Source organism: Polyodon spathula, chromosome 4, assembly GCF_017654505.1.
Source record: "Polyodon spathula isolate WHYD16114869_AA chromosome 4, ASM1765450v1, whole genome shotgun sequence".
NCBI lineage: Eukaryota > Metazoa > Chordata > Actinopteri > Acipenseriformes > Polyodontidae > Polyodon > Polyodon spathula.
The window spans coordinates 19,865,207-20,136,537 of record NC_054537.1 but is presented as its reverse complement, the minus strand read 5'-3'; the positions used below and the strand labels follow the sequence as shown (position 1 = coordinate 20,136,537).

Below are 271,331 nucleotides of genomic sequence, written 5' to 3'. Positions count from 1 at the left end.
CTTGGCTGCAATATTGCAGTCATGTGAAATCTATTTTTGTTTTCAAATTAATCATGATTGTTTTACAAGAAAGATAAACCTCTTTTTGTATTAAATTTGTACTAGAAAAACACCATTGTAGCAAGATCTCATCTCACAAACCATCTGAGACAAGTGCCCTAGTCCCTGCCAAAGAGAAACATACCCATAACATGATGCTACCACCACAATGCTTCACAGTAGGGATGGTGTTCTTTGGGTGATGAGCTGTGTTGGGTTTGTGCCAAACATAACACTTTGCATTTAGGCCAAAAAGTTCCATTTTAGTTTTGTCAGACTACAAAACTTTTTGCCACATGGCTACAGAATCTCCTGAGTATTTTTTTGCATACTTCAAATGGGATTCAAGGTGGGCTTTCTTGAGTAATGGCTTCCTTCTTGCCACCCTACCATACAGGCCAAATTTGTGGAGTGCTTGGGATATTGTTGTCAAATGCACACTTTGACCAGTCTTGGCCATAAAAGCCTGTAACTCTTGCAAAGTTGCCATTGGCCTATTGGTAGCCTCTCTGAGCAGTCTCCTCCTTGCTCGGTCATCCAGTTTGGAAGGACTGCCTGATCTAGACAAGGTCTTAGTGGTGACATACACCTTCCACTTCTTAATAATCATCTTGACAGTGCAACAAAGGATATTCAAGGCCTTTAATATTTTTGTATGACCATCTCCTGATCTGTGCCTTTCAACAACTTTGTCCTGAAGTTCTTTTGAAATCGCCTTGGTGCTTATGGTTGAGTCTTTGCTTTAAAATGCACTACCCAGCAGAAGGAACCTACAGGAACTGCTGAATTTATCCTGACATCATGTGAATCACTACAATTTAACATAGATGGAGACCACTTAACTTGGTGGGTGATTTTAAAGGAGCTAATTTAGGATTGCTTTTACAAGGGGGTGGACACGTACCCAACCAAGCTATTTCAGTTTTTATTTTTAATTAATTTTCTACAGATTTCTTGAATATTTTTTTTCACTTGGAAGTTGTGGGGTAGGATGTGTAGATAAATGAAAAAAAAAAAAAAATTTTAATGCATTTTAATTCCAGGCTATAAGGCAACAAAAGGTGAAAATTTTGAAAGGGGGTGTAGACTGTTTATAGGCACTATATATATATATATATATATATATATATATATATATATATATATATATATATATATATATATAAAATGCAATACACAGTTTTCAAACCAGTTAAAATTGGTTACAAGCATTACTTTAAAATCACTTGTTTTTAAAGTGATAGGAAATAACAAACACCAAAATTCTAGATGACACGTCAAATATATTCTAGTGTAGAGTATTCTGGGATGCATGGAACCTCTTCAGAATGATAAGTACATTTTTTCACTATAGATGGCACTATAATCTAAAACAAAACACCATCTAACCACATTCTTTCAGGGTAGCTGTAGATGACAAAATTAAGAATGTCATGAGCATTTATCACATATTACAGCTCTGTTATGATTTTGCAACAATTCAGGTTCTGAGAGCTATAAAGAAAAATCCAGGTGTACTAAAACATGCAGTGAACAAAGCAAGTTGAAATAGATTTGAAAAACTAAAAATTGGTCGGCTGAAACTGGTTATTTGAAACATGCAGCAATGAATATAGCAGAATGAACTATTACATTTTTCATGCCCCTTGGGTGGGCTAAATGCCCCACATTCTTCAGGAAGGAAACTTTTTTTTTTTTTTTAAATTGAAAATTCTGGAGTATTTATGATTGATACCTTTTTTATGTAGTCACAGAAAAAGTCACATTTCTAATTGTTCTAATGAAAGGTACATGAAAGTAGAGATTCAGCTTTAACATAAAACAAGTTATTACATAACCTGCATCAAATGAAAAATAACATGCACAAATTAATTTCATACTTTGACAAAAGTATTTGGACAATCAACATATTTTGTATGAAACCCATTTGTTGCTAATTATTGACAAGTATGATTGAAAACACATGATACTTATAGTATAAATAAATACATAATAGAGTGCTGGAAAATAAATTGGAAATTTGTGATAAAAAAAGCAACAAAAATGGTTAAAACTAAAGAGCACAGCAATGATATCAACATGGGAGTTATATAACTAAAGGAAAAAGGAGAAACTACCAGAAACATTTCAGAAAGACTCTGTTTACTGAAATGCACTGTGGGCTATTATTGACAAACACAGGAGGACAGGTACTGCCGCAACTAGTGTAGGGTGTGGAAGACCAAGATTTCAGCTTTCAGCAAGATTTGGAAGACGCATCATTCTAGCAGCCCGGCAAAATCTTCAGATTACTGAAAAAGATTTGACATAAGAATTGAGAGACGATGGTCAAGAAACTCACAAGCGAATAATTCAACGATACCTTAACAAGGTGAATGTCCATGGGTGAAAACCAAGATGCAAACCTTTTTAAAAACAACACACAAAAGAAAGCGATTTTAGTTTTCCACTGAATACTTGAAGAAGCACAAGAATCACAAGAATCCAAAATATAACTTTTTTTTTTTACCAAGAAAGCAACAGTGTGTTTGGTGGGAGACAAAACAATATTTACAGGCAGGGCCCTGCCCTGCTGCAAGAACTTATACTTATTAGCACAGTAGTTCTAAACAACATTGAGGCAGTAAATATTTTCCCCAGATAAGAGCTATCAACCAAAATGAGTCTTTTCTGAATATCTTTATAAGAAAAACAGCATTGAAATGTTTTGAGAAAACCTAAAGGGTTCACCTTGGAGTGTTGCTTTGCTCTTGAAACAATTTACTCTGCTGTTCAGACACAAACACAGCTGGTTACAGACAGAGGCACAACCTGGTAGTAAACTGCACTATACAGGCTTTGACAATAACAGTGACACTAGATTGTTTTTTTGGAAAGATCTGAAAGTGTACATACAGCTTGTGTCAGTGACAAGACAAAAGTTACATAAAAGCTCTATAGAATCAGTCAAATTTTCTGAATATGGAGGAAGTTGGGGGTGGTTTAAATGCTGTTCAGTTAAGGATAGGGCAGAATTTTTTCATGGTAAAAAATGGCTTATTTAACGGTCTACATATAGATATTTGATAATTAAAAATGTATTAAAGCAAAAAATAAAATAAATAATTTACATTGTCACATTCAAAATTTTTAATTTTCTCTAGCGTTATATATTATACAATGTTCCTAAATACTGAAATGCTTACCCAAAAAAACTATAAATGTAAATTGTAGAATATTTCATTTTTTCTATCCATGTGACAGACAGCGAATTAATCCTAGTCAACCATATCCCTCCCAACCTGTGAGGGCACTGTATAAAAGGAACAGTGTGCCCTGTACTGGATGGTTTGGCAATTCATTCCAGGGTCAGTCAGAAGCCGGCCATCCAGGAAGGGGGGGGAGTCACAATGCCAGAAGTGATAGCTCTAATGCGGTGTGCGAAGTGTCAGTCACTCTGTTCCTTTTGTTTTAGTTACAAGCGAACGTACCGGAAAAGTATAACTATGAGTACTGTATTTTGTTGTGTGTCTAATCTGTTTATTTGTAATTATTAGACGGCTAAACATGCGGGAGCTGTCACTGTCAAGCCAGCATTAACCCTGGATTAGAACTATTGCACCAAGTCACTAATCACTGTGTATTCACCACCAGCACGGGAGCACCGCAAAGCAAGTGGAGCTGGGCAGGGACATTATATTTGTGTATTACTGTTTCTCGAGACTGAAACGCAGTATTATTTCTCTGTGCAAACTACACATTGGTGTAGTTTATTGAGCGCTATTATTGAACGGTGCCAGACTGTGAACCTGATAATAAAATAACTGTTTGCACCATGAATTCTGTCTCTGTGTTATTATTAAAGCACTGCATGACCTCGACACCTGCGCACTACTAACCACTTTGCAACAATCCACCATTTAAAGACATTCTATTTTCACCATCATTGATTTATCATCAATAAATGCAAAAACAAAAACAGACGTGAAATTTCCACTTTTTGTACTGGACAGAGTGATCTTAGAAATACTTTTGAAACTTTTGTTGAATTTAAGTTATAAAAATATGTATATTTACAGTTTTCTTTTAGAAATGGGAATTGTCACAGGGAACTACATATTACACAACAACGGGTACATTTAACGGAAATAGCAAAATCCGAGATAACCGTGAAAAAATACAGTCTTAAGGCCACTACACACCAGATGCAATGCGACAAAATTAATAAAACCTACAGTACTGTGCAAAAGTTTTAGGCAGGTGTGAAAAAATGTGTGCTCTAAAGTAAGAATGCTTTCAAAAATAGATATGTTAATAGATTATATTTATCAATTAACTAAATGCAAAGTGAGTGAATAGAAAAAAAATCTAAATCAAATCCATATTTGGCGTGACCACCCTTTGCCTTCAAAACAGCATCAATTCTTCTAGGTACACTTGCACAAAGTCAGGGATTTCGTAGACATATAGACAGGTGTATGATTAAACAATTATACCAAACAGGTGCTAATGATCATCAATTCAATATGTAGGTTGAAACACAATCATTAACTGAAACAGAAAGAGCTGTGTAGGAGGAATAAAACTGGGTGAGGAACAGCCAAACTCAGCTAACAAGGTGAGGTTGCTGAAGACAGTTTACTGTCAAAAGTCATACACCATGGCAAGACTGAGCACAGCAACAAGACACAAGGTAGTTATACTGCATCAGCAAGGTCTCTCCCAAGCAGAAATTACAAGGCAGACAGGGGTTTCCAGATGTGCTGTCCAAGCTCTTTTGAAGAAGCACAAAGAAACTGGCAACGTTGAGGACCGTAGACGCAGTGGTCGGCCAAAGAAACTTACTGCAGCAGATGAAAGACACGTCATGCTTACTTCCCTTCGCAATCGGAAGATGTCCAGCAATGCCATCAGCTCAGAATTGGCAGAAAACAGCGGGACTCTGATACATCCATCTACTGTCCAGAGAACTCTGGTCAGAAGTGGCCTTCATGGAAGACTTGCAGCTAAAAAGCCATACCTCCGACGTGGAAACAAGGCCAAGCGACTCAACTATGCACGAAAACACAGGAACTGGGGTGCAGAAAAATGGCAGCAGGTGCTCTGGACTGATGAGTCAAAATTTGAAATATTTGGCTGTAGCAGAAGGCAGTTTGTTCGCCGAAGGGCGGGAGAGCGGTACACGAATGCATGTCTGCAGGCAACAGTGAAGCATGGTGGAGGTTTCTTGCAAGTTTGGGGCTGCATTTCTGCAAATGGAGTTGGGGATTTGGCCAGGATTAATGGTCTTCTCAATGCTGAGAAGTACAGACAGATAATTATCCATCATGCAATACCATCAGGAAGGCATCTGATTGGCCCCAAATTTATTCAGCAGCATGACAACGATCCCAAAGATACAGCGAAAGTCATTAAGAACTATCTTCAGCGTAAAGAAGAACAAGGAGTCCTGGAAGTGATGGTATGCCCCCACAGAGCCCTGAACTCAACATCATAGAGTCTGTCTGGGATTACATGAAGAGGGAGAAGCAACTGAGGCTGCTTAAATCCACAGAAGAACTGTGGTTAGTTCTCCAAGATGTTTGGGCCAACCTACCTGCCGAGTTCCTTCAAATACTGTGTGCTAGTGTACCTAGAAGAGTTGATGCTGTTTTGAAGGCAAAGAGTGGTCACACCAAATATTGATTTGATGTAGATTTTTCTTCTGTTCACTCACTTTGCATTTTGTTAATTGATATATATATAAAATCTATTAACATGTCTATTTTTTAAAGCATTTTTACTTTACAGCATTTTTTCACACCTGCCTAAAACTTTTGCACAGTACTGTATACTTCTGAGAAGTATCTTTCACACAACATGTGGCACAACAGGAGACGTAGGAATGACACTACGGCTTGGAGCAACACAAAATAAAGGTACAGATTTGAAAGATAATATATGTGAGGCCATTTCAAAGGAACACTTTAAACATGATGTATTTTCCTGTTAGTGTAACATAGGATAAATGTATAATAGTACGGCTCCTTTAAATCCAGACTTTCAGTTCTGGATTGTACCACTGACAAAGGAGTGTAACCTTATAGGATTAGTGGTAAACTGTAATATGTGCAGGTAGGGTTGTGTTTTTGATTATTTAATATAATTTAGCATTAAGGTCGTTATTTTTGATAAATACACATACTTGGATGCATGCATGTATGTATGTATGTATGTACAGTGCCTATAGAAAGTCTACAACCCCTTGAACTTTTTTACGTATTGTTGTGTCTGTGCCTCAGAGTTTCATACATTTAAATGATGATTTTTTTTCCCACTTATCTATACAACATACTCCACACTGTTAAGGGGAAAAAAGTTTTTGTTGAGAAAAAAATGATATATTAAAAATACAAAACTGAAAGATCATAATTGGATAAGCCTCCACCCCCTGAGTTAATACTTGGTGGAAACACCTTTAGCAGCAATTACAGCTGTGAGTCTGTTGGGATAGGTCTCTACCAACTTTGCACACCTAGATTTGGCAATATTTGACCAGTCTTTGTTACAAAACTGTTCAAGCTCTGTCAAGTTCCTTGGGGAGCACTGATGGACAGCAATCTTTAAGTCATGCCACGATTTTTTGATTGGATTTAGGTCGGGGCTCTGACTGGGCCACTCAAGGACATTTACCTTTATGTTCCTTAGCCACTCCAGCGTTGCTTTTGCTGTGTGCTTTGAGTCATTGTCATGCTGAAAGGTGAACTTCCATCCCAGTTTCACCTTTCTTGCAGAGGGCAGCAGGTTTTCCTCAAGGACTTCTCTGTACTTTGCTCCATTCATTTTCCCTTCTATCCTGACATATATAGTGCCCTGGTCCCTGCCGATGGGAAACATCTCCATAACATGATGCTGCCACCACCATCCTTCACAGTAGGGATGGTGTTCTTTGGGCGATGAGCTGTGCTGGGTTTGCGCCAAACATAACACTTTGCATTTAGGCCAAAAAGTTCCATTTTAGTTTCGTCAGACTACAAAACTTTTTGCCACATGGCTACAGAATCTCCTGAGTGTTTTTTTGCATACTTAAAATAGGATTCAAGGTGGTCTTTCTTGAGTAATGGCTTCCTTCTTGCCACCCTACCATACAGGCCAGATTTGTGGAGTGCTTGGGATATTGTTATCACATCCACACTTTGACTAGTCTTGGCCATAAAAGCCTGTAGCTCTTGTAAAGTTCCCATTGGCCTCTTGGTAGCTTCTTTGATCAATCGTCCTTCTTGCTCGGTCATCCAGTTTGGAGGGACGGCCTGATCTAGACAGGGTCTTGTTGATGCCATACACCTTCCACTTCTTAATAATCGTCTTGACCATGCTCCAAGGGATATTCAAGGCCTTTGATATTTTTTTATACCCATTCCCTGATCAGTGCCTTTCAACAACTTTGTCCCAGAGTTCTTTTGAAAACACCTTGGTGCTCATGGTTGAGTCTTTGCTTTGTGATAGAAATATTATAGAAAATAGGATTGGCTCAGCATGGAAAAGTACTGGCATCTTGCACTCCTATAATCTTGCTCACATAACCTTTTATGCTTTGCTTAAGATAAAGTTTTGCCTACATTGCAGCTGCAGCTGTGGGATAATAGGATGAGCCAGATGTGTCTTTTTTAACTATACACACAAAACAGCCATTCTGTTATTTGCTTGCTTAGCTATATGCCACATATGCATAGTTATAAATTGTTTCCCTTATTTGCTAATATCTGAATCAACATTGGCTAACCCTCTGCCTTACTGACAGTTTTAAGGTATATAAGAAACTAATCCAACTCTGTATGTTAAGAAATAAAGGCCTGTGTTTGGAACGCGCAGTCTCTCTTCCTTTATTAGAATTTCCACAACAGCTTTGAAATGCACTACCCAGCAGAGGGAACCCACAGGAACAGCTGAATTTATTTAGCCCTGCTGTTTAAATGTATTGTGTTTTGTTTATTTTTAGAACGGGGTCTCCCCCTTCGCCCCTGTATCCTGTTATTTTGTGTTTTGTTGTATTGTTATTATTATTTGTATAGTGATGGCGTAGCCCTATGTTTTGTATTTATTTTGTAGTGTGCAAGTGAAGCCCATCCACATTAATTGAAAAACCTTGTGCAGAAGGTGGCCAGCAATCTGCCCAGCCTGACCTGTGTGCAGTTTATTTTGTGTTCGTGATTTGTTTTGTTCATCTTTTCTGTTTTGCTCTGTGAGCAACTGTTTATTTTTGTTAAAACTTTTCGTTTTATTTTTGGTCTTTAATAAACTGCACAACGCATCTTTTTGCGACTGCAGTACCTGTCTGTTGTTCTTCCGGCATCTGGCCTAACGTCACCACAACATTCTCATCGTTATCTGTATAAACTGTCCGGTTTGTCCCAGTATAACCGCGTATGTAAAAAAAAAAAAAAAAAAGTCAGAGAGGCTTTTCCCATTTGGATTCACCCCTTCCAAAAACAAGAATGAAAGCGCGATCAACAAGAGGACTGTATCCTCCCGACATCATGAGTTTCTGATGTGCCACAGGCTGCCGGTAAAGGGGATGCGGTGATTTCCTACGAGGAGAAACGGCAACGCAAATTACAGGTTAAGTAGAAAGATAAGTTTTTGTGGCTTGGGTACAGTGAGGACGATAACAAAATATTCTAAAACATGTGTCGAAGCTATCCTACATTGACAGAGACTGGAGGTCTTTTCTTGATCTGAACCGAATTTTTTTGAAAACAAAATGTCCAAAAACACCGAACATCATTGTGAGTGTGAAAGAGCAAAGGAAATTTCATTGAGTGTCCCGAAACGATCCACAACCATCTTATAAAAATGGACAAGGAGCCATTGGCTCGAGTCACTAAACTTTTTAATACAGTGTACTACTTTGTGGCAAAATCAGAACTCCCATTGACGAAATATTCTGAGATTGTTTACTTGCAAGTGCAAAACGGATTGTGTATCACCATGAAATGTTTAATGTTTGTTGGTGTGGTGTGTCTGCTTGGAAAATAAATAATACGTTTTAAGAAAAATATCAATGTTATTTTTTTTGCAGGCAACCTAAATTTCACTTTGGGCAACCTGGATTTCTTACTGGTTGCCATGCAGGGCAACTGGAACAAAAGGTTAGTGTAGAGCCCTGCATTAGCACATGATTGTTTTTTCCCCTGCTGTTTTTGATGAATATTTTTGTAAAACTTTACATATTTACTATTATTATAGAAAAGAAAAAAATCCTAACAGAGGCTTGGTATTTATTAACTCTGATATTGCCACATTATTTTCCGTCCTTTATACTCTCAGTATATTTTAAAATTCGTTTTCCAGGTTTTAAGCAAAAAGTGCAACAGCCTTCTCATCATAAAAATATAGAATAAAAAAACAAAAAAACATTTGAAGCACAAATACTTCACCTGAAATGTCACTGTCAAATCAACTGACATGTAAAAACTGACTGTAAATGCATTCGAAATTCTTTGAAATTTTCCATGGTATGTGGGAGTATCTGGTCCCCTTTATAGTGACGCATGTCTTAAATCTTTTTGATCTTAGTCATTGTTACCATCCACCTGTTTTAATAAGCCTAACCTACTTCACCCCTTAAAAAGGAATCGTATTTTTATTACCTTGATTGCTCTTAATTACATTCCTCCTCTGCTTTTGTCGTTTCTGTTTTGTGACATTAAGGTCCCCAAGAGGACCTGCCACTATACCAGGGTCTCTCACAGGAGCTGTAGCAAGCAGTAGCATTGGAGGAGAGCCCACAAATTGAGCACGAGCTGAACACTATATAAATCCCTGGGATTTGGTTGCCAGTCCCACAGTCACCCCTTATAGAAGAACCAGGAGGGCATTGCAATTGCCTTGTCTCTGGGCGTGGGACGTTTTGTGTATGTAAAGCTGCCCTACACCCCACTAAATTGTAAAGGGTAAAATGTGTGTGTTTTCTTCATGAGAGTATTAATACATGTGAAAAAGTGTTGTATTGTCTGAGTCATACCTGAATGGGGAATAAAGGGACACTGGGACCCACAAATGGCTATAGCACTTTAATAGGCTGTTGCAGCAGCCAAGTGTGATTGTTAAGAAAGCTGCAGTGCAGAGGAAAGCTCACTGACTCGAGTGTGATTGTTAAAGCTGCAGTGCAGAGGAGAGTTCACTGACTCAAGTGTGATTGTTAAAGCTGCAGTGCAGAGGAGAGCTCACTGACTCAAGTGTGATTGTTAAAGCTACAGTGCAGAGGAGAGCTCACTGACTCAAGTGTGATTGTTAGGAAAGCTGCAGTGCAGAGGAGAGCTCACTGACTCGAGTGTGATTGTTAAAGCTGCAGTGCAGAGGAGAGCTCACTGACTCAAGTGTGATTGTTAAAGCTGCAGTGCAGAGGAGAGCTCACTGACTCAAGTGTGATTGTTAGGAAAGCTGCAGTGCAGAGGAGAGCTCACTGACTCGAGTGTGATTGTTAAAGCTGCAGTGCAGAGGAGAGCTCACTGACTCAAGTGTGATTGTTAAAGCTGCAGTGCAGAGGAGAGCTCACTGACTCGAGTGTGATTGTTAGGAAAGCTGCAGTGCAGAGGAGAGCTCACTGAATCGAGTGTGATTGTTAAAGCTGCAGTGCAGAGGAGAGCTCACTGAATCGAGTGTGATTGTTAAAGCTGCAGTGCAGAGGAGAGCTCACTGACTCGAGTGTGATTCACACTAATGAAGGCAACTAAAAAGTTTGTCTTATTTCTTATAAGTTTGGAATAACTACAGAAGCAGTATTGTCAGAGGAACCCAAGGAACTGATGTAGAGTGCCAGATCTCTGTGTAAAAAAGTGCCTCCTATTTTCTTTTTTGAATGCCCCTTTGTCTAATCTCCATTTGTGACCCCTGGTCCTTGTTTTTTTTTTCAGGCTGAAAAAGTCCCTTGGGTCGACTCCGTCAATACCTTTTAGAATTTTGAATGCTTGAATCAGGTCGCCGTGTAGTCTTCTTTGTTCAAGACTGAATAGATTCACTTCTTTTAGCTTGTCTGCATATGACATGCCTTTTAAACCCGAAATAATTATTGTCCCTCTTTGCACTCTTTCTAGAGCAGCAATATGCTTTTTGTAACGAGGTGACCTGAACACAACACAATGAACACAATATTCAAGATGAGGTCTTACTAATGGATTGTACAGTTTTAACATTACTTCCCTTGATTTAAATTCAACACTTTTCACAATATATCCGAGCATCTCATTGGTCTATTTTATAGCTTCTCCACATTGTCTAGATCAGTGGTCCTCAAAGTAATTTTGGCATGGGCATAAATTGATCTTACTTGGCTGTTTGCGGGCACGTTAACTATCGCATAGGATCTTATCTTACACACTGCCTTCTCGCGACATTATATATATATATATATATATATATATATATATATATATATATATATATATATATATATATATATATATATATATATATATATATGGCAGGGAGAGGGTCAGATTCCTCCCTGTCTAAAAACATGTGAAAATGCACACTTCGTTTAATAAAATTGCTTTTGTTTAATTTGGTTAATTTAATTGTATTATTTTTGTTAATTGTTTTATTGTTAATTATCCCTTGCACCTGGCTATCATTGTAAATTAGAGCCAGGTGCAGGTTATTTAAGGAAAGCAGACAGTTTGCTCAGAACGGTGTGGCTGTAGAGTGAGGAGCTCGAGGTGTTATGGTGAGGTAAAAACCTACGTTCGGTTTTTATAAAAATCTGTTAGTGTTTATTTTCATGTTGTATGTCAGTTAAACAGCTTAGCTGTCCTGTGCGTCAGTCAGGGACCTGCATATGTTTAGTGAGTGCTCTGAGGGAGCTAGGTGTTTGTTTGTTTTTGTTTGTTTATTTGTTTGAATAAAAGTGTGCGAAAGCACTTTAAAAATCAAAGCTTTACTTCTGGGTCACATTCTTAAAGGGGCACGAACCTGATCAACGGCCAGCCTGTTTACTATATATATATATATATATATATATATATATATATATATATATATATATATATATATATATATATATAGTGTGTGTGTGTGTAAGAGTTTTAGTGGGGTTATTCTTGGCTCACTTTGATAAGGCCAAGTCTCAGGGTAGAAATTGTGCATGTTGCGCTTATTCTTTAAATAAATTACATAAAATAGGCAATGCAAATATTTTTTAAAATAGTATGTTTACACAGATAACCGTGAATAAACTAAATCTCAGTTTATTTCAATTTGTCAACACTAATCTGTCTTAAAGATCGCTCATCTGCAGTACGATTATTCAGAAAAAGTGGATTCATAACTAAATATACTACGGTGTTTCCCTTATCTGGTGAAATCAAAAAAAAGATAGAAAATTAAATTCTAAATACTGAAACGTGTTTTTTTTCTCAATAACAGTCGGAGAAATTCAGTGCCTATCCAGCATATTAACACCCCGCCTCTGCTCACGAATGATCGGACAGCTGTCAGATTTTTCACTTTCCCATTGGCTACTCAGTCGCCTTCAATTTTCATGCAGAATACTATGAGCGGCTGCTGCTTGCTTACGATTGGACAGCTGCGTGAAACTTGGCAGATATTTGACTCTCATATTGGTTAAACTTACAGTTGGTACCTGCCCCTGAAACAGACACAGTTTATGTCCCACCCAGCTAACTTATGATTGGGCTACTGCAGAGACAATGCAGATATTCAATTGGTTGATCGTATCGCAAAAGCCTTTTTTAAAAAAAAAAAAAAAAAAAAAAAAGTAGCGTACGTACAAACACAGCATGAGCAAGCAGCGCTGTCAACGGACTGCTGTGGCGCTTTTGTTGGAAAACGCGTTTAAAGCTTTCTTTATATTCCCATGCTACGACCCACCAGAAGTGTGTTCACGGACCATTAATTTAAGAACACCTGCCACGGGCACGGATTTTGTGAGTCAACACAAACTCCTAGGTCTTTTTCATAGACTCCATAGAATTACCACAGGATTTTTACAACAGCCAACGATACAACAGAAATTACCACAGGCTTTTCACAACAGCTAACAGTGAAACAGGGATCACATTAAAAAGCAGCAGTTACTATTTGCCTATTATTTAATGTTGCTATTCAATGCTATAAATTTATTACACCACATTTTTAATGCACTGCATTTCACAGCTCACTCGCTGTAATTTGTTATAATGGGTACCATTTTATAAGCTTTATACGTGTTTAGTAAATTTTAAACTAAAATTTATTTTCGACGTTTAGTCGTGCCTGAATGATTTATGGCGGAATGTCCTCACGGAGTGAGACAAGTCGTGCGCTCATGCTGGGTCTGGCTGCTGATTATTCTTAACCGTCATTTGTCTGGTGATGGAGAAATATGAAATACGTCTTGCTTGACTTCTTCGAAGAAGGGGCAGTGGAGATTGGAGTCACAGATTTGATCTGTCCCAGAGACGCAATTCAGACGAAACATTAAATTAACATTAAAATGACTGTTAAAGAAACAACTGATTATTTTCAAAGCAAAAATACTGAAAAAGAAATCGGTGTTTACAAAATAAACCGTGATCGGTGCAATCCACCATCTACCGGCACCGGCTACTTTATTAAAAATATTACGATTATTTTCGAGTATTATCAACCTAAAATAAATCTAATTGAAGTTTTGTTCCAAAAATGAGTACAAACCTTGTGCGATTTCTGGGGAATTCAACATCAGTTTCTTTAGCTGCACAGGTTTATGTTTCATGACTCCATGTCCAGTGTCCAATCAACAGTCTCACTAATTAGGTGATTAAGTGCATATGCTTCAGTCATAGTCACTCAAGCGTGTCACGGTCAAGGATGAATGATCGAGTTACTAAAAAGAAACCAAAAACATTTCTTCACTGTCCATCATTTATATAGCTTATTTTTTTTCTAAAATAAGTGTGTTATAATAGTGATAAGTTTCTTTTGATGCTCGGTATATATCTAATAATTAGAGAAACCTAGTTTCAGAGTACCAGGGAGGAATGTGGTGTAATGAACGCCACAAGTTTAAAATAAATGTTGTATTCTATATAGCTGCACTACGTGGCCAGAGCTAGGCTTCTGGTGATTAGTTCACCTGTGGATATAAGTATGGGTTCCCCGCTTCTAGCAGCAGTCTGAGCTTGGCTATGAAAGTAAGAAGTTCTGTTATGGATAAAATAAAGTTGCAGGGCTAATTTAAAAACATATCTCTGGACTCTGTTCTTTTTGTTCAAATATCTTTATCAAGATATTACAAAACTAATGTGCTCTTCAAAGGTCTGTAATAAACACAGTGTTCCAAACAACAGTGTGTATGTATGTATTACTGGGACGACATTTAATAATACATGTTATGGCAGGTGACAAGTGGCGAGACATTATAAATCATGTACACAATGTACATACCGGCCTTGGGAAATATTTCAAAACCTGCAGCACACATGCCCATCTACTTTGTCAAAGCCATGATAAGTATGACTAACTCCAGGTAAAAAAAACGAATAAATAAAAAAGAAAGAAAATGTGCAATGATACCATTTATTTTACATTTTATTTGGGGTATTCATCCAATTGAGAATCGGAACCTTTCCTGTCCTCAGCTTTTTTATTTTTTTTGTGGGGAATCAGTGATGTCATCGTGATATTTTATTATTTAACTTTATCAATTTACTTTTTATCTATATATAAAGTATACAAAGTGTTATTGTGAAAAGCTTTTAGATTATGCGTCATAAAAAGGTCCATAGAAATTAAATGTAAATTATATTACAATAAAATATTTCATGCAAAAAAACAATGTAAAATGCATTTTTAAAAAAGTAAGCAGGAACATGAAGGCTTTTTTTATGGAAGAAGAGGTGTGAGTAGGAAGTCTTGCTGCAGCAGTATAATTTTCAATTATTATTTATTTATTTTGCTGACATACTATAATTTAATTTTTTTTTTACCAGTATGCATACCAACTCATACCAGCCCACTTTAATCAGTTTAATATATCAGAACATAAGAATGTTTGAACATTCATATGTGATTAAAATAAACTATTTGTATGACGGAAAATAGTTTTTTTTTTGTCCTTACAGAAGCAAACTTTGTATTTAAAGAGTGTTTAGAGTGATGCAAACAGGTATATGGCAACTGTCTTATTACTGTTGAAAACAACTATTTAAGAGTGTCCTAAGGGAGTTTCACTGTGAGCTCAGAAGCTGCTTTCATACACCTATACACACACACACACACACACACACACACATATATATCTATGGCATGCAATTAGAACTGAGGTGCAGCTTCTGTGCTCAAGATAAAAACACCTGAACACATATTTTTCAAAACAGCACATAATTAGAATACTCAAAATTGCAATACGAAAAAGGTAAGAAAGTAAAATAAACTAAAGGAAATGTAAAGCTATATTCCTCATACATATTTCCCTTGGTAACAAAAGGGTAATAAAGCCTGGTAAAGCAAAGGTATGCAATGTAAAGCCCATAGAGGTGTGGTAAACTGTGGTATCTGTGTAGCATAACCACAGGAAAGTTTACTGTGGCAGACTTTTATAATGAGGGAGAAAGCAGTGCAGGATAAGAGAAAACATTGAGGCTGGACTGAATGTAAAGGTTACTTTGAATGTTTACCAACTTTCAGAAGTTTCTTTTAAAATTGCTTTTAAGGATCTTTAAAATGTATTTGTATGCCAGGGCATATAAAAAATCTAAACCTTTTAAATAACTATAATATTGCAATTTAACCACATATGGCTAAATATGGCCAATATAGTGCATTACATAATGACAAACACAAGATTTTATTTTTTCATTTGAAGTACAAAATAAATTTACATTAGGAAAAACTGGCTTAATACTATGACCAGTTTAACTTGAAATTAAGCTACAAAACATCTGCACAGTGAAGAATCCAAACTTCTCAGGGAGAACAGATATTGCAGTTACAGTCCTGTGAAACTACTGTACAGTGTATCGCAACACACCAAATCTGCTGCTTGAAGTTAACATGAAAACAGGAGCTCTAATAATTATCCAGGCAAATTTATGAGAGTCATGTATGTCACCTCTTTTTTCTAAGATCTGGGCAATCCCAGTTGCCAAAAAATGTGGTATGAACATTTTATGTTATTGTCTATATCAAACTATTGACTATACCAGATTCTGGGTGTAGTGCATATTTGAAGATATTGGCCCATATTCATAAAACTTAGCAAACTTTGCCGCCTCTCTTTTATGCAAACAGTTTGGGATTCCTTCTGTTGGTCCCGTTACCATGACGCCTTCATTAAAATCAATGAGAGCAACATGTATTGCCTGCAGCTTTAAAAGATGGCTGCTGGATGGTAACTGTGTGTGACAGAAAGAAATTGCGTTTGTGAATGCCAGGGAAAGAGCACGCCTTTTTGTTTGCTTTTTAAAAAAATGTATTTATTACATTTTTTTTAATTTAGTCGTCGCCAATTTTTTACCCAGCTTTTCTCCCCAATTTAGCATGCTCAATTATTATCTATAACCTCAGCTCATCACTTGCAAACCCCCCCCCCTCAACTCGGGGAAACAGTGGCTGGAGCATGTGTTCTCCGAAACATGCTCCTGCCAAGCCGTCGTTTTTCACACTATGAATCCACAGCGAGGCCACCAGACCTATAGTGCTGGAGGACAAAACAGATCTGGCAGCTCCACTGAAGAACCACAGGCATCCTATCGGCCACAGGGGTTGCTGTTGCGCAGTGAGCTGTGGATTCCCCTGCAGACCTAAGCCCTCCCTACCCGGGCGGTGCTCAGCCAATTGTGTGCCTCTCCCTAGGAACTCGTGGACATGGTCAGCTGTAACATAGACTGGATTCGAATTTGCGATCTCCAGGCTATAAAGGCACATCCTGCACCTCCACATGGAGTGCCTTTGCTGGATGCGCTACTCGGGAGCCCCCCTTTGTTTGCTTATTTAGTTAGTTTTGTTTTCAGCATTTATTGCAGTTTGATTGGAAAATTAATTGTTCTATCTACGAATGAGTTGACCAGCAGAAGAGTCGTGATCAGTTTGTATGTAGTGAGAACAAACCAAATTTGTGTAGCTGAGAAAGTATACGGTTAATCTGAATTTTGTAATATATTGGCTCTCTGTTTTTCCCTCGTGTTGGACCACTATTTATTATTCATGGTGTGGCGATGTGCCTATTTTCAGGGATTGCCTGGATTCAAGGAGATAAAGTTGTAATAGTTTAGTCTCAAGTGCCACAAGAACTAAGTTTATAATGGCTGGGTATCAAGTGCCACAAGGCGAATAGGAGTTAGCAGTGCAAATTAGAACTATAAAAACAACTAAAACGAAAAAATAGAAAATGTGCAAACAAAACGTCATACAAAATAAAACAATACATCAACCTAAATTAAACAATCAAAATAATCAACCATAAATAAAAAGAAAACCTAACCACCGGTCGCCGTGTGGAAAATAGTAAAGAATACCCACTCCTCATATACCAATTGAAGAAGAAAAAAATGACAATAAAAGAAACAGCAGCTGACAATTGCTCTGTTTGCAAATACAAAAAATAAAAAATTACTAATAATGTCAGCAGCACTATCATTAAAACAGACTACCTCGAGGAGTTTTGCTCACCCTACAACTTTACCGCTATACGCAATATAGTTTTGACTGTATTACTGCAGGCAGCACTAGGCTTACCCTACAAATACCTGTATACAATGTGGGTTGACATTACCTCGAGACACAACAATGACAATGTCCTGCACTGTTCAACCTACAAATACCGACATAATAATTAGTTACAATAGCTGTCAATAGTTTTAAAAATAAAATAAAAATTGTACGAAGACGTGGGAACGTACCTTCCACACAGGTAAGACTCACTTTGCAGTCAGCTAGCACCCCCGGCTTGCGGCAAAACTAATGCTTTTCCAGACGCCAGTTTATATGCGCCACGAGTGATAATGAGCCCATATTAACCAATTAAAGAGAGAATGAGTCTCACCTGGTTACAATGGGTTAATTATCTTATGATGTATCTATTTTAGCGAATGAAACCAGTCAATTGTATTTCAGTCATTGTATTGTGTTTGTGTGGATTTTGAAACCTATGTTCTGTAAAAACAAAAATAGACTACCTCTAATTTTCTCCAAGAGACCTTCTCCCTCTCCTCTCCTTTACGAATTAATTTCACAGTTAAAACATTTCTCCATTTTAATTCCGAAACTAAAACACATTAAACAGTGCTCAGGGGAAGTAGTTAAACACAACGTAAAAATGCTAGGTTACTTACCGTAACCCTGGTTCCCTGAAAGAGAAGATGACCACCACTGACATTGGCATGGGATATTCCTGCCCTTCGGGTAGGTATTGCTGAGCTCTCCATACTAGAGCTGCTGAAAGGCCCCTTCCTGTGATGATGCACTCGGTCCACAGGGAGCTTTCCATCGAATCTGTGAGGGCAACGGAAGCGACCTCGCGGTTGGTGATCATCTTCTCTTTCAGTGAACCAGGGTTAAGGTAAGTAACCTAACATTCCCTTTCAATTCGAGAACGACCGCAACGTGGGAGAAGGATGGCAGCAACTGAGGGACACACAACACAGCCTAACCCAGAGGTATAGGACCCTTGTGCCTACAGAAGGCAAGGCAGGGTCTACAGCATTAACGCAATAGAACCTGGAGAAAGTATGTGGCGTAGCCTAGCTAGCCACAGTACAAATGTCGGACATCAAGGCACCTTTTGAAAATGGCCCAAGACAAACCTCTAGTAGAGTGTGCAGTTACCCTACCAGGTGGGGATAAGCCAGAACTGTCATACGCAATCAAGTATCACAGACACTGCTTAGAGGGACTGTCCTAGGGTTTGTATTCCGTGACAAAGAGCTGATTAGATTGACACAGAGCTCTTATCCTATGCACGTAGCATCTCAATGCCTGTACTGGGCAGAGGAAGGGGATGAAAAGACTTCAGTTCCACAGATTGGTTGATATGGAAGTCTGTAATCACCTTGAGGAGGAAGGCGGGGTTGGTGCGCATCGACACCCTACTGCCATCTTTCCAAATACGCATGCAGGAGCTGTGTACAGACAGCGCCTGCAGCTCACTGATCAGCATAGCGGAGGTGATAGCCAAGAGGAAGGCTGTCTTCATAGACAGAAACTTCAGCTCTATGGAGTGTAAGGGCTTTCAAGGTGGAAGCCGATCTTCCAGCATCGAGCAGTTCTTGCAGAAACTGCAAAATGACTGGCACTGGGCAAGTAATTGGGTCATGGTTCCCAGCCAGACACCAAGTTTGAAAACACTTCCACTTGCAGGTATACAAAGACCTAGTGGAGTCTGCCCTAGAGCTCTGCTTTGTTTTCACAACCGCGTCTGATAGTCCTAGGGCTAGCCAGTGATCCTTTTCAGGGGCCAGACCCATAACTGGAACCTACTGGTTCCGGATGCCAAAGAGAGCCTTTGGCATAACTGAGGAGATCCAAACGAAGTGGAATCTACCAGGGCTGGCTGCTCAACAGCTGGCACAGGGTCGAAAACCATATTCTCCTGGGTCACTTGAGGGCCACTGGGAGAACTGACGCTTTCTCTAACCGGACTTCGAGAAAAGCCAGGAGCAGCGGTATAGGTGGGAAAGCATACAAAAATGCTTTGGGCTATTCATGCGCTAGGGCGTCTACGGTAGGTGGACCGCCCAAGTGGTGGAGGGAGAACAACAGGGGGCAATGCATCGTCTATGCTGAAGTGAAGAGATCGACCTGCGCCTTCCTGAACCGTCTGAGGGGGGAGCCGCCACTCTGATGGATGTGGGCAGCTCCTGGGGAGGAAGTCCGCTGCCCAGTTCACCACTCCAAGAATGTGTGTCACCCGTAGGGACAGCAGATTCCTCTAAGCGCGGCCTTATCCACATCAGGGACCCTGGCTTTAGCATACTGGGTCCCGAGGCCGGGTGGTCCCAGGAGGAGTGTACTTCCTCCAAAAAATCTGGGAAGGCCGGTAACCTCTGGGGCGGGGAGCCAATGCCTGCATCCAGTAGACAGTCTGGCGTGGTTCAGCTGCTGGCGTCCAGGGGACCTGCAGGAAAGCTGCAGCACATCCCAAAATGGAGCTGGACAATGGGATGGTACTGGCTTCTGAGACTTTCAGATCCAGGCTCTTCCCTGGCAAGGGTCTCAGCCACTTGCATCTCCGAAGAGAAAGAAGCCCAGTCACCCGAGGCCGCTATGGACAGCGTGTCCTCCTGTGCCAGCTGGGACAAGCCTGCCCACCCTTCCTGCACTCCCATAGGCGAGGGAGGGTATGGCGATTGGGGCTGCAGGACCTGGGCAGGGGCCTGTGGCAAATGTCTAGCCAAGAGCTTTAGGACCTGGGTCAACTGGGCCTTGAGGTCCATGATGTCTCTTGCCTGTTTGGAGCGCTTCACCCGTCTCACCTGTGGAGATGGGGAGCAACTGCGGGCGGCCTGTCATTTGGAAAACCCAACAGGGGTTTTGGGACAGGTCATCTGGGGTGCTCAGAGCCACTGGCGATCCGGCTGTAAAGGACACGCAGCTCGCCCTTTTGGCTCTCTCTAGCTGGGCCTCCTTCAGTCGGGGCTGAAGGGCCTCACAGATGTTACATGCCCCATCCTTCTCGAGGGCCATGGTGACATGTGGCACACCGAAGCAGTGTACGCAGAGGGTGTGCCTGCAGGATGCTAGCGTTGTAGGCCACGCAGGGATGAGACCCCGACACAGGCCTGGCCTTGTGCATCAGTGGATCACAACGGAAGATGTTATCCCAACAGGGCAAGATATTATTCATCCCTAAGATCTCTCTATCGACGCCTTGACAGTTGTCGCTGACAATCATAACCCCCCGGTTCGGATGCTCATGCCTCCGATCTGAAAATCCAAGACTACAGTGGTTTGCAGTAGTATTCACCCCCTACCAATAATGTCACATTTTGTTGAATTACAAATAATGTATGCACAGTTTTCAACCAAACTTTTTTTATTCAAACCTGTAGTGGTTAAACTGAACACTGTTATATGAGGAGGAGGTTAGATATCAACAAAACTTGCATAGAAAAATGTACAAAATGAAATTTACTGGTTGCAGAAGTATTCAGCCTCTTAAGTCAGTATTTGGTAGATGAACCTTTTGCAGCAATTACTGCTATGTGTCCTTTTGGATAGGTCTCTACTAGCTTTGCACAGTAGGATGGTGACATTTTTGCCCATTCTTCACAGAAAAAATGCTCCAGTTCTGGCAAGGTTGTTGGGGATCACTGATGGACTGTAATCTTCAAGTCTTACCATAAATTTGACTGGATTCAAGTCAGGACTTTGACTGGGCCACTCGAGAACATTAATTATCTTCTTCAACTACTCCTCTGTGGCTTTGGCTTTGTGTTTCTAGTCATTGTCCTGCTGAAATGTGAACTTTCTCCCCAGTTTGAGTCTTGGCTGACTCAAACAGGTTTTCCTCAATCTAGGATTCTCCTCTACTTTACACCATCCATTCTCCCCGCTATCCTGACAAGCTTTCCAGTCCCTGCTGAAATGAAGCATCCCCATACCATGATGCTGCCACCACCATACTTGACAGTGGGGATGGTGCTGACTGGGTGATGTGTTGGGCTTTCATCAGACGTAACGCTTGGAATTTAGACCGAAAAGTTCAATTTTTGTCTCAACTGGCCACAGAATTTTTTTCCACATGTCTGCAGTATCATCTACATGCTTTTTCACAAACTCTATACGTGCTTTAAGATGAGGCTGTTTGAGTAATGGCTTTTTTCTTGTCACCTGTCTATACAGGCCAGTTACCGACCACAAGCATTACATACGGGTCTTCCACTAGAATGCACAACCCAAGGGCAAGCAAGCTGAGACGGGGGCGGTCCCTCGGAAAGGTAGTGGGGGGTGAAGCTGTTGTAACAGCGTGCACGTCAGTGGTGATGGAACGGGATAATCTGGTCAACTGGCCCTGGACTTCGGCCAGAACCTCAGCCCGAATCTCTGCATTCCAGCCAGGAGGTCCTTGCGATGGGGGATGGGGGTGGATCACTGCCTGGCTGATCACTTCCTTAGGATATCCTTGACTATCTTCACTGAGCAGGCTGGCATCTATACCAACCTCTCTCAACGTCATGGCAGGGGTACTTCGCACAAGTTGCTGGTGGATTTGATGTACTGTTCCAGGAAGGAGGCCGGAGATCCATTGATTGCGGAGGATGGTATCCTGGAGAGCACTACTAGTGGGGTCCCTTCGCTGCAACCTGGAAAACAGTTCACGGAGACAAAGTGAAAAAGCCCCCAGTGCCTCCCCAGGCTCATGACTACAGCTATAGAATCTAGCCCTTAACTGTGTTAACAGAAGGTGATCCCCATACAGCCCCTCTAACGCTGCAAAGATCTGACCAGGAGTCAAACATTCCCTTAATGGAAGGAGCTCAATTTCTTGTTTGGCTATCCCATCTAATGCCTGTAATATCATATTGGTCTGTTGTACTTCCGTAAGGGACTGAAACGGGAGTGTGGCCTCAATCTGCAATTTCCTTGCCTCATAGCTTATCTCTCCACGGTACCATAAAATTTCAGAACCCTCAACATAAGTGGAAAGGTTAAGGCTGCTACGGCCGGGTGAACTACTGTTGGCCCTCTACTAGGGGCCATGGCTGGTACAGCCAATGGTGCCAGTCCATTCTCCATTCCAGGGTCTACTACCATCTGAGGTGCTTCAGCACTCCCATTAGGGGGTTGCTCGCCTGGTTGCCCAACAGCCAGTGGCCCTGATACACTCGTCGCAATGCGATGAATCCTGCCAACTTACACCAAAAACTGTCACATGCTTTAACACACAAAACTGGTAGAGGTGACCAGGTGTCAATAAACCAAACAGTTAATATGTGTACAAATGTTAACCCTCCTGTTTCCCTCTCTCTCTCTCTCTCTCTCTCTCTCTCTCTCTCTCTCTCTCTCTCTCTCTCTCTCTCTCTCTCTCTCTCTCCAGGTTCTTTTGGGATTCTGTGACACCAACCCCAACCCCCCCAGACTGAACATCCAAGAATCACAACACAGGTAAGTAAGCTTTAGTTTTTACTGCACTGAACGGTCACAATAATATTTATCCAAATAACAATTTACACAATAAAATACAATCCCAGCTAAAACTATAAATGACATTTATGTAAAATAGCAATTCTTTCTAAAACAACTGGATTAGGTTAACACTATCTAAAAACAAGTTCAATTGTGTAAATAGGCAGGGAAGGTCCCGGTGCTTCTCAAACGTGAGAAGGGAGGCTGTAGCACAAATATATAACCTTGTATTCCTTGTGTCCCAGCTTGTAGTATCACTCCAGGCCAAAAATGGCCCTTGTTCTCTTCTTTATAAATTAGCCCCACACAGACAGGCCCCATCAAAACTCAGGGCCGGCTTCTCCCCGTCCCAAATGCTGTCCTGCTGGTCACTGTCCAGCAGAGAGGGTCAGCCCAAAACCCCAGGCCAGGTACCTGCTGTAACAAGCCACCATCAGTGCAGTTGCATTGCAACATATTGTATCCCAATTTTAAGTTTCTAATGATACTCCAGCAGGTTGTCTTATATACAGACCACCACAACAGTTTTGTACAATCAGCATAATGCCATTTGACATACTTCATAACTTCTATATAGTAGTAAAGTCAATATATATGTTGTACTGTCAAATAAAAATTTTTCCAATCACACACTGAACAAAATTATTCTAGCCATGTGTACGTATCTGCAAGTAAGACAGGGTTCACCACTCAAACAAAAGTACTACTACTTGGTTGTAACTTCCCTTGATCTCTTGGTCCAACTTTTCCAGGTTCTTCCTGCAGTCTGTTCCTGCAGCGATTGTCCAGGTCCAGGTCCAGGTCCTCCAACAACACAGTCTGCCCTGCTCTCTGCCTGCACTGTGCTGATAGCACACCATTTATAGGGCAGTTAGTAATATAATGAGGTAATGGTAACAGGTGATGCAATTAGGTTCCTCAGAATGTCAATCAGTTCTATCATTTGGTCACCAGTGTAGAAATAAACAATAAAAACAACCATCAGCGGTCGATCATTACAAACTATAAGCACGCTTCAAATTTATTTATTTATAGCCTACAATCGTACATACTAAAATACATACAAAAGTAGATATAAACATAAGAAAATAAATTCCAACCAATATAGATAGATGACTCATACAAAAAATAAATAAAAAACAGTTAACCCTAACCCTATACCATTTGATTTTTACCTGCACGTCAGATAATCTTAAATCAGCATTGTTTATGTGAAGTTATCTAAATAAATGTACATTCTGCATGAAAAAATGCACAATTTTAAATTAGGTTTACAAAAAAAAGATATTCCCATTATTTTTTTAAATTTAATTTCCATTTGGCTGCGACTCCCTGTACGCTAGTAGTTTCCATAACAGCAAATTATGCTTCCATTCATTTTCTTGATCTCGTTAACATACATTTTGATTAACGAGTTCCCCTTATTTAGTCGTTGAGACAGGAAGTCACGTACATGACCTACGACAATTAAACTTTTTAACGTGAAATTCGTTCATTAACGACCTCATCGACTCAAGGTATGACAGGCCGGTTTTTGGGATGAAACCACATAAGTGTTGCGTTTTGATTGGTCCTTGTCTGTCACAGGAATAGAGGGAGAGGGAGAGGGAGAGAGATTTTGCTGTACTAATATAACAAACTATGAGTGACTATTACTAAATTATTATTAAATTGTGATTACATTGCAGATAAACTAAATAAATCCTATAACAAAACTGTAATAGTGGGCAGGATATATATATATATATATATATATATATATATATATATATATATATATATATAAATATATATATATATATATATATATATATATATATATATACACACACACACACACAGTGGCTTGCAAAAGTATTCAGACCCCTGACCAATTTTCTCATAGTACTGAATTACAAATGGTACATTGAAATTTCGTTCTGTTTGATATTTTATTTTAAAACACTTAAACTCAAAATCAATTATTGTAAGGTGACATTGGTTTTATGTTGGGAAATAGTTTTAAGAAATAAAAAACTGAAATATCTTGCTTGCATAAGTATTCAACCCCCACACATTAATATTTGGTAGAGCCACCTTTTGCTGCAATGACAGGTTTAAGTCTTTTGGGGTAAGTATGTACCAGCTTTGCACACAGTGTCGGAGTGATTTTGGCCCATTCTTCTTGGCAGATTTGCTCCAGGTTGTTCAGGTTGGTTGGATGACGCTTGTCGACGGCAATTTTCAAATAGTGCCACAGATTCTCAATGGGATTGAGATCAGGACTTTGACTGGGCCACTGTAGGACATTCTCCTTTTTGTTCTTGAGCCACTCCAATGTTGCTTTGACCTTGTGCTTGGGATCATTGTCCTGCTGAAAGGTGAATTTCCTCCCAAGTTTCAGTTTTTTAGTGGACTGAAGCAGATTCTCTTGCAGTATTTTCCTGTATTTTGCTCCATCCCTTCTTCCTTCAATTGTAACAAGATGCCCAGTCCCTGCTGATGAGAATCATCCCCACAGCATGATGCTGCCACCACCATACTTCACTGTAGTGATGGTGTGTCTTGAGGCATGAGCAGTGTTAGGTTTGGGCCACACATAGCGCTTTGAGTTTTGGCCAAAAAGGTCTATCTTGGTCTCATCTGACCACAAAACCTTTTAACTTCGCAGCTGGGTCACTCTCATGCTTTCTGGCAAACTCCAGACATGCTTTTCTTTCTCCGTCTCTTCACGGTCTCATAGAGCAGCTCTTCTGCTAGCCCGTTGTCGGTCTAGAGGGGCAGACCTGAAGGAACAACAGAGCACTATTTTACCAAGGCCATCCTCCCAGCCACTCAGAGAGATGGAAAGCCCACACACCCTTTTCCCCACCTCTCCGTGTCACTGCCATGACTGACAAGCGGATCCCGCGGGGCTGCTGCCCTCTTCCTGCAGCACCATGCATACGTCAGATGGTCAGCCCAGATCTCCCCTGTTACAGGTCCCTAGATTGATCCTGGGGTCTAGCTCATCCATCAGTTCAGCTATTAGGTCTAGGATGACCTGCGGAGTGAGACGATAACGCTTTAGCCTTCGGCATCCTCCGGCATCCCAAACAAAGTGACCCTGGCATTGAATATGCAGGGTGTTCTTCATCTTGCCATTCTTCTTCGAACGTGTTCCTGCCTCTCCTCAACAAGAGCATGTTGCCACATCAGGAAATGTATCTTGCAGCCATCCTGAAGCAGATGACAGGCCTCTGCAGGTGTGTGCTTTTATACCACTCTTAATTATTCACTTCTACAATGGTTTGCACCTTGTAAGAAGCGGTGTAAAGTTTTTGGAAGGTCAGCAATTGCCTAAGTGCAAAGCAAAATCCTTACATCAAAGTATAAAGTTTGTACCCCCTTAGTATCCAGATCCTGCCCAATTCCATTCTTTTTTCTTCATTTGAATGCATTTCAATATAATTTTAATGGATTAATGATGGCAAAGTGCAAATTTGATAGCGGGTGTAGAACTCCAGGTGAACACCATTCTTTACATGCTCTGCATTTTCAGTGAACGAAAAAAATTTGAATTTACAGCAGCATTATAGGGGTTTTGCACCCCCAAATCACTTTGCACTTATCTTTACATCACCCCCTAAAGTGAAACACTACTTTTGGCAATATTTCCTACAAATTGGTTCTAATGGGCACCATAAAGAATGGAACAAGCTGTACAAAACCACACAAGATTTGAAACCCATTCTTCAAGAAACCGAAACTGAGATTAGACAACAAAATATGAAATGTTTACAACCATACAAAGACGAGTAGCCATTGCAAGCAAATAAAAAATGTATAACACTGTTTATGACTGACGGCCCTCATGGGATACACGGATGTATTTCTGTTTCATTTCTTTGTAACGTCAAATCTTCACATGAAAACACATGGGTGTGTTGTTTAGCAGAATTAAAAAGAGGATTTACCTCTAAAGAAATCGAAAACATTTTCATAAAGGAAGGAGCCTTGTGACAGGGATGGCTGAAATGGTGATGTCAGGCCAGATGCAGGAGGAAAACAGGCACTGCAGGGATTGGGTGCAATGAAGCTTGCGACGTTTATTTAAACACAATAAAATAAAAGGTTTTAACAAAAAGCACACACTTGCTCACAGAACCAAATAAAACAGGTATACAAAACAAAATCTCGAACACAAAACAAACTAACCAATACATGTCAGGCTGGGCCAACAATGTCAATGATTTTTTATTTTTAGTTTCCTTTCTCCTTTCTCCTCTAACTTACTCCTCCGAACACCCACCCTGAGAGTAGAGAGCTGCAAGCTTTTATCAAGGTGACCATCTCCCAATTACCAATAAATTAATCACTTAATTTGGAGATGGACCCCTTCTACACAAAATTATTATCATTATTATTTATTTATTTATTTATTTATTTTTAATTTAATAGTGCCAATTAATTTTTTGTTATTTTCTCACCAATTTATTAGTGCCCAATTATTTGTATTTGTTTTAGCTCAGCTCACCACTACCACACCTGCGCTGACTCGTTAGCCCTCCACTTTTTTTACACACTGCAGACTCAACATGCAGCCACCCAGAGCTACAGAGTCAGAGGACAACACAGCCCTGGGCAAAAATAATGACAATGTTTATAAGGTTATGCGCAAGCTGTCAACATTGTCCTTGGATTCAGACTCGATCAGCTGTTAGTAGATAACTGTTAACATTCGATAAGATTTTAAACCTATAGATAGGAATTCCTCACTTAAGTTAGGATAGAATGGAGCCCTTAGGAAGGTATCACCACCTGGACTTAGGAATGGCTTCTGCAATACCAAGATAGGAAGAATCCTAACAATGAAAGGAAGATAGGAAAGCAAGTCAGTGAATTGTTCTGTAATATGACCCCAGGTACGGATATGCACAACCAGCCAATTCACGGTTGCTTTTAACCCTTCACAGTCCATTTATTCAGCGCTTGTCAGGCGTGTCAGGTCCATAGTAGTAGTCCATAGTAGTTTATTCTACACACGCTTTTTAAATTTTTTTTTTCAGAGTAAAACAGATTGCATCAAAAAACGACATCAGTACTGCATCTCCAATCAAGCCACACCCTGTGTTCGCTGTATTTATCACATACCTCTTCATAGTCGTGCATACTGATAAATCCTTTCCTGATCACTCGTTTTATCACCAAGCTCCCCAAACTCCTTTCTCGTTTTTTTTCCTGAGAAAAAATGACTAGAGACCTGTGTTTTACGTTTTTTTGATGATGTCGGACAGGGTCCGACATCGGACTGGAAAGGGAAAATTGTAATGTTGGACCTGGTCCGACATAGGATCGCAAAGGTTAAACGCTGAAGTAGGTACATATTAGTGGTAACATTAGTTAAGAGACCTGTGATACACCAGTACCAAGTTGCTCATTAATGCCAATGTTTTAGTGTCCTTTTTTCCATTATTTGTATATACTAGAACAGTAATTTATAATAGACTATCCTTGTGACAACGATGGCTTGAGCGGTGACATCAGAACCAGGAAGTAAATGCACGGATGCTGGATATGGGGTGAAACTGAACTGCTATGGCTCTGCTCAGGATTTTTTTTTATTAAACAAAATAAACAGACTTTAAAACAATGAAAACAAACGGCACAAGGGCCAAAACAAAACAGAACACAAAACAATAAACACGTATATTTTAACTCCTTGCCGTCCAATGTTGGACCCTGTCCAACATCATTAAAAAGATGTAAAGCACAGGTCTCTAGTTGTTTTTTCTCCAGAAAAAGCAGAAAAAACCTTTTAATGGCTGAGTGAGACCAATAGGAGCCCCATCCACTACTGGTGAGGGATGCCACTGTGAGGCCAATGACAACTTTGAAATGGCTGAGATGGGAGAAAATGTGCATCAGTCAACAATATTCAGAACACTTCACAAAAGCAGCCTGTATGTCAGGGTGGCAGGAAGGAAGCCATTACTAAAAATAAGCCACCTCAAAGCCCACATGGAGTTTGCAACAAAGCACCTGAGTGATCTTGCAAAAATTTGACAAAAGGCGTTGTGGTCAGATGAGACCAAATTAGAACTTTTTGGTCTAAATGCTAAGCGTTACGTTTGGTGTAGACCCAACAATGCACATCTCCCAGTCAACAACATTCTTACAGTCAAGCATGGTGGTGGCAGCATCATGCTATGGGGATGCTTCTCCTCAGCAGGGACTGGAAAGCTTGTTAGGATTGAAGGAAAAATGGATGGACCAAAGTACAGGCAAATACTAGAGGAAATCCTGTTTCAGTCTGCTAAAGACTTAAAACTGGGGCAAAAAGTCACCGTTCAGCAGGACAATGATCCAAAGCACAAGGCCAAAGCTACACTGGAGTGGCTTAAGAATAAGCAAATGAATGTCCTTGAGTGGCCCAGTCAAAGTCATGACATGAATCCTATTGAGAATTTGTGGAAAGACTTGAAAACTGCTGTCCATAAGTGATCCAATCAACTTGAGAGAGCTTGAGCAAATCTGCCAAGAAGAATGGGCACAAATTGCACAGTGTGCAAAGTTGGTAGAGACTTACCCAAAAAGACTTGCGGCTGTAATTGCTGCCAAAGGTGTTTCCACCAAATAATGAGCTGACGGGTCTGAATACTTATACAATCAACATATTTCATTTTTTTCCCCTTAAGTTACAGTAAATGTCGGAAAAAACTAATCTTACCCTTAGAAGTCTTCAGTTTGGGCATTCAAGTTTTGAATAAAATAATAAGTTTAAAAAAAATGTGTATGCATCATATTGAAATTTCACAAAATGGGACACCATAGGAGGGGTCTGAATACTTTTGCAAGGCACTGTGTATATATATATATATATATATATATATATATATATATATATATACACACACACACACACACACACACACACACACACACATAGGTTATTACAATTAAGTAAGAAATGACATACGGTATTTTATGTGAAAAGTGAAGTTAAAGTTATATTTTTTTTTATTTAATTTTTGTAGTTTAATTGATACATTATTTTGTTTATAAACTATGAAATATGAGTGCTTAATAGAATAATGACAGATTATGAATATTCAGATCATACAGTGACCCCCACCTCATGTATTTGTGCCACTATCTCATCATATATGCAATTTGTAAGTTTTGCAAAAATAAATACAGTAGTACAGTAATACATGTTGAGAAAAATGCAATACTTTTATTGCATTAATTTTACACACACATTGCAATATATTGTAGCGTGCATTGGGGAAGGCAGCAGCAAGGCTGGTAGGTGACATAATCACACACGAAGACATGACCCCGATATACCCTCCTGTACAGCTGTATCGGTGCTATGCTCTAATTTCAGAGGTCCCGGGTTCGCACCAGCCCTCCGCCTGTTTATGGATTGCCTCGCCCTGTGTGATGCGCCTGTCTGTTTTAAACGAGATCACTACAATATTTTTTAAATAAAACAATAATAAGCATATTCATGAAATCATTTAACAGTCTGGTAACACCAGTTACTTTAGAAATCCATAACACTACAACATTAAATATTATCAAGACACAGCAATATAGTACAATAAACAAACTACTGGTAGCTACTTGGTCAAAGTAGTTAAAAAAAATAAAAAGGTGATGTTCATCCATTAACTCTCCATAGAATCTTTTTTGCCTGACTCTTTATATACCACAATGGTTTGCACACAGTGAGATGGAAGTCTCCATTGAAAATCAGTGGAGTCGAGTATCTTGTTAAATAGAATATCTTTTGAAACGCCCTTCTAAATATTATTGCCTGAAGCAGTTTTAAGTGAGGCTGGATTTTCATTGATTAAAGTATTAGTGTGTGCTCCCATTGGCTAGAAAGATTGTGGTGTTTTCGGCACAGTGCGAGATTGACAGTTGGAAGTTTGTCTGGTTGATTAGAAATTTGCAGGTCCGTACAGACTTTCGTATTAATGAATTATTAGATGAATTACAAATACGTTTATGAATTACTGTATGAATGGACAAATTGACCAATTCATTTATTGACAAATGTTGAATTTAAGAGCATGCAAGAAAAAAAGGAAAAAAGAAGTTGCATGCTTAATCTTTTGGCTTTCAGATAAGTATAGTCTATTGAAGATAGAAGTTCTGAGTTGCAAAGTTACAACCAGACATCTTAAAGGTTACAGGGTGACAACAGTTTGCAGGCATCCTCTTTCCAAGCATGGATCAGAGCAATTCAAGAACATTTCAGTATTCTCAGTTTAAATGCAGTCTCTCAATGACATCATGATTTTTCCTTAAACCAATCAGAAAAAGAGACAGCTCTCTTATCACTTGGTTGATTGCCCATTTGTCTTGACCCTAGCTTCAAAGCATCTGGTTCAATCCAGTTTATGTTTGAAGTAGTCAGTTTTTCTAACCCTCATAAAATCAACTGTAATTTCCTAAAAAAACCTGAAAAAGTTCTAGTTTGAAAAGATGTTTAACATAAAACAATGATCCACCTTAAATGGCAAATGCCTTTCATGTTAGAACTGTACATCAACGGAGAGGTCATCACTTATTTAAAATGTCTTGGAGGTCAACCTTGTCTTGGCAAGGACAAAGTGACCAGAATGATCTTTGTCAAATTACTGTCTAAGAAGGAATTTAACCAAAATCTGACTTAATCTTTAACCTATTTTGTGGGTTGTATTCTAAGACCAAAAATTCATTTTTATCTAAATAAAATGTTCAACAACAAACAAATTTACAAACAAATTGACAAACAGATTGACAAATTAACGGCTGGATAGTTTTGGCACAAATGGCGCTCCATATAGCTCAATCCAGACGGTTGTCATGCTGAGGCACTGGGGAGACCACACCGTGGTTGATCCCTGGAGCCAGCATCGCAGCCGTTGTGTGTGCTGATGCACAGGGGAGGCAAAATAAGCTGATCCCTGGAGCCAGCATTACACTTCAGCCATCAACACCAGGCAGAAGGATATCAACATCATCAGATGGAAAGAAATGCAAATAGATGGAGATGCAGATGGATCACATTACTTTGCTGTAATGCTACGTCTTAGTTAGTGCTTATCTTGGAGAAAACCAAGTTCAAATCAGCATGACGTTTTAACATCTGCTCTCATGTAATGGAAATCATTAGCTTTTAAATTTCCTGTTACCTGCTTCCAAAAGCTGTCAATAGATATTATCATCAATGACATCTGCGATCAGCCATAACTGTATTTACTAAGCATGTGCTGTGGAACAGGACAGTGCTCAGAAAGAAGCATGGTTTATAATTATTATGAATTGTCATAATTTGTTAATGTTGCCGATTTCTTTAAAAGATCTTGGGAAAATATGAAATCTACTTCAAAAGTTTGATGTATTTTTTTTAACATGGAGAAAACCAACACAATTTCTTACTCCTCCATTGACTCGCCATAGAAAACATTCAGCCAAGCTCTCTGTATAAACCACAATGCTTTGCGCGCAGTGAGATGGAACTAAAGACAATTTAGTCATTTGTCAAATTTGTTATGACTTAGGGAATGTCATTATCACCATATTATCCTTATATGAGCTTGTTGTTTGCTGACCTTTTTCATTTGATCTGTAGATATTGTACTAGCATAGTGGCTCATGTTTTTGCATGTTTGATAGTCTGTCTTGGTGTTTTTCATTGTTGGTATCTTAAGCTCATCTTTAACTCCTTCACAGTGATGTATCGCTCTTTGTAATGTTTATTTTTGTATTAACAATCTGCCACATAGTTGGTCCGCTTTTTTTAATATATATATACTAGACATAAGGCTTTGACAATTTGGTCCATTTGCTGAGCTAGATAAAAAAAAAAAAAAAAAAAGAGCTGGTTTGTGCATCAAAAAAATGATATCCCAGTCTTCAAAACCATGTGGCCTGGTTCTGTGAGCAGATGAGCCCTGCGGTCTCCAGGGTGCTTTTCTCACTTGTGCAGAGTGGAGAAGCAAGCCTGCAGAGTGGAAAAATACAGCTCTGCTGGGACAGACGGCAGCAGCAAATCCTGCTGCCAGCCTCCAATACAACCTGTTCTAATAAACACACTCAACAAAATATATTGCATTGGCAGTCTATTGGTGGATACATAAACTCCCCTAGTGTATATATTTTGACTGTTCATGTATTGAACTTCAATAAATGCATAATTTCCCATCAAAAATATTTATTTATGCCATTTATGAGTTTTAACTTTGTATGTGTATCTTGTAATTTGATATCTGTAACTTCAGGGCATGGTTTTGTCAGCACTTGTTTTTAGCATTCCAGTAACTGGTGTTTAAAAAAAAAAAAATCAGATGGCTTACTTGTTAAAAGCTGGGCCGTGTGATGTTAAGTGTGAGTTATATAGTCAAGAGAGCGCATGTTCGCATCGTTCTTCGCTGGGGATTCCGGAGGGAGCGATGCATTGGCTCTGGCGCTCCCGTGGGTTGGAGGCAAAATCAGCAGGGACTGTTTCTCCTCATCACACTGCTGCAATGAGAGGGTTAAATTCCTCCCTGCTGAAGAAAAAACACGTGCAAATGCACATTTGTTTAATTTAATTGTTTTCTTTATTGTTAATTATCACCTGCACCTGGTTCACATTGTAAATTAGAGCCAGGTGCAGGGTTTAAAAGAGAGACAGTCAATCTCTTCAAGGCTGCTGAGTAGTAGGAAGCAGAATGTGCATGCTGTTTCTGAGCAGTCATAGAAAAAGTAAGTGCTGTGTTAAACCTGTGTGGTTTCTTTTCTTTTGATGACAGGTAAACGACTTAGCCGTCCTGCAAGCTAGTCATGGACCTGCCTGTGTAGTCAGTGCTCAAACACAGGGTTAGGATTTTGTTTGTTTATTTAATTTTGTGTATTAAAAATAGCACATAAGCAAAAGGGGCAACAAAAGACTGTGAGTGCTGGCAGTGTTATATATATATATATATATATATATATATATATATATATATATATATATATATATATATATATATATATATATGTGTGTGTGTGTGTGTGTGTGTGTGTGTTATGCTGTTCCTCCACCTTCAAGGTCATACACACACAGGACTCTAACACAAGGGGTACCATTTTTCATACACCATGTATATTATCAAAAGTTTTACTCAGTTGTACAGTCATTTAATTAATCTGTTGTCATTTCCATGTAACTCGATGCTGCCAACTCTTCAGTCATATCTTGCACAGCAACTCGCTAACTTGCTAAAACCCTGTGCAGATTTCACAAGCTGTTGTCATAGGTGTACACTGTGTGATTATCCGCAGAAAGTAACAGCAAAGTTGATAAACCCTTTAAATACATATTCAAATACTGTATATTTAAATTGTTTATATTGCGTATGCATTCTTAATTCACTGTGGCAAAGTGGTTTGCAGTGCACAGGTGTAGAGGTGATGCAGTGCGTAAACAGATGACAAACAACAAAGTTCATGATCCAAGCAACTTTATTTGTTTTTATAATCCAGATCGTTTGGCGACCGTAAACAACAATCCCTATCGATACACAGCAATTTTTATTGCACTGTTTAAACCACAAAACACTGTAGAAACACACACATAACAAAAAGTCCAGAGTGAGTGCTTTGGTGCAAGTGGTGAATTACAGTTTTTTGGTGAACAGTAGTGGAGTGCTGTCCTGGTTAGTGCTGGCCTTTAGTGACAGCTCCTGGCTAGTTTTAGCCATCTAACAATGACAAACAATGATAGAACAACAAAACAAATAAAACACAGAACACTCACGGTTATTTTATATCTGTACTCCTTTTACAGGTCAGTCTGTAACCATAACAAAGGAACAGATAACAGATTGCTCGGCCACATCCCCTGATATACCCTCAGTCACGCCCCCTTCAGTAGCGAGTACAATCACGTATCCTCCAATCCATGACTGACACATTGCCTACCACATTAAGGCGATGACTCTGGTATTGTGGCTCCGCCCCCTTTCTGGAAGGCTGAATTCCAACTGACCCTGGAATGAACTGCCAAACCATCCAGTCCGGGGCACACTGTTCCTGTTATACAGCGGGAGGGACATTGTTGACTCGGATTCATTTTCTCTCTGTCACACTAACTCAAGATTGAAATATGAAAGCATAACTTACAGCTCCTTACCTGACTTTGTTGAAACATAATTATATCTGTAGCAAAAACATAGTCTTTTGTCCGGCTGTGTTTTGCCAAGTTACACTTCAAAGAATCTTGACCGCCTTTGGTAAATATTGTTTTTTGTGTGCAGTTAGTGCAGATCATACATGTCTATTCTGCCTCATAGAAAGTCGGTTTGGACAAAAGGCATCTGCTAAATGACTAATGAATAATAATTATTAACCATGGGAACAACGTGCTCCAAGGTGCTTGAAACGTAGTGCTTTTCTTCCTTACTGTTTTGTCTGCCTTATTTTAAAGACATAATGGGCAAGATTTTCAAAAGTTTCTGTATGATAACTCCAGAAATCGGTATGTAGCTTTGATTTTGGCATTTTCAAGCAGTGTATTTCATTATTAAATTTGTCCTAATGTGATTTCTGAAATTATGCTGATTTACAAAATGTTAATATCTTGGCAAGCAGTGCTTCTTGTGACTATATTTCTTTTATTTGCGTGGGAATTTAAAAGCAAATCATTTATCAGAAGTTAATTTGCACTTGGAAAAAGAGGGTTTTAATGAACTAATTAGTATATAGCTCACCCTGAAACAGACAGACCACGTCTGTGGCACCGCAAATACAGAGAGAGTGTACAGGATTAATACAATATTTGTAGTTATGAAAATATTTTACCCTTCTCTACACCACTTGTAACCTTACGGGATGTTTGTTGTATTGCTAAAATGATATACCGTTATTTGCACCCAGTGTAATGTTACTAAGAAATTGTCAATGCAACTTGAGCCTATTTGAATTCTACATACATACATTATATGACAGCTGAAATCTACTGTAGATTTTATTTTAATTATACAACTCAAATTTTGGTGTAGAAAACAGCATATTATATATTACAATCAAGTTTCCTTAGGTGATTGTGGATTTGAAGGATTTTGACATGGATTTTGCCTAAACGTATTTTGTTATTGTCAAACTCCTCCCCACACTTTATGTACAATGTACACTTTCACCTTCACACGTTTAATACTATAAGTATTCGGGGGCTACTTCTAATCAAGTTGAGTTTATTTATCGTGGAGGCGAGCAAAGAGTACCAGAGAAAATGCATGATTAGAGGAATTCACCAAACAATTAATTACAAACAAATTGTGTATTGGGTTAGGGAGATCTATCATAATTGTAAAAGCTTAATACATATATAATGAAGTTTTACATACATGTATAATAACTAACAACTACAAACACAAATGGCTTTTGAAACATATGTATTTATATATGGCCTACAATCGTGCATACTAAAATTCATGCAAAAGTAGATTTCATCATAAGAAAATAAATTCCAACCAATATACATTGATGGCTTATGGTATATTTTTCTTTTTAACCAAAAAAAATTGTAAAGTGCACATTAAAAGAGTTGTATATAGTAGACTGTGGCAAAATATTCCCCCAAATGAGGGTTAATGACTAGTGGGGTTGAATTTTCTTTTTCTTTTTTTAATCCGTGCCATCTGATTTTTACCCACGTGTCAGATAATCATAAATAAATGTACAATCTGCATGACAAAATGCACAATTTTAAATGACGTTTACAAATTATACACAACATAGATATTCCCATTATTTTTTATTTCCATTGGGCTGCTGCTCCCTGGTGGGAGAGCCACTTCCCTGTACACTAGTAGTTTCCATAACAATGCATTATGCATCCATTAATTTTTCTTGATCTCGTTAAAATGCACTTTGATTAACGAGTTCTCCTTATCTAGCCATTGAGACAGGAAGTGATGTACATGACCTGTGACAATTAAGCTTTTTAACGAGAAATGCATTCATAATGACCTCATCGACTCAATTTCAAAGCATTAACAGATTAATTTAATTAACACATTTTGTTTGAAAATCACTTGCTACTAAAGCTCTCATTACTATGCCACAAGTTTGACGCACTAACACTGTTTTTTGAAAATTCTGCCCAATGAGTCTCCAGCCTCATTTTGCATCTGTACACTAAGGCAAGGGGCATGTTTAAACCCTCTAAGCTTGAAAAGCTATTTGTATTGATGTTTTGAGTCTCTAGGTGCAACACTAGAGGCTGTCTACTCTGACTTTCGTTTTCAGTCAGCAAGTGGAAGTTTCAGAAAGCTTGTGAACCGGATGGCTTGCGGTGATGTCAGACCAGGAAGGGTAATGATGACAACAGTTTTGGTGAGTGAAATACGCTGCATCATCGGTTTATTGAAAATAAAAGGTTTAAACAGAAAACAAAACAGTGAACAAACAAAACAGCATCATAGCCAGACAGACAGACAAACAAACAAGCAAACAATGGACGAACCCAAACAAGTATTGTGTGGGTCCTCCTGCACGAGTAGCAATTGTTCTCTCGCTCTGTCTCTTGTTCTCCACTGAAACCCTGTGAGCGTGAAGTAATCACTCTTTTATGCAGCGGTGTCGAGACTCGATTGCTAATCAATCATTCACTTGAATCTCGGCCCAGTCTGCACATGGACTAATTGTGCACACCCCATGCCCCCATACAAACACCCACATTAATTTGCATGTGAAGTAATTGTGCACTCCCTGTGCTTAAATACAAATATACATTTTAAATCACCTATGCTACATAGCCCACACCCCATGTACCAATACATACACACAACATAAAACACAAAAATGTTCACAGAGGCGGGGCATCCTGCCACAAAGCTTTACTGTAAATGGCACACTGCCCTGCGTTTACCTCTTTGGGTGATATCACAATCTTAGGGTTCACTGTTGAAATCGCTCCTATGTGCTACAATACACAAGGCATAATACTTATAACAACTATGTTAAAGAAGCTTAGCATATATCTCTCTAATTCTAACAGCAAAGAAGATGACTAGCTAACTGAAACAATCTATAGGTAGTTGTGATGTATTCACTCAGATTCCAGGGTAAATGCTAAACTTGTTTATTAAACTTGACCACAGTCAACATTCAACTTTACTGTTGGGGGTCCCTCTAACAATTACAAACCACTTAGGGACTGTCTACATTTTACAAACAATATTGGAGCAGTATAATACAGAGTTAAGTTTGAGTTGCAGAATGTGTGTCATTAAACATATGCAGTGTGGTAATGTGTGGATTTCAAGGGTGTGCAGAGAGCGGTGGATGCATTAACTGGGGTGCTGTGCCCCTTAATGGCATTTCTGTTTTCTGGGTGATGCCCCTGGATGATCTACCTCAAGTCAAGCAGTCAAACGTTTTGTCTTCCTGAATGCTAACATTCATTTTTTCTCAGCTTGATTTCAGGGCATATTTCTATTTTTTTTTTAATCCATGTTGAAGAAACAAACAGCTTGAGAGTGCTTTCAGAAGGCTCTCTCTTTTTTTTTTTTTTTTTAAAGAATTACCAATAATGCATAAAACAGTTATACAATGACCTTGCTCTTTGAGTGTATGTATGAGATTAGGGAGGAACTCTTTCGACTGCTGTAAGGGAAATAGGTGAGGTTGCAACACTTGCAAAAGGTAAATCACCTCCAGGTATTTCCCTGTGAAGTCACGTAGCAATACAATATAAAAGCCTGGAGTCCAGACAGCCAGCCTCCATTTGCTCTTGGTGAAGTAACTCACAGTGCAGGATACCTGACACATCAAAACGATGCCCCTAATTTGAGGTTAATTTATTTGTAAAGATTAGGATCGTTTCACCCGTGCTTTTCTTAGAACAACATCACAATGAGTGATTCATCTTCCGATTCGCTAGTTTTGTGCATACTGCATAGCGAGAACCTGATACTGTACTGTAGAGACTGCAGGCTGTGCGTCTGTCCCGCGTGTTTGGTAAACGGAAGACATCGCAGTCACTCACTCATTTCCTTCAAAGATGCATGTAAAGCAGAGAAAGTAAGTTGTTAACTTATTATTATAATTATTATTTATTTATTTGTCAGACGCCTTTATCCAAGGTGACTAAAAGGTGTTACAGCGCAGCAAATGGTTACAATGCAAGCTTTATTTAAATACAGTGTAGCTTACAGTAAGTGCAAATAATAATACAGAAATATCATATGAACTAGGATACAATAAGTTAGGATTTCAACAAGGTCTTTATGTATTCCCTGGTGTTGGGTGCATTTACAGCTGACAGGTTTGTATACCTCAGGAAGTCTACATTAAAGATAAGTTAAACATCTAATTAAGACAACCTGCATTTGAATATACCTGTATTCCACAAATAACCCACAAGAATATAACACAGCACAGTTTGATTTGCCAGGTCATTCTGTTGTTGGATTTAATTGGCTGATATAGAAATATATTCTTCACTCAGGGCTCGGGATCGGTTATTTAATTTGTATCAAATTAATTAAAATCAGACCATATTTCATAAGTACCCATTTATTGAAGTTGAATAAAATTATTGTTGAGGCTTTTTTGTCTGTGTTCAGGGAATACTGGAGATTAAAACAAAGCAATTGAAGAAGAACCAGGAAAAGCTGCAGAAAAACTTGCAGCAGCTGTTTGACAGTGAGAAAGAAGTGGAGGTAAGCTTATCCTTAACAAAGTCATAAAGACCTTAGTCTTAGGCACCCACTTATTTTAGGATCAACAACATAAAAATCAATAAATCATTTAGCTTTAATATACAGTAATGTTTATATATATATATTTACACACACACACACACACACACACACACACACACACACCCTTATATCACCCCTCGCTGTACTGCAGATTCGGCTATAACGGAGTTGGCTCCCCATTTTTACAGTCTAACTCAGTGCACATGCCTTAGCTGCACTGTACACAGACAATTTCACTTAGACAAATACTGTTTGTTTTATTTCGTACTGCACATCACAAACTACAGAACAATTAAAAAATAAAGCATTCATAGCATATTGTTATCATATACACACGCATTGCACAATAACGCAAACCAAATTAAATATGTACTTGCTCAAGCGGTTTTTTAATTAATGCTCTAGCAAAAGTCACAGGGCAGTGATGTCAGCTCCCTAGCAACACACCCAGTGTAGCCAGGTTGGGCAGATTCATGCCTAATTGGGCTTGTATTTTTGGTATTGTGCGTGAAAAATGGCTTTGGGCAGATGCCTGTTTTTTGGGCTAATTTTGGGCATCAAGATCTGTCATATTAAGTACATTTCATTATTACTTTAGGCTTCAAACGTAGCACTTTCTAAAAGGCACAGTCTGGTAACAGGCGTTATTGCAAATGAGAATTTGCTCTCAAGGGTTTAAACTTGATTAACGAAAAGGAATGATTGTTTGATTCATATCAGCAATATTGCGCAATTAAAATAAAAGGCTAAAATTGAGTACCCTACGCATCACATTATAAGATATGCAAACAGCACTATTGAATAACAGTTTTTACAGGAAGCATTCATTGGTACACTTTCAAATTCGAAGGAAGTTTCACAAACTCACCAGAGTGCCATCAATCAATAAAAAATAAACATAGGCCTGTGTAGCAAAGTTCCCACCCCTGTGTGTATTTTGTGTTGTGTGTTAATGTTGGTGTATAGTCATTGGTACACGGGATATAAACGGGTCTGTGTAACACGAGTGTTTAAAATGTATATTTGTATTTAGGCACGAGGACTGCACAGCACTTCACGGGCAAGTAAAAAGTAATAATATGTGAGCACGAGGAATTGCACTTTATTAATTCATGTGCAGTTGTACTGCGACTCCAGTTGAATGATTGATTAGCAATCGAGTCTCGGTACAGCTGCATAAAAAAGCATCATGTTTCACTCACTCAGGGTTGTGTGTTCGGTTAGTGGAGAACGGTTGTGGAGAGGAGAGAATTAAAAATGAGAAAAGTAAACAAAGTAAAATATATATATAACCGTTGTTTTCACTCAACGTGTTTGTTTGTTAGTCAACTGTTTGTTTAAGTGTTAGTCTGTTTTGTTTGTCTGTTTATTTTGGCCTCACGTGCCGTGTGCTGTTTTTGTTACAAACCTTTTATTTTCTGGCTGTCTGTGCATTCATTAAATGCTGAGCGAGACCATTCGCTCAGCTCCACCCAACTCCACCTCTTTGTCGTTTATTTCCTGGTTCCTGTTTCTGGTCTGACGTCCCCTGCTCCGGCCGTCTTTGTGAAAGCTTGCCATTTTATTTTACACATTACGAATATGTCTCTGTACTAATAATAAAAACCACAAAAATAGTATTTATATTGGTTTATCTCGAGTTAGTCCTTGTCACCCGCATGGATATTTCCAAACTCACTGACCCGACATTTAGGTGTGATTTCTATAGTTTCTCCTTTAAATAGCTTGTTGAGTAGTAAAAACGCACTGGATACTGAAGGAAACTGCAGCTACGTTTCAGCATGAATGTGACACTGAGTGTGCCTTGTTCACCAGGTGCAGTTTTATTGAATAAATATGTTTACTAAATTTAAAGCATATATAATAAGGGTTTTGTTTAAGTTACCTAACAACCAAAAAAAGCCTTCTATGGTTTTTGCAAGTGTAAAAATAAAAATTCTCCGGAAGCATAGAAAATCTGTGTTTTTCCATGTTATTCTGCAGCAAATGGATTGCTAGGATCCCTGTTAATTAAGCACATAAAACACAAAACAAGTTTAAATTGCAAATAGAGTAGTTGCTATTTGTTACAATGGGGAACATCAGAGCTGACTGTGATGTCACAATTTAAGCACCTGATTGGACGGATTTTGAGCGGGTTTCCAGCAAGAAGTGGGCGGGTTTTTGGAAAAATAGTTGGCAACCCTGATGGGAATGGATTCTTTCAGTGCAGCGATCTGGGCATCTGAGAAAGAAGAGGAAGATTCATGAAATTAATTGGAGACTTAAGTTGATGAGAAGAAATACCCTCCACAGTACGAATTAAAACAATATGCTGGTTTTTATACGAAAAATGAGAAAAAGTGGGTTGCATAGAGGGTTTATATTGGACCTCGACACCCACGATATATGGAGTGAGTAGTTGTGTAAAAAAAAAAAAAAAAAAAAAAAAAATATATATATATAATCTATATATATATATAAAATAAAACTAAAATATTTAAAATAAAAGATTTTTTAATCTTTTAAACTTTTTGTGTATCTTGCTTTTACAGTTACAGATGTACAGCTGTAACTATGAAACTGAGTGACCAATTACCTACAAAAAATCCCAGAGTAGTAAGAGACATGCTGATTTGGATGAAGAACAATTAAATGAACTGGAAGATAGCAAAAAAAAAAAAAAAAATCGTTGACTTTATACTCAGTCACCCCGACTGTCACTTTAAAAAAAATGTATTTTTAGCGGTTTGTAAACATTACAAAAAAAAAAAAAAAAACTCAAAAAGACACTTCTCAGACACAAACTTGCAAAATTTCTGAAATCCGAGAGGTCGTTGTAGTACTTTTATTCCTCCCGTCTGTTCTGCTCAAACAGGTCTGCAATGTCAGGGACAGGGGAAAAAAAATAGCTCACCTGTCTTAACTCCGCCCCCTGGTGTATTGTTTAATGACAATATCCACAATATCATAAATACAGATGTACTTTCTTTTGCATGTTCCAGTAAAATTTCCTCGGCTTGACTAAGTGTACACAGCTCAAAGTTATAAATGGGACTACTTTATTGGCGTAAGGATATGTTGCCATTTTGTAGATTCTTTGATTACATGATGTTACATAAAAGATCTAAATTATGTTCATATAGTTTTATTTTTTTTTAATTATTTTTTTAAAATTATGTCTCAATCCTAAAATTCTTTGGCCATAGCTATAGATACAAACTCCAAACCGTGCAGTTCAAAGAGGAACGTCTTACCATTCAACAAAAATATCAAGCTCTGTAGCTGAGACGTAAGTAAGTGTATGCAGTTGTCAGTATTACTGACTCATCAGCCGCTAGATGGAAAAACAGTATGTCCGGCAAGTGTATTGATTGGCTGATAACAGGGAATGTAACGATGCAGAGCCGGAGCGGAGCTTGCCAGGTTTTCTGAGGGGAGCCGGAGCTGAGGTTCCGGAACAAATAAACTATTTCCCGCCTTTCGCATTTTAACAAATCCTTCCTGATGATTCAGTTCAAGCATTTGAATGAACAAAATAATAATAATAATAATAATAATAATAATAATAATAATAATAATAATAATAATAAATAATAATACAGTTACATACATACTTAATTATTAGGTTAGGAATGTACATATGTACATTCGTTAGTTACTGAAAAACCGAAAACATATATTTGGCGTTTTGTTGAAAATGCTTTTACAAAATGTTTCACGATGAACGTTGTTACTTTTCTTGAAATTTTTTATTTTAATTTCTTTCAAAGTAAAAACATTTCAACAAATCTTTAGATGTCATTAACGGATATATATATAGATATATATATATAATATATATATATATAGATATATATATATATATATATACTAATATACTGATATCACTGATATCACTATATATATATCATGATTCTATTTTGGTAAATGTGATATATAAACCCCCCAACATCTACCAAGTAACAATACTAAGTGTTTGCACAATGAACTCCTGTCCAATATCTGGGAATCCTTAGCAAGCATTGTTGGATCAATGGTTTTGGTTCTTGTGCAATGGTAATTTGAGAAAGGCAAAAACAGGCTATTTTGACCTATTTGCGGGAATGAATTTCAAATGTAATAGGAACCAAATACGTATCTAGCTGTTTCATTCTAAAAAAATGTATCCAAATCAATACTCCCAGCTATATACACATTTCATCATTTTTTATTTTTTTATTAAATAGTCCACTGCTCTTGACACTTCCCCACCCCAGTGCATGCTTTGTACGTTTTGAGAAAATGTGGACAATTTTGGACTGTACAAGGAGAATACAGTCTAGATTCAAACAAAATTGTATGTGTTAAAGGAAAATAAAAAATAAAATCTTAAAAACAGATTTCACATTCTTGTCTCTAAAAAAACAGATTTAACCCGATTGAACAATTAAAATAAAACTTACATAGGATGTTACTATAACATGCAACAACATACATTACTGATTAGGGGTTTTACTGGCTCTGGAGCCGGAGCTGGAGCTAGAGCTGGAGCAGCAATGTGGAGCTGCACCGGAGCGGCTCGAGAGCTGGAGCAGGGGCTGCTGGAGCCAGCCTGGAGCTGGAGCAGGGCGTCTTCATCAGCTCTGGAGCTGGATCGGAGCTACCAGAGCTAGCAAAGCCGGAGCACGGCCAGCCTTATAAAGGAAGCGAGTCGGAGGAGTTGCAGTGGAATGTATTGACATATCCCCCATCTCATGTACAGGAAACAGTTGAAAAGTTGAAGAATTCGGTGAAAGCCATGTACAGAGAGATGCGTGAGCTACTAGAGCAGGATGAGCAAAACACATACCGCCTGATCGAGGCTGAGCACCACAACATGCTGCGCCAAATCCACAGCTGGGTGAATGGGGGGCTCGACTTCATCGAGGCTGCCATGAACGTGGTGGAAAACGTGGAGCACATGGACAAATTCCAGCTCACTGAATGCAAGAGCATCAACATCCTGATGGTGAGGCTGTCTCTCCCTTCTCACTTTTAATCATGAAGCACAGACTGACAAATATACTCTAACCCTGTCCCTCTCCCTCTTCACTGCTAACCAGGAACCAGCAAATTACCAATTTACCTAACTGTAGTCCATATACTAAAAACAATATTGGGACATTATTCAAGGCTTTATGGTTTCAATAGCTTAACAGCATTCTCAAAATACCCATTTAAGTGCAGTTTGCCTGCAGTTGATATGTATTCAGCAATACAGATTTTGACTTTATTAGATCCCACTTGTTATCCATTTTGACAAATGACTTGTTAAATGAATGCAGGCGCTTTCCATTGCTGATTTTCTTTTTTCGTTTTCTCATACACAGGAGGTCAACTCAGTGAAAACCAGGTAAACTTCAGTATTAAACAAACTTGCTTATTACATTAATATATCATATATTCAATTGCAGTTTCATGTTTGCCAGTGTAAATATAAATCAAAGCTCTAAAGGAAACACCACTCATGAAAATCAGAGCAAGGTCAATATTGGTATCAGTATCCTGATTCAGAATTATTAAAATAATGTAGAGTATGCATTCAGTTTAAACTTGATTTATTTAACTGAAAAATAATCTGTTACCTTTTATGGTTAGTGTAGCATGAATACAATATTAATTTCATAAGCCTGCATAAAACCTTTTCTGATTAAGAAATATACTTGTTTTCTGTACCTTGAAATCCAAATCTGAGCATGGTAATATTCCATAATAATGGTCTTAAAGAGTGCCAGGGTGGGAATATCTGTTATGTTAACATTTTGTTTAGAATGTATATCTTTTTCTTATGTTCTTCACTGTTAGAACTGCAGGTGACTTGCCTAAGTGCTACACAGATGTTGCCAAGTTAAATCTCCTGGTTGCCTGGTCAGGCTTGTTTTAAGTTATTTATTTTTTTACCAGGTCCTGGTTGTAGATGCCTATTATAACAAAGCCTTGTGTTACTTTGTTAATAAAAGTATTTCTAAAGAATCTTCAATTTAGGTGAAGTGTGCTGGATGAGAGTGGATAGCTTGGGCTCTTTTAATCTTTTTTAAATCTTTTTTTTTTTTTACAATGGTTTACTATTGAAGCGTTCGAGGCCATACATAAATCTTTTGGGAAGGACGTCCAAGTTGACAACAAGAGGCTGAAATCACTGGAGAATTGTGTAGATGAAATCCTGAAGAGCACCAAGAAATTCCTGCCACGACCATGGCTGTGTGAGTGAGGGGATGGGAACTGGGGGGCAGCCTCACCTTGATTTCACTGAGAATGTTCATGTTTATTGAGAAACCGGTAACACTGTCAGTTGCAGAGCATGTGTTCCATAGTAAGTACTCGGCAATTGTTAGGAAACAACAGTGTTACAGGGCCAATGGAGTTAAGTATCCTGTCTAAAAGTAAGAAAGAGGTTATGCCAAATGTTATTGCAGGCATTATTAATACAATAATCACATTTTTCATTTATATTTCATGAAGTACAGAGCACCATTACTTCCTTTATGGACCAGTGCATCAATTCACTTCATATTTTAAAGTTGGCTTGATTGTCTCTTCCAGGGCTGGCACATTTGGTACATTGATGATATACAAACTTATAGCTGTATTTATGAAGACTAGCATAATTGTATTTGTTTTAGGGATTATAGTTCATTGACAAACCAATTTTCTTATAAAAATTGGTAAAGCACGCCTTATAAGCTAATAATTAGGTTGTGTTAATTAATTTTTATTTAAGCTAATCAGAAGACTTTTGTTATGTTTTTCTTAGGTTATATACTCTAAATTGCTAATTATAGATTTAGAAATAATCCAAGTTCTATGAAGCTTATAAAAAGTAAGATCTTAGGGGGTGGTAGGGTGTTTATTCAATAACGATTCCATCTGTGAAAAGGACAATTTATCACCAATTACCTAGGGAGTTTCACAGCACAATGCATATGTCAATGGTGTCGATCTTTCTTCTTTTTTCTTTTCTTTTTTTTAATCAAAGGTTTCATGTAAAGTATATTTTTCTTGTTGACTGATTTATGTATTTATTGTAGGTGTACAACAATTGAACTGTGGTGTTTTCCGAAGAAGCACCTGTAATGTGCAAATTAGAAGATGTTTGATCAAGTTTATTTTATTTTGTCAGTAAAACAGAAATTAAACAGTTGAGAGCTTTTGTTTTATATCGATCATATAAAATAAAGGCTGTAATACTCCATGTTTCGTGCTTTTTATATTGTGCTCAAATTAGCTTGAACATATCTAAGGAGGGGGTGGTCTACTTGCATGTTTTAACAACTTGTTTCCCTAAGAGATATATACAGTGATTGTTGGGTAAAAGTAATTTACAGGCGGATAAGCACTAATTTTGCACAACAATCATATGTTGTGGATGCAACAGCGTGGTAGTTCATTCCGATATAAAAAAAATATATATTAAGATAATCAACACTATTCCAATTAAAACAATATCAAGATACTGCTGGTATTCTGAGTTCCACGACAAAAAAACAAACAAAAAATAAAGTGTGATATAATCTGGGAGGATATTGGTGAACTCCTAGTTAACTCCGCTTATTGTCACACTGTTTGCTCAGTCGTTCAGAAATGATATGACAAGGGGTTTGACTGTTGTGAAGAATGGTTGCATTATATATGTATATAAAAAAATTAAAAAATTAAAAAAACGACATCTCCCAGAGTTGGTGCGCCGTGCTGGCAGTACAGGTCGTGCGTCAGAAGCGTGGGGTTAGTTTTACTGTGTAGTGGATGTCACCTAGGGCTGTCACAGCGTCTTTACATTGCAGGTAAGAGCGTTACATTTAAATGTGATATTTATAATTCACTTGTTTTTCACGTTTTAAAACGTATTTATTTATATCTGTAAACCTTTTTAAAATTATTAGTTTGAAACCATGAAAGCTCAAGGGTGCCCCGTTGCAGCTAAATTGTAATTCATCGTTACAATATTACATTTCAGTATATCGTTAAAGAAGCGCAACTCACGTTTTCCTTGCGTTGTTTTGCAATTGGCAAATGTCTTATGTCATGTACTTGTAATTTGTAAAAAAAAAAAAAAAAAAAAAAAAAAAAATCCAAGAATGGCGCAGGAATGCTGCCTTTCTTTCGTCTCACACGGGTTTCTTATTGTTCTTAAATTGTACATCTCATCACATCACCACTCGTGTGTTCCAGTGCAACTAAAATGTTTGCGAGGAAGAAAAAGTCAAATAAAAAAGGTGTGTCTGGACTCAATTCCACTCATCAGATACAACATTGGTTCAGCACAGTACTACGATGTTCTTTATAGAAAGGCGCCGACTGTGTGTGTAATTGGTATTAAAATTTTAAATTATATAATCAACCAGGAGGTTTAATGATGTAAGACACACACACACACTAAGTACCAACATGAAATGCAGCAACCACCTCCATGGCACACACAAACAAACACACTTGACTGTAGCTTTATTGAGGCAGCTAGCAACAAACAGTGTCTGTTGCTAGTTTTTGCTGCGGTAGTTACGAATTGAAACTTAGGCCTACATTTTTTGACCATCCATTAATCAAGGGCTGTGATTCATTTTTACAGTCAGGTAAAAACAGAAAGCTCAATTCTATTTTTACTAAGATGTCAATGAACATGTGTTATTTTTTTTTTTTTTTTTTTACCAGGCAGTATTACAGTTTAACTCCACTGGCTGCCAATTGTTATTAGTAGTCGGGGTTGCTTATAGTTTATCATAACAGTGCCAGATAGCAGAATGGAGCAATATTACTGAACTGTCCAGATCAATTGCAAAGAACTTGTAGATTTAGTACAGCGCTAACGTTCCGGACTAGTTAATACGCTCTAAGAAGAAATAGTTCTATATAGAACCTTTCACGTGTTTCATATGGAACCCTAAAAGGGTCTCCATAGAACCATTTTAAAGGGTTTTTTTGAAAGAACCCCGTATGGTTCCTTAGATTGAACCCAAAGGGTTCAATATAGAACCATCAAGGGTTCATTATAGAACCCCTATCAAAGACCGGATGAAGGGCCCCTTTTTATTTATTTTTCTACATTTTACAGTTTTTTTAAAAATTTGCTTTCAGCTGTCTTGATCAAGCTATCTGTTTGTTGTTTTTATTATTGTTGTATTTCAAACCTATTTACCTTTTACACCTCTTTACTGTATAAATATATATATAGGCAATATATATATATATATATATATATATATATATATATATATATATATATATATATATATATACACACAATACTGTGCAGAAGTTTTAGGCAGGTGTGAAAAAATGCTGTAAAGTAAGAATGCTTTCAGAAATAGACATGTTAATAGATTATATTTATCAATTAACTAAATGCAAAGTGAGTGAACATAAAAAAAATCTAAGTCAAATCAATATTTGGTGTGACCACCCTTTGCCTTCAAAACAGCATCAATTCTTCTAGGTACACTTGCACAAAGTCAGGGATTTTTAGGCATATAGACAGGTGTATGATTAAACAATTATACCAAACAGGTGCTAATGATCATCAATTCAATATGTAGGTTGAAACACAATCATTAACTGAAACAGAAAGAGCTGTGTAGGAGGAATAAAACTGGGTGAGGAACAGCCAAACTCAGCTAACAAGGTGAGGTTGCTGAAGACAGGGGTTTCCAGATGTGCTGTCCAAGCTTTTTTGAAGAAGCACAAAGAAACTGGCAACGTTGAGGACCGTAGATGCGGTAGTCGACCAAAGAAACTTACTGCAGCAGATGAAAGACACATCATGCTTACTTCCCTTCGCAATCGGAAGATGTCCAGCAATGTCATCAGCTCAGAATTGGCAGAAAACAGTGGGACCCTGGTACATCCGTCTACTGTCCGGAGAACTCTGGTCAGAAGTGGCCTTCATGGAAGACTTATGGCCAAAAAGCCATACCTCTGACGTGGAAACAAGGCCAAACGACTCAACTATGCATGAAAACACAGGACCTGGGGTGCAGAAAAATGGCAGCAGGTGCTCTGGACTGATGAGTCAAAATTTGAAATATTTGGCTGTAGCAGAAGGCAGTTTGTTTGCCGAAGGGCTGGAGAGCGGTACACAAATGAGTGTCTGCAGGCAACAGCGAAGCATGATGGAGGTTCCTTGCAATTTTGGGACTGCATTTCTGCAAATGGAGTTGGGGATTTGGTCAGAATTAATGGTCTCCTCAATGCTGAGAAGTACAGGCAGATACTTATCCATCATGCAATAACATCAGGGAGGCATCTGATTGGCCCCAGATTTATTCAGCAGCATGACAACGACCACAAACATACAACGAAAATCATTAAGAACTATCTTCAGCGTAAAGAAGAACAAGGAGTCCTGGAAGTGATGGTATGGCCCCCACAGAGCCCTGATCTCAACATCATCGAGTCTGTCTGGGATTACGTGAAGAGAGAGAAGCAACTGAGGCTGCCTAAATCCACAGAAGAACTGTGGTTAGTTCTCCAAGATGTTTGGGCCAACCTACCTGCCAAGTTCCTTCAAAAACTGTGTGCAAGTGTACCTAGAAGAATTGATGCTGTTTTGAAGACGAAGGGTGGTCACACCAAATATGGATTTGATTTAGATTTTTCTTCTGTTCACTCACTTTGCATTTAGTTAATTGATAAATATAATTAACATGTCTATTTTTGAAAGCATTCTTACTTTACAGCATTTTTTCACACCTGCCTAAAACTTTTGCACAGTACTATATATATATATATAATATATATATATATATGTATGTATACATATATATATATATATATATATATATATAATATATATATATATATATATATCTATTATATCTATATATATAATATAGTGTGTGTCTTAGCATTGTACTTAACTTATATATATATATATAATATATATATATAATATATATATATAATATATATTCTTTATATTCATTCAATGCTAAGAAAGTAAGGTAAGGTAATATTTTTCTAATGCAGTATTGCATTGCACATGTTTGTAAGCTGCATAAAAAGCACAATGAATTTCAATGATTTTTATTCATTGAATCAGTTAATGTTATACAATAATATGTATTAATCAATATCCAGCTCCCCCTGTCTCCCTATAGCCATCTCTCTGTCTCTCTCTGTCCAGCTGTGTCCCTGTCCAGCTTTCTGTATCTGTGCAGCTCTCTCTGTGTCCTCTCCTTGTCCAGATATCTGTCTCTTTTTGCAGCTCTCTCTGTATCCCTGCCAGTTCTGTCTGTCCAGCTCTTTGTGTCCCTGTCCAGCTCTCTCTGTGTTCCTGTGCAGCTTACTGTGTCACTGACCAGTTATCTCTGTGTCTCTGTGCCGCTCTCTCTGTGTCTCTGTCCAGCTCTTTCTGTGTCTCTGTGCAGCTCTATGTGTCCCAGTGCAGCTCTGTGTCTCTGTGCAGCTTTCTCTATCTCCCTGTGCAGCTCTCTTTGTCTTTGTGCAGCTCTCTGTCTCCCTGTGCAGTTCTTTCTCTGTGTCCCTGTCCATTTCTCTCTCTCTCTCTCTGCAGCTCTCTCTATCCAGCTCTCTCTGTGGAGTTCTGTGTGTCCCTGTCCAGCTGTCTGTGTGTCTCCCTGTCCATCTAACCTGCACAAAGTGAAATATAAATATAAATTTCAAAAAATTCATTTTAAAATAAATTCACTATTTAAATAATGCTTACAAAAGGCAAAGGATAGCATATAGTGGATATTGTAGTTTCAACTGTAATTATTAGATATTATTTTTATTGTCTAAATTGAAGTAGTATAGGCCTACCACTTATGCAGTTTGGTACGGGAATTGTGAGATTAATTTTTCCTTTGTTGTTTTTAAAAGTATGAACTCTTGGAAAAGTCACCACCGTATATTCCAACTTGTACCTTATCATTCTATTAATTTAAAAAGTACATTACAACATTAAGAATAGCTGCAGCGGTACGTCTAAGCATTTTAAGTTACGGTAATATTACCTATACCACAGAAAATATACCTCAACAGTTTTACTTATTTTTAAAATCTCAACTGAATTTTTAAAAAATCCTACGAATATTCCTAAACGTATTTACAACATTAATACTAATAAAGCGTCTCTCTATATCGACCCATCTAAAACGTCAAACGTTATCTTACCGTATAATAATGGAAAAACGTTATCTAACTGTATAAACATATTAACTGTACAAGCACCGCTTGCAGTTTCAGGGTTGCGTAGCTGTAGTTCCTGCAGAGCAGTCGCTCTCCTCCTGAGTATATGCAGAGCCCCTGTGTGTAGCATGGCATTGCAGTCACCCACAGCGATCCCCACTGGATGTTTTTATGCTAACGGACACTCAGTCAAGACTGTTCACCTGCTGATTGAGGACCGGCACAGCCAATTACTCGTTGCCCTTCCCTTCAACCAAGCCTAGCAGACAGCACATCTAAATCGAGCGCCCGTCTGTAAACAATAATTTAATCACACACAACTCCAAAAAGCACACAAAAACAAACTTGTTTCCCCATATTAATTACTGACACTAATTTCCCCATGTGCAGGGCAGTCGCCCTGCCACAGCACCTCTAGGCTCTAAACTGTACTGAATTTGCTAGAACAGGGTACAGATAATGCTCTGTGGTTTAGTACTGTGCTATTGTTCTGTAACTGTAACCGTCTCTGGTTAACTCCAACTCTAGTCCAGGCCTACTTTAGCCACACACAAGGAAGATGCAGTGGTGTGGCGAAGATCTTTTTTATTTTCAGTGGGTAACAACTTATTATAACGAAGGGTATGTTTCAGTAAATCCAGCAACCGTAACCAGTAACAATAAACAATTAAAACACACTTTTGTTTCTGAATATGCTGTTATTTCCAAAACTACACCACTTCCACTTTATAATATTTGCTTTTAGTGAACAACTGTCCAACGTTGGTGATAATGCCAGTTGACGTGTTTGTGTTGCATATAAGTCTATCTACTACTTTCACTGTATGACCAGCTCTGGTTCTAGTTATCCCACGATCTGATAGCACACCAGTGACTTGGTCAGTGACCACAACGCCATCATGTTTTGCTGGTACATGGTGACCAGACTCTTCATCATTTACAGTTTGAGGTGCAGAATTACACTGCAGAGTTTTCCCATTTCTGAGTGCTCTTCCTTTTCTGCTTCTTCATCACTTTCTGGACTCTGGAGTTTCCAGTTCCTGGTTTGAGCTTCCATGTCCTCCATTCCTATGCCTGCTGTTGAACTTAACTCAGGATTCCTTGCTATGCTTGAAGTTCTTGCACCTGAAAGAAAATTTACAACTTCCTCGCAGTCAGCATCCAATGGCAAGTTCCGATGAACAGTCTTCTCTGCCCTGTCTCAATATTACAATATAACACATGGATTTTCATGTTTCTAACTTATTTTTTCCCCTCCCGCCCGTTATTTGCGAGAAGGACGTGATCCCCCACTGCAATTGGTGAGCCCTTGACCTTCTTGTCGAACTGCTGTTTTTGTTCTCTCAAAGCACTCTGCAGGGCCACATCGATTGCTTCCTGCTCAACTGCAATATGTAAGCATCGTAGTCAACCACTTTCTGGTCTGCCAATACATTGCCAAACATCACATTAACAGGCAGACGTGAGGTGAAAGGGAGCATAGCCTGGCATTTCATGTGGTGTACAATTGTAATTGAAGGTCAGCGTGTTAACCATCTGTGACCACTTCTATTTAGACCTAGGGGGTAGTGCTCTTATGCAGGACTAGAAGTTAACTTTTTAAGGCAGTAGTGCGGATTTGTAACCTGCCTGGAAAGTGGGTAGCAAAATGGTCTTATTTGGGAGCGGTTTATTCTACTAATAATTATATATAAAAATAAACACCTACCTACTGTTTTAAATAGTCTCAATATCCCAAACTGTCAAATAGTAGGCCATATTTAAATCAGAAAGTATTTATTGATGCCACCTTGGGCTCAACTATGTAATGGAACTAGTGCAATTCCTTGTTGAAATGTCTTTTGTTTTATCCTTAAGCGCTACAAGAATGCAACCATATCTGTCATCTATACATTTGACAAAGAAAAAACAAAGAAGTAACATGTGCCACATTATCATTAAATCCTGCATTGTATGCCCTTATACATTATAAGAAAATGCTGTACAACTTTGAAGAAATTAACAAAGTACAGAATAAGGATATCAACCAAGATTTTAAAAAATAAATAAATAAAACAACACGGTGGGTTCGTGTCAGTGACATTAGTTAGCTATGTGTGTAAGTTATAGTTTGATGGTGCACTATATAGATATATGTGGCACATATTTCAAATCAAAATTATATGGTGGAAATCTTCAAGCTTGGGCTTTGTCAATATATGTCAAGGGGTTGTTGTCAGTCCACACTGTGAATGTTTTTCCCCTCAACCACTGACTGAATTTGTCACACTGCCCATTTTAGGGTAAGAAATTCGAACCTGTGTGCAGGATATCTGGTTTGAGTCTGATTTAAATTTGCTAGCACATGCTACCAGTCTGGCCTTTTCTTTGCCCTCAGCAACTTGACTCAAACAGGCACCTAATCCATAGGAGGAAGCATCAACTGAAAGAGTAAACAGTTTGGTAAAATCTGGAGGGGCTAAGACCACTGTATGTAGTAGGGCTTCTTTTGCTGGAGCTTTGCAGTCATTCAGGTCTCAGTTTCCTAGGTCTGTTTCTCTTGGAATGGCCCTGCCAACTGACTGTGATGTCAGTTTGTACAGAGTATGGGTTTTGTAGAAAATCCCTCAATTAAATGATTGTAAAAAAGGAACATTCCCAGCACTGACCTTATCTTCTTTGGAGAAGGTGTGCATCCATTTTCGAGCATTAAGTCCTTTTAGTTCAAGTTGGAAATGACTGAAACCTTGTCTAAGTCAGTGTCCACCCCCTATTTGATGACAACATGACCTAAAAACTTCAACAGGCGATATAAGAAGTGACATTTCTTAGGAGCTAACATGAGACCATGATGCAGTAGGCAATTGAACACCTTTTATAACCTCTGAAGAGCAACTTCTTCAGATAGTGCAAAAACCAATAAATTGACAAGGTAGCACAACAAACTTGTGTAATTTTGGTCACCAGATATGGAAGTCATTATTCTGATGAAGGATGCAGGAGAATTGCATAAGTCCTGTGGCATCCGATTGTATTTGTATAATCCAATGGGAGTGGTGCATGCAGTGGGGATATTGAAGAACCCTAAGGTAAGGTCCATAGAGCTGACCATGGAATTGCCACCAAGGGCTGCAAGAGTGTCTGCTTGATGAGGCAATGGATATGCATCTTTAAAAGTGCGGTGGTTCAGTTCAAAGAAATCAGTGCACAAGCGCAGGTCCCCAGACTTCTTCATTTTTTGCTGTATTCACAATAAAGTAACACTTATCATATAGCAATCCTAAATATTCTACATCTGTTTAATTCTAACCCATAAAAACATAAAATTATCTGAATAGTGCAAATATTGTAACCTGGCCAAAACAGTAAAAACTGCATTCTAACATTACTACCAATTATAACTAGCCATTAAGTACTGCAACCAGATGAATCCAAGTCAAGTTACTTTAATTATTATAATTATAAACAAACACAAGGAACATAATATACCTGGTTGTACTTTTAGTGGTCGGTGCAAATGTTGACGTTACTCCATCCATTTACAGTAGATTGCTTTTTCTTATTAGTCGTTGCGTTGTTCTATGTAGTATTTAGTATGTTTTTATATTAATCATAAAGTTAAATTAGCTCTCTAATATTACCAAAGTTTGGCTTCCTTATTTTAGCACTTGCTATATCCATTATTTTATTTTATTTCAGTTTACAAATTTAAAGTTAGCCTGTGTAGTGCTACAGGAAGTTGTTTCACAACTGCCTAGCAACAGTGCAGAAGCTGCTGTTTGCATTCATTACAGGGGAACTCAAGTGGGGATCTGTTAACATTAGCTGAAAACAAGGCAACAATTTCACACAGAATATGTTTGCTGTAGAATTTTGCTGAAGATTAATTAGGATCCTTACGTTTAATATGCATATCTCATTCACATGAAACCGCAATTCAAACATCAATATTAACATTGGATGTAGCTAAGCCAGGCAAAATTGTTGGTTGGTGCAACAGGCATAATAATGTCTGACTTATGGTTTTAAGACTGACTTTTAACGCAGGCATCAGCATTTAAACAAAATATGTGTTTGCTTCTACTAGTAGCTAATATATAAGGCTTTTTTTATGTACTCAAATATGTAAAATGCTATACGAATAGTTTTCAGTCTCTGCGTATTCAACTACACTGACCCATCCCTAGTTTCAATTTTAAGTTTTGGTTAAACTTGTCTGTGTACAGTAACCCTGATTACAAAAGTAGGTTAAGTTAGTAGCCGTAGGCATTCTGAATACCCCAAAGTGCTATTCACTGCTAACTCTTTCTACTTGCATCTCTGAATTAACTTTACAAAACCTTAGAGCATCCCTCTCTTCTGTGTTGTCACACATACCGTATAAGACGAGTCTGATTGTTCCTGAGAGATTAGATAACTGTGACCTGTTCCTACTGTATCTAATACATACAAAGAAAACTGCTTGTTTACGAAAAAAAAAAAATCAAAGCAACAGCATTTAAAGACACATGGTAGTAGTTTAACCTTCATAGTGTTGTACGTGCATTCTTTTAAAATGATGAACAATTTTACATTTGCAAGTCATTCTCTTTCTTTTCCATGTAGACAGGCCCACTTCCTAATAGTTGCCCTGAGAAATCTAATTTTCAATTTAAATGCTGTAGATAAGATTCACAAACTCAGAGTTTGACTGAAACTTTAATGAATTGTATTGGATCACTCTAATCCTCACTGCAGTTAGGACTTTTATTATCTCCAGCGCAAGGTTTAGCCGAAATGTTATTGAATCCACTTGCCGCTTACTTGAAGAATAGTTTTCAGTTTATAATCAATTCTTGCCTCATTCCTTCAAATTTAAGATGCAGCCCAAATTTCCCAAGAGCAAAACATCAAGTATATATGCATTTACAAAGATACAACCTCATTTACCCATGTGGAGGAAGTTTGTGGCAGTCTGCTGTCACACAGCATTACAGATATGTGCTGTTTCTCATTTCCAGTCGGGATTACTCACACTTGTTTTTCCCCCAATTTGTGAACTGTGGTATTGCTTGGCATGTCGAAAAATACAGGTGTCTGATCAGCATTTCTTATCTGTCACTGCTGGTACTGTTTGTTAGAATCTCTGAAATTGTGAAAACTTCTCTTCGAATTCCTCAGGAAGTTAATGACGCTTCTTTGAAAATGTCTGCCTGTATGTCATGGATGATTCGAGATCAGGCAGTAGTGCTTTGGTTTGTCTTTTCTCGCCAGTAGAACTGGTGTAATATGAGCACCCAATTTGGAACCAGTTAAAATGCGAGCCGCAGAGTTCTGAATGGTCATTGGTCATTTCACCTTGTAGGGTGAAAGTGTTCCCACCCCTTCACTGGTTTCTTTCCTGTCAACAATCAGTCCACTGCTTCCCCTATTTAGTGACATGATTTCAGCCAGTAATATGCTTTGACCCAGAAACAAGTCAAATTGTCAACAAGGGAATACAGTGATATTCTGTAAACAAGTGCTCCCTCAGTAATTAAGTAATTAACAAATGCATTAAATTGCACATATACTTTACTACTGTTTTAAGAGAATAAGTAACAAGGTTTCCAAAAAATATAACACTATATATACCCACATGTTGATAGAACTGTTTAAATAACATACCTGCAAAATGGCTGCCCTAGTCCACTGATTTTATTTATTTATTATTTTTTTAAATTGCTCTTCCTGCAGTGATTTAGAAAACACATCTCAAACCCCAGTGCTCTAGAGCAGCCATTTTAAAAACAGCTTTGAAACAGAGTTTAAAGTTGTCAGGATGTTAATAATGAAAAGAAAAATTACAGGTATGTTATTTAAACTGTTGTAGCAACACGTGTGGATGTATAACTATATTTTTCTGAACCCTGCTACTTACTCTTCAAGGTACCTAATTCATAATGAAACCTGCACCATCCTCTCTCTCTTGTTTTCCAGCTTCTTCCTTCATTCCACACCTGTCCAGGACTTGAGGGCACCATCATGTCTCAGCCAGCTGCCCCCCCAAGCTACGCAGAGGCCATGGCCAGGGACAAGGATCTGGGGTACGGGGCCCCTCCCTATACCGCCCAGCCACCGCATGTTCCACCCCCCTCCGCTCCCATTCACCCCAGCTGGGCCTTCGTCCACCCCAGCCCTAGTGAGTACTCAGCAGTCACACTTTAATGAAGCAGAAATATACAATGGTGCTACAGCGAATGCAGTATAATATGGCAGAGATAATACACAATGTGTCACTAGCACTAGTTTCCTTAAAAGGATAAACACATGTGTTATGTTATTGCTATAAACAGCTATAAATAAAAAACCAAGCAATATCCAAGAGCCCTTGAATTCAACAAAAGTATTGCTCTGAAATATTGCTGTACTTTGAGTGGCTTTGTGAATTTCCCCCTGTAAAGTTATGTGTTTAAAAATAATGTTTCACTGGCGTGTAACTGTCAAAAAACAGAAACATTACTTCCATATCTATATTGACAACCCAGCAGCATTTGGAGGGCATGCAAGGGCTCGGCTTCTCTTTGCAAATGCATGTGGAAGTAGGTCAAATGTACTGACGCAGATCTCAGCCAAACCCCTCGTCTACTTGAAATAACATGGGTTTTAATAAGTACCTTCTGAAATACTGTATGAAAAAACTTCTTAAAACAGAATGATAACTATGCCTTTTTAATCTTGCTGCAAGCTAGTTCATTCTGAAAACTTTGTACCCTGCTATTTTGGTTCAGTTTAGGAGTTGCTGCAATAACACACGAGTCAATTGTCCCGCGGCACACAGCCAGGGGGGAACGCACCCCTACAATCTCAAGTGCTTGCCTCCTTAAAAACATGTGCAACTTGGAAAATGTAACATATAGCAGTACATTGAACATTCTGTTTGCGCCATAGCTGCACTGGATTTTTTACCTTTATTTTATAATTGTTTTAATTCAAGTTTTAGAAAAATATAACACAGCAATAGGTAGTAGGGATGCACGATTACACGAAAAAAAAACTATTTGAGTAACATATTACATATTCGAGTACACGAAAAATACTTATAGTAGCTATAGAAGCAAACACGTATTTTTTTTAAAAATGTTTTTAAAACTGTTCGCAATCAGTGTTAAACCCTGCGCATTCATGTGAATGAGATTGGCATATTAAACACAAGGACACTAATTAATCAGGCAATGCTTGTAGCAACAAAATTCTACATTAAACGTATTCTGTTTGAAATTGTTGCTAATTTTGTTGCTTTGTTTTCAGCTAATGTTGACAGATGTTGAGTTCGCCTGTAATGACTGCACACAGCCGCTGTTGCTAGGCAGTCGTGAAACAAATTCCGGGTGCATGGCAGCAGCTAACTTTAAATTTGTAAACAAAGGGCATATAGCAAGTGCTAAAAAGGAAGACAAACTTTAGTAACATTGAAATTAGAATGCTAATTTAGCTTTATGTTGAATATAAAGACATATTAAACGATAAGCAGAACACCAGAATGACTGAAAAGGTTTTTTTGTTTTTGTTTTTTTTTAAATGCTGTGGACTGCAGTACAATGTAAAACACCTACTGGCCATTGCACACTGGATATCCAATAACGCACCTGAATTTAACGTGCATCTAAACCAGGGGTGCCCAATCCTGGTCCTGGAGAGCTGATGTCCTCCTGGCTTTTGTTCTAACTGTCCCCTAAATAACTTAATTGGACCAGTCAAGCACTTATTAGAAGCTTAATTGGTCCAATTAAGCAATTTAGGGTACAGTTGGAACAAAAGCCAGGAGGATATCAGCCCTCCAGGTCCAGGATTGGGTACCTCTGGTCTAAACAGAAAAAAAAAATGGCCATGTGCATTCCTTAGTGTACCTTGCACAGTCCCATAATTGTCAATTTTGGAATCAGACAAGTTCGATTTGGTCCGATTTGACATGTGTTATATCTCCTATTATGTTCAGTACAGATACGTCTGTTATGTTTTTGGGTCATATTGACCTGATTCAATTTCAAACTAATTTAAAAAGCCTTAAATTGATTAAATGTTTTTATTTGCAAAGGTGTTACTCTTTTATGCTCTTTTAGTCCAGGAGCTGTGATGAAACTTGTTTGACTGCCAACCTGGGAGCTCCTCATTTTGGAATGTCTTTTACCAGTGAGATGCTGTTGCAATACTGACAGAGAAAATTAGGCTCTGCCTTGTAGAGATATATTGTTTGTTTTTTTGTTTATAAATATCTCCAGACAATTTCAGCCATTTCCAGAGATAATAATGCAAATATAATAATAATAAAATAACAAATTAAAGAAGTTTGTTTTATTGCTGCACACAAATAAAAATCTCTGAGGTTCTGTTTTCTATTATAAGTTTATGACCCCAACTTAGGAAAAGTCATACAATATTATACAGAAAATAAAAATAAAAATAGCATTTAAGCTAATTGGAAACTAGAGTTGGGTCAAATAGACCTGAAACCTAATAGGAGGGTTAAAAAAACACATTGACCAATGAAAAACGACTGGGAAGACACGAGGTTCCCTGAACAAAATGGAAAATCTAATTGTGTGTGTCACCAAACAAAAATTACTTTGTGATAAATCCTACAAATCCAACAAAGACTTTGGGGGAAAGAAAAAAAAAGAAAAACCTGTAGAAAGTCATTGCCGTGGACTTGGGCGTGAATGATATGTATCATAAAACATGACATTATGAAGTGATAACATACATAAACCTGTGGATTTTGTGCAGTATAGGTTATTACAAGCATGTACTTTTTTATTTCAGTTGTAGTCGAGGAAGTAAATAAACAGTGGCCTAACCTGGAGACACATATCAGAGAAAGAAGCATGACAGGGCAAGAGCGGTCAGGTCTTAACAGTCAGAAAAGAGAGGCAGTACATGAAAGTGAGGGAATTTCTGGCTGTATACAAAGAGAGTAGTAGGTCATTGTTGTAAAGTATTTTTTACATTTTTGTATTATTATTGCGTAACAATGTTATTATAGCTCTAGTAGAAACGTAATAATTAGCCAATGTTTTAACTTCTGTCAGTGTTTGTTGATCATTAAGTTTATCCTACGTTTAACATTTGTTTGTGTTCAAAGTTATGTACAACAGAGTTTTATTTTTTTTTTTTTTTTATTAAAATACTGAAACTAGGTATATTTACTACAAAGCCTCCACTGCAAATCAGCACTCAAGTACGATATTAACAATCTAGTGTGTAATGGATTGACGCACGACTTTTTCGGATGACAGATGATAAATGATGGAACAGATCCAGTGTGTAATGGCTTTTATACTGTTGACTTTGTGTGAATGGATACAACCAGGTGTGTACCTTGTTTTTAATTATTTACAGGTTACTGACTAAGCAAAGTAACTTGAACAAAGAAATCTCGTCTTGGACATTGTATATTGGGGAGACCAGGGCAAGTTGAGACCATTTTTGGAAAACACTGCATATAGGACAAACTATTAATAGAGAAGGCTGAAACTTTGCACCATACATAACTTTGGTTTGTGCTTGTTTTACAAATAATGTGGATTGACAGTCAAAGTTAAAAATACTGTGATAGCGGCTTGATGTGGGATCATCAACAGGATTTCTTTGGCGCTAAAAGTGCTGTTGGTTTTTTAAAAAAAGGTAACAAATGGATATATGCTAGTTCTCTCGACTCGCTCTCACTCTCCAACACTCGCTGCCACTCAGTCAGCACACACTCCTCAACAGCACGCAGGCTGAAGCTTATATAGAATCATCAGGCGGGAAAGAGCGGACCTGGTTGGAACCAGGCTGCAACAGCTACACAGACAGACAGACAGACAGACGCACAACACATACTGAAAGTGAACACAGCATACAACTATTTACAAGCAAATCCCACTCCCCAGCAGTTCAAATGCAGCACCAAAACCTGCAGGACCCGACGCTACAATACATTTATAAAAAAGAGGAGCAAGTATCTCAACTTATCCCATGCACGGGGCAAGTTAAGACACAGTGTGGGGTAAATTGAGACAGTATAGAACAAAACATGAAATGGTAACATGATTCCATTAAAAAACACATTTATTAATGGACAATGCAGAAAACAGTTATTCAGTACATTACCTCCTCAGCTTTCTAGCGGTTGTTTTATCTTAGTCTGTAAAAACAAGTTTAGCTAAAGATAGTCAGATTCTCCTCTAGTTTCTCATGCATGTGTTTTAATATGCACTTCATACAATATAACATCAATGAAAAGCTTTTTTTTTTTTTAATAAAAAGTTAAAAATAATAACAGTAATTCTTCTACTATACACCTAATAATAATAAATATAGTATACAATGTATGTCTATTATGTATGAAAAAAATAATATGGAATTGAATTCAGTTTAATTCAATATTTTTTTATAGAAGCTTTCCATGGTGAGCACTATCTCAGTGCTGTCTGAAGTCAGATTACAGTAAGCATAGTAATTATACAGTACAAGAAGTAATAAAAAATGTCAGGAGAAGAAATACACAAAATAGATTTTAAAAACAATTAAATGAAATAGACAAGATATAGTATGGAATCATGTGTGAGTGCCCTTCTTAGTAAAAGCATACAAATAATTATAAAAAAATGTGTGTATGTATTATTAAAAGTGGTATTTAATTTTACGGGTTAAGTTGAGATATGTCTCACCTTACCCCTGATACCCCTCCCCCACAATTGTAGTTATTTTTGTAGGCCAAAAAAAAACTTAGAAGGCAAAAACAGATTTTACCTTTTTATAAACAAATTACACTGTATAAAAACACAGCAGTTCACTTAGTATGTGCTTTATTTCTTTGGCTATGAGTCAAAATGCCAAATTCCACACAAATTACTTCAGGGTGTGAAAGGATGTGGAATAATAAAAGTTTGACAAGTTGAAATGACATGCCTTGAAAGCTTCCATACCACACAGGGGGTGGGTTTATCACATGGCTGTGCTACTACAACTGTTGTCAAGGAAGCATGGCATCATGTGACAGGAAGTTATGGATGGTGTCTCAACTTACCCTGTGTCTCAGCTAGCCCCGGTCTCCCCTACACTTTGTGAACCCAGCCAGCTCCTCTGAAGACTGATCTTAAACTTTCTATGCTGTTGGCTGTAGTACACATAAGAACATAAAAACATAAGAAAGTTTACAAACGAGAGGAGGCCATTCGGCCCATCTTGTTTGTTTGGTTGTTAGTAGCTCCCAGGGTGTCAGCTTCAACAACATTACTGGGGAGTTGATTCCAGACCCTCACAATTCTCTGTGTAAAAAAGTACCTCCTATTTTCTGTTCTGAATGCCCCTTTGTCTAATCTCCATTTGTGACCCCTGGTCCTCGTTTCTTTTTTCAGGCTGAAAAAGTCCCTTGGGTCGACACTGTCAATACCTTTTAGAATTTTGAATGCTTGAATTAGGTCGCCACGTAGTCTTCTTTGTTCAAGACTGAACAGATTCAATTCTTTTAGCCTGCCCGCATATGACATGCCTTTTAAGCCCGGAATAATTCTGGTCGCTCTTCTTTGCACTCTTTCTAGAGCAGCAATATCTTTTTTATAGCGAGGTGACCAGAACTGCACGCAATATTCAAGATGAGGTCTTACTAGTGCATTGTACAGTTTTAACATTACTTCCCTTAAATTCAACACTTTTCACAATGTATCCGAGCATCTTGTTAGCCTTTTTTATAGCTTCCCCACATTGTCTAGATGAAGACATTTCTGAGTCAACAAAAACTCCTAGGTCTTTTTCATAGATTCCTTCTCCAATTTCAGTACCTCCCATATGATATTTATAATGTACATTTTTATTTCCTGCGTGCAGTACCTTACACTTTTCTCTGTTAAATGTCATTTGCCATGTGTCTGCCCAGTTCTGAATCTTGTCTAGGTCATTTTGAATGACCTTTACTGCTACAAAGTGTTTGCCACTCCTCCTACTTTTGTGTCATCTGCAAATTTAACAAGTTTGCTTACTATACCAGAATCTAAATCATTAAAGTTGATTAGGAATAGCAGAGGACCTAATACTGATCCCTGTGGTACACCGCTGGTTACCACACTCCAACTATTTTATTCTTTAAAATATTCTGCCTTTTATTCTTTATTTTGAGTTCTCTGCCATGTTGCTAAAACAAGGTGATCACAACAACAGCTTTTTTTTTTGTTCCATAGGCAACTACATTGGGTGCACCTTAAAGCCCTGCATTAGTAATAATTGCAAATACAAATGAGACACTTAATTTATTGAGCAAAGGCTCTTGTATTTTGTTGTATAATCATGTAAGGTTGCATTATGAGGGAATGCTGGATGCTGAACACTGATGCTTTGGGGAACAGAGGATGTTCACAAAATATTTTGGTACTTTGGTGTCAAGAGAGACTTGGCCATATTTTAAGATTTGTGGCAATCCTGATGTGCGTACTTGTCCTTGATGTAGAGCCTGCACATGCCTTAGGTGTGGGTGCAGGGCTAAAAATTCTCACGACATTTATTGGCGTAGCGTGACACAAGTAAAAATGCTTGTAAGCAGGGCAGAGCACTTTTATTAAAAGAAAGAGGCACCAAAAAAAAACAAAAAAACGTGACATTGTCCAAATCCATGCAGTAAAAAAAGGACCATACTAGATTTCACATTTAAGCAAAACTTGGTTCAGCAACTGACATATTCTCCTGAGTAAGATCCTTTCCTCTCCCAAACAAAGTCTCATTTCAGCATTTTATATTTAAACAGCTAATTCGGCTAATTGGTCAATTGGCTAGCCAATCAGCTTGGGGTACCTTATTAAGTAGGGAATCAAGTCACACAATGTCGTCAGAGGTTAAGTACATTGGTGCTAAAACACAATATGTTACACTATTTACAGTCCTACAGAGTTGGGGGTTAGCTTTTAAATAGAGATAGGGGCCATTCACCCTACACAAACTCCATAGCCTCTTCTCCAGGTCTCGTGCCAGTTGTGTGTATTTAGATTTTGCTGTGTTTTTTTTTTTTTTTTTTTTTTTTTTTTTTTGTAGATTCTGGCTACACAAACCCTTACGCCTCTGACACGTCCTCGCCTTTCTCTGAACCAGGCACCAGTGGGAGCTGTGATGGACTCAGTGGGGATGGCTGGGATGACAAAAACGTCCAGCGCATGTTCATCCGGAAGGTTAGGGATCATAAATATTACATATCTGTAGAGATCAGTTTTGTGTTTTTCATTTATGTGATACATTTTGCACCCACTTTAAAATGCCCAATTTGAGTGTCACCTCACCGCTGCATAGCCCTGTGTGGCAGGCTTCCTCTTGCCAATTTTCCACTGTGTGAGGCCGCCCAAGGATGGGTAGGTTCGGGTTGGATACATGTCCACTGCAGAGCCAGGGGCGGGGCATTGCTGATTCGCTGACGATAATGTGTTGACCCAAGTGATGACGTGTTTCAAGGCGGCCACTTCAAAAGTCACCAGAAGATGGAAAGAATGCATTAATCGAATGCAGGTGGAGCAGCAGACAAGAAAGAAGCTGTTGAAACTCTGTGTAATTAACACCCCTAAACTAGCGCTCCTTCCACATTGGTGTGTAATGGCCATGTGGAGAATGCTGGTACACAGTGTGTAGAAACAAAGGCCAAGACGATAATGCAGAATAATTCTCAATTTATTTCATCAACATCCAAGAAAGTGAGCATAGTTGTTAATAGTTACAGTTCACAAATCTTGCTCAAAAAGACACTTGCAGTGTCTTACATAATTCGTAGAACTCAAGTGAGAGAAAAAGTCAGTGAGGGAGTGCTTCATAAGCACAGCATATTATAAAACTCTCATCCAGTCAGGTTTGGAGTATAGTGATCATTTTCCCTTTTTTTACAAGTAGCCTAAGCAAGGTCCTAGTATCTTTCACTAGTAAAATATGTTTGTTTTCATATTGCACAACCCTTATTTAGGGGTGATTAAAATGAAAAGAGTTTACAATTTGTTTATTTAGTTTACATTTCCCTTACTATTTTATGGTGTTTGTGGTAATTCTGATCAATTAAAATGACATTTAAAACTATGTCCCCTTTTAACAGTGTAAAGTCATTTAACACAGCTTAATACCTTCTCTTGCCTGCCTGTCCCCTGTCTCCATTCTGCACAGTGTAGGCTTTGCTGAGAGTGTTTCTGATTACTGTTAACAAAGTAGAGTGCAAATACTTGGAGCTCTTTGGTTTGTTACAGCACATTGAAGCATGCACAGTGACTGCATTATCTCGGCTGTGCCTTTGTGACAAGACTGACAGCTTCATGCCTCAGCTCAGTCACTGACGGGCTCCTTGTATCTCGTTCCTGCCTGGCTGTCAAAAAACAAACAGGCCTAAAAAAATGTTTAATTCAACTGAAGGGAATGCTTTATAAAATCTGCATTTTCCTTTTAATTTAGGACCTGTTTCATATCCTGTTACGTTTGCTGTCTGTCCTCTGTTGTTGTTTCTGATTAAACCATTACTTACCATCCTTACCAATTATTACAGTTAATAGGTCCTTTCTCAACCAGTAGTTCTGTTTTTATATTTTATTTTCTTCTAAAAGCTGAGTTTCTGGAGTGAATGGGTTGAAATTACCAGTAGGGTTGTGTAACTGTAATTTCTGCCCTTGAGACAGTGAAAATGGCAACTTTGTTCTGGAACAGTGAGTAAGAATGGTCTAAGCTGGTCTAAGCTGAAACAACACTAGACAATCAAAGGGAGCAGAAGAATCCTTGCCACAATCAGTTTGATGTTAGCGTTATTATTTCCTCAGGTTTTCACCATTTTGATGATCCAGCTGATGGTGACTTTTGGAATTGTGGCTCTGTTTACATTCTGGTGCGTGCTTTTCTCTTTTTCCTGCAGTTCTTGTGAAACGTTGGGCAGCTGGCTCTTTGAGCTAATATATATATATATATATATATATATATATATATATATATATATATATATATATATATATATATATATATATATGCGCGCAAGGGTTAAAGTTGAAATATGTTTTCCATCCAAATCCATCGCTTTCCTATTGTAAACAACCTGCGTGCAAAACAAATGCAAATACTTGATTTGTATGAAAATGAACTCTAACTGTACTGTACCAGAGGTGTGCATTATGCATTGGGTGATTACATTCTAAATGATACTGTGGAGGTTTACATCTGGGTTGGAATAAGGTCAAGAGCAGGGTCTATTCAGTTTATTTAGATAGGCTGCTGGTTTGATTAATACATACTGTAATAAATGAAATATGATACCAGTGTAAAGTACAGTAATTCATCGCATATCCGCCTGTCACATATCCGCCCTAACCGTTTATACGCCATGATCAAGCTCTTCAGCAAAGTTTATTATTGAACAGAGAAGATTAGTTCAGATATTGTAGATCTTACCAAGGTTTTCATACACTGTGTTGTATGTGCTCCGTGTGCTGCATTGCTGGTAGTGTCAGTGTGTTGATATGTAAATAAGTCCTGTTTGCCAGCGGGGTTTATCAATTTCAATGTCCATCTCAATCTCCTGCCTGTCACTCAGCAGCGAATGCACACACCCACACAACAGACAACTACTCTGTCACAGGCATTACTACTCTGGATCTTTCTAAACAAGCAATTTAGGGGTGCTCCGCTAAAAGCTGAATCTCAAAACAATAATTGTGTGAATATAGTAATTGTTACAGCTGTGTGTAATGGTATGTAAAACAGGATTCATTTATCTGCCATTTTACATTTCCTTCCTTACTCTGGTCCCACGGCAGTCATTTACCTTACGGATTATTGTACAAGTATTTAATAGCAACATAACTCTAGAGAACAGGCAACAAGCAGGCGAATTTACTACAGCAGGTACCAAAGCAGGTGTTTTTTTTTTTTTGAAAATAACTTGGGGTCCATCTAGCCTGCCTGGCAGCTTGTGCACAGAAATCACATTGCTGAAATACGTCACGATGTGACAAATAGACATTCGCAACCATTCCCAACAAGTTTTGAAGCCGTATGCAAAAAACAATGCTGTAGTGTACATGATAAAAAGAAAATATTTAAATATTTCTCATTACATCTGTTACAAAGCTACTTCACAGTTCCCCCCACCCCACCTGCAGATACAGTATTGAATACTAACACGGAACTGTATGGATCTGTTTCTTGTCCTTGTTTAATGTTGCAGTGAGCCGGTCAGGCTGTTTGTGCAGTACAACAGGATCCTGTACCTCACCTCCTAGTAAGTAAAAAGTGTATTTGATCTCTGTATTTAATTGTGTTTAATTATGTTAATCCTGCAGGAAACCAGCAGAAGGTCTAATAAAGAGTTAAAAGGTGGCTGCACTTAGATCTGCCACTGTTTACATCACTAAAATGGATGCCTATATTTGGTGAGCTGTCAAGAAAAGATATTATATATATATATATATATATATATATATATATATATATATATATATATATATATATATATATATATATACACACACACACACACACACATACATACATACATACATACATACATACAGCTTGGAAAATAGGACAACCTTGTACTTGGCTTGATTCATGCCAAATCTGCCCGATTCCAGCCTTGCTGAAGCACCCCCAGATCATCACCTATCCTCCACCACATTTCACAGTGGGTGCGAGACACAGTGGTTTGTAGGCCTCTCCAGGTCTCCGTCTAACCATTAGACGACCAGGTGTTTGGCAAACCTGAAAATTGGACTCATCTGGGGGCGCTTCAGCAAGGCTGGAATCGGGCAGATTTGTCTTTGTGAAGGGCGCATGAATCAAGCCAAGTACAAGGTTGTCCTGGAAGAAAACTTGCTTCCTTCTGCTCTGACAATGTTCCCCAACTCTGAGGATTGGTTTTTCCAGCAGGACAATGCTCCATGCCACACAGCCAGGTCAATCAAGGTGTGGATGGAGGACCACCAGATCAAGACCCTGTCATGGCCAGCCCAATCTCCAGACCTGAACCCCATTGAATACCTCTGGAATGTGATCAAGAGGAAGATGGATGGTCACAAGCCATCAAACAAAGCCAAGCTGCTTGAATTTTTGCGCCAGGAGTGGCATAAAGTCACCCAACATCAATGTGAAAGACTGGTGGAGAGCATGCCAAGACTCATGAAAGCTGTGATTGAAAATCAGGGTTATTCCACCAAATATTGATTTCTGAACTCTTTTTAAGTTAAAACATTAGTATCGTGGTGTTTAAAAATGAATATGAACTTGTTTTCTTTGCATTATTCGAGGTGTGACAACACTGCATCTTTTTTGTTATTTTGACCAGTTGTCATTTTCTGCAAATAAATGCTCTAAATGACAGTATTTTTATTTGGAATTTGGGAGAAATGTTGTCAGTAGTTTTTAGAATAAAACAAAAATGTTCATTTTACTGAAACACATACCTATAAATAGTAAAACTAGAGAAACTGATAATTTTGCAGTGGTCTCTTAATTTTTTCCAGAGCTGTATATATATATATGTTTAGTAAATCCTAAGTAGGGACACCCATTCGTTGTTTATTAAAACTTGGTACGGCCTTGTAAGTTTCTTTTAGTAATATTACAGAATCTATTCTTCACAAAAACAAGCTGATTCATTTCCTGTCATTTCAGCATCACGTTCATGGGAACATACCTGGCATTGGTGTGCAGTACAAGTGCCAGGTAAGGTGTGGCAGAGGTGGAAGCAGCTTTAAATGCTGGGATAGATATCACCTGTGCATTCTGACCCGTTTGATGTTTTCATTGGTTTCCAATTGATGGATATGTTATATCATCTACAATTTCCTAATATATATATATATATATATTTTTTCTTATCTGTTTGATATCCTATTATGTGTTTTCATTGTCATTCTCTACTGTTTTTGATTCCATCATTTTTATTATTATTATTATTATTATTATTATTATTATTATTATTATTATTATTATTTATTATTATTATTATTATTATTCCTCCATTGCTTCTGAAAATGCTCCTCTGGGCTGGTTTTGGTTCAGTGAAGTGATTTCATTGCAGTGTTGCACAGGCTGCATAATGCTTCACCTGTAGACTTTTGAGCAACACTAATATATTGTACTTCTTTTCAGAAGCATTATTTTGCTTGGCAAAAAGAGAAGCATACAGCACACACATGATATGATATTTAACAAAAATTAATATTGCATTTGGAAAATGTAGATGACCTAAAGTGTCCCTTTAAACTTAACTTGTATATATTAGTGACACATATCCAGGGCTTCTGATTTTCAGTGTTTTACTCTTCTGCTCTCCTTTTAAGAATTCAATTCATACCTGTTAAGCCATTTGTGTATCTCAATCACAACTGAAAACGTGTTGCTCGTCAAAATTATTTCATTTAGGGTTTTTTTTTTCTGTGAAACAACGGCTTTTAAGATGGTCAAGTCTTCATTTTTGATTAACAAGCAGAATGTACAAATGAGATTGCAACATGTTAATAAGCGATAAAACTTTATTAAAGCTATAATGAGAAATAAAGTGTGTCCAGCATAAAATACTTTATTACAATCGTTCTGCGTGACTGTATTTACATGAATAAAGAGGAGTCGCTTCTGCTTTGAAATGAAAAGTAAGACTTATAATTTAAAAGCCCATTTAGTTGTTTCATAGAAAAATCCTGTACATGAAATCAATTTGACTATTAACATATTTGTCAGTTGTGACTGAGGTACACAAAAGGCTTAACAGGTATCAATTGCATTTTTAAAGGAGAGTGGAAAAGTTGGCAGAAAACTTTAAAAATCAGAAGCCCTACACGTATCACATATAGCAAATTTAAAAGTGTTTACATAAATTTGTGGTTAATATAATTATCAGCTTATTATAATAAAAAAATAATTGTTTCTTTCCTTGAAGTGGACACAGTGTTCTGTAGAAATGCTGGCAAACTAGTGGATTTTTAATTGGACAGGAACCTGAAAAAAGTGTTGCTGTCACATCTGTGACGAAGACATTTGTTGTCATGGAAACGATGGTTTGCAATGTCAGCTTGTTTATTGTCTTTTCAGACGCCGATATCCCACCAACCTTATTCTCCTTGGTATTTTCGTAAGTAAATTTAGTACTGTAAAAACCTTTGTATAAGTCTATTTTCTAGGTATAGCGGGTACTAAAAAAAGGGGGAAGCGACTTATACACCAGTGTGACCTATAGGCTTTATCCTGAAATTGTTGTCTCAAGGGGAGGGGGCGGCGACTTAAACACTGGTTTTTACGGTAATTGTACAGCCTCAAAATACTTCAGTACGTCAAATGTTAAGGGGTAGTAGCTGAAGCAGTAATGTGCCAGAAAGTTTCACAAATACAGTTTAGCTATTAAATACTTCCACAACTGCTGCACTAATAAGTGTTGCTTGGTTCCACATCCTATAGTACAGTAAATCATAACAGTGAGGGGGCAATCTATAGCTAGCTTAAATATAACATATCAATATAATATAACATCCTAAGCCGTCAGAGAAACAGTTCTATTGCAGCCATTTGGGTTTACAATCAGCAAAGTGTGGCATCATTTGATGATGCTGTATGTCATTGCCAAAGCAAACACTGTTGTCAGGGTTTATGGTGGAGACAGTTTGAAAACCACTGCCTTAAATTGTAACATATCTCTGTGCTTTATTTACTCAGACACTGGCCATGTCATACATGGCAGGAATGCTTGCGAGGTAAGTAATTGGATGTGTTTTACTGTAGTGCTAATATGTTGGGTTCTGAAACATGAAGCAGATGGTCAGACTAGTAGTGAACTGGCTTTTTATTTTGCAGTTACCACAACACAAAAGTGGTGATGCTGTGCATTGGAATTACTGCCATGGTGTGCCTGGCTGTCACCCTTTTCTGCTTTCAAACCAAGGTAAGCTGATGTGCAAATACACCCACCCCCAGTGCAATTAGAAACACCTGCAGTTTGTGGGAATATCTGTCCAGTACTATAGAGAGTATTGCTGTTATGCATAAATATACACAATTTACCACCACTGCTGCAGCTACAGGGGTCATGCAAATCAAAATACAATTCACCTGTATGAGAAGTCAACCTTTTAAAAATCCAGTACATTTCTGATGTCACCCAATGCATAGAACATATGACACAATTTGAACAAGAAATGTTATGTTTAATAGTAGTTCCTGGTGCAATTATAATTTAATACATCATGTATAGGGTGCATCTTACTATTTTTAGAAATAGAGAAAGAAACTTAGATATCAGAACTTAGACTTCTAATTGAAACATTTGTCATTGATATTAAGTTTCTTTTAGCGTTTCTAAGTTCATCCCTATGAGTGTTGACTAGTTTTGGATGTGTCTCTTACTATAACAGAAATAATTTTACAGCCAGCTGGCATTTTTAACCCTTTGCGGTCCATTTATTCAGCGCTTGTCAGGCGCGTCAAGTTCAGTGTATTTTCACACACTCTGTTTTATTTCATGCGCTGTTTAATTATTATTATTTTTTTTCCAGAGTAAAACAGTCTTAAAAGGACAGTCAGTACTGTATCTCCAGCCAAGCCCCACCCCTTGTTTGGGGCTATCCGATAAGCTTTTTTTTTCTCACTCGGCCATTGAAAGGCTTTCTCTGCTTTTTCCGGAGAAAAACCAATTAGAGACCTGTGCTTTACGTCTTTTTGATGATGTCGGACAAGGTCCGACATCGGACTGGAAAGGAAGAATTGTAATGTCGGACCTGGTCCGACATAGGTCCACAAAGGGTTAAAATTGTTTTTTTAAAAATAATGTAATGAATGAAGTGTTTTTGCTGAGAAGTCTTTACCAGTGCCTTTGCATGTTGTATCACCTTTGTGCTGCAGTTTGACTTCACTTCCTGTCATGGCCTGATGTTCTCTCTGATGATGGTGCTCCTGCTCACTGGGTTACTGCTGGTGTTCACTGCCCCCTTTGGATATGTAAGTAGCCATAGCCAAGACACCACCCCTCATGGAGAACAAGGCCTGTTGACACAAATAACTGAAACGTTTTTCTTAGGTTTGTACAGCCCCAGGATAGTGAAGTTATGTAAACCTACCGTCTATGTGTCTAATTATATGTATGTTTGTTTCTGGTTTCAGATTCCATGGTTACAGACCGCCTACGCAGGACTTGGGGCACTTGTCTTTACTGTGGTATGTGTAGCGGGGTGCCCGCCCCTGTGCATAGTTTTTGTGTTTTCTGTTGTATGTGGTGTGTACGTATTGGTGCACTGGGTGTAATGGGGGCTATGTAGCACGAATGATTTAGAATGTATAGTTGTATTTAGGCACAGGGATTGCACAAATTAGTTCATGTGCTGGGATTCAAGTGCATGATTAATTAGTTATTGAGTCCTGGAACAGCTGTATGTATAGATGCACAAATCACTCACTCAGGGTTGGTTGTTCAGGGCGAAAGAACAGGAGAGAGAAGGAGTAAATGAAAACTAAAATGCAATTGCTACTTGTGCTGACATAGATCAGCACGATACTTGTGTGTTTAGTGTTTCTTCTCTGTGTTTCTGACATCACTGCACAAGATAGCTTGCCACACGTAGAATCTGAGCGTTAGGATAGCAGGCCAGGGAAAGTACTAAGGATAACACTTTTTTTTGTGTGAGAAGAGTGGAAGAAAAAAAGGCTGAGCATCCACAGTCCAAGAGGGGTAAGCCAGCGTCCAACAAGGGGAAGCCTGTGTGTCCAGAGCCCAAGAAAAGGAAGCACCAGTCTCCAGTGACCAAGGGAGAGCCGCACAAGTCTCTAGTGACTGAGGGAGAGTCACACCAATCTCCAGAGCTAGAGGATGCCTGCACTGCCAGAGGGAGACTGCTTGCAGCTCCCGCCTCCACCACAAGAGGAGACTACCCGTTGCTCCCACCACCACCACCAGAGGAGCTGAAGCAACCTTTTGAGGAACAGCTCCTGCCATCGCCTCCCAAAGGTCAACTCCTGCCTGAGCCTGCACCTCCCAGAGATGCCGCGCCTGCAACGCCTAGGGCTGTTCAGCCTGCTCGCCGTCCCCTGGGGAGGCCTGCTTGCCATCGCCTGTGGAGGCCTGCTCGCCGTCCGCCGTGTTTTTTCTATTTGTTTTGGCCAATGTGCCGTTTTATTTTAAGAGGACTTAGAACAAAAAATGATCGGTAATGCAGTCTTTTTCTAAAAAGTATGACTAATGTTACTGTATGTTACATCTCGATGCGCACTCATATAAATAAATGTATACTAATAATTGTAGGACATATTCCATGAATATGATAATACATGAATGTGTGTTATAAATATAACTCGATTCATTAATGAATCTGTGTGTCTTAAGAAACAGGGCAAACTGTTGTGTCTCGAAAAGGGGGCCTCTGTTTTGCAGACAGACTGAACTGTGTGACCTGCTGATTAGAGGATCTGAACCTGATCTGGATTAGGCTGAGCGGACAGTTGAATTATGTATATATAATTCACACGTGCAACAACAATTGTTTTGATGCAAGGAAGACATAAACTAGCGATGGAAAAGGACATTAAAACATCAAAGGACTGGGAGTTTAAAGAGGCAAGATACACAAATGACCTCATGAAAGTAGCTAATCAGCAGAGTGAGAAAGACTATAAATATCTAAGCGACATTGAACATTTTGCGCTCCACACCAAATGCTAAACAAGGTGCTGTCACTCTGCCAAGCAAAGCTGCAACTCCAGCACTCAAAACGATCCTAAAAACGGAATCAAGATGGGACTCTGCTGAAAAAGAAGACCCAAGACGAGGAAACAAGCTGCAAGCGAGTCAACGACCACAAGCATCGAGACTGAGGCCTGGCTGAAGGACTGCTGTAACTTAGAGACTTATCAGACAAACCAGTCTGGGTCTGCTGTACACCTAAAACCACAGTGTCCAAAAGAAGCTGTGCTCTGCTACCTGCGTAGCTAAAAGAAGAAGAGGACAGAGCGGACGGGCGCTGTTGTGGTTCTTATACCGAGGACTGAAGACTTTGTTGCAGCTGTTTGTTGATTCTATCAAGAATTGAAAGCTTTGTTGCCAAGTTTGATCCAACGTGGGATTGAAGACGTTGTTGCTTAGAGGGGAGCCTTTTGCACTGGACACTTCAACAGATTGAGTATGTAAGCCAGCAGACCAAGAGTCTAAGCTTCAAGGAACCATTGAGTATAATTCCAGTTGCATTTTCCTTTCATGGAACTATATTAATTTATTGTAACAAATTCTCATAGAATTGAACTGTTAATTATTTATTGCACATTTAGTGAAACTTGATAAAGTAACTATAAGTAATCTACCTCATATTGTTCTATGAATAATTTCTTTAAAAGTAAACTTGCCATATACTTAATCTATATGCCATTAATAAGCTTAATGTTATATATTCTAACAGTGTCTGCATCATCTCAGTTGAGGCTGTGTGCTTGGATGTGGGCATGTGTGTGTATGTGTGAGCAAGCTACTATGTCACAGCCTGCTTGCTTGCTTGCTAGTGTGTGAGGAGACCGGCAGTGTCATAGTTCAATTGCCTGCTAGTCAAGTTAAGGCAGTGAGAGTTTTGAATTGTGTTTGTACTTAAGAGACTAAGAGATTTATTTTGTGACTTTTCTGATTTCTGTTTATTATTTGTGTACTTAATAAAATACTACTATCGATTAACCATTCCTTGTGTCTGCGTGTGAATGTGTGTTCATAGTAAATCCTCGATCTTTGTAACACGTCAATTTAAATATTGTTAGTAAGAGAACTAATCAACCCAGATAATTTAATGTTTATCAATTATTGAATTGTTCCTACATAATGGTAATAATTAATGCACCATAGTTGTATGTGCCTGAAGGCTGCTTCTCTTGTGCCTGCAGTTCCTTGCCTTTGATGTGCAGCTGCTGATGGGGAACCGGCGCTACTCCCTGAGCCCGGAGGAGCATGTGTTTGGAGCTCTCTGTCTTTACATGGACATCGTCTACATTTTCTTCTTCTTGTTGCAACTATTCGGGAGTCGAGAGTGAACTCCAGCCCTTCCTTCTCTGCATCCCACCAGCACCCGTGTAAAAATCAGTCATGGTTACACACCAGCCCCTCGTCTCCCATCACTCCTGTGTATAATCAAACCTGCTGCTCCTGAAGTGGTCTGAAGCTCAGGAGCAAAGGGAATCGTTTCGTGTCCCGTTTCGTCTTTTATTAAATTTTATCTTATCGTCTACTTGGAGCCTTCCACTATATCCTGTTACTGCAAAGTAAGGCAGTTTGGTCTTCAGGCACTACTGCCTCACTCATTGGGAGTATCCAGGTAGAATATTAGGAAGACATTTTGTTTTATTTCCAGAGGAGAACAATTTTAATTTTGCAAAACAGGAACCAAACACAGTATAATTCAAGGACTCTTGTCCTATTATTTGTGTCCTCTGTGATTCTTCATTGTTGTTTCTGCTTGTACGATTATTTACCAGACTTAAAAACTGTTTGAGCAGAAATGCCCTTTTACAGTCACTTATAAAAGCTGAACTTCTGATGCGGTGAAGCAGTTTGAAAAATGAGAAATTAGAATTTTTTTAGGAAGTGGTTGAAAAAAGAAATTTCTGCTGGGATAGCTGGCAAATAATGACCTACGCAGAAACAGTAAAAGATGATGATAAGAACACAAGTACATTTAATGTTGTTGGTTTCTCATTCTGTAACATTGACATTGGTTTTTACAGATTTGAGTGAACATTTCAAAATTGATCACAGTATCTCCTGGAAACACAGCATTTTATATACTGGGGATGTTTCCTCGGAAGTTCCATTATTTATATAAAGCACAGTACAGGTTACAATTCATTTCTATTCATGTTTAAAACAAATCTAAAATCCAACCAAAACAACAATAACTATAAAACAAAACTAAACTGATGAAAGGATTCAAGTCAGTGTTAAGGCAAATAAAAATTGTGACGCTGACCATTTATTCTGCCATCTAAATATATTTAATTATTTAAATTATATATTGTATTTATTAGCATCCTTTATAAATTAAAAGCTGATTAGAATTGAGGTGCAAATTAAAACTCAGAAGTTAAAATCAATTTTATTGACTGCAGTACAATCTCATTAACTGTGTAATCTTCCTCTACTGCACTAGATGGCACTGCGATACAGGCTGGAAGATTTTTAACTAGAAACCTGTAGTATGCTGTAATGTCAAAGCAATAACACCCCCAGGATTGGAGCGTCTATGCAGAACCCAAGGGCTCCTCATTGTAATGTGTCAAGAACCAGCCACCAGTGAACTCCTTTGTGCCAGCAAGGTGTGCCTGTATACAGTTAGTTGTACCCTCTATTTAATCACTGGTACATTTTCTTTATAAAATAGGATACCTTACATGGAGTAAATGTGCAACAAACAAAACTATAGAGTTTTAACTTGTATATAGAAAGTAAATATGCAGTAAGAATAAATAAATACATACATAAATATATATACGTACATACATATTTTGCAGACCACTAGCAATCACTTTATCATGGAGGAATGAAAGACCTACTTTGCTTTACCCAGAATTAAATCTGTCAATTATTTTTAAGTGTATATTCTCAAATGGATTGCCCTATAGTCCCTAATTTTACTTATCCAAAATTAATATGCGAAGAGGTACCTTGTGCTGCCAGCCTTCTTAACTCAGTTAGCAGGTGTTACAAATCCACTATGTCAATGTTATATAGAGAGCTGTGTTCCTGATAACCCTGATCTCTAACACAAACATGACATTAAATTAACTGTCAAACTGCAATCTTTCTGTGTTGTAAAATGCTCCACTTTTCAGATCCAGCATTGTACATTTATGGCCAAAAGTTTAGTATTACCCTGTAGATTTGTCTAATTTTGCTTCATAAAGTCGAATGTAACCTGCTGAATAATGTTACATTTACATATTGAATTATATAGCGCTTTGTAGTTTACCATATACTTAATGAAAAACTAACATTTGTTTCGAACTCTTAACATGAAATAATGTACTACTATTATGGCGTCCAGTAGACTTTTGCGATATCATTTTGTAGTTTCTTTGATTACATGATGTTAAAAATATAAAATATTATTATTATTATTATTATATTATTATTATTATTATTATTATTATTATTATTATTATTATTATGTCTCAATCGTAAAACTCTAGGTGATGGAAAACTTTTGGTCATAGCCAAATACTGATCTTGTCAGGCACCAGAAACAAGGTTGAGTATGGTAAGTACTTTGTGAGAGGGGATGGGAAACCACCATGGAAAACCAATTACTACATGTAGTGGTGTTTGTACTCCGGTATCGTCTTTCCAATGAACAGAGATACTGTCTGCTCTGTTGGCATTAAAGATCCCGTTCAAATCTTTATAAGAAGAGCAGATGTTTTATTTTTTTTTATTCTGGTGGTATCACTGATATGTCCCATGACATGTCAGAGAAATTTTGCTTTTCATCAGCTTTTATAGAGCAGGACCTTGTGTCATCAGCATTCAAACGTGAATGCACAGTACTTGAAAGGTTAGAAACATTCGTAAAAAATTGAGTGTTTCGTCGTATTATCGCCAAATGCAATCTGAAATGTCTATAAGAGGCTACAGTATGAGATAAAACCAAGACAGTGACTGTGTTCACCTTGTAGAGTGTGACAGACAGACACGATTATCACACAAGCAACCTCTTTCAGAATCAACTGCGGACACTGTTTTTAAAAGCCAGCCACTAAATTTCCATCGTCGCTCATAAGCAGCAAAGAAACAAAATTATGGACAGTACCAAGTGCATTGTTCAACAGGAGAGAACACTTGGCAATGGGTCTCAGAGGTTAAAGGAGAGAACACAGTATTGGGTCAGAGGTTAAAGGAGAGAACACAGTATTGGGTCTCGGGCTAAAGGGAGTACAAAGAACAAGGAATTTCCAATTGCCATTGTACTTTCTATTCTGTTGTGGTGTTCAGTTTGTATTTCTATAAAAAAACAAATACAGAAATACAAATACCTTTTTTTTTAAATTATTATTACTTATAAGAATAATAAATAAGTGACTATTGCTAATGCTGTATGTGAATGCAGTGATGGTGAATGCATGATCTGGTCTGGTAGCTTCCCCACCTCCCTGGTTTGTTTATGTGCTGTGGACAATGTGGTTTCCTAGTGGCATAGAGGCTAAAGCTCCAACGATTTTGTGTGTATTCCGTGAAGTTCCAGAATTGGAAGACAACTGCAATTGTTTCCAATTAACATTTTGGACACAGTAACTTTGTGCTGCTGTATACTGTATGTATTATTGGTATTTAGCTGTGCCACTGTAAGGTTATAGTTTCCCAAATTCTGCAGTATTGGTACACTGCTGCCCTTGTAATATATTGAATGAAAATTAATCTAATCAATAAAAAATATATGAAGTTAAATACTGGTGTAAATTCTATTGTATTAGTTGTCTGCTTTTAATGTTTAATGTAATATGCTTTTAAATTGCAAATTGAAAAAAAAAAAAAACAACACTGAGGCTGATTTAAAAATGCAGTTAACAGAAAAGATACTCACAAAAGCTGCAGTGGAATTTATAATGTATAAGGAGTGAATTTGACGTTTTCACCACACTGCCCCCTCCTACTTCCAATAACTCATTTCTTCACCCCCTATCACCCCCCTCTGCTCCTCCTCTCCAGGCCGACTGGTTATGCCTTCCCTCCATTCTCCATCCCCCCTTGCCTGCTCCTTCTCTTCCCTAGTCCCTCTGTGGTGGAACCAGCTACCAGAGAACTTGAGGACTGCTCTGTCTCTCACTGCTTTCTGCTGCCTCTTTAGATCTACCCCTCCTACTCTGCACTGGACTTGCCTGACCTACGCATCACATTACTGGATGCTTGGCTGATGCTCTATTCTTGCACTGTTGTACTACTAATATGTCATTGTAGATATAACTTGCTGTAATCCTAACTTGTTGCATCCTATTTCATATTGTATTTTAGTAGTATTATTTGCACTTAATGTGAACTATACTGTATTTAAATATTAATTTTGCATTGTATCCCTGTACTGCCCTGTAACACCAGTAAGTCACCTTGGATAAAGGTGTCTCCCAAATAAATAAATAATAATATTAATAATGAGTTACATATTAACAAAACCAGAAATCCTCGTACATGAAAAATATATAACACTGATGACAACAGCATTCTGTACTACCAGGGCCCTGTTCCTCATAGCTGGCTAACTGAGTTAGCCGGATAACTCTCAGGATAACTTGACAGAAGTCTGTCGTTCCTCGAAGCAAGCTTAAAGTCTAGCTGACTAAGTTACCATAGCAACACATCCTTAATCTTAAACCTGCTCCAACGCAGGCTAACTTAAACTTAAAGTTAGCCGGATCTGTGTATAAAAATTCGTACTTCTACCCAATGAAAGCACTTGACACACCCCTCTAAAATGGCAGCGCCCTTCCTTAGAGATCCCATAGATCAAGAAGAAATGTCTCTGGTTCTTGTGCAGCTGGAACGCGGAACAGGAGACTTGTTGCTAGGCAACCAATTGAGCAGTCAGGCTCACCTGGCGCTGAGCTGATCGGGAGGCCCGGATTGGTTGAGGTGGGGGGCATGTCTGGGGAGACTGCACCACAGCTTGAGGCAGTTGCACTGCTATGCTGCACAGAATGGCACTTTGTTGACATCAAGGATGAGAGGGTCTGCTCTGCAGAATAAGGACTACAGAACCCTTCAACTGAAAGACGGTGCCTGTGAAGGCTCTGCTCAGCCAGGACCGTCGCAACGACCCGCAGTCGTTGGGAGGCCGGGACTTTGGGAGCAACAGCAACAGGTTAGTGTGGAAGGGGTGTGGGTAATTCACTGACTAGGAGACAGACAGGTGTACTTGAAAACACCACACAGGTGCCCAGTTTTATTTTCAAACAGTTTTTTTCGGCAGAGGGCACTGTTGACCGTGGGCTGCCTATCAACGATGATAGACAGCACCACGGAAATACCACAGCTGGTACGTGAACAGCAAGTGCACTCGCAGGTGCTCAAAGAAATAATAATGAAAACAGAAGGCGAAAAGAACAATGGAAAATAAAACAGTAATAAAACTACAAATAAAAGGTGCTGCACTCGGCAGTGTTATCCCGGTCGTCGCTACCCGCACGACCCGGATCACCGTCCTACTCTGTAGGCTAACTAGCCTGTTCTGTCACAATACGCCGGGGTCTGCCCAAGGGTTCCCCGCTCTCTCTGTCTCGCTATGAAACTCTCTTTGTTTCGCCTGATTCCCGGTCCTGGATCAGAGCTTCCGCACTCTCAGTGCGTCTAAGTGGGGGCAGACCTGAGGAAACAACGGAGCGTTAATTTATAGGGCTAACAATCTCCCAAGACGCGCCTCTCAGCCATTCAGAGTGGGGGAAAGTCTACACACCCACTTTCCCACCTCCCCGTGTCACTGCCATGACTCACCGGCAGTTGTTGGACGACTGCCGCCCTCCTCCTGCAGCCCGTGAACACGCCAGCAGAGTCAGCACAGATCTCTCCCTGTTACAGTTAGTTTAGGGGATGTTGATCCCAAACACTGTAGAGAGGGTTTGCCTAGTGTAGTTGGTTCCTGGAGCGAGATATTCCTTTTAATGAGGCTAGCGCTCACCTTGTGTGGCAAACTTTTATTTGTAGTGTGGTAGAATAGCAGAAGGGAGATATATTGGTCCCTGTATCACTAGGAGCATATACCCCATGTACCACCTTAGGTGCAGTGAAAACAGAGGGATGTAGTTCAGAGGGACAGAAACTACATTTCCCAGAAGGCAATGGTCTAATAAGGCCAATTTAGTATAACAAATTAGTTAATTATATAGCTGGTTACAATTAACTAGTAAAGATAGGGGCAATGAATTTTAACACATAGCACAGTTTATAGGTCACTTCCTGAATCCACTTTCTCAAAATCATAGCAGCTACATTAAAGATGCTTATGACTTAATTAGTAAGACTAAACCACAAACCACTAAAACAGACAGACATTAATCGGCACCTCAAAACACAATCCTAAACTACAAACGACACAACTCACTTTCAAAATAGAACAAAATATCCCACTAACATGATTATTTAATACAAAATTATTTAATGAGATTAAAACACCTCTGCAATGTTAGAAATCATTTAAAAAAAAAAAAAAAACTTCAACATCCATTTAGTTCAATGCTGTATGAATCATGTCTTGAACCATATGTTTTCAAATTCAAACCAGTATTTATTTGACGGTAAATCAAAGAAAAAAGGTGGAGCTAATGTAGATTGCTAAACTTTACCAGTGGTTTGAGTAAAAAAATAAAGATTTGAATGCTTCCAATAGATTTAAGGTGATAGCCACATTTCCCATAAAAAGATAAATTAAGGACATTAAAACACATGTTTTTATTTATTTGTTTGTTTGTTTACTTATTTACTCATTTATGTATTAAACCTTTTAACTATTTTCTTAGCCACACAATCCACACGTTTGACATGGAATCTCCTAGTTGGTGTATTAGTACATTACTGTATATTGCCCCTTCAGTCTGTAATAACAAAACAATGTGTTCAGTATCTTGGAGAATTAACCTTGTAATTAATTTGGAGAATTAACCTTGTAATTAATTGTGAGAGTCCAAGTTTACCCAGTTTACCCAGTGGAGGTGGGTTGTCGTGGATTTGTGGCACACTCTACAACCCGGTTTCTCAGAGATGTCGGGTTCAGTGGCCAAGAGTTGCATCGCACAGTGAAGAACTTATCTGAAGCAGCAGAGAGGAGCAGCAACTGGCTGAGGTTGAGACGAAAAGATTCTGGATTAGGATCTCAAGCACAATAGAAAGAAAGCAACGCTGATGTACAGGTAAGTAAGCTGGCCTGAGCTGAGTGGGAGATGGAGGGGAGTGACGCTGGGACGCCAGAATCACTGTTGAGCCCTCTTGAGGTGTTGTGGGCTAGTCAACAAAACACAGAGGATGGAAGGTGCCCACTTGAAGACCCCAGAGATGTACCCTGCTTAGCTCAATCCAGACTGTTGTCATGCTGATGCGCTGGGGAGGCCGCACTGTGGTTGATCCCTGGAGCCAGCATTACACTTCAGCCATCAACACCAGGCAGGAGGATATCTACATCATCAGATGGAAAACAACGGAAATGGATGGAGATGCAGATGGATCACATTAGTTTATTGCAAAGCTATGTCTTAGTTGGTGCTTATCTTGGCGAGAGCCAAGTTCAAATCAGCATGAAGTTCAACATCTACTCTCATGTAATGGAAATCATGACTGTTAGTGATACTATGGGGCTGTGCAAAGTGATTTTCGGCTGCAAAACACCAATATTGCTGCCAAAATCGGCATTTTGGAACTTTAACAGCCACTAAAAATGCGAAGTATGTAATGAACGATTTTCGCCCATCATTCTGTCTTGCACTTGGGCAACTGCTGACCTTCCAAACACTTTGCACCTCTTCTTACAAGGTGCAAACCATTGTAGAAGCAAGTAATTAAGAGCGGTATAAAACCAAACACCTTCAGAATGCGGATGCTAAATAGCTCAATGCACAGGCGACCCTCATGATTGTGGCTTATCATTTGTGTGTGTTGAGTAACCTACATTACTTGCATTACATAAACTGCAGTGCAAAATAATTGCCTACCCGCCAGGCAAACTAGATTTTGCAGCCTCAATTGTTTGCACTGCACCTATCCTTACGTCAGCCTCTATATTACAACAAAGCTTTTTCATTTTTTTAGATAGATTTTTCATAAAAATATATATATTTTTTTTACTCATTTTTTAGCGGAATTTACTATGCAATGGCTCTATTTCATGTCACTCTAAACATTGCTAGAATTAACAGTCACTTTCTCTATATGTCTACAGCCGCAAATGAGAGTCTACACTGGAAGCGAGCGATACGAGCAAATTTTGTATCTACATCAAATGCTAGTATTTTAGCAGAAACTGACATGTGACCCTGTCCTTATCCCTCCCGCTGTTCTTCTACCCAATCCCACACAAGACAAAGGCGGCCCACTCACAACACCGCCAGTGGCAGAAGCAGAATTTAATTCCTGGCTGGGCCCCTAATTTTCACGGACGGGCCATTTATGACTTTATGATGTAAACGTAATGACGTAATTACCAATATGCGTATTGAGTATTACTGTCAGAAATAGCATCATATTATCCAAGAACACACTCTCTACCAAAACATTTTGACAGTCCGATTTACCACCAACAGGCATAGCGACACAAATTCTGTAATGTTAGCGAGCTACAAGTCACTACCACACATAAAAAAAAATGTGTTTCTGACAAAAGCTCTCAAAAGTGTATTCGACTTCCCAAAGTGAGCTTAAATTTAAAAAGCTGACTAAAAGTGAATGTAAATACTTCCCTTTGAGCTTTAGAAAAGTGTCAGTTATATGTGAACAAAAACAAAATAGGAATAGAGGCATGAGTTGAGCATAACATACAGTACATCTTTGCTGCATCAGTCAACTGAATTAAATGCAGGTACTTACTTTACTGGCACATTTGTTGATTGTTGGTTCATTTTCCTTTTATAAAATTTGTCGGAACATAGCTAATGCGTAAGATGCACAAATATAGCTAATGCGTAATGTACAAATATAGCTCTGGTTTACTGCAAAGTTGGCTAAACGTTCTGTATTATTATACTTATTAGCTGACAACCTTATCCAGGGAAACTTACAACTGTTACAAGATATCACATTATTTTGTACATACAATTACCCATTTATACAGTATAAATAACTAAACAGCAGCTGCACAAGCTGGTTCCTTGCATGCCTTGCAATGAAAGAAAAGTTCCTGTATGTTTGCTGCCGGCACGCTTAATTTCAACACCAAACTATCGAAGACGCAAGATATCTCAGCCGTCCAATCACCAATCTTTTTTTTCATAACCATGACAACGATACTGGGGTGGGTGGGACGGATATATTTTTGAACCACAAGGATGAGTTAGACTTGCCGCAGCGGATTACAGTCTGATACTGTTTGGCATGAAATGCTTTTAATTGTCAATCGATCCATGAGCAAAATGGGTGGGCCCAGTCTCCTCAGGCCCAAGCGTGGCGCCGCCCATGAACACCACTCACGCAGCACATAGACTACAGAACAAACAAGCAAAGCCAACAAACACCAAAGAGACAGCAAAGTTGCCACGCCCCCAGGAGAGAGATATGGTAGGCGAAGTTGCTACACACTCAGGAGAGAGGTCTCGCTGACAAGGGGAAGAGGTAAAACACACACAATCACACTCACAGTCATATAACACAATACACCCGCGGCACCCACAAAATAGTACACAAACAACTATTTACATAATTTCCCCTTCTCGTCCACCCTCTCCCATAGCCCCAACAGTCCATACTGTATTAAAGGTGGGGCTTATCCTGGAACTGGGGTTGGGACAGTGGTTAGGGCAGGGATTGGGACTGACCCTGGGAACTGACTTTTCTTCTGATTGGTCCTTTTCACTATAGTCACTCGCGATAGAACACATTTCTATTCCTGTGGAGTTGCTCACTTCACCAAGACAGCTGCCAGTGTCTCTCACAGTGGGTGTAGACGCACCCCTAGATTTCAGTCACTTCTAAATTATTGGCTCCCTTCCAGTGTAGATCCACCTTAACATGCTCTGAATTCACCAAGGATCTTGGGAAAGCCCGTCCCTTTATGGTGCGCAAAATGACCAATACCACAGTACCTCGCTCGCAATCTCCGCTCCCTTACAGCGGAAAGTTTCCTGCTGACCCAATCCCTGTATCTGATGTTCCCAAATTCAAAAATGTGCTCCATTTGTCCATCATTGAAGGAACGAAAAACAAAAGTCTCCTGCGTCTATTGCAAAAATTCCATCTGTCTTCATTGTGCTGTCACATGCAGCCCGGATTAACCTATACGGAAATTACACTATAGTATAGGGCCCCCAGTAGAATTGGGGCCCACGGGAGGTCGCTGTTTGTTTGGGACATTTTATGAAAAAAATGCATGCGAGCTGTCGGGCCTACACACACAGGAAGAGAGGCGCACAGAAGCTTGCTTTCGGATAATTTTGTTCTTTTATGGCAGCTAGGCATTCCTTCTCGATTACAGCATCCCTGGTCTCAGAGTCTCTCACGCAAGCAGCTTCCTGCTAATGTACAATACCAAATGCCCCACGGCCTCAGCTTACTCGGCGCGATCTGTCTGCAGCTGGTAAGAACAGTTTAAGTCCATAGTGTTCTTTTCTCTCTCTATTATAGCAGTGGTGCGCAAATTTTTTCTATTCCACCTGCTTTTCTTATGCCCCCCACCCCCTTAACAAACACATTGTTACACGTTTTGAATTTGTACTTTCAGATATAATTCATCAATGTTGAAAATTTGTTTCACAAATTCAATATTTAAAATCAGCCTATATATATATATATATATATATATATATATATATATTTTTTTTTTTTACACTTGGCGATACAACATTTAGCTAACAGATACATCTGAAAAACATTATTGTTCACAATTAAAATTGAAAAAAATAAATTTGTGTTTTCACGATATAAACTAACTAAGCTAACTCTGAAGCTAACATGACACACCCATTGACACGTTTTATTTGGCATTGTATGCTGCAGAGCTGCCCTTACATCCGAGAGCCAATTGCTCAGCTTCCCAGCCTCTGTATACAGTGTCAAAAGAAATGTACAGCTTTAAAAACTTTGATGACTGTATTTGTTAACATGTATGTATTTAACTAAATCTGACCTTTTTTATTGGTTAAATCTAGGAAGAAATACACGATTTACATTAAATATGGGGAAAAAACATACCTGTTAAAATAGTAGTAATTTTTATTTTATTGGCTCTATTCACTGCAGTTTCACTGACACTTCCCAGATAGCAGGCTAACATTGATTCAGTGTTGAATCAATGTTAGCCTGCTATCTGGGTTACCACGTCAAACATAATTAATCCTGTTCTACAAGTCCCAGAATGATCATTAACGACTCGTTTAAAAGGTAAGACTAATTTGCTGTCATTTAGTATTTATTTAACATTTTATACCCTTTTAGAAAAAGAAAAAAAAACTGTTTAAATGTTTTACAGAACTGCCCCTTTAGTCGCACCACACGCTCTGCACACCACTGCTTTATAGCTAATAAATAAATAAATAAGGGTAAAGGACAGAAAAGTTATTGTTTTTTGTTAAACTAGATTGTTTGTTCTATTGAACGCAACACTACTACTGGTCCAACAGGTTTTTTTAAAAAAAGCAAAAAAAACAAAACATTGTTTTTGTTTTGCTATATTTATAATTCTGCTGCTATTGTATATATAATAGCTGCTGAACTTTAAGGTAAACTTTGCTTCTGCTCACCATAAAGGGACGAGCTTTCCCAAGCTCCTCGGTGAATTCAGAGCCTGTTAACAAAACCGCTGACCCATTAACCTTAGTGGATGTTATGTGCACTTGCTAAGGCTTTTGTACTTTACTGCCTGGGAATGAAGTTTTTTTATGTTTGTGATCGATATTGCATCATTTTTGTGCTCTATATTCCCACAGATGTTTAAATGTAAATTTAAATTATCATTAACTGTGATATTTAATTATCACTTGCATGTGACTTCTGTGGTATGGTACAACGCAATAGGCATAAATAGTTTAACAAGCCTCATACCCGGAGTACCCAGGTTGTTGTAGAAGAGTGAGTATGTAGGTGGACCCCAAAATATGGGTTAGCATATAGTGCCCACACGTCCCTAATGCGGCCTGGTCACATGTGTCCAAATTGCATTTGAGTAATGACACTGCCCAGAAATGTTTGAATAGCGTTGTTTTCTTTTGCTAAAGCATCACTTTTGATAAATGGATTTCACAGGTACTCACAGGTACACTGTACAAGGGTTTATTTTGATGCCAGTACTGGGTACCAGGATTTATTTAATCTGCTTTACATCCAACGCGGGTGCATTCCACCCACTAGCTAAACGTTTTTCAAATGCGCTTTCAATCAGCAGTTCGTGCTGCTTGCATTCTGTTTCCTTATACTGCTTCTGTTTCTGTTCGCTCCTATTGGCCACCAAAAACGTCAGTGTAATCACTGCATATTGATTGGCCGAGCTTTCATTCTGATCAGATTTGATTTTGGCCTGAGTCACAAGTCTCCGCCCCTTTCGATTTGTGTCAGTGCTCATTGGTTGATCAACGAGAGAGGACTTTTAACAGTGCAACGTGAAAGCAGCGGCATGCAGTTATTATTATTAAAACGAAGTAATAAGAATTTTCAGTAGTGTGGCAGAGAAACTTAATATTCAAATGACCATTGCTGCACATGAATTTGAAGGCAAAAATCCACGTCAGTGGTCGCCATAAGTTACACAGTTGATAAATATGATAATTATCATAACGCGGTTTGCCTTGCACAGATTTACCACGTTGCCAGAATCTGCGTGAAATTTTGTAAAATGGCAAGTGATGGGTGGGACAGTAGGGATTAACAATAAATAATAATAATAATAATAATAATAATAATAATAATAATAATAATAATAATAATAATAATAATAATAATAATAAAAAAAAACAGTATCAAAGTGCAGCTTCAGATTTGGGAGTCAGAATCGGGATACAGATGGAGGTGTGCTTCATGCTTTTCAAACACTGGCCCAACTTGCAAGGTACATGGTCTTTGTACAATGCCCCCCTTTCTAAAACATTTAGAAGAGTTTAAATGTGAGTTTTCACTTGCGTGCACATCACAGTAATGGTATTACTTTATAAAATGTGCTTTTTGCCACTTTGTTTCTTGTGCAGAAATCACAATACCAGGATAAAATAAAAATAAAAGTCTAATTTTATACTGTTTCTGCCTGAAAAACTTTAGTTAAATTACAGTACTTGACTAAGTGATACAAACAGAGGGTACAAAACTTTCAGTATTTTCAGCTACTTTGTTTATGGTCCGTTGGTTATAATCGATCAGGCTTATTTTGTATTTATAAATGTATCGTATACCAACATATGTTAAGTATTTATTCACTGGCACACAAAATGTCTCAATTTTTAAAATGTTTACACCGGGCTGATCATACGTATCTACACTTTTCTGTTGAGTATTTTACCCTTGTCTTAGACCAAATAAACGACTGGACCTGTGGATAGTACCTAATTTGCTTTTTTAGGTGCATAGTAGAACACGGGTTAACAACTACTGTTTAAGTTTCGTTAATAGTTATATATATATATATATATATATATATATATATATATATATATATATATATATATATATATATACTTATAATTAAACTAATAAAAAAGTGCAGTAAAATGAAAGCTCGAGTCATTTTTAAACATTATATAAACTTTACGACATTAACATATTTATAATGTCCTTTAAGCAATTCCAGCTCCAAGTGATGCTGATTGCGGAGTTGGGATCAGATTTCTGTTCAACAGTTTTAAATATTTAGTGTTATTGTATATTAAATAGTCGTTAACAAAAATAAATAAATAAATAAACACATATTTTATTATTTGATTATACTCCAGCTGTTAACATGTAATACGCCTGAATTCTGCTAAAATACTGTTTTTATGCTATACTTACATTTTGTAAATCCCAGCTTCTGATTTAAGCATGACATAAATAAATAATGAAATTCACTTTTTGAGAAACAGAGATTAACTAAAAAAATATTCTGACGGTTTTAGTACACCGAGAATAGCGAGTAAGGATACATTGTGCTAACTGAACAAGCAGCCTATACATTGACTAATGTAATAATGTAGAGACTATATAAGGCACGTTTCAATCATCGGTCATAACACATATGATATGCATACTGAAGCAACAATGTAAACTATCAGCAGGCCACAGCTCAGGTAACCATATAGATACACCGTAAAGCGTTGCCAATAATACGTTCCCATTGACACAGATAGACATGCAGTTTAACTGCAGTCCACGCTTTTTCTGGAAATCAGCATTGCCTTCATTTTCTGGTTTCTGTGTCAGGATACTTTAGAATATTAATATTTTTATTCCCTTGCCTTGACAGACTTTAGCGTTTATATTGTTTCATGTTTATAAATTGATAAAATAGTAAATCAAACATTGTGTCGAGGTCGTAATCAGGCGCTGTGGATAAAGTGAATGTGGTTGGAACTAAGGAGAGCTGTGTTTTTTTTTTTTTTTTTTTTTATGGACACCATATCAATAGAAACTCCTCCCTTCGCCAGCCCGTGATGCTCTTTATTGTGGAGTTTTATATATATCCTAGGAATTTGGACTGCTACACCGGGCACAAGACAAAGGACATAGCCCAGCAAAACGGGATCCCAGCATTGGTGAATGACGGCACTGCATTCTAAATTCTGGAAATTACAGGGGTAGAGGAATAAAGATAGAGACAGAAGCGTAGGAGCAGCAGAGAGTAAGCAGGCTGAACACATCAAACCGACCGCTCCCTGAAGAGCCTGTGTTATGAGTCTGTGTCTGTGTGACTAAATAAGGGATGCGTGCGTGAGCCTGGTTCACATTCTGAACCATTTTAAAATATACATTTTCCTTTTTGACCTGAGAGACAGAGTGCCCTCCAATGAAGCGTGTTTAGCGTACATCGTTGACTTCACGGAGAAAGGTTTATACATATTGAAAGAGGATCTGGTAATAAACCGTAGATATAGTTTCCGAGGGGGAAACAATGACGGCTGAATTGACACTTTAATTGACTCTGGAAGGCAGGAATAAAAGCGATGCGTCTGAAGAAGCGAGGGCTGATGTAAACAGACACACGCCACCTTCCCCTGGGACTGGGAAACTCTACAACTGGGCGCAGTGACTTTCAAAAAACCTCCTCCACGCTGCTTTGAAAAAGTGCACAATATGGGCATAACTGTAAACCAATGCAAGAGGCTGACGTCTATGAGAAAATGGAAAAAATTTAAGTAAATAATAATTTAAAAAAAAAAAAAAAAAAAAAAAAAAAAAAACGTTTGTCAAAACGACTCATATCATATCGTAAATTGTGATTTTTATTTCTGTTTGGTAACTGCTTGTGATTTCTGGAGGACTTGGATTTTTGACAAGGTGATAAATAAAATAAACAATTTTTTGTTAAGAAAAACAAAGTACAGGGACTGACCTTGAAAAATAAATACATTGTTAGTATTAATTAGACGCTCGTGAAAAGGCAGATGAAGCAATAATGACACTCGGATGGTTACCATGTACAGAACGCAGTGGCTTGTACAGCCATTTGATTTGAAATTGCGCAGCAGTTAACTGGTAACGCTAATTGCACCTGTGACATTTACGTGCAGGTGAATAGTAAAGCGGTAAGTGAAACGACTGACACCAAGACACTGATGTAATCTGTGTATAGCGGAGAAGATTGGCGACAACAACCTGATCATTAGTGCTCAAACAAGCCAAATTGGTGCGAGGATGGTCCCGCTGAGACTTGGGAGATGTTGAGTGCAGCTGGTTCTGGGCGCGTGACAAGGGGAGAATGAGAACAATGCGATTGCAGATCAAGCTCAGAGGCCTCTGCTGAAGCAAGTGTATTCTTATATTTCAGCGTCTTTCACGTGTGGCTGAAAAAAAAAGAGGTTCCTATGCTCTCAATTCTAGAATATCAAAAATAGGAAACAAATATGTATCTCTGTCAACAGTAAAATCCGACAACACGCCTGATGTTTCTGATTGATTTTGAAGAGCTTTCTGACTAAAACACACATTTTCTTTGCTTTAACAATTTTATTTGCTGTTGAAGTTTTACCTAGAATATCCTACCCAGGCGTTCAGTAGAAGAAATGGATTAACCCTTTCACCCCGGGATCCTTCTGGCGCGTGTAAGAGGCAGTACACTGGAAAAGGAAGTTTAAAGCAGCGAGCACAGAATTGAAGGGGTTGTGGCGTGACACTCGAGCAGGGGGCATCACCTTCATAAATCATAGCCGGGAATAAGACGACAGGATGCCGGTCAGGAGAGGCCACGTGGCGCCCCAGAACACATTCCTAGATACCATCATCAGGAAATTTGACGGGCAAAGTATTATTATTATTGTTATTATTATTATTATTATTATTTATTGGATGCATAAAGAACAACAGAGCCCTGTAATTACTAACTGTATTGCAATGTAACTGTATTGGTTTAGATGTAGCAACAGTTACTATAGTAGTAGGATTGTGATCATGCATGGACCCAATGTTCTCCAGGTACCTATTATTATTATTATTATTATTATATATTATTAATAATAATAATAATAATAATAATAATAAACAGACTTTTTCCATTGTAGGAACTGTGGGTCTCTAACCACAGCATCTCTGCTAGGAACTGCATGCAGCCTGAAGGCTAGTGTAGACAGAAAAAAAAGAGATCGAAAAAGTCACTGGGATGTGATGACTGAAACCCAATACAGAACTTAAATCCAGGTCTTTACCCAAACCCTTTACCAAGTTGTTGTTTAATTGCTAATTAATTTTTTGCAAGTATTGATTTTAATATTAAAGGTGATCTTTGTGTAAAAGTGCAAACAGTCACAGATTTTGCACAAACGTATTATATATTTAGAATATATACAGTTTGTAAACTATACATCCTCAAAATAATGTTATGGGAATACTGTTAGGGAAACATGGGTATTTCTAGCTAATGTAAAAGATTTTAGTATGCTTTTCACTGAATTCTTCTGTGGCGATATGCTGCAGTGCAATTGACAGTTTTGTGAAATGCGTGAGTCTGGCTCTTGTGGTGCTATAAAAAAAAATTGTGTTACAATGCATGGCTTCTAGACAGTAATCAAGTCTTGGAACAGAAGGCATAAATCTATGTTTTTCAATGTTCAAGCATCTGATCCTAGGAATATATGAATATATATATATATATATATATATATATATATATATATATCTAATATATATATATGCTTCCCTTTGCTTTTTCACTTTCCTTAGGTCGTAAATTCATCATCGCCAATGCACGAGTCGAGAACTGTGCCATAATCTTCTGCAACGATGGCTTCTGTGGCATGTGTGGATACACACGGGCAGAGATCATGCAGAAACCGTGCACCTGTGACTTTCTGTACGGGCCACAGACCAAGAAGGGAGCCATTGCGCAGATTGCACAGGCTCTGCTGGGTTCCGAGGATAGAAAGGTGGAGATTATCTTCTACAAGAAAGACGGTAGGGTCAGCATGTATACTTGCATTGTTGTGCTGGGAGTAAGGCTGATCTCCTCTTAGGGGCTAGGCGGGGAGCTAGCAGATTAATAATGAGCTGCTTCTCTGGAGAGGTTACCTTTTTAGAGAGACCTCACTGTTGTCAATTTATGAGTTTAAAAGGAAGAAGGATCTCTTCTGAATGTCTTTCAGAAAGGGAGATCTCAGATTTTAGACTGTATGTTTTTAGACTGCTGATTTGAGGCACTATCAAGAATGTATGTAACTGAGGAGAGAGTCACACAATTGTCAAAGCTTTGTACTGCAAGTCATTAGAACAACCCTAACTAAGGCACTTAATTTAGAGGCTTTCATTTGCTTCAGCATCCCGTGCAGAGTGCTTGTAAGAAGCTGCCGTTCTATAGCTGCTTCAAACTCAAATCACTTCTATTTCCAACAGCATGTTTTCAGGTTTGCAATCAGTGGTAACGTAAGGGCGAGTTGAGGTGTGGCGCGTACCTCCCCTACAATTTCCACTAAAAACTACATCTCCCAGAATACCATATCTTCAGTTATTAGGCAACCATACAAGGAAAATCCTCCACAGCAAAGTCTCTGGTTAGCCCTATTACCTTTACAGCCAATCGGAGGAAGACAATTTCAAAGCTACTTGGAGTCATTGGGTGGTTATTTACATGTGAAGTGGCAGTGCACGTGGTCGAGAAGATCAGGTTTGTGGCCGCAGAAAAGGATAGGTTAAATCTCACTCGTGAGCAGGATTGAAGTCCACATTTCACGTGAACCTGTTAGTGAGCTTGTTCTGTCCATGAAAGCGCCGGTTTTAAGCTGTGATGCTCTGCAATAGCTGTGATGCTCTGCAATAGCTGGGTTGGACAGTTTCATGATATACCTCGGGGTCAATTGTTGTATTTTTTTCTTTAATACATTAATACATTAATATTCACTACTAACAATATGCCATCCCACCAATGGACATTTGAAAAACAATTTGGGCTTTAGCAGTAAAACACATTATTAAACAACCAGGCACGAGGCATTTACAAATCACAGCTTTATTACACAAACTTAATACTGTGCTTTAAACAGTTTCACTCAAACAAGATATCACCTGGCAACCATGGATTTCCAGGTGAGATTCTCTCCTCTACCTGTTCTCTGTACATGGAAACACATTTTTCCGAACTGTGTGCGAAAATAGCAGGAGAAAGGTACACATGGTTAATTTGCATATCAACCTCCTCCTTTCCCCTTTATTTGCATGGTGTCAAGTGAAAAGAGTGAAATAAATTGAGCCAATCCAAACCCGGAATGTATGAGTTAGCAACAAACGAAACTGAACCAGTATGGAAGGCCATCTGGATCAAAAACACATTATTTAGTACACATTTTCAGATCTTTACAACAGATATTGATTTGGACTAATCAGAATTAATAAAGTAGTATGTTCTAAATAAATGTAAATAACCTACTTATTTTTACAGTTTATAGTAATACATAGTCATGCCAACGTAGTTGCTTGTAATGACTTCGTATTCACAGCGTATTACAGGAGTAGCCATTCATCATTGGCATGACATCTATTCAAATATGAAACACACTTAAAAATAAATAAATAAATAAATAAACAAAAAATAAAATCAAGACTAAGAAAAAAAAGAAAATATTGCGGCAATGGCAAGAAATATAGATTTGCTGAGTGCTGTTGATTTAGGAGTTACCAGTCCTGATTTATTTTTATTTTTTTGTCCTGGTCAGAAACATTTAAAATGGTTTAATTCTCAGCTTAGCCAATGTTTAACTTTTAAATGATGATTAGGTTATGATTTGTGGTTATTTGAATTGCTTCAGAGTTGTTATGAAGTCAATAAATTGCAGAAAAAAAAACATGTTCCAGTTTTTCACTCTGGAAATCTGGCAACCCTATGTCAACTTGTACTAAATGTGTTTTTGACCCGAATGGCCTTCCGTAGACCCATGACTTAACTTTTTTGGTCTTCAACAGAACAGTCCAGTGGTCCATTTACTGCTAGTCATATTGTGCCGTGTTTTTTTTTTTTTTTTTTTTTTTTTTTTTAAGTTATAAAGAAAAACAACGACCAAAGTCTACGCTTGCAAAATAGGAGGGTCTTAAAGGGTCTTTTCTTTTCAATACTGTTTACTTTCCTCTTACTGCAATAGACTGTCTTGACGACTTCTACTAACACTTATCAAAGAGATTAAAGTCTCGTGACATTGAATATATCCAGCACTACTTCGTGCATATGCTTATATTAGGCTTCCTTGCAGTCTTAAAATATCTCTGCGGGATTTTTTCTGCACTGAAAGTACAGAATGTGCGGGAACAACTTGGAAAATGTGCTGAAATTCAAGCCTCTGCCACGTTGCTTTATTTGCAGATTATGTTTGCAAACAATTTGATCTGTTATGACATTAAAGGTTACAGAACATCAAGAATGCATTCTATTACCTTTGCTTTAAACATATGGATGACTCTTTTAAACATTTGAATTGCTCTTCATGAGTCACAAATCACATGTGCAGTACATTTCTCAGCATTTAGGCCGCTACACACCAGATGCCCTGCGTTTTTTTCAACGGGCCACAAGATACTTTCACAGCAACATGACCATACAGGAGCTTACTTGGTTTGAATTCACTGCTGCTGAAGCCATGGTTTTGGCATTACACGGCTGATTTTCTGCACAATCTTTCATAAATTCACCCAAAAACAATGCTAGTGCTGTGTTTTCCGCCATCTTTAATGTTCTCGCTTTGTAACACAGTGTTCAGTTAGAGCTAACTGATGTTATGTAGCTCCATGGCAGAGCGCTCTGCCTAGTGAATGCAGCCCGTTCTCGTCTGACTCAATTCGTTAGTTGTCGCGTGACAAAATTGCAAAAAATAGGATTCAATCCTATTTATTTTGCGTCGCCTGTGGTGTCGTCTGTGGTGTGAAAGATGCTATCAAATGTATATGTTCTCTTCATTTTGTTGCATCGCAGCACATTTTTGCTCTGAGCACCAGCATTAACTGAATACACTGCTTTGTTTGTAAGAAACAAAGTCATTCTCTTGGTGAAAGGAGGTACTAAGTGAAACGTTGAAAAAAAGTAATTCCTTAGTTTTGTATAGGCCTACCCATCTTTTGAATAAAAAAATAAATAACAGCTATTACAAATATGATATGGACAACACGGGATGCAGCAAAGGTAAAGTAACATGTTTCTTATAAACACTGCAGGGAGTTCTGTGACACTTAAAGCAAGGAAATCCAGCTCACAGCAGACTTTATTTTAGGTAATGTCACTGTTCTGTTAGGTGTTATGACAAGCGTGTAAGCTCCAAATGCCAGGTGCTTTCATAAAGTGAGACTTTTGCTTGAGGGTGAATGTGAAAGCTGCAGATATAACAAAATCAGGAGAAACATTTCACAGAACAGTCAGCTGCCTGCTGAATATGGTACTTTTAAATAACAATTTACTCTTTTAATGTGGTTTGGGAAAATAGGTGAATATTATTATTATTATTATTATTATTATTATATATTATTATTATTATTTTATTTATGTAGCACCAATAACAACAAAAATAATTCAAGTAATCCAAAGTGAAAATGTCCTTTGAATAAAACAATCTATTTTGTCTGTGTGGATCACATTACATAAGTATACCGAGCATCAAAAGAAACTTATTACTATTATAAAGCATTTATTTTCGGAAAAGATGAGGTATGTAAATGACTGACATTGACGAAATGTTTTGGTTTTCTTTTTAATCACTCGATTATTCATCCTTGACCATGACAAGCTTGAGTGACTATGACTGAAGCATATGCACTTAATCACCTAATTAGTGAGACAGTTGATTGGACACTAGATATGGAGTGATTTCAGCTGTTGAATTGCAAGCTTGAATAAAAGCAATAAAGAAATCACAGGGAAAAAAAAAAAAAACAATATGCCACGTCTGTCAAGAGAACAGTGCCTTTGTGCAATCGACATTTTGGAGGCTGGACTAGGGCATCGTACTGTGGCTCGCCGTCTTGGGTGCTCACAGCCAGCAATTTCAAACCTGCCGAGACAATATAGCCAGACACAGTCTGTCAATGACAGGCCACGAACTGGAGACTAAGAGTCACAATTCCTGCCTCAGATCGACGGATCATTTTGCAGCGTCTTCGTGATGTCAGTGATGCATTTCTTTTGATGCTCAGTATATTATGTGAAGTCAATCTTTTCAGTTATAGAAATTATTCATTTTCACTGGGTCTGCAACATTCTTGTTGGTCTTTGTACAGTAGTCTATTCCTAAATCTTGAAGTACCAGAACAGTATTTTAAAATACAGATTTTTCTAAAACAAATTATACGAATTCATGTTTTCTTTGTACATTTAATAGGTAGGGTACTCTCCCAGTCCTGTCAGATTGACGTTTTTTTTTATAGTCAAATATGGCATGTTTTGAAGCATCTAGGGGTTAATGTTGTCTTTGGTGGTTTGGTTATTTTTTTGGCTATTTTTATCATGTGTGTTTTTTTCTGTTTCTTTTGATTATTTCATCACCAGCGCAGAACTTCAGTCCCCATGATCCCCTGTAGTATATCACGTCCTCCCCCCATATATATATATATATTTTTTTTTCTGTGGAGCGCTGCATCCAATACATTTACGAATCACACAAATGCTCAGTCATTTTTTATTTGTCACTAAATTTTAAGAACTGTGTCAATGCAATTATATTTGTTTTTTAAATATATTTTTTTAAAGACTATCTGTTGACAATTTAACTGCACATTGCATTCTGAATTCCCCTGGCTCAGATTTAAAAAAAAAACTAACAAACAAAAAAACAGTCTTTTCTGAGTTGTGACAGAGAAAACAAAGCTCTAAATTTTTTATTCGTCTACTTATCAAATTTTGTTTTTAAAATGTCACACAAAACTTATTTTTTGTAATATATTCGTGAATACGAAAACATTATATATATATATATATATATAATATATATATATATATATATATATATATATAGATATATATAATATATACTTATATAGTATATATGTGACCAATGTACAAAGGAGCTTTAAACCAGTTTTTGTGGCCATAGTCGTAGCATGCACTTTTGCTGTCAGCTGTCTTCATCAGCATTTTTACTTAAAAAACAATTGTTAGCCTTCTTAAAGTAGTACTGTAGTTTGTAACAGACGTCCCTAATGTTGTCTTCTTTGCATCACAAGGATAAATGACTGAATCAGACGATTGTACAGTTGACTCTAAAATACGCGCCAGTACCATCAAATGTATTTATTTATTTTTGTTCTTAGTCCATATTCAATGGAAAGACTCATTTTGATTTCCAAAAGGAAATTGGATCACTTCATTGTTGCCCAGACACCGGAATTAGAGCGGTCGAGCGCTACAGGAGCATTTTCATAACAAAGCAGTACATTTTCTTACAGGTAATCCTCAGTCAAGATTCTGCCTATAGAAAAAAAGGACTGGAACACTGTTCCGGTTCGACTACACCACTAGTCGTGTAACCAGGGAAATGGAGGTTTTGTGTACAGTTGGTGGCATCTAGATATTATTATTTGCTAAACATGTACGAATTCTGAAATAAAATAAAAAAGGAAAAAACTTAATCACAACTTCACTGTTCAATCAGCATTAACCACTATATATATATATATATATATATATATATATATATATATATATATATACACACACACACACACACACACACACACACACAGACATGCTCAAATTTGTTGGTACCCCTCCACAAAAAACGAAGAATGCACAATTTTCTCTGAAATAACTTGAAACTGACAAAAGTAATTGGCATCCACCATTGTTTATTCCATATTTAATAGAAATCAGACATTGCTTTTGATTTTTTATTTAACATAATATTGTAAAAAACAAATGAAAATGGCATGGACAAAAGTGACGAGACCGCTAACCTAATATTTTGTTGCACAATCTTTAGAGGCAATCACTGCAATCAAACGTTTTCTGTAACTCTCAATGAGACTTCTGCACCTGTTAACAGGTAGTTTGGCCCACTCTTCCTGAGCAAACTGCTCCAGCTGTCTCAGGTTTGATGGGTGCCTTCTCCAGACTGCATGTTTCGGCTCTTTCCATAGATGATCGATAGGATTCAGATCAGGACTCATAGAAGGCCACTTCAGAATAGTCCAATGTTTTGTTCTTATCCAATCTTGGGTGCTTTTAGCTGTGTGTTTTAGGCCATTATCATGTTGGAGGACCCATGACCTGCGACTGAGACAGAGCTTTCTGACACTGGGCAGTATGTTTCACTCCAGAATGCCTTGATAGTCTTGAGAGTTCATTGTGCCCTGCACAGATTCAAGGCACCCTGTGCCAGACGCAGCAAAGCAGCCCCAAAACATAACCGAACCTCCTTCATGTTTCACTGTAGGTATGGTGTTCTTTTCTTTGAAAGCTTCATTTTTTCGTCTGTGAACATAGAGCAGATGTGACTTGCCAGAACGCTCCAGTTTTGACTCATCTGTCCAAAGGACATTCTCCCAGAAGGATTGTGGCTTGTCAATATGCATTTTAGCAAATTCCAGTCTGCCTTTTTTATGTTTTTCATTCAAAAGTGGAGTCCTCCTGGGTCTTCTTCCAATGAGCCCACTTTTGCTCAAAAAGCGACGGATGGTGCGATCAGAAACTGACGTACCTTCACCTTGGAGTTCAGCATGTATCTCTTTGGCAGTTATCCTTGGTACTTTTTCTACCATTCACACTATCCTTCTGTTCAATCTGGGGTCGATTTTCCTCTTGCGGCCGCGCCCAGGGAGGTTGCCTACAGTTCCATGGACCTTAAACTTCTTAATAATATTTGCAACTGTTGTCACAGGAGCATCAAGCTGCTTGGAGATGGTCTTGTAGCCTTTGCCTTTACCATGCTTGTCTATTATTTTCTTTCTGTTCTCCTCGGACAACTCTCTCCTTTGCTTTCTCTGGTCCATATTCAGTGTGGTGCACACAATGATACCAAACAGCACAGTGACTACTTTTCTCCATTTAAATAGGCTGAATGACTGATTACAAGATTGGAGACATGTGTGATACTAATTAAAGAAACTAATTAGTTTGAAATATCACTATAATCCCATTATTTATTATCTTTTCTAAGGGGTACCAACAAATGTGCCCAGGCCATTTAAGAATATCTTTGTAGAATAAGCAATAATTCATCTCGTTTCACAGCTTCTTTGCTTTATTCTATGACATACCAAAGGCATGCAAGTATACATGATAAAATAGTATTTAATTTCATCACTTTTCAGGAGGAATGAAGCATTATTTCAATGAGCTGTAAGGGTACCAACAAATTTGAGCACATCTGTGTGTGTGTGTGTGTGTATATATATATATATATATATATATATATATATATTTATATATAATGGTTAGTGGTCTGCTCTAGGATCTGGCTGGTTTTACGAGTCATTTTTTGGACTGGAACAATGATCATGACGAAGTGCTGTGTGTTGTTTACTTTACATGTCTGCAGGTGTCAGAGTTGACTTGTCTCCAGTTGAAAAAAGAAAAACTGCAGTTAAACTACAGTGAAAATACATTATATTTGCATTAGGAGCATAGTGTTTGTTAGGTTGCTGGTTGAGTTCACTATAGCAGCGATTAATGGTAATATTTATTTCCAATGATGTCAAATTGTAGTTACACAGGGGACAGAAGTGGTGTTGCGTTTGGTTACCAAGGGAATGTTTACACATGGACACACAGTAAACATGAGCCCCGCAGAGGCAGCTGTTTGATTTGTAAATTATTGTTTAGGCAAATCTCCACTGCTGCCCATAATGCCCTTTAAACAGTGTTCTATTATATATTTTATTAAATGTTTTAGTGAGGTAAAGCAATAAGACTTGTTGAGTTGCTGTGGTATTATGTGTGTGTGTGTGTGTATACATACGTACATACGTATAGAAAGTCTACACCCCCTGGAACGTTTTTCACATTTTGTTGTGTCAGTGCCTCAGAGTTTCATGCATTTAAATTAGGATTTTTTCCACTTAGCTACACACCATACTCCACAATGTTAAGGGGAAAACAAGTTTTTATTGAGAAATAAATTATATATTAAAAATACAAAACCGAAAGATCATAATTGGATAAGTCTCCACCCCCCTGAATTAATACTTGGTGGAAACACCTGTAGCAGCAATTACAGCTGTGAGTCTGTTGGGATAGGTCTCTACCAAATTTGCACACCTAGATTTGGCAATATTTGACCATTATTCTTTACAAAACTGTTTAAGCTCTGTCAAGTTCCTTGGGGAGTGTTGATGGACAGCAATCTTTAAGTCATGCCACAAATTTTCAATTGGATTTAGGTTGGGGCTCTGACTGAGCCACTCAAGGACATTTACCTTAGCCACTCCATTGTAGCTTTGGTTGTGTGCTTTGGGTTGTTGTCATGCTGAAAGATTAACTTTTGTCCCAATTTCAGCTTTGTTGCAGAGGGCAGCAGGTTTTCCACAAGGATTTCTCTGTACTTTGCTCCATTCATTTTCCTTTTTATCCTGACAAGTGCCCCAGTCCCTGCCGATGAGAAATATCCCCATAACATGCTGCTGCCACCACAGTGATTCACAGTAGGGATGATGATCTTTGGGTGATGTGCTGTTTTGGGTTTGCTCCAAACGCTTTGCATTTAGGCCAAAAAGTTACATTTTAGTTCGTCAGACCAGAAAACTTTTTGCCACATGGCTACAGAATCTCCTGAGTGTTTTTTTGCATACTTCAAACGGGATTCAAGGTGTGATTTCTTGAGTAATGGCTTCCTTCTTGCCACCCTACCATACAGGCCAGATTTGTGGAGTGCTTGGGATATTGTTGTCACATGGACACTTTGACCAGTCTTGGCCATAAAAGCCTGTAGCTCTTGCAAAGTTGCCATTGGCCTCCTGGTAGCCTCTCTCGGCTAGGATGTGTATATAAATGTAATTTTTTTTTTAATGTATTTATATGTTTTGCAGCGTGGATGGAAAGCCCCGTCCACGTTAATTTAAACCTTGTGTTAGTGTGGCTGTCGGCTAGTGCATTGGTAAACTAGCTGGCAGTCACACAAATTAATAAACTCGTGCAGATTGTGGCCGAGGGGGTAATAGAATAATTACGAACTAGTTAAACCCCTCGGCCACTGTATTTAAGCCTGCAACTCTGCCTGCTCTATGTGGCTGTATGGAGGAGAGCGAGAGAGCGAGTGAGAGGTTAATTTAGAACGAAACCAAAAACTTATAAGATCAGTGAAGGTGATTGTCCAGCCTGACCTGTAGCGTAATTCTAGTATTTTGTGTTTGTGTTTATTTTTGTTTCATTATTTATTTATTTTTCTCTATGAGTGTTTTCCGTTTAAACATTTTATTTATTTTTCTTCTTTAGTAAACAGCGCATTTGCCATTGCACCGTACCTGTTTGTTGTTCCTCCTCCTTCTGGTCTGACGTCACCGCAGCGTCATTTACTGCCACATGTGTTGTCATCATGGGATCGACCACAGCCTCTGACTCAGGCCAGAGAAGAGGTACTTCACAAGGGTACTGCAGTTTTTTTTTCACTTTTTTTTGGAGAAAAGATGGGAGGAAGAAGAGGAAAGGTGGGAGGAAGAGGAACATGGAAGGAGAAGCGGCAGCAGAAACAGCCGCAGCAAGTCTGCCTGACATGCCTGAGGGGGGAGGAGTGGTGTTTTAAAGTTAGAACATAAGAACATAAGAAAGTTTACAAACGAGAGGAGGCCATTCTGCCCATCTTGCTCGTTTGGTTGTTAGTAGCTTATTGATCCCAAAATCTCATCAAGCAGCTTCTTGAAGGATCCCAGGGTGTCAGCTTCAACAACATTACTGGGGAGTTGATTCCAGACCCTCACAATTCTCTGTGTAAAAAAGTGCCTCCTATTTTCTGTTCTGAATGCCCCTTTGTCTAAACTCCATTTGTGACCCCTGGTCCTTGTTTCTTTTTTCAGGCTGAAAAAGTCCCTTGGGTCTACACTGTCAATACCTTTTAGAATTTTGAATGCTTGAATTAGGTCGCCACGTAGTCTTCTTTGTTCAAGACTGAACAGATTCAATTCTTTTAGCCTGTCTGCATATGACATGCCTTTTAAGCCTGGAATAATTCTGGTCGCTCTTCTTTGCACTCTTTCTAGAGCAGCAATATCTTTTTTATAGCAAGGTGACCAGAACTGCACACAATATTCAAGATGAGGTCTTACTAGTGCATTGTACAGTTTTAACATTACTTCCCTTGATTTAAATTCAACACTTTTCACAATGTATCCGAGCATCTTGTTAGCCTTTTTTATAGCTTCCCCACATTGTCTAGATGAAGACATTTCTGAGTAAACAAAAACTCCTAGGTCTTTTTCATAGATTCCTTCTCCAATTTCAGTATCTCCCATATGATATTTATAATGTACATTTTTATTTCCTGCGTGCAGTACCTTACACTTTTCTCTATTAAATGTCATTTGCCATGTGTCTGCCCAGTTCTGAATCTTGTCTAGATCATTTTGAATGACCTTTGCTGCTGCAACAGTGTTTGCCACTCCTCCTACTTTTGTGTCATCTGCAAATTTAACAAGTTTGCTTACTATACCAGAATCTAAATCATTAATGTAGATTAGGAATAGCAGAGGACCTAATACTGATCCCTGTGGTACACTGCTGGTTACCACACTCCATTCTGAGGTTTTTCCTCTAATCAGTACTTTCTGTTTTCTACATGTTAACCACTCCCTAATCCATGTACATGTGTTTCCTTGAATCCCAACTGCGTTCAGTTTGAGAATGAATCTTTTGTGCGGGACTTTGTCAAAAGCTTTCTGGAAATCTAAATAAACCATGTCATATGCTTTGCAATTATCCATTATCGATGTTGCATCCTCAAAAAAATCAAGCAAGTTAGTTAGACACGATCTCCCTTTCCTAAAACCATGTTGACTGTCTCCCAGGACCCTGTTACCATATAGGTAATTTTCCATTTTGGATCTTATTATAGTTTCCATAAGTTTGCATATAATAGAAGTCAGGCTTACTGGTCTGTAGTTACCTGGTTCAGTTTTGTTTCCCTTTTTGTGGATCGGTATTACGTTTGCAATTTTCCAGTCTGTCGGTACCACCCCTGTGTCAAGAGACTGCTGCATGATCTTGGTTAGCGGTTTGTAAATTACTTCTTTCATTTCTTTGAGTACTACTGGGAGGATCTCATCCGGCCCAGGGGATTTGTTTATTTTAAGAGCTCCTAGTCCCTTTAACACTTCTGCCTCAGTTATTTAAAACTGGATAGGAACTGGATGACATGTGGGGCATGTTGTCAGTATCTTCCTTTGTAAAAACTTGTGAAAAGTAATCATTTAATATATTTGCTATTTTTTTTTCTTCATCTACGATTTTGCCATTTGTATCTCTTAAACATTTAATCTCCTCTTTGAATGTTCTCTTGCTGTTGTAATATTGGAAAAACATTTTGGAATTGGTTTTAGCTCCCTTAGCAGTGTTCATTTCTATTTCTCTCTTGGCCTTTCTAACTTCCTTTTTGACTTGTGTTTGCAGTTCTGTGTACTCTTTCTGCGTACTTTCTTTTTGGTCCTTTTTTAATGCTCTGTAGAGTGCCTTTTTTCGCTGAATATTTTTTTTAATTGATCTATTAAACCATTTTGGCAATTTAGTTTTACATTTAGATTTGTCTACTTTAGGGATGTAATTGTTTTGCGCCTCTAGTACTACATTTTTGAAGAACAACCATCCTTCTTCTGTGGGTGTTTTCTCTATTTTACTCCAATCTACTTCTGTTAGTCTCTGTTTCATACCTTCATAGTTTGCTTTTCTAAAATTGTAAACCTTAGCTTTAGTCATTACTTTTGGGGTTTTAAAAAACACTTCAAATGAGACCATGTTGTGGTCTGAGTTTGCCAGTGGTTCTCTGACCTCTGTTTTAGTTATTCTATCTTCGTTATTTGAAAAGATTAAATCAAGGCATGCCTCCCGTCTAGTTGGTGCCTTGACAAATTGTGTTAGGAAGCAGTCATTTGTCATTTCCACCATTTCAATTTCATCCTTCGCACTACCCACCGGGTTTTCCCATCTTATGTGGGGGAAGTTGAAATCCCCCATTAGTATGGCTTCTCCTTTGCTACACGCATTTCTAATGTCATTGTATAACAGATTATTTTGCTCACCGTCTGAATCTGGCGGTCTATAGCATGCTCCTATTATTATGCCCTTTGAATTTTTGTCCGTTATTCTGACCCATATTGATTCGGTTTTATTTTCTTTGTCCAGGTTTAACACCTGGGCTTCAAGACTGTTTCTTATGTATAGCGCTACCCCTCCTCCTCTTCTGTCCTGCCTGTCTTTCCTATACAGTGTATAACCACAAATATTATATTCGTCCCCATCACTCTCAGACAACCATGTTTCTGTAACACCTATCACATCATAGTTAACTGTTAGTGCAGTAGCTTCAAGTTCTAGAATTTTGTTTCTGATACTTCTAGCATTTAGATAAATACATTTAATGGTTGTCTTACCCGAGTTGTTGTTCTTGTTTTGATGCGGTCTCCCTTCTGTTTTTTTGTTGATTTCTCCCCCCTTCCTTTCTAGTTTAAATGCTTCTGAACCTGCTTGAGGATCTTTTCTCCGAGTAGACTGGTTCCCTTATTTAAATGCAGTCCATCCCGTCTATACAGATAGTCCTTGTTGTAGAATGTGGTCCAATTATCAAGATAGGTGAAGCGTTCCCGTGTGCACCACGTCTTCAGCCATGCGTTTTGATTAATTATTATATCCATATGGTCCTTTGCAGTGTGCCGGTAGTATACCAGAAAATACCACAGTTTTGGTTTTCTCTTTTAATTTCCTTCCTAGCTCTCTGAATTTGTTTTGCAGGGATTTTGGTCTGTCTCTTCCAATGTTGTTTGTACCGATGTGGACGACTACTACCGGGTCGTCTCCTGTTCGTTCTAGGAGCCTGTCCACGTTCTCAGTGATGTGCTTGACCGAGGCTCCCGGAAGGCAGCACACTGTTGTAGTAAGGGGGTCCAAACTGCGAATTGAACTTGCTGTATTTCTTAATATGGAGTCCCCAACAATTATGACCTCCCTTATTTTTGCTGTCTGGTCACCACTGTCAATGGGATCCTGGATGTTGTTCCTTTCATTCTCTTGTTGTTGGTTCTGCTCATCAAAATTCTGAAGTGACTCAAATCTGTTGGTTGTTTTGATTTCTGGTGGTTGTGTTTGACGAAGTTTCTTTTTTTCCCTGCTTCTGCCTACCTGAATCCAGCTGTTCTGACCTTCTATCTCCCTGGTGGCTTTCAGTCTGTTAGGGGTGATGCAGACTTCCATGAATTGTGGGTGTGCCAGTTCCTCAAGATCCTGTTGCTGTCTCACTTCTTCCAGCTCCATTTCTAGCATACTTACTAGTTCATGCAAATCCTGGATCGCGCGGCACTTTACGCGCACTTGGTTTAGCTCCGCTGGGTTTTCTCGGATTTCCCACATCAAGCAGGTGTCACAGATTACTGGGTTGAAGACCATGTTGAGGGTTTTTTTTTAAGTTTAGTTTCTTCTGCAGCTGTCAGCCTGCTTTCAAACTGCTTCTAAACTGCTCTGTACTTTTCCACGCCTGTACTTCTCCCACTCGCTGTCACTTCCACTCGCTGTCGCTAGGAAGACTGCCTCGTTTAACTGCGTTGTTCCTGTTGACTCCTCCCCTCGTCCGTGTCTCAGAATGGCACTGAATTTGAATCAGCTGCTCCGAGTTTCAGCTTGTTTGTTTGGCGAGGTCGGCCTGATGGCTACCACTCTCCACCTTAGAAAGAGGAGGAGATTGGTTTGGAAGCCCTCCTCCATAGCATGGGAGTGCATTATTGCTGCTGCATTTCCCAGCGAACTGCCCCCTCCCACCAGAGGAGTGCCTGCTGAGCCCACCCCCACTACAGCCCGTGTGGGAGGAGCCTGAACGTCCTGCGCCTCCACCAGCAGAGGGAGAATACCTGCTGGTTCCACCTCCACCTCCATGGGAGGACTGCTTGTCACTCCCACCTCCACCAGCAGAGGGAGAATACCGGCTGGTGGCACCTCCACCACCGTTGGAGGACTACGTGCAGGAGCTGCTTCTCCCTTTAGCATTGGAGGGGCCAGGGCAGGATGATGCCGGAATTCCGCAGCCCCTGCATAGGTTGCTGAGGGGAGCACGGCGGAAAAACGCCCGGGCCCGAGACCGTGCACCTTTCCTTTCACCCCTTTTGAGGGTTTAAAAATATTTAATATCTGTGCATCATTCGCATGCAACATTAAATTACAATTATAGGCACTGATGACAGTATTCACCAAACTGTTAGTTTTGCTGTACTTGAATCCAGCTGGTTCATAAGAACATAAGAACATAAGAAAGTTTACAAACGAGAGGAGGCCATTCGGCCCATCTTGCTCGTTTGGTTGTTAGTAGCTTATTGATCCCAAAATCTCATCAAGCAGCTTCTTGAAGGATCCCAGGGTGTCAGCTTCAACAACATTACTGGGGAGTTGTTTCACGTGTTTCCAGTTTCACAGAGTGGTATAAAGTCGTCCATATGCCATGCCATGGTGTCGCTATTGTTGTAGTTGGGCATTTAAAATAAGTGGCCTACAGGTCCACTTGAGGACAAAATTGGAAAGTACATCTTAATAACGTGAGCAAAAAGTTGGACCACAAAAAAAAATTAAATAAAATGCAAAATCGAAGACTTTTCATTTTAAACTGTATTTCAGTAGTGATTATTTATTTTAAATTTTTTTTGTTGCTTCCAAGGCAAGCAAGCATAACATCCCATAACCGAGTAAACTACCAGTGTACATTCCATGGTCTCCTAACAACTGCTACATGGTGAATGTATTTCGCACAAGGATGACTTCACAGCTGCAAGTGCAACACAGAGCAGAGTTTAAATGAAACATTTTTATAATTTTAATTATATGCTCACTCTTTCCATATGCTACTGTTTAAAGAGTATGTAGTGGGATTCTGAAAAATCTATCATTATACGTTGTGTGTTTCAAAGCTCTTTTCAAAATGGCTGCTGAGGGGGCCTGCGTTCCATGTTAAAATAAATACAGCAATAAAAATTGCTATTTTACAGTTTAAAATCCAGTCCACTTGCCCCATGATCATGCTGGCTAAACACTTGCATCTCTTACTGGTCACGCGCACACTGGAGGATGATGAGAGAGAACAAGAGCATAAGAGATAGAGTGCAAGAGAGAGACTAGTAACAGAAAAAAATGGAAAAACTTAGTGGTGCAGCGAAAAAAAAAAACAGAAGGAAAAGCAGGCTAGTGAAAATGTCTGCTAGAAAATATTCAGAGACTATCAAATTTCTATTTTAAATCCTATAAAAATGAAGTAACCACAACAGCAAATGAACCTGAACAACTGGTCAATGAGTTTGGGTGGTGCTACTGTGCCATATAATGGGCCTGAAGAATTAGAAAGTAGTGCAAAACAAGGAGTCAGATCCAGTCTACCCACACAGCCAATTAACAATCAAGGTAACTTCAGTCTGCCTGTGCTTAACCCACAGACTTAAATAACATTCTTTATAGATTCGACAAAACTAGTAAATCCATTCAAGCACAAAACATCAAATTGTCAGTGATAGTTGAATTACTTGAATCTCTGAAAACATTTCTGGATGAGATTCGTGGTCATAGTGATGATTTTGAAAACCGCACAATGGAAACTGCAGTGCTGAATAAATATCGAGAGACGACCACCCAGTGCTCTGCAGGGTCACGATTGTCTCTTCTGGTTCCTTGTCCAGGGGCCCATGATACCAAAATCCGTCCCTGATCCTTACACTATCAGTGCACTAGAGCGGACATTTTGAAAATAACTTGGAAACAGACTTTAAAGTTGTAGGTGTAAAAGGTTGTCAGGATGTTAACAGTGAAACGAAAAGTACTCGTACTGTACCTTATTTAAACAGTTGTAGCAACATGTAAGGATGTATAACTCTATATTTCACGGAACCCTGTTACTTACTCTTAAACTCAACTGTGTACCGGTATGCCTTGCCTACACTGGTGCAAAGAATTATATAAACACGTTAGGATTGCTGCATCACGTCAGGAAGTATGGAACTTTGTAATAAATACCCTTGTGGGATTGGCGCTACCTTTCATTGGCACAATGTTTTGGTTTATTTATTACAGCAAAACTCTTGCTGGCAACTTGCCGATGATCTCCTTTGTTTCTTTAAGCACTTAAAGTACTTCAGTTTGAGGGCTAACTGGGTCAGAGGGCATATTCTTGACACCCTCGCTGGTGAAAACTTGTACAGAGTACTATGTTTGTTATTGCTCTGCCACCCTCCTCTACATTCCCATGTTATCACTCATGCTCTTATCTTCTTCACTGACTGTTATTTTACTGTTGTGGTATTTGAAGAAATGTTTGGGATTACGTTTAATGTCCAGAGCAATGTGGAGTTCTATATCTCTTTTTTATGTTTACTAATCTTCTATATACATACAGTGGCGCTCAAAAGTATTCACCCCCCTTGGACTTTTCCACATTTTATTGTGTTACAACATGGAATCAAAATGGATTTAATTAGGAGTTTTTGCCACTGATCAACACAAAAAAAGTCCATAATGTCAAAGTGAAAAATAAAATCTACAAATTGTTCTAAATTAATTACAAATACAAAACAGAAAATAATTGATTGCATAAGTATTCACCCCCTTGATTGAATATTTGGTAGAGGGACCTTTTGGCAGCAATTACAGCCATGAGTCTATTTGGATATCTCTACCAGCTTTGCAAATCTGGACACTGCAATTTTTGCCCATTCTTCTCTGCAAAATTGCTCAAGCTCTCAAGTTAGATGGGGATCTTTTGTGAACAGCAATTTTCAACTCTTTCCACATATTCTCAATTGGACTGAGGTCCGAGCTTTGACTGGGCCACTTCAGGACATTGACCTTTTTGTTTTTAAGCCACTCCAGTGTGGCTTTGGCTGTATGTTTGGGGTCATTGTCCTGCTGGAAGATGAATCTTCTCCCAAGTCCCAGGTCTCTTGCAGACTTCAGCAGGTTTTCCTCCAGGATTTCTCTGTTCTTTGCTGCATCCATTTTGCCCTTTATCTTCATGAGCTTTCCAGGCCCTGACACAGAGAAGCCTCCTCATAGCATGATGCTGCCACCACCATGCTTCACAGTAAGGATGGTGTTCTCAGGATGATGTGTTAGGCTTGCGCCAAATATAGCGCTTAGTGTTGAGGCCAAAAAGCTCTATTTTGGTCTCACAGACCACAGAATCTTCTTCCACTTGGTCTTAGAGTCTCCCTCATGCCTTCTGGCAAACTCTAGCTGAGATTTGATGTAAGTTTTTTTCAACAAAGGCTCTCTTTTTGCCACTCTCCCATAACGGCCAGTTTTGTGAAGCACCCGGGCTATTGTTGCCATATGTGTCTCCCAGCTCAGCCATGGAAGACTGTAACTCCTTTAGAGTTGCCATAGGCCTCTTGATGTTCTCCCTGAGGACAGCCTGTTCTAGACAGATTCACAGTTGTGCCATATTCTCTCCATTTCTTAATAATGGACTTTACTATGCTCAATGCCTTGGAAATGTTCTTATATCCTACCCCTGATTGGTGCTTTTGAAGAACCTTATTCCAGATTTGCTTTGAACGTTCCTTCATCTTCATGATGTAGTTTTTGTTAGGAAATGTACTAACCAACTGTGGGACCACCCAGAGACAGTTGTATTTAACCTGGAATCATGTGAAACACCTTAATTGCACACAGCTGGACTCCATTCGACTAATTATGTGACTTCTAAAGACAATTGGTTGCACCAGAGCTTATTTAGGTGCGTCATATCAAAGGCAATGAATACTTATGCAATCAGTTATTTTCAGTTTTATATTTGTAATTAATTTAGAACAATTTGTAGATTTTATTTAAGGTTCCCTGAGTAGTTTTCCGAAGAGTTCACCCTGTCAATATTGTTAATAACGCTAAGAAAGCAGTGGAGCGTCAACATCAAGGCAAGGTCATTGTATTCACAATGACAGCATGGTTAAAACTCTGCTGACTATGTCTTTTTCAATACGTTCATAACCTTGGGGATTTCTGCAAGGGCTTCTCAGTAGAGTTAACCCTGGAATTTAAAGGGTGAGGGGAGGGGGGTGCATGCATGATGAAGTAGGGACTGGGAAGCAGTGTGGCTGAGCACCTAGCTAGATCAGTTCAGTGGATTGAGCAGCCATGGCTAGCAGTGGGAGCGGAAGGAGTGAGAGGTAACATGGCATTTGTTTACTTCACACTTTTAGTGAAAGCATTATAAATTGATAGTGACTTTGAGTGATCCACACAGACCTCAGCCCAAGTCTGTTTTTGTAGTGGAAAGGATCTGGCAGGAGTGCAAACAGTTTGATTCCTGTATAGCCTGCACCCATATCTCTCAGTTTATTGCGGGACCTGACAGGTGGACACTAAGCATGAAAAACACAATCTGGAGTTGGAGGCCTTACATACACAAAGACTTCTTATTGGATATTAAGCACACTATTTTAGGAAGTTAAGAGTTTTATTACTCCGGAAATAACACATGTTGAATAGTTAGTCAGGTTTGAGTAGTTGAGTGGCAAGAATATAAATTGCACTTATTCCATTTGCCATTAGCGGAAGCAACGTTCCATTAATCTACACATTTCCTGAGGGCTTTACCATGTGTCTTGATGTTAAAAATGCCAGAGTTTCTCTAATGCTTTACTTATTGAATTTAACAATTTACAGAGGACCCAGTTGTCCTTATAGGGAAATAAGAGAGCTTGGCTGGGACAGCTTTATAATTTCTCTCCAGTTTTAAACCTTTCCCAGGCTTTCTGTATTCACCATGTTGAATAGCTTTTTCTAGTCCACAGGGATTCTCTTATCTCAACTCCATTTGACCTAACACTGTAAAAGGCACAAATTAAATTAAATTAAATATGAATTCAGTGAAAAGCAACAGCACACTGATCACAGAGTGCTCTACCAGGTATTGTAGCCTAGCATGAATAATAAAGAAGCCCTTTCTCAACAGAATTGTATTGTTTAGATTCTGCTGCAGTTACTGCATTATATATTAGATCTGCATTGCAGCACAGTATTGTAACTACACCCTCATAGTTGTCACAGTTGATGTACAGTACAGCTCAGGAGAATCCAGAGCATTTCCTGCACTAGTGTTGCTGTCTACACCTGCAAAGGTTTTTTTTTTTTTCCTCCCTGACCTATTAGCATGTCAACTGGAGGGTCTTGGATAAGGATGCACCTACCAACAAGTCTTGTTTGCCACCTAACAAAGTGTCAGAACTGCTGTTGTGCCCATCACGACTGAAACTGGCAGGGACAGGGAGATGCAGCTTTACTTTATTACAAAATCCTGATTAATGTTTTCCTGCACTTATTTTCTTGTGTTAAACTACTACCGTTACTTTATTAAATACAAATCTTCACACCAGAATAAACCATTACAGATGGGTCTCGGGCTGCAGGCAACATGACGTTACAGCAACAGTACACATTGTAGAGTTACAGAGCAGGGATGGGGGACTACAGTCTGAGCCAATGGGGTGAAAGCACTGTCCTCCCCATGTGCCCAGCGCATTGAGGTCTTGTGTTACTCCTAATCACTTTTCCCTGCTGCACCGATCTTAGTGTTACAGCATCTTGGATGCCCCATTCATTTTTAATCCCAGTCAATTTGTACATCTTGCGATTTTCATTGATATGATATCTGTAAAACCTTCACCTTATTCTGAATGGATTCTCTGGATTGAAGAGAAAGAGAGAACCCTGTAGCTGTTTTCTTTTTTTCCATTGCCTGCTTTTATAGTGAGTCTTTCATAGTCCTGTTTTCTGAAAAACCAGAGTGGAGCAGAGATACTGAAAACAACACCCTCAGCATTGAGTAGCATTGAAAAATCTGTTTGCAGATCAAATGAATTGGACGGCTCAGTCTGTTCTTCTAGAGGAGGTGGTATAAGTTGTGGTATAAGTTGTATAACAGGCCTGCATTTAAAACAAGATACCAGGGAGGCCGAAGCGCTGATCCTTCATGAAACCCATGCCAGTCGAGATAACCATGCATTCTTACAAATACATATTCCCAACTGTGCTTGAAGTTCCTGGCAGAAATAAAACTACTCAGTTTCAGATGTTTGCTATGTCACAGCTTGGCTGACTTTAATTTCTATTTGCATTGGCACTGGTAGGATGATTATCAGCTTACAAGTAGCATTTGATCTGCTAGCTGATCTTCTGTGGGGTGATCTGATCAATTTGGATTCTATAATATATAATTATGCTGACTGGTCTATGCCTTTACATCGCTATAGGAATTTGATTTCCAGAAATCAAAGACTGCTAAATGTGAACACTTCCATTTTTTAGGTACTGTAATATATGTTAACCAGGTTTTTAATTTTCAGTTTTAGTGTTTGTTTAATGTTGGAATGCCCTTTCCTTTACTCTTCCTACAAGTGGTGTTCTAAATTCATTGATACTGGAGTCTGTGACATCCTTTTACATGGATAAAATGCCCCTGTTATTTGGTAGTGCTGTTAAGTGTGCATGTGCAACTCAAGACAGTGTTGTAAAGGAGGCATTCAGTTTTATATTTGAACTGTGCAGCAGCAGCAATGTGTTGACTGTGTTCTGTCCGGTGTTCCTTTTCTATTTTTTTATTCCTTATCGATCACTCTTATATTCACAAAGGCAATATTATAATTATACCTGCCAGGTATTAAGAGGTCCCTGTTTGTATATTAGGTTGTCTCCAGCTGGGTGAAGAGCATTTACTGTTTGGTCTTTAGTCCAAATAGATCATCTGCAGTTTTCAGACATGGGCTATAATTCAATACTGAGTGTTTTATGTAACAGTGATGGAAGATCTGTCGCGCAACCTTTCAGAAACAGTATAACCATCAGTAGTGGGGGCTGATTTGTTACAGCTTTTCAGATAGTATAGCAACTTAATTTGAAAAGTATTTTCTGTTGAATGTATGGTCAGAACAGACTTCCACATTTCTCAGTGTGACTGTACATGGGATTGTTCCTGTAAGAAATTAAATTAATCCTTGACAGTCTCTGAGCCTGCTAGCACAGCAATGAAATTGTCATGTTGGAATGGAAAATGCCTTACTCAGTAATACTGACCTGGATAAGAAAAATCATGTCTCAGAGAGAGAAAGAAAGACAACTTTTAGTTTCATTAAGATCCTAGATATGAGCTATAGTCAAATGAATTTATTTTGCATTCCTACTAGATCTTGTGTCTGTTCAAAACATTATTTTAATAATTGTATGGCAAATGTACAGCCCTTTTGGGTTCCTTCCAACTTTTAGGAACTTTATTGATACAACCTTTCCAAACCCTTTTAGTCAAACAGTCAAAATCCAAATGAAGGAATGTTGGAAGGTTTAAATTTCAGGTTATTTCTCCAGTTTTGAATGTGATGCAACCACCTCATAGCCTGTTGTCTGCAGACATGTTGACACAAAAACACAAACAGAAAATGACAACTATTCATATTTTAGCATAGCCAGATACAAAAATAACACCTAATGGGTGTAAACTGAGCTTGTGCTTTGCAAACCCCTCAGGGACAAGTGCAGTACTTCACATCAGCATCTCGGACAGCCCCAAGGAACACCTAAACACAAACCCACTATTCCAGTTAGAGAAAACCCTAATGTCTCTCTCCAGGTGGGTGAGCCGGTTCCATGACTGTCTTCCTGTACACTTCCAGGGCAATGTGTATTGTATGTAGCCTTGGAGTTTATTTATTAGGATTTTACTAGTTTACAAATCTGCAAAATTGTGATGCAGTAGCATAGCGACACTGTCAATTAGCAGTGCTTAGTACTTGCTATCTGGGGACTTGCAAAATATATCTGTACTAAATCACTGGAAGTGAGCAGTTTTATTTTTGCCCCGGGTGTGTGTACTGACACTGACGTTTGCCCTTCACATTTCACCCCTTGACGGTAGTTTCCATCTCTTCACCACCTGCTGCCAGGAAAAGGAATTGGTTCAAATCAACAGGGTTGGTAAAAGACTAACAGATGTAACTGCTGGTATTTGGTTGTGCAGGTACTGCAGGAAACATTCCGATGAGCAGGGGAGAGGGTCTGCAGGAAACATCTGGATGGGTGGGTGAGGGGGTCTGCAGGAAACATCTTGATGGGCAGGGGAGAGGGTTTGTTACTTGGAACTACCATGCGTCCCTTTGTTCCAAACTTATGGGGTAGACTTTGGAAGTGTTGTGTATATATTACTTTACATCTCATTTAGAGAAAACACTTCTGAAATTATGTACAGAGTTATACAAAAGCCATAACCCGGACTTTTCAGTTCTTTTATATATATATATATATATATATATATATATATATATATATATATATATTATATATATATATATATATATATATATATATATATATATATATAATTACTGTACTCTCTAAATCATCTGTCCTGGTGGGTGTTCACGTACCAGTGATAATTTTATAAAGTCGCTTTGCTATAGTGTTTATATAACCTGTCTAATCTTCCAAAAACTAGTCTGCTTCTGATTGGTAGTGTATATTTGGTCAACTGAGCCAATAAAAGGAGAGAGGGAAGAGATCAGCTACCTTGTACGTCTGATTAATTAAAGCCGTAATAGGTCTGCCTTGATAACCCTGTCGTGCTGTTGAATTAATAATATCTGGGTACCCTCTATTCATTCTTAATGATAGGTTTCCATTAAGAAGGCATGCTAAAAGTTACATGGCAATGGGGTCATTAATCTGAACTGTCTCGATGGCCAGCTAAACAAGTCAGAGATCCTTGCAAACAACAAGCTTCCTGTTTCCAGGCCCACGAATGCTTGACTGGAAGTCACGGCAGATCAGAAACCAGCCCCTTCTACATAAACATATAAGTGACTGGTGTAAAACTACACATGGGTGTTTTTGTCAAGAAAAGCTCCTTCTCCAGGGACATAATAAAAGGGGAATGTCATCCTGATAGGTCAGTAGCAACTCCTATCCTAGGTACTGTTTGTGATTGCATTGTGATTTGCTTTAAAAATCAGATTGCAAATTAATACTTATTACAAATTAATAATTATCTCACGAGGACCAATTTGCAACCCTTTGATATAGACCTGAATCTTTATCCAAGCAGACTTTAGAATCCTTGCATTGTGTGCTGTGCCTGAGTAGAATGGGCTTGTCAGTTAAAGTTGAGCAAAATGTAAACGTTAGTCGATGGTCAGCCTTTGGGTTTTATCATCTCTTTGCTCTGAAGAACTGCTCTGCGGTTCTAAACAGACGTTATCAGATAGTGGGAAAAGATTCAGGACAGGTTGAGAAACTGACAGTACAATAAAGTTCGGAAGCAATCTTCTGGTTAATTACCTTTAGCTGCAAGTTTCAGAACCAGGTTTACTATGTTATTCAGAAGCAAGTATACTGTACCTGCTGTTTCAACACCCGCTGATGTGCAGCCTTTCCAAAGGATTCAACTCTGGGTGTTTACGTTCAGTGAATAAACTCCTTTTCTAATTTTAAAAGGAGATCGTTCCGAATAGGAAACATTGCTATTGAATCCCAGTGACTGGGACTGCACTCCTGTCTTGTGGTTCAACAGCCATGACTGCTATTGAGCAGGGTCATTCGATAGCTTGTTATTGTGCCAAGTCATCGAGACAATGGAAACCAAACCTGTAATCTCATCCCCTTAAATAAGATTGCTGTTGTGCATTTGAATTACTAAATTCCTTTTATTAGCCATCTAGAGACATTTTAGATTTTAATGCACATCAACTGGGGAGCAACGTGCTCTTTCCATTCGGTGTTGTGGCAGAGCAGGAAACAACAGCATGAATAATGAAAACCTTCCCCTGGGTAACTCACCTTGGCTTCCCCAAGTGTAGCCTGATGTTGTAAAGCTACGAATCTACTGAAGTTGTTATTTACGTACAATATTCACTCCTTTTTTTTTTTAAATGTAGTAGTTGCCAGTTATGTTTTATATTTTCTCCCAATTTAGAATATCCAATTATTTTTAGGCTCAGCTCACCGTTACAACCCCTGCATGGCGAAGATGAACACACGCTGTCCTCTGAAGCTTGTGCCATCAGCCGACCGTTTTTTTTTCACACTGCAGACTCACCATGCAGCCACCTCAGAGGTGCAGCGTCGGAGGACAATGCAGCTCTGGGCAGCTTTCAGGCAAGCCCACAGGCGCCCGGCCAGACTATACGGCTGGTGTGCAATGAGCCGAAGACACCCTGGCCAACCTAAGGATCATTCATTCATTCATTTGCAACTATCAAGTGCAGCTGGTTGTACTATCCGATCACAATGAGTGAGAAGCGAAAAATCAATTCTCGTTCAATTGGCTTTAAAGCTTTTGGGATAACTTTCAAAGCATGTGTTTTTGAGAAACAATTGACAATGCTTGATTTCTGTGTGAAACTAAGTTTATAATTGTTTTTGTTCACTGAGAATTTAGTATAATGTACATTTTTTAGCTTTTGCTATTTAAGCTGTCAAATTAGACAATACAAGCACAGCTAAAAGTATAGTCAACAGTTTGTGCACAGTTTGTGGTTAGATTCTTTTCTTAAAAATAACACTGCAGTTATTTTATTCTTATTTCAATTGAACTATACGAGTTATACCCGGTTTGTACAGTACTAATATACTGTAATTGATTCATTTACTGTAGTTCTTTCAACTGTTTTCATAAGGACACTAAACTAAAAATAAACTTGTAAATACAATAATACTGTAAACGTGTGAGTTCTGGTAGTTATAAGCATGTTAATGCCATGGCTCATTGCACCCGTAGTTAACTTGACACCTCGGATAAGTCAACAGTTTAAAATAAAGTGCACAAATAGCAGGAAAGTGTTGTGGACAGAGGGAAAGAGATCCTTCTTAATACAGGGAGTGGTGAGGGTATGGTATGGAATGTTTTTGAGGCACTTGGATCCTTTGAGACCCAACTTGACAAAGTTTTGAGATTAATCAGCCACTAGGAGCTGAGTGAGCATAGATGGGCCTCCTCACGTTCGTAAATGTTCTGTTCTTAACTGTTCAACTCAAATTAGTAGTCGTTCCACCACTAGAATGCCATGCCTGTGTTGTCGAGCTCCTGTTCTCTTAGAGCTCTGATGCTCTTAAAAAGCCAGGCTAGAACAGTTGGACACATCTTTTATATTTTTTTAGGTGGCAGTGTGGTCCAGTGGTTAAAGTCCAGGGCTTGTAATTCAAAGGTCACCAGTTCAAATCCCACCTTTGCCACTGACTGACTCACTGTGTGACCCTGAGCAAGTCACTTAACCTCCTTGTGCTCCATCCTGCGGATGTGATGGTGATGGTGATGTCTTTGTGATGGTGATCCACCATGAAAGGCGCTATCAATAAATAACTATATTATTATTATATCACATGACCAGGAACCAGCGCATGTAATATGATTGTAATGTTTGACTTATATGCAGGAAAGCATTCAAATGACAGAGGCCCTCGAAATACTGTTTTTACAAGACATATTTTCTAACATTTTGATTTTTTTCATGGGCCTCATTTACGAACATGATTTGTGCAGTTCTGTCCCTGTCCTATTTAATATTTCCATTTCCGTGCAGAAAACAAGGATGTAGCAGATGCAAAATGAAAGGGGCGGAATAGTGCCGCCACCTCATTTGCATTGAATTAATGGTGTTTACAAATACAAATCAGCATTAAACACAGATAATGAGCTGCCGTACATTCATGAGCTATTCATGAAGGTCTGACAAGGATTTTGCGCGGACAAAAATGACCCAAAAATTCTGCCGACTGAATGCTGCTGCAAAGCAGAGAGCATAGGCAGCAGAAGCTGTGTCCTGATTTGAAATGGCAGAACGTCCCGTATAGTCAGAATGTGTTAATGCGACACTGTGATTTACTTTGGGCAAATTATAAGCAGACTAAGATAAAAAGAAAATATGCTGAAATAATTGTTTCAATTCAAAATATTATTTAATCTATGCGCCCTACAATAATGTGAAGCCTCCAACACATGTTTTGTATTGCATGTGGGATAGACTTAAAAAACTGCTAGGTTTTACTACTGTTTTAAACCTATTGTACATATCTATATTTTTACATAATGTAATGTGTACAGAGAACACACTAATTTTATTTAATCATATTTATTGGACATTTTTTTTTTTTTTTTTTTGCAAAAAAAAAAACTACCAACTTTTGGATGTTTTTGTCCATGACATGTATGTATATATATATTATATATACTTTAAATATATATATATATATATATATATATATATATATATATATATATATATATATATATATATATATGAATAACAAACTAACTAAACTAACAAATAAATACATACATGAATAAATCCTCCTAAGATAAAGAAAAAAATGCAGCAAAAAATGTCAATATATTCTTAACCTCAAAACAAAACAAAAAAAGTTCTGACCTACAACCTACAATTGAACTCGAATCTGGAGTTCTAGTCCTGAGAGCTACACATTATACATGTGTAGAGTACTGGTTAGGGCTCTGGACTCTTGACCGAAGGGTTCAATACCAGGACACTGCTGCTGTACCCTTGAGGAGTGTATTGCTCCAGGAAAAACTCAACTGTATAAATAGGTACCAGAATTTGTTTGTAAAATAATTAATTGTAACTCGCTTGGGGAGAAAAAACGACAGCCAAATACATTATTATTTTTATTATAAATGGTGGAGTGACCTGCCTTTCATTCATAAAACCGCCCGGAGTACTCGGTTCCGAAGTTCCATTTGGGATGAAAATTATGCATGTAGTAAAACCAATTTAGTATAACATAATACTACTGGAAAAACCTTCCCAAACAGCCTTTACATACCTTTATTTATCAAAGTTAGAAGCAAACTTTATGTTTTATGCAATGTTACAAGATTCATCACAGTTGTAATTAATCATAGTTACTAAAATTGTAACAAGCAAAGTTACAATGAATCTTATAACAGTGTGTCAAACAGTTGAATGGAGTTCAAATTCTGGTGCCTATTTATACAGTTGGGTTTTTACTGAAGCCAAAACAACGCTTTTTAATTGTTTCTACATTACGTTCACTGACCCCAAGCACACTTATCTTTATTTTACTTAGTAAGCTATTTATATACTTGTATACTTGTATATTATCGAATTACAAATGATACATTGAAATTTCGTTCTGTTTGATATTTTATTTTTAAACACTAAAACTCGGAATCAGTTATTGTAAGGTGACCTTGGTTTTATGTTGGGAAATATATTTAAGAAAAATAAAAAACTGAAATATCTTGCTTGCATAAGTATTCAACCCCTGATGCCTTAAGACACACCATCCCTACAGTGAAGTATGGTGGTGGAAGAATGGATGGAGCAAAATACAGGAAAATACTGCAAGAGAATCTGCTTCAGTCTGCTAAAAAACTGAAGCTTGGGAGGAAATTCACCTTTCAGCAGGACAATGATACCAAGCACAAGGCCAAAGCAACATTGGAGTGGCTCAAGAACAAAAAGGTGAATGTCCTACAGTGGCCCAGTCAAAGTCCTGATCTCAATCCCATTGAGAATCTGTGACACTATTTGAAAATTGCGGTCCACAAGCTTCGTCCAACCAACCTGAACAACCTGGAGCAAATCTGCCAAGAAGAATGGGCCAAAATCACTCCGACACTTTGTGCAAAGCTGGTACATACTTACCCCAAAAGACTTAAAGCTGTTATTGCAGCGAAAGGTGGCTTTACCAAATATTAATGTGTGGGGGTTGAATACTTATGCAAGTAAGATATTTCAGTTTTTTATTTTTTGTAAAAATATTTCCCAACATAAAACCAATGTCACCTTACAATAATTGATTTTAAGTTTCGGTGTTTTAAAATAAAATATCGAACAGAACGAAATTTCAATGTACCATTTGTAATCGAGTAATATGAGACAATTGGTCTGGGGTCTGAATAGTTTTGCAAGGTACTGTATATATATATATATATATATATATCTCTGTGCTCTGAGCACACTCTTAAACCAAGGGGAGACGTTTATGGAGGACAGAAATGTTTTAAACTCCTGTAAGTGGTTTTGTTCGTGCACCGGGCATACTATATGTGCTGACAACTTTTTAATAATCAGGTAAATCACACAGACTCATTGAATTTGAAGTTTTAACAAATTAGAACAGTAGTGGTGCCCTTTCTGTTTATTAAATTCTTTAAAAAGTGGATAGATTGCTTGCGCAGACCACTGTAATTCCTAAGCAATAAGCAATCTGGGCGATTCAGTGCTTTTACAGGTTTAACAGCATTAGTACTTCAATACAGTAACACAAATATGATTTTCATATATTCAGCCTTCATGCAAAAAGCTAAAGCGTCCACCTCTAAATCCTACAACATACAATATATCACTCTCTTAAGACTAGAACATCATCTATATACCTTATAATAATGCATCCAGTATAAACAAGATATATATTCAAATGTATGCTTACCTTCCAGTATATGTCTTCAATAGGCAGAGACTTCTAACTTCAGACCGAACAGCAGTTAGTTTTTCAGAGACCCTCAGAGCATGGACCACATCAGCTTGCAAGACCAATGGTATCGAATGGGGTCTTGCTCTGGGCTTATATAGGATTTTCCCTTCATTGAATACATTAGGAGTCCCAATTAAATCTGATCATCAATCTGCCTTGACAGTTCTTATCTTTGAGTTAATTATATATTCTAGAAGGATCCGGTTGCTCTTTTTTAACACTAATTGGAGTTACATAACAACATTCAAAGCTAATTTTATTATAACTTATTTCCAAAAGTATTGGAACATGATCTCATAGTTCTCGTTTTCAACTCCTCCTTTCTCTAAAAGGTCAGATGAACCAAAGTTCACAGGTTCCTTGCTATAATATAATACAATACAATACGATACAAATTTATGTGTGTATTAAAAGAGATGTTGTTTTATATATGTTTTATATATATATATTTATAAACATAAACTTTCTGTGTGATTTTATTATCTTGGGTTTACAATAGATTCCCTTTCAGCAGCATATCCTGTCAATTTTTCAGATTAGTTTACTTTCATATACAGGTGAGTTAAAGTATTGAACAAAGACTGTAAGGATGTATTGTAAGCCCTTGAATGAAAGTACTAGGCATAACAATGTGCAGTTCAGTTATTTCCATTTAAATGTAAGCTATAAGGAACATGTTAAATATAATAGCCTTATTTAACTGTGCCAATCTTGGACTTAGCCTAACCTGTTTCTAAAATGTGCCTGCACAAGCAGGTTTACAGACACTCTGTTTACTTGCCAAGACTAGTGTTTCAATTAATATGAGACTTCCACTGTAAGCACTTTTCAACCTCTTTGACAACCTCTCCTTTTGCCAATTTTCAGTGTTGATTCATATGAGACACTACCATAAGAATTTTCTAATACTTATTATTTTAAACCAAATTTTAGCTTAACGCTACGCTTTTCGTTCCCATCTCTTCTTGCCAGGTTCTAATTAATTTCTAAGATATATAGAAAATGTTTATTTTAATATAAACTCCTGCCTTCTATTATCCTAAAGGTATTTTGTTCATTAATATTAAACGAGATTGATCATTATAGAGAGGATTTTGACTTTTAAATCGCTGACTATCAAAAAACCCTGCTACATTGGCCAAAACCAATGAGTCATTTCCAACACTGCTTTTACTACCTGCAAGTAAGGACGCGGTTACAAATCGGTTCACTGTATATGTAAAGTTACAGTTTATACTTTTAATTATTTTATAACATGTAGTTCTAATTCAGATATGTCAATATAACAAGCTCTTATAAACTGCAATTCTATTTTACTTTATTGATATACACAGAAGACAAGAGGTTAATTTTTAATTAGGCACCTGCTTAGCAGCAAATGCAACCTTGAATATTAAAACTTAGGACTGCTCATACATTTACTTACAGAAGGCACAGGTGTCATTGTCCATCAAATCAACAGTATCAAGGTCACTTTTGAAATCAGGACTTAAAGGATATGTTTGCAGTAAGAATACCTCTGTTAAGAAAGGGGAACAAGACTAAAAGGCTAAAATATGCACAAGAACACAAAAATTGGACTATGGAACAATGGTCAAAGGTGCTTTGGACTGTTGATGGATGGACAATGACACCTGTGCCTTGTGTTAGTTCTCTTGTTAATTCAACATTTGTCTTCTTTCTATTCCTTAAGGATATTATCTTCAAGTATTGATCATCCTTGTTAGACAACTTTTTGGGTCTTCCAAGTGTGGGCTTGTCAATTACAGCCAATGTTTCTCTGTACTTGTTGATTATGCTTTGGATACCACACCTTGAAAATCAAGTGATGTGAGCTATTTCACTCAATGATTTTCCTTCTTTGTGCAAGTCAAGGTTGTTATAATAGTAGAAAACACTAGTGGAGGCTTTGAATAAATTGTTAATGCTCATAATGCATCAGAGTAGAAAAGTGCAACATGTGTAAGACTTTTGCACAGCAGTGTGTGTGTGTGTATGTGTGTGTTTGTGAAAATGTCTATATAAATTGTATGTAGGCTAATATACTCAAATATACTACTTTACACAAAACACATTAACTAGAAGCAACGTTCCTAGAACAATGACAAAAAAAAAACTCAGTATCACAAATACATATAATGGAGGAAAGAGTATTTTACTCTCAATGGAAATCTCAAAACAGTAAAAAAAAAAAAAAAAAAAAAAAAAAAAGATGTCAGAGTATATAATGCTAAAGGCCACTGCACTCTGGGTCTGTTCCGTCATTTAACAGCTGTCACCCGAAAAAGTCATGCGTCAATTCATTGCACATTAGATGCATTAATATCCTCTGAGCGCTGATGTACAGTGGAGGCTTTGTAGTAAATATACCTAGTTTAAGTATTTTAATAAAAAAAAAAAAAAATACAATTCTGTTGTTAGTTCTTGCATAACTTTGAAAACAAAATGTTTAATGTAGTATAAACAATGACCAGCAAATTCTGATGGAAGTTAAAATGTTTGCTAATTATTATGTTTCTACAATAATGTTGTTACTCAATAAATAAAATAAATAAATAAAATACACATGATATTACACAACATGGTTGTCATAGCATCAGAAACCATATTTTCAAACACTCACTCCTGTAATAAATATATCTAAAAGTTGGGAAGCTAGCAATGAGCTACCGAAAATACTTTACCATAATGACCTTATTCCCTCACTTTCATGTACTGCCCCTCTTTTCTGACTGTTAAGCCCTGACCGCTCTTGCCCTGTCATGCTTCTTTCTCTGATATGTGTTTCCAGGTTAGGTCACTGTTTCTTTACTTCCTCGACTACAGTTGAGATAAAAAGTATATGTTTGTAATAACCTATACTGCACAAAGTTTATGCTATCAGTTCAAAGTGTCATGTTTACGGCAATGTCTTTCCATATGTTTTCTTTTTTTCAAAGTCTTTGTTGGATTTGTCATAAAGTAATTTTTATTTGTCGACACACACAAAGTTCATTTTTCCATTTTGTTCAGACAAGTGCAAGAATCCACATGCCTTCCCAGTCATTTCTCATTGGTCAGTGTATTTAACGAACGTCAAATCGGATCAAATCGAATTTGTTTCGATTCCAAAATTGTCACATCACCGTCCTATGACTATTATGGACTCAGTGTGCAAGGTGCAATAGGGAATGCACATGGTCATTTTTTTCTCTTTAGATGCACGCTAAATTTGGATGGGTTATCGAATCCAGTGTGTAATGGCCTTTAAGTCTCAATATTTAACTTATATTCCAAAATATAAAGTTTTTAACAGCACTGAAAAAAGAGATACTGACAAGTTGTGACACTTGACTTCTTTTCTGGCACACTTGATAACAATGCTCATTATGTGTTCTAATTCTGCAACTTTTCCACATAATGCCTGTTGATGCAGAATCTACTGTAAGAAAACAGGTACTTCTGCATTTCTTTCTTTAATTATTTCCATCGGCTTCCTTCCAGTTAGCTTTTTCCAAGGTAATTTTTCACTTTCTATGGCTTCTTGAAGTTTAAAAAGTCCTTTCCTTTCATTGAGACTCCATAGTTTTCAGTAAACTCACAATACGTTGCTTTATGCAGCGTATCATAATGACATTGTATGGTGGTATCATTTTTCATAACTGCAAATGTTTCGGTGCAAATCAGACATGTTGCCTTGTTGTCAAAATTATTGAGTGAAAATATAATAATTTGGCTATCGATTTTAGACTCTTCTTTTTTCTGCCTCCACCCTACCTTCCGTGACATCTCCAATTACTTTTTCGCTACTGATTTAAAATTTTACACAAAGTAAAATAAATAGTTTAAATAAGCGTTCGCTTTGCTATCGTAATCAAAATTATGTGTGAAAGGAAACGGATCCTGTGTGCTATTTGATTGGCTGTTTTACTACCTCTGTGAGCTGTGATTGGCTTAATGGGAATGTCACTCATACAGTGCAGGCTGCACATGTTGAATACATGTGTTATATTAAAGAGACAGGTTGTTTAAAGGATTCCAGAATGATACAGTAGTCAGAACATCAGTGGAATTTTATAAAGTAATGGGCAGGCCTCCAAAAATTGCCCCGCAGGCCGTATGTTTTACACCCCTGCTTTGTATTAACTATTTATTTTAAACTATGTCATTCAGGTTTAACTGCAACCCATTTAATAAACTGATTTACACAAAAAAGCGCTGCTAAAGCTCACTGGGAATTATATTACATTTCCAACAGAGGACAGGTTTACTATTGATTGTACTCACATAGCACTGTCACCCCGATCCATGGAGCCTGCTCTGCAGGGTGACAATACCAACAAGGAAGAAAATTCAGGCAACGTCTCTTCAATCAACATTTCTCGAGTAAGCAGAACAAGAAGAACAAATACGCCATTGCATAGCATTACCTTTATTGTATATGCATTAAAGGAGAAAGGAAAAATACTTTTTTTTTTTTTTTTTTTTTACATCAGACAAGGAATACATGTTAAACAGTAAAAGGTAAGCAGTGCAGTTTCACTTTACATTGCCTCTGCCTGTCCCCTACTGAGTGCTGTGTCTGTTCACTCATTTTCGGTCAATGTAAGCCACGTCCACCTCCACAATAAGCTACTGACCAAAAGATATGCCTGGACTGCTGGGGCTGTTGATATCACCGGGGTCACGGGTAAGTCTCTGTCATTATTGTGCACGTTATATTATCGCTCACAATACATGTTGTGTGCTCGGTATGGTATGTAAATTAGCCAAATACTGTGACAATGTTTTAATGCATTCTCTGTTAGTAAATGGGACACTAAATTTAGATCTGTCGCACACATTAGGCTCAATACTTTATGTGCGCACTAACTCCAAATTTAGTGCCCTTTCGTAAATTAGACCCTATGTGTATAACTATATTTTATCCTAAAGTATAATTTTTTTTGAACGAATTTAAGCAAACGTCTGACACCAGAAGTGTAATTTCTATACAGGAACTTGCAAAAAAAAAAAAAGACTTTGTAACTCGTTCAATAAATTCCAAGATTAATAATATCAGGGAGCTCTCATTATGTTTCTTTGTTGTACAGCACTTTATGATGGCAATGCCATGGAAGGCTCTTTATAAAACTGTTGTTGTTGCTTTGCAGCCTTGTCTCCATAGTGCATAATGCTGTGTTTTAATCCTTTGATGGATAGATTCAGTTAACAACTTAATTACCTGTTCAGCCTGTCTGGTCCCATGGATCTGCCAAGCAGCTTTGTACAGCGCTGCAGCTTCAGTGTACCGCGCCTCATTACTCTGTGCTGTCGGCTCTGACGCTGCCGTCCCCACTTCATAGTGGGAACTGAACATGCTAAAAATAGCATGAAGTGCTACAGAACTGAAGCCCCCCCCCCCCCCCCCCCCCCCCCCCCCCCCCCTGCTTATCTGTTTATTCCTACCCTGTGGTGATTTGTGTGGTGTGTGTGAGGCTCTATGCCTTTGATCTTGCTATTCCAAAAACAGATTGGGCCAGATTTACTTTACTGACGTTTTTAATCCCTCCCAAAGAACTTGCACAGGACTTTTACAAAAAGGTTTTATCAGCTCTACCAAGGTTGAGATGAAATGTTCATGTATTGCAACCAGATACAACTGGGATATAATGTCATCTGTGAGAACTGTTTCCCATTGTCTAAGGCTTTTAGCATCTTTTTGCAGCAGCTGAGTTTGTTATAACTTTATACCTCATCTCATTAGAAACCCATTTCCTTTTAGATACAAATTTACTGAAATTGAACTGACAAACAACACAGAAGTTAATGAAGTTAGACAGTTGGGATGTAAAAGCATCTGGATTTAAAGTTATTGTTAATAATAAATGTGTCATTGCCATCAGAATCCTTCAATAGCGTTAATATCACCTGGAGGAGGTGGGTGAGTGGAAGGGGGGCTGGCATTGCTAGCGTTATAGATCAGCAACAGTATACTCATTTCAGAGTTTTCATTTCTGAAATGTGGTATAAAAATATAATTAATACAGCAATTATTAAAACATAATAGAGTGCCTGGTAATCTGACATATTGAACCTGCTTTGCATATTGCTATTGTACTTGGAGTAAAGTGCATATTATAATATGTTTTGTCTCATTTCTTGTGTAGTTTTGGGAGAGTGACAGATTTGACTGTTGTATCCATGAGGCCATATTTTTCATGGTGTTAGTGGGTGAAGACCCCAGCCTCTAATGAAAATCAGTTGTAATTATATTTCACAATTGTTGATCTCCAGAACTGTTTTTCTGCGTGGCTGTCAGTGGGACTTGGACAAGTCTATGTTTGTTCATGAACTGAGCTGAGTAATATAAAGGCATAGGCAGACAGTCAGATGAAAGAAGACAGGAGCCACATCACTGACAACAGAACAGGTTCTGAATGTATAAGAAGGTTGGGCAACTGACTTTAGTCTTCTATTGTTGCCTTGTGAAGAACTTTGATTATAATTGTTGCCTTGTAAATCGTCGTGATTGTATTAAACTGTGTTAGGACTGTATTATTATTATTATTATTATTATTATTATTATTATTATTATTTATTATTATATTGTATTTAAATACTATAATAAGCAGTTTGCTCAATGTGTACAATCTTTAAAAAGAGGACAGTGTCTGGCATATACTGAAAGTATCCAAAAGGGACGATAAGCTGAGGACTTAATGTTGGTTTTCTGTAATACAGTTAAGTGTCTTCCATTCTACTCCAACAGAATAAAAGATCAGCCATGTAGCAATCAATGCCAATGCAAGAGCTTCATAGTTGTTTTTCACTGCTATGCGTTGGGTTGAGGCGATGCAGCTTGTAGGAACACTGTCCCAGCATGGTGTATTGTGGGAGGCAGGATTCACATGCAGCTGGCAGCCATGGCTGGATTGTGTCTGAGTCCCCAGAATGACCTGGGAGCCTGCAGCTGGCCAGCTGGCTTAAGAACATAAGAAAGTTTACAAACGAGAGGAGGCCATTCGGCCCATCTTGCTCTTTGGTTGTTAGTAGCTTGTTGATCCCAAAGTCTCATCAAGCAGCTTCTTGAAGGATCCCAGGGTGTCAGCTTCAACAACATTACTGGGGAGTTGATTCCAGACCCTCACAATTCTCTGTGTAAAAAAGTGCCTCCTATTTTCTGTTCTAAATGCCCCTTTGTCTAATCTCCGTTTGTGACCCCTGGTCCTTGTTTCTTTTTTCAGGCTGAAAAAGTCCCTTGGGTCGACACTGTCCATACCTTTTAGAATTTTGAATGCTTGAATTAGGTCGCCACGTAGTCTTCTTTGTTCAAGACTGAACAGATTCAGTTCTTTTAGCCTGTCTGCATATGACATGCCTTTTAAGCCCGGAATAATTCTGGTCGCTCTTCTTTGCACGCTTTCTAGAGCAGCAATATCTTTTTTATAGCGAGGTGACCAGAACTGCACACAATATTCAAGATGAGGTCTTACTAGTGCATTGTACAGTTTTAACATTACTTCCCTTGATTTAAATTCAACACTTTTCACAATGTATCCAAGCATCTTGTTAGCCTTTTTTATAGCTTCCCCACATTGTCTAGATGAAGACATTTCTGAGTCAACAAAAACTCCTAGGTCTTTTTCATAGATTCCTTCTCCAATTTCAGTATCTCCCATATGATATTTATAATGTACATTTTTATTTCCTGCGTGCAGTACCTTACACTTTTTTGGGTCATGTGTCTGCCCAGTTCTGAATCTTGTCTAGATCATTTTGAATGACATTTGCTGCTGCAACAGTGTTTGCCACTCCTCCTACTTTTGTTTCATCTGCAAATTTAACAAGTTTGCTTACTATACCAGAATCTAAATCATTAATGTAGATTAGGAATAGCAGAGGACCTAATACTGATCCCTGTGGTACACCGCTGGTTACCACACTCCATTCTGAGGTTTTTCCTCTAATCAGTACTTTCTGTTTTCTACATGTTAACCACTCCCTAATCCATGTACATGTGTTTCCTTGAATCCCAACTGCGTTCAGTTTGAGAATGAATCTTTTGTGCGGGACTTTGTCAAAAGCTTTCTGGAAATCTAAATAAACCATGTCATATGCTTTGCAATTATCCATTATCGATGTTGCATCCTCAAAAAAATCAAGCAAGTTAGTTAGACACGATCTCCCTTTCCTAAAACCATGTTGACTGTCTCCCAGGACCCTGTTACCATATAGGTAATTTTCCATTTTGGATCTTATTATAGTTTCCATAAGTTTGCATATAATAGAAGTCAGGCTTACTGGTCTGTAGTTACCTGGTTCAGTTTTGTTTCCCTTTTTGTGGATCGGTATTACGTTTGCAATTTTCCAGTCTGTCGGTACCACCCCTGTGTCAAGAGACTGCTGCATGATCTTGGTTAGCGGTTTGTAAATTACTTCTTTCATTTCTTTGAGTACTACTGGGAGGATCTCATCCGGCCCAGGGGATTTGTTTATTTTAAGAGCTCCTAGTCCCTTTAACACTTCTGCCTCAGTTATTTAAAACTGGATAGGAACTGGATGGCATGTGGGGCATGTTGTCAGTATCTTCCTTTGTAAAAACTTGTGAAAAGTAATCATTTAATATATTTGCTATTTTTTTTTCTTCATCTACGATTTTGCCATTTGTATCTCTTAAACATTTAATCTCCTCTTTGAATGTTCTCTTGCTGTTGTAATATTGGAAAAACATTTTGGAATTGGTTTTAGCTCCCTTAGCAATGTTCATTTCTATTTCTCTCTTGGCCTTTCTAACTTCCTTTTTGACTTGCGTTTGCAGTTCTGTGTACTCTTTCTGCGTACTTTCTTTTTGGTCCTTTTTTAATGCTCTGTAAAGTGCCTTTTTTCACTGAATATTTTTTTTAATTGATCTATTAAACCATTTTGGCAATATAGTTTTACATTTAGATTTGTCTACTTTAGGGATGTAATTGTTTTGCGCCTCTAGTACTACATTTTTGAAGAACAACCATCCTTCTTCTGTGGGTGTTTTCTCTATTTTACTCCAGTCTACTTCTGTTAGTCTCTGTTTGATACCTTCATAGTTTGCTTTTCTAAAATTGTAAACCTTAGCTTTAGTCATTACTTTTGGGGATTTAAAAAACACTTCAAATGAGACCATGTTGTGGTCTGAGTTTGCCAGTGGTTCTCTGACCTCTGTTTTAGTTATTCTATCTTCGTTATTTGAAAAGACAAGTCAAATGTAGAACTTTTTGACCTCTATGAGAAACATTATGTTTGGCGAAAACCAAATACTGCGTTCAAACAGAAGAACCTCATCCCAACCGTCAAGCATGGTGGTGGAAGTTTGATGGTTTGGTGCTGCTTTGCTGCCACAGGACCTGAACGCCTTGCCCTCATTGACCCAACTATGAATTCTGCATTGTATCAGAAAATTCTAGAGGAGAATGTCAGTCCATGAGCTGAAGCTGAACCGAAAGTAGGTCATGCAGCAAGACAATGATCTTAAACATACAAGCAGAGCTACAAAAGAATGGCTGCAGAAGAAGAAATTCAGCATTTTAGAATGGCCTAGTCAAAATCCGGACCTAAACCTTTTTGAAATGTTATGGCAGGACCTGAAGCGAGCTGTCCATGCAAGGAAGCCCTCAAATATTAGAGCTGAAGCAGTTCTGTAAGGAGGAGGCCAAAATTCCTCAAAACCAATGTGAGAGTGTGGCAGGGTAGCCAAAGTGAGGAGACTCAATGACGGAAAGTGCAGCAAATTAAATACTTTTATTTAAATAATAATTACCAAACAAAACGAAAGGGTCCAATGGCCAAATAGACACAAACAGTCTAAACAACTAGCCAAAACACTGCTTATACAGTCTCACTCACCACTACCAAACATGTCCTCTCATTCTCACAAACACTCACCAACTAACACTCCCAACCACTCCCTTTTATACAGGGCAATTGGGCAATTCACATCTCATCAGCTGCAGCACCTTTCACACAAACTCATTAACTCAGATCCACACAGCAGACTTGCATCCACTTTAAACACCACAAAAACACACAAAGACAGGCTTCACCCTGTCACACACCTCCCACAATGTGCGCAGCACAACATGGCCTAAATGGCCACCTCCCTCCCTAAATTCCCAAAGTTTCTTCTCAAAGTCCAGGGAGAAAAACAGAGGCTTCACTTGACTACATCCCCGGACGACGGCAGGCAGGCGTCATCCCCTGGCGCCGGCAGCAGCGGACCCTCGGGAGGCAACGTCAGCAGCTGAGCCTTGGGAGGTGAACTTGGGAGGGGAGCCCCTGGCCATGAAGGTGGCAACGGGAGCTCCACTTCTCCCTCTTACCCTGTAAGCGGTGGTTCCCCAGGCACTGCGGAGCAGCAGGCAACCCCAGGCTACGCAGAGCAACAGGCAACCCTAGGCTACGCAGAGCAGCAGGCAACCCCAGGCGATCCAAATGTGGCATCTCTGAGTGGAGCAGGCATGGCCTCTTTGGACAGTGTAAAGCAGTCATCCTTGGGCGGTGCAAGGCAGGCATCCTTGGGCGGTGCGGGCATGGCCAGCAGCGGAAGAACCTCTGGCCAGCGTGGCAGAGGCCAGAGTTCCTTCTCACTTTCGGCCAATAGAGGCAGTTCCAGCTCCTCTGGTGGTGGAGGCGGGTATAAAAACCTATTTTCCTCTAGCAACGGGGCTGGGGCTGAGGTTGCTGCCGGTTCCTCTGACAGCAGGGGTAGGGCAGGTGGCACTGCTGGCTCCTCTGACAGCAGTTCCGGGGCTGGTGGTCGGTGTCTCCGCGGTGCTCCCTTCAGCAGCAAATAAAGGGGCTGCTGTGCAGCACCAGCTTCATGCCCCCCCCCCCCCCCCCCCCCCAAAAAAAAATAACTGGGGGTTGGGCCTCCTGCTCCTCCCCCTCCAGCTCACAGGACTGTAGCTCCTCCCATTCCTGCTCTTGGGACAGCAGCGACGCCTCCTCCTCTTCCAGCTCTTGGGACGGCAACGACGGCTCCTCCCCTTCATACTGCGTGGGGCAGAAAGCCACCATGTGTCCATACGCCCCACAGCCGGGGCACAATCCCTGACTTCCTCCTGCTGTTGCAGTTCCTATTGCTGCTTTCCTCTCTCGCTCCTTCTCCTCCCTTCCTCTCCTGGGCCGGTTCCATTCTTAAAATTATTTTTATTTATTTTTTAAACAAAACAAAAATCTCTGCACCCCCTCTCAGTGTCTAGGGGACACTATCCCAAACCTGACACCGACAGTGGCAGGGTAGCCAAAGTGAGGAGACTCAGAGATGGAAAGTGCAGCAAATGAAATACTTTAAATTAAATAATAATTACCAAACAAAACGAAAGGGCACAATGGTCAAATAAAGACACAAAACAGTCTAAACAACTAGCCAAAACACTGCTTACACACTCTCATTCACCACTACCAAACAGGTCTTCTCATTCTCACAAACACTCACCAACTAACACTCCCAACCACTCCCTTTTATACAGGTGCTGTAGCTAATTGGACAAATTCGCACCTCATCAGCTGCAGCACCTTTCACACATTCCTCACACAAACTCATTCACTCAGATCCACACAGCAGACTCACATCCACTCTAAACACCACAAAAAACACACAAAGACAGGCTGCACCCTGTCACAGAGACTGACCAACAGTTACAGGAAACACTTAGTTGAAGTCATTGCTGCTCATGGGGGTGCCACCAGTTACTGAATCTAAAGGTTCACATACTTTTTCACACATTGATATTGAATGTTGAATCATTTGTGGATACATAAATGTTGAAAAAGTAATTATTATTGGGACTTAGATTAAGATCTAGTAACATTTTAGGTTTGAAATATGTGAAAATCCTAACAAGTTCACAAACTTTTTCTCTGCACTGTATGTGCTATCCCAAGATTTGTATAGTACTTGAACAAATACAAAATTATTGCCACAGCTATTAAAAGGGACTTGCCTCATTGGTAATAATTATTAAAGTGCATCTGGATGCTTTGAACAGAGCTAAAAAACATTTTTATCAAGATCTATCCAAAAGAAGTGCCCATAGGTGCTCTTTATAAGAAATGTTGGGGCTGAAACACTGTTGAATAGAGCCACATATAATTAATCACTCACACAACAGTCCAACACCACCAATGCATGATTTGAAGCAAACCAGCACAGTCTGTCTGATTCATTCTGAGTCTGACGTGAATGTAGTTTATTTGGATTCCATACACATAATCCCAGATACTACTAATGGGCTATTGCACAGGCTTCAAGGGGAACAGGAGAATACTGACTTATCAGTGTGAGCTGAACCAGTCACTGCACTGCAGGTAACACCAGTGACCATAGTGACCATGGAACTGTTTGTGTATCAGCTGCCCTAATCTTTTGCACATAATAGTCATATCGGTCATGTATAGAGGATTACGTGCCCATCAATCAATAAACACAATACAGGAGCTCAGAATCCATCTGCAAACATGTTTGAATCTTCTGCACTTCATTACCAGCTCAAAGTACCTCAGCATTGTTAATGTGCACACTGTAATTGTATTGAGCCTTGACTGTGAGAATAGTCGGTCCCAAGATGCAACTCTGCCGCTCTTCCTGCCAGCAGACTGAGTAACTAGGAAGTGAATCCCTGTTCAGAACGGCTGAAGGCTTGATAGACTTCCTTGGTGTTTAGGAGTACATGCTTGGCCCAATTTTAATGCAGGTTTAATTTCAGCCCAGGGGTCATAGCCTTAAGCAAGATAATGCTCTTTATTGCTCCTGTGAAAATGTTATCTCTAAATATGTAAGTCAGTACTATGGTTTGCAGTGAATGCTGCTAGTTTTTGGTTGTCTGCTGATGCTCTGGTACTATGTGTTCTATTTGAAGGGCAGCAGCTCATTCCTGTTCCGAGAATCCTTGGAGTAATGTATTCTAAAGTCCACTCGGTTAATATTGCCAAGCGTTGTTCTTGTTGTGCTTTCCAGGAATGCCAACACTATCAAAACAGCTGTATCCCCATGGAAAGGCTGATGCTGATCCTGTCACATACAAGTGGGAGATTAATTTTTGCAACATAAAATCCAACTTTTGGCCTTTTAAGCTTTATTGCTATTTTAGATTGCAGGTCTCTTTTTTAATGTATAGCACTTAATGTTTTTGGTAATATTTTTGGTATATTATTAAGATGCAGTTATACATGCTGTAGGAATGCTTTTTAAAATGAAGATATTTTAATAGTTTTACTCTTATAAAGGAAAGCGTAATAAAGGATAGGTAAGCATTATAAAGAATAGCAAATTATGCTAAATATGGTAAACTAAAGTGCATAGTATAACCATGGAAAAACTGCACAAATTCAGTGATAAACTTTTATAAGGGTATTTAGATTGTTGCAATTATTTTTATTTATTTATTTATTTTGCAGTTAGCATATAATAATTGCACAGCAGCTATAAACATGTTTAATATTTTGTAATTTTTAAAGTCATTATGCGTGTAGCTGCATCATAGTTAAAATGAAAATCCAAAGACTAAAATGATGATTGTGGTGCAGTTTGTCTAGCAGTGGGTCGAAAGGAGCAGCGGGTGTATTTCCCCAGAGTAACCATCAGTGAGTGAAGGGCATGATCACAGTCCCAACGAGCTGGGAAAGTTGTTGAAGCCTGAGTGCCAGGTCATGGTCTCCCTGTTGACGACAGCAGTGTGGATACATGGTAGCTCAGATGTAGTCATTCTTCAGGGTGATAGATTGCTCTCTAATTAATAAAGCTCATCTGTTAGCATGTGCAACCAGATCACTTTACTTCACATTTCAAACATTAAATAGATTTGTAGTTGCTACACAAGGAGGTGGATTTTCAAAGAGGAAAGAGAAGACAACTATTTAACTGTACCTTCCTATATTCTTTTGTATTATTATAGTCTTAAAGGGTACATCAGCACTGCATGAAAGATAAAACATAAACTATCCCACCTTGTTGTTCTGAATGTATTTGGTCATTGTTTAATAATCTATATGTGCCAAAACATTTGCATAATGCCACACTGCTATGTCCAAAATTGTTCTTGAGCATCTCAAAAAACATGACTTCCGCATGTACCCTCACATGTACTCTGAAATGTACCGGCTCATGCCCAGTGAAGCGTTGTATAAGCTATATTACCTCGGTGTGGAAATACACAAATTTGTGTGTCAAACATAAATCTAATTTACCATAAGGAAGGAACTTGTACCTGCTTTAGTTTTGTGTAGTAGACATCTTTCACACTGTACATGTTTCCTTCGCATTTTGTATTTTGATGTAGTGTAATTTAATGTTGCATTCAAAAAAAATCTGTGCTGTGTAAGTGGTTGCGGGGGGAAAAAACCAAGACGGAGTTGTTCTCATTTCCAACTAATGAAGGATCCTACCCACAATTATAGCAGTGCTGTGTTATTGCAATATATGTCCCCAAAGTGCTATATATATCTCCAGCTGATTCAGAGTGTTTGCAGAATGGACAAGTATCAAATAATGAGATTCGGAAACAATGTATTTTCTTTCAGAATGAGGTCTTTGAGTATGATCTGACCTAAAAAAAATATATATATATTGCATTTTTTCATACTTCGTATTTGGTTTTCATTTGCATTCCCTGACACAACACATGCACAATCATCTACACGCCGTTGAGCGGGAACGTCGAATTCGGGCACAAATTCCATCTCCCTATCAGTTTCTGAACAATCTGATGTTGAAATACTGGCTGGCATTATTTTGTTCATTCTGTGTATACAGTCTCACTGTGTTGCTGAGGAAAATTTGAATTGAAACTGTTAATTACACAACTTCGATTGGGGTGTACAGAAATAACAAAAACACCCAAACAGACACAGTCACAATGGCAAGCAAAAAACCTACAAATGGAAAGAAAAATTGACCGTTCCACTGACACAAGTTCCACTGAACCACGAACGCTATTATAATGGAACCTTACACCATAAAGGAAATTATGCATCAGGTACGCTTTCATTGTTGTGTCATTAACGAAGTTTAAATTCACAGTTTAAATTCAAATTTTCCTCAGCGCAGTGTGACTGTACACCGGGAACGTCTGAAATAATGCCAGACAATATTTATTTGATACGTGTCCATTCTGCAAACACCCTGAATCAGCTGGAGCTATATCTAACACTTTGGGGACATATATTGCAATAACACAGCGCTGCTATAATTGTGGGTAGGATCCTTCATTAGTTGGAAATGAGAACAACTCCGTCTTGGTTTTTTCCCCCCGCAACCACTTACACAGCACAGAATTTTTTTGAATGCAACATTAAATCACACTACATCAAAATACAAAATGCGAAGGAAACATGTACAGTGTGAAAGCTGTCTACTACACAAAACTAAAGCAGGTACAAGTTCCTTCCTTATGGTAAATTAGATTTATGTTTGACACACAAATTAGTGTATTTCCACACCGAGGTAATATAGCTTATACAACGCTTCATTGGGCATGAGCCGGTACGTTTCAGAGTACATGTGAGGGTACATGCGGAAGTCATGTTTTTTGAAATGCTCAAGAACAATTTTGGACATAGCAGTGTGGCATTATGCAAATGTTTTGGCACATATAGATTATTAAACAATGACCAAATACATTCGGAACAGCAAGGTGGGATAGTTTATGTTTTATCTTTCATGCAGTGTTGATGTACCCTTTAAAGAGTAAGTTGCACTGATAGTGTAAGGATTATGGCCCATATTATGGAATGGGTAGCACAGCAATAACAATCCATGATCTTGCTATGGTTTTTTTTTTTTTTTTTTAAATCGCTTTCCTGTTTTTAGAGGACAGATCTCGAGCCCAAGTGCACTAGAGCGGCCACAGTGGAAAGATAAATTACAGGTACGTTATTTAAACAGTTGTAGCAACACGTGGGGGACGTACAACTCTAAATTTTTCGGAGTCCCGCTACTTACTATTTAAAGCATTGCATTACTGTGGTTTTGTTCCTTTTAAGAATTTTTTTTTTTGCACTTCAATCAGAAAGGCCCATAGAGACCTTTCATTATCAGTATTAGGGGTGATTATCCTTGGTTAATTACACACTGGTCCAGAGATGAGATTAAATTTAAGATGTTATAGTTATTGAATAAAGGGTCCTGGCCATTATTTATTAGTGGGATCCCAGACCTAATGCTGTTCTGGAGTGCTGTAATTTAATAGAAATTAAATTTAACAAAAGAAATGTGGTAAGACAGTGAGCCGATATTCTAATCGGAGAATGTATATATTATATTTATATATATATATATATATACAGTACTGTGCAAAAGTTTTAGGCAGGTGTGAAAAAATGCTGTAAAGTAAGAATGCTTTCAAAAATAGACATGTTAATAGATTATATTTATCAATTAACTAAATGGAAAGTGAATGAACAGAAGAAAAATCTAAATCAAATCCAAACAGGAACAGCCAAACTGAGCTAACAAGATGAGGTTGCTGAAGACAGTTTACTGCCAAAAGTCATACACCATGGCAAGACTGAGCACAGCAACAAGGAAACTTACTGCAGCAGATGAAAGACACATCATGCTTACTTCTCTTCGCAATCGGAAGATGTCCAGCACCATCAGCTCAGAATTGGCAGATAACAGTGGGACCCTGGTACACCCATCTACTGTCCGGAGAAATCTGGTCAGAAGTGGCCTTCATGGAAGACTTGCGGCTAAAAAGCCATACCTCCGACGTGGAAACAAGGCCAAGCGACTCAACTATGCACGAAACACAGGATCTGGGGTGCAGAAAAATGGCAGCAGGTGCTCTGGACTGATGAGTCAAAATTTGACAATATTTGGCTGTAGCAGAAGGCAGTTTGTTTGCCAAAGGGCTGGAGAGCGGTACACGAATGAATGTCTGCAGGCAACAGTGAAGCATGGTGGAGGTTCCTTGCAATTTTGGGGCTGCATTTCTGCAAATGGAGTTGGGGATTTGGTCAGAATTAATGGTCTCCTCAATGCTGAGAAGTACAGGCAGATACTTATCCATCATGCAATACCATCAGGGAGGCATCTGATTGGCCCCAAATTTATTCTGCAGCATGACAATGACCCCAAACATACAGTGAACGTCAAGAACTATCTTCAGCGTAAAGAAGAACAAGGAGTCCTGGAAGTGATGGTATGGCCCCCACAGAGCCCTGATCTCAACATCATCGAGTCTGTCTGGGATTACATGAAGAGAGAAAAGCAACTGAGGCTGCCTAAATCCACAAAAGAACTGTGGTTAGTTCTCCAAGATGTTTGGGCCAACCTACCTGCCAAGTTCCTTCAAAAACTGTGTGCAAGTGTACCTAGAAGAATTGATGCTGTTTTGAAGGCAAAGGGTGGTCACACCAAATATTGATTTGATGTAGATTTTTCTTCTGTTCACTCACTTTGCATTTTGTTAATTGATAAATATAAACTATTAACATGTCTATTTTTGAAAGCATTCTTACTTTACAGCATTTTTTCACACCTGCCTAAAACTTTTGCACAGTACTGTGTATATATATATATAATATATATATATATATATATATATATATATATATATATATATATATATTATATATATATATATATATATATGGGTATCCATTCTGACTAGAGACTGAACCAGACTGAACCAGCCCAAAGTGTTTTTTGTTTTTTCTAAATTAACATCAATGAAAAGAAATGGACAGGTAAGGCAAGTGATGGAGGTAACCTCAATAAAAAAAAAGAATGGATAGCTAAGGTAAGTAAACTGGGCTGGGTCAGGGGAGTGGTGCTGGAACACCAGCATCACTGTCGAGTCTTCCTGAGGTGTTTTGGGCAAGCCACCTAAACAGGAGGTGCCCACCTGATGACCCCTGCGTAGTGCCTCACCCAACCCATTCTAGATGGTTGCCATGCTGAGGCTCTAGGGAGGCTGCACTTTGGTTGATTCCTGGAGCCAACATCTCCGGCGGCCAATAGGAAATCCATGTTACCCCACCACTACTGTGTACTATATTAACAGCTACAATAACTAAACATGGGAAGTTTGTTCTTTTTCATGACAAATCTGCGGGACAAATCTTCTCTACCACAGGGTTTAGTGAACTTAGCGAGCTCCTACAGATTCTGATTCAATGGAAAAAAAGGGACAAAAATAATAACACTATGTAACACAATTTTTGTTCCTGGGTAGTAAGTGTTATTTCCTAATTGCTTATGCCTCAAAAGTATAGAAAATGGCTATTATTCCTCACAAACTTTGCTTTTGTGACCAGGACAGTGATATTTTGAAATTTACCTGTTTCCAATGAGAAAACGGTCTTTTCATTCACATAAAGTCAGAAAAAAACAACATATGAATCCAAATTAGCATGTATCTATACTAAAGTAATACAAAAATGACTACAAAAGATTTAGAAGTGAGTAGTTTTTCGGGATTTACGATTATACTGTAAATCACTTTCACGAATCAGCCCCCAAATGTAGTCTCCCATCATGTTCTCGTTATACTGTCCTTGGTAGCGGCGTTCAAAGTCCAGTATATCCTGGTGGAAGCGCTCGCCTTGCTCCTCCGAGTACGCTCCTATGTTCTCCTTGAATTTATCAAGATGAGCATCAAGGATATGGACTTTGAGGGACATCCTACAGCCCATTGTGCCGTAGTTCTTCACCAGAGTCTCAACCAGCTCCACATAGTTTTCGGCCTTGTGATTGCCCAGGAAGCCCCGAACCACTGCAACAAAGTTGTGCCAAGCCGCTTTCTCCTTACTAGTGAGCTTCTTGGGGAATTCATTGCACTCCAGGATCTTCTTTATCTGTGGTCCGACGAAGACACCGGCTTTGACCTTTGCCTCAGACAGCTTAGGGAAGAAGTCTTGAAGGTACTTGAAGGCTGCCGACTTCTTATCTAGAGCTCTGACAAATTTGTTTCATAAGACCCAGTTTGATGTGCAGTGGTGGCATCAGCACCTTCCGGGGGTCCACCAGTGGCTCCCACTTGACGTTGTTCCTCCCCACAGAGAACTCGGTCTGCTGTGGCCAGTCCCGCCTGTGGTAGTGCGCCTTGGTGTCCCTGCTGTCCCAAAGGCAAAGATAGCAGGGAAACTTGGTAAAACCGCCTTGGAGACCCATCAGGAATGCTACCATTGCAGCCTCTTGATGCCATCTCAGAAAAATGCAGATATGTATCCACTTAGGCAGCTGGAACTAAACTGAACTGGTGGGCTTAAGGCCCCTGTATTTATACTACTATTTATATTACTGGAAAGTTCTAGAAAGTTCTAGAAGTTACTCCAAGTTTACTCAGCACTGAGTCTATCTGGAATGTTCTGGAAAACAGGTAAATTTCAAAATATCACTGTCCTGATCACAAAAGCAAAGTTTGTGGGGAATAATAGCCATTTTCTGTACTTTTGAGGCATAAGCAATTAGGAAATAACACTTACTACCCAGGAACCAAAAAAAAAAATTAAAAATGTGTTACACGGTATAATTCGACTGCTGCCTTTCCTTTATTAACCAGCAGCTGTGTGTCTGAGCTCCTGGCTGTGTGTTTGTGTATCTGTGAGAAAGAAAGATTTAAATATTTATTCTGAGTTTAGTTTTAATAATCAAACTGTTTATTTATTTAAGGTGTTTTCCCAGAACGTGGTCAGTTACCATTCAAAATATTTTATATTAATAAAGCAATGTTGTGTTTGTAGTTGCATTTACTGGTGCGGTCATATTTTCTGAATTGGAACACTGCCCAGCCAAAGGTATTTGGACAGCTGCCTTGAAACAGAATGACTGTGAGGGAGGCTTTTATTGCCCCTTTCACCTCACCTCAGATACTTTACTTGTATCGTGGTCTTCTCTTTGAAGTAATTGTAGGTAACAAAATAAAACCTAATAACATTTTCCCTGCCACACACATCGATTCAGATGTGTATTAAACATGTATTTTCATTTGAAACTTATCTGGCAAAAAGCCCAGCCCCCAGTCCTCCTGTTTCCAATACTTTTGGCAGTGCAGTGAATAGACATACAGAAAGCATCACTGACTGTGCCTTCTAGGGGGTTGTAAATTGAGTTGGCTGATGAGGAGAGAAATGTATCATTAACACAGTGCTTTTGTAACAGACAGGTAGACAGCCAGAGAGGCAGGCAAAGTGATTTGAAGGGGATCTGACGTAGGCCCGGACTAACGGCAAATTCCCCACTGTGTAAAGCAGATGGCAGCCTGGTATCTGCCCCAGAGGGCCACCGATAAGAGGGCTGGCGCACTCTTGAATTATTTAGGAGGAGACACAGTTGAGAGTGCTCACAGTGCATGTAGCCTGATTACCATCATTACTGCTGTTGTCATTAGATTCCAACTTAACCCTTTACACACCAGTGGATTCTGAATACATTCACTCACTCTCATCTAATTCAAAAGGAATGCTTTGCTTTTGCATTTAAATGTAATGCTCTCTTGTGCGCTGAAGTTATGTTGTTCAATGTCATGTTACTTGCTTATTTAGTTTCAGAGCCTGTACGTTATGTACAGCAGATGCATCACTCATAGCACTGCCACTGCCAACTTATCAATACCACTCCAAAGAACATAAAGATTAATACAGTGAAGAGTTTATTGGAAGGGTGGAAGAGAGTGGAAGGGTTTATTGAGTGGTTTGTTGTAAAATGTGCAGTTTTTGTAAATAAAGTTCACTGGAGCTTCTGTAATGTATACTTGCATTGTTCTATTAACACTACTAGTTAGTAACTGCATATTTTGGCCCCTGTAGACACATGCATTCTAGAGCGAGCACATCTACAACCTGTTTGCATCAGCATAGTTGTTTTTCATATATATTTGTTAAACCATCTAGAGAGCATTATGTTCAACTGATAAATAAACAGCTGCAAATTCACTTTTGAAATAGTCATAAAACCATCAATACCTGTGCAAGATTAGAACGTACAGCCTAGAACTAAAAAAATACAGGTCTAGACGCATTCATGGGGTGGCTTCTAGTCTTATGCTGTGCTTCTACCATGTGCTTTTGTATTGCACAAATATTGAGGCATAACATGGAAAAGAGACAGACAGTGATTCACTAAAAGCACATAATATGCAAAATGATTACTCTTCAGTATCAACTATGACACCCTCACGTAGAAGCCAGCATCTCAATGACACTTGATCACTCGAACTATTCAGCCTGTATGTGTGTGTGTGGAATAAAAACAAGTATCTGTGCAATTAGTTAATCATCTGACCTGCACAGATTAATTTACAATTAAAAACAGTTTGAACTATTGTTTTATTTACCTGCAATCTGTCTCAATATTGGTTACAATACAATACTTCTGTGCATGTTTTCACAACACTTATATTGTTGGATTTTCATCACAGTTTGCTGCAGGTCAGTCCTGCACTGGTGTTCAGTGTCTGATAAAGCTGTCAATTTGAGTGCCAGATACGTTGTTCTCATTACATCTTTCAACTACTGGAGGATTATACTTATAGAATGAGTTGAAGAAATTCGAAATTATTTGAGAACTAGAACATGTTTTGCACCTTTATACAGCATAAAACTTAATCTGCAAGATTTATACTTGAGTCCAGTATTTATTAATTTGCACATTTGTCAGCAGTTACCACGGAGAATAATGCTTTCTTGCAGCTGAACTTACATTAACAATTTTATATGCATTTATATATAAAGATAAGTTGTAAAAAGTCTATTACATTATTAGTACATAGTACAGTAATTTGTAATTTGGAATATGTAATTGGTCAAATTAGGCATTACAATATATGCAGCTGAATTAAATCCTTATTGGTGATGCAACAGGGAATGTAACCTATAATGCTGAATAGTCTCCATGATTCTTTCACTATTTTGGAAATGTCTGTCTTAACACTGCTTCAGGCGCTGTCTGGCTCCATAATGCTGTTGTGAAAAATAACAAAAAGATCAAAAGTTTGCTCCCCTTTACATGTCCCTTGCACAATGACCTGTGCAATTACACATGTTTGCACACAGTCCTTCTACGGATTAAGAAAAATATATATTTACAAAACAATCTAATTTTTTTGAAATGTAATAAATAAATTACATTTCTTTTCTCATCTTCCTCATTTTAAGTGTGCTGCTGCAAACCTGCCCTCGCAGACATATTGATAAGGTTTACCTCAACTAGGGCAATATTAATAAACCTAATTTGTAGCAGTGAGGACAGTTCTATATTATACGGTGCCAGTAAAATAAAGGGCATGAAGCTTTGAGTCCTGCTTCAGTATTCTGTGGGATACTGCTTTTCACTCTCTGATAACACCCCACCCCAGAGCCAGACTGTCATACAGTATATTCATACCACTCCCCAAATCCAGATGGTTCAGTGCAGCCACTGAGGAGCAGCGAGACAGTGCTGCAGAGCTGAGGCGAGTGCCTTAGTGCTCCTCTGTTTAAACACAGAACTATTATGGAAAGCAGTGATTTGTGTCTTATCTATGTCCTAGAACCAGGAGGGCTGTCTCAGCACTTCTTCCCCCTGGGGATGCCAGCTCAGCTGGAGCACTCCCACACATCTGCCCTGCGCTTGCAGATTAACGAATCAATCTCAAAACCTGACCTTTCCTAGCCAGTATTTGTGGCACAGGGTGAAAAATATCCAGTTTACTGCAACAGTAGTATTTAGGAAGCCATTCATAGCGCGCAGAAACTTTTTAAACTGTTCCAACTTGGTAGAGAACTGCTTCATTCCTGACTTGCCCCCTTGCCACTCTGTCCTAGGCTTCCCTCTTGTGTTGTGATGTGTACTATTGGGGGCTAATCTGAGACCACCGAACTGCTTTCCCTTCTTGATTCAAACCTAGCTAAGTAAAGCAGAAGATATGAATGTCTGTTGTTCCACCTCCTGTAGCCCGCTAACTGGATCAGAGCTGTTTAAAGGCAGTACATAAAACAATACGATGTACATGAGCAGAGTTTGAGCTGTAAACGTCCCTGCTCACTGGTGTCTATCAGTGTCTCCCACTGACCGTGCTTTTAACGTGACTGTGCATCTCATCAGATCCCCCCTTGGAAAGTGCTTTACCATGTCTCTGTGTGCATTAAGAATATACACATGTAAGGGATTTGCTCACCAATTTTGTAGCAATGTGTAAGATGCATTTCGAGTGCCTTGGGATCACTTTTGATAATTACATACTGTTAATGATAATTAGCCTAGCAGTAGTTAACATAAAAAAGTGTAGTTTATTTTAAGTATTTCAGTTATACTTAATGATACATTTCATTCATGCTGTATTCACCTGCCATGCATTTATTTAAATGAAACATTCATAAGAATTAGCATAGCAAAATAAGATAGTACTACTGGTGTTAGCCAGATGACCAGAGCATGCATTAATATTTATGTGACTATAACTATTTAGCAGAAACGATGATGTAAACTGGGATTTTAAGGTGAATAAGTGAAATAAAGTTTTGAAAAACTTTAGGCAGGGGCTGATGAGTCCGGTGCTGTTTGTTTATGATTGGTTAATAAAACCGATTTTTTCCTTTTCAACCAGCCACACTAAGAAGTTTAAATGCAATTATAAGTGCAGCACCGCTCAGTGCAATAAGGCTTTCATCCATTTTGAAGTGTGCCGCAGGAATGACCACGTGCTGCTTGAAAAAGTTTCCAGACAGTGTTTCCTGATAACGTTTCCTTGACAGTTTCTGAAGAAACATGTTTCCTTGTGTATGCTGGGCTTTAAAAAAAAAAAAAAAAAAAAATTGAAATGTTTAAAACCTGTTAAATGACTTCTGCAGGATCTCTGCACAGCTATGCCACTTTTTTTTTTCTCTGACCCTAGCCGAATGATGCTTGTGATTTGTTTTATTAACCTCAGAGAGTGACTCATGGTTTAATTCATTGGCTTTTCTTGTATAATTATAAGTTGTTCTGGTACGTTTTTTATCAGTGCCGAGTGACAGTCTGAGAGAAAAAGCCAAATATAACAGCACTCTTCTCATAGATTCAGATTTACAAATTCAGTGTTAGAACGTCACAGAGATTAATTGAACAAAATGAATGTACAATTACAGTGTCAAGAATAAGTTAATGGAAAATATGCTAAGAGTTCTGCTTTAGTGCCTAAAAAGGAAATCTCAATTTGTAAGGGTGGGGGGGGATGGTAACCAATGAGCATCTGCTGTATTCTCTAAGGAAAGTCAGAATAAATAACAGTTCAAAATACTTGCCATGTCAGAAGCATTGGTTTTCTATAAGAAACTTCATTTTGAAGCAAGTGAAAGGGCAAAGACCACTATATGTTTACTAAAATATATTTAACCGTATAAACGTAGTTGCAGGAAAGGAGTTAAGAGTTGTTTCTTGTTTTATACCACTAAAATTGTTTTATTCCTCTGAGAAACTGTGCCTTTGTACGTTGTACTAATTAGAGTCCGCTGCCCGTAATTAAACAACTTTACTCAAAACAATAAAATAATTGCTGATAATGAATTTCTTTCTTTTTTTTACTTTTTTCTAATGAAAAAAATGTAATTGTGAAATAACTATTGCTTTAGATTTATTACTGCTGCTTAACAACATTTAAAAAATACAAATTTTAGGGATGGTGTTCATCTTAAACCCGTTCATGGTCCAACAAGAATATTAACTTACTAACTTCCTAATATTTATAAATATAAATGGTCTGATTTCTCTTATGTTTTTTTCAATTAATATAATTTAGTTAATAGAGAATAAAAACAAACTGAACTACCAACTTCCTAGTCTATATTTAACTATTAATTTGTGTAATCCCTGCTTAACTGTTGGCAGCTTCTTTCAGTTGCTCCATTCTAAACATTAGCGGTGGTAATTTAATGTTATAATACAATGCGAACCATGGGTCAAACCAATGTTTAGTAGGGTGTGTTTTATTGTGGTTTTCTACCAGTGTGGCTGTGGCAGGCTGGCCGTGAGTGGTGACATTAGGCTAGAAGCAGGAACAAAAACAAACAAGGTACTGCAGTGGAAAACGCACTGCGACGCCGTTTATTTAAACACAGAAATAAATAAAATATTGAAAAAAACACAAATCACGAACACAAAACACAGGTGCAGCTGGGCGGTAGCCTTCACGTATCCTATAAGTTTGCTTAGTTTTAAATTTCTCCCTCCTCTCGCTCTCCTGTTCCTCCTCTGAACACCCACCTGGAGTGTAGAGAGCTGCAGGTTTATATACCGTGGCAGAGGGTTTTAACTAGCTAGTAATTATTCTATTACCCCTCGGCCACAATCTGCACAAGTTCATTAATAATTCCTGGCAAAGGACCTTGCCTCCGCCAGAACACGTTTTAAAATAAAAACAAAACAGTAACCACGGCTTTGCCATCATGAATACAATACAAAAATATACAAAACAAACACAGGAGACACAGGGATGGAGGGGGAGACCCCTTTCTAAAAATAAACAAACAAATAAATGTACAGAGCTCCTTGCCCTGTTACAGTGGCCCTTATGGTATCCTCTGAATGCCATTCTATTCTATTTTAGGTCAAAACCAAACCGTGTAAATACTGATTGAAAAAAGTGGAGGCCCAATGTAGCACAGTAGTTTGCAGTGTGCAGGTGATGCAGTGCTCAAGACAAGGATAAACAACAGAGTACTGGTGAAATGATGGTTTATTTATCTGTAATGCACAGTATGATGACAACATGAAATAATAATGGTGACAGCGTGGTGTATTGCTCTGTTTAATCCATAGGTTCAGTCTTGAAATAATAGTCCCGATATATGATCACCAACAATAAACACAAACACAATCACAAGCCCATAGTGAGTGCTCTAATGCTCGTGGTGCAAATACAATTATTTGTGACTGAAGTGCAGTGTTGTCTGGGTTTTGCACTGGCCTGTAGCAACAGCTCTGGATGGTGTTAGCCGTGTATTAACAACAAACAAGTATTTTAGACACAACCAAACAAACAAAACACTCGTAATAACAATATGGGTTCTCCTTCCGGTTCAGCATTAACCATAACAAAGGTAACAGATCACCTTGCTACGTCCCCTTATATACTGTCAATCACACCCACTTGGTTAACGATTGCAACCGCTCCTCCTTCCGGGTTGATTACTTAATGTACCGTAGTTCTGCCCCCTTTCTAGGTGGCCAACTTTCGCCTAACCCTGGGAATGAATCCAGTCTAGGGCACTCTGTTCCCTTTACACAGTGGCCCCACGGGTCGGGAGGGAGATTTATCACCAAGAATTATTCTATCTTTGTCACACCCAAATATACAGTTTGCCCCTCCAGTAATCAAAGTATATAAAAGAGTAATAAAGCATGGTAAACCATAGGTAAGCATTATAAAACCCAGAGGGGTATGATAAGGAATATTAAAAAGGTAAATTAGTGGTTTAACCATGGGAAACCTGCAAAATTACTGTACAATTTTATCATGGTACAGTTTGAAAAGAGTAAAAATCAGCAACCCAGACATCCAGTATCATTTACTGTGTTGGTCACTGTAATCTTAGATACCAGTGCCAGTAAGTTAGCAGACTGATCAGTTTCTTTGTGTTGTTTGCCAGTACAGGGTTACCAAAACCCTTGATTACAGGTCCTTGGTTACGAGTCCCATGGTTACAGTCTCCTTGACAACATGCTCCTGAGCCCCTGGATGATGCTGTCGCCTCTCAGAGGCCCCCGGCCATGTGTTTATGAAACTCCCAAAGTGATTACGGTAACCCAGAGACTGAGCAGAAAAACAGAAACACTGGAATGTCTCATTAATCACTGCCTTCAGCCCTGGCTCTCAGTGCTAATGTTAACAAAGCAGCCAGATGCAAGCCAGGCAGGGTCAGGGCTGGTGCGGGGAAGCGATAATAAGTCCTGTTCTCTGCAGAGCCGAGGACATTCAACCTGGAGAAACTATCGACCGTTAGGAGATACTGTTACACAGCTAGCCTCCATCCCAGAGACACTACATGGAATTTGGGGATGCAGCTACACAAATACGCAGCTAGCCTCTCTCCAATAGACACTACAGGGCATTAGGGGACTCGCTACATAGCTAGCCTCCAATAGACACTACAGTGAAGTCAGCATTGTCCATAAGAGACCTAGTGGTCAGAGGGAGATACAGGGGCTGATTCCACACTTCAGCCCTTGGACACTAAGGTCCAGAGACATAGACACCAGCCCCCCGCCCCCTTCCCCTGCTACACAGCTAGCATTCAGCAAGGAGACATTGGGTTGGGCCCCAAACTATTACAGTAAGGAGACTGTGAGCACCTCAGACTGATACCCAGACCTGTTCCACTCTGCATAATAAAAAGCATGCACCCACACAAACAGACTTGCCTGCAGTTTAGTGCTATAGCCTCCCGATTTCCATGTAACCAAACAAGGACTCCACTTAAAAATTATCAAAAGAATAATTAAGTTATTAACACATTAACTATTGCCTGCTGATAGACTTAAAAATCAAGTGTATTTAAATTAAAAGTTTACTTAAGAGTGTAGGGGCCACCTGCACTACTCTGTTTCATCAGGAGCCATCTCTGCATCACACTCCAGGTTAACGCAATCACTTTGGGAGTTTCTGTGAACGCACATTACAGCAGCCCAACAAACCACTGAAAATGGCAGATTGATTGTTTGTAGTGTTCACATCAGCGCATGTAAGATGCCTGCGTGTGGTGTAGAGTCTAAATTTCTTAACCAGCCCCAGGTAAGACTCCTGCAAAGCTTGGAGTGTCCTCTGTATTGAGATGCCCTGCATGTGCACCAGCAGTGGAGACAGGTTTGAGATGTTTGTTGTGTCTGAGACTGAAGAAGAGAGAAACATGGGCACACAGAGAGCCTGCTTACCGAGAGAGAGAGAGAGAGAGAGAGAGAGAGAGAGAGAGAAAGAATGGGTATACACTATTTTTTTTTTGTGTTAATTTGAGTAGTTATAGCCTGTACTGCATCTCTTTTTACAGCTTAGGTACTGTATGTTTAAGGGGGGAATAAATCATCACCAAAAACGAAGAAACAAACTATAAATGAAAATAAAAAATATATTAAACATTATATAACAAAATAAAATGTTATGAATATAAGGCACTCTTACAATATTGGTTCACCCACCACTCTTTGTATCAGTGTAGCGAGTATACCAATGTCAACGCCACACACTTTTTACATTTATACTGCTTAGCATTTCTTGTGCAAGTAATGTACCTGATGATGCACAATTATTTTTTTAAAAATTGTCGACAAACTCTGGTTTGAAGATCACCAGACTAAGCCTTTGTGGTGTTTTACCTGTGTTTATAACGTAAAGCCTGATTTATCTTTTTTGGTGCTAGTGGTGTTTTATCGAGTTTTACCAGTTAAAATGAGAACCGGGAACCCTAAGTATGGGTAAATGTCCATTTATCCTTGAATGCATTACTTTAGCTTTGCTGTACTTGAAACATTTTTAAACATATATTCACACATCACGAGGAGTGTTTGCCACAAGGAAGAGCATTTTTCCTCTCACTGGTGCTCGGATTGTAAAGAGGCTCTTGTGGGAATCGTGATTAGGTATAATTATATTGTTTAGCTGGCTCTCTATAGAAAACCTAGTTGCAATAACAAAAAAAAGAAAAATGTAGGCATCGTCACCCTGGACATTGCTAGTGAATAAAAACAATCTATTCTCAGCTCTCCAGCACTGTCCTTCTTCAATTAACAATACCTCCATCTCTCTGGCACGATTGCCTTGATAAAGATTATTATTGAGCATTAAATTAATCATTTTCAGCATTCCATATCTGTAACCCTGTACTAAATGTTTGTAAGTACTGGACCATTCCTCCTAATCCTGTCACCCTCTGAGAAAGGAAACACAGCAGCAAGTGCAGGCAGGCAGAAAGCCTAAATAGTGTTGCATCCACATAGCTGCAGTCGCCCTACACATCACTGTCGTTGTGAGGGTCTTTTAGCTTAGGCTGTTTGGACATGAATAGTCTGTTTTATTGCCTCACTGATACCTCTTCCATTCAGGTCAGCTCTGGCTCCACATCCCAAAGGACCTGCCTCCCCTGCTTCCCTGCACTGGCAAGGGAGAAGTGTCAGTGCAGCTCCATTGTTGGAGAAATATCATCCATTCATCATAACGACAAAGGCTGCCTTTTAAGAGGATTACCATCTCATAACTCAGTTTCTGTCTGCTGACAGTGAAACACTGGAAGCTAGGAATAACACAGTAGAAAAATTCTAGGTGATGCAAAACATTTAGCTTTAGCTGCACATAATAATGCTGATAATCCTGATGCAACATACACATTTCCATTTAAGTTTCAAAAGAAATGCTTGTGAGGGAGCAGCTGCAGACATGCTTTCCAGGAATATCGAACATCCTCTTAAGGCTGTAACATTACGAGATAATTGGATCCAGATGAAGGAAACATTCTATAATTAGGACAGTGGTTCCCACGATTTCATCCTACTCTTCAGTTTGTTACCTTGATAATGGAATCACATATTAGCTCAGGACAGGGACTGAATCTACAATGTAGAGAAGGATAAATGGGATTCACCTAATTCAGAGTAACAAAAATATTTGGAAAAATAAGACTTGGTAATTCATACATTGAATAGTATAGTTAATTGAATAAGGCTTCTTTGGACCAAGCAGAGGAAAGGGTCTAGCAGAAGGAACTAGAATGTAATAAAAGGAAAGCCATCCAGTGTAATAGTCTCTCTGTCTTTGCACAGATGCTCTGATGCTCCTATGCTACAACAGTAGAACTGCATTAGGCTTACAATATAGTTGAAGTAAAACAATGTGCAGTGGGCATTGCCTTGGTACTAGTTGTTCGTCTTGTATCCTGGGCACCAAGTGTCACCTACAGCTTAGGCTTTTGCTTTACCTTTTATGATGTGGTTCACTGCTAGACAGTAGCCCTTTCCAATGGCTTTATACCAGGGGTTCCCAAAGTTTTGTTCAAGGAGGGCTACTTAACAGGTGGCACGCTTCGCTGTACTTCACTGTACTTAATGCTAACGTATGCAAATGATATGCTAAAGAGTATTGTGTGTCCCACAATGCTACACCGATCACCTGTTACCATCAGTCTCAATCATAGCAGTGCCCAGAGAGGAGGAACCAGATCCAACAGGGTAAAGCTGCAAGAGGTACACGTCCCATTTGTGCGCGCACACTAACTCCACCCTACAAAGATGCAATCGCCAAGGTCCCATACTGATCCCATCCATAGAAAGTTAGTGATCATTAGGGGGAGAAAATGGTAATCGTTAGCTGTCTTGAATATCTTTATTTTCTGATAAAATTGACTGATAGACCATTAATTGTTGAAAATCATGTAAATGGGTCATCTTTTTCAGTGGTCTTGATTTAAACACACAGTAGTTCACAAGATTGCTGTCGTCTAATCTATAGATTGCTCTCTGTTTCTTTGGAAACCATTCAGTTATCTGTGTTTGTGCCCATTGCAACAATACCTTTAACTGATAGCTTCACACAACCTATATCTGCCAAATCTTATCAAATAAAAGGAAGAATTAGGTGTCCCACACCTCATTTAGAGTTTCTGCTTTCTCTGCTCAAGGCAGACCATTTCGCTGACGGTTATTAACCCTCTCTCTCCCTCGAGGCTGTTGCAAGTAGATGATCCAGACCGCCCTGCATCCCCAGTGACTTGACCCCGTCATTGGCATATATTACCCAAATAACTGGAGGAATATGTGAACTGAGGAGAAGGGTGTGATATATTGAATATGCAGTGACATAAAAGGAGGAGGGGAGCGGTAATGTTCATAGTCAATAGCTGCATGATGTAGTTAAGCATTCACCACGAGGGTTAAGATTTAGAGAGTGTGTTCTTGTTTCCTTAACAAGCCTGTGATTAAAATGCAAGTTTAATTCAATACTGGATTTTGTGTCAGTTATTCAAGGATCATCTACATACACTTCAGGGAGCTAATAGATATCAAGTTACTTATGAAATTGTATAGTTAATTTGAAATTTGTATAGTTAATTTTAAAAGCTGAAAACAATTAAAAAGGTCTAATTAAGATAATGAATAGTTCAATTAAGAGTTAAATGAAGTCATTGAGAGCTCAGTTGGAATGAAAACCAGCAGACACAGTGGGTCCCCAGGATCAGGATTGGGAAACCCTGACCTAGAATATTAGGATTGTGACATAACAAAAAAAAGAAAAAAACTATATGAATGTAATTCAGATCTCTTATTTTACTTCATGTAATCAAAGAAACTACAAAATGATATTGCAAACATCTACTAAAAGCCATAATAATAGTACAGCATTTATAATAGTACAGCATGTTAGATTTTGAAATGTATGTGGAAAACTACAAAGCAGTATGTAGTTCAATATGTTAGCATAACATTACTCAGCAGGTTTAATTTGACTTTATGAAGCAAAATTAGTTAACTCTATAGGGTGAAGCAAAACTTTTGTCCATAGCTGTACATCCATTAGGTGTTGCTTTACTGTGATGTATCTTCGTATACTGTTGCATCTGACATTACTCTGCTACTTCCAGAGGTATTGAAATTATCGATGAGGGGAACGAAGATACTGCATCTCAATTAGCAGGGTGTTATTGGTCCTCCTCCCTCAGTACTGCCCATGCTGGAAGTAGGGCCATAGTATTATGACTATTATCAACCCTTTAAATAATCAGCCAAGACAGGCTTGTGTTTCCATACAGGTGTTTCTTAAATAGGTATATACAAACCAATTGACGTAAGACTGGACTGATGAAGTGTTACAGTTCAGCAACCACATAAAATTTTGACTTTGATCAAACTCCTTGTATTCCTGAACTCTGCACTTGGTAATCCAGAGATTATAATAAACAGAACCCACATGTGGAGATTAGGTTGTCTTTCCAACAGCTGCAGATTCAATGAGATCTGGACAAGTCTAACAGGATCTGAAATTACCCAGATACCATGATTTATCTCAAGAGGCTGTGGCTGATCAGAAGATAATACCCCCCTCTGTGTGAGCAGTCTCATTTCGGGGAGAAGTGGCCAAAAGGATTCTGGGACTCTTCACGAATAGAAATATGTCTGTCTGTCAAAATACCTGAAGTGCAACATATCCTTATCCAGGGTAAAAAACAACACCACATAAAAGTAGGCATACACCAATTTTTTAAATATTAATAATTGCATCTTGCATCATTCATATGGGATGCAGTGTGATCTTATGGTTTGAGCTGAGGGACTGGTTAGAACTAGTGATTTGTGGGATATGACCCCTGCATAATTTGATAAGAAAAACTCTTCTGTGGCAGTGGAAGTGAACTATTTTGTTTCTGTTTGCTCATCAATGTGAACAGGGGAGGAGGGAGCCCTTCAGCACCTGTTACCTGCTACCTGCCAAGGAAGACTAATTGCTGTGTATTTTTAACATTTATTTATTTCAGATTGGTTTTGCAAGCTCAGGCTCTTTCCGTGTGTATAAGAGTGTGTGCAGCTGCTGTAGGAACTTTAGCATCCCACACGTTCTAGACTAGGAGCGGAGCGGGAGACAGTCACGGCCGGTTTGAACAGTGGAGCTATCACACATGCTGCACCTCAAGGCACAGCTTTGGACATTCTGTAAGGTCAGAAGGGGAGATGTGCAGTAGGGGGAGATGCCACTGCATTGCCAATATGAGTTTTGAAGCAACTACAAAGTTTACATATACTTTAAATTATAGATCTACTTCACAAGTATTGGAGATTCTAACTGGATAGCTCATCGGACGTATGTCCACCTGGCCAAGAGTTAGGGAAGCCTAGGTCATGGGTATGGACTCTGCAGAATCTGTTTTGAGGAGATTTTCAACACGGTTAAAGCCACAGATTTCAGACAATAGAGCTGGAGTGACACTGACTGAGGCCATGAATCGGTGAAGATACAAGGAAGACTTAACAACAGCATAAGGAGATTCTTAAACAGTCTCTCAGCTGCCTTTAAGGGGTCAGTGCTAGTCATAGAGGAGTTGCTGAGGACAGTTGACAGAGGGGAAGTAAGACAGATATGCCTTTGACATGGATACTAGTGGAGTCTATTCAATTGATTTAAACAGTGAAGGATCGAAATACGACCACAATAACAATTTATATATCCTTGATGGCGTAATTTGGTGAAACCTTAGTCAAACCTCAAAATATTTTGAATTTACATTTATTTATTTATTTATTTAAATATCATGCCCTCTGCACAATTCAAATGTTTACAGCAACAACAGGAACATCAACTTAAAGCTATGTTTCCCCACCTTGGTGCTGGAAAGATGTTACAGCATCATTTTTCACTGGACTTTTTAATTATTTGTGCCACAGTACTGTCTCTGAGTTTACTAGCACAAATACAGAGATGACAATTTAAAAGAATAATACACAGTTTAATTCTGTGGAGTTGCACATGCATATGGATAGTAGTTGACAGGTGCTAGGTTATGAGTTGTATGCAAGGCAAGCGTTGTACCAGCTCTTTTGTAATGCTAGTTAGCTTCTTGTTTGTTTTGTCACTTACTGAAGTGAATCTCTGTGGAAGGGGTGTGGGTAATTCACTGACCAGGAGACAGACAGGTGTAATTGAAAACACCACACAGGTGCCCAGTTTTATTTTTAGGCCAGTTCTTATTTTTCCCCGGCAGAGGGCACTGTTGGCCATGGGCTGCCTATCAACGATGATAGACAGCACCACAGAAATACCAAAGTTGGTAAGCGAACAGCAAGTGTACTCGTAGGTGCTCAAAGAAATAATAATGAAAACAGAAGGCGAAAAGAACAAGGGAAAATAAAACAGTAATAAAACCACAAATAAAAGGTGCTGCACTCGGCAGCTTTATCCCGGTCGCTGCTACCCGCACGACCCGGATCACCGTCCTACTCTGTCGGCTCCCTGCCTGCTCTAAACAATAGTTCGGGGTCTGCCCAAGGGTTCCCCACTGTCACTCTCTGACTTGTTTGCTGTTCTCAGCTGGTCTCTCCGTCCTCGACCAGCACTTCCGCACACACACAGCGCGTCTACAAAGGCAGACCTGAGGAAACAGCATATATTTTTATATAGGGCTAGCAATCTGTCAAGACTCGCCTCTCAGCCATTCAGAGGGGGAAAGTCCACACACCTACCTTCCCACCTCCCTGTGTCACTGCCATGACTCACAGGCGGTTGTTGGAAGGCTGCTGCCCTCTTCCTGCAGTACTGTGAACACGCCAGCAGAGTCAGCACAGATCTCTCCCTGCTACAGTCTCATTAGCAGAGGGTCTAGCAGAAAGATTCCTTGAACACTAGTGCAGAGCAATGACAAACTGATGCCAAACATCTGTACAGCATCAATGTTAACATAAACACACACACACACACACACACACAGCCATACATCCGTGTCTCAGATAACACCACAACAGTTTACACAGACCCTAGGCATGCGGGTTGGGTGTGAAGTTGTTAAGTAATGTTGGTAATGCATTCCCTATTGAGGAACCCCCTGTGGTTAGCGGTAGTTTACTGTGTTAACTGTAAGAGCTTGATGACAGGGAGAATGTTGTGTTAATCAAATGGCGTGAGAGGGAGCATAGCACAATGAAGGGGAGCTTGGTTTTGTGAATATTTAAAAGCCAAGGTTAACTGATGGGGCACATTTTTGAAACCCTCCCTTGCACGAGCCATCAATCTGTCCCTGGTCCAGACTGAAAACAACCAGCGTACACATGCAGCTTGACGTATTCCTCGTGTTTCTGGCTCGGGATCCAGTCTGATGTCTGCCCTGCCTTGGTGTCAGTGCTTTGTAACCTTCTTGTAGTTCTTACTGTACAGCACCTTAAGATGCAGTGGTGACTGTAGATGCCTCTGAGATCAATTAAAAAGATAAACTATATTTACATATTGATTGCATGCACTTATCACAAAATACATTATATGCAGGTGTGACAGAAATATAATGAATCTTGGTTGTAAATCTCCCTCCCGACCTGTGAGGGCGCTAAGTAGCAAAAGTAGAGTCCTTTGGACAGGCTGGCCTGACAGGTCTTTCCCCAGGTCGGGAAGTTGGTCAGTCTGGAAGAAGGCGAGACGCCGTTGCAAGAACGTAATGACCCAGAAGGGAATCAACGTAGCAGCTGCAGATTGTAGAGATAGCTGCACTCGTTTACCAAGGGGTCATGCGTGACAGCATAAAAGGAGCCGGAGAATTGCAATCTACTCCTTCGCTTGTTTTTGTATAGAGAACTGGAAGGACCGTGAGAGACCCAGTGAAAACTGAAAAAGATATTCGGGAGTGTTTTGTTTGTTTGTTACTGTTAACCATTTTGCTATTGTGAACCACCAGGTGGCTAACATGTATCTGGAGCTGTCGCCTTGGGCCAGCACAAAGCCGGAAGAACACTTCACCACAGTCACTAAATAAACTTTTATCTCCCACTACAAGCACTACAGCACGCATCCGGACTGGTGACCGTGGGTTATTGTGGGGCGGTTAACGTGTATTTATTATTTGGGCTGCAATCCCTGTCTTTTCTACCTCAGTGCTTTACAGATTGGTGTGTATTGCTGGAGCCTATTGTTTAGTCGCCAGACCGGGAGTTATAAAATAAAGACCCCTTTCTTAAATGGATTACAGTTTCCTGTCTGTGTTTGTTCTTGCACTGCAGCACCTCTGCACCTGTTCACAATCAGCAGCCCCTTTGTCACAGCGGGTCCCCAGTTATACGAAAAATAAGCTACTGGACAGCTACTGCCTACCAGTTGAGGACATTGGCCTCTTCCTAAAAGAAGTGGTAGATCTTCCTTCCCAATCCCCCCCATCCACCACCAGCCAGTCATCTTTCTTTCAATCACACCATGACTTTAACCTCTATTATCAGAACAGGTGAATCTGCCCTGGAATGACATGAAGGCACATCCTGTAAGAGAGTGGGCATGTGCTTCCCCCTAGTGGAGGTAAAATGCTATAGCATTTATGTGGTGTTTTTTCACACACTGCAGCTTTTTGACCTGCTTTCGAACCAGTTCCTCTTTTACATTAACCTTTATAGGGGTTGTTTATAGGGGTACTCATCTGAGGTATTAAATTAACCCTTAACGGTCAAGTACTGCCCTGATCCTGTAACTGATCTGCCCTGAGAGAATCCAGACCCCTGAGAAATGCATCAGCATCTAATCAGCTATTCTTTCAAGATTAATTAGCTGCTGTGTCAGTCATTGTTTGATCTTGTCTGTTGGGTAATTCCATGACAAATCACCCGGTTGACTCAAATTTACACAAAATAAGCTGCTCTGTTGGTTTGGTCTTGCCTGTTGAAAAGTAAAAAATTAGCAAGGGTTTCATGTATATACATGTGTCATTTTTTAAGAAAACTCAAAAATACTTTTCATCGCCCTTCAGTGATCACAAACAAACATCCGCAGTGCTTCCTCAGTAGTACCACTGTGGGTGTATGAAATAGGCATGACCTGTCGAATTAGGCCAACTTTAGTGGCTCAAACTGCAGTGCAAGCGGAGTCTGGAATGCAGCTCTGAAATGAGATGATGGACCACAGTGGGCCCATGCTGTTACGATAGTTTGATGGGTTTGACTCTGGGAGGTGAGGCTGGACTGTAAAAGGGAATGTTGGGTTTCAGCCTTGATGTTCTGAAGCTTTGGATGCTCGGTCATGCCACTTGAGACCTGTCTTGTGTGTTTATTTATCATTCTTGACCACTGTATCTAGGATTTGCAAAGGTAATGGAGCACTTTGAAGCAGTCTGCATCCTCTCTCGATAAGGTCTGATGTTATTGCAGTCCATCAGCATGGCTTTTATTGTATGTGAAATTGTTCAAGTAGTCGTTGGAGTATGAACTTCACCATTGCTTGCATTTAAAAGAGGGATACTTAAATCCTATTGTATGAAACCAAACATCCGATAGATGGTGTAATACACAGTGCAGAGGGTTGCCTTGTTATTGATTTAATACAGTGTTCCAATTTTGAAGTGGGACCTCGTTCCACTAGAGTCTAAATGGTAAAGTAACCCATTTACACTGCGGTGAATGCTGGCATGTCAATTGCAGAGAACTATTCACTGCTGTGGATCTCAGCCTGAGAGCAGATCAGACAGCAGCTTGTTCCTATCTAACTGTGCAGCTGCGCTCTTCAGCCTCTGTTACAGATAGTGTAAACACAGTAATTGCAAAGTGCTACCCAGCAGAGTCGAGAGTATGAGACCCCTGCAATTAACCAGTCTGAAGTCGGGGGGGGAGACAAGGGGCTGCCTGCCGGCTTTACAGCTACAGCATGTACAGTATCTCTTCTATAGAAACAATTAGCACAGCAGTGTCAATATGTAGGAATATGCGAGGCTCATTCCATGCTGCTCCCTGATGCGATGTGAAAACACAGTGTAGCACTTCTCCCTGTCCTCAAGTCATTCCCATATTTAGAAATGAATACCAGAGGTGGTCGCAGTCTGCTCTTAACCCCTGCACAACCAGGCCGGTCCTCGTTAGGGTAACTGCCTGGGGCTGGGGCTCATTGCACTTACAGGTCGTGGTGAGCTCAGGTGCTGGGTGACAGAGTGTTAAAAAGTTTCTTAAAATCAGCCACATTCCATTTAAAAAAAAAAAAAAAAAAAAAAAAACAAAAAAAAAACAATTGATGGGATTAAAAAGTGAAGTTGCAAGTTTAAAACCTATAGTAAATTGATCTTTTATAAAAACTAGTTTACGGTTAGGGATTTGAAAGCATAATTAAACTAGTAGTCAGTCAGTTTTTAGTTATACTTTACACAACGTTTAATTACACTTTGCAAATTGCCACTTGTTCGCCTATGTCTACAGAAGTCGCTCAGGAGGTTACTTGGAAAATAGTAAGTTGTGCAACTGATCGTTCAGATGTTGACCCAGCTTAAGACCTGAAGCCAGTTTTGTGAGTTTCTGAGCTGAAAACCCACAAAGCCCCTTGTGTCTGTGCATTTTCATTTAATGATTTGGGCTGTAGTAATACACAGGGCTAATGCTCAGGCCACTACCTGGACTAATACACAGGCTAACAGGTCTTGTTCAAGTGGCATTGTTAAAATCCACATCATACTGTATGCATTTGAAATGTTACAGGGCTTTGTGAAACAGTGATATAATTAACAGCAACTAATCTTCACAGGGATCTATGATCTTTCTGGAGTGACCTACACATTTCAGATTGTGTAAAGTATGATATTGCCATTAGTATACATAAGACCAGATTGATATTTACGTGCTCAATGCGATCTGTTACAGTTTAATGTTTAGGTTTTTTAACCCTTTTTTTTATTTTAAGTCTCAACAAGGTGTACTTTCGGTTTAATTGGATGGCACCCCTGCTGTCTGAATGGAAGAGAGAGGGAGAGCGAGAAAAACTGGCTCAGCTTTATCTGGCTTTCCACTCTATTTGTAATTACACAGGAGCTCAGCTATAATCCCTCTTCTGCCTTCTCCAGTGAAACAAACAAAAAAGCATTTAGTTTCCTCAGTGGGAGGCCGTGCAGGCAGGACGGATCGCAGTTTAGTTTATGTACAGAACCTTCCCTGTCTCATTTTCAACGCAGTCAGGAGTGGACCGGAGAGTCACACGCTAAAGCAGTGGCAGCTGAGAGGCTGAGAGGGTGAGGGAGTGCATGAACATGTGAGGAGGTGAGGGGTGAGGGAGGGGTTGGTGGAATGACCCTTCTCAAGGTTTACAACTGTATTTGTGCAATGTATTTTTGGCAGTTTTACCTTGGCTTTCCCATGGTTACATTATGCATTTACTGTAGTTTACTCTGGTTTGCCACGTTTATTAATATGCTTTACCATACCTCTCTATGCATTGCAAAGTTTAACCTGTGATTTATTATACTATGCTATGCTTTTGTTATAGTAAACATTTAGAAATGTTGTCTGTGGCAAAGTAACACAATGAATATGTTTGGCTTAAATAATAGAGCTTGATTGAAGTATTTAAAATCTTAAAAGAAGATGACAAAGTTAATGCAGCTGGAAACTAAGTGAAGTGTTTTTAGACAGTGTGGGGTGAGGGTATGGAATGGCTTACCTAGCTATGTTCTTGATTCTGAATCATTTGGATTCTTTAAGACACAATGAATGAACTCCTCTCGTTTGTGGATTGTCTTAAGTTCTTCTATTCTTGTGAATGTAGTGTTGGCCAGTAGTAGCATTGCTGGGAGTTGGTTTTCAGCAAAGTAGGGTGTAATGGATCTCTTCCTAGTGGCAGATGAGTTATTCATACTGAATTAATGTAAAGACACATACTTCCCTCTCAACTATAGAGTTTGCTCTTTAGTTGAATGGTAAGGCGTTTGTCTTGAACCGTGAGGTTAGTGGTTCATGTCCAGCCCTTGCCTTTCCTTTCGATTCAGTGGGCTGAGATGCCAATTTATTTCAATGGGTTGTGTTTGTGGGGCGATATGGGTGCATTTATGTGGTGTCAGCTGAAACAGGAACAGAGCGGCAAGAAGCTGTTGTCTCTGTTTGCAGGAAATTCTCTTTGGGACAAAATCAGGGATTGCTGCAGAGGGGAACCCCAAGAGAAACATTCCCACGCAGCAAGATGCAATCTGTATGTGTCATCCTGTACCATGCTTTAGCATTCTTCACAAAGCTTTAGCATGTTTTACCATCCTTGGCATTTGTGTCAATATTGTCACATTCTAAGATAAAACTCTGAGATTTCATTTTAAACTTGCAAGAGATGTTAAACAGGTCCCACTGTCATTTCACTGTATCAAGGAACTGTAACCAAGCAAACATTTGTCTTCATTTCTGTATTAACGATAAACTTCCTTTATAAACAAATTATTTCAAATACAAATATATACTTTTTAGATTTGTTTAATAAACTTTATTTATATTCTCCAGGTTACAAAATACCAGTGAAATAGTAAGCATGAGTGATACCCCCACCGTATTTTCTGATTCCCAATTGGATTCTCAGATAGGATGCTATATAAATGTACAGTATGTTGTATTGCATGCTGTGACAGTGGAATCTGAGATTGAGCACTATATAAATGCATGGGGTATAAGATCTTAGTGCAGCAGAATACCGTAGAGGGCTCTGTATAGATGTATGGGGTATGGCATGCTGTGGAAGTAGAATCTGAGATCTTGATAGCAGTGAGAGTTCAGAAGACAGATGGTGCTGGGCACTCTTTTTTCAGGGATTGAGATGATCTCTTTCAGACAAATACACTTTAACCTATCTTTCCATCTTGGGAAGTGGCATTTAGTTTCCTGCATTTGATTGATTTATATGCCTGAGAAAGAAAATGGTGCAAGGCTAGGGTGAGCAGATTTTCAAAGCTCAAAACCAGGACACATTGTTAAATAATTGATAAGACTTATTAATCTATTTAAATATAGGCAATTTAATGGTTAATTTCAGTACACTCCCGGGTGTATATTTTGTGGTTAATAACTTTCCGTATTGTGTTATATAAGTACTGCTACTTTATTATTATTATTATTATTATTATTATTATTATTATTATTATTATTATTATTATTATTTTCACTGCAGATGCCATAAACTAAGTGATATAAGAAGTGGTTGTTTATGGTATTTTGACAAAATGTATTTTGAATGTGTTGTGCTACCGTTAGTGGCTGAAAACCAGGACTTTTTAAAGTTTTTGAGAAAAAACTGGGACACTGGGATACTGGGACATTTGCTGGAAAACTGGGGCTGTGCCAGCTAAACCAGGACGTCTGGTCACCCTATGCAAGGCATCAGTTCTGCTGACAGCAGGCCTGCAATGTGTATAAATAACTTGCTGATAAAAATTGGTGACGAATACTGAACAAAACATTGTATTTTCTTAAATCTTCGATTTTCTTAAATCTTCTGCGGTTAATGTAATTTGCAATCCCTTGCCATGCTCTACTGTACAATTTGAATCTGTCCCTGGTTCTTCCTAGTCTTTTCTATGTAAATGATGTTGCTTGTTTCTACTATTTGCCCTGAAAGAAAACATTTACATTGAAGTCATTTAGCGTGTGCCGTAGAAGTGTTATAAATAGAAATTCTGACGAAGCATTGGTTTCTGTGCTGTGATTTGCGTATGCACTCTTCAGTGAAACTAACAGCTGCCGAATGACAACATACTCGTGTATGAAGAAGCAGTTCTGTACTGCTTCAAATGAACATCAGCAAACAAAGTAAAAACTTGGGGAAAGATTGATTGTCATGGATTATATTCAATATGATCTGGTCATTTGGAAGTACTAACTATTTGGAACGCTAGTTTTCTTATTTTCCATTCCCAACTGTCCCATCTGCTCTTTCCCATGAACTTGGGGACTGATCTGTTCTAGCATACCACCAATGAAAGGATGTGCAGTGCCGGTATAGTAGATACAGTCTGGCTTTCTTTAACTGAAAGTAAAGTGACAGCAGGGCTTTCTGATAATTTTTTTTTAAACTGTAGAAAAGTTTGCAGCGATGAATACAAAACATGCAATGTGCATACAGTTGTACAATTGTCACAAAGACGGCCGGAGTGGGTGACGTCAGACCAGAGCCAGGAAATAAGCAACAGAGAGAGATGGAGTTTGGTGGAGCTGAACGAATGCTTTCGCTCAGCATTTAATAAATAATCAGAACAGAAAATAAAAAGGTTGTAACAAACAAAAATACACAGGACACGGCAATGGTAGCCAAAATAAACAGACAAACAAAACGGACCATACAGACAAAACACGGTGAGCTTCTTTTAACGATTATTATTATTATTATTCTCTTTACCTCCGTCTCAAGAAAGAGCTCACATCAGTTGTGCTACCATTGTCGGTACCTATTGATCTCGGATTAAGCTGGTTACCAGATACAGCAGTCCGAGCAGCAGGCTACAGTTTGCCAGGATTATGGGACATTGCAGAGGGAAAAGGCCGGAGGATCTTGTGATCCTCGGTTCCTGCTGCTGTCTGACATGCTGTAGCGTGGTGCTCTTGCTGTTTTGTTCTCTGATGGCGCTGTTGCTGTTCCCTCCCCTCAGGTGTGTGGTTCTTGTGTCAGGTAGACGTGGCCCCAGTGAAGAACGAAGATGGCACAGTGATAATGTTCATCCTGAACTTTGAAACAATGACAGAGAACGATCTGCTGCACTCTCCTGAGAGGGATGTCAATCACAAGGTCCCCTCTAACTGGTTCCCAGCAGGTAACATTATTATTGTAGTTTCTCCAGCAATGGGCAGGGTACAGTACAGTACAAAAGGTACTAGATACAGTATACTGGTCTTCCTAAATAACGGGAAAGCAACACAGCTGCATATTCCATGCAAAGACAGTCACAACCAAGAAGGCTGCAAATTCATTGATATAGGGGATATAAAGGGGATATCAAATTGCAATGGAAATACGCAATAAAGTAAATTTAATACTGCCAGAAAGCTCTCTCTCTCTCTCTCTCTCTCAATACCCAGATTCATACTGAACTGTTGTGTATTTCTACTGTACCAGCTCCCAAATTAGCATTTAGAACTACATAAAGAAACACACCAACATGACAATCAACAAAACCGTGCACAGCCAGATGGCTGCTGTGTGCCTTCCTTATCTTGTCTGGAAGTTGCTGGAGAAACACTAGCATGCTTATAAAATATATATATATATTGTGTTTACTACTTTATTATGTTAAAATAAAGATTAACAGTATTTTTTTTTTAAACTTCATGCCGATATTTATTTTGTTTAAATTATTTAAAGGTTGATTTAACAGTATACTGTCATCTGTGTTGTGCTGAGCCAGTGAAAGCATTGTAGAGCTTATCTAAAGAGCTTGCTTTTCTGACAGAGGGGTTTCGCTAAGATTATCTATAAAAAGAGAAGCATTACAGTGGTACTGTGTATTATAGCCATTATGAAGCAATTTTCTTTTTAAGTATCAGTCTTGGACTCAAGCTCTGTCTCTTGTTCCTTTAACTGCATGGATGCTGTGATAGATCCTCAAGTATGAGTGTGTCTCTGATGGCAAAGCTAGTGAGACATAGCTGAGTACACCTTCCTCGGTCTTCTGTGTCCAGCCAGGGTGCGAGGCTTCAAGCTACGTTTTCCGCTGCTGCGCTCCCTGACAGCCAGTAAGCATTCCCTGCCACAGGAGGACCCAGACGCGGTGGTGGTGGACTTGCCCAAGCCCAGCAGTGAGTCTCTGGCCCTGGAGGAGCTGCTGTCCACTCCGGAGAGGAACTGCCTGGTGAGCTCCGAGCTGCATCAGACGGAAGACCAGCGAGCGCACATTGACGGGATGCTGGAGTCTCTGAACCTCTCCTCCCCGCAGCCAGACCGCCTCAACCCCGACATGTCCTTCTCCAACTGCAGCCTGACATGCAGCCGCTCCCGCGAGAGCTTCTACAGTGTGCGCCGAGCCTCCTCCGTTGACGACATTGAGGCGATGAAGACCGACTTTGACAAGAAATTCTGCAATCGCCATGCCAGCACAGGTACAGAGGGAAGGGGGTGGGGATAATGGCAGGGGTGGGGTCTGCAAATGGTGGGACTTAAGTGTGGGGGGCTCTTAAAAGGTGTTGACAAAGTTAAGTCAAACCAATACTTTAAGAGAAGCATAGAAACTAAGACCAAAGAAAATTAAGTGGAGATTAACTTTGGACAGAGATGGTAGAAGAGAATTCTTTACATAGAAAATGGTGAGGGTATGGAATGGGTTACCTAGCCATGTTGTTAATCACTGAGATCCTTCAAGTCTTAAGATCAATCTGCTACTAGGAACCGGATGATCCTGATGGTCTGAATGGCCTCCTCTCATTCATAAAGTTCTTCTGTTCTTATGTGGTCAGGCATGAGTGTATGAGGGATTTAAGAGATCAATATGTCCATGAGACAGTTCCTGCTTCTCCACAGATGGAATAAATCACATCAAAACCACCCTTCTGAACTCCACCTCGGACTCTGACCTGATGCGCTACCGCACCATCAGCAAGATACCCCAGATCACCCTGAACTTCGTGGATTTCAAGGGGGATCCATTCATAGCCTCCCCATCCACAGACACGGAGATCATCGCACCGTGCAAGCTGAAGGACCGCACACACAACGTCACTGAGAAGGTCACACAGGTACAGGCCTCGTGGGCAGCTTACTGCTGTTGTTCGTATGAGGTAGAATATAAAACAGGATGCTGGCTGAGGCTGCGTTTATCACAGAATGTACACTGCAGTGACACTGGGGTTCTGTCATAAAATAATTGGTCCTACTGTTGCAGCAGCAGTAGACCTTCAGCGATAACTATGTTGTGCCAAATCAATGTTGTCAATGCCAGAAAACTTTCAGGCATAATGAGGTTACTGCTGTTATAAAAGTTTTTGCACCTAGTTAGGTTTCATATTGAGGGTTGTGTAGCTTCTAGGAGTTGTGCTTCAGTGGATCTGTGGATACACAGAAGTTGTGCTTCAGTGGATCTGTGGATACACAGGAGTTGTGCTTCAGTGGATCTGTGGATACACAGGAGTTGTGCTTCGGCGGATCTGTGGATACTCAGGAGTTGTGCTTCAGTGGATCTGTGGATACACAGGAGTTGTGCTTCAGTGGATCTGTGGATACACAGGAGTTGTGCTTCGGCGGATCTGTGGATACTCAGGAGTTGTGCTTCAGTGGATCTGTGGATACACAGCAGTTGTGCTTCAGCGGATCTGTGGATGCACAGCAATTGTGCTTCAGCGGATCTGTGGATACACAGCAGTTGTGCTTCAGCAGATCTTTGGATCAGAGGCATAGCTAGGAATGAAAATTTGGGTTGGCCCCAACTTTGGGTGCATGGGCAAGTACCAAAGGTCTAACGACACAGGATTTCCATTACATGAGAGTAGATGTTAAACTTCATGCTGATTTGAACTCGGCTCACGCCAAGATAAACACCAACTAAGACATAGCTTTGCAGTAAACTAATGTGATCCATCTGCATCTCGATCCATTTGTGTTGTTTTTCATCTGATGATGTAGATGTCCTTCTGTCTGGTGTTGATTGCTGAAGTGTAATGCTGGCTCCAGGGATCAGCTCATTTTGCCTCCCCAGCGCATTCAGCACACACAACGGCTGCAATGCTGGCTCCGGGGATCAACCTAGTTGTGTCTCCCCAATGTATCAGCATGACAACCGTCTGGATTGAGCTAAGTAGGGTACATCTCTGGGGTCTTCAAGTGGGCACCTTCCATCCTCTGTGTTTCGTTGACAAGCCCACGACACCTCAAGAGGGCTCAACAGTGATTCTGGCGTCCCAGCATCACTACCCTCCATCCCCCACTCAGCTCAGCCCAGCTTACTTACCTGTACATCAGCGTTGCTTTCTTTCTATTGTGCTTGAGATCCCCATCCAGAATCTTTCCATCTCAACCACAGCCAGTTGCTGCTCCATTCAGCTGCTTCAGATTAGTTCTTCACTGTGCGATACAACTCTTGGCCACTGAACCCGACATCTCTGAGAAACCAGGTTGTAGAGTATGCCATAAATCCTCGACAACTCACCTCCTCTGGGTAAACTCGGACTCTCCATCCTCGCTCTTCCACTTCAGCAGCTAGTTGAGCATACCAAAGTTTCTTCCTCTCATACGCCTCATCCACAGCATCTTCCCATGGCACTGTTAACTCTACCAGATGAACAAGGCGTGCTGATCCAGACCACAAGACAATGTCTGGTCAAAGGTTAGTGGTGGCAATCTCAGGTGGAAAAATAAGCCGTTTACCAACATCTGCCAGCATCTTCCAGTCTCTAGCAGCTTCCAGTTGTCCTGGGTGAGGCTTGGTTTTAACACCTTTTATTGGTGGTTGCTCTCCTGGACGGAGGACTATTGTCTTTTGTGTGTAATGCTTTGATGGAACTGGTGGCAACTTATTGGTCAGGTTACGCTTGTCTTCCAATGCTAAGGCCATACCTCACAGCACCTGGTCATGGCGCCATGTAAACCGTCCTTGGCTAAGACCCACCTTACATCCTGTCAAAATGTGCCTTAATGTTGCAGGTGATGAACACAAAGGACATGAGGGATCCTCATCTACTCAGAGGTTTATGTTCTGTGGTGGTGGGAGAACATGTCCTTGTTGTCTAACTTCTCCCACTTGAACTGTGTCCTTTAGATCCCCGTTGTACCACCTCCTTAGACTTTTCACTGGCTTCTCGGACACTGTTGATATTGCCTCACCATTAATGTAGAACCTTTTATCTGCTACTTTTAATTGCTCCTTGATTTAGTGGGCTTGAATTGCATTTGTGCCCATTCAATGTTATTGGTTAATTTGCCCAATAACCGATTAGTGCAGGCTACTGTTGTAGTCATTGATGTCATGTCATCCATGTATGCTCAAACTGGTGGTAGTTGCATTCCAGAAGCCAAGCGCTCTCCTCCCACTACCCATTTTGATGCCCTAATAATTACTTCCATTGCCATGGTAAAAGCCAGTGGAGAAATGGTACATCCTGCCATTATTCCAACTTCTAGGCACTGCCATGTAGTGCTGAATTCTGAAGTTGAAAAACTAAATTGCAAATCTCCAAAGTAGGCTTTCACTAAATTTGCTATTGTCATCGGAAAAATAGTTTACATTACAAACATGATTTAAATCAATTAAAACTCTGAATACATCAAATATCTCCCCAGGGTTTGAGCAGAGCAAAGTAGCCAAGACTGAAAATGTACGGTGCAGAGTGAAGCAAGACGAACATTTTTTGCAGTTTATAACAGTAGTTGCCGTTTACCCTACAAATACCAAGAACATTTACATGCAACCTACCGAAACAAACACACTGTGCACAATAACTGCAAAAACCGTTTCATTTGACCAAAAAGTGCAAACAGAAACAAAAAAAAATCCCCAAATAAAAAAGCTGTATTGCTTTTTTCTAAGCTGTATTGCAATCTCTTAGCTATATTGTAATAACTTGTTACCTCTGTAAGTTGCCCTTCATAAGGGTGTCTGTCAAGCAAAAACGTAAAATCAGGCTAAGCTCCTGCTGCCTTCAAATCGAAACTACAAATCTTAGCTGTGCTGAGAATACCTCGTTGCCAGGTAAATATGGCTGCTTTCGTTTTCACTGCATTTTCTCAGATACAAAACAACCTTGAGTTTTCAAATTCAGCAACATGTTCAAGTTCTGTAAACCTTTTAAAATTATGTTGACACGCTAATGAAAAGGAACGTGCTGCCTTTAAAATAAATCTTATACACGGGAGAAATCTTCTACACAAGTTTATGTATTTCTCTACATTTCTAATACTACGCAGAAATAATTATCACAGATATCACAGATACCTTCAAATTATTAATAACATCATATGCCACTGATTTTCTAAGTCATTGTAGTATGACACGAACACCAATCATGAAGTTAGTATTTGTCTGACACCATTGCCATAGTAACCAAATGCACAGCACTGATAAAAAGTATGAATTCACAGTGTGAAATACTGTAAGGAAAATAAAATTCCTATTTTTTCATGGTAAATTGAAAGAAGATGAAAGCAATTTTAAACTATTTGTCAGCATTCGGCAGCTGTCTTAATTCTGTTCACTCGAGCCTTTCTACTAAAGTAAAGTAAACTCTTAAAACTTAAAAGTGTGTGCATATTTGTTTTGCCATGTTGACCGCCTCACTACTAATAACTTACTTTAAAAATGCACATTAAAATAAACGTCTCAGACTTGTCAACAGATCTGCGCCAACTGTCTCGCATGCTATCAATCAAACGTGGCTTGCACATGATTCGTTGTGTGAGAGGAAGATCACACCTAAATATTGAATCACAGTGACTGTTTTTCTTTGATTGGCTAAAGCCTGCAGCATTTTTAAAAAATGGCCTGTTTGACTTAAACATCGCCTTCGGGTGCACAGTTGACATTTTTTTTTTTTTTTTTTTTTTTTTAAATAAATGTACTTAAACTTGGCCTTCACATAGGCGCAGATTTGGGTGGGCATGTGTGCGAACTGGGTGGGCCGTTGCTCACTCAGGCCCACCCTTGGCTATGCCATTGTTGTGGATATACAGGGGTTGTGCTTCAGTGGATCTGTGGATACACAGGAAGTGGCTGAATGGATTCATTCTGCTGATCAGGTTTAGGGAGGATTGGATAAAAATGGCTCACTGGTAGTTTTATTTGTTTCCCTTTTTTTTTTTTTTTTTTTTTTTTTTTACAACAAAGTTATTGCATTTTTTTACAATGAAGTCCTGCAAATCAAATTGCTGCCAAATGTTTTAATATATTTTCAAATTGTAGAAAAATAAAAAAGAAAGATTTAGGACTGCTGGATTTAGGACGGCTGTGTTTACACAAAAAACAACCCTGAAGAGGCATCAATGCCGCCTTAAAAGTGCTTAGTGTAAACGGGCAGAAACTCTGGATGTTTTCTCTTAGATTATACTATCATTTTTGTGTTGTGTGTTTGTTAAAGGTTTGCTCAAAGATCTTAATGGAACAATGTAAAGGTACTGTTTTTACCGTGGTACAAACAGGAACACAGGCATCCTATTTGCGAAGCAATACATTTTGCTGGTGTGACAAATATTTTAACATAAAGCTTATTTTTATATGGCCACGGTGTGTTTTCTACCATAACAAGCACAGTGGAGCCACTAGACATCCACTAATTTTGGTGATACAGTGGCTCCCTAAACTGGTTATGGCTTATGTCCTGGGCAAAATGTTTAGCATTTCACAATTTCCATGCAAAGAAAATATAAACTTTTGGCTTTGCTGACAGAGTAAGGGTTAATTATTATAAAGAAATAATCTGGTTTCCAGGGCGACTGGTTGCAACAACAAGAGTAAACAGAGAATGCTGGAAAACACATAGAACAGGAAGCCTAAACTGATGCTTAGCCATGCAAAGATCTATTAGTAACATTTGTGTAAATATGCTGTGGTTACTAAGTCACTTGCCATTGAGTATAAATCATTACAATGTTTACAGAAGCAAACCTTCAAAGTCCACTTTGAGAATAGCACAGACCTGCACTGCTGTGGGACAGTGCCTCACAGGAGTCAAGTCTTTAATTGCCTCTTTCTGCCTCCTTGTTCTATATTAGTTTCAGTTACTCATTTCTTTCTTGTTATGCTGCATTTTGTAATGGCTTGGCATCTCAGCCCATTACACTGCATTGAGAGGCAAGGGATGAATGTGAACCGCTAAGTTCTCGGTTCAAAATCAAACATCTCACTATTCAACTAAAGAGCAAACTCTGTAGTCAAGAGACTCTAATTACCTGCCTTATGCTATCCATTTCCAATGTCCTATTTACAGAAAGAAACAGGCAATATATCATTTTGGATCTTACTTCTACAAAACCTCTGTTATACAAAAATTCACAGAGCAATTAATCATTTCTCTTTTTACATTACGGGCCCCGTTTTCGACTGTGGGCGAACTGTCCATGCTATTTATTTACTATGCAAGGTACTTTTTCCTGTGATTTGCCCATAGGGAATGTGTAGGACAAATGGTTAGTTTCACTGATGCCAATTACCACTAATATTACTTTAGGTAAGGAATCCAAGATAAATGCTTTATACAGCAAACCCTTTGTTGTACATGAACAATGTTTTGAGCAGATAGCACTACATTTGTGGTGTTTTTGTTATCTTTTATGTTCTTAAGTGTTTTATAACTTTGGGAAACCACTCTTGAACATACACCCCCAAAGGCCATGAAGGTATTTAAAAGTCTTTGCACTCCTAGTGGGGGGCAATTAGGCATTAATAACCTCGAGGAACCAGAATTCAAACCAATTTCAAATCAATTGAAGAAGGAGAAAAGAAGTTTTGTTCACCCTTTGTCTTGGATGAAGTCACCACTGATCAGTGGCAGCTGGTAGCCAAAAAAATGGGGAGGCAGAAAAAAAGGCAGAAGACTTGAGGCCCCCTTAAGCCCAAAGCAACAGTAGAATATATTGTTGAAACAAATAAAACAAATAATACACACATACAAACGTGAATCTCACTAGGTGAATAAAACCATATTCAGGAAACTAAGGGGTCGATGTACTGTAGTGTTGTGTCTGTCTCAATCGTTGCAAACCAATCGAAAGTGTAGCGTGAAATATACTAAACAAATGCAATGCTGTTAGCATTTTAACAAATGCTTTGCAGCTGCAGTTCTTATTTGTGCTTTAGTGTTAAATTAATATGTAATTCTGGGCTTTCCTGCAGAAACTTTTCAGGGTCATAAGAGCTGTGTCATTTTCCTCTAAATGTCTGGCCTCTGCCCTCAAGACTAGGGAGTTTCCAGCACCACTCCAGAGTCCTGCTGAAATTCTGAGCTGCAGGAGAACAGAAACAACAGTACAATTCCAAGTTTGTCCTCCAGGTGGCAATAGCGTTCTACTCATTTTACAGCAGAGCTCAAAGATTTAAAAATTTCAATACAATACAATTTGGTTTCACATGATTACTTTCATGACAAAAGTGATCCTAAAAACAGTGAAGGAGATCAAAGAAGCAGCATCATCACTGGTCCCCTTGTTTGTTTTGCAGCGCGCTGTTGTTTCTTGGGAGGTTTTTTTATACTCTTTTCTATGATATACAGATTCATTAATGTCCTAGTTGTTAGTAGAGCATTGGAGTGAAACTAACTTACAATGCAGAAAGGGGTTTGCAGTAACTTGCATATCTATAGCACTGCATTTGAAATATCTACATGTCAAGTATGCAATACAAAAACTCTATCTGTGACAGAAGAAAAGGAGGGGCCAGTGATAATCTCAGCTTGTCTCTTTCTACCGGTGATGCTTGAATCGGATGGTGATTAAGCTCTGTCAGGTTATGTTTTCCCCTTATCCAAAACAAAGAAAAACTTACAGTACAAGTGTCTGCTGAACCTTATAATACAAATATCAAAATCTTGTAATTGTTTTAGGGTTGAGTCCAGTTTCTTGGTACTAAATCCCGGGTTTAATACCTTTTTACTGGACTAACTTTGTGTATTGTTCAGGGGCACCCAGTGTTATCTGTGCTAGACTTACTTTAAAAAGCATTATATTAAAAACACTGAATACTGATCATTTTAAAGAGAACACCACACAGACAGATGTTCCTGTGACATCATAGAATCACATCATAGCTACAGAGATATTAAAGTCTTTAGCAAAAAGCAACAGTTATGCCACTAGCAAAATGGGGAACTTAAGTTACCCCTTAGCATAGCTACTCTGGGTCGATCCTTATAGTAAATAACATCTTAATGTAACACCCTCTTAGACAGGGGGCTTACAAAAATGGATTAAACGATTTAAGACACAAAGGAGTTATTTTTAACATGCACAGAACTAAATATTATATAAGTATTTTTCAGGTTCTTTTTCTTTGGATAGCAGATCTAAAATACATGGAAGAGTGTCACCAAGAAAAACACACAGGCGATACATACAAAATCAATGGAATTTATTGAGCAGCATGTTTAAAAGTAGCAGCAACACATTGTTCAAGAGCCTTACTGAAGAACACAACTATTCAATTCACCAGCAAATAGTCAGTTCAGATTTGCTATTGACAGGTAGTCATGGTTAAAATTAGTCAAAATAATTATTTTAATCAACAAAGTGCAAACTGCAGTACTTCACATTAACAAAGTGCTTAGTGCAACTAGTAAGGGTAGAGGGTTTCTTCTCATAATCAAAACACAATAGAGAATAATAATAAACAAACACTGGGGCAAAAACTGAAAAGCGTGACAACAGATCTCTCGCGCTTTTATGATCATGACAGTTCTGCGTCCACGTTTACATTATTTTAGAGAGAGAATTTAGTCGTCCAAACAAACAACCCCATTAATAATAAAATAATGGGAGGGTTTATTTAAATATCACCAAACACGCTGAAAAGAGATGCTGCGCGATAAAGGATATCGTTTAAATAATGCATAAGGGTTTACATGAGGTTTTTCACACAGGTAGAGATGAAGAGAAGGTTACCCCCCATCTGTCTAGAATGCAAAGGGCTTGCAGTTAAAATGGTTCATGCTGCCAAGAAGAAGAAAATAATAATAGTTATTACTATTATTTTTAGAATTAGTTGTTCTAGAAATGATAGAAGTAGCATGTATACAAAAAACAACAGCACTCACCAATTCCCATTAATGCTTTTCTTATGCTTCTTCGGCTACTGATGTCCTTTCACACACCCATATATATATTAGTCAACTGCATGACTGTTAATGTGCTAAACAAAAAGATTATGCGTTCAATAGTCATGCGTTAATGTATTAATTAAACAGTGGAACAAATATATTAAAAACAACTGTGTTGTTAAAAACAAAAATAAAAACAAATGTGTTGGTTTCAAACACAAGTAATTTGTTGAAATATTAAAATTAATTATGCAGAAAATGTGGAAACTCACAGAATCACTGTTAATATAATAAATACATAATTTGTGTGTATTTGCTAATTAGTTATAAGGGTATATAAAATCATAGTCCTACTTACAAAGTAGTTGCGACAAAAAATGAATGGATGGAAAAAAAGCAGACAAACACTGGCTAGATTAAGTCTTGTATAGGAAGAACTCCTTCAGTCCCATGCAGTAGTTTGCAGGAAAGGAAACATGCATCTATTGCTTTCTTATCTAGAGCTTTCTTTCCAGAAGACACCCTCATCCACATTGTCCCTTATGTACAGACCTGTATTTGTGCATCGGCAGGAAAGACGAATGCGGGCGCATCATCGTCCCTCTGTTTGGTGGGAGGAGGTTGTGCTTCACGAGTCTTTCTCTGACGAACAATCGATTTAAATATTTCGGGTCATCCGAGCTACATTTGACCAACTGATGGAACTTGCAAGGGTGGACATGGAGCCGTAACCAATACATGTCCATACACCTGTGCCGCTGCAGAAGCGAGTGGGTATTGCTCTGTACAAACTTGCATCGGCTGCAGAGTACAGAGTTGTCGGGATTGTATTTGGAGTCCACAAATCCACTGTCCATTGCTACCTGAACATTTTTTTTGCCGCTTTATTGTTCGCAGACATATGTCTACCTATATTGTCATGCCTGATGAGAGAGAGAGAGTCAGATGATAGTTCGCTGTGTGTATGATACATACTGTCTACCTCAGGTAATGGGGGCAATAGATGCTACCCATATTCCAATTACTGCCCCACACCGCCACCGCCGCGATTACACCAATCGTAAATTCTGGGCATCCTTAATTCTCCAGGCTGTGGTGGATGACCATGGATGGTGAGACAACAATCTCTTTGATATATATACAGTCATATAGGCTACATATTATACATTTATATTACATCCCCTTTTTTCCAAACATATTTCTTTAATATAGCTTCTGGGACATTTCTTTTGGTCATCCAGGGTCTTCCTACGACGCCTATGTCCTGAAGAGTTCTGCACTCTATTTATATCGGGACAGATTGCCACACGTAAGCATTTACAATAAAAAACCATAGTTCAAGTTATGCATCATTTTGTATCACTTATAGCCTATAAGGTATTTCATGAAAGTCTATTGTGAAGTATTTTGCACGACTGTCGAGTTTGTTGCTGTGGGACTAATTAGGCCAATTAGCGTGCACTTTACCATGCTTTACCAAAGTGTAATGACACTTAAGTCGCACACTGTTTTTGCCGTGCACTTTTGGAACGAGCACAATCATGCGACATTTGTGCGTGACACGTCCTGAATGCACGATAGCAGCATGATTAAAACTTGCATGTAAACCCTGCCACTGACTGTAAGAGCTAAAAACACATACACAATGGGGAAGTTTCCATGTGTGGTTATTTACACGTGAAGTGGTGATACGCATGCATTTTTGGTAGAACAGCTCGAAAGGCCAAAAATGCAGAATTCTCTCATGTTTATTGTTCAAACCGGCGTACAATCAGCCAAATACTGTGCATTTACAGGCTTGTTTCACTTTCCTGTTACTCTCCATTCCAAACACCTATGCTGTGTTCCCTTTGCTGCACAAACAAAACCCCACGACAAAGGGCAGAGAGACACATACCCCCAGGATGCCCACGCTATTTGTAAGAGATGTGGGCTATTTATATTCAGGTGCGTAAAGCTATCAATAATTCAATTAGTCGATACTCAATAAGGTATATCACAGGGACTTAACGAAGAAGCTTCTAGGAAGTGGTACAAATGAATTACAGAGTGTCAGCCAATAATATATAAAATGTGCATTAATCAAATCAATGTGTCAAATTATAATAATAAAACAGACAAGTGACCAATAAACATGTGAACAATAACAGGGCATTGTTGACCCTGTTACATTTAGACAAAGTAAAGGCATGTCAGATGCTAACAAAACCCACAGCGGATAAGCTCCAGACTGTAATAATGAAATATGTGGCAATCTGTATTGTAATGCTGCTGTCCCAAAGGCCTGCTTCATTATCCTGGTGGACAGGTGGTTCAGGATCAGCCCCTGAGGTGAGATGGCCTTTTATATAAACATACTTTTCCATGCAGCAGAGAGGGATGTTTGCAGGCAGCAGCAGGGTAACTTTCTGATTTACGCCCCGGTGTGGAGCTTGTTTCTAGTAATTGCTTTTATGCTGGTTGTGCATCGCAGCGCACAGCACAGTGAGGGATGAGCTGGGAGGGTGCATGGACGTCATCACCAGTATTGAAGGGCAGGATTGATTTGGACTCTCTGATGAGCACAGTCCCACACCCACTCCTGCCCCGATTTACTGATATTAAACCATTTATCAATCCTGGCACGGATTCTAACGGTTGAAAGCACCATCAACCGGGCCCTCCACACAGCAGCAGCCCTAAACAACCTGGCTGCTTTCTTTAAATACACGGCACCTGGCTCTAATTTACAATGATAGCCAGGTGCCGGGGATAATTAACAATAAAACAACAATAAAACAATCCCTAGTGTTACAATATGTATTTGTTGTTTTTTTTTTTTTTTTGTAAATATTTAAAAAACTACACGTCACAAATATTAATAACCAATAACAGAAAACCCCGTGATTATTTGATTATTCTTTACAAAGACTTCAATAATGTATTCAAATAACAAATCAACAAAATAGGGAGGAGGAATAATATGTATTTTTTTTTTTTTTTTTTTTTGTAAATATTTAAAAAAGTATTTTATACTATAATTATTTTATGTACTTTTTAAAATAAAACCAATAACAGAAAACCCCGTGATTATTGTGATTATTCATACCCCTCTTTACAAAGACTTCAATAATGTATTCAAATAACAAATCAACAAAATAGGGAGGAGGAATATATATTAGAAAACGATTGAGTGCGATCAGCCAATCAGCTTCCAGATCTAGCGGGCTTCTGTTTTGCATAGATGCCTGCTGGAACGTTGAAGTGCTTAACTGTGAATTCAATTTTAAATCAGTCCGCGCATAAATACATTCTAATCTACAATTAATCTGATAACATAAAAAAGCTACTTAAACATACTTTCTGACGCTGGTCTGGAGACAAGCAAAATCATATGTCTGTGACACGACACCGTAATGAAGGCTCAATTCGGTACTGGGGAGCAAATCAACAGGAATGACGATTGGTCCACAATTCTGTCATCACCTGGATCCAAGCAACACTCTGCTAGCCAGACAATCAAACTGCCAATCTTGTTTCAGTTCTTTCTGAACCAGCCAATCCACTCTCCGCCAACTTGAACGATGCCCCGCCTCCAACAACACGTTTTGAGTCTGACTCAGTACTCCACGGACTATTCAACGATTATTGTACATGTCCAGATAAATTACGCTATGAAAGAGTAAGACCACAATAAATAAACCCGTTAGCCAAATAATTATCATTTTATTAATAATAAAATTTTCACTACGTGTCGTTTTTCTATTATAATTATGTTAGGGACTATTACTCCGTGGAAGGTTACCCGGCAAACTATCAGAAGTTCAAGGTAAATATAGGTTTTAAAGGTTTTTTTTTAGTTTTTTTTTTAGAGAAAATAAGGAAATAAACAGTTTTCTAATAGCGATATAGCCCTCTCGATGCGGTCTCTACCGTGTGGTAGATAACCTTGACTTCGTTAGCGCCCTCGCCTATGGCTCGCATCGACGGGCTCTGTTGCTTAATTAATTAAAGCAACTAACGTTTTTCTCTTATTTTTTTATTATCATTTCTATTTTGGTGAACGTAGAAACTGGACTTTAAATTTGTAAACAGTAGTAACCTGCTACAGCCATTCTTAGATGGTAACATATCTACATTAGAAAATCACTTAAATATTCTATTGATAAATAAAGTAATTTACAGCATTATCCAATTTTGACGAAAGTGCGAGTCATGTTTTTTTGTTGTTGTTGTTGTTGTTTTTTTAACAAGATCAAATATATCCAAATGGTGAAATCCCAGCATTTCTTGTACCTTGACAAATCAATACCCTGACTGCATAGCAAAAGTATAATAAAACAAATCTTTTTCCCACAAACGTTTATGTCAACGTCGGATTAAGTTACAGTATTGAAAGACACCAAGCTGTCTGTCACTGACCGCTGCGATGGACGTTGTGAGCACAGCACTTTTGCTGCAGGCCAAAGTGTCATTTAAAAAAATGTCCCTGTTACCTGTCCTGGGGAATTTAAAGCTCTGCTCTCTGCTAGTTCAGTTACTTATGCGAATTAAAGTTGAAATATGGCAAGAAACATTTTGCCAAGGCAACCGTCAGTAGGTAAAACCCACCAAGAGTGCGCTGTCAAAGTGCTCTTCTGGGCTCCAGGCAAGAGCACCACTGTTAGCCCTGCCCATTTGTGACATCATTGCCCTACCCTTTTTAGGCTTTATAATTTTGTGTGTAAAAGATATTGCAAATACTATTATTTTCAGCTTGCCTGAAAATGCATCGTGAACACTGTGCTAGAAATTGGACAGTGTTATAAAATCATTACGTTTCTTACCGTCAATGCCTGAAACGTCAAAGTATTTCTTAAAGGAACACTCACAGGTCACGTGTAATGGTTCAATGGAACCCAATGAACCTTTGCTTTATGTTTGCCTCATTTGGTTCATGTATAGTTATGGCTAAAAGTTTTACACCACCCTATAGACTTCACAAATTTTGCTTGATAAAGTTGAATGAAACCTGCTGAATAATGTTACGTTGACATATTGAATTACATACCGCTTTGTAGTTTTCCATATGCTTAACAAAAATGGGAAAATGTGGCATTTCAAAGTCTGTCATGAACTACTGTACTAATAATTTGCCTTCCAGTAGACTTTACTTATCATTTTGTAATTTCTTTGATTACATGCTGTTGAATAAAATATCTAAATTATGTTCATATAGTTTTTTTTTTGTTTTTGTTTTTTTCTAAAATTACATCTTAATCCTGAAATTTAACCATTGCTGCAGGTTTGAACCAGCTGAAGCTTAATTCCCTCCACTACCCAGCAGAAATGGGCACAGAAAAATAGCAGGTTTCTTTTCCTCTCCCCTCTCAGAGAAGCCGAGCAGGCAGACTTTACTCTATGAGGCTGCCTGTGCCCTCAGTCTCCCTATATAAAGGCATTCCCTGCCAGAAGGAGCTCTGCAGTCATGAAGCTGGAGCACATACTCGGGGAATAATTTGGGAAGCTGCCATATAAACAGGCATTAATAACTGCAAGGAGAGACTATGCATCATCTTCGTGTATAAATATCAATTTCACTGCCTGGTGCTTTATAATTGGAAAAGCGGTTTCACTAGCAGTGTATGCAAAACATATTTGCTTCATTCATTTTCCAGGAAACTGGACTCTTTCACTATCCGGTCCTGTACAGGCATAAGGAATGTAACTGTGGTAAATTTACATGATAATAACAGTACTTTTTAAAACATCTTAAGGAACATTATTATGGCAGTGTTTACTATTTATCAATTTAAACTGGCCACCACTTTCATAACCTAGATTGTATGTCTCTGTCTCTGATGCTGTTGGTAAAGTCTGTTAGGTGATTAGCATTGACCAAACAAAACCTTTGCTTTTTTACTGAAAAAGGCTTAGTTCATGTTGTCTATAGCATTTGACTGATGTAAAAAAAAAAAAATCCAGTATGCTACAAAGTCATGGTACAATAGCATAAGAAACTTGTATAATGATCATGGAAAAAACTGCTAAGGGCACATTTTTATTATTGCTTACTCTGTATTAAAACTTCATTCATGTTTTGATAATCTGTAAATTGATACTGGCTGAGCATTTGTATTGGCTTATGCAAATAGGTTAATAAATTAATAAAGCATGACCACATTGGGTCACAATAGCTGTTGTTGCTTTTTTTTTATTGGCAGGAGCAAACTTATCAATGCCCACCCTTGCCCTGTGATGCTGCACATCCAGCAATGTGTACTGTTTAGATTAATAATGTAAAATGTGTACTGTTTAGATTAATAATGTAAAATGTATACTGTTTAGATTAATAATGTAAAATGTATTTGGCTCAGTGGTGAAACTGGTCACAGCTCCTTTCAGTGTGTGGTTCATTAACAGTGAGAGCTGCACCACAGGTGCGTATGTGGTCCTGTTGGGGTTGAGATGTTATGTAGGTCAGGACATATACAGACACATATAGACCACTTCAAAGACGCTCTTTAGTATTTTACTCACGGGTGGTTCTCTCTTCTTTTGGATTTTTTGTTTGTTTTTGTAGCTTCTTAGTTATTTTTATAGGTAGTCCAATGCCCTCCATGACACAGTCTGTGATGTGAAATTGTTTTATAAATGTGATTTGTTGTTGCATGGTGGCTGGTATAACTGTCAATAACCTATTCACAGTGTGGTGTGAGAGATTAATAACCAGCCTCTCCCATTCCCTGCAGCTTAAATCCTTCTGATACCTTCTGATCGCAGAAAGATAGCTACAGGCAGAATCTAACTGTCTGATTCCATCAAACTATGACTCCAGGTAGTCTGTGTCTCTCATCGTTTGGCCGTCCGTCCTGTTAATCTCTCCAATAGCATCACTGTTGATTTTAAATAACATTGCTATAGTGGACTTACTGTTACTACCGTGACAGGGTCATTTGTTGATATGTGATGTACATTTTATGGTTCTGTAGAAAAATATGAGGGTTTTTAAAGCTGTAGTAATACAGTATACCTACTGTTTGAGTAGTATGTTGCCACAGAAAAGACATATAAGCACTTCCTTGTACTATAAATCCAATGCAGAAATTTGGTCTGACAGCAACTCTGGCATCCTTCTACAGTAGCTTTAATAACAACAACAAAAATAATTTATTTGACACTTTATTGAATTAAACATACAGGCAATTTTATGTATATATGTATTTTATTTATGTATTGTAAGTCTATTTGTGTGTATGAACTATATGTATGCCTTTCAGTATTGTGTACTTTATCCAGTGTCCCATTGTGCTGGGAGGCAGACAGCAGCACTTCAGGCTGGCTCCAGTTATAGTGTAATAATGACGCACACTAAGATTATAGAGGGGAAAAAACCACTAAGATAAAGACCCTTAAAGGCTGGATGTATCATAGGGTAGAACCATACAGATTAATTTGCTTTAGCTCTATCATTTGATTTCCACACCCATTACCCCAGCTGTGTACTGTGAGGTATGGTATGTTCTTCTGGGCTTATGAGGATCTATTCTGGGATATCAAGGCATGTAGAGTACAAGGGGTCTGTGTGGGTTAGTCCTGCTCTTGGGAGATGGCTTGAGTACTGTCTGCTGAGTGTCACTGTATCCTCCTTCTCACTTCACTAGGGAGATACTCTCTTTGCAGTCGAGATAGCCCAATAGAAAGCTGCTTTCAGGGTTTACGAAGGGTTTGCATCACCTAGAACAGGGTTTCCAAATCCTGGTCCTGGAGACCCAATGTTTTCTGTTTTTCATTCCAGTAGAGTTTTCAATTACTTAATTAGCCCCTTAATTGAACTATTAATGTGCTTAATTAGACCTTTTTAATTGTTCTCAGCTCCTCTGTATCGAATGTGCTGTTACATAGGGGTGGGAGTGGGGTATGTTTATATTCAACAGCTGCATAATGTAGTTACGCACGCATCACAAGGGCTGGGAGTTAGTCAGAGCTGTGACTGAGTTGAGAGAACGTGTTCTTGTTTCCTTAATAAGCCTGTGATTAAAATACAAGTTAAATTCAATACTGGATTTGTGTCAGTTATTCAAGGACCAACTACATACACTTCAGGGAGCTAATAGATATCAAGTTATTTATGAAATTGTGTAGTTAACATGAAATCTCCAACTGTTTAAAAGCTGAAAACAATTAAAAAGGTCTAATTAAGATAATGAATAGTTCAATTAAGTGTTCAATTAAGTTATTGAGAGCTCAGTTGGGATGAAAACCAGCAGACACAGTGGGTCCCCAGGATCAGGATTGGGAAACCCTGACCTAGAATATTAGGATTGTGACATAACAAAAAAAAAAAAAAAACTATGAACGTAATTCAGATCTCTTATTTTACATCAAGTAATCAAAGAAACTACAAAATGATATTCAAACATCTACTAAAAGCCATAATAATAGTACAGCATTTAGAATAGTTAGAATAGCAGGAAAACTACAAAGCAGTATGTTGTTCAATATGTTAGCGTAACATTATTCAGCAGGTTTAATTCGACTTTATCAAGAAAAATTAATTAACTCTATAGGGTCATACAAAACTGTTGTCCATAGTTGTAGCTCCATTAGGTGTTGCATTACTGTGATGTATCTTAGTATACTGTTACATCTCACATTACTCTGCTACTTCCAGAGGTTTTGAAATTATCGACGAGGGGAACGAAGATACTGCATCTCAATTAGCAGGGTGTTATTGGTCCTCCTCCCTCAGTACTGCCCATACTGGAAGTAGGGCCAGAGTATTATGACTATTATCAACCCATGAAATAATCAGCCAAGACAGGCTTGTGTTTCCATACTTGTGTTTCTTAAATAGATATATACTAACCAATTGACTACATAAAATATTCTATCTCTTCTCTCTCTCTATCTCACACACACACACACACACTACACACACATTGTTATTTGATTTAATCCAATAATTCAGTCATTTTGAACAAATCTAATACATTGTTTACACAGAAAATGCATGACAATGAAATATGATTCCAGCTGTTTGTTGCTTCCTCTTCAGTGTAATTGAGTTTCCCTTGTGAGTGGAGTGAGAGTGAATGGGTTTCACGAGAGAGCAGAGGTGCAGTGGTAAAAAAAAGTGGTGGGTAAAATAACCTCTTTGTTGTTCTAGGCTGGACAGTGGCATGGTAGGCACTTAGGTTGTACAGGAAGGCACAGTTGAATTCATGAATATGAGTTGGGGTGGTCTTGCAGAACTGGGGGCCAAAGGATTCTGTCCAACATTAAATGCACTGAGTCACTTTATATAATACATTGGAATATGTCTTGGCAAAGCCATGATTTGCTTATCACAGGAGAGTAGCAGTAAGTAAACACTTTGGGGTAGGTATAATAAGACAGGCCAGTCGCAGTGCAAACATACCGCAATTTGCATTTATGTTGCAACATTTCACAACGCATACATTTTGTCGTATGCACTAAGAGAAAATATTGTAGCAATCCCGGTTCCCGCAGGCAGATGAATCACACAATGTGAGGCAATCCACACACAGACAGAGGGCGGGCGCGAAACCTTTGACCTCTCGCACTAAAGCATAGCCCTGATACCACTGTACAAAACCTTTGCAAGGAGCATATATCAGGCTTATGTATTTGTATGTGATTACGTCACCTACCAGCCCTGCTGCTGCCTTCTCCTGTGCACGCTACACCCCTGCCAGCCTCAAGTCTGCCCTGGGCTTGCTCAGGCTACAGTCTGACGAGTGCGTTCCGGGGTACCTGCGTCCACTTCTGACACCAATGTAGTGAACCTCAGTTCCCGCAGGCAGGCGCCTCACACAGGGCGAGGCAATCCACACACAGGCAGGGCGGGCATGAACCCGGGACCTCTCACACTGAAACATAGTGCAGATACCACTGTACAAAAGAACTGACTCCTTTGCAAGGAGTGTATATTGTGCTTATGTCTTTCTATGTGATTATGTCATCTATCAGCCCTCCTGCTGCCTTCCCCCGTGCTCGCTACAATATGTTAATGAAAAGAGCCACAATATACTCATTTAAATATTTGTTAGCAAGATCTCTGGCATACATTGTGAGAGTTGTGCGACATTGTTCAAATAAATAGTGGGAGTTGAGTTGTGGTTTGCTGCACCAGAGGGTGCCCGAAGGATAACATCAATTCATGCAAGGGTGCAAAAATCAAAATAAGTTTTTAACAAAGTTAAATCTGTACAATGCATTCTGTTATGTCTTCATTCTGTACCTATTTTAATCATTTTACCTATATATATATATATATATATATATATATATATATATATATATATATATATATATATATATATATATATATATATATATAGTGAGATAGCAGGGAGGGGGTTAAAATCCTTCCCTACTAAAAACCATGTGAGAATGCACATTTGGGTGTTACGGGGTTTAATTGTATAATTGTTTTATTGTTTAGTTATCCCCTGCACCTGGTGCTAATTGTAAATTGGAGCCAGGTGCAGGGTATTTAAGAGAGGCAGCCAGCCTTTTCCAGGCTGCTGCTGAGTGAAGAGCCCGACTGCATGTAAGAGCAGTCGTTACAAAGTGAAGTGCTGCGTGAAGCCTGTGCGAGTTTGTCTTTTATGTTCAGGTCAGGTAAACGGCCTAGCTGTCCTGCGTGTTAGTTAGGGATCTCCTGGTGAATGTTTAGTTAGTGCTCCAAATAGGAGCTAGGTGTTTGTTTTGTGTTTTGTTTAATTTTGTTCATTAAAAGTGCACGTGAGCGCTGTTTCAGTTCAATCCTGTGTGTTGGGTTGTGATTTAGAAGGGAGAAGAACCCATGAGAGCCTGTGTGGTGAGCAAAAAGGTGACATAAAATATATATATATGGCAGTTTAATCTCGTCAGATTCTATAATGGGGCCCCAACCTGCATCCCCCGACATGGTTGTCCAACATAAGGAGATGTCAGGTTTAAAAACAATACAATAAAATTGCACACACATACATGTATAGTTCTCAATGATTTTAAATATAAATCATTGTGCTGAAATAACATTAATGTGTTTTTGGTGTACAATATGAATAAAAGATTATTTTTAATTGAAACTAAATGATTTTAGTTTTTTTTTTTCTTTTTTTTAATTAATATTATTTTTACTTGGCCTACTTAGTAGCCCAGACAGTTTACACACAATAGATCATGGTCCTATACATATGCACAGGATGAGCTGGAGGGAAAACCAGGAATGTCATAGAAATTAGTTTTCAAGGCTTGTAAGTACACTCTGACTTTAGTGAAAATTAGGTGCTTGGGTGTTCGTCTCAAAAATACATTGAGAACAACTGGCAACACATGAGAAAAGGCACACTGGGAAATGCCAGAAACAATTGCGACTGTTTAAAACGCGTTTTCAAAAGTTCTTAACAAATTGATGCAGTTGTTGCCCGCAGCTTTAGTACATCTCATTACAATATTTTCGATCCCTCGCTTGCATTATCTCCACCCTGTTTTTGCGAATTTCTGCAGGAGTGTTCAGAATTACATATTCATATTCATAAGAACTGTGGCTGCAAAACATTCTTTAAAATGATGCTAAAAAAAAGCAGTTTTAGTTTGTTTGTTTAGTACATTTTCATGTTGCACTTCTGACTGGTTTGCCTGTGGTTTGCAATGATTGCGACAGATGCAACACTTTAGTACATCTACCCCTTTATTCCTTAAATGAGAAGTGGGTAAACTCCGTGCGACCTGGATTCAGGAGCTGCTTCAGCACATCAGGAGAGGCTTCTTGTCATTGACTCTGCATCAGGTTCAGTCTGTGCCAGCGGCTTCTCTGACTATCACAAGTTATATGGATTACATCTCATCAATTAATTTAACAAGGAGATTTCATTCAAAATTAATCTTTTACAGATGGGACACAGCAGTACAACTCTAAAGTGTCTGCAAACCAGTGATATTAGAGGATGGCAGAAAAATATGATTACAGTATATACCAGCATACAGTCACAGTAATGAAAACTGGATAGTCTTTCTGTCTATGTAATTCTGTGAGAAGTTTACAGTACAATATTGGTAAAATTAATGCATGCACTTTAAGAAACCTTTCTGCAACTTATTTTTAAGCATTTATCATACCCATTGCTCTTTGTGGTTTGTCTACATCCCTGTCACCAGGGTTATCCCCTACACAATGAGCATGAGCACGCACTTTTAGTGCAGCACTAATTAACATTGAAATGAACATTGTGTGAATGTGGAATTCTAATACTGTTTTATAAACCTGCAGTTTCTAAGCGGAGGAGCTGCTTGTGACTGCTCTCGCTGCTCGTCATGTTACTCTTTACGCAGGGCAGGGCACAACACCAGACAGACACAGCTATCCAATGAGGTGCCATAACTGGCAATCCAGTCATGTGAAGAAAAAAAATAATACGGTTTGATGAAACAGGTGCTGAAGAAAACCTTCAGGAGCAACTGTGCCCAGGGAAGAAAGTGTAATGTCAATACATCTAAAGCTAGCTATGATCAGCAATGTCTCACATACTGGTTAAAATAAAGTGGCAGGCTAATTTTTTTTACCTAAATTCTAATTCTATAAAATATTTTTCTTTCCTCATTTAAACACATTTTTTCTCATTACTCACAGCATACCCCTAATACAAGTTTCAACATGTTACAAAGGAATAGATGAGGATGAGCAGAGAGTTTTGCACAAAGCACAATGGCTATGATAGTACGAGATGCATTGCAGCAACTACAGGGTAAACAGGCATCTGGTAACAAAGTACTGTTGAAAATCAATCAAGATATTTATTGCTTTCTTACCTGAAAATTGTAGCTATAAATCAGTAAATACCACAACAATTCCAATCCTTGGAATTACTTTCTTCTGATATACAATGGTTTGTAGAAGTATTTACCCCTACCAATAATATCACACTTTATTGAATTACAAATAATGTATGCACAGTTTTTCAAACTAACTTTTTTTATTCAAAGCTGTAGTGTAAACTGAACACTGTTATAGGAGGAGGAGGTGAAATGTCAGCAAATTTTGAAAAGAAGATGTACAAAATGAAATTTACTGGTTGCATAAGTATTCAGCCTCTTAAGTCAGTACTTGGTAGAAGCACTTTTTGCAGCAATTACTGCTATGAGTCTTTTTGGATAGGTCTCTATGCATAGTAGCAAGGTGACATTTTTTCCTATTCTTCACGGAGAAAATCACTCTGGTTCTGATAAGTTTGTTGGGGATCGTCGATGAATTGCAATTTTCAAGTCTTGCTATAAATTTTTGATTGGATTCAAGTCAGGACTTTGACTGGGCCACTCAAGAACATTAATTCTGTTGTTCAAACACTCCAGTGTGGCTTTGGCTTTGTGCTTCGGGTCATTGTTCTGCTGAAATATGAACTTTCTCCCCAGTTTCAGAGTCTTTTTCCTCAAGGATTCATCTGTACTTTGCACCATCCATTCTCTCCTCAATCCCTACTGAAGAGAAGCATCCCCATAACATGATGCTGCCTCTACCATGCTTGACAGTTGGGATGGTGTTGATTGGGTGATGTGCAGTGTTGGACTTGCACCAGAATTGGAATTTAGAAAGAAAAGTTCAATTTTTGTCTCGTCTGACCACAAAACCTTTTTTCACATGTCTGCAGTATCATCTACATGCTTTTTCGCAAACTATACATGCTTTAAGATGAGGCTTTTTGAGTAATGGCTTCTTTCTTGCCATCCGTCCATACAGACCGGCTTATTGTTGATATGCGAACACTGACTCCCATCTTAGACACAGAATTTTGCAGATCTCTCAATGTCATTGTTGGCTTCAGAGTGACATCTCAAACCAGTTTCCTGCTTGCCCGACTGCTCAGTTTGGGAGGGTAACCTGATCTGGGTAATATGATGCATCTTCCACTTCTTAATGATGGACTTCACTGTGCTGAGAGGAATAATCAGCACCTTTGAAATTTTCTTGTACCCTTCTCCTGCTTTGTGCCTCTCTACCACTTTATCCCTGACTTGTTTCAAAAGCTCCTTGGTCTTCATGGTTGCTTTGTTGGATCACTATGTGAGTTGCAGCTTGAAAGTTTTTATATACCCGAGGGAAATTATCTACAAGTTAACCACTTTGAGTACACACAGGCTGTAACCGTTTCACAAATTTTGTGACCTTTCAAACAAATCATTTGCATCTGAGCTGATTTAGGACTGCAGTAACAAAGGGGTTGAATACTTATGCAACTGAGATGAATCTGTTTTTTTTTTCTGTACTATAAGCATTTTTAACTTTATAAATGTGCAGTAGTTTGTGTAGATTCTACAGGTAAGTCTAATTTGAAAGCGTCATATTTCTTTACATTTCTAATACTGTGTAGAAATAATTTTAAAGTTTTAAAATCACAGATAGATTCAAACTATTCATAAACTGTAACATCATACATGCCACTGATTCGATAGGTCACTGTAGTATGACTTGAACACCAATCAAGAAGCCGGTATTTGTTTGACTGCGTTGCCATAATAACCACGTGCACGGCACTGATAAAAGTATGAATTCATAGTGTGAAATACTGTAAGGAGAATAAAAAGCTTATTTTTTTTATGGTAAATTGCAAGAAGCATGAATCTGAAAGCAACTTTTATTTTTTGCTTACGAAATCAGCTGTCGATTCGCCAATGCCCACCATTGCTACAGTACACATTCCAAACACACACTCATTTTTCAGTTCCCAAAATATTTTTAAGACACAAAACTGTCTATAGACGGAACACTCCCAACAACTATATCTCCCATGTAAACCATTTAAAATGTTTTAAGTCGACAGAAAATAAATGTACTTACATATATTTGCAGTGAATGCACTTTAAAAAGTCAAACAGGCTGCATCACCAAACCAGCGAGAACACAGTACTACATTTTAGGCAATTACTAAATACAGTGAAAATCAGTCAGTTACTTACCATTGCCTAGTTAGTATCCCCTCGTCTTTGTTCCACCATACACAGGATAAAGCGTCAGGGCTTGCAGTTATATAGTCATGACACTCCAGAAAATCACACATATCTCTTCAAGACAGCAATTTTAAGCTGTCTTAATCCTGCTCATTCGAGCCTTTCTACTAAACTCAACTCTTAAAAATGTGTGCATATTTATTTTGCCATGTTGACCGCCACACTACTACTATCTTACTTTAAAAATGCACATTAAAACAAATGTCTGTGACTTGAACAGACTTTCAACAGAACCGCGCAAACTGTCTCTCAAGCTGTCAATCAAAAATGGGTTGCACATAATTTGTTGTGTGAGAGGAAGATCCGATCCAAATATTGCATCACAATTACTACTTTGATTTGATTGGCTAAAGAATGGGGCATTTTAAAAAATAGCTTATTTGACCTAAACTTAAACACCCGCTGGGGCACTCAGTTTTTTTTATACATGTACTTAAACTTGGCATTCACATAGATGCAGATTTGGGTGGACCTGTGTGCAAACTGGGTGGGCCGTGGCTACGCCACTGTCACCACTGTGAAGTATTTGAAAGGAAAATGATCACTTCAAGCAAAATAAAGTAAAAAATTGTACATTTAAATAAATAGTATACAGAAGAAAGACAATTATTTTAAGCTTTGTCCTTTTTGTGTGTACCAAATCTTCCTCTGGCTGATCTCTTTATTCTTACTTGCTTGTGTAAAATGATTTGCTCACAATACAACTACTGTGGTGTAAGTTCAATCTCACTTATCCCTCAAGGGATTATAGTTTGTGTCACACAAAGCATCCAGGCTTAGTTTTGGGAAGGAAAAATAGACTTCCTGTCTATTTGAGCTCTGCTCCAGATTCTAAATGATGCTCTAGCTGGACATATTGGGTTCATTCCCTACAATTTTCAATAACTGCACTTCAAACACAGGGAAGAAGCTTTTCAGACCAACATTGCTTGATCTGCAGCTGGACTGTTAGTGAACCAGTAAACCGGCACCTATTGAGATTTGTTTAGACAGATTATTGCCTCAGCTACTTGTACTAAAGACCGGCTGGTGTGTGGAATTAGGTTGTATACATAACTTTGGAAACTAATAAATAATGTCTTATACATGCATTAGTCTTGAAGGGGTTGATTACATTAACCTCTTGGTTACATTTTATGGGACTAACATTGAATCAAAACCCAGCATGAGGATGATTGGTTGCAGAATTAGGGGAGTCTGATACAGATTAAACCCCCCTGGGTTGCATGATGGAACCTCAACTGTAGGTGAAGCAGCCTGCTGTTTATAAATGCTGGCTGGTGCTAGGTTACTTTACTGAGATGAAAGCAGCACCAGCTTACTGTACACTATAGCCAGTCCTGGGGGACTTTAAGACATTGCATCTATTGCCTCATCATAACCTCTTCATAAGGGTATATTGGAAACAGTATCATCACATGGTGCAGAACATAAGAACATAAGACATTTTACATAACAAAAGGAGGCCATTGAGCTAAACGTGGGATTCATTGCTTATACCTTTAATTGACTTTTCACCCTCTCTTCCAAATGTTCTCGGATCATTTGACCTTATGTGCAATGTGTGAATTTGGTATGTAGGCTTCTCTGTGGATTTACTCTGGGCTAAGGGACTGAATATGAGCTAATAGGGGGCTGATGGATGGTTGGATGAGAGAGAGAGAGAGAGAATATTGTATAAGTAGAATGGAGATATTGCAAGCCTGACTGTATGAAGAATGACAGGGTTATTGTTATTGCACTAGTAATTTAGAGAACACTGGTCATGCACTGTCAATCACTTTCAAACAGAGCCAAACAGAGAGTGTCCTTTCCTTTTAAAGGCCAGCACAGATTCTTTGGGCTGTTCTATATAAAGCAGTTTTATATTTGTTACAACATGTTTATCAGGCTTTCAGGCATGAAAAGTGCACATTTCTGAAGCCTAAATCATGCAAAACATCCACACTGTAAACAGAGCACAGTGATATTGAGGACTACAATGTGAGTCAAAAATAATGCCAGGCGGTTTGTCTCTGCAGTATAGATGTAGCACTCTCAGTTAGAAAGCCTTGCTTGAGGGTGCCTAAAGGATATAAATAAGACTCCTGCTTCATAGCAGTTTCACCCATTCCAGGTTTTACTACGATTACAATCTCAACTGTGTCTTATTAAAACAGTTATAGTTTCAGATTTTTATAGCAAAACGTTCCCTTAAAACCCCAAAAACATAAACCCTCGATACTTATAGATCTATGAACATAATCATTGGCAAGAGAAGTCTTCACATAGTTATCCTATTATATTTGTTTGCAAGAGAGTCAGGGATATTCCTACAGCAATCAGCTTTGATCACACGTCTCCTGTAGTATCGGAAGGCAGACTTTATTCTGTGTACTTCTGTCTTTTCAGTAATGATGAACCTTATTCTCAAACACATTCATATGTTTTATTCAACATCTTTTATTATAAAATAAATACACATTGGAACATGTCCTTGTTTCTTGGTGTGGGTTTTGGGAGGAAACCTCAATTCTGCTGCTGGTTGGAGCTGTTTACACTTGCTGTGTGATTTGTAGTGTTAGCAGTGCTGTGTGGTTGTTTCTGTTTAGTGTTGTGCCTCCTATGTAGGTTTCTGCAATGTTTATTTCAAGTTTTGTGTGTTGATGGTAGTCTGCTTTGAATACAAGATTATGTTGCTGCATTATCACTTGTACTTCTGCACAATCTCATAGGAATATAACCAACTATGATTGTACTAAAGAAACCATTCCTAATGTTAAACCCTCAATCATGAATATGCCAAGCAGGCTGTTGCCTTAATTCATTTTAACTGTTTAGTTACAGTATAGGAAATACAAGTAGGGCAATCACTGTACATCTATGGCCACCCTATAGAATTAAAACATTTTCCTGCATAAAGTCGAATGAAACCTGCTGAGTAATGTTACGTTAACATAATGAATTTCATACCGCTCTGTAGTTTTCGTCATACTTAATGAAAAACTGACAAAAATTGAAAGATGTGACATTTAGAAATCTAACATGAAATACTCTACTACTATTATGGCTTCTGTAAGACTTGTGATATCATTTTGTAGTTATTTGATTACATGATGTTAAATAAAAGATATATATGATGTTCTTATAGGGATTTTTTTGTGTTTTTTTTTTTTTAATTATGTTTCAATGCTAACATTTTAGGTGATGCTAAACTTTTGACCATAGCTGTATAAAGTAAAACTTAAAAAGTCTGTAACGTCAAATGCATTTTTGGTTTTGGCTTTTACTGAAAAAAGATGTATTACTGTACTGTATGCAGGAAAAAAAAAAAACCCATACAAAGCCTGAATGAGCAAGACTCTGCTGTTGAGATGCAGTGTTGCATGTTTCCGCACTGAGGACCCTGGCTGTAGAGAGACAGCACTGAGGTGAATAGGGAGCTTGTTTAACCCTCATAATGATTGAGCTCAAAAGGATCCCAGTTTGTTGTTTTTGAAAGATCGCGTCTGAGGAGTTGAGAATGACTAGCACATATCTGAATGCAGGTTTTTCCATGTGTCCGCTGAGCAGTTTAGGATTTTTTTTTTTTTTTCCTTTAGTCCTGATTATTAATCGATATGGATGTAAGCATCATGCTGATGAACAGTCATCCTTAGAGCTTGGTGATCGAGATGAATACCTCCAATCTGTGTGTCAGGCTTTTGTACACGTGTGCATGTGAGTGAGTATATGTTTATGTGAGTGTGTTTGAGTTTGTCAGAGAGATTAATCAAGTCCTTCAGCCAGGAGGGGTTTGAAAAGCGGATCAGGCAGCAGCAAGCAATTACAGCTGATCCATTGAGTCAAAAGTGACAGGGAAGGGAGGGGGTGAAGACAGGGCTGCTGTTTCTCCATGTGAGGGTTTACCCGCTGCTTCACTTTATAACTGAAGAAGGGAGGCATGAAAGAGAAAGAGAGAGAGAGAGAACCTTTTTGACTTTTAACACAACTGTATTTAGTCTTTTAAGGAATTAACAAAAAGCAAATCTCAACAAATCAAAACATTCTATCCCCTACAACATATCATATGAATAAGTACAACCACAACAAAAAAAAAGCAAAAACTGCAGCCGAGCCACCATGTTCTCAGGGCTGTTCCAGCCAACCCCAACCAGGGGTTCCTACAAACACCAGTACACACTGTCCACCTCCACAGCTCGCTCCGCCCTAAACAGGCTCCAGGCATGGAACAAGCCACTGTAGAACTGCAGGAGCTGGTAGAGGTCCAGCAGGAACATGTTTGTCATACCCCAAGAAAGGAAAGGCCCAGGGTCTCCAACTCACCAGCTCTGTGGATTACAGTAACTTATGCAGGGAAAACTGTCACTTTGCTGACCAGATTAATCAGGCCCTGCCCCATCTCCTCCTGGGGACAGGTACAGTACACCCAGCCAGAGCCAGTGCAGCCCCTCACAAAAGAACCGCACCAACTAACTCTAACTCCCTGAGCAGCGATGCAAGCGGCTCCACACAAGCCACATGGTGCCACAAAATGGAGGCTACCAGATTATTAATTATCAAAGCGCTACCTCTATAGGAGAGCTGTGGGTTTATCCAGCACCACCTCTGCAACCTGCCCTTCACCTGCTCCCCCTTCCAATTCATCAGGAACGCTTTTCTATCTGTCCTCGAACATGCCTAGACACTTCACTGCCACACACCGCCACTGCGGTTCCCCCCCGCATTACAGGGGGTCCCGCCCCTGCCAGAGGCCCAGTAGAGTGGCACTGCTCTTGTCTCAGTTGATCCTGGCTAAGGATGCTCCCTCAAAAGCCTTTTGACATTGCTATCCTGTAACGAAGACACCATGGGGCAATGGGGTACCGCCAGTCCGGTCAGTAACAACCTCAGTCTTGAACCATGGGTTCAATTGCCAGAGAGTAAAGCATGCCCGACAGGTGACATCCCTGATGCACCCCCCTGCACACTGGAAAAGAACAGCTCCATATCCCGTTTACCTTCAGGACATTGAACCAAAAGCTTCTTTAGGTCATGATCAGCCCGATCAAAAGCTTTCTTTTGGTCCAGCAAAATCATTCCTGCATCAAAACCAAACAGCCTAGAGGCTTCCATAACAGCCATAACAAGGAACATGTTGTCAAAAATAGACCTATATGGCACACAGTATGTCTGGTCATGGTACTCTATTCCCCCCATCACAGTCCTCAGCCTGTTAGGCGTTGCTTTTGACCAGATTTTATAGTCCATACACAATAGGCTAACTGGCCTCCAGTTCTTGATGCAGCAGAGGTTCCCCTTCTTGGGCAGCAGAGTGAGGACAGCACGTTGGCAGCTAAGGGGTAGCTCCCCCTCTCCTCATTCAGTATCATGACAACCTGCAGACAGAACGACACTGCATGCCTGATCTCTGGGTTTTTAGAACCCAGTGTAAGCCGCTTAATCAGGCATATTATCTTCCCATAGCAGATCAGCTCTCTCTCCAAGCGCTCATTTTTCAGGAATGGAGGAGCATTAAAGATAGTGACTTTAGTAACTGGTGATGAGAGCGGCAGAATGGAGATGAAAGTGTTTTAACCACGATCCCCTCCTCTATTCAGTCTCGTCGCTAAGAAAAATCACCACGGCTCGATTCATACGAGAAACGCATACTTTACATTGTTACACCCTATTATCTTACCCACTGCCAGGACACACTCCTTCACAGACACATACTCTTCTGTCACTACCTTAATCCCAGGAACTCAAAAGAAAACGGGGGGGGGTCTTCCCCTTTGGGCCATAATGGCCCAAAGCATTAGAAAACCACAGAATGCGTATAAAACTAATTAAGTGCACACAAAAGATTAAAACGGTGTATAAAAGTTAAAATATAGAGAGATACTCATAGCATCTCACTCAGCCACTCACCCAAAACCCACACTCCCAGCATACACCACAAGAGAGAGAGCGAGAGAGAGCAAGCAGAGAGAGAGAGAGAGAGAGAGAGACAGAGAGAGAGAGAACAAGGGGGAGCACATTGCAAGGGAGGAAGTAGTGATACTGTGCAGTGTCAAGGAGCTATCCTGACACAAGTCCTCCTGAGCAAGTGAAAGAAGGAGCGAGAGAGCAAGGAGAGGGGTGCACTGGCTTCCTACAGAAGAGTCAACGTGTGTAAGAGAAACAGAGAGAGAAAGGGAAACAGCTGCAACACTTTTGATTTTCTTCAGAGAGAGAGAGAGAGAGAGAGAGAGGGGAGAGAAAGAGAGGTTGCAGCACTGCTCAGTGCCTGGCTTTCTCAGAAAGCAAGTGAGAGGGAAAGAGAGGGGGGAGTGAAAGAAACAGAAGGAAGCAGATTTACCCAGACTCGTCTCTCACTACTTCTCGTGCCTGTGGTTCCTGCACTTTGCTAGGAGAGACAGAGAGCAAGCAGGGAGCAGCGTAGAGTGAGCCCCTGCAGATGTTACAATCAGTCCCTCAGTCCTGGTGATGAAGTGCTGGTTTTGGAGGAAATGAGAGCTGCTGGGTTATAGAGGGTGGGGAGGGTGTTGGAGTGATGTCGCTAGGTAGAAAGGACAGCCTGCCGCAGGAAGGAGCCAGCGAGTGGAGGAACACCAGGGTGAAGCGCGCCGTGCGCATCTCCAGCATTGTTGCACAGGAGGTAGGTCCACCAGTTAATCTGCCAATGGCTTTTGTTTCTGTTTTGGACTAGTTACAGTGTGAAAATTATGTTTTGGAGCTCATTTTTACTGTGCAAGTTGACAGTGCTGTAGAGCTGAGAACAGAGAGTTCTCGTTATTAGGGTACAGGGTAGCAGAGCTACAAAGCTGAACATGGAGTGTTTAGAACTCATTATTGACAGTGTTGTGGAGATGAGAATGGGGTGTGTAGCAATCACTGTTAAGGTGCAGGGTAAGGAGAATGCTGAAGAGATTAAAATGTAAAATGCTTTTCTTGTTGGATTCCTGCTGTGCTTTAGAATCCCATGTTTGTTGTGGTGCTTGTGGGCTGCAGTTTTATTGTAAAAGGTAAGCTGTTGGCTGCTCTTGTGATTTCATCTCCTCTTGCCCTCAGCGGTTTGGTGTGCGCAGGTCTCTCTGTTCACATAGCTTTAACTGCCCCTCAACTGCAACATGTAAAACCGGCCTATTTTGGGTGTCATGTCAGTCTCTTAAAGATAGTGCTTAAGGTTGTGAGACATGTTGCCATAGTGTCTGTAGACTCCCCCAGCCTGGTAGTACAATTTGCCGGCTTAGCATTCTCTGACACGCCGGCATAACAAAAACAGATACATGCAGTTTCTTTGACAATGTTTTTGTTTGTATGAAAATAAGTATTACTCCATTTGCAACAGTGTTTTTGCAGAATTCTTTGCGGTTGTTTTAACGACTTTTGTTACAACTGTTTTGTCCTCTTCTTGTGTTTTGCTGTGCTGTCAGGATGCCATTGAGAACAAGGTGCTAACCTATATAGACAAATAATTTCTAATCACATAAATCCAAGCTATCAATTCAATATCAAAACAGAGCTACACCTGGGTTCAGTCCAGCTGTTTTGAGGAGGAGATTATCCTGTCTGGTGTCTGATTTGTGAAAAGAAGGGAGAAGGGAGACAAGTACAAATATTGTAGGGTGTGTAGGGTGTATGCGACAGTGTCTATTAAAATGGCAGCATCTGTCTGTGACTCTCTTTGTCGGTGTTTTCTGTATGTTTGATTTGGGCTTTGTAGTAGCCCTGATTGTGTGTATATGAGACACTCTTCAAAAGGAAGTGCTCTTTGCTATAAGCTAGAGCCACCTGCTTGCTGCCATGCAGAGCAGCGCTATGGTTTTTCAGCGTGTTTAAGCTGAGAGGTAATTAGTCCCCGGAGCTCGTCAATACTGCTCCCAGAACACAGGGATTATTATGTACATTATTTAGCAACTCTAATCAAGAACAAACAGAGTCATTTTACTATAGTTGCTTATTTTTATATTGTCAGTTACTTTCTTTGTATTTGCAATCTGCTTAGTAGAGACTGGTAAGGAATGATGTCTATTAACAAGCCTCATGCTGAACTTCAGTAGCAAGTGCTGCCGGCCACTGCATTTTAGGGTTAGAATTTAAATGCAAGACAAAGGCATAAGGAAGCAGTGATCATTTGAAACCTGCTTGAAGGAGTATTCTGCTGGTCTGCCACTGCTGACAAGAGATGAGTGCATGTTGTGATGGAGCCCCTACAGTGGTAACAGAAAAAAAAAAAGGTGTTTAAAATTAAAGCTGTCAAGCCACATTATTGTATAAAGAATGAATAACACAGTAATTTCAAACAGCATTTTACCTTTTTTTTGTTTTGTTTTGTTGAGTTTTTAAGGATCCATTCCTACTACAACACTGCCTATAAACAATTAAATAAACAAATTAAGTATCTCTCTCCCACGATCAAAACCAGTGGTGGTTGAGGAAACAAGGTTTAAGCATATCACACTGGAACCATGAAGTTATTAATGCTTCGTAAATAAAATGTAGGGTGAATAGATTTTAAGTTCCTAGCATTAGAAGAAAATAGTTTGAATGTATTCAGAACTTGAATTGCCTTCATTGCAATTTTGGTCTCCAGAATCATTATTAAGACGTTAATAATTTAAATTATAAAGCCACCTTTCTTTTGTACTCTCGTTATAAAATTTTATTTTTTTAATAAAAAAAAAGTAAAATCTCTTTTATATTAACTTTTATGGTTTGGTACTGTACATTTCTACTGCTTTTTTGTGTCTAGACTTAGGAATTGAAACCAGGAAAGGTGTGGCACACATTGTAACCTTTATAATACCTTTTTATAAGTTTTACACAGTCCTGTTAAAAAAGCATTTTGCAAACACGTATCTCTCAATCACAGTGCTTCACTATGGTTTTAAAAATGATCATTGACCTATTTAATAAGAGGAATACCACACTCAGGGTAATGCTGAAATGACTGCACCATACCGTTTTAATTCCCACACGTACCAGTGGAATCACACACAGACCATATTCTTTCTCACAGCAGCAGCACCCTAAGTAATCACACTGCCACTGTCTGCTTTGGAAACTGCATAGTGTTTTGCTGCATAGATTCAAATATGTAGATCGAAATACTATACAGCATGGAACCAAATATATATTTTAATTATATTTTAGATGCCAACTTGTAACAGTGTGGCGTCACAATAGCAGCTTCGCCAAGCTTTGAATTCATGGCAAAATTTCAGCTGTAAAAATAAATAAATAAATACTTAAGGAAATCCATCAGCATAAGTACTGGGTAATTACATTGGGTATACAAAGAAAACATGATGGTTCTTCGTGGGTAGCTCAAACAATCATTTTATATCGTCCCTTTCTGTTTATGTCATCCCTCACTTATTGATTATTAGGACATTGGCTGACATAATAATCTGGGATCATACTGAATGTAGGCATCTGGCTAGCCGTCAGTATGTCAAACTTACATTTGTGCATGTGCATTTAATGGAAAATATTGCATTGTTACTGCAATCCTGCAATGGGGTGTTATTCAAAAGCATCAATAAGGCGCCCTCCCCTCTGCAAAATCTTGTTCCCCCCAGGCAGAGGCGACAGGTTGAAGAATGAAGGAGGCTGTAATCATATTTCATAGTCCCACCCAGAGCTTCTTGCCTGGGCACTTTCATTAGCAAGCAGCAAGGACAACCACTAGGCCTAGTTTCCTCTACTATCCCATCACACACGCAGCTTGCTCTTATCTGAATACATCCCAGGATCGGTTGAATGCAGAGAATCTTTGTGAATAGATTGTTTTGTTTAACTAGATTTGTTGCTGGTGTTGGTATTAGCATGCGCATGCTTAAAAGTCAGTTCCCTCTGCAGATGTATGTGTGATTTAGCTGTTTGTTTTAGGTGTGAAATGTAATTACAGGCAGCCTTACCAAGACGCAAAATTTGATTACATGATGTTGGAACAGGGCCTGAAATTCTGGAGGCGTTTTAGAACAAAGCCTGAGAATTGGGGATGCACAGTGAAGCAAATACGGGGCAGTAAAGAATTACGAGAGAGAGAGAGAGAGAGAGAGAGAGAGAGAGAGAAGGAGCAGAGAAAAATGTGACACAGAAGCAAGTGACATTTTAACCTTTTAGAACCCAGTGCCAGCCCAAGGTTTTTTTTTTTGGCTCAGTTCAGATTTCTATCCAGATATCAGCTGATAATGTTTTCCACCAGCATGCTGACTTTGCACTAGGTCATGGTTCGGACTGTTGTGGTTGGTTTGTGTCCAGAAACTTTTTACTGGACTGGACGGTCTTCCTTCTAAAGACTTGTTTCCATCTGAAACTGGGACTGAGTTGACAGTGAGTTGAAATCGGTCCTTCTTATTTCCACCAGCAGCGATATGAACACAGTTAGGATAAGTGAGTGAATTAGTTGTGGCCGAGATCTCTTAATAAGTGTCCAATGTGATGGACACTACAGGCGGGTTTTAAACAGGAAGAACTGTGACTGTTTTATACTTTTATACAACTTTGATACTGGAATAAAATGAGATTTTGTAGATTGGTATAATGGTGCAGATGGAACCACAGTAAACTAATTTGCAAAACATGTCTACCCTGGGATTATCACAGGGGTCCTATAATAAAATAATAATCCAGTTCAATTTTGAAGAAGACAAATCATGTAATAAATTATGTAATGCTAGTTGTTATATGGATATACAGGAAGACTTATAATTGTTACTGCAGCTGTGTTTTAAAACCATGAAGATTGTTTTTTTAAAAACTGTTTCATGGAATTAATAGCCTAAATTACATATTTACAAATTTGCTGCAGTTCATTTTTCTTGTAAGTAATTAGGACAAGAATAAGAGGCAGTTCATTTTCAAGTATGCTGATATTCCAAAATGAAAAACCATGACATGTGCAAGGAGGCTGAAGTCTCAGGGCAGGTAAGTCTGAGTTGAAAGCAGAGAATGGGTCAGAGAGATAATAGGACCTCAAAAAGGAGGAAGCGTTACAAGACACACTAAACCCCTGTTTTTTGTCATGCATTTGTAATCTTCATAGGACTCATTCTATAAAAACAAATTACTCCAGATTAAAGTCTAGAGGTCAAATAGCATTCGAATTAGAGGCCTCTGAAGTGTAGCACAAAAGTTATCATGTCTTACTTTTGACCCATGTGTCCAATCAAGCTGAAACTTGAAAAAAGTTTGTTTTGGCCAATAAATATTTTACACCTCTGAGACAGTGCTGTGTATCTTTGAGTGGCTTGATAAGGAATGACCCTGTAAGACATATACACGATGGCAGGCAGACAGACAGATGGCTTCAATGCCAGTGTAGCCAGTCCTTTACATTTCACAGAGACTGACCAAGCTAACATTATTGTTCTTTAAGTGAGATAGTTGGACTTTAGATGCATTATGTCATGTGTGTTTAAAGGTTGGGCAGCTGCAATGCCAGTCCTGGGGAGATTAACAGAACAGCAGGGTATGACTGAGATGGAGCAGAAATGTACCAGGTACCCCAGAGTTGCAGCCCAAGGGAGCCTCATCACAGCCTGCTGGTTCAAAGGAAGGGAGGTGATGGGGGGTGACAGATGCTGAAGAGCTGGCATTTTATTAAGGATTTTGAGCTCAAACTCTTGCTTTGTAATAAGAGGTGTGTAAGGCATTTGCTGTACACAATGAGAGTACGGGATGATGCTGAATCACTAGGAACCTTTAAAATCTTAAATGTTGTTCATGTAATTAACCCAGTAGTCAACAAATTTGCTAAGTGCAGGACAGAAACCAGGACCAGAGGACACATTTGGAAATTAAGTGGGGATAGACTTAGGACAAAGAGAAGGAGACACTTCTTCACACTGAGGACCATGTTTTCAAAGCATTTACTGCAGTCTTTAACTCCTATGTTTTGAAAGAGGTAAAAAAAAACTAATTGTTTTATAAAACTAAAACCAAACAACTGCGTTATGTACTGTATATATTCCAAGGCATTTGAAGCACCCATGCTTTAGAATGTTTTGTAAGTTTGTGCATGTGTTTTGTATCTCATTTCAAAACACAGGAGTTAATTAAAGAATGGAGGAAATGCTTGAAAATATGGCCCAGAGGGTGGTAATGGTATGGAATGGGTTACCTAGAAATGTTGTTGATGTTGAGTCAGTGGAATCATTTAAGACCCAACTTGACAAAGTTTTGAGATCAAACAGCTACAAGAAACCGAACAAGCACTGATGAGCCAAATGGCCTCTTGTTCGGAAACTTTTGTTCTTATGCTATTTGAAGATCGGGAAGCAGAGAGCATCACAACTGCACCTCCTGCTGGCATACATGTTTAAGACTGTATTCACTGAATGACAATTTGATTAATTATATATATGTGACAGTTGTGTTAGTGGGGCGCCTTTGTCACTATTTTGGGGGTCTTTTCTCAGTTTTATAAATAAGTAGTGCATACAGTAGTTAGGACTACCTTTTCCCATATGATCTCTGCTGCAATGGATATACACTGTGCTTTATTCTTGAGCCAATGTACCTCCCTGATACAACCTTTCTCCATATTTTACCGCAATATGTTTGAAATTCGAACAGTATGAATGCAGTTGCTGAATTGCTGGCACTAAGTGTTCCACTCTTCACTTAATTGCTGACATACGGTTCACGCTGATTGCAAGCTGTGTGGCTGTGGAGCTTTGGAAGAGTGGAAAAGATTGTTAATCAATCAGCAGAACTAAAACACCAGGCAGCGAGTAAACAGTTTGCATCTATTCAATGTGTCTTCAGTCTGGAATCTTTCATTTAATCATTTCAAAAACAATAAATATCCATACATGTAATAAATATATACATTAAATAAAATGCATTCAAAGAATAAATAAATAAAATAAAATAAAATTAAAATGCAATGTTTAGATATTGCATCCAATTCAATTCATATTAGTCAAATCTTTACTTGAACACATTATAATTCATAACAATACAGAGTTAATATAAATAGTCTGAAATCTTAATAAGCTTTTGTCTACCAACAGCTCCACTTCAGTCATAATGTAATTGAAATAAATAATGTATATGCTTGGTTAAATGCCATAGTGTGTAGGTTACATATTTTGGCAATTAGAATCCTTTAGCATAGGAAGTTCATTTGCGTCGTATCCCAGTGGAACATCATAATGTTCTGTTGAAACTAATACAAGAAATCATCCATCCGCTATACATACATATTTCTGTTATCTTCTGAACACTGTTGCTCAAGTGAGCCAGCTGCCCAGTGTTTTGGCATGGTTAGCATACCTTTCTCGTGGGAGTCTGCGCTTGAAAAAAACAGCACAGTTACACTGTAACACAATTTCACTGGCATGTAATAGAGCACAGTTACACTGTAACACAACTTCACTGGCATTTAATAGAGTACATTGCTGCCTGCAAAACAGCAAAATGTATAAAGGGCTTCTTCATGGCATGGCACCAAACAGCACTGTTCAGAAAATAACTATAATTCAGTTTAAAAATATGTATTAAATCATATGAAATACCCTTTAATACATAAAACATGAACAGTATGCGAGAAATGAGTCTGAATTTGAAAACTCTAGTAGAGCGTGAAATCTTGAATGATATTTGAAAAGACATTTGGACAATTGTTTCAGGTTCAGTAGGTGCTGTGTCAGGTTCAGGTTCAGTATGTGTTGTGTCAGGTTCAGTATGTGTTGTGTCAGGTTCAGTATGTGCTGAGTCAGGTTCAGTATGTGTTGTGTCAGGTTCAGTATGTGTTGTGTCAGGTTCAGTATGTGTTGTGTCAGGTTCGGTATGTGTTGTGTCAGGTTCAGTATGTGCTGTGTCAGGTTCAGTATGTGTTGTGTGTCAGGTGTCAGGTTCAGTATGTGTTGTGTCAGGTTCAGTATGTGTTGTGTCAGGTTCAGTATGTGTTGTGTCAGGTTCAGTATGTGTTGTGTCAGGTTCAGTATGTGTTGTGTCAGGTTCAGTATGTGTCAGGTTGTATGTGTTGTGTCAGGTTCAGTATGTGTTGTGTCAGGTTCAGTATGTGTCAGGTTGTAGTCAGGTTCAGTATGTGTTGTGTCAGGTTCAGTATGTGTTGTGTCAGGTTCAGTATGTGTTGTGTCAGGTTCAGTATGTGCTGTGTCAGGTTCAGTATGTGTTGTGTCAGGTTCAGTATGTGCTGTGTATGTGTTGTGTCAGGTTCAGTATGTGTATGTCAGGTTCTGTGTCAGGTTCAGTATGTGTTGTGTCAGGTTCAGTATGTGCTGTGTCAGGTTCAGTATGTGTTGTGTCAGGTTCAGTATGTGTTGTGTCAGGTCAGGTTCAGTATGTGTTGTGTCAGGTTCAGTATGTGTTCAGTATGTGTGTCAGGTTCAGTATGTGTTGTGTCAGGTTCAGTATGTGTTGTGTCAGGTTCAGTATGTGCTGTGTCAGGTTCAGTATGTGTTGTGTCAGGTTCAGTATGTGTTGTGTCAGGTTCAGTATGTGTTGTGTCAGGTTCAGTATGTGCTGTGTCAGGTTCAGTATGTGTTGTATGTGTGTGTCAGGTTCAGTATGTGTTGTGTCAGGTTCAGTATGTGCTGTGTCAGGTTCAGTATGTGCTGTGTCAGGTTCAGTATGTGTTGTGTCAGGTTCAGTATGTGTTGTGTCAGGTTCAGTATGTGCTGTGTCAGGTTCAGTATGTGTTGTGTCAGGTTCAGTATGTGCTGTGTCAGGTTCAGTATGTGTTGTGTCAGGTTCAGTATGTGTTGTGTCAGGTTCAGTATGTGTTGTGTCAGGTTCAGTATGTGTTGATAGCAACCTGACACATTTTTTTAGAAATGTTCTTCTTGGGAAGTGGTGAACCGATTAATCTGAAACTTCAAATACATCATCAGCAACCAAACCCGCTTCAAGTATGCTAAACAGAAGTGGCTGCAATAAATTTTACTCATAAAATGGCTGCCACCATATTCGCCAAAATGTGCCCCAAACATCAAACTGCTTCTGTTTGAAAACCATTTAACCAACTAACTCTTAACTTGGTAGGCATCACATCATCAGCAACCAAACCCGCTTCAAGTATGCTAAACAGAAGTGGCTGCAATAAATTTTACTCATAAAATGGCTGCCATCATATTCGCCAAAATGTGCCCCAAACATCAAACTGCTTCTGTTTGAAAACCATTTAACCAACTAACTCTTAACTTGGTAGGCATCATCCTGGGGACAATGAAATTCCAAACTAGCTTCTACCTCCTTACAAAATGCACATAGGTTAATGGTTACTATGAAACACATGTAGAAAACATATGTGCTCTATTCAAAAATGACCTTGCCTGTGACGTTTGACCTCTCCTTAAGTTAAAATGTACAACTAGCTTATAACTTCTTACAGAGTGTATATAGGTTTATGGTTACTATAGAACACAGATAGGAACCCATATATGCTGTATAAAAAATATATATAATTAGTGCTAAATGACTGGGAGACAGTGTGGTCTGCTGGTGAAGGTTGAGGGATCAGGAGGCAGGCAGTGTGGTCTAAGGGTTACAGTGGTTGTTTATTTTTATAACATTTAAAAGTATATTTTTCCTTGTAGAAAACAATGGAGTAAACTGCTTTGGCCCAGGGTGTTCAGTGTGTCTTGTTCAGGCCCAGCATTGAGTTGAGACAGATCCCTGAGCTCGTTCTGTCATTGGTGTTGTTGCGGATGTCAAGCCTCTATCAGAAAATGGCAGCTGCTAAAACTGGCAAACTGTCACACAGCACGAGTGTGAATTCAGCTCAGAGAGGAGAGAGGGAAAGCTGCTGACAGCCTACCACTGGTACCTACAGATTTCACACTCACACACAAACACACACACACACTCGCACAGACACACATTCAGCAGGCTGTCAGCATTCACATATGTGCAAGCAAGGCGTTTGTTAGGCAGTGCTAGTAAAAACATTGCCACTCAGAACACTATGAGATGCAAGAGAAGATAGCAAAACTTGTTTCAATAAAATACTTCTAAATCAAGCTTGTGTGCAATTGTCACATGTAATCCATTTGTGCATTTAATTATTAAACTATTGCCCTGTTTCAAGACTGTTAACGAGTACATATGACTTTTCATTTTTCCACACATTCTTTACACTATGCCCCTAGGGGTTCTGTGTTTATATTCACAAAAAACTCTAGCTAGTCCAGGGACTGACAGAAAACCTGATTGATTTCTCATGGGCAAAAAAAAACCCCTCATAGCTGCAGTCAAATCACACTTTGAGTGCTGATCTAATTAATCAGACCAGCACATTGGAGACTTTGTTTAGCTTACTACTCATGGGTACATCGCAATCAATCCAAACCACATTTCATTGTTCAAAACTGGTAAACAACTGCTTATTAACCCAGAGTTAACCAAAATAGTGTTGTTTCATTATCACAGTTACCCACACCTAGGTTCTCAGCTCTAACCCATAAACCACACTGCCTCCCAGTCCCTCAGCTCTTAGATCACACTGCATCTCTCCCAATTCCTTAGCTCTAACTACTGACTAGGCCACACTACTTCATTCCCAGTTCCTCAATTCTAACCACTAGACCATACTGTCTTCCTCCCAGTCCCTCAGCTTTAACCACTAGACCACACACTTTGTGCCTGAAGCAAGCATTCTGCCTCTACATGACTGAACCCTTTTGCAGGATCAATTTCAAATCCTTCCAAACAAGACTCCCTCTTATATGAAGGTTGAGCCCTTTTTAACTGCAGAGCTGTACAGATATATCTTAAATTATTTTAAAAGATAACTGCAAACATATAATAGACTGTACATGGAAGTAAGAGTAAGTTATTTCATGGAACAATACTCACAGACTGTTACGTATTTTCTTACAACATCTTTGTTTTGTGAGGATGTGCACGGGAGCAACCTTTGGTAGTGTTGGCTTCTGCTTCTGTTATCAAGATTAAAGGCTCAGTAACCCATGTGTAATAGAGCATAGTAAAAGCTTAGTAAAGCATATGTAACCATTGTGAAGCTGAAAGGTATGGTAAAACATTAATAAACCAAAGGTAAAACATGAAAATTTACAGCTGAAAACATTTTTAAGGAGCATTTTATAACACATTATGACATAACGGGATGCTTTGTGCCTACACTTCCTTCTTGTAATTGTGAATGTATAAGTGTAGTAGTGGATGAGCATGCTGGTGAGGGAGCGAGTGTGTTAGTGCAGGATTCACAATAAAGCTAAACAGTAAACTGATATAACGAACCCTGTTCTATATCTCTGTTACACTTTTAACAGTTACGTAACTGTATGCTTACTTTATATTACTGTTGCCCCTTTAAGTGACCAATGACCTTGATTTTTTTATGGGAGCTCAATACAGTTGGCAGATAATGTAGACCTGACCCTGAATAGGTGCAGGTGTGTTTTAACATTGCATTTTCCAATAAATCATTTAATTAGAAAATGTACTTTGATGGCCAGGCATTTCTGAGAGTGACTTATTAAACTCGCTGGACAAGTGAGGGTAGGTAGTGTTCCTGTTGTGTAATTCCAATCAGGGAGAAGGGTTTATCTGAAGCTAGTCACTGGATTTTCCCTCTATTTGCTGGCTGCTGCACTCTAGTCTGAAGCTGTGTTAATGCAGGCAGGTGGAAAAGGTTTCTGACTGACCTGACACTCACCCACTGTGCCGCACTAAGCCAGTGGGGATCAAAGGCCTCCGAACTTTCTTACATGACTGAGCATCGGCAGCAAGAACAAACCTGTGTTTAGAGCAATCAATCAAAGCAATAATCTTCTTCTTCTTCTTCTTCTTCTTCTTCTTCTTCTTCTTCTTCTTCTTCTTCTTCTTCTTTCTCTCTCTCTCTCTCTCTCTCTCTCTCTCTCTCTCTCTCTCTCTCTCTCTCACACACACACACACACACACACACACACACACACACACACACACACACACACACACACACACACACACACACACACACACACATCAGATCAATGACCATTTAAGTACAGGAAATTAACTAACAGCCCTATCAGGACTGTCTCAGAAGCATGCTCCTGTGTGTGTGGTATAGTCTGTGATGGAGTGCTGTCACTGCTCCTGTGTGTGTGATATAGTCTGTGATGGGTGTGCTGTCACTGCTCCTGTGTGTGTGTGGTATAGTCTGTGATGGAGTGCTGTCGCTGCTCCTGTGTGTGTGGTATAGTCTGTGATGGAGTGCTGTCACTGCTCCTGTGTGTGTGGTATAGTCTGTGATGGGTGTGCTGTCACTGCTCCTGTGTGTGTGGTATAGTCTGTGATGGGAGTGCTGTCACTGCTCCTGTGTGTGTGGTATAGTCTGTGATGGGTGTGCTGTCACTGCTCCTGTGTGTGTGGTATAGTCTGTGATGGAGTGCTGTCACTGCTCCTGTGTGTGTGGTATAGTCTGTGATGGGTGTGCTGTCACTGCTCCTGTGTGTGTGGTATAGTCTGTGATGGAGTGCTGTCGCTGCTCCTGTGTGTGTGGTATAGTCTGTGATGGAGTGCTGTCACTGCTCCTGTGTGTGTGGTATAGTCTGTGATGGGTGTGCTGTCACTGCTCCTGTGTGTGTGGTATAGTCTGTGATGGGTGTGCTGTCACTGCTCCTGTGTGTGTGGTATAGTCTGTGATGGAGTGCTGTCACTGCTCCTGTGTGTGTGGTATAGTCTGTGATGGGAGTGTTGTTACTGCTCCTGTGTGTGTGGTATAGTCTGTGATGGGAGTGCTGTCACTGCTCCTGTGTGTGTGGTATAGTCTGTGATGGGAGTGCTGTGTTAACCCCTTCATGACTTGACTTGAATGTTAAGAGTGGGTTTGGAGTGAGTATATGTAAACACTATAAATATTACACTACTTCAGAGCTTCCAAGTTCCACATATAAACTGAGTGAGACTCCACCAAGCATTGTGTGAAATGCACTGTATAATGAATCAGTTGTATATTATTCCTCTCCTTTGATTGAACTATTGAAGTACTTAACTTAAAATTACTTATATAATTAATTCACAAACACCAAGTTCAGGGTGTTATTTTGCATATTATGTCTGTGTCAGGCCTGTCAGGCAACTGGTAAAGGAAGAGTACTTGAAAAATATATGCCAATGTAATAGCTGGTATTATTACGCATTTACAGTTGTTATTTGCTGTATAGAATTTTTTTTTTTTTTTGAAGAAGAAGAAGAAGCCTGCTCTTATGGGCCATTTTGCTGTTTACAATTGTGAAAAGAAAGAAAACATTTTTGCCTACTGTGCTGCTCTAAGCCGGTGGGGATCAAAGGCCTTACGACTTTCTTACTTAACTGGGCACTGGCAGCAAGAACAAATCTGTATAAAATCATTTTCTTGGTGGATGGATAGCAAATCCTAAATATGTTATTGGAATAGATACATTGTTGATAACAGTAACGATATAATCATAAAGATTCCTCTCAGCCTGTAGCTAACTTCCTCACACTGTGAAGTTTCTTGTGTGCTGATTCCATAGCACAGGGTTGCTATAAGAGGAATGAGAGAAAGCTGGGATGGGCTCTCCTCCAATGCTCTTCTCTCGCTCTCTGCTCTCCATCTCCTTTAAGTGCCGGCAGGTGATGTTTTACACATCACTTCACCGAGCTCGGCACCGACACTGTTATTAGAGCTTTCTCTATTGATATTCGCTAATTTGTGTTTGTGTACATTTGCTTTCTGGGAATTATGCATTTGCTGTTGTTGTTGCCAAGAGAGAAGCATTTAGCTGAAGAGTAATGTCAGAATGCTGGGAAAAATGTCTGCCACAATAATTGTGCAGCTCTGAGGCACTATGTCTCTCCCTGTCACTCTTTCTTTAACTGTTTATTCTGTCACACATTCCATTCCTCTTTTCTTTCTGTGTTCTCTCTCCCTCTCTCTGTCTGTCAGTATCTCTTTCCCTCCTTCTGTTGTATTCTCTCTCTCCCTCTCTCCCATGTCTCAGTGTTTGTGTGTGTGTGTGTTTTTTCCTGTCATGCTGATTTCTTACCCAAGATCTCTTTCTCCCAGCAGCAATGGCAGCAGCTGTGTATAATTTGCTCGACTGGTGTATAGCCTAGACTCGCTGTCCTAGGAAACAGAAGAAGCCCTTGTATCTCTCAGGTGCTTTGCTGTTGTGTTTTTATTTGTCTGGGGTAATACTCGTGTAGTTCTGGTTCTTGTGTTATGAGTGGTGTTTCTCGGTGGCTACGTGCCCCGGAAGCTGGAGTCTGTTTGTCTGTGGTTGCTGCCCAGCCCCAGCCTCTGCCCCGGTGTGTGTGACGTGACACTGCGGCACCTTGGTGTGATGGTGAAGACGATGATCTTGCCACCCGTCCTTAAGCTGCTGAATGAACTGAGCATGACCCCAATGCTGTCTTCTCCTCCTCCTCCTCCTCCTCCTCCTCTTTCTCCTCGTGACCCCATGCCATGTCCCCCAGGACTCCAGAGCTCCTTCCGCTGTGCCAGTGAGACCCCCAGACTGCCCACCGAGGGGAGAGAGGTGAGGGAGAGAGAGAGCCCAAAGCTTGAAAGTGTGGGGGACAACAAGTGAGGTGTTGTGAGAAAAAGACTTTGAAAAAAGAGAATGGGTCAGTGTCAGTATGAGAGAGTGTGTGTGTGGGGAGGGATGAGGTGGTGCGAGAAAGAGTGTGAAAAAAGAGAATATGTGAAATGTAAGTGTGTCAGTGTGAGAGAGAGAGTGTGTGTGTCTGTGTGTTTGGGAAAGTGAGTGGAGTGATGTGAAAAAGTGTGTCAGTGTGAGAGAGATTGAGTGTGATGGAAAAAACAGCTGCAGACTTGGCAGTGTGGTCTAGTCTGGTGGCAAGAAATACAATTTCTGAACCCCAGCTCTGACCCTCCTGACCGTTAGCATCACTGGAGAGGGGTTATCAGAGCCTGCGTGTGCCCTGGTAGCTCCCCCGGACTAAGAGGGACAGTAGCGGTGGATTTGAGCTGAGCAAATGGGGGCTTTCTGTTTGGAGAGACAATGGGGTTCCCTTTCTACAGATTCCCACTCCCCTAGAAGAGAGGGAATGAGGGAAAGAGATAAACCCACCAAGGCTCACTGAGAAACATGCCCTTGTTTGGTAGTCATTCTCTACAGAGGACTTGAGATTGCTATCTGTAACGTCAGGGAATTTTCTAAAATACTCCCCACAATGTGAACTTTCATATCACGTTAATAACATCATGATGTTGGAATGATCTCAGCCTCAAAGAGAATGCCAGTTTCCCACACTGTTTTGATTCATTCATTTACAATCTTTCCATTTTGGTTCCAATTTTTTGTATCAATTTTTATTTTTTATTTCAATTTTTGCAAAATGGAAGTTTGTGGAGGAGCTCAAACTCTCTCAGGTGTGTCACTTCTTTGTTACACAAAGAAAACAATCAGAGGTGGATGTATTCTGAAATACGGAACATGTAAGTTTAAAACCAACAGTAATTGTTCAAGACATGGAATAAAATGAATGTAAGCATTGAGATGAGAGAAACGTGAGCTTCTAATCCTACCGTACCTCTTTCAAGTTGTATAATTAAGAAGTCTTTTTAAAGAATATGCCCCTGAGCTTTGGTGCACAACCCTGAGATAAAAATAAAACCAGGGGTGCAGACAGCTTGCTATTGGAAGTGTGTATTGGATTATTTTCAGTTTAGTGAGTACTGGACAATATAGAGTAATATCCTACACATAAAATAATACATTTTATTAAAACATATGGTAGAAATAAATTACTGTTTGGAATCTTGTGTTCTGTCAGTTTTATGAAACGCATGAGGAATAACCTGTGGATAACAGGAAGTTATTAGATCACTCATCATCATTTGTGGCTTAAAACTGATAAAAACTCAATAAGTAGCCCTTATGCCTGTTCAGTACATGGCAGTTTGGACTCTTCAAGCAAGCTCACTGCCAAAGACAGATGCAGAGAAAACATATTGGAGTAACAGAACACAGGACCACTCAGAAAGACAAAAGTAAGAGAAAACGAAACAATTATAAATGATAAAAAAATTGGAATGGGAACAGCAATTTCAATATGTAAAATAAAAAATAAAAAACACGTTGGCAGCTTCAAGATCAATGGTTTCTGCAAAGCAGACATGCACTTAGCGGATGGAAATGCTACCATATTCATTTCATTTCTATATACTGATTTAATTTCAAGCTACTTCTTTTAGCTTTCTTATTTGGTAACATTTTTCATTGAATGTACTGTAGTAAAATCAGATTTATATTATAGGTTGTTTGAGATTTAAGGTTCAGGACTTTATTGTGATGATTAGCTTGAAGCTCTAAACTTTGCAGCACTGCAAGGGAGTGTTTAATTGACAACCCCTTCTCTGTCCACATCGCAGTTTGTCCTCAGGCGTCTTCTCTGTCCTCTGGACTGTGTTAATATTTTCTTTTTCAGTAAAACACCAGAGCAGCTGTGTTGATGCATTTCTAGAGACCAGAGGGACTGTCATGAGAGACCAGAGAGACTTTCTTAAGAGACTTCCCTTATAAAGGTTCCCACACTAAATGTGTACAGTAATTTTGCAGTTTTCCTATGGGTACACTGTACATTTACCACAGTTTATCGTGCTTTGTTTTATATATATATATATATATATATATATATATATATATATATATATATATATATATATATATATATATATATATATAAACATGCTTTGTTACATTTTGCCATGCTTTTACTGTGGTAAACTTTTATAAGGGCTAGGGCCATATTAACAAAGCATTTACCACCACACCAAGTTAGCACCTGTTCTCAAGAAAGGAAAACAAACTGCTATTACAATAATGTAAATGACTCAGTTAGTTGAATTAGTGGCTCCAGTATTCACCTTGGTGGGTTTTTTTTCACATTCCTCCAAAATTCCCTCCAAAAAGTTTAAATAATGTAATGGAAACCTTTGGGGAAATTCTTTTAGGAGGATTACGCTTGATGAAAATGACACTTAACATTACAATGTGCCGTGTGAAGCTGCTGTCAACTGTGCCATTTAGCAATTATTATCTCAAGCTTCATATTCATTAGTGGTATTCAGGCCTGCATTAATGCATTAATGTTATGTGCGGTTGATAGTCCACTGCTGTACAGTTTGGGGCATTCCCAAAAGCAATGCTGTGCTCTCCATATTGATATTATTTAAGTCAAGTTTGTGGTGATTTTAATAATATCTAATTGACCTGTTTCTGTACAGCTTGTTCAACCTTTTACATTATAATGTGCATTGCTGTTGTATTACTGTTTGTGTTTATTCTTCTTTGAGGCATCCAGGAGATAATTTTCTCAATAGCTGTACACAAGACCTGCTCACTAGATGGCGCTGATGAGCTCTTACAATTACACAGACATTTTACATGTCTGGCGAAAGAAGCAACAGGAGCTGGAGAGATGTTCAAATAAGCTTACATTTTGAATGGGGTGTACATTATGGGCCTGTTTGTGATGACGGGGCAAACCTGGATTGCAAGTACAAGATGTGTTTACCCCTGGTGTTGATGAAAGAAACACTTGACAAATGGGAGCAAACTGCCTTCACTCTGTAATGCAATTTTGGTGACATAGTTTACTCAGTCCTTTTCCGTCTGCATTAGTGTCAGTGGTCAGCATAATTTTGGGGTTTGCCCTCATTTGCATGTTAGCTTTGAGGGATTTTGGTAACAGAACAGTGTCTCAAACTTGTTAAATGAATGTAAATATCTAAATGCTTCATTGACAAATGGTGCCATGGCACAAAAGAACAGCCTTTTGTTCATCAAGATCACAACAAAGGCAAATAGGGCTATCATTTTCTTAAAGGGAATATCAGTTGCTCCTGATTTGCTAGTAGCTTCCGAATCCCTCTTTTTCTTCACTGGTCAGCGCTAACAGCACCCAGCTCAAACTCCCTTTGAAATCACAGCATGAAGGGGACAGTACCCTTTGCCCTTCCATTTGCGTTTTACCAGGCTTCCTCAAAATCAGGGTGAATGGTCACGTGAACCATATGGACATTTTCGAAAGGCATTTTTTATATTTATTTACCACTCAAGGGTTATTTAATAATGATGCTTTTGTTTGTATTGGTATTTACAGTAATACATTTTTGAGAAGGTTATTCTTTGACTTTAAACAGAAATGCATTTGCTTTTAAAGTGATAGGCTGCGGTTTTATTGCATTCCTTGTTCGCATTGGAAAGCAAAGGGAAATAAATATATCTGTCTCTGGGAGAACTCCAACGGCAACATAACCAACAAAGTGAACACAGAAGAGGGCTTGCCTTAGGAAACTTCTGAACTGGATTGTTGATTTTAAGTCGTAAAGACTTTCACTGTATCTTTCCAGAGTATTTCATGATGTAATTTCAGGTATTATTAATCCTTATTACGAAGCCTAGGTCACTGTAATAACTACAGTTTAAAACTGCAAAGGTGTAGTCCTGCACATTCTGCAGGACTACTGCACACCAAGTAATAGTGAGCAGTCTTCCTCTTACATCACTGTCTCCTAGACTCACTCCTTTTCAACATATATTCTTTGTGTCTGACCAGCAGCTGAACAAGTGTGTCCGTTGTGTGTTAATAATCCCTCAGATAATGTGTTTTCTCTGTAGAGAGTCCTGTTGCCAAGAAGACACAACTACGTTCGCTATGCAGATGCAGCGGTGTTAATCTTTACACACAGCTGATTTAGATCTGCTCTAACATGCTAACAATCTAAATTATCTTCCGCCAAATGCCCTTTCAAACACAGCAGCACACAACACTTTTGAGTGTTAAAAATAAAATTCTATAAAACCCCTGCTTATGGCTGGCAGTTCTGTACAATTTGCGGACTACCTGCATTGATAAATAGTATAATGACATCTTCCAGTTTTAAATTAAAAGAAACTTAGGGTGTTGATTTGATTAACCTATGCCCCGTTGTGATATACAAGTGAAGAATCTTTTTTAGCGTGTGGGTGTAATTGCACAGGTAAAATTCATAAGTGAAATAGTTATGTTGAGATCAATCAAACACTGCAAGCACAGGACTCTTCTGAACAATTGTTTGAATAACTGTACAGAGAAATAACTGCTTTATACTGGATTCCTCAATATGAATGTACAGGGTGACAGTGGTGGATAGCATATAATGGTGTGTTTTAGTGCTTTCAGGTGCAAAGTGACAGTTGTAAAGCTGAGAAATGTGTTTTGGAGAGAGCAATAGCTTTAGATATGTGACAATGGATACTTCAGTCTTCTACACAGGTCTTTGCACAGCACCAAGGTCCACTCCTCAGGCAACGAGTTATAGTGCCAGATGTTTGCACTTTTAACTCTGATTAATGAGGCCATGAAAGGCAGATACACATGAGATTGTCCCACATTAACACTGCAATATTGTAAGAGTGTGTGTTTGTTGTAGATCATTAATCTTTTTTTACAGTAGTGCTTTGCCTTACTGAGCAAATATAGTTTGTGCTGGAGCTTGTATTTAATTCTGAAAATCAGATCAAGCAACCAATATTGCAAAGGCTTATGTATACCTGTTTAAATCTACATTACATGATACGTTAAACAGATGCTTGCGCACTGTACCTCTCTCTGCACCTGTTCTCATGGTAAATTATTCCAGTTTGTTTTCTACTTGAGTTTACTTTCTCTGCGTAAGTGAAGAAAGATGGACTGCTGTCCATTTTATTGTAAAAAAGTGAGTCGGTAGGGCATGGTTTGCTGTAGTTAAGCAATAAGCTTTTAACATTGCTGCCCACGATGTGTTTCTCAGAGGATACAAGCAGGAACACAGGCAGATGTATACCTCTGAAATCATTTATCTTCCTCAAAAAACTACATTGGACCCAGACCTCTTAAGAGGTGTTAACTGTACTGGTTCCCATCCCCACCCAGGGATGGAAATAAGACTCCTACTACATAGCAGTTTCACCCCTTCCAGGTTTTAGTACAAGCTTGATTCGCAACACTGTATAGGTATTAAGCTCAGGTGTGTCATAGTAAATCCAGGAATGGATCGAACTGCTGTGCAAGTGGGTCCAACTTTTTAAAGATTGGTTGTATAGGGAATACAACTCTGATATCGATCAAAGCTCTGCGGACGTGTTGTTTCTCTGTGTCCAGTTCAGAGTCCATTGACAATACCAGGCTCTGTCTGTACTACTGTAGTTATGTCTAGCTCATCAAAGAGAGAGGGGTATGAATCAGTTAATGTGGCTGTATGTGGTGGCAGGTCTGGTGCTCTAGACATCGTGACAGGCCCAAGCCAAAGACAGGCGGCTACACTGTACTCTATGAGTCATTATCGATACACAGCAGTACGATACATTCCAGTCAATAAGGTGGAGCTGTTGTAATGCATAGCATAAGAAATACAGCATTAAGAGTGCTATTAATTGGTGTGATTTAAAGCCTTTTTTTAAAATGGTACAAACAGTTTATATACCTACAAAGCATCCATTTCCAGTTCAAGAATAAAGAACTCGAAAGGGTAGATGTACTAAAATGTGGCAGCTGTCGATATAGTCGCAAACCAGTTGCAAATGAGATGGAAGTCTAGGCTGAAATGTACTGAACATGCGCAATGCTATTTGCCACTTTTTAGGGAATGCTTTGCGGCAGCAGTTTTTCTTTGCGGTTCAGCCTTAGATGAATATGTAATTATGGGATTTCCTGCATAAATGCGTGTGGAGGATAGGGAGATGGTGCAAATGATGGTTTTCATATATTATAATGAGATGTACAAAAACTGCCGGCAATTGCACACTTACAATTGCATCAGTGAGTTAAGAACTTTTGAAAGCTTTAAACAGTCACAATTGTTGCTGACATTTCCCAGTCCACTTTTGCTCGTAAGTTGGCAGTTGTGCTCAATGCATTTTTCAGGCGAACACCGAAATACCTATTTTTCCTTACAGTCAGGGTGTATTTACAAGCCATGAAAACAAATTTTCTATGACATTTCTGTTTTCCATAACCTATTGGGAACAATAGTCTGCACACATGTGTCGCTAACCCCTCCAGCTCATTCTGAAGAGCTGTATAGGAATAGGAAACACACCTATTCTGTTAATGTGCAGGTGGTTTGTAATTGTGCACAATTTAGCACTGCACCCCTGACTAACTTAAGTAAAAACTGACAGTATACATTTGGCTTATAGACTACTCATAATAATATGAATTAGTGTTGTCATGCAACATTTGTTGCTGGTCCCTTGAAATTCATATTAACGAAAATTGATTGTCCTGTAAGTATCATAACTTCTCAATGTGGCACTGTGATCTGTTTTGTGTTAATTGTCTAGTGTCACGTCTGCTGCATTTTGCAGATTTTCACGTACTCTTTTTATTCGGTCTTATTTATTTTCTATTTACTCTGCACACTCTTAACTCAGGGGAGACGTTAGGAGGACAGAGATGTTATAAACTCCTAGTGGTTTATGTTCGAGCACTGGATGAGCTGTAAGTATGTCCATTTAACCTTTATTTAATCGGAAAGAAAGACACTCAAGACTCATTCATTTTAAGTTTTATGAATCAGAGCAATGCTCTTTCGGTTTATTAAAATGCTTTTAATATTGGAAAGGTAGGTTGATCAGACCACCAAATTCCAACACACGCGGTCTACCTTTGCGAAAAGTGTGAGTTTTTATAGGATTCCTCTCCATAGGAATACATGGAGAATCTTTATCAAGTCCAATTCTTATCTCTTTGGCACACAACAGCTTAAAAATTTGGAGCCTTGTGTCAGCAATTTTTCAAGCTATGACACCTGGTCCACACATCCGATCATGATCTCACCCGCTCATCTCTTGACCCCTCCTCTATCTAAAAAGTTAGGTGAAACATAGTTCACTGGACTCTTGTTGTCCCCACAGGACCCTTGCTGTTCCTTTATTTCATATGTGCAGGCAAAGGGAATAATATTATTTTGAATACATGAGTGTTGTCTGAAATATATACAACACTATTAGTTATGATTATATTGATTATATGTATTAATGTCTAATAATATATTCCCTCATGCCATTCTATTCTTCAGATTAGTTTTCCTTCTCTCTTTACAGGCGCGTGCTTAACAGATATTATAGGGAACAAGTGTAATACTATCCCATAAGCTTTCCAACAGCACGAATTCGGTAGTTTTAGCTAAGTTCATGCATAGAACAGTTAGATGAACTCAGCTGAACTGCGGACGACCTCCTATTTTTTTCAGCGGCACACAAACCAGCTAAAACCGGTTCGCTAGCTGTGCACTTAGCTTTCCAATTTCCAGCTTTAATCAAGGTTTTTTTCCAATTTTTCTATGGTGAGAAAACACTCTCTAACCTTGACGCTGTTTGATAAGAGAACTCCGCTCTTCATGCCAACTATCCCTTCACTTTCTGGCACGACTTTAAGACAGGCTCACAGCAAGATATAAAGGTTTACCTTTTTAAAACCCATCTTCTATTCTTTTTAAAATTACTTTTTTATTATTTGTTTAAGGTTCTTATTTTATATTTCAAACAGCATCTCTTTATGCTTCATCATCTTTTAACTCAGAATTAAACTAAACAGTTTACTCCCTATAGAACATGATTATTAACTATTTTAAATGCGAACCTATCTTGACGAGAAACAATTTCATGTATATTATTATAACAGGCAGTGTTAAGCATATGATCTTACACGCACAAATTGTTTATAGTAAAAAGCAAGCATATTAAACCTTATTTCAACATTTAACAATGTTTTCTTAGGCTAAAAAGGGTGCTGCAGAAACTTAGCATTCAATTCTGGGAATCAAGCCCATCTTGATAAGGAACTGCCTAAAAACTGGCCACTGCCCAAAAGCTGGCGATGTATCAAATTATACCAGTTTCTTACTGCATCATTTTATACCAGTTTCTTACGGCATCATTTTATACCCAAAGAATGCATGATTTTCACAGTTATTGATTAGAGCAGCATTAAACATTACATTTGATTACACGTTTACATAATTTTCCAAACTAAAAGATTATACAAACACTACAAAAGATTATAACACATATTATTGCATTAATACATTTAATTTTAAATTCTCCGATCCATGTCCAGGGTTTCAGCTCGCTCCCAGCAAGACTCCACTTCGGTCTCAGGTTCAACTCGGGTTGGCTCAGCGAACACGACAATAGGCTCTCGAATCCATCGTCTTGCATCACAGGTGTGAGTCGCCATGGCCTTGACTTCGTACCTACAAGACACTTGTACATGCTTAGTAGGGACACCTTCCTCACATTCTAATTTTCCCAGATGCACCCATTTTACTAAGTGACCTTTTCACAACTCATGCATTCAATCCTCTTAATATCTTTTTGGGTTTACATTTAAATGAGAGAACAAGATTCTACAGTGTTTAGCCAAATGACTGCATGCCGGACAAAGTCTGAGCCCAGTCACTGATGACTTGCTTTGGCACATATCACATGCACAATTAACAAGAGGATTATGTTTTAATTTATGTGTCAGAGTTACTTCTGCACCATGTACAATAGTTCTGGATCTGTACACATTGTTACTATACATTTCTTTCTGCTCACATAGAGACACTTTAGAAGGGATGCCATTCATCCAGAAGTAGGGGGCCAAAACTCACTGTTTTTCATATCAGCAAGCACCCAACTTGTAGTTTGTTTATCATCATTAGTGGGCAATCTCAATACAACTGAATCTGAATCAGTTGATGAACCATGAGCCTTAGCTACTGAGATTCTCCATACAAAAGGATTCAATGTTTTACTGACCAGCCTAGCTGATGCAACGTTATTTGCGACACTAGGCTACTAAGTAGGTCTACTAATGTACTGTATACTGTATAGGCCTACTGTAAAGATTTATATATTTTTCATAATGTAATGTGTAGCCTACCCAAAACACATTAGTGTTATTTCAGTGCAATGATTTATACATTACACAGTACATTGAGCACTATAAATGTATGTGTGTGCAATTTAATTATATATTTTTTAAACCCGACACCTCCTTATGTCAGACAGACATATCTGGTTTAGCGAGATGCTACTGTATGATTATGAAAAGCTTTTTGATAGAAACACTTTTTATTGAAAGGGGGTGAAAGTGAGGCCCCCACTATCTTGCACGACTCTCACAATGCTAGAGATCTTGTTACGATTATGCAACAGATATTTAAATTAGTATTTTGTGGATCTCTTTATTAACATGTTTTGTCTTGGTACATATGACAAAATGTATGCTTTGTGAATTGTTGCAAATTCGCATAAATGCTAATTGCGGTGTGTTTGCGCTGCTGCTGGCCCATATTAATACATAGTTTCTAGTTTTATTACATAGCCAGTATCTCTCATTTCTGGAAGCTTTTCACTGGAGCAGAGGTTGTCCCTTAATACTCATTAAGTGACCAGGCTTTCGGGACCCTTACATGATGTATGTTGTTTTATGAGGTGCCTGGCTCTATAGCGCCTGAGCACTGTGCAACTCCTCATCTCCTGTGTACTTCATCAGGGCGGTTTGTGGAGTAACAAGGAACTTGTCTGGATTCTTCAGGGCAATCCATGAAGGGTTGGCTGCAGCAATGTGTTTAAAAAATCTACACAAGCATTTATTTTGAAACCTCATTACAGAATACATTCACCACATTGAGTTTCATAAATAAAGACAAATGTGTTTATCTGCGCCACCCCTTCCAAGCCTTTTAAAGCTTCTGAAAACGATTTGTAATGAGAAACCCTCAAGAGAGCTCCAGGAATCTTTTCTAAAATAACCTAATGCTGTGTTTTAATTGATGGCTGGCTGAACACTTCATTGAGAACCAACAAAGTGCCAGTGTTTCAAATTGAACACATGCAATTCAATGTTAAATTGTTCCATCACTGTTAATGTGACGAGTTATGAGCTCTGCAAATCCAGCCACATGGTGTTATGTGGGATTTGAACTGGTGACCTTCTGGTTATAAGCCCTGGACTTTAACCACTAGACCACACTGCATCCAAATTAAGTTACAAAATGACAAAATTTTGAGGTCAAGCAGCTACTAGCCCTTATAAATGTTTACCATAGCAAAAGCATAGCAAAGTGTAATTTTAGTGAGATATTGTACATGTCAAACTAAGGTAAACTGTGCTGAATGCATAGTACAACTATGGTAAAAGCATGGTAAAACTGTGATAAATACAGTGGTAAACTTTCATAAGGGAGGAACCAGAGGAGCACAGATTTTGTTATGTTCTTGTTTCTCCAGGACACTATTAACCATTAGCACCTGTCTCTTGATGTCCTCTCTGGCAGGTTTTGTCACTGGGTGCCGATGTTCTTCCTGAGTACAAGCTGCAGGCTCCCCGGATCCACAAGTGGACGATCCTACACTACAGCCCCTTCAAGGCAGTGTGGGACTGGCTGATCCTGCTGCTGGTGATCTACACGGCCATCTTCACACCCTACTCAGCGGCCTTCCTGCTCAACGACCGGGAGGAAGTGAATCGCCGGGACTGCGGCTACTCCTGCAACCCACTCAACGTGGTGGACCTCATTGTGGACATCATGTTCGTCATCGACATCCTCATCAACTTCCGCACCACCTACGTGAACTCCAACGATGAGGTGGTGAGCCAGCCCGGCCGCATCGCCGTGCACTACTTCAAGGGCTGGTTCCTCATTGACATGGTGGCGGCCATCCCCTTCGATCTTCTCATTTTCCGCTCCGGATCGGAAGAGGTCAGTGGCTGCCTGTGAGGCGAGAGTGTATTAAATGGAATTTAATACACTCAGACAGTAATTTATGTGTACAAAAATAAAATAATTTATTTTTATTATCTATACACAACAAAATAATTAAATAACAAAAGAAAACAAAATGGTGTGAGGGAAGGAGTGCAGGGGTGAAATAAAACAGACCGTGAGAACTCATCTTTAATCATCTTCTTGGCGAACCATACATAAACAAAAAAAGACAAAAGAAATGTTAGTGTTTTTTTTTGTTTTAAATCCCGCTGCACCAAACTAGTTTCTCCCTCCACCCTCTCCCTCCACCACTCTGGCTCAATTGAGGGTCCAAAATCCGCTCCCTCCTGTACAGGAGATATAAAATGGACTTCCCGTTCTTTCCACGGTTTCAGGAGATTAACATGATAAATTTGACTTTCTTTCCGACGCCCAGGCTGTAGGATCTCATAATTGACTTTACCAATTGCTCAAATAACCTGAAAGGGACCCTGCCATTTAGCAAACAACTTAGATTCCGATGAGGGCAACAATAACAACACTTTATCTCCAGGTCGAAAGTTCCGAACTCTTGCCTTTTTATTGTAGCTTTGTTGCTGCTTCTGCTGTGCCGCTTTGAGATTATCATGTGCCAATCGACCGACTAATTCTAAGCGATCGCGTAACTGCAACACATATTTTACTACATTTTTATACTCCTTTGACTGTTCTTCCCAGCCTTCTCTTATGAGATCCAAGATACCCCGCGGCTGCCGACCGTACAAGAGCTCAAACAGGGAAAACCCCGTTGAGGATTGTGGTACCTCGCGAATTGCAAAGAGCAAGTAGGGAAGCAGTTTAGCCCAATTGCGTTTTTCTTGATCTACAAAGCGGCGCAACATATTTTTCAAAGTCTGATTAAATCGTTCAACAAGCCCATTCGTTTGAGGATGAAAAACTGAGGTTCTAATTGAACGGATTTTCAATAATTTATATAGTTGCTGAATACAGTCTGACATAAAATTAGTGCCCTGATCAGTGAGAATTTCTTTCGGGATTCCCACCCTAGAGAATATTTTTACCAATTCATTCGCTACAGCTACTGCATTCATAGAGTGTAAGGGAACAGCTTCTGGATATCTCGTTGCGTAGTCCACTACTACTAAAATATACCGATATCCTGACTCTGTTCCCTCCAGAGGGCCTACTAAATCTACACCAATCCTTTCAAATGGTACCCCAATAATTGGAAGTGGAACCAGAGGTGCGGGGCGAACTGACTTAGGGGCAGCTAATTGACATTCAGGACACTCTGATACATACTTCCGCACAAGACCATAAACCCCAGGCCAAAAAAAACGGGCCAGAATTCGTTCCTGAGTCTTTTCAGTTCCCAAATGACCTGAAAATGGAATGTCATGCGCCAATCTCATGACTTCTGACTGAAAAGGCCTAGGAACCAATAACTGTTTTACGAGCTGTCCCGTCCCGGGAGCCCGGGTTATTCTATATAATAAGTGCCCAGATACAGAAAAATGCGGAAATACCACTGGTTGTCCTTCCTGCATATCCTTCCCCTCGATATATCTAACCTGTTTCCAAGCATACTGTAACGTGGGATCATTTTGTTGTTCATATCCCAAGTCAATATCTCGGTCCCAATGGTTAGGTACACAGAGAGGAGTGTCTTTTATTACATGACCTTCCACCTCAGTAACCTCGCAGCCCCGGTTACACTGAATACCTACTCCCTTTCCTTGCCGTTTAAGCGATTGGTTTACTTTTGTGTCAGACCCCTCCCCTTGTCGTCTCAGAGTTCCCTCATATTTTTCCACCCGACGCTCTCTTTTTGTTTTTCTTGGGCGGATTTTAGGGTTAAACAGGTCGGATTGCAACGGAAAAATCTCGCCAATTGTTTTCTCCTGTTGCTTTAATTGTCCCCTGGTAGAAACTAAGACCATTTCCCGACCTAAAATACGATCAAAAAACGGCCAGTCTCTTCCCAGGAGAACAGGGTATGGTAAACATTGCGCTACAGCCACTTTAACGTAAGCTGAATAATCACCTACAATAAGTCTAACTTTAGTGGTGGGATAAACCCGAGTTTCTCCATGAATACAGGAGATAGCCACTTTACCCTGTGGCTCCCAGGCTACCCCATCCAAGAGAGCTTGCCGAATCAATGTTTGTGCACACCCAGAGTCCGCAAATGCGTAAGTACTCTTTCCCCCGACCTGTACTCTTAACTGATAAGGGCCCTCCCGACATTCCCCAGTGTTCCTACCTGTTACTGCTGACCAGGATCTTGTCGCCAGGTCCACCTTCATTACTGGACAATTCCTGGCAATGTGTCCAGGCTCATTACATTGGTAGCACACTTGGTTAGGAGGCATCAACGGAGTTAATCTGTCCTGCGAGTCCGCGACCGGCAGGTTAGGGGGATTCTCTCTCGCCCAGGATGGGGCTAACCTCGACCTCCATGGTCTGAAGGTCTGGTTACCCCCTCTGGGCTTCATTGGTTGGTTGGTCCGAGTTAGTTTAGGGGCAGGAGTGGGGTCTGACCCGGCACCTTCGTTTGCGTCTTCGTAGGCCTCCGCCAGGAGGATGGCATCCTCGAGAGTGGTAGGTCGATTCCTCTTAATCCACTCTCGATTCCCTGGCGGTAGTATAGACGCGAACTGTTCTATAACTATTTTCTGCACCAGTTCTTGGGGTGTATGTTCTTCTGGCCGCAGCCACCGGGTGCACTGATCTAAAAGATATTGTCCCGCAACCCGGGGCCGCATCCCCTTGGACAGCTGGTATTCCCGAAAACGGCGCCGGTATGTTTCCTCCGTGATCCCGAGGCGTGAGAGAATGGCTTCTTTTACTTTAACATAGTCCCCTGCATTCGTGGCCGTCAGGGCTCGATACGCTGCCTGAGCTTCTCCTGTCAGGCAGGGTGCCAATTTCATGGCCCAGTGTTCCCTAGGCCACTCTGCAGCCTCTGCCACTCTCTCAAAAGTAATCAAGAAAGCCTCGGGATCATCTTCCGAGGTCATCTTCTGAAGCTTTGGCTGAGCTGCAAACATCCGGGCAACCGCTCTCTCTGATGTTGATATTGATAGTTTTTCCACCAGCTGTCCAAAGAACTGGGCGAGCTGTTCCTGGTGCCGTGTCTCTCTCTCCTCTCGCTTCTCCTCCTGCTCCCTAAACATTGCCAAAACTGTAGCTGGATCCATTTTCACTTCTGACACCACGTGTGAGACGAGAGTGTATTAAATGGAATGTCCAGACAGTAATTTATGTGTACAGAAATAAAATAATTTATTTTTATTATCTATACACAACAAAATAATTAAATAACAAAAGAAAACAAAATGGTGTGAGGGAAGGAGTGCAGGGGTGAAATCCAAAACAGACCGTGAGAACTCGTCTTTAATCGTCTTCGTGGCGAACCATACATAAACAAAAAAAGACAAAAGAAATGTTAGTGTTTTTTTTTAAAAATCCCGCTACACCAAACTAGTTTCTCCCTCCACCCGTTACTCCTCCTATTTTACTTTCTGACCTACCCCGAACACAGTAGTACGTTCCCTTTAGTATGTAATGTCCTGCCTCTGTAGTCAGTGGAACACCAATTCCCAACTGACAAGTGTCCTTATCCTTCACTTGACTCCAGTGGCTGGAATTTACATACTCGTACTTCCGCCCCTCACCAAGGTGCCGCCCCTCAAAAAGATGACTTTTGCTATGGTCATGAGATCTTGGTAAGGGAAGTCCCAAGTTAGTTTGATGCCATCTACTGTCGGGTGGCTGAATCACAGACCGAAATCCCTTTGACTCATCACACTGCCTTACATTGCACAATGGACTGGCTCTATTTGATCATCAATAGCATCAATGCCGTTTGATCGTTAACTTCTTCCCTGTCTGATATCCCTTCACATGTCAGATAATACCACTTGTTTAGCTTGATATCTTGTAAGCTAAAAATCATATCTAATAAAAGAAAACAAGAATTATTTTAATTAAATTTATTTTCCTTTTACACAACAAAGAAAAACTAATCTGTATGACTGGGTTGCCTTGGCACTTGCTCCTTCTTTTGAGACTCTTCCCGGAAACATTGTCCCCCGCCCCCAATCAGTGAGAGCCCTTGACAGTTACAAGGCTACTGTTAATCAAAACGGTATATGACAAAATAAATCAAATTAATTTCCTTTGTATATAAACAACATACTCATTGTATAAATATTAGATCTATACTATCACTTATTAGATGAATATCGTTCCAAATAGCCTGTAATCAGCAATCTACATTGTAATTTATGTTACTGTTTTACTTATATGTTTTATAAAGTTGATCTGTCATGTCCTGTTATTTCTTCTCTGACAGGCTGGCACCTATTAGCATCTTCAATAATGCTTGACTTTTGTAAGCAACCCTATCACTCTTTTTTGTAATTTAGGAAGCTGCAGTTCATTCTATTGCTTTGTGTCTGAGCCGCTGAAGTTTTACATTACCCACTGAAAGAGGAAGGAGGGAAGATATAGTGGGAGGGTGGGAGAAGGTGAGACAGGGGGCTGGGGGAGTGAGAAGGAGAGAGGGAATGGAGAGGGATATGGGAATGGGGAGAAGGCTGGAAGGAGAGAGAGGGAGAGAGAAAGGGAGGAATATGCACTTTACCCGAATAACTGCATCATAGGCTTATTCAATCACCCCAGCCATGTGACACATCTGTCCACTGCTGACGTAATGGTTCATCACACCCAATCTCCGCAGCGCTACACTCAGATCCTTGTACATCATCATTCATCCCTATGGTGCTTAAATGATGTACCTCTTACTCCATAGGATTATACAATCATGCCAGCTCTATAAAAATGTACCTGAGCTTCACAGATTTATTCAATCCCTCCAAGGCTACACTGACGTATCTGTACATCAAAGATTTGTTTAATGCTTATGATTCAAGAGCCTCACATCTAAAGGTCTTCACCTCAGGAAATCCTTTACATTAACTCCCCCTGACACATTTTTGTGGCACTGGGTTAGTGTATCCCTGCTGCTCTACACGTTTAAGAATTACAACAAATTCCACTAGAATAGACCCACTAGGATGCGTTTGCGACAAGTGATCTCTTTTTAAATTTGTCACAGGAGATAAACCTTTCACACTAAAATAAACTTCAACAATAATGAAATGTGTCCTCAGTGAATTCCATTAATTCCCTTTATTAGTGTCTTATACTTAAGTGCTCTCCTTTTTGATGTTTATTTTTCAGGGGCTCACAAAAATACCTTAAAAATCACTCACCTAATTGTGCAAAGGACTGCAGGGTCTGTGCTACTCAATGTGATTATTTTCAATTAATTCTTTGCTTCTGACTGGCAGCTGATCAAATGTGGCCATGCGGAGATATCCAAGCTGAGTAAAATCACACCAAATGAAACAAGTGTCAGTCACAACCAACGCTTTCCTATTGGATACCAGTATCTCCGCCCCACTCAATCATGATATGTCTTCAGCTCATCTGGTCAGAAACGACTCTTAAACTGAAAGCGGCAAAACCTGTTGTACATTTAACAGGTTTCACCATGTTCCAAATAAGAACCTCAGCCAAATTTGTTGCTCTAAAATGTGAGGGATTTATTACAGTAATTTGTGAGCCCCTGAAAAACAAATGCTGAAAAGGAGCAAGTCGATTTATACTTTACTTCAGTTTTCTAAGCCTTTTCACAGAAGCTTAGTCTTTGATACTGCTATTAGCACTATTCAAATTAGATAGTTATTACATGGCCCCAGGGTGAACTATGTGGATTACCTTACAGATGTGAATTGTCCTGTCTCCTTTCACCTTCCCAGACCACCACTCTGATTGGCCTCCTGAAGACGGCCCGGCTGCTGCGATTGGTGCGTGTGGCGCGGAAGCTGGACCGCTACTCTGAGTACGGCGCGGCAGTGCTCTTCCTTCTCATGTGCACCTTCGCCCTCATCGCGCACTGGCTCGCCTGCATCTGGTATGCCATCGGCAACGTGGAGCGCCACTACCTCAGCCCACGGATAGGCTGGCTGTACTCTCTTGGAGACCAGATTGGCAAATGCTACAACGAGAGTGACCCCTCTTCTGGCCCCTCCATCAAGGATAAATACGTGACGGCGCTCTACTTCACGTTCAGCAGCCTGACCAGCGTGGGCTTCGGGAACGTCTCCCCCAACACCAACTCCGAGAAGATCTTCTCCATCTGTGTCATGCTCATCGGCTGTAAGTGAGACACCATCCTCGTCCTGTGTTCATTGTTTAGTAAAATGCTAGTGTACATTGATTTCAGTTTTTTTTTTTAATTATTTGGTTGTAAAGCCTGGACCAGGAGAACTTCACAATTCTTATCAGACTGGAACTTACAATAAGGACCGGCCTTACAATCAGCTCGCTGAACCCAAAGCACAGCTTTATTAGCGACAGGCAGAATTAGGGCATTGGCAGGTACAGTATACAGTCCAGTACAGGAGTACAGTAAATCACAGTATACAGTCCAGTACAGTTATACAGTCCAGTATATTTCAAAAGTCTATACTGTGGTCCGTATTCAGTCTAGAATTCCGACGGATCACATGGGACAGGTCCTAACATTAGAATGGACATGCAGGCTTATGCCCAGCATAACGGGAGATAGGAGAGGGAGAGACCTCCCAGCTGCAAGTTACTTGTATAACATCAGGATGGGAAGAAACCTCCCCATTGGGCAGAACTTTGTAACTTTGGCAATTAAAAGGCAAAACACCATTGTGATCACTTCCATTAGCAATTAAGACACAACTAGCACCTAAAACAAGAAGGAAACAGACACAGCAATTAGTTCATCACTCTAGCTTATGGTGGAAAACTTGTCCATTTTTAGTTCCAGAAGATCTTTTTTTAATTTTTATTTCATGAATTGTATTTTTTTTTTCCTATGTCAGCATAATGGTATGAAAATATTTTTCACGTTTGGATTGCAAGACTTTTCATGAACTTCAGATGTGCCAACTCTATCACAACAGAGAGTTCATCTGAAAGTTTACTGTTAGTTTGCCGAAGCAACTTGAAACTAACTAACAGCTACTCTAGACTCTACACAATAGATTTCAACATTGAATAAAGATTGCAAACTCACTTCCCCACACAAAGCGTTCTGTGCACAGTTCACTCCAAGCTGGCAGCTGCAATTACCAGAGTCAACTATTTTTCTATTAGAAATTGATCACAGCTCATCATCCACCTGACACTAAAATCCCAGTGAGGTGCCATTCTCATTGCAGGGATTTAATTGACAGTCCATTACAGAGCAATACATCTACAAGTGCAGTGAAGTATAATAATATGTCAACAGGTAGATTACACTGGACCTGGATAGGTTGCTCTCTGCTAGTAAGGCGACTAAGAAGATTAACTAGAGCCTTAAAAACATTCCACAACACCTGTACCTATGTTCACCTAATTTTCAATATTTGTCTGTTAAACTTGTACTGTTTAATATATGAACTGTGAGTAAACAATTTATTCTCCCCTTGTCTTCACTGTAGAGTGTTGTTCTTTTATTTTCGTTCTGTATTGTGACGTAGTCACAGAATGCAACACAGTCACGTCAGGGGGAAAAAAAAAAAAATTATATACAATGTTCACTGAAAGTTTAGTGAAACAACCAGTTTTGTTTTTAATAATGTGGAAACACTTTGAAAAATCCCATTATTAAAATGAATCTGTGTGTGCCTGCTAGTCATGCACATGCACAGAAGTGGCCAAGGGGAGTTTGCTACGATAATGAAACTGGCACTATGAGTGGAGAAATCCATTTTTAAAGCAAAGAGTGGAGGGAGTGATGCTGAAGAGGTGTATCCGGTGTCTCAGAGAATCCTAATGCTCCATTTGTCTTAATTAAAACCCTTCATTCCCTGCATGAAGCGAGTGGCTGCACACTGTCAATAAAAACAAAATTGTGACAAACGAGAAAGGGCTTCTGTGCCTGCACCTGTATGTGGACGTTCTGCTCCAGAGTAAATGAGTTAGAAATCTGGGTTCCAGTCTTCATCTCTAATTACTTGGACAAACTGTGTCTGTGTATTATAATATTTTTTTTATGATTGAAAATAACAATACACAATGTATAACTACTTATAATAAGGATGCTTCCATAATTCTGATGAAATGTTGGTATTAAAATGATTTAACACAATTTCTTGAGAATGTCAGAAATAGGGAAATGTCTCTCTGTCCGTTCATGTCATACTTACATTGTTGCATATATTTGGAGAAATGATTATGAAATTTCAACATTTCATTGTTAGTTCCTATTCTATAATGTTGTACACATACTGTTGATATGTGTCATGCTTGCCGACTTCGTCATCATTCTTACAGCTCTAATTATGAGCTTACAGCCATGGCGGGGGATATAAGTTACTGGCATACTTGTTATATCTAAGATTAAGTTTGCTGTTTTTTTTTTTTTTTATGGTAATAGAAAGCTTTGTTGAGCTTTGTCCATAATGCTTTACCACAACATTTTTCAGAATGGTGTGAAATCCAGTCCCATTTTGCAGAACAGTTATTTGCTTTGTGAAAACAATATGATGACTGCAGCGACAGCTGTAAGAGTATTGTGTGTTACATTGCTGGATTTGGATAAAGAAACTTAATAAATCTTTCAGTGTTCTCAATGTATTATTCTAGTTGAAGTGACTGTACTTCAATTTTATTTTAGTTTTACCAAATGCAGCACTGTTGAGTGAGTGTTTAATAGCGGTGGAGGATTCTGCCCCCTGTTGGTGAGATGAGAAGAGTGTGATGCTTTGCTGTTACGGATTCTAACCCCTGTCATCGAGATCAGATAAGGTCAAAACCACTTGGGCAAGCTTGTTTCACTTCGCCCTGTTACAGTGATTCTCTGACTCTGCTCCCTCTTTTCTCTGTGCAGCTCTGATGTACGCCAGTATCTTTGGGAACGTCTCTGCAATTATCCAGCGGCTGTACTCGGGCACGGCGCGATACCACACTCAGATGCTACGGGTTCGAGAGTTCATTCGCTTCCACCAGATCCCCAACCCACTGCGGCAGAGACTGGAGGAGTACTTTCAGCACGCCTGGTCCTACACCAATGGCATCGACATGAACGCGGTGAGCTTATTATAAAATATGTGTTCTTTTATATTAAAACTGATATAAGAAACATAGTCAACTGAACATTTTAACTGAAACAAGAGACAGGATTAACTCACATATTGACCTATATAAGGATTTCCCAGAGGGCATGCATGACAGGGGTTTTACAGCGCAGCTCCCTATGTTTGCAAGTGTACCTCTCAGTGTAACTTCCCCTCCATCTCTCCCCTCCCAGGTGCTGAAGGGTTTCCCGGAGTGCCTCCAGGCAGATATCTGTCTGCACCTGAATCGCAGCCTGCTGCAGAACTGCAAAGCCTTCAAGGGAGCCACCAAGGGCTGCCTGCGAGCGCTGGCCATGAAGTTCAAGACCACGCACGCCCCCCCGGGCGACACACTGGTCCACGCGGGCGACGTGCTCTCCGCACTCTACTTCATCTCACGCGGCTCCATCGAGATCCTGCGCAGGGACGCTGTCGTCGCCATTCTGGGTAACGAGCGCTGGGCTTTCTCAGGGGGGGGTTTTCATGTATGTTTATTGGTGCTGGGCAGGTCCCTCTAATCAAGTGGAGATTGTATTTCTCGCACACTCTTTGCTCTGTCAAAAGGTCTGTCATGCAAAGAGTGCAAGAGTAAGTACACTCCCAACTTGATTAGAACAAGTCACAGAACACTTATAAATAAGTCATTAAATCAAAATAAAAACAGATGAACCCCTGATATTAATGTACTTAATCTATTTATATAGAACCTGTTTAAACATTTGGAATAATATAAGGTGCTTGCTTAGGGCTTAGTGTTGCTTTGATTGCTTCCACATCTGGCGTCCCAGTCCGCATTGTAAATATTTAATACGTCAAATTTGAATCCTTTTCAGTCGTTGCCATCTTGCCTTTTTAATTAATACTGTGAACATTAATAAGGACAACTCTGTCATGTGAATGTTTTCAGTGAGGGACAGCCTGGATCCTTGTCATATTTAATGGGTTTTGACTGTATCAGTCTTCAAGGTAGTTGTTTCTCTGGTGTGTAGTATTACTGTTTCGTTAGCCTTTTTTTTAACTGTGGTTAATTAATGATTGCTGTCCCAGTCCATATTGTAAATATTTTATATGACAAATCTGTGCGGTGAATGTTTTCAATGAGCTGCAGCCTGAACCCCTGCTCTATTGCCTTTCTGCTCTAAATGTTGCATGAAGCTGATGGATTTACTGGGTATGTTTTGCTTCGATTGCTGATGCAGTGAATATTAGATTCTTTAAAAACCTACAGGAAAAACTAACGGTCAATAACCAGGAGCAAAGAATATAGAGCGACAGATGAAATGCCAAATATAATTAACTATTTTCCTGGGTGGAACAAAATCAGGCCATTTAACAACATGGAGAAATATTTATGTTTTTAGGTACAGTTCTTTATTTCTCTGTCAGACATACTGTACTGTACACATAAAAAATGAAGACCCTTATGCATCAGAAACATTTTATTTGTACAATTTACTGTCAGTATAACCTAACAGGGCTCAAACTAAATATGTGAATTATGAAATCGAAAAATATTGAGCATCTTTTCTTAGATCCACTCACATCAGGAGATAATCAATGAGGTTTGTCTTAGGTGGCTGCATTGCTCCCTGCGGCCTCAAAAATATCAATCCTGAACACTGGTTCAAAATCCAGATGAACAAAGTTATAGTTAAAATGAAGAAAAAGTGATAATGTGTTTTTTTTTTAGCTTTAGGCAGCTTAAGCAATAAAAATAGACTCAAATTTGCAAATAAGACTCCATTGCACCCTCCTTGGTATTGCAGTCGGCTTGCAGTCTAATTTAGATGTTATAGTTGGAGTGACTCACGCTGCTCTACAGCAGTGATCTTGTTTTCATCCTCAGACAATTAGCTTTTCTCTTATTAATGTTTCACAACCATTTTGAAATCTTGCCCCCAAGTATTGTAACTATTAAACAGTCAGCAGAGTTAAATTTAGAATTAAAAAAACAAAAAAACTAATAAATTCAATGACAAATGTTTTGACTAGAAGTCTTGCTTCGTGTCTTCAGTGTAGAAATGAGTTTTGAGTCACATACTCGTCCCTGGATGACGTGGACAATGCACCATTAAAAGCAATGTGCGTGTGCTCATGTTGCACATATTGTGTAACTGTTCTGTGGCTACCTCAAATCAAGTTGAGAGTGTATTTCATACACACTGATTCAGGTCTGTCATACAACGAGTGCAAGAGAAAGCACACTCTCAACTTGATTAGAGGTAGCCAGTGGACACTTATTATAAGGCTTTGAATCTAAATACAAATAAATATGAATATCTTCAATCTGTTTATATATAACCTGTTGTGGCTTAGATGTTTCAAATCTTTTGTCATTGAGAGCAAGATCTACACGCTCAGCAAAATTATAAGTGTAGTTGCTGTTAATAGGTTCCAATGGGGATGTGGCTTATCATGGAAGTTAACCTTGCTGAGGTGTGTGTCGTGTCCCCCCCCCCCCCCCCCCCCCCCCCCCCCCCCCCCCCCCCCCGGCCCCCCAGGTAAGAACGACATTTTTGGAGAGCCAATCAACCTGTACGCTCGACCTGGCAAGTCGAATGCGGAAGTACGGGCGCTGACCTACTGCGACCTTCACAAGATCCACCGCGAGGATGTGCTGGAGGTTCTGGACATGTACCCTGAGTTCTCAGACCACTTCTGGTCCAACCTGGAGATCACCTTCAACCTCAGAGATGTGAGTTCAGATGCACTCATGCCACAGCCTTACCCACTCAGATAGAAAACTTAGAAAAGTTTACCCATAGTAAAAGCATTGTAAAATATAATAAAGCACAGTGAAAGCATGGTAAAGCAAAGGTAAGCATTGTACAGACCAGGTAGGTATGGTAATGCATATGTTAAAATACAAAGCATGCTAAACTATCCCTTAGAAATGTTTCCCATGGTATACTGTGGTAAATACATAGCATAGCCATGGGGAAAACATGGGGAAACTGCAATACAGTCAATCACATGTGTGACAGCTGTTTACTAGACTGCTGCTGCACTATGGTGGTAAGAAGTATAGCTTGATGCTTTTACTTCAGAGTTAATCCGAACTCACCACGCTCCTGCAGTGCAATTAATGACTCATCAATTCAATTTTTAGGGATTTAAATTTAGATCATATTTTTCAACAACCTCCTAATCACCCATGGTATGACTAAGTGATTATGACTGGGTAGTGTGGTCTAGTGGTTGGAGTTGAGGGACTGTGGGAGGCAGTGTGGTCTAAGGGTTAGAGCTGAGATACTGGGTGGGAGGTAGTGTGGTCTAGAGGGGAAAGAGTGGGAAGGAGGCAGTGTTGTCGTGTGGTTGGAGCTGAGAGAGACATTAGAGATTGTTAACTTTGCTCATGTTTCTCTAGACCAACATGATCCCAGGATCCCCAAGCAGTGATGACTCTGACTGTGGCTTTAACCGGCTACGGCGCCGAAAACTCTCCTTTAGGAGGCGGACAGAGAAAGGTAACCGAGAGCTGAGACCTTTTACTGTACATCCAGGTCTAAAAAGAGGACCGTACATATGCATTTATAAATGTAGTTGGTGCAGTATTTTGTGGTTGTTTTAAGGATGTTTCTATTTGTAAATGTAGTACAGAGGCTCTAGAATACAACTTTTTCAGAACCAGATGTGTTTATTGGATAATTTAATTTACAGCAGCGGTGCAAAAATCCGGTCCTCTTTGTTTTCTCGGTATCACTTACTGTAAATATTAACTGACCTGGAAGGAAGTTAACTTACTTCAATGAAGTATATTTAGGGTACAGGTGGAACAAAGACCAGGAGGGCTCCTGGAATTGTGGACCCTTGTCCTACTGTCTATGAAAATCTGTTTCTTTCACGCAGATGACGAGAAAGCTGGTGAGATAAAGACAACCCAGAAGCCTTTGCAAAGGGGGAGAAGGCAGGGCAGCAGCAACCGGAGGGAAGGGAGGAAGGCAGAGTGGGATGGTGCTCACAGCTCAGTCTCCTCCCCTTTGGAATCCAGCGATGAGGAGGGTGAGGGACCTCTGCTACAAGCCCCGCCCTCTCCCTCCACCATCCTGGAGATGTCCCCCACCAAGGCCACACCCACACAGCTGCACTTTGGGGAAACCCCAGAGGGAGAGGGAGACCCCAAGACAGGCAACACTTGTAACACACTCTCGGGTAGTTACTCAGTATGTTTATCCAGTTCGAACCCCTGAATGCAAACGTTTCGGTTGAAAAATGTTGAAGGGACTTGATTGAATCTTTAAAATCTTAAAAGAGGTTGACAAAGTTTATCCTAACCTTTACTTTAAGTGCAGCACAGTAACTATGACCAGGGAACACACAGTTAGGAATTAAGTGGATATAGGACAGAGGGTAGGAGACATTTCTTTACACAGAGTGGTGGGGATATGGTATGCAGAATCATTGAGGTCCTTTAAGAAAAGGTTTTGAGATCAGTCAGTTTCTAGGCATTGATGGGCTGATTGGCCCCCCCTTGTTTGTTCTAGTGCAAGGGTAGGCAACTCCAGTCTGGAAGAGCCGTTCCATTCCAGGTTTAACAGGCGTCATTAAATCATCACGTTGTTTATGGTTTTCAATTTAATAATTTAGCATTACACCTTGGAAAAAAGACTAGTGCTTGAAACAAAAACTGTACAGCAAGCAGAAGACACTTAAAAAAATGAAAGCCTACTGTTTTATTGTTTTGGGTTTGTGCAGGGCAATGCAGCACTGCCTCTTTATTTCTGACTTACACATACAAAAAACACATATTGAAGACAGTGAAACAGTGAAGCTCCCTTTTATAGGAAAATACAGAACTTTTACAATTTAATACCAACACTGGCTAACACGGTCCTCGGATGGATGTGAAGACTGAGCACTGATAAGTCGAATGAAATCTGCTGAATAATGTTAACATATTGAATTACATATTGCTTTCTAGTTTTCCATGTATTTAACGAAAAACTAACACACATCTTGAAGTGTGACATTTCAAAATCTAACAATAAATACTGTAGTACGATTATGGCTTCCAGTAAATTCTGTAGTTTCTTTGATTACGTAATGTTAAATAAAAGATCTGTGTTATGTTCATATAGGTTTTTCTTTTAAAATGATATCTCAATTCTAAAATACAAGATTAATGCAAACTTTTTGGCCCTAGCTTAGATACGCTTTATTGTTTTAGTCATCACATCCTTGTAAATTTGCTCAGTAATTTTGTAATTTTTACTTGTATTTCCTATGGTTTCTGGCAAGCAACACAAGGTACTGTGTATAATTCTGAGACAGTATGTCTGAGTTTTTCCACTGATATAAACGCATTATCCTTCAAGAATGTTATTTGTTTCGATGCCTAAATCTGATGATGCAAAACAGCTGTTTTTCTGGTGTGTCTGAGCTTGGCCTGCTTTGTATAAATAATAAGTCAGTAACACGCTGACAGAAATTGTGCTGTCTGCCTCTCTAGGAGCGTTCTCGGGGGTGTCAAATATCTTCAGTTTCTGGGCTGACAGCCGTAGCCAACAGTACCAGGAGCTGCCGAGATGCACCGTGCCGCGACGCGCTCCTGGCAATGTGCCGACACACAGCATCACACGGCGGCAGAGGTCAGAGGTGGAGTGCAGGCTGGATCTGCTCCAGAAGCAGCTGAACAGGTGAGGACACAGAATAGATGGTCAAGACACAGAATAAACCCACAAACCCTGCTATGAACCACACCAGAAAAGATGTCCTGTCTTTTTTTTATTTACATTGTATTAAATCTATCATTATCCACTTTCAAACCTCATCTAAATATGTTACACTATACCTAATACAAACCAGGGACAGTTGTCCTAGTGCATTTCTCAGTAACATCAATTCCTGGTGTGGACAATGCAAGAAGAATAAGGAGGGGATACAATGAAACCAATACTTTAAGCACAGCACAGAAACCAGGACCAGAGGACACACTTGGAAATGTTGTGGATTTTGGAGAAACTTCTTTACATAGAGAGTGGTGAGGGTGTAGAATGGGTTACCTAGCCATCTTGTTAATGCTGAATCATTGTGATTTTTTTAAAGACATTTTTGACATCAATCAGCTACAGTCCTAGTTACTGGATGAGCAGTGATGGTTGAATGGCCTCAACTCGTTCGTAAATACTTATATTCTGTCAAACCTGCTATCTGGAGTCTCCATGCTGAGCTGTGTGCATTGCCTGTCAGGTTGGAGTCCCAGATGACATCAGATATTGGTACCATCATGCAGCTGCTGCAGAGGCAGTTAGTCTTGGTGCCGCCAGCCTACAGCACGGTGCTGTCTCCTCCACAGCCGGCACCCTACCCTGGCCTGGGAGAGAAGCTGGTGCACCCTGTCCCCCCGCTGGAGTCTGAGACGCAGGCCTCGCTTCCTCAGGTAACACCTTTCACACTCCAGTCACTCAGCTTTTTAAAATAATGGCCCAGAGATTCTGAATTTATTAAAATAGGTCTGTGCACTCAGGCCTGGCTGCACAATGAACCAGGAGGTCCAGCAGCAACTAAGTAAAACAGTCTTCATTTAAATGAGTGGTATACTTTTGTCTTTGTTCATCGGCTCTGTGTGCTGCCCCAATGCTTGCTGGAAGTACATGACTGTTTGAATTGAAATGGACTCTGATGAGGTAGAGGCACCATGTGGATTAGGCCAAACTTTCTTTTGCGACCGCTGCTTGAAATCTGGGTCTCTGACTTTTACCTACTATGAGGCAGCCATTACTAAATCTTCCTTCCCTCAATAATACTGAAGAATATTGCATGCTGGTGTCATTCATCTCCCCACAAAGCAGGTTATTGGTCGCTCCAGCATGCAAACCAAAGCCAAAGGTTTTCCTTGCCTTGACATAAGAGACTGTAAATATAGTAAACAGGGTTTAATAAGGGAGTGCTGGTTACTTACCTCAGTACAGCTACTGTATGCCTTAGGATCATTGACATGAAAGGAATTTATCTAAAAGTAATTGATTTTCTATTGTAGGATAGTAATGTAATTATTTCTTGTGTTTGTGTCAGGAAGTAATTTATGGCGTATGGGCTGTTCCTCACAGTTGTATTCACTTTTCTGATTCCCAGGATTTCGAAGCATTTCCTCTGAAGTCCTGTCACTCCCTTCTGAGCACCACAGAGGTGCTGCCAAAGGAGCTTCCAGCAGAGACACCTATGGCCGGGGAGGCATGCCAGACAGCCAGCCACACCGAAGCAGACCAGCCACGAGGGGCAACATCCTGCCACGAGGGGCCACCCCGGCTCTCCTTGTCCGATCAGCACAGAGGGGACCCCTTGGACTCACTGACTCCTCAGCGGCACATCTCAGACCCTGGGAGCTAGTGTTCACTTGATATATCATCATGAGCTCTTTTGTGCTGAACAACACGAGGGGCATCTGTATTGCTCTACAGTGGGAACAAAAGCCCTCTAAGAGAAAACTCAAGTGTTTTATTTCATTTTAGGACACCTTTTAGGAAACCTGGTAACTACTGAGAAAGGCTTTTCTTGACAGACTTGAAAGGAATTAAGGAGACAAATATTTCTACCTGTTTAGTAGGTACATTTCGACTGCAGTAACTGTGCACAGAGAGAAAGTCTGTTTCTGATCTCAGGTAGAGAGGATATGAAACACAAGTGAACAGGCCTATAGATAAGGAGCCACTGTTGCAAAGATGAGGCACAGCACAGTGTCTCAAGAACTCTTTGACGCCTCAATCCTTTGTTTGCCTTTCCTGCAAAGCTGACATTCATAAAATAATAAGAAAAATAGCCATTTGGTCTTGCACTGAAATTCAGGAGAATATTCCTTCCTGACTGAAACTGAACTTTTAAGATGTTAGCTGGCCTAACAATCAGTCACCCTTCCTATTCTTTCAGGGGCGCATTCACAGAATTCACTGCTCCTGAAAGAATAGCCATTGGTTCTAACTGAGCATATCAAATTTTCATTGAAAAACCTTGTATAGATTGTTCAAACAAAGTCATATAACAGTATGCACAGCAGTTCAGAATAGTAAGTTATTTTATGTAAATAGGATTTTAGTTCAATGTTTATGTAAGCAGAGGTGCACATTCTGCAGAGATACAGCTTGATCTACCACTGCACCCTTATACAGTTTTAGCCGGCAATAGCCAGTTATTATCAATCACATTTTACAAAAGTTGACACAGCTACCACACCTCATAGCAAAGGCTGGCTTATGTTGTCTTTTCTTTCACTAGTGAAATCCCTTCAATAGTCAGCAGTTGGCAGATTGGCTTTCATGCTTTCAGAAAAATTCCTTTTGACATGTTTCACAGGCACAACCTGCTCCCAGTCATCCACATTGCATGAATAATGAAGCAATAGGGATGTGCAGACACTCAAATTTTATAAGTAATCTCCTTTAACATTGTTTAAGTGTGCAGGTATTACTTAATTCAGAAAGAAACCTGCTAAGAACATATTAATTGCAAAACATGAAATCCTGATTTTCCCATATTTTTTTTTTTGCAGTTGCACGTTAATAAAATCAACCAATAATAATAAGACAACATTTTCTGGTAGTGAAATTAATACGGAATTATCTATTTGTTTGTCAGGTAGAGCCGGAACAACTCAAGGTCTCTTTCATCTGAAAATAAGGTGTTCCACTTCAAGCAGTATCTGAGATTAGCTATAAACATTAAACCTGTCCTGTTGTGAAGGAACAGTCCATTTTTACATTATTGCTTTGCGCAAACTGTTTCAACAAATTTGTAATTAGAATGAAATAAGTGTCCTCTGTGTGCATATCCTAGGCATACAGTTATCTAGCCATTATTATCTAATTGTATGGATGTTTGTATATTGCAACATTTTGCCTGCGGCGTCCCTGGGTTGCTCTTGTAAACGAGATGCTGCCTTGTCCTAGTTAATATTATCCCTGTGATAGGAAAGGCGTGGTGGTTGTCCGCTGACAGAAAGACAGAGACAGAACTGGCACTGACACATAGCTCAGGTGCACCAAATTTGTGTTTTCAATAAACAAAAATAAATACGGTGACACGATCAACAATGGTAGATCATGGGTGGGTATACAAAACTTTACAAACAAGTTAATCAAAACACTATAAAAAGAAACTAAAAATAAAAGTTTGCCGTGAACATGGCAGTCTTCTTGTTTGGTATGGCTTTTGAAAAGCCAGCTGGCTGCCGTTGCAATTTTAGTTTTGTAATCCGTTCCACAGCAGCTGGTGTAGCTGGGTGAAGTCAACTTGTTCCGTCTGAATCCGCGTGTATTGGGCAATCATCTGGGGCTCCTATTTATAGTGATATGCTCCACTGAGACACGCCCCATCAGCCAGATAAAAAAACACAGCCCTTCAATCCTCCGCTGTGATTGCCCATCACATGCTACATACATAAAACCTCTGCAGTACTGAGATTTCTTCCACATACTGTGGGTCGCTAACACCTAATTAGTGCAAGATGTTGTCTGTGTTATCCAACAGTCTTGTTCTCTTCAGGGGAGCTGATGTCTGTGTTTACCCTATCAGATAAGCACACAGAGATGTTTACAAACAATGTTGATTCCCATTTTTCCAATACCTCTTGAAGGTTTTGCTCTGTTCTGCCCAGCTGTTGTTAAGGTTGCTTTGCTCAACACAAAACTTTACTAGTACAGCAGCAGAGGGCACCTCAACTTGCTGACTGAGAGCTCTGTTCCCATATTAAAGATTACCATAGTAAAATCACAGAAAATGTAATAAGGAATATTGAAATCATGGTAAAGCATGATAGATATGGTAAAATAATAATAAACCATAGGAAAAGCATGAGAAAGCTATAAAATAATCATGCAGATTTACTGTGGTAAACTTTAGAAGGGTAATGCTGGTTATTTAGCGTTCTTTTAATGGTTTAAATTATGCTGGAGATGCACTGCAGTGTAAATGAATGTAACAGTCGGAGTAAGATTGCTTCGATGGACCTGCACAACTCCCTTCAGACATATTCCACAAGGACAGGTTTCGGAGCTGCAAGTGCTGGAAACGTTCCTGAAATCTGTTGTCTACCTTGTGGCACATGGAACATTTCAGGGTGGATTCACATCTAAAATCATCAGGTGGTGTGTTTTTGTTAGGTCTTTATATGGGATCCCTGTTAGAGGTTGTGTTTAATGTTTCAGTGTATGAAATAAGAATGTATTAGTCCTAGGACTGTCCTTTCCCATTAGCATTAGGGGAGCTGCTTTGTTATCCGTTTCCTGAGTGAGGCTTTAACCATCCTGAATCGTGCCTTGTGTTAGCCCTGTATCTCCTTGTAAATAAAGAGAACATTTTGTAAGGAAGTTGAGTTTGCCACTCAAAGCCAGTACTATGCAGAAACCTACAGCATGTTAACTTGGCATCTTTGGGTCAAGAGTTAAACAAATAAATACATTGTGTACATTGTAACTGCATGCTGCACTAAATATTTTCCAGGAGTTTCTAAGGTTAATGTGTTTGATACCAGGGGGTTGGTGTCTTGAGAACTATGTCATAGACACGGTAAAGACTGGTAACAGGAGCCGGCAGGTTAACCTGTAGACCATGGTGTTAATTCCATACGGTGTGTTTAGATTAGGGATGTGCTGATACTCGTATTTTCAGAGTAATTACCTTTAAGAAGTATTTGTTGGTAGGTATTAAACAAAATACACTTATTTAATAATGTGTTGATTAAAAAAAAGAAGCGCTGTCCTTCCCTCATCTTTACAATTATGTACCACTCAATGACCGTAAACTGGCAATGAAAATACGTTGCAATTCTTTGTGGCGTTTATTCAGAGGTTACACCATGCCCAGGACTATAATCCCACAATTCACTGCAGAGATGACACATTTATACAGAAAATAAGGAACCTGAAAGAAAATAATTTCATATCAAAAAGGATAAGACAAATAATCGCTTATGAAATATAAATTTGTTTCAGTTAGTTTGATCACGACACACTCTATATTTAGTAACACTGTCGACGGAAACCATGGGGTCGGGTTGTTTTGTGTTGAGTCATTAATGTGTTTTATTGAATTTAAGTAATACCTAATAATTTCGTATTTCTTTAAATTAATTACTTGGCACACCCATAGCTTAGATCCCATTTCTCTGAGTTGCACCCTGTGTGACTATTATTTCAAATACAGTGATTATTTTTTTATTTAATTGCAGGGACAGAGTAAAAATGATTTGTAAAGCAGTTAAAGACGGGGTGATTGACATGTAGGGGGTTCTTTCTGATTGGATTCCGTTATCCGATTGTGTTCCGTTTTAAACAAGTGTTGGCTTTAAGTACATTTAACTGTATTTATTTTGTGCCGGTGCTGGTATTGTTAGCGAATTGTGGAAGCACGTGGTATGCGGTGCAGCACATTCAAATTAAAGGAAGAGTTGATTATTTTATTTTTAGTGAAAAATTGAATCTTGTATTTCTTTTATAATATTGTTTGCTTTAATACCGAGACCTAGTTGTCATGCACTGCACAAAGATGGGAACTTTACATCACTGCATGGGAGAAGGACAGACTTATGTTCAATTTAAGTATAAATCTCTGTGGAGAACACAGGTGGAGGCTAAATAATAATAAAAGACCTATAAGAAGAAAAAGAATGGAAGCTTCTTGAGCTGTTTTAAGATTTTTTTTTTTTAAAACATTGTTTTTCCTTCTAATGATTTCCACACTAGCCTCACATACAAGCTGCACATATGTATACTTATCCATTACATAAGTATTACTGGCTCAATTTAAATTGTCCACGACCTCCTCAGAACTCTAGTCACGTTCCACAAAAGGTGGACTATTACATTATCAGGTGTGTTATCTCACCAGTCTGCTATGCTGTCAATGTCAGTTTAGCCAATAAAGGATTGCACAATTTACTCATAAATTATGGTTGATAAATGGATACATTGTTACTGCATTTGTAGTTTGATACAGCCGCCAAAATTCACTGTAGATAAAATATAATAAACGCAGGTAATTTACCCTTTGGCTTAATTGCACTTGCTCATTTGATAGAATTAATTTTCGTGGTTCATCCTCATAGTACTTAGCCACATTGGGTACAGTTTCTCTCATCTGAGTTTTAAGGGTTTTACCTATATTTAAACACTTCTAATAATAATCTAATTGTTTTGTGGATTTTACTTCAAACCAACCCCAGGAACCTCTGGGAACAAACTTGCCACCTGCTTCAAGCTGATTCTGAGCTATTGCACAATGGACAATTTAACTTGGGACAGTATTGGATATATGCCTATTTGTGCGGTTATACGGCGCTGGTGCAGTATAGTTTCCAGTTGGATAAGGCATGGTTCATTCTCACTCCCTATATGTCCAGCTTTAATCTGTCTGACTGCTCTTTATAAAGAGGTGCACTCAGACCGGTCTGGTCCCTCTTAATAAGCTCTAATCAGTCTTGGACCTCTGACTGGTCTGTGCAGATACAGAACACTCCCTTTAAGACAGGGCTCATAGGCAAGAGGTTAGTGTAATGGTATTATGGGGTGAATGGGATCCAGGGCCACACCGCCTTATAATGAGGGAGGACTGTGCCAGCTTTCTCAAGAAATTAATAAAGAAATGAAAAAAATCTACTTGGATTTTTTTCCATTTAAACAGTGATTACTATGTTTTAATACCTAACCTATGAATTAATATTACTTTTGTTGCTGATAATAATAATGGTATTTTCCCCAGTCGCTGTGAAATAATAATAATCACTTGTGCAATGAGACCTGTGGTTGTCTGGTATGTTGTTTTATTTAATTTCTGTGTTTTGTGTGTAGCCATTTCATTTTATACACAGGGATCGCCGGTATGCTGTTTTATTTAATTTCTATTATTGAGTGGACCCTGTTGTTCTGCACAAAGACCATTCTCTGCATGCTGTACCTCCTCATGGAAGATTCACAAAATAAAGAAATCTGTTACCAAACAATGGTTGTGTTTCTGGGAGCGGGCACATTGTAAAAAGTGTAGAAAGATGCTTCATGAAAAACAACAAAACAGGAGACAGAGAAAAAGTTTCTCAGCTGAGAACAATACACTCTGTTTATAAAAATCGCAACTGACATTACAACTCCAGGGTAAGTATGACAAAGATGTTTCAAATCTACAATGTTACACTTGCCTTTTAATATAAAAATGTTCACTTACACAACATACAATTTTTAACGTGTGTAGTGGAATACTCCATATTTTATAAAAATACTCTCATTCATGGAGATGGAAGGGACCAGCTTTCTAATATATACAATATATGTTATCTGCAATATCATAAAAATGACTCTGTCAACAATTTTTAGTTTCTTTCCTTTTGGTATCTTGTACTTTGGTTGGAACTTTGTTAAGCACATTATTTATGATGTTGCTAAATTGGGGGCACTGTACAGATAGAAATCTTGTTTAATACTTATAGTGCATCTAACAATGTTGCTTCACACTGCTTCCCTCCCTTCCAATCCCAGCTGTAATCACTACACCACAATGCCTCTCTCCCAGCCCCTCACATCTAACTACTACACCACACTGCCTCCCTTCCAATCCCAGCTCTAATCACTACACCACACTGCCTCCCTTCCAATCCCAGCTCTAACCACTACACCACACTGCCTCTCTCCCAGCCCCTCACGTCTAACCACTACACCGCACTGCCTCCCTTCCAGTCCTGTCAGCTCTTATCACTGGGCTATACTGTGTATGTGTGTTTTTCATTTTGCACTGAATGACAAGGTAGAAAATGAACTACAATGGCCTACTTTTCAAGACATCAATTCAGTGCCTGTTTGGTTGCCCTATGAAGCCCTCTTACCATTGATATTAATTATTCATTACGATTAGGATCAGGTACTATATTCACATTACACAAACATCCAGACTTGTGCCAGGTTTTATTTCTTAATAATAAAAAAGGGATTATTATGCATTAGAACATGTTTAAACATGTTTAATCTGAAAGTCTTTCCAATTCTATGGTTGCTGAATCAGATGAGTAATATAAAGTGAAGCCTGTCTCTGTTTGGTTTTAAACCTGGAGACTGGGGTTCAATCCTCAAATCAAGGAAACTGACACACCCTGAGCTGTGCCCTGATCTCTGTGATCATTTGGGGTTGACTTTGTTGACCAGTTAGGATTTTAACAACTTTGATGATGTATCCTCTAAACCTCTAGGACAGCGTTTCTCAAACTAGGGGTCCCGACCCAAAGGGGGGGTTGCATGATCACAAAATATACTGACAACCTTAAGATTAAGGCTTCTGATTTTTGGCAATGACAACACTGGCAGTGGTGAGGGGCGTAGACCCTAGACCAGGGGTAACAATCATGGTCCTGGAGGGCTGGTGTCCCTCTTGGTTTTTGAGAGAACTGTACCCTAATTTATTTAATTGGGCCAATTAAATGCTTAATTGGTCCAATTTAATTAGTTTAGGGTACAGTTGGATCAAAAACCAAGAGGGACACCAGCCCTCCAGGAACCAAATTGCCCATCCCTGCCCTAGACCCCCCCCCCCCCCCCCCCCCCCTTTTTTTGCTTTTGGGCAGGCATGTGCTCCTCCCCCTTTCAGTCTGGAGACGGCAGAGGCCCCTCCTGTTTCCCTCAGCAGCTCCACTTGGTCGCTCCTGAGGGTTATCTGCTGCTTGCCTTTGACCCCCCAATGTTTTTCGGGATTTAAATAAAATAAGGATTTAAAATCATATTTATTTTTCATACCTGCAACACCAACAGGATACCTGTACATAAATTAACAACGGACATCAGGAATAGACGCAAATGCAGACTACAATCATTTATTGTATTAACATTGCTGTTATCCGAGCTGGGAACTGTTAGAATTTCTAAATTATTAATATTTTATGTATTATGATGGCTTCATCAACCTGTTATATCTAAATATATATGTGTTATGTTAATTGCATTTACCATTTTAAATAATATAGACATGAGGGCTAGATTTATCAAGTTCATTAGAATTGCAAGTTGCACTATTTTGGTAAAAAGAAAATAAACTGCTAATACTACAAAAAATAGTCCTCTTTTTACTGACTTTGTAGAAACTAATGATGTTTCATATTGGAGATTACACTTTGGAATAATGATTTGAAAAATGTTATGCCACAAAGTAAAAGCCACGTTTCAATAACAGAAAAGCAGATTTACATGTGATGAAACTTTAATCGCTTACCTTTGTTTTGATACTAAGAAAGTTCTTGTCCAACTGGGAAACTGTGAGTAATCCTTCTTCAAAGATCATGTGATAAATTGTTGCAAAAACATACAATTGTCAAACTCAGTACCACAATGGCAGCTCCTGTTTATGTATAATACATTTGATTACTGCATTCTCTACAGTATCCTACTTATTAACTGATATAGTACATCATTAAAAAAATATGATGGTATTATTTTTCCTTCGGTGGCAAAAAATGTGCTTTTCATATACTGTAGGCTACCACACAGGGCTCCTGTTAACTTGTAGAATAGAATGCTGAGAGGTTCAGGGGTTAGGATAGACACAGAAATGATGTACCCCTTCTAAAATTATTGATTTCGCCCTACAGATTTATCTTTTTGCCCTATGTATTCAATTTCCTACCTGAGCGTCCATGTATAATATGACTTTTCAATGAAAAAATGTTAATGAGAATTAATAAATTAGAAAAAGTAAGTCACAGTAATTAAGCAATAACCCACAGCAGGGTGAGTGGTAGGACACAAGCCAATTTGCGTCTGGGTGTGTTGTAAAAAACAACATTTTAAAATGTATTGTGTAATGTACCCTTCCACTAGGATTAATTATTGCAAGGTGCAATGCTCTTTTCTGCAATATTTCAAGTTGTGTTTTATCTTGATTGCAGCTTGTGGTGAACAGATGTGCAGCTTTGTTAACGAGCACAAACACATTAACCCTGTAACTTACATTGGCTTACGGTTTAGGATTGACTTTAAAGTTATGCTTCTAAATTTTATAAAGCTTTAAATGGCCTTGCTCCCCTATATGCAAGACATTTTCTAACCCCATATGTCCCTATAGTCAGGAATCCCTAGTCGTTGTCTTAGATCACAGAGTAAAGGTTTACTCAGTATTCCACGGACAGAGAAAGAAGGCAAGTTGCAGAGCATTCAGCTTTAGAGCCCTAAAGTTATAGAATGTCGCTTTGAAAGGGAGGCACCATCTCTTGCTGCTTTTAAAGTAAGATTAAAAACAAATTTTCATAATTTAGCATATGTATTTCAAAGGAAATATAAACTAATTTTCAATTTTTTTTTTTTTTTAAACTTCTTTTTGTCACTGCTTTTAAAGTGACAATTTAAATGACATGACAGATTGACTGGAGGAGGATTTCAGAACAGGAGCCTGATATTTTAATGCTTTTAGGGAAAAAAAAAAAAAAAAAAAGTTTGTGCTTACGAACCTTCGCACATGGATCTTGAAACTGTGTCAGAAATCCGAAATGAACGGCCGAACTGTCTGATGATGTGGAGAAAAAGGTATTATAGCAGTTTTTACTTTATTTCTTGCATGTGTGTAGGATACTTTTACATGATCATTTCTAAAATGGATTAAAGCATGCAGTCTTAAACAGTAATACAAGTAATCAGAATGTAGAGGCACTGGAATCAATTCCTTAAATGATGCGACCCCACACAGTTTAAAACACTGCAGAGGAAAAGCAGTGTGTAGGTGTTTTTTCAATCCCCGTAGATTATGAGTGAGCCCAAAAAGATCCCTAACAAACCCATTAATTATTTACGCAGCAGAGAACACAGTGTTCAGTTTGTGCTGATGTCACTTTTATTACCAGCCAGGTGCTTTGAATGCCAAGTATAACCAGCAGTAACTTCAAACGCTCCTCAGCACATGAGAGTAAGAGGGGAAAGCAGAAAGGCAGATTCAGAGAGAGAAATCTCCCAAGAGCTGGGGCAATAGAAAAAGACAGTCGGAAAGACAGCTCGTCCATCTGAAGCTGATTGGAACGGAGGAAAGTACCACCTATAGCCTTGACAGGCAGACACATGCTCCGGAAGAGCCCACAGATATTAAAACAATAACGCTAGACAGGTGAGTCACAAATACTTTGTTTTACTCTGAATGCAACCTGGTTATAAACTACAGGAGCTCAACTTTGCATCTTTTTCCTTTTCATCAGCTCAACAATTGGTGATTTTTTCAAATGAATTTATTACATACCATCACAGGTGGTTCTAGCACGTCCCTTTTGTGCTAGAAGTCATTAGATCCTTTTGCATGGAAAGTCTCGGTTGCAAGGGTTTGCGGTTCTTGGATGGACCCAGATGTGTTTGCCCATTGACTATGGGAATGAAAATGTAGATGGGAGCCCAGCTAACAAGATTGAAGTTTTTGCAGGTATCATGCTTTTAAACCCACACCTGTGATCAGAAATTGACCCAAGACTGCCACAGTTACTTGAAGTAGGCTGATCTTTGGGAAACAAATTGAACGTTTATGAAACTGCAACAAATATTATAATCAATGTGTTTTAAAGACTACACAACCATTAGAAAAATATTATTAGCAGCAGATCTGTGAGAAGGAATTCATCACATCAGACTGACCTGCTGAAAGTTCCAAACCGCCCTTAATCAGGCAAAAGCATCATTTTTTTTTTTTTTTTTTAAATTAGACTCAGAGCCTCAAAACATTCTGATCCAGTGAGAGCAGAATAGCAGAATCTATGGAGCACAGTAAATATGCCAGAAGCAATCAAACTAGGTTTGATTATAGTAAGAAAAAAACAAAAAGCATTTAAATAAAGAAACTTAATATACACAACATTAACTAAATGTATGAGCAGTCCTAAGTTTTAATATTCATATATTAATATTGGTGCCAAAGCAGGTGCTTAATTAAAAGTTAACCTCTTGCCTTCTGTGCATATCAATTAAGTAAAATAGAATTGCAGTTTATAAGAGATTGCTATATTGACATATCTGAATTAGAACTACATGTTATAAAATCATTTAAAGTATGAACTGTAACTTTACATATACAGTGCACTCACTACTGTTGTATCCTCAGTCTCACCTGGTTGTAATACAGGCAGTGTTGAAGATGAAAAAATAGTAGAACATTGCTCTTTTAGCGTGCTTGTATTGACAGTGTGCTATAGGCTCAAGTAAATATACAGAATGTTGTAAAAAGTCAAGCACTCACTGCGTATCTGTTGTTAAGCTTATACATTTATTATAACATCATTATGAAAAAAGTGACGTGAATTCTGCAGATGTGTTGCGGCCACTGGCTTTCGTTAGTGCAGTAACATTTAAATCAAGCACATACAGCTACGACATGTCAAACATTAATTATTCAATTATCTTTCAATAAAACAATCAATACTTTTAGTGCCCAATTCAAACGATGCGAATACAAAACAAAAATACATAAAACACACAAACCAATACAAAGATGTATATCCAGGTCTAGGCTATTGTAAAATTACAAACTAGCACACAAAATCATAACGGACCACTCGATGCAACAATAGATACGATTATGTATTTTTTTTTTTTTTTTAAAGTGTAAACAGCTCCTCGTTCATGCCACCAGGAGATTCAGTTTGCAAAGTATGTATCCAAGACGCTTCCCTTTGTAGTAACAGTTTATTACAATCTCCACCTCGACGTGGAGTATTAACCACTTCAATCCTTAGAAATCTGAGAGTACAGACGTTATGCTGTTCATTAAAATGTCTCGCTACAGGTGATCATTCACTTATACGTGTTTTCAATTCCCTAATGGTCTTACCCACGTAGCACAGACCACAAGGGCATTTCAACAAATAGACTACAAAGTTGGTGACAAGTAATTCTACCTCTTACTTTAAACTGCTTATTAGTTTTAGGATGGGTAATTGTATCACTTTTTATTTTTGCAAAAAGTGCAATTGTGACAATTAAAGTTACCTCGTTGTATCTGTGCTAAAGTGAAAGGGTGGACTAAAAGTATCTATTCTCAAATTTGTCTTAACTGTAAAATGTTGAGGATACTGTAAAACAGACCTTAATTTGGGATAGGTTGACTATTTGCCAATGAGTCTATTATGTTTTTCATTGTATTTGAAATAGGTTGAAAACAAAAGTAGAGTGTTTAGTATGTCTATATCCTTTTGTCAAAATCTGTTTGTCATTTCATTAGCTTGTAATACAAAATCAAGCTCAGAATCGCATATGTCTTAATTTAAGGAATTGACTTTATGGCAAATTGTGGGTTTCAAAGAAGGATGATAACTAGAAGCATTTAGAAAACTTATGATCCGTGGGTTTCCTATAAAAAGTGGTTCTCAGGCGATGCCCCACCTGCATAACTTGGTTATTTTTCTAGATGTCCACACTCGAGCTAATCTGAAGTAAACTTGTGTAGGTCTAATGTTATTGACATTCTTCAACCTTACTCAACACATCTTTAGGTCCAGTATATATATATATATATATATATATATATATATATATATATATATATATATATATATATATATATATGGCTATTGATTTGATTTGACTACATCATTACTTAATTATACCAGGAGTAAGGGGAGCGCCGAGTTACCAGATTCCATATTGTGATCCCCACTTGAGTCCCTTCCAATTAAAAAAAAAAAAAAATAGGAAACATACATATGGTTTACACCCTGCAACTCGCAGGCAATAATATTTATTAAAAAGATAGAAATTGTTAAACAAATTAAAAAAGTTTGCTTTGCAGTTCATTTATCTTTGCTAACTAACAGCAGTCATGCTACAGTATATCCAGCCTAACAGAAAGCAAGAAAGAGTAAGTTTGGTAAAACACAAGATCAGGGCACCCTCTCACTGCTACTGCGCCTGGAGTGAAGTGCTCAAAAACAAGGGCAAAAAAAATCCAATATAAAAGTGTGATTTGATGGATGCTGAATAGACTTCCAAGCTTTCGTTCAGATTTCCTTTACAAACTTACCTAATGCACTAACGTTTGTTAGCATACAATATATTAAACACAAGTAGTGTAGTCGAGCAGTTATTTTATTTATTTAGAAGCAAGCACTAAACACCAGATACGGTAGGCTACAAGAACTAAACACATTCAGAAACAAAACAAACACTAAAGCAAGAGACAAATACCTTAATCAAAAGCACAACATAAACCAAAGTAAAATAGAAACAAATGTGGCCAGCACGTCTCCTATAATAGAAACAAACATATGCGTTACCACAAACAAAACAAAAAAAAAACCCATACAATTAAACAGTTTAATAAAAAAAGGGCACCCAGTCCCTGCTGATGAAAAACATCCCCACAGCATGATGCTGCCACCACCATGCTTCACTGTGGGGATGTTGTTCTCGGGGTGATGAGAGGTGTTGGGTTTACGCTAGACATAGCGTTTTCCTTGATGGCCAAAAAGCTCAATTTTAGTCTCATCTGACCAGAGTACCTTCTTTCATATGTTTGGGGAGTCTCCCACATGCCTTTTGGCGAACACCAAATGTGTTCGCTTATTTTTTTCTTTAAGCAATGGCTTTTTTCTGGCCACTCTTGCGTAAAGCCCAGCTTTGTGGAGTGTACGGCTTAAAGTGGTCCTATGGACAGATACTCCAATACTTCAATCTCCTTTGCAGCTCCTTTAGGGTTATCTTTGGTCTCTGTTGCCTCTTTGATTAATGCCCTCCTTGCCTGGTCCGTGAGTTTTGGTGGGCAGCCCTCTCTTGCCAGATTTGTTGTGGTGCCATATTCTTTCCATTTTTTAATAATGGCTTTAATGGTGCTCCGTGGGATGTTCAAAGTAACCCAACCCTAATCTGTACTTCTCCACAACTTTGTCCCTGAGCTGTTTGGAGAGCTCCTTGGTCTTCATGGTGCCGCTTGCTTGGTGGTGCCGCTTGCTTGGTGGTGTTGCAGACTCTGGGGCCTTTCAGAACAGGTGTATATATACTGAGATCATGTGACAGATCATGTGACACTTAGATTGCACACAGGTGGACTTTATTTAACTAATTATGTAACTTCTGAAGGTAATTGGTTGCACCAGATCTTATTTAGAGGCTTAATAGCAAAGGGTGTGAATACATGTGCAGGCACCACTTTTCCGTTATTTGTTTTTTAGAATTGTTTGAAACCAGTTATTTCACTTCATCAATTTGGACTATTTTGTGTATGTCCATGTAACAAAGTGCCCGCCCCTGTGTATTATCTGTTATGTGTTGCGTGTGGTGTGTTTAAATGTTGGTGTATAGACATTGGTACACGGGATATAAACGGGTCTGTGTAACACGAGTGTTTAAAATGTATATGTGTATTTAGGCACGAGGATTGCACAGCACTTCACGTGCAAGTAAAATGTAATAATATGTGAGCACGGGGAATTGCACTTTATTAATTCACGTGCTGGGATTCAAGTGAATAATTAATTGGTAATTGAATCCCAGCACAATAGTATATATAGATGCACGTTGTCACATACTGGCGGGTGGGGTGTTCGGTGAGCGGAGAACGGGATTGGAGACGGAGGAAATAAGTAAAGTAATAATAATAACAACGAAGTATCTGCTCACCGTGTTTGTCAGTGTCTGTCCGTGCACCGTTTTGTTAAGTTTAGTCTGTTTTTGTTTGTCTATTTATTTTGGCGTAGAGTGCCGTGTCCTGTGTTTTTCGTGTTTGCTTAAACCTTTTATTTTGTATTAAACCGGCGCCAACAGGCGTCTTCATCACTTCATTTCATCCGTCCTGTGTTTTGTGTATTGCCTTACCTTTCCTGGTTCTGACGCCGCCCACTTCGGCCGTCTCTGTGACACGTGGTGTCCTGCGTGGGATTTAACAGCGCCTCCAAGCGTCAGACCAGGAGAGGTTTTTTTTTTGTGTGGGAGAAAAAAAAAAAAAAAAAAAAAAAAAGGGGGGGGCGTCTTTGGATTACAAAAAAAAAAAAAGAAAGAAATGGGGAGAAGCAGGAAAGACGATAAAGAGGTGAGGGACAGGGAGGAGGAGTGCCGCCTAAGGGCCAGACATCCCCGGCGATGTAACCAGTCCTTGCCGGGGTGCCTCCTCTGCAACCAGGACCATCTCTTTGCCAATTGTCCCTTCCGCTGCCCCTACCAGGAGGGAGAGGAGGAACTGCCGCAGGAGAGGAAGGTGAGGAGGTGGCAGAGAAGGGGAAAGGGGAAGAGGAAGGCAGAGGTCCCACCGCTGTCTCCACAGCCGCACCAGTCTCCTGCAAGGGAGGAAGAGCCGCACCAGTCCCCTGCAAGTGAGGGAGAGCCGCACCAGTCCCCTGTATCAAGGGGAGACTACACACTGCTCCCACCTCCACCACCAGGAGACTACACGCCGCTCCTACCTCCATGGGCAGGAGCAGAGCAGCAGGAGCTGCCTCTGCCTCCGCCACCTCCACCGGCAGGGCAGAGCAGCAGGAGCTGCCTCTGCCTCCGCCACCTCCACCGGCAGGAGCAGAGCAGCAGGAGCTGCCTCTGCCTCCGCCACCTCCACCGGCAGGGGGAGAGCAGCAGGAGCTGCCTCTGCCTCCGCCACCTCCACCGGCAGGGGGAGAGCAGCAGGAGCTGCCTCTGCCTCCGCCACCTCCACCGGCAGGGGGAGAGCAGCAGGAGCTGCCTCTGCCTCCGCCACCTCCACCGGCAGGGGGAGAGCAGCAGGAGCTGCCTCTGCCTCCGCCACCAGCAGAGGGTGAATGCCTGCTGGGTCCCTGTCCACCAGCAGAGGGTGAATGCCTGCTGGGTCCCTGTCCACCAGCAGAGGGTGAATGCCTGCTGGTATCACTTCCCCCACCAGCAGAGGGTGAATGCCTGCTGGTATCACTTCCCCCACCAGCAGAGGGTGAATGCCTGCTGGTATCACTTCCCCCACCAGCAGAGGGTGAATGCCTGCTGGTATCACTTCCCCCACCAGCAGAGGGTGAATGCCTGCTGGGTCCCTGTCCACCAGCAGAGGGTGAATGCCTGCTGGGTCCCTGTCCACCAGCAGAGGGTGAATGCCTGCTGGGTCCCTGTCCACCAGCAGAGGGTGAATGCCTGCTGGTATCACTTCCCCCACCAGCAGAGGGTGAATGCCTGCTGGTATCACTTCCCCCACCAGCAGAGGGTGAATGCCTGCTGGTATCACTTCCCCCACCAGCAGAGGGTGAATGCCTGCTGGTATCACTTCCCCCACCATCACGAGGAGAGGAGCTGGAGCTTCCTCTGCCTCCACCTCCATCAGGGGGAGAGGAGCAGGAGCTGCCTCTCCCTGCACCAGAAGGACCAGGACTAGATGCTGGCGGTCCTCAGCAGCCCTTGCATAGGCTGCTGAGGGAAGCACGGGGAAGAACCTCCCGGCTGCAGTGGCCGAAAAGAGGGCCAACACCCGCACCCCAGCTTGTCCTGACTTTGCCCCAGCCTCGCTTTGCCCAAGGATGCCAGCCTCGCTTCGCCCAAGGATGCCAGCCTCGCTTCGCCCAAGGATGCCAGCCTCGCTTCGCCCAAGGATGCCAGCCTCGCTTCGCCCAAGGATGCCAGCCTCGCTTCGCCCAAGGATGCCTGCCTCGCTTCGCCCAAGGATGGGGTTCGCCCAAGGATGCCCGCCGCTCTGCATCGCCTGGGGTTGCCCGCCGCTCTGCATCGCCTGGGGTTGCCCGCCGCTCTGCATCGCCTGGGGTTGCCCGCCGCTCCGCATCACAGCCGGAAGTACTGTGGCCGGAACCCCACGAAGGGGAGCTGCCGGCCACGAAGAAGGGGGAGGAGGTCTGGAGACCGCCAACCCCAGCAGCAGTTTCGCTGCCGGAGGAGGGGGAGGAGGTCTGGAGACCGCCAACCCCAGCAGCAGTTTCGCTGCCAGAGGAGGGGGAGGAGGTCTGGAGACCGCCAACCCCAGCAGCAGTTTCTCCGCCGGAGATCGTGGGGGAGGTCCGGAGACCTGCTCCCTCTGCAGTTTCTTCCCTGCAGGAAGAACGGTGGTTGAAGCCCCACCAAGGGGAGCTGCCGGCGCCGAAGGAGGGGGAAGGTCAGGAGACCACACCCCAAGCAGCCTTTCCGCTGCTAGGACTACCCTGGCAGGAGAATGCTACCCTGCTGACAGCATTACGACCTGTGGGCCCCTGGAAGCCTCTGGTCCTGGCCAAGGACTTTGGGCGGGACTTTTGGGCTTTTAAGGGGGGAGGTGGCCATTGAGGCCATGTGTGCTTTGCACAGGAGGGGGTATATGTAACAAAGTGCCCGCCCCTGTGTATTATCTGTTATGTGTTGCGTGTGGTGTGTTTAAATGTTGGTGTATAGACATTGGTACACGGGATATAAACGGGTCTGTGTAACACGAGTGTTTTAAAAATGTATATGTGTATTTAGGCACGAGGATTGCACAGCACTTCACGTGCAAGTAAAATGTAGTAATATGTGAGCACGGGGAATTGCACTTTATTAATTCACGTGCTGGGATTCAAGTGAATAATTAATTGGTAATTGAATCCCAGCACAATAGTATATATAGATGCACGTTGTCACATACTGGCGGGTGGGGTGTTCGGTGAGCGGAGAACGGGATTGGAGACGGAGGAAATAAGTAAAGTAATAATAATAACGAAGTATCTGCTCACCGTGTTTGTCAGTGTCTGTCCGTGCACCGTTTTGTTAAGTTTAGTCTGTTTTCGTTTGTCTATTTATTTTGGCGTAGAGTGCCGTGTCCTGTGTTTTTCGTGTTTGTGTAAACTTTTTATTTTGTATTAAACCGGCGCCAACAGGCGTCTTCATCACTTCATTTCATCCGTCCTGTGTTTTGTGTATTGCCTTACCTTTCCTGGTTCTGACGCCGCCCACTTCGGCCGTCTCTGTGACAGTCCATTACATGAAATCCAAATAAAAATCCATTTTAATTCCAGGTTGTAAGGGCTAGGAAAAATGCCAAGGGGGGGTCAATACTTTCGCAAGCCACTGTATTTGTGATGATCAGCGATTTAACAGCTAAGATCCTCTCTATGCTGAGCTATCTTGTTAATATTAACAAATGAAATACTTTTCGGATAACAAAAGAGTAGGTGTTTATCTTACAATAATCATTTTCTATATATAACAGAAATTAATTAGAACTTTGCAGGAATTGATGGTATTGGAAAGTAGGATGTGTTCATACGTTACGTTAGATATTGGTTTGAAATAATGAGTATTGGAAAATGCTTACGATAGTGTTTTATATTAAATCAATCCTGAACTTGGCAAAAAGCTGAGGTTGGCTTAAAACCTGCTTTAACTAGATTTTGTATAAACAGTGAAGAAGGCCAGACTTAGTTCAGCCACTATAACAGTATGGTATTCTAATATATATTAGTGATAGTCTGTATTTAGATATAAATAACTGGACCTTCCATTAATCAAAAGGGTAAGATAATATTACAACTTCTAGGAGCAACTGTTATGCTGAACTAACTTAATTAGAAATACATTTTATAATGCCATTTAAAGTTAATCTGTTCAAAACACAAAGTAAAAGTTTATTATAACAGAAGCATGGCGTTGACAATATTGCAAACTTATTGTTAAGACACATTTGCGATAATGTTAATTTAATTTAATCAATTTAATAATTAGTTCAGTTTCTCCAACTAAACCAAAAAAGTCTGTTAGACATTGCAATATCAATTAAACTAAAGAATATAAATGTATAGTTTATATAAACGTTTTACTGCAGTAAGAAACAGAGGTATTTATTTACAGGGAAACTGTAGAATTTAAATCATTTTAAATAAAGGCTTTATTTAAAGAAAACAAAAATAAATCAAATATTTAAACAAAAATAAAAGGTTTGAAATAAAACAAATCTCTATCACAAAATACAAACAGACCTAAGGCTGGGCAACTGCCTTCACTGATCCTTTGTTATTTTATATATCTCTCTCTCTCTCTCTCTCTCTCTCTCTCTCTCTCTCACCTGGTTTTCACACATTAACCCAAAACAATAACACTCAGCGTTCGCCGACATCTGTAAACAAAATAAAACACAATAAACAAATACAATAAATGACATAGGGATGGAGGGGGAGACCCCTTTTTAAAAATAAACAAACAAAATCTATTTAAGCAGGGCTTTCCTACCACCCTACTACAATGGGTTATGAGCATGAGTGTTATAAAGTGTAATTTTCATTTAGACATGAGGATGGCACAACTCACGCCACGTGCATATTTAAAAAGGTATTGATATGCGAGCACAGGAGTACACAGATTAGTTCACGTGCTGGGATTCAAGTGATGAATTCATTGGTAATTGAATCACAGCACAATTGTATATATAGATGCAAGAAGCACTCACTCAGGGTTGTGTGTTCGTTAGTGGAGAACGGGGAGGGGGGGGGAGTTAAGTGACAATTATAAATAATTGCTACGATGTGCTGGAAGTGCCATCGCGGTACTTGTTTGTTGGGTTTGTCCACGTCCGTTTTGTCTGGGTGTTTGTTTGGCCAACGTGCCCTTTATTTTCAGTGTTGTGTATTTTGTTTAAATCTTTTGTTTGTTTTATCATTTAATAAAATATTGAATGCCGCGGCTCAGTTTCATCCACCAGTCACTCTTTTTTGCTTTGCTGTTGGTGAGGTCGGGCATGTAGCACCCGACCAACTCCCTCTATGGCAGGAGAGGGAGGAGCCTGAGCATCCAGCATCGGTGAAAGAAACCCCGCTCGCTCGAAGGCTAACATCCAGGGGGATCTGGGACTGGCCCTTAAGGGAGGATGGTGAGCCTGCTGTGGGCCAGAGACGGGGAGCGTTGGGAGAACTGGGAACAGCAACACCACCCAGCGTCACTCCCAGACATCGCAGCCATGGTGTTCAATTACCTGGCTGCAGATATAGGAGGGGTCCCGCCATCGCTGGTCCCACCAGAGGGAGAGGAGCCATCACTGCCATCTCCAGCGCCAGAGGGAGAAGCCCCGCTCTCTCCAGTGCTAGAGGGAGAGGAACCATCGCTGCCGTCTCCAGCACCAAAGTGGGAGGAGCCATCGCTGCCATCTCTAGTGCAAGAGGGAGAAGCCCAGCTGTCTCCAGTGCTAGAGGTAGAAGAACTATCGCTGCCATCTCCAGCACTAAAGGGAGAGAAGCCATTACTGCCATCTCCAGTGCAAGAGGGATGTCACGTCTGCTGCATTTCACAGATTTTCATGTTTTTTTTATTTCATTTTTTATTTATTTTCTATTTACTCTGCACACACTCTTAACTCAGGGGAGACGTTAGGAGGACAGAGATGTTATAAACTCCTAGTGGTTTATGTTTGAGCACTGGACGAGCTGTAAGTATGTCCATTTAACCTTTATTTAATCGGAAAGAAAGACACTCAAGGCTCATTCATTTTAAGTTTTACAAATCAGAGCAATGCTCTTTCGGTTTATTAAAATGCTTTTAATATTGGAAAGGTAGGTTGATCAGACCACCAAATTCCAATACATGCGGTCTACAAGCACCCACTTCTATATTTCAGTTTCATTCAATATAACACTCTCTTAAAACCAAAACATAGTTTCAAAGCCTTACAGCAATACAACCAATACATGTAAGATATAACAATGTTAGTAATATGCTTACCTCCTATTATAAGGAAAAGTAGCATGAACAGAGGAATCAGTCTGGTGGAGATCTGCAAGTGATGGACAACTTCACCCCATCAAGCAAAGGTCTTGATTGTGGTACCTCATTGTAAAAGACATGAGGTTTTATAGATTTTTGTCTCCATTGAAATACATGGAGAGACTTTATGAAGTCCAATTCTTATCTCTTTGGCACACAACAGCCTAAAAATTTAGAGCTATGTGTCAACAATTAATTAAAATATAACACCTGGTCCACACATCCGATCATGATCTCACCAGCTCATCTCTCGACCCCTCCTCTATCTAAAAAGCTAGGTGAAACAAAGAAAATAATATTATTTTGAAAATATGAGTGTTGTTTGAAGTACATACAACACTAATGTTATTGTTGAATATATAAGTGTTGTTTGAAATATATACAACACTATTAGTTATGATTATATTGATTATATGTATTAATGTCTAATAATATATTCCCTCATGCCATTCTATTCTTCAGATTAGTTTTCCTTCTCTCTTTACAGGCACGTGCTTAACAGATATTATAGGGAACAAGTGTAATACTATCCCATAAGCTTTCCAACAGCACGAATTCAGTAGTTTTAGCTAAGTTCATGCATAGAACAGTTAGATGAACTGCGGACGACCTCCTATTTTTTTCAGCGGCACACAAACCAGCTAAAACCGGTTCGCTAGCTGTGCACTTAGCTTTCCAATTTCCAGCGATAATCAAGGTTTTTTTCCAATTTTTCTATGGTGAGAAAACACTCTCTAACCTTGACGCTGTTTGATAAGAGAACTCCGCTCTTCATGCCAACTATCCCTTCACTTTCTGGCACGACTTTAAGACAGGCTCACAGCAAGATATAAAGTTTTTACTTTCTTAAAACCCATCTTCTATTCTTTTTCTTAAAATTATTTTTTTATATTTCAATATCATAGTAAGCACATCAGGTGCTCATCAGTCCAGAGCACCTGCTGCCATTTTTCTGCACCCCAGTTCCTGTGTTTTTGTGCATAGTTGAGTCGCTTGGCCTTGTTTCCACATCGGAGGTATGGCTTTTTGGCTGCAAGTCTTCCATGAAGGCCACTTCTGACCAGACTTCTCTAGACAGTAGATGGGTGTACCAGGGTCCCACTGTTTTCTGCCAATTCTGAGCTGATGGCACTGCTGGACATCTTCAGATTGCGAAAGGAAGTAAGCATGATGTGTCTTTCATCTACTGCAGTAAGTTTCCTTGGCCGACCACTGCGTCTACGGTCCTCAACGTTGCCCGTTTCTTTGTGCTTCTTCAAAAGAGCTTGGACAGCACATCTGGAAACCACTGTCTGCCTTGAAATTTCTGCCTGGGAGATACCTTGCTGATGCAATATAACTACCTTGTGTCTTGTTGCTGTGCTCAGTCTTGCCAAGGAGTATGACTTTTGACAGTGAACTGTCTTCAGCAACCTCACCTTGTTAGCTGAGTTTGGCTGTTCCTCACCCAGTTTTATTCCTCCTACACAGCTGTTTCTGTTTCAGTTAATGATTGTGTTTCAACCTACATATTGAATCATTAGCACCTGTTTGGTATAATTGTTTAATCATACACCTGACTGTATGCCTACAAAATCCCTGACTTTGTGCAAGTGTACATAGAAGGATTGATGCTGTTTTGAAGGCAAACTGTGGTCTCACACCAAATATGGATTTGATTTAGATTTTTCTTCTGTTTACTCACTTTGCATTTAGTTAATTGATAAATATAAACTATTAACATGTCTATTTTTGAACGCATTCTTACTTTACAGCATTTTTTCACACCTGCCTAAAACTTTTGCACAGTACTAGTATATATATATATATATATATATATATATATATATATATATATATATATATATATATATATATAAAAGTATGTTGCAAAATTCTTGACACCATAAATGTATTGAAGTGATAATGCTATTAAACCTTTAAAGGCACTGGAAACGCCCAGGCTGCCTATTAGCAGGGATCCAAAGTGACTTGCAGCCACTCGACCCATTTAAAGCATTTAATAAACCGAAAGAGCACTTGTACTGCTCTGATTCGTTAGAATTTCAAATTAAATGAGTCTGTGTGATTTTCTTGAATATTAAAAAGTTGTATGGATATATAGTACACCCAGTGCACAAACAAAACCACTTACAGGATTTTAAAACATCTATGTCCTCCTTAAACGTCTCCCCTGGGTTTAAGATTGTGTTCAGAGCATATATATAAATAAAAAGAGTACGTGCAAATTCTGACAATACATAATCATTTCTTCTTTCTTTCATATTGAGCAGTACTAAATTTGGTTCTTCTTTTGTTCTAGTTATGTGATCCATTCTGCCTGATAAATTATTATATATAATATTCATTATTCTAGCAATTATTCAATGTAAATTTCATCTACATTTCTTATATGCTAACCTAATATACTGTAGAAAGCTCTTAATCTCCAATCTGTTTCTTTAATATGCATGAAGAGTCAAATAAGGTGATTTTCTTTTTGAAGCTCATGCTTGTAACCTCTCCCCCTCTCTCTGTTTCCCTGTCCTCCTTCTTTTCCAGGTATCGGCTCTGAGATGTGGTGCCACTTCTTAATCCTCTTGGCAGTTGTGAGCACTGCAGGCACCACCTGCCACCAGAAAAGGGAACCAGTGGGCCAAAGAGGCTCTATCTTTGCCGACCTTACCGCCGACGAGATGCATGCAGTGCGAGACTTCCTGATGTCTAAACCACAACTGCGCCTCTCCTCCACCCGCAGAGAGACCCTGAAGAAAAACAGCATCTTCCTGATGGAGCTGCACGTTCCCAAGAAGGGCGATGCTCTGAAAACCCTCGACAGGGGACGCACCAAACCTAAGCGTGAGGCTAGGGTGGTAGTGCAATTTGGTCACCAGGTGCTCCCCAACATCACTGAGTACATTGTGGGACCTTTGCCCAAACCCACCTATTACAAACGCAAAACCTTTAAAGGTAAGTCTCCCAAGTTCGAGTCAAGGCCCATCAGCCAAATGGAGTATCGTCACATCATCAGTAAGCTGCAGGAGATCACAAAGATGGTGTACAGGATTCTAGTAGAGACCTCTGGCTTCTCTTTCCACAATTGCACTGACAGGTGCCTGACCTTCTCTGATATCGCTCCCCGGGGACTAGAGTCTGGAGAGAGGCGGACCTGGATCATGCTTCAGAAGTTTGTGGAGGGCTATTTCATTCATCCCATTGGCTTTGAGCTCCTTCTCAACCACAAATCCCTGGACCCAACCGAGTGGGAGGTGGAGAAGGTCTGGTATAATGACCAGTATTTTGACAGCGTGGAGGAACTGGTTGATAAGTACGAGAAAGGGGAAGTCACCAAGATGAGGCTGCCAGACCATGATGATGACGATCTGTACTCCACATACATCCCCCGCGGGGAGAGAAGCACATGGGCCAATGTTCAGGGACCCAAGCTGGTGCAGCCCCAGGGACCACGGTACCGGGTCGAAGGAAACTTCGTGGAGTATGCAGGCTGGTCCTTCACTTTCCGGGTGCGCTCCTCCGCCGGTCTGCAGCTGTTTGACCTCCGATTCAATGGGGAGAGGGTGGCTTACGAGATCAGTCTCCAGGAGGCGGTGGCTTTCTATTCAGGGAGCACACCGGCTGCCATGCAGACCAAGTACATTGACGCAGGCTGGGGTATGGGCACTGAGGACTACGAGCTGGCCTCAGGCATCGACTGCCCCGACATCGCCACGTTCGTGGACCTGTACCATTACTATGACACAGACGGGCCAGTGCGGTACAAGAATGCCCTCTGCATCTTCGAGATGACCACTGGCGTTCCCCTGAGAAGGCACTTCAACAGCAACTTCAAAGGTGGCTACAACTTCTACGGGGGTCTGGAGAACAACGTGCTGGTGATCCGGACCACATCCACCGTTTATAACTACGACTACATCTGGGATTTCCTGTTCTACCAGAATGGGGTGGTGGAGGTCAAGGTCAGTGCCACGGGGTACATCCACGCTACCTTCTTCACCCCCGAGGGGCTTAGCCACGGGGCCAGGGTCTACAGCTATGTTCTGGGCAACCTGCATACTCACCTGGTCAACTACAAGGTGGACCTGGACATTGCAGGTAAGATCTGTCAAGGAGAGGTTCACTTTCTAGATAAATATAATTTTAAACATCAAATTTTATGCTAATTATTTCATTCATTTTTTTTCCATAATTTTTCATCTCAGTACAATTTTAAATGTCTACATAATGCCCAACTAAACATATTATTATTGTTTTATCTGCTACTGTGAGAAATATGACTTTTTTAAATCTCCTTCTCTCAGTTCTATTGATTTGTTTATCAATTTCCAGGTAGAGATAACAGCTTTGAAACCATAGAGCTGAAATATGAGAACTTCACCAACCCCTGGAGCCCTCGTCACTCCATCGTTCAGTCTCGGCTCCATCGCACTCAGAGGACAACCGAAAGGGAGGCCGCCTTCCCCTTCGGCAAACACCTCCCCCGATACCTGCACTTCTACAACCCCACCAAGAAGAACAGGTGGGGCCATCACAAGGGATACCGGATCCAGTTCAACTCCCACGCTGACACCGTCCTGCCACAGGGCTGGAAAGAGGAGGTTGGCATCACCTGGTCAAGGTGAGGCTGAGGCTCTATAGTCTCTTACTTTCTGTACAAATCTGGTTGATTCCACAGAAAAAACGGTTGTGCTGTATGATCTGCTTGGAGTAAAGTTCTGGACTGGAATGCATCTCCATGGCTAGTGTTTTGCACCACTACGTTTATTAAAGCTGCAATGTAGTCCAAGTGACATTAAACAATAGGCTACTAACCTACAGCTATGGACAAAAAGTTTTACATCACATTGAGACATAATTAAAATAAATCCTATATGAACATAATGTAGATATTTTATTTAACATCATGTAATCAAAGAAACTACAAAATGATATTGCAAAAGTTTACCGGAAGCCATAATAGTAGTACAGTATTATTTATTTGTATCAGTGATTTCGAAATGTCACATTTTTCCATTTTTGTGAAGTATATTGAAAACTACAGAGCGGTATGTAATTCAATATATTAATGTAACAGCAGATTCCATCCGACTTTATGAAGCAAAATTAGTTAATTCTATAGGGTGATGCAAAACATGTAGATAAAAGCTGTATACAGTCACCCTTATAAGAGTTTCCAACAGTAAAAACATAGCAAAATGTAATACAGCATGGTGAAAGCATAGTTAAGTATTGTAAAGCACAGAGAGGTATAGTGAAGCAATAATAAACATGGTGAACCAGGATCAACGATGGTAAATGTAAACATGGGAAAAGCATATGAAACCTGCAAAAGTACCATGGTAAACTTTTATAATGGTAACAACAATGTACATTGGATCTAGTTTCACCAGTTATTTTAGAAATGCTCTCAGTTTCAAATTTTAAACTGCTCCTATGATGTGTTTTTATTTCAGATAAACTTCAGTGTATCCTGCTTATATTTCTTACTGAAACTAACCTGTGCTTGCTTTTACGTTACTGTGATTTGCCCTTTCACTGCATTTAGGGCTTACTGTGTAGTATATGGCTTACAGTATATGACATAAGAGTTCATTAACACAGTCTTTTACTGATTCAGCTCATATACTCACCATCGATCTCATCCTTTCACTCATCCCCTCTTCCTCTCCCTTTCTCTCACCCCCCTGTGCAGGTACCCCTTGGCAGTAACTCGTCAAAAGGACGGTGAAATGACGAGCAGCACCATCTACACACAGAATGACCCATGGGAGCCAGTAGTGTCCTTCGAAGATTACATTCGAGACAACGAAAATATCGATAAAATGGTAATCTTTGATTTTTTTTATATGGTAATTTTGAAATACAAATTGCACAAAAACAAATTGGGTTTAAAATGTAAATAAGTGACATCTTGTCTGTTCACTTAGTGAGACGATTGCCTGTTAGGTTTTTTAGAGTTTAGATTTGCATGTATTAAAGCCTAAGGGTTGGAGAAGGGGGATGCAGAAGGCTGTTGGCTGACTGGAATACTGGGAATTGACGTTATGATGGGAAAGTTACATAGCACTGGGGTTCTCTGCTCTCACATTATCTGTAACAAGAACCATTTTGGGGTCGCTGTATGGACATTTAATGTGTCATTGTTTACTGTCCCAAAGCCCTATCTGAATCCAGAGGCTGGTTGAAGAGTTGATTAAGTGGGTCCAGAAAAATGAATTCTAGATATTTCTACTCTCCAAAATGCCATAAACCTGTTTACCTTTTGTATACCTACTGGATATCCAGTGAGAAATGTTTGCTCCAATTCCCAACTCTTGCTGGTCACGAGGTCACAGGAGTTGGCAGCAGGATTTGGATTTCCAGATTAAACCTAAATTGTAAGAAATCACCGGAAATAGGTTGCTGTTGTCCTTTTACAGAAAGCAATATATTTAAAAAAACAAACAAAAAATTGTGTGTCAAATGTCCTGAACTGTCTTTAAACTTTGGATGAATTCAAGTAAAATAAGACAAATAATGCTGTAGTGAGAAGGCATGACTACTTTAATTTAGTAAGGTCAAAATTATGTTATAATCACCTTTCTGTAATTAGGCTTGTTTCGTAGTTTTCTTTAAACTCTTAAGTTACATCCAAGTCTCTATTGTACATGCTTTTAACAGAGCTTTTTAACCTTATTTATTTAACTTTGAAAATTGTCTATTTACGGTATCATATGACGCACCAGCCTTCCTCATTCCTCTGCTTGCTTGTCCCTGTCTGCAGGATCTGGTTGCCTGGGTAACAGTGGGGTTCCTGCATATCCCCCACTCTGAGGACATTCCCAACACGTCCACCCCGGGAAACTCTGTTGGATTTTTCCTCCGACCCTTTAACTTCTTCGACGAGGACCCCTCCGTTGCGTCCAGGGACACGGTCATTGTCCGGCCACACAAGGACAGCTTCTCCAAGGTAGACACGGACCGATGGACCCCCGAGCTGGCGGGATACTGCATGTCCAGTAAGCCCTTCCATTACAACGGCACCTACATGGAAGTTTAAGAAGAAGCAGACAGCTGATTGCGATCACGATCTTTCAGTGGGGCTACAAGGGAATGGGCACTGACACCAGAAAAACACCCCCCCTTTTTGATTGACTTCAATATTTCCAGATCTCAGGAGCTTTCCCTCAGTATCTATCTTTCTCCAAAAGAACAGGTGGTTTATTTTAACTGAATCACCAACTCTTTTTCTATTAACTCTTGTTTCATTTGACTTTCAACTAAATGCGGACTAAGGTTTAAACAACATTCTTGACTTTTATTATCATTGGTTCCACTTTCTTATTCTGAAAAGCCTTCAATTCTTTGCTTGTTTTTATACTTTAATCCCAACACGCTGGTCTTTTTTTTTTTTTTTTTTTTTTTTTTTTTTCCAATTACAATATGCAGTAGATTTTAAAAAAAGAAATCAAACTGTTTCTTGTGTTTTTGCCAAGAAGCAGTATAACATTTTCTTCTGTAACGCTGTCTATGTTCTTCAACAGAAGAAAATGAAAATCTAGCTTGTTCTGATGACAGATAAGAACAGGTGGTATATGTGTGTGTGTGTCTAATCTTTTGTTTTCTTGCTGTGGCTATTGGTCCCAGTGCTAACGTAGTTACCTTTATACACCGAGGGATTTAATGGTTCTTGTCTTTATGCTATCAGTACGGATAGCTATTTATGTTGTGAGGTTCGCATCTCTATACCCTGATTACACAAAACACAGGAAAGGCGTTTCTATCTCCCTACATAAAACATTAATGCATTTCCATAAGCACTCAAGTTAAAATACTGTACTATCGATTTTGCACTGGTCTTTGTTATTACAGCAACCTGAAAAATGCAAAAAATGAATTAATGTCTACTATGCCTTATACATGATACAACTAAAATGTTACACACCCTTTAATAAACTACATGGCTTGGGATGATTCTTGAGGTTTTTTTTGGGGTGTGTGTGTGTGTGTGGGTGGGGGGGGGGTCTTGTTTTATTTGGTTGAACAATGAAATCCTCTTTAAGGAACTCAGGCCTCAAATGTGGTCATGTGACTTTTCAATTGAGGGTTTCCTTTGTGTACAGAAAAACAGGGGCCTATTGTATATAGTGAATACATAGTACTTAGTACTTTGTACATAGTGTGGGAAATGTGTAGAATTCTTAGTTACAATCACTATAAAACCCTTGTGACATTTTTGTTTACTACAAGAACTTTTCTTACTTCCCTTTGTGTATTAATGTGTGTCAGTGGTGGCTCGTCATAAGAGGCTACAGTATGGAAGGCCATCCGGGTCAAAAATGCATTTAGTACAGGTATTTAATTTAATCAATCAGAATATGTAAAAAACTGTGCGTTCTAAATAAATGTAAATTAATTACCCATTTTCTAAGTAGTGGCTGGTCATTTAACAGTAGTCCTTACGTAGGGGCTGGTCATTTTACAGGCATGCAGTGTAATTACAAGAGTAGCCAATCACCTGAAATACGCTTTAATAAAAATCAAGAGTTTAGCCCGGAACACACTGCCCGATGCGACCGTCGCATCTCAATGGACAAGGTCTAAAAAATCTTTGTGAGCGGGAATCACACACTGCCTGATTTAAATTGCTGGAAAGGACGCACAAGTTTTGAATTTTTCTTTAATGATGTTTGACCTGCCCTCGATTGGCTCGACTTCGACTTAGCGGATTCCTGTAAGAAGTTCAAACGTTTATAATGGTCCACAACAGTGATATATATACCATATCACTATATATTATAAACTATATATATATATATGGGGTGCCATATGTAAAAGAAAGTGTTAATATTTTAAATGTCTTTTTTTTGCACGAATTATAAAATTCCAATTTAAACTTGAATAGAACTTGTATTTTTAAATCCACAGATTTAGATGTTTAATGTTGTGGAAAATAAATATTATTTTAAACATTTAAATGCTAAATATTTATTTATTTAATAAATAAATATATATTTTGTTAAATATTTATTTTGAGAATCAAGTTTTAGCTGTTTGCAAATAAATCTGGATTTTGTGAACATAAATATTTAACTAAATCCTAAATCTCTTAGATTTAACATTTAGCTAAATATTAATGCTTTATTTATTTATTTTTTTACACATGGCACCCCATATATATGGTTAACCTTAAAATAATACCAATACCAATACGGGCCAAAATAATACAATACAATACGATACATCATGTAATGAAAGTATCACGATTCATCGATATACATTGAAGTGTCACAGCCCTAACTACAAAATGCTGTGTGGAAACCAATCAAATTGCAAATCAACCTCTATTCAATTGAACCACACTCACCTGGTACTAATCACAGACAGAAGATCACCTAATTAAAACAACACCACCTTTATAATGTTACTTAAATACAGCTAATATTAAGAGTTGGAAAGAGGCCTCTAGTAGCCAACTTCTGTGGTGCCATTGGTAGAGTCACATGATGAATGTATGAGGGAGGCAGCACCTGTGTTGAAACCTATAAGAAAGTGGGCGGCAAAGGAAGCTGTGGAAAATGCAAAGTTTGCCCTTCATATCAATGATATTATGGGGCAAGTAAAGCATGGAAGAGGAGGCATTGGTCTCAATTCAGCTCTTTCTACATGAAACAGCCCCAGCTCAGTGGAGTATGCTTGTAGTCAATGAGATGCAAAAGCAAGAGGAAAGGATGAGGTGTGTAAAGCCGTTTCCCAGGCCAAACAGGGAGAATGGATGAGATGGGAAAGTTTGGAACAGCACAAGATTGGCTGGTGAGATCTATGGACAATAGAACAGAGCAGGATCAGTTTCCTCATCAGGTCAACATATGATGTTCTCCCATCACCACAGAACCTTAATCTATGGTTAGGAGAGGATCCATAGTGTCCTTTGTGTTCATCGTCAGATGTATTAAGACACATTTTGACAGGATGTAAAGTGGTTTACTTGGCGCCATGACCAGGTGCTGCGATGTTTGGCCTTAGCCTTGGAAGACAAGCGCAGCATGACCAACAGGTTGCCACCAATTCCAGAAATATATGACTGTGACAGAGACAGAAAGATTCTTGATGATAAATCTCCCTCCCAACCTGTGAGGGCGCTGTGTAAAGGGAACAGACTGCCTGGGCTGGATGGTCAGACAATTCATTCCCAGCGTTAGGCGGATGAAGCAACGTTGATGTCAAGGAAGGTAAGTAAGCTGGGCTTAGCTGAGTTAGGGATGGAGGGGGTGACGCCAGAATCACTGTCAAGCCCTCTTAAGGTGTCATGGACTAGTTGACGAAACACCAAGGATGGAAGGTGCCCATTTGAAGACCCCAGAGAGGTACCCTACTCAGCTCAATCCAGAAGGTTGTCATGCTGATGCATTAGGGAGGCCGCACAGTGGTTGGTCCCCGGAAGCAGCATTACACTTCAGCCATCAACACCAGGCAGAAGGATATCCACATAATCAGATGGAAGGAAACACAGATGAATCACATTAGTTTACAGTAAAATAAGCTATGTCTCAGTTGATGCTTATCTTGGCGAGAGCTGAGTCCAATATCTGTATGAAGTTATCAGCATGAAGTTATCAGCATGAACACCTACTCTCATGTAATGGAAATCATGATTAAGTAACTAAAGCTGTAAAAGCCAGTCAATCTGTAACTCAAAGTTAACCTGTTTGTCTGCTCACAATAGTCCCATGTGCAATTTATGAGGGCTATTACCGAAGGACAACCTTCTGTAATTTAGATCAAAGCCATAGAATGACAAATCATGTCTTGTTTGGACAAACAAGTCTACATTTATGTTCAGCAGTATTGTTGTATAAAACATATGTACACCTTTTCAATATTTATATCTTTTCAATGTGTACACCTTATTACTTAATAAGTAACTTGAAGTTGTAAAGATTGAGTGATACGGGCACATTATGGTGCAGTTTACCCCCTGTAAAGCTTGGAGTTTGGCCCATTGTTTTATAATAATGTATTCAAAACCAAGAAGAAATAGGTTGGTGTTTGCAAGCCATTGAATTAAAATTCTAAATTGATCATGACTAGTTTTGAAACACGAAGGCCCGATTCACAAAGATTTTACCACCTGGTTAAGCTAAAACCATTTATATAATAAAAAATAATAATAAAATGAAAAAAAAAAAGAGTTCAGGAGGTTAACATAAGCTCCAGCCCGTTTCTTATGTGTTTCTTACTAGTTCTGTAACATTTGCAACCCTGACTGGTACTGTGGAGCAAAGTGAGTGAAACTGCAGAGTGGAATGAATCATCTTTAAACACGTGGCTGCCATGTACAGTAAGTGGGGGTGCAACATAAGTAGGCCACACAGCCTGATTAAAACTGAACTCCTTTTTGAGAGGAGGTTCACATCATTTGTTAATATGATTTGTAAAGATATTGTGACTCTAAAGTAAAGAAATGTGTGCAGCTGTCAACCCGGGACTACAGTTACTACAGCTGCATTGCCTCTTTGTAACATCAAAGAGAACTATGATTAAGAACACTGAAAACAAGCAGCTAAAAGAGATAAACTCTTGTGGCAAAGTGGTTAGCAGTGTGCAGGTGCAGGTGATCAATAAACAGGCAGACGATTATAATCCAGGTGCAGAGTTGTTTGAATGGGTTTTAAAACCAATGGCTTGATGGCAAAACAACAGTAAATAATAACAATGGTAATGAAGCAATACAGCAGCATGTATTGCTTATTTGTAATCCGCAGGTTGGCCCCGAAATAATAACAGTCCCCTTTTAATTCATCCACACGTAACACATGCAGAAACAGTGCATGTTCTAGTGCTCGTGGTGAATACAGTTCTTTAGTGACAACAAAAGTGCAGTGCTGTTGATCCGGTTTTAGTGCTGGCCTTTGGCGACAGCTCTGGATTGTGTTAGCTGTCCAAATAATTATAAACAGTATTATTAAGGACAAACAAAAAACTAACACTTCACAGCACAGGTTCTTCTTCTGGTCATTTAACGTAACCATTCACAAAGAACAGATCACATCACTATGTCCCCTTTTTATAGCGTTACCCATAACCCCTTGTCAACGAGCGCATCTGCTCCTCCAATCCACATCATTGATTTCATGTACCGTAGCTCATTCTAGATGGCCGACTTCCACCTAACCATGGGAATAAACTGTCATGCCATTTAGTCCAGGGTATTCTGTTTCCTTTACACAGCGTCCTTGCAGGTGGGGAGGGAGATCTAACACCAAGAATCATTGGATCTCTGTCACACCTCTTTATTTGAAAAATGGGTAATCCTAATAAATCGCAAAAATACATTGTGATTTAAATCTTCTACAAAAATAATTAACATTCAATTAATATATTAAATACTTGTGGTATAGAGAGCTGATCTTTATCTAATTATTTCAGTTATTGCTGCCATGCCCATACTACAAGCTTCATAGTATTTGTGCTAACATCTCTTATTAGATAAATATTGTACCTAGCTGTCTGGAATAAGCTATCCTATACTTACACCATGACTCTGTCTCTCCTATAATTTAGCTAAGTAAAACTATTTAACAATATAGTATCGTATCTGTAAATTCTAAAAAATTATTTGTACTGCTCATTAATGTTTTGTGTCTATAGTCTCTGCAATGTGATTCTGATAGCACCCTTATAAAAGCGTATTGTAGTTAAAGCATAGTTAAAGCATGGTAAAGCATGGGCAAGCATTATAAAACCCCACAATGGTATGGTAAAGCATATTTAAAAAAATAAAAATAAAACAAAGTAAACCATATGAAACTATGATAAATGCATAGTACAAGCATGGGAAAAGCATGAGGAAACGAGGCAGTCTTCCCAGCGACAGCGTGTGGAAGGGACAGCGAGTGGGAGAAGTACAGGCGTGGAAAAGTACAGAGCAGTTTAAGAGCAGTAAGGAGAAATTGCATCTTTAATTGCTTTAATCAGAAAACACAGAACATTGGGGAAAAACAGCAGCAGCTCAAAGTCAAACAGCCATGTGTGTTTTTCTGATAACACACAAGCTGAAACTCGGAGCAGCTGATTCAAATTCAGCGCCGTTCTGAGACACGGGCGAGGGGAGGAGCCAACAGCACAGCAGAACAACACAGTTAAGCGAGGCAGTCTTCCCAGCGACAACGAGTGGGAGAAGTACAGAGCACTTTAGGAGCAGTTTGAAAACAGGTTGACGGCTGCAGAAGAAACTAAACTTAAAAAAAAAAAAAAAAAATCCTCAACATGGTCTTCAAGCCAATAATCTGTGACACCTGCTTGATGTGGGAAATCCGAGAAAACCCAGCGGAGCTAAACCAAGTGTGCGTAAAGTGCCGCGCGATCCAGGACTTGCATAAACTAGTAAGTATGCTAGAAATGGAGCTGGAAGAAGTGCGACAGCAACAGGATCTTGAGGAACTAGCACACCCACAATTCATGGAAGTCTGCATCACCCCTAACAGAATGAAAGCCACCAGGGAGATAGAAGGTCAGAACAGCTGGGTTCAGGTAGGCAGAAGCAGGGAAAAAAAGAAACTTCCTCAAACACAACCACCAGAAATCAAAACAACCAACAAATCTGAGTCACTTCAGAATTTTGATGAGCAGAACCAACAACAAGAGAATGAAAGGAACAACATCCAGGACCCTATTGACAGTGGTGACCAGACAGCAAAAAGAAGGGAAGTCATGATTGTTGGGGACTCCATATTGAGAAACACAGCAAGTTCAATTCGCAGTTTGGACCCCCTTACTACAACAGTGTGCTGCCTTCCGGGAGCCTCGGTCAAGCACATCACTGAGAACGTGGACAGGCTCTTAGAACAAACAGGAGATGACCCGGTAGTAGTCGTCCACATCGGTACAAACAACATTGGAAGAGACAGACCAAAATCCCTGCAAAACAAATTCAGAGAGCTAGGAAGGAAATTAAAAGAGAAAACCAAAACTGTGGTATTTTCTGGTATACTACCGGCACCTTGCAAAGGACCATATGGACAGCTGGAAATAATTAATCAAAACGCATGGCTGAAGATGTGGTGCACATGGTAAGGCTTCACCTATCTTGATCACTGGACCACATTCTACAACGAGGACTATCTGTATAGACGGGACGGACTGCACTTAAATAACAAGGGAACCAGTCTACTTGGAGAAAAGATCCTCGAGC

At 39.4% G+C, this 271,331-nt stretch overlaps 3 protein-coding genes and 1 long non-coding RNA gene across 8 annotated transcripts; all 4 read left to right on the top strand.

The window, feature by feature from the left end:
- The first annotated feature begins 8,271 nt into the window (after positions 1 to 8,271).
- Positions 8,272 to 23,072, top strand: LOC121313810. Of its 2 annotated transcripts, none has more exons than XR_005950041.1 (3): positions 8,272 to 8,616; positions 9,077 to 9,146; positions 23,012 to 23,072. It is a non-coding gene; the product is annotated as an uncharacterized LOC121313810 (long non-coding RNA). The 2 variants fall into 2 exon arrangements; XR_005950040.1 differs by lacking the exon at positions 23,012 to 23,072 and adding an exon at positions 9,709 to 10,870.
- Positions 23,073 to 47,461: 24,389 nt separating this feature from the next.
- faim2a (Fas apoptotic inhibitory molecule 2a) lies at positions 47,462 to 77,758 on the top strand. 3 transcript variants are annotated; one of them, XM_041247390.1, is made up of 12 exons: positions 47,462 to 47,569; positions 57,849 to 58,050; positions 64,914 to 65,047; positions 66,659 to 66,723; positions 68,056 to 68,109; positions 69,501 to 69,551; positions 70,920 to 70,959; positions 71,538 to 71,575; positions 71,676 to 71,763; positions 72,720 to 72,815; positions 72,978 to 73,031; positions 75,729 to 77,758. In XM_041247390.1, the coding sequence occupies exons 2-12, from the start codon at positions 57,894 to 57,896 to the stop codon at positions 75,873 to 75,875; spliced, it is 924 nt and encodes a 307-aa protein (XP_041103324.1). In that variant the 5' UTR covers positions 47,462 to 47,569; positions 57,849 to 57,893; the 3' UTR covers positions 75,876 to 77,758. The 3 variants fall into 3 exon arrangements, with proteins under 3 accessions (XP_041103324.1, XP_041103323.1, XP_041103325.1); XM_041247389.1 differs by lacking the exon at positions 66,659 to 66,723; XM_041247391.1 differs by lacking the exons at positions 66,659 to 66,723; positions 75,729 to 77,758 and adding an exon at positions 73,502 to 74,359.
- Positions 77,759 to 90,033: 12,275 nt separating this feature from the next.
- Positions 90,034 to 242,555, top strand: LOC121314293 (potassium voltage-gated channel subfamily H member 2-like). Of its 2 annotated transcripts, none has more exons than XM_041247388.1 (15): positions 90,034 to 91,936; positions 92,851 to 93,081; positions 163,730 to 163,891; positions 164,808 to 165,173; positions 165,592 to 165,806; positions 220,003 to 220,428; positions 226,263 to 226,662; positions 229,355 to 229,554; positions 229,775 to 230,027; positions 232,082 to 232,275; positions 232,948 to 233,047; positions 233,430 to 233,732; positions 235,030 to 235,216; positions 235,770 to 235,959; positions 236,655 to 242,555. In XM_041247388.1, the coding sequence occupies exons 1-15, from the start codon at positions 91,861 to 91,863 to the stop codon at positions 236,907 to 236,909; spliced, it is 3,558 nt and encodes a 1,185-aa protein (XP_041103322.1). In that variant the 5' UTR covers positions 90,034 to 91,860; the 3' UTR covers positions 236,910 to 242,555. The 2 variants fall into 2 exon arrangements, with proteins under 2 accessions (XP_041103322.1, XP_041103321.1); XM_041247387.1 differs by having other exon boundaries at positions 164,757 to 165,173.
- A 3,853-nt stretch (positions 242,556 to 246,408) lies between these two features.
- Positions 246,409 to 265,106, top strand: LOC121314292 (amiloride-sensitive amine oxidase [copper-containing]-like). The gene is made up of 5 exons (XM_041247386.1): positions 246,409 to 246,635; positions 259,703 to 261,253; positions 261,488 to 261,776; positions 262,851 to 262,983; positions 263,922 to 265,106. Exons 2-5 carry the CDS (start codon positions 259,717 to 259,719, stop codon positions 264,195 to 264,197), a joined length of 2,235 nt encoding a protein of 744 aa, XP_041103320.1. The 5' UTR covers positions 246,409 to 246,635; positions 259,703 to 259,716; the 3' UTR covers positions 264,198 to 265,106.
- The last annotated feature ends 6,225 nt before the right edge of the window (positions 265,107 to 271,331 follow it).

Coding starts and splice junctions, on each gene's coding strand:
- LOC121314293 (XM_041247387.1), top strand. CDS start 91,861: ATGCCGGTCAGGAGAGGCCACGTGGCGCCCCAGAACACATTCCTAGAT. Junction 232,276..232,947: donor TCACCTTCAACCTCAGAGAT/GTGAGTTCAGAT, acceptor ATGTTTCTCTAG/ACCAACATGATCCCAGGATC. Junction 235,960..236,654: donor CGCAGGCCTCGCTTCCTCAG/GTAACACCTTTC, acceptor TCTGATTCCCAG/GATTTCGAAGCATTTCCTCT.
- LOC121314292 (XM_041247386.1), top strand. CDS start 259,717: ATGTGGTGCCACTTCTTAATCCTCTTGGCAGTTGTGAGCACTGCAGGC. Junction 261,254..261,487: donor GGTGGACCTGGACATTGCAG/GTAAGATCTGTC, acceptor ATCAATTTCCAG/GTAGAGATAACAGCTTTGAA. Junction 261,777..262,850: donor GTTGGCATCACCTGGTCAAG/GTGAGGCTGAGG, acceptor CCCCCTGTGCAG/GTACCCCTTGGCAGTAACTC.
- faim2a (XM_041247389.1), top strand. CDS start 47,532: ATGTCACCTAGGGCTGTCACAGCGTCTTTACATTGCAG. Junction 47,570..57,848: donor ACAGCGTCTTTACATTGCAG/GTAAGAGCGTTA, acceptor CTTGTTTTCCAG/CTTCTTCCTTCATTCCACAC. Junction 72,816..72,977: donor TCACTGCCCCCTTTGGATAT/GTAAGTAGCCAT, acceptor TTCTGGTTTCAG/ATTCCATGGTTACAGACCGC.